The following is a 288,358-nucleotide window of genomic DNA, read 5'->3' as shown; positions in this document are numbered from 1 at the left end:
TAAAAGGGTTAATCAGCAAACATCCTCCCACACATTTTCACTTCTGTAACTTATATTAAACTGAATGCTGATGTCATGACACAAGTTCCACTACGCGAACTGTCTTTCATGCAGGCTCCAAACCAGAAATCCACTAGACTTACTGTAATTTCTCAGCCCACAAACATTTCTGTTTCAAATGATAAAATGGGGCATTAAATCTAGTAAACATCAGAAATACAGAAGTATTCTGAAATCGATTCTTACTTTCAGCCAGAAAAAGGGACGTATAGGTCAAATTTTTTCATAACAGAGGACCGCAAAGGAACTATGTGGGTGTTGCAACTAATACATGACTCATTCTGACAGTCACTCGAGTCACTTGTCATGCTTGAGGTATCACATGTGACAGTGGTTACTGTTCTAAGAATCAAATCCGATATAGAGATAGTCGCGTATTCTCACATACCGAAAAACAGCTGAGCTTTCGGGAAACATAGAAAAACTATGTATTAAGCGCTTTTAAAAGAGAAGCTGAAAGGTTAAGGTGCATTAAAACTGAACATCCCTTTGAAAAAAGACATAAGAATGTAGCAAGTAGTTCACACAAAAAATAATAAAGTTTGACCCAAATATATGAATAAATAAAGCTGGTTCCAGCATAGCGGCTAAAGACAATTCATTTTGGTTGATTTTGACTCTGGGTTCTGCCAGCTCATTGCTAAAATTTACCAGTTTTTTATATATATGGGCTGCACGGTGGCCCAGTGGTTAGTGCTCTTGCCTCACAGCAAGAAGATCCCTGGTTCAAGTCCCAGCTGGGGGACCTGAAACAGAACATCAATGGGGGACCTTTTTGTGTGGAGTTTGCATGTTCTCCCCGTGCATGCGTGGGTTTTCTCCGGGGTCTCCGGCTTCCTCCCACCGTCCAAAAACATGCTTGATAGGTTAATTGGTCACTCTGAAATGTCCATAAGTGTGAGTGTGAATGGGTGTGATGTGTGGCCCTGTGACAGACTGGCAACCTGTCCAGGATGTCCCTTGCCTTCACCCACAAGTAGCCAGGATAGGCTCCAGCAGCCCCACGACCCTGAAAGGGAGAAACAGCAGAAGATGAATGAATGACTTTTATATATACAGTATATTTGTTTTACTGATTTTGTTGTGCTGATGCACTGTGAACTTGAGCAATGAGAGAGGTGCTTCAAATAAAATGCGTTATTATTATTAGACTGGGCTAGTAGTCTCTTTGACTCACATTTCCAGCCTGTCAAGAGATATTTTATCTTTCAAAGCATTCTCCTAATAAACAAGAAAAACACAAAGGTTTTGGAGTGAAAACCCTGACACTTAGATGAGAAGATTTTGTTTGATGGGTGTTAAGAAAGCATGTGCTGATGATTAGCCATTGATCCGGGACGACCTACCAAACACAGAGAGCTAAAATTTACCGGGTGACTGTTAGTGACTGTTACTCTGGACAATAAACATTTTAGGGTTGTGGTGCAGTGCGCACACAAAAAAGCAAGTTCAAACCCAGTTACAGTTTATTCAGGTCAAGAGGTTCAATCATATCATGACCAGCTTACATCTGGGGATCAAAGCTTAAACTCAGAAAAAGGTTTCACGAAATAAAAACATTTTCACTATATCACGCTTACGCGTGTTAATTAGAGTTTTGTGATTTTTGGCTTCCTGGTAGTTTGTTCTAAACACAGAGGTTCTGAAAGATTTCCCTTTTTTATTGTTTCCTCCAGGGACCCCAGTGAGCGACACTGTGTGTGAACCTTGCGCTGATGGTTATTTCTCCGTCGGAGGTTCCTCCACTGATCCATGTCGACCCCACAGGAACTGCTCAGAACTGGGCCTGTGGACACTCAAATGGGGGACATCTACTTTCAACAGTCTCTGTGGCTCACCAGAAAAGAGAACAACTCTGGACTGTTCTCAGAATCACATTTTGTGCCATACTGGTGAGAACACGCAACATCCTCTGAAAGCTAGTTACATGAATGTCAGAAGTTGCAGAGTCATGCAGTGTCACATGGCAGCATTTATCAGACGGATAAATCCAAACTAAAAGCAAGGTAAAGTCCATCAGGAAAAAAAAATATCGCAAAAATTAGTTCTTTTTCATAGAAGGGGATTTCCTTGGTCAGCTTCATAGTCCTCATTCCATTCTTTTCCAGATTCTGGCATTCTTTAAAACCATCACAGGAGAGAAAAGCTCAAGGCTGAAATGTTTGTTTATGGCTCTGTTTTCAAAATGACCCATAACGGATCAATTACCGCTTTATATTTCACATCCTTAAACAGAAAAACAAAGAAAAATGAGGCAAGCAAAGTAAGCCAGTTAGGCTTTATTACTCAGACTTGAACTATAACAGATGCTCACATATAATTCAGGAGAGGACGCCTCAACTATGACACTACATTCCTAGAGTCTTAGAAAACTAAGGAGCTCCAAAATGAAAGACATTTCTTTTAACTGATTGTCTTAGAGCTACTTACTTGACCCCGAATGACATACATCCACCAATAGAGAATTTTTTTAATTATACAAAAATGAAAGCAGTGGGATTTCCAAAGTTGAAAAGAATTTAAACAAACCACCAGGATGTTAGTGTCAGTCATAAAAAGCCACAGTTGCATCATTAACCTTTCAGGGAAAAAAAAAAAAAAAGAAACTTCATCAGATCTAAAGGCAGCTCTAGTCCAACTATCTCATCTCCTTTTTATTAACCCTTGTGCTCTCTTATGTCCCTACCCTTACATTGACGTGTTCTCCCTACCATGACAAAGGTGGATAAAAGGGGGAAATATTACATGTAATCCATGGACACCAGTTAGGTTCACAAATCATTGAAGAAAAAAGGTTCAGTGCACTGTCTAGTGGGTCTAGATGACCCAACTCCCAACGTTAAAGGGCCTAGGATAGCACAAGGGTTACACAGAGATCCTCCATGACCGACTAGTAACAAAAATACTATGAATACATTTTTCACAAAGTACCTACTATCCTTACTGCAGAAATTGAATTGGGATCGACTTCAGTCAAAGCAAGAACATCCAAAGTTGCACTATTTTCTTTTTTCAATTTATTATGTCACAATCCTGCTGTTCTTTATGACTTTGCCTTAAAAGGAAGCTTCTGCACACCTGGGCAGCTTTAGGAGGAAAAAATGAATAAAACTGTGCTTCATTTGGAAAAAAGCAATTTAGTTTGGCGTATTTGCCTGATGACAGTGATAGCTTGATTCCGTCAGTAGAAGGGAACTGACAAAAGAGATCCTTTTTCTCTGGTTAAAAAGGAACACAACACACGCACATACACACAAACTGAACAGTTGTTATGGAGTGCAAATCCAAAACCAAACATAATGGAAAAATCATCAACGCGATTTTAAAACATACCTTGAAGATTGCTGATGTGTCAAAACAGCTGTGGTAATAACACAAAAATAAAAAGGGAGAGAGACAAGTATATTTTATTATCAAGAAAAGGGATTTTCCGTGTGAGCATCAAGATATACTTTTTAAAATACATTTATAGAAATCTAGGAAATGCTGCTGCAAAGCTTGCTTTTTTATGATAGCCCTAAATGTGTAATGTGAAAAGGAAGGCTTATTTATGTCTGAGCTCATAAACTCACTTTTACAGAGAAACTAGATAAGGAAACTAAGATTAGGCATCAGGTACACAAACTGAGGCTTAGGTAACTATTTACACAAACAAATTAGTAGTTAAGCTTTACCTGGTAAAGTTATCAATTACTTTTAGTTAAGAAACAAAAGAACATTTATTTGTAAAAAAAATTTAAAAACGGAAATGTAATAGTTATAAATTTATAGAAAAGCTTGTGAGAAACAAATTAGCGATGTCCTGGGTGTAACTGTTAAGTATTGCTCAATTCAATTCATAGCTCTTTTGAGAAAACTAACAATTATTCATTCATTCATTCATTCATTCATTCATTCATCTTCTAAACCCGTTTTTGTCCCTTCCGGAGTCACGGGGCTGCTGGAGCCTATCCCACCCACTTGTGGGCAAAGGCAGGGGACACCCTGGACAGGTCGCCAGTCTGTCGCACACCCATGCACACTCACTTTCACACCTATGGAAAATTTAAAGTAACCAATTAACCTATGAAGAATGTTTTTGGACTAACAATTAGTTGATAGTTAACAGGTGCATTGAAAAAGTCAGTGCGGTAAAAAAAAAAAATCTTTGCTAACATGAGCCTTGGTAGAGGGTTGTAGACAGGTAGGGCCGCAACTTATGGGGGGGACAGATACGTGTTGCAGTTCTCTTGAGGCTCTTACAGCCACCTTAAGGGATCTCATGGAAATGGATCCCAAGTGTATCGGGGAATATTTGTAATATTGTTGTGTATGTAGTAATTGGACCCACTTGGAGGGTGAAAAGTCCTTACAACATGTTTGTGTCTTACTTCTTTCACCCTTTATTACTCTTGCATGGTGTGTTTGCTACGACCCGTCACTCTACAGGTTCACAGAGTGGTCTACGACTTTAATATTTCCTGCAGTCCACCTGTCTGCCCTGCAGAGGTTTTTGTTATCTAAGACACCATTAGGCAACCTTTAGTTTAAAAAAAAAATGGTTTGGAATTTAATCAACCAATGTTTATTAGCTACCACTATGAATTAACAATCTTTAATGTGTAGTACACAAAAATCAACAGTTTATAAAGTGAACTAAATTAATAATTTGCTCCTGATGATTGTAATTTCTTCTTGCCCAATGCAACTGGGATGTGAAGTGTAACCATTTTTTGGCTAAATCCGCCCTACCTTTTTCCCATGTTTCTATCAGATGTGACCCTTTGTGAGGAGGCCTTCTTCCAGTCCTTGGCTTCACTGCATCTGTCCTCAGTTCCCCTTGAACGTCTTCTGGACAGTCTTCCTGGACGCAGGGTGGACCACAAAAGCCTGGAGAGGCTGAAGAAGGCCTGCTCTCCTCAGCAGCAGGTCCTGCACCTGCTGCGGATGTGGCGGGAGCAAAATAAGGACCACGACAAGCTAAATGGCATCATGCAAGGTGAGAAACAATAATATCTGGCATCAAGGATTCCTCCTCCAAACTTTTATTAACAGCTGCATGTCACATCATTAGGAGTTAACCACTGTGAGAGGAAAGTCTCCCGCTGCAATGGTCTAAAAAACATCACCTTTGAGGACCTCATGAAGGTAGCCAACAGCCTGCCAAGGAAAAAAGTTCAGGAGGTGGATGTACTGGCTGTTTTCTCCACCTGCCTGCCCAGACAGCACATCCTGCAGATTCTCCATCTCTGGAAAGCAGCAAACAGCAATATAGATCTGGCAAAGGGCCTGTCCCATAGTCTGAGGGTGCTGCGCAGCCAGGGGGCACCCCGTTATCTCCTGAAAGGCCTCAAGAAGATCAGCAGAATCATAGAAACAACGTCCACATACAAGATGTACGAGAAGATGTTTGTTAGCATGCTGCAGGATGAGCTGTGTTTCAAACCTCACAAGCCTCTAAATGAATAAAGCACCAAAGCGCCCAAATCGGCGCAGTCTGCAGCACAATCAAACACTAATGCATGACACACAACGAGTTAAATCATGAGACGGAGATGCGGATCCCAAAATAATGCCAAGTTTTCTTCAAGAAAATTCTGCATGTAGACATGATTTTTAATGAGATGTATCATGAGCGAGAATGTAAAACCTTTTGTATCTAAGCTTTAAACCAAAACGAGGATGATGATCCTGTGAGGTAACACCAGATGCTGTTGTTGGTGTTCTGTTCTGTATTCTGCTTGATTCAAAGAACCTGAAATGAAAGAAAAAACTGAGACGAGAACAAGAAGAATCACACTCTTGACCCGATCAAAGATCACTTTCCCAGAAACCTTTGACCATCATCTGTAACAAAAGGAAACACTATTTAAAGATGTAAATATCATTTTTTCTAAGTTGGCCAACAGATTCTGAGGTGTTGTTTTTTCTTTTTTTTTTAGTGCTTTCTACCAGTTTGAGAGCAGAGATTTGATTTCATAATGAAATACATTATTTTTTCCAAGTTGTCCATTGTTCTTTATTCTGGAACTCTGATTTGAAAAGCTCTTTTAATGTGTTATTTTTCTCTCTCTCATGAATGTAAAAAGGAGTGTATTTTTTATTTTATTTAAAATGTTATTTTATTTCCAAAACATGTTAAAAAAAACATTTTTATAGCTTTTTATCAAAGATACTGGATTTCAAATGCTGCAAGTTTGTTAAATGAGATTTTTTTACATTTGGTTTTTATCACTTTTTTCACTATAAATATATGGTCTGTTTTGTATATTTGCCTTGCTGGTTCTTTATTGAAATGACGTGATTTATGAACATTTAAAACAATTTGAATAAATCCTTTTTGTTAAAAAAAAACTGTCTAATTAATGGCCAAATGGAGCTTTTGTTTTAGGTTTCAGTGAATCTTTAATCTGTCCCTGATTTTTTATTAATGTAAAAGTGTATTTCATTAATATTATTTCTGGTTAAATTGGACAATTTGATCATTTTTAGTGATTATGCAAAGATCATCAAAGATAATGTGAAAGAGATTTTTTTTTAATGCATGAAAGTCAGTATTATGATTTTCAAGATCAATATTCTGCTGCAAACCCCTTCAGATGGCTCCCGGGTTTAAGGAGCTGACCATTTCCTTTAGGACTTTTTTTTATTGGTAAGCTATTTTGTTTTCACCACAAGTTGTGCAGGTTGTGTAAGTTGTGCTATTCCTAAAACACAACAGCGCAATGCCACCACCGGTGACTGTTGCCATGATCTTATTATAAAATGCTGTTTGTTTTTTTTGCAATCAATATATTTGTTGTATTTGTGCAAAAACGATTTACTTATTTAATATTTTTAATAATTTATTTATTCCTTCATCTTCTGCCGTTTTGTCCCTTTCGGGGTCACGGGGCTGCCGGAGCCTATCCCGTCCACGGCCACTATTTTATGTTGAAATAGAAGATTAGTCTTTTTGTTTAGGAGCGGCGCTTTTACAGATCCAGTTAACAGCCCAGTTTGGAAGTTAATATGATGACGCAAATGGTTCTAGATTCAAATGTCATCTGCAACAGAGAAGATAAGTTTCAGTGCAATGAAATCCTTCCTTTGTCGTATGCCTTTTGCTGACGTACATAAACAAATACAACAGCATGCTAGTAATAAATGCAGTTAGTAACAAAATACAAAACAAAATAAAAATGCATTAAGTTAAAAATGCAAAATAGATTTAAGCAGAAGTGCAATGAGTAAATTGTGTCTGATGTGTCCAATAAGAAAGCATGATTGTGCAAGGTGCAGTTCAAAAGAAGTACAGTGCGATTGCATAAATATGAGTCCTGTCAGCCGTTTAGATATTTGATAGCAGTGCAACAGTACTGTACCTAAATGCTAAAATGACTGTAAATTTGTTAATCTGTTTAAAAAGATTACTTTGCATAAGCTTAAAGAGAAAACTGAACGTACCGTTTATGGGAGAGTTTTAGGGAGAGAAAGGAAAAAGAAAAACAAGAATGATCAATTTATTATTGTCTCAATAAATATAAGAAAAATATCATAAGATTTATGATACCTAGTTTTGCTGCTTTGCCATACGATTCACCGGACATAGCTCTGCCGCGGAGCTCTTTTGCTTTCTTGAACGAATGTGGGTCACAGAGACAGGGAAGTTACTGCTGAAAGCGGCTTTTGCAGCCGGGTGGAGAGCATATTCGTGTTTATGAATGACTTATGATGTGAATAATAATTCTGTTCGCATGAATTAATTATTTCGAGGGAACAGAATATTATCTTGTTGGAATGGAATATTATCTTGTGGGAACAAGATATTAATTTGTGGTAACAAGATATTAATCTCTGTGGAACGAGATATATTTGATTTTTTTAATGTCAGGACACGGGTTCCGTAGATTTATCTGTTAAATTGCTCAGTTTCATTTGTTTTTTCTTTTACTCTACATCTGCTTTTTCAGGTGATGTACATCTAACACAGAAGAAAAAAGATAAGCCCTTTTCCTTCTTTTGCAAAGCAGAAGCTGCTCAAAGTGACCTACAGAGTGAAATGAAATATAGCTTGTTGATCATAAACCTTGTCATTTATCATTGTGAAAAGGAAAAGGAAGAGGTCAGAGGGACCTTTTGACTCTTATTTTTTTTAACTGTCTCTCTCCTTAAATCAGCAAATTCTCACAGTACACCCAGTGACTCAGTGACATTTTTGTTTTTTTAAAAAGAATCACCAGTTAGTAGACAGGATGATTCAAGTTCACTTAATATTGCAAAATTTTGCAATTTTGGTTTTGACACATGCATGTGCAGCTGTCAGTCAGGAAGTGTTTCTTGGAAACTGAAAAAAAGACCAATATTTTTGTAACTGTGTAAAACCAGACATTTATTTAACATTTTTACAATATTTCTAAAGCTTTCCAGTACACTGAGGGAAAATACAACACTCTGGCAATCACCAAACTATTTTTCTTAATAAGGCCGTTGAAGTGAATTCTTTAAGAGGTGGAGACTGTAAACTGAGCCATTTAAGAAATTACTTTGAACATCCTATTGAATAAAAAAGAAATGTAACGATGTCATGCTTGGGAAGCTGTATCTATTTTTAACCAGCTTTTTCCAACTGGTTATAGCTTCTCCATAAAATAAATCAACCACTTTCAGGTTCCTTCTCTATTCAGTTAGCATTCTACTCTGACCTTTACTGTCGCCTACGCACTTCCACATTCGTGTACTATAAAAGGATTGAGATCACACTTCATGACAGAAGTGGAGACACCATGACAGTGGTGAGTATTCTGCACAACACTTTGGGACAGGTTAACTTAAACGTTTCTGGAAGATCAAGTTTAAAAAAAAGTTTAAGTACTTTTCTTTAAATAAAATGGCATCAATTTTACAAGATTTTCATAAAGTTCAAATTTAGTAATATAAAACTAAAAAACAGAATGCAGAAGGAGGGATTACTTTGCAGAACAATAAAAAGTAAAAATGTGTAAAATTGTACCAGAGCGATCTTTAAAAACAGACTGTTGTTACAGTTAAAAATTGCAAAAATATTTATGTCAAAAACTTCTTGAAGTCACTATTAAGTTTTGCAATAACGCTTTATTGTGAGAGATTCCTCAGAGACGACTGTAAATGTTTTATTAATTTTAGGGTTATAGAAAAATTCCCTAACATTTCCCACTGTTTAAAAAGTATTTCTGTGCCTATAATTGGTTAGATTTTATTGAATAGATGCAGAAATATGTTTAAACCTTTGATCTTCTCTACAGCTTTACCTGACAGCTTTGTTCCTGCTCCCTGCACTTCACTGTGAGGATGACGCTGCACCCACCTACAAGCACCGGGATCCGTCCACTGGTAAAATCCTCACATGCAAGAAGTGTGAACCAGGCAAATACATGGCAGCTCACTGCACAGCCACCACGGACACCAAGTGTTTACCGTGTGGGGCAGCCCACTACACCGAGCTGTGGAACTACCTGCCCAAATGTTTGTACTGCAACAACATCTGCTCACTGAACCAAGAGGTGGAAATCGAGTGCTCTGCAACTAAAAACAGGGTCTGCCGGTGCAAACAAGGCTACTACATGAAAGATGACTTCTGTATCCAACACTCGGAATGTGGCCCTGGACATGGGGTTAGGACCAAAGGTATCACTGCACCTACGAGAGACATCTCAATGAGCAATGAAAAAGAATAAATAATAAAAGGCTGAGGACAACGCCTGTGGTTCACAATTTGAAAATTGATGTAGACTATTCGTCCTAAAACATACAGATAATAGTAATTAAATTTACATATTAAATAGCTATGTGACATATTAATCTCAGGGTTTTGAATTCAAACATAGATTTCCTGAAAGTAAAGTTGTTCATTAACAGCTTTTGTTATTTTTCAACAGGTACCTCCCAGCAGGATACTATCTGTAAAAAATGCGCAGATGGCTACTTTTCCCCGTCCTCATCCGTGCTGGATATGTGCGTAAAGCATCAGGAGTGTGCAGATGGGCAGCTCCCACTCATGCCTGGCTCTGTGTACCACGACACATTATGTGGCTCCTGCGACGATCTTGCAAATGATGGTAAGTACATGTGAGTGTTCAGCTGCATTTATGCTCCCGAAGGTACTGTACATAACAAGTGTTTTCACTCTGAACAAGCAGGGAGGGGACATCATCCAAATGTCACTACTAAATCTAGTCAAAGTTCAAATTGGGTGAACTTCTAACATACGTTCAGTGGCCCTGCATTTTATAAGTGGAGCCAACAAACTGACTTGGAAACTTCCGTTGCGACTCGGGAATGTGAAGCTTCATTCACACCTAGCATGTGTTGCAGGTTCAAGAACATGCTATACACAGTTTCATGAAAGCGCATTCAGCTGGTGGTGTTCACACACTGCACAAGCAGGTAACGGCAGGAAGGCCGTTCCTCTTCTTTTTTACTTCTTACTAGCGCTTGTCTGCCACCTACAAATGGCAGAAGCTCGGGGGAAAATGTTGGGGCGGTGCAAATCCTTGCCAATCTTTGCTTTTTCTTTCACAGCTCTGGGTTTTATGAAAAACCCAGTGTTGGACATAAACTGCAGTTATTAATTTCTCCTTCGTGATCATGTTTACATTGGTTGGTAGTTCTGTGTTTGAAAAGGACTTTATCCACACGTCCCTACCAAACTCAAGTCCCTGATTGGTCAAAGTTTAGCGTTTTTGCGATTTAATTGTCAAAAGTTCAACTGGTTGAACTTCCAGCGTGCGATCAACAATCCAACAATTTGTTTAAAAATCATGTGACTGGACCTAAAAACCTGTGTTGCAATGCATGAACGTTCGTTTGCGTAGACCCTCATTGGAAGCAAGTTGACTCAAGTCGATGCAGCTAGTGTCAGCGTAGCTTTAAACTACATTGGGCATGTGACACGTGTTCAAAAACGTGGAAAAACGCTTTCTTGTACATGTAGCCCTGATTGGTCAAAGTTTGACCTGGTTTAACTTTTAACACGTGTTAAATGGCTGCGCATTTTGCACGTAGAGCAAAAAACGGTGGGCGTCAATGTGAGAGTTTGGAACATGGAAGCCTGAAATGCGCATTTACGTGCGTTTACATAGACTTATCACTTGAAGTGGCCACTAGAACGTGTGTGAACTGTGAAGCCTCCCAATTGATTTTGGCATGAATTTTCTTGATTCTCAGATGAGACGCTGCGCAAGTTCCTCTCAGCATTCCTTGATGTGCCCAGGCGCCATGTCAGAAAAATGAAGAGATTTGTGGCAAAGTAAGAAGATATTTAATTCATAATGCAATAATCTTTATTTTTTAAAATCAATAAATACAAAATAACTGTTTATTGTTTTAATAGGTTTGTCCGTAAGTCAGGGAGAAGAAGTGGGCGGAGTTGTTACCATCAAAAAGTCAGTCCTCTGAAGCAAATCAGAGAGTGGTTGGCCAACACTCCAGCAGAGCAGCTCAGACAGATCCCACAGAAGCTGAGGAACTCCCCATTCACCACTCTGGCAAAAAAAATAGACGCAAGACTTCATACAATAAACCTCCAAAGCCCCAATTGTAGCTTGATTTTTCCATAATATGTCAATTTTTTTTCCTTGAAGTCCAATAGTGTGAGACATTTAGTCTACCTCTTATTGTGTGATTCTTGAGCAGCTAATGAAAGATTTGTTTAGTATGTTTTTGTTATCAGAAAGCCAGGCATAGATACAGCGGTGACCCAGGTTGAGTGTCATATTTAAGCCACCACATGTTGTAACCTGATTAGTAAATTTGTTTGTTCATTTCCCATGTGATAATATGTTACTGAAAAAAAATATTAAAATGGACCTTTATATGTAAAATGAAAATATTAAGATAAAAAAATGCTGTCCCTGTTTAGCTATGGAAACACTTCATGGTCTGAACATTTGGATTTAGTTCCAGGTCATAATTGGAGTACAATGGTATACAAATTTGGGATTTCAACTTTTAAATAAAATACACCTTTTTTATATGTTAAATGGTAAATGACGTATACTTACTGTATATAGCACTTTTCTACCTACAAGGCCCAAAGCGCTTTACAGTCACAGACCCATTCACCCAGTCACACACTGGTGTTAGCTCTGCTGCCAAACACAGGCGCCCACCTACCACCAGAGGCAAGGTGGGATTCAGTGTCTTGCCCAAGGACACATTGGGCGTGCAAGGCGGGAATTGAACCTGTAAACTTACGATTATAGGTCGACCGCCCTACCGCTGCACCATTTATATTTTTCAGTCTTATTGCATACATCCATTGTACAGCACTGTACATTTCAAATAAATAATATTGTTTTGCCTTAACATATATAATTTATTATATAACAGACATCTAAAGTTTAAGACATTTTGAATGTTTTTATACAGAAACAACATTCTTTGCTTGCTAATATTTATTTAAAGTCCCACTACAATCATCTTATGATCTAATATAAAAGCATTGCTAGTGGTCTTTAATTTATGATTTTGCTGTTTTTAGCCTAAGTTAAAAAACCTGTGCACTTTCTAGGACATAGCTTTTTTGAACCGCAGCAGTAGTTCATTAGAATGCATCTCGGAGTTGTGAGCGGGACCGTTGGTGTGGGGCAAGCTGGTCTCTACCTCAAACCTCCAAATTAACTGGTGCAATAAAAATGGCGAGCGATATCAGAGCTCTCCAGTCAGTTTGAGCCAGATGCCACCTCAAACAAGAAAAATGAAGATGAACATGGATTTAGTCATCTTTAAGTGGATGCATCAGAAGGGAGTTTATGGCTTGTCATTGTAGGTTCTACGTCACAGTTCGGACAAGGAAAACAAAGACGTTAATGGATCTATTTGTCTGCAGGTAGAGGTATTGGAATTGAGCAGAGCAGGGAGCTTGTGGTCTGTCAATTGGGGATTTTAGGTCATGACTACAAGCATTTTCAAACAGCATTTTTTTCATCTGCTCCTAATTCACAACGTATCCTTCACAACGAAAAAATACTCTGAAATGTTTTCTAGGTAATTGTGTATACAATATATTTATATATTTATATATGTCCTCCACCATTAGAAATGCCACAAGAACGCGTTAAAAACACCAAAAGCATTATTTTCATCAGAGTGGGTCTTTAATGCATCAAAAAAGGCTACCAAGGTAAAGCTAACGGCGCCATTTTAAAGTGCGCTGTCCGAATCTATATTTAAAAAAATCCGATCGCCCTCGAAATTTCCTTGAAGTCTCTGCAAAAAACAAGTGTGCATCAATGCTAACTAGATTGACGAATATAAACCATAATGCATTGCATTGGAACAATGTTCTTTTTATCATTTTTATCATCAGAACACAGTGTATTCATAAGTCATCATAAAACACTAAAATCAAAACTATGACATCATATTCGGCGTTTAAAAGAAAAAAAGTAGTGAGCATGGTGTCCAAATTGCTTTTAAAATCCAGGGCACTACATGGTCCCGCACTATATAGTTTTTTTGTAATTGGGGAATAGGGTAGCAATTCAATTCGGTCATAGCCTAAGACAATAAACCTTTATGTACCTGACTAAAGCTGTTTTATTGATGAGCAATTCATGCAAAAGTAGAAATTTGTCTTCTCTAATATAGAACAAGCATGCTGCATTATCAAAAGTATTCAAGGGGTTTTGTTCATGTCACACAATTTATTAAAGTACATGTCTGAAAATAAACTCAGTACTGATTGAAAATATTTTTGGAACTCAACTTTTACACATAAAGAGTAATAATGTTGAGGATTTCTATGATGTTTATTTTAACAATAATGAGCACTTGTGGTGTTTTTGAGATTGTTTATGGTGAGTTGGTGAAAAATTGCTATGGTTTGTCTGAGGTGTTTTCTTGTATTTTACGGTCCCTGCCTGCATCTGCAGCCTTACATCCAGTTTCACAAGGCAAACTCTGGCTGTGACTCATTTTCTGCATCACCACGGACAAAAATAAATTGTTCATACTTCCTATTTAAGTACGTACTCAATAGTACATACTGTACTTAAATAGGAAGAACAAAACAGCCTGGTGACATCGTGACGAGCACATACACAGGATAATGTTTATGACACATTGTGGCTTTTCAAATTTTAATAGCAGCTCATAGTGTAGCTTGTATAAATAGGTGAGGTTAGTACCCAGCCTGCTTGTAGTTCTTTGCTTTTGTCGTTCTTGAAAGTATTAGAACTAAAATCACAGAAAAGATTTAAACGAAGATCCTAAAACATTCTTATTTATTTATCTAGATACAGGAAAAAGAAAATGTTTAAGTAAACGCACAATGCGTCCATGCAAAATGAGCAGTGTTTTAAAAGTACATTTTTCTCAATTTTTAAGTTGATTTAACTTGAAACTTTTGAATAGAAAAAAGTCATTGATATTAAGCTTTACCAACTAAAAATATCACTTAGTTCAGTAAACTACTAAAAATTTCTCAAAAAATGTTACCACATTTTTTAAGAACCGTTGTGTTAATTTTTTATTATTAAAAATAGATATTTAAAAAAAATCTGTCTGGTTTTAGATCAGGGGTGGGCAAATGTTTTGACTCGTGGGCCAAAACAGTTCTAAACATTTGCCAGAAGGGCTGGACCAGGAGCAGATACATGGTGTGTTTTGATAATCCGCCGCATTGCAGAAAGAAATAACATGGAATCTGGATAAATAAAGGCTTTTATTTTGATTGAAATATATAAATTTATAATAGAACATTTTTGAAAGTTTTAATTCATAATGTGACTTTTGTTCTCTTTTTCTCATCTCATTTAAATAATTCTTTGAAGTCACTAAAGCCACTAAAATCTGCTTATGATCTAAAATAAAAACATTGCAAGTGTTTTTTTAGTTATGATTGTGCAGTTTTTGGCCTAAATAAAAAAACCCGTGTTGCTTTCTAGGACTTAGCTTTTGCAGAGCAGCAGTAGTTCATTAGAATGCTTCACGGAATTGAGCAGATCAGGAAGCTTGTGGTCTGCCAATTGGAGATTTTAGGTCATAACTACAAGCATTCAAACATAATTTTTTCAACTGGTCCTAATTTAAAACGTTTTAAATGAAAAAATACTCTGAAATGGAATTTAATTTTATATTCAATATATATATATATATATATATATATATATATATATATATATATATATATATATATATATATATATATATATATATATATATATATTGAATATAAATATATATATATTGAATATAAATATATATATATATATATATATATTGAATATAAAATTAAATTCCATTTCAGAGTATTTTTTCATAATACTATATGTTTTTCATAATGAACTATATATATATATATATATATATATATATATATATATATATATATGCATCCTCCTTAATGAGAAATGCCATGAACATGTTCAAAACACATTATGCATTTCTGTTTTGTTTAAAGCACTGACCTTTACTTTCGCCTACACACATCCAAATTCATTTACCGGCACTATAAAATGATCAAGACCACACTTCTCTCAAAAACCCTCATTATCTTTTACCTGCAGCACACACACAGTACACCCACCATACATAGGTGGGGTCGGGGTGAGGCGGCCGGTCTTCACCCCCCTGGTCCTCTCAGGGTGGCCTGGCTTGTGGGTATCCTGTCGACTGTCGTGGTGGTCGGGCATGCGGTGCCAGAAGATTGTGTGTGTGCGTGCAAGAGTGCATGGGGGGGGGGGGGGGGGCAGACCTGGGGGCTGGTTCACTGTGACCCGCAGGGGTTCACCCTCCCCATTGAAGAGTGGGGAGGGCATTAGGGGTGATATGGGAGGAAGGGGGCGAGGATCATGGCGGGTGAGGGGGTTGCAGAGGGTAGAGGTACAGCCAAGCCCGCCTATCCTGTGGCATGGGGGCCCAGACGCCGGGGGTGCTCCTGGCCTGGGGGTCTCTCCCCCCCTCCCCTGGTCTGGCTGGGGCGGATCTGCTTCCCCTTATGAACACACTGTTCACTCCGGAGCATGCAGGTATCTCCACCCATACTTGCATGTGCACACTGCCACACTGCTCCCTGTCTGCCTATCCCTCCTCCTAACCCACAGTGTATTGATGGCCAGATATCTTCCGCTCATCTTAGTGTCAGAATTTCGCCTTCGGATGTAATATTTGTCTTTCCAGCAGATCTGGTAGAATTCTTACAGTTAAAAATAGCCTGTTCAAATCAGCACTTGTATCCCCCACTCTTATCTTCAACCCACCCACAGCCCTGTCTGTCACATATTGCAGCTTACTTATTATTTTGGAGGGTGTACCATGGAGTATGCTGTTGCAGTAATCTAACCGGAAGGTAGAAGGTTTCAGCAGCTGCAAAGGAGAGGGATGAGCGAAGGCGGGCAATGTTTTTCAGGTGGAAATAGGCAGACCGAGTGATTTGGTTAACATGTTGTTCAAGTGATAGATTAGTGTCAAAAAGAAACCCAAGGTTACAGATGACTGGTGACAAAAAAGCTTGATGTTTTTGAAATGTCACTGAGAATTTGGAATGGATTTTGTGATGGTTTGGGGCCAATTATGATTATGTCTGTCTTATCACCGTTGAGTTTGAGAAAATTGTGCTCAAGCCATGTTTTGATGTCTGTTAGACAGCGGGTGAGTGTGAAGTAAGTGGTGGAGCTGATGGATTTGGTGGAGATGTATGTCATCACAATAACAGTGAAAATTTAGACCATGTTGTTGGATTATGTTGCCAAGGCGAATGAGGTAAAGGATGAACAGGAGTGGGCCAAGCACCGAACCTTGGGGAACACCTTGCAACAGAGGAGCTGTGGAGGATTCACAGTTGTTTCCCTTGATAAACTGTTGACGGTTGGTAAGGTAGGACTAAAGCCAGGCAGAGCAGAGCCAGTGATGTTGAAACAGTTCTTGAGATGGGAGAGCAGGATGGTGTGACTGATTATCTACGCTTCCATCAACTATGAAATTGTCCAAGTTGGATTTGCGATATTAAATTCGCATAACCCTTGTGCTATCCTATGACCCATACCTTACATTGACGTGTTATTCTTACCATGACAGAGGTGGATAAAGGTGAAGAGGATTTCATGTAATCCATGGACACCAATGATGATCACAAATCATTGAAGAAAAAAGGTTCAGCGCACTGTCTTGTGGGGTCTAGATGACCCAATTCCCAATGTTAAAGTGCCTAGGAAAGCACAAGGGTTAATGGAAACACCACAGTTTTGAAAAAACATGCATTTCAGTACAATTTACTGAGAAAAGGTGAATTTTGTTCTGTCATGCAGCTTTTCTAAGTTCCTACATGAAGTTCCTACATTTTGGGTTAAAATTGTCACCTTGTGGAGACAATTATTAAGACATAGGAAAAAATATATTACTAGTAAAGAAATGGGAAAAATACTATGAATTTTAGTCTTGTGGAACTGAAAGAAATGGTAAATTTTGAACTGAAGGATGGGCATCACACTAAAGTAAGAAGTTGATGTTCAGATGAAAAGCTTATTTTAGGCATTTATTTTCTTTCATGCTTTGTAAAAATATAAATGTTACTGATCTGATGGTTAATCAGGTTTTTAGTTACCCATGTAACCTATGGGTTCGGTAACAAGCAGTTTTCTGTTTTTTTACATATAATAATATTAAAAATGGAAGAAATAGTTGGAATAATTTCCCAAAGATGACTTACCTGGCTCCACTGCCAATAACCTGGAAAGGACAGGGTTAACAATTGGGATGTTCCCATTGAAATTGTATGTGCGTGTACTAGTTACAAAATACAGGGCCTTACATGTTTCCTTGAGCAGGACGGCTGATCACATTCCTGTGCCCATGGTCACAGGTGGTGACTAGCAGTCGAATTGAGGCAGATTGAAACGCAAGGTCTGCCCTCTGGTGGACAAAATCAGGAAGGACACAGCAGAGAAGTGTCAGACCTGTGATGTGGCCTTGTGTGTACTACAGCTGAACAAAAGCTGCTTTTGGGAAAACCAATAATCATTTATGTGGGATCCTATTGTTAATTAAAATAGCTGTGAAAAAGCATTAGCAATGTCATTCTAAACGCTGTGTAAAACTTGAATGCACTTAAAAACTTGAAAATGCTTGTAATGTGGTCATATAGGTTCAACTGAGAAATAAAACTTTTATTTTATTATAATTTTGTTTTATTATTACTTTTACAATGTTCCAGAATATCAAATAATACTCACCCCCAGAAAAAGAAGGAAAAAAAGGGGGGTGGGGGTAAAAGAAAATAAAAACAATAATAATAACTTAAAAATAATAATAATAATAAATAACAAAAACTTAAAAAGAAAAATGATGGTAAAGTATTTAAATAAAATGAAAATAAATAAATTACCGGTAAGTCCTTTGTCCACAGAAACCCCAAAATAAAAGCAAACATTTAACCCCTTTACCCCTCTGCTGTGGATGCATCATTGACCCCGGGGGCATGGCCGAGCGCCAAGCAACCAACCACGGGCTGGCATGTGACGTCATTTCTGGGTGGGCCTTTTCCAGTGCTAGTCGTGATTGACTGCTCTTCTCTTGTTTGGTATTGCTTACTCTAAGAGTTATCTGGGTTAATATTCACATCTAGCACCTTTTAGTAGCGAATACACTACTGTTAAACCGCTTGCTGTTCACTTTTCTCATTTTGCTAAATAAACCACTTCTCTTTACCTAAACACCGCTAGCCTTAGCTTAGAACCTAGCATGGCCACCACTCCTTCCGCCTTTCCCCCTCTCTCCTGCCCCATGTGCCATATGTTTAGTGAGGATCCTGCCTCCTTTAGTGAAGATAGCGGTAGGTGTGTTAAGTGTAGTCTTGTGTTAGACTTGGAGGCCAGGCTGGAGCAGTTAGAAGCGCGGCTCCGCACAGTGGAAGCTAGGTTGTTACTCGTAGCGCGGGCCGCGCTCCCAGGGCTAACTTAGTTAACACTCTACCGCCTTCCCAACAGCCGGGAAACAGTCAGTGGTTTGCACCGGTTGGGAGGAAACATAGTGCTAAACGCAAAAACTTAGAGCATCCGAGACTCCACTTTAGTAATAGGTTCTCCCCCCTCAGCGACACACCCACTGAACCCTCAACTCTGGTTATCGGCTCTTCTGAAGTTAGAAACGTGGAGCTCCCAGCGGCTACTGTCAGGTGTTATCCGGGGGCCAGAGTTGGTGACATCGAGAGGAACCTTAGGATGTTAGCTCAGAATAAGTCCAGGTTCCGTTGAGTCGTGATTCACGCAGGCGGTAATGATGCCCGACGGATACAATCAGAGGTGGTTAAGTTAAACGTAGCTTCGGTGTGTAAACTGGCTAAGGCGATGTCCGACACTGTAATTTTCTCTGGTCCCCTGCCGAACTTAGTCAGTGATGAAATGTACAGCCGCTTTTCATCATTTAACCGCTGGCTTTCTAGATGGTGCCCAGAAAACGGCATTGGTTTTGTGGATAATTGGAGTGCGTTTTGGGGGAAGCCCGGTCTCATGCGGAGAGATGGTGTCATCCTACTCTGGACGGTGCCGCTCTTCTTTCTAGAAACATTTCTGCTAGCCTTTGTCTGACAACCTGACAACACAGAGCGAGACCCAGGCGCAGAGCAGCAGTGTAAAACGCTCCTCTGAACCTCCCTTAGGGTTAGTGCCGGTGCAATACCCATGCAGAGAAAGTCAAGCAGGTCCTAGCTTTAGCTTATTTGCTGAAAGACAAGTAAAAGGAGCGCGTCATAGAAACCTTAAAGTGACAGACAGCAGTACTCACAAGCAGAAATATGATGTCATTAAATGTGGTTTATTAAACATTCAATCCACTTCCAGTCCCTCTTAGTCAATGAGTTAATCATTGATAACAACCTCAGTCTTTTAGCCTTGACGGAAACTTGACTCCAACAGGATGACTATGTTAGATTGAATGAAGCAACCCCCCCCCCCCCCACACACACACACACACACACACTTATGCTAATTATCAGAAATCCAGGATTTCAGGGAAAGGAGGTGGTTTGGCAGTATTATCACAGTCTAGCTTACTTCTCAGCCCTAAAGTTAAAAATGCTTATAATTCATTTGAAAGCATCATATTGTCTATAAATCACCCAAACAGGAAGGCTCGAAAACCTGTTTTATTCATAATTATTTATCCTCCCCCTCGGCCCATATTCAGAATTTTTAACTGAGTTTTCCGACTTCCTATCGACTATTGTCTTAGATTCTGATCAAACTATAATAATATGGGATTTTAATATTCATGTTGATGACCCCAGTGACTGTCTAGGAAATGCTTTTGCAGCTTTATTAGATTATGTTGGTTTCACCCAAAGTGTGAATGAACCCACTCACTGTCATAAGCACACCCTGGACCTTGTTCTAACCCATGGTATAGAGATCAGCCAGCTGAGTGTCCTTCCTCTTAACCCCATCATTTATGATTACCTTCCAGTTTACATTTGAATATGCTACTGCCCCAGTGAATAAGAAACAGCCTAGAAGAACCTTAACTGACCATTCTGTGTCTGAGTTTAAACACACAGTTCAGCCAGTAATTAGTGATATTCTGAGAAAATACTCTGAGTCCAGCTCCCATAGCATCAGTCCTAGTATAAATGACCAGTTTGTTAATGATGCCTTGCAAGCCCTCAGGAGTACTCTCGATGTTGTTGCCCCCCTGAAACCTAAGTTCGTCAGACAAAACCGAGTAGCACCGTGGTTTAACGCTGAAACTCGTTCTCTTAAACAAGAAACCCGTAAGTTGGAAAGAGAATGGCGCCGCTCCGGTTCAGAGCAGTCTCTGGATCTGGAAACATAGCCTATTAAATTATAAAAAAGCTCTGCGTAGAGCTGGAAGCCAGTACTATTCAACCTTAATATCAGAGAATGGAAATAATCCAAGATTTCTTTTTAGCACTATTGCTAAATTAACTCGCAGTCAGAGCTCATTAGAACCACATGTTCCTGTTTCTCTCAGCTCTGACGATTTTCTTACATTTTTCGATAGTAAAATCTCAAATATTAGACATAAGTTAAATCAAGTTATTCCTACCATCAGCCCAGAATAGGCTGGAGCGGTAGAAGTGGAGGCATCCATAGAAACCTCTGTAACATTAGACTGCTTCACTGCTGTGGATCAAGTGGAAATAGCATCAATTATTACATCCTCCAAATCCTCAACTTGTCTGTTAGACCCAATTCCCACTAGACTTTTTAAAGAAACTTTTCCCCTAATCAATGATTCCATATTTACAATGATAAATACCTCTCTGGAAACGGGTTACGTGCCACAGTCTTTTAAATATGCAGTTGTTAAACCTCTTCTGAAAAAGCCCAGTTTGGATCCTAGCATCTTGGCCAACTATAGACCAATATCAAACCTCCACTTTATTTCTAAAATCCTAGAAAGAGTTGTAGTTAAGCAGCTTTACTGCCACCTACAGGACAACAGCCACTTTGAAGACTTTCAGTCAGGGTTTAGACCCCACCACAGCACAGAAACTGCACTAGTTAGTTGCACATAGTTAGGACACGTGATGCTGTAGTATCGCGAGAGCCGACGAGAGGAGTGTGGTGAGTTTACTTGGCGGCGTGTAAGTTGTGAACAAACATTTTTGATTTATTTTATTACACCGCCATATTTAAATAATCCAGAAAGTTAAAAAATAAAAATCTGAAAAAGTTTGTCAAGCATTTGCCAGCCTGGATGACCTGGAGGACCTGGAGGATCTGGAGAATTACATCGACGAGTGTTTCAATACCTGCCTCATGAAGAAATCCAACACCGCCACTCCGTCCACCAAATGCAACCGTCCCGAAGACTCCCCGGGGGCTGTCTCCTCTCCAGGCAGCAACATGAGTGACATCCTGGATTCAATTGATAAAAGGCTCTCCAGCCTTGATTGCCGTTTAAATCTGCTGGAGATCCTCCATAAGGAATTCCAAGGTCTGCGAGAGTCTCTGGAGTTCAGCCAACAGCAGGTGCAGGAGCTCGCAGCGGAGAACCAGGCCCTCAGAGAGACCGTCAAGACCTTGGGCCACGACACCGCCCGTCTCTCTGAGGAAAACCGATCCATCAAGGAAACCCTCCTGGATCTTCAGGCGAGGAGCATGAGGGACAATCTAGTGTTCGCAGGGATTCCAGAAGAGGCAGGAGAAGTCCCGGAGAACATTGTTAAGTCCTTCATAGAGGTCCACCTGAAACTCCCCAAGGAAGAAGTCCAGAAGATCTCCTTCCACAGGGTTCACCGGCTCGGAGGAAAGAGGCCGGACAATCAGCGTCCCCGTCCTATTGTTGCTAAATTTGAACATTATAAACAAAAGATGCAGGTAAAAAGCAGAGGGCGAGAGCTGAAAGACACACATTACAGCGTGAATGATCAGTTTCCAGGCGAGATCCTCCGCCGGCGGAAAATCCTCTTCCCGCTGAGGAGGAAGCACCTGTCTGCTGGAGCAGATAAACTTTTTGTGAATGGCAAGCTGTTCCGGGACCCAGAGGTAACACCCTGGCTGTGCTGAAGGCTTTCAGAGGCGCACTGACATCTGCGCTGCCCAGAAGAAACCCGCAAACTTATTTAATTGAATAGGAAATAATCGGATCATCAATAATCCACACCTCTCAGGAAAAGTGTTTTTTCTTTCTCTCACATTCATGTTTCTGTTGTTGTTTCGTTGTTTTTGTTTTTTGTTCTTTCTCTTTCCCTCTCTCTTTTCTCTTGTCCCCCCCCCTTCCCATGTTCTCATATGTGAATCAGGTAAAGTCAACGCAACCTCGGTGAGTATTTATTTATGCACGGAACGGGCGCGCGCGCATACTAGCGCGCATAAGAGCATGCACACGCGATCCCGCACACACACGTTGATAAACTGCAAAAACCTCACTTAGGCTCACACAGGACGCACGTAACATGCAGCTCATAGCCAAGACACGTTCACCCACAACGCACAGCGCTTGTCAGTGTAGCAGGAACGCACAGCGTGCACGCGCACACGGACGGGCACACGCACTATTTAGCCTTGCACTCTCCCGGTTAGAACAGCTATGAGCAGTCTTAACATCGTTAGCTGGAATGTGCGTGGACTTGGTTCTGGGCCAAAGAGATTGAAAGTGTTAAATCACCTGAATGATCTTAAAGCAGATATAGCTTTGCTGCAGGAGACCCATTTATCTTTATCAGCTGGTCAACTCCTGTGCTATTCCCAGTATCCAGTTATGTATTCTGCCAGTTTCAACTCCAAACAAAGAGGGGTTGCAGTTTTGATTAATAAAAATGTTACATTTACTCATAAGGATACAGTTACTGACCCAGAAGGCAGATTTGTAATCATTAATATATCCATTCAGAATAAGGACTTTTATATCGCCAGTATCTATGGCCCTAATGTTGACGACTCTTCCTTCTTTCACAGATTCTTCACCTCACTCTCAGCTCACTCTGACTCCACAATCATTATAGGAGGAGACGTCAACCTGGTTTTGGACCCTGAACTTGACAGACTCAGCACAGCAGCAAATCAGCGTACATGGCAGTCTGCAAGTATTCTAAAGCAGTACATGAATGATCTGGGTCTCTGCGACGCGTGGCGCTCATGTCATCCAAGCACTAAGGGGTTCATCTTTTTTTCTCCAGTTCACCATTCACACTCTCGTTTAGATTATTTATTAGTCAGTAACTCCCTTTTGAAAGAAATCAAAAGTTCCAACATTCATCCCATTATTATCAGTGACCATGCACCAGTTTCTGTTACTATTTCAAGGGAAGTACCCAGACCCTCGGGTTCAACCTGGAGGTTTAATACATCTCTGTTAAAAGACCAGGAATTTATTGAATTCTTTAAAAAAGAGTGGGCAACCTTCTTAGAATTCAACAATACTTCTGAAATATCACCAAGTATTCTTTGGGAAGCAGCAAAAGCAGTCATGAGAGGGAAAATCATCTCTTGTTCAACGCATAAAAAACGCAAAGAGAAAGCAGATTTATTAGAATTAGAAAATAAAATAAAAACTCTGGAGACTGCTTATGCTGCTTCTGCACAGGAACACATACTGGGCGACATGAAAAATTTAAAGCTGCAGTTAAATGACATCATCAATAAACAAACACAATTCCAGATACAAAGGCTTCGACTGGAAAGATACGAAAACTCAAATAAATCTGGCAAATTTCTAGCTAATCAGCTTAAAATTAATAAAGAAAAATCAACAATCACTTCTATTATGGACCAAACAGGGAATGTCACCCATGACCCGGTAAAAATTAATAATGCGTTTAAAGACTTTTATCAAAACTTATACACTCCACAGATCAATCCATCAGAACAAAGCATCAACTCATTTCTCAACAATATAAACCTGCCCAAGTTAAACGAAGATCAAATCACAAATTTAGACTCTCCGCTCTCGTTGTCTGAGCTTCATGAAGCTCTGTCACTTATGCCTAATGGTAAAGCACCAGGGCCTGACGGCTTTCCTGCAGAGTTTTATAAGGAATTCTGGGAACAACTGGCACCAACGTTTTATAAAACGGTAAAATTTATCAATGAAAGCCAATCTCTACCACCTAACATGAACTCTGCCAACATTATCCTTCTTCTAAAACCAGACAAAGACCCAACGTGTCCTTCAAGCTATCGCCCCATTTCTTTAATTAATGCAGATGTAAAAATTATCTGCAAAGCACTAGCACAGAGAATAGAAAAAGTCACTCCTCACATAATTGACTTTGATCAAACTGGATTCATCAAAGGCAGACACTCGGATGATAATGTCCGCAGACTCGTTAACATAATAGACTTTGCCACCATCAAAAACCAGGAAATGACTATACTATCACTGGATGCTGAAAAAGCCTTTGATAGAGTAAACTGGAAGTTCCTCATTGCTGCCCTCCATAAGTTTGGGTTTGGAGAATCATTCATCAATTGGATCAAAATATTATATCACAACCCCAATGCATCAGTTAGAACTAATAAACAGACTTCCAACAGGTTTTTTCTTGGAAGAGGAACTAGACAGGGTTGCCCACTCTCCCCCTCTCTTTTTGCAATATTTATCGAGCCTCTAGCTGCAGCAATAAGACAGAATGAGAGTATTAAAGGAATTAAAACCAAACAAAGCCATCATAAAATTAGTCTCTATGCAGATGACATATTACTGTTTTTAAGTAATATACATTCTGTAAATGAAACGGCAACAATCATTAATGAATTCTCTTCTATATCAGACTATTCCATTAATTGGAATAAATCTGTTTTATTACCACTGAACAGTAATGCGGAGCAAGGACTCACAATACCAGTCAAATCAGGCAATATAAAATATCTAGGTATTTATTTTTCCCCCAAAATTTCAGAACTGGTGCAGCTAAACTACACCCCATTACTGAAAAACATACAGGACGATCTAACACGCTGGACCAAACTGCCTTTGTCCCTTATGGGCAAGGTAGCCACGGTAAAAATGAAAATCTTACCCAAAGTTAATTATCTCTTCTCAATGATTCCCACACAACCGCCATTAAAATGGTTCAAAACATTAGACTCATCCATATCAAGCTTTCTATGGAACAATAAACCTGCAAGAATTAGTCTAAAAACTTTAAAATCTGCAAAAAGCTGTGGAGGATTAGAATTACCTAACTTCCACAATTAATTTCTTGCAAATAGATTACAATATATCTTAAAATGGTTAAAAAATAATCCAGAAACCAACTCATGGTTAGACTTGGAACAGGCGTTATGTGGAAAGATCAACCTGTCAGATCTTCCATTTATTAGCCAAATAGTCAAAAAATAGGATTGTTTCAAAAGTATTAATATAAATGCCACTTTAACAGCCTGGTGGGAATTTCTAAAAATATCAAAATCATCAATTCAATCGTGCAAAATGACACCCATCTGGAACAACCCAGACATCCTCATAAACAAAAAAATTATCCACTTCCCAGCTTGGCAAGCAGGGGGCATAAAACAACTAGAGCACATAATTATTGATAGAAGATTCATAACTCCCCAGGAACTTCAAGACAAACATGGAATATATAACTTCTTGGAATATCAGCAACTTAAATCAATTATTACTAAAAAGTTTAAATACAGAGACAACGATTTAAAGCTACCAGATGTAGTTACCACTCTGATCAATTTCTCAATGAATAAAACTCTCTCCAAAATATACAAACTTTTATGCAATTTATATAACAATATTTCACTTCCGACAACAAAATGGGATGCGGATTTGAGCATCAGCACAGATGAAAGTTTTTGGTCAGAACTTTGTCTAAACACCTTTAAAATGACAAAAAGTCCAAATCTGCAGCTAATCCATTTCAAAACTCTTCACAGAATTTACTACACTGGACAGAGGATGTTCAAGATGGGTCTCAGTAACTCAGACATTTGTCAGCACTGTGACAGTAACCTACCCGACAATTACATGCATGCACTATGGTTCTGCACGCCTGTCCAGGCTCTCTGGCGGCAGGTATGTGCCGATCTATCAGTCTGGCTTAAGGTTTCAATCACAGCTTCACCGTCACTTTGTGTGCTTGGTGACATGAGTGCCATCGATGTAGAAGGAGGATTAGGCTCTATCATTTTCATAACTCTTTGCATTGCTAAAAAAACTATTTTAATAAATTGGAAAAGCAAAAAAAATATAAATATAAGTCAACACAGAAATCTGCTGCTTGATCATATCAGCTTGGAAAAAATGTCAGCCCAAAGTTCAAGTAACTTCGAAAGAATTCGGTCTCTCTGGTCTCCCATAGCTAACTCCGTGACTTAGGGGGTGGGGGGGGCCTGGTCGTCGCTGCTCCTTGCCCTTCTGCCGTGGGCCGGGGTGGGGGTCGGGGCCTCCGGTGCCTGGCGGGGGTTGTTGGGGGCTCCGTTGGTCGGGGGATCGGGTCCGGCGCCTGGGTGGGGCGGGCTGGGGCGCTGCGTGGTCCTTTGGGCTTGGGTGTGGGGGTGCGTGGTGGGGTGGTGGTCTGGCCTGGCTTGGGGGGGTGGTCCCTTTGCCTGTGCTGGGGGGGGTTGGCGGGGGGCGCTGCTCGGGGGGGGGGCCCAGCGGCGCTGGTTGGGCTTCCCATCTACGCCTGGGGCTGGGATCGGCCCTTCCCTGGCTCTGGGGCGGGACGGGACAACCCTCTTGGGGCCCCCGGTCGCTCTGGGTGTCCTCCGCTTCGGCTGCGGGGTCTGGGGGGGGGTGGGGTGGGGGGTCTTGTCGGCCCTGACCTGTGGGGGGGCATTCTGGGGGAGGGGGGGGTCCACTATTGGTACGGGGCAGGGGGGGTTGACGGGTCGGGGTCTCCGCTGAGGCCATCGGCGGTTTCCCCGGCCGGTTGGCTGCCTCGGTCCCGTCGAGGCCTGACCAGAGCTCTTCTAGGGCCGGCGTTTGGGGGTGGGGGCCTGGGCTTGCTCCGGGGGGGGCCGGCGCTTTCTGGCTCCTCTCTCTCTGTGTGGGGGGGGTGGTGCTGGGCCTGGGGTGTCGGCGCCTCCGGGGGTGGGGCCCCTGGGCTGGGTGGGCCTGGCCCCCTTGCTGGGGGGGTGCGGGGGACAGCTGTTTGACCACCGGGGGACAGTCTATCAGCTGTCCCCAACTTACCCCCTTCCTCATATAACCTCATAATAGGGTGAGGGGGTGGGGGGCTTAGCCTGCGATGAGCCTTGGGGGGGGGGGTTTACTAGGCAGTGGCCCCCCTCCTATGGTTGCCGTATGGAGTGGGCCCCCCCTCTTTCGGTTTTATTTGCACCTTAGACATGTAGGGCCCTTGGTAGGGGGGGTGCTTGGACATCACTGCCAGCAAGCAGCGGTTGTCCTCCTAGCACCCTACCCGCCAATTTTAACCGCACCTTAGACATTTAGGGCCCCTTGGTGGGGAGGGTGAGGGGACGTCACTGTGAGTAATCAGGAGATGTCCCCTTAGTGCCCTACCCGCCAATTTTAACTGCACCCCCCTTAGTACACACACCCCTCCCCCCTCAATATATACATCCCAACATAAACACACACACATGCACACACACACCATCTCAAACACACATACACGCACACACATTTTGCAATGAAGGTGGGACCTGGGTCCATCTGTCCCCTGCCTCTTCCCTGGTGGAGGGTGCGGGTCCCTTTGCAACGGCGGCCGTGTCCCCGGGGTGCCGGCTTCCTGGGCCCGGCGGTGCTCTCTCTCTCTCCGCGCGGTGGGGGAGTTCACATTACATCTGAGCCGGGGGTGTCTGGTCCCTGGGGGGTGGGTTCTGGTCCTTGCTCCTGAGTGCTGGGCCCCGCCAAATTTCCAACTGTGGCCGAGCCTGGTCGGGCCATATTTATAACACCCCTTGTGGGCCCTCTTTTTTTCCCCGGGGTTCCCCCCTCCTGGGCGGGGGCGGCGGGCCCCCTGCCTCGCTCCTCCCTGGACCAACCGTGGGCCGGGCGGATGGCTGCCTGGAGTGCGGAGCGGGTCTCCCTTGGGGGGTCCTGGCTCGTACCTGGGGTTGAGGCGGGGGGATGCCCGGAACTCCTGGGTGGTGGTGGGGTGCTCGTTTGGGGCTGTGGGCGTCCTTCTCCGGTGGGGCTCTGCGTTGGGTTCTCCCGGCGCGGCGGGGGGGCTGCTCTCCTGGTTGGGCTGGGGCGGCGCTCTCTTTCCCTCCGTGCTTCCCTGGCCTCTGGCTCTGGGGGCCTTGCGGCGGCCCTGCTGGCCCTGGCCTGGGTGGCGGGCTTGGTCGCCCGGGCGGCGGTTGTTCCCTGCCGGTTCCCGTGTGGCGTTGGGGGGATTCCGGCTGCCGCTGCTGCTGCGGTGGGGGTCTTGGGGTGGGGATGGCTGGGCACTCTCCCTCCTTCTTTTCACGTTCCACCATCCATTTTAGAAGAACATAAAACTTCACCTGAGCACTGGTGTTAGCTCACCTTTGCACTAATAGCTTGCATGACTGAATGACTGAAATATTTCACACTAGTTGGTTTAAAGGCATAAGTATGCGTGTGTGAACACTATCTGTTTTGTGTACATGTCGACAGGTGGACATTTTTGCAGCTAGCAGGTGTGTTTATAACATTTGAGTGTCTGTGTGGACGGGCCCCGCCCTTTTTGTACTGCATTTGAACCTTACCATAATGATTAACAACCAGTAAACTTGTTGCTGTATGCTGCTTCATGGTCTTATCCCCCTTCCCCTCCTATTATCACCCCCTACCCCCCCCTCTCTAGCGCCCCTCTCTCTTCTTCCCCTCTTTCCTTTTCCGTCCGGTCCAACACCAAAGATTTTCAGACATGATTGAAATTAATAAAGTTTGGCCTCAATTACAAAAGGGGTTTATTCAGACATACCTTTGGTTTGTCAGAAGATTAATAACCCCTCTTGTTAAAGCAAAATATGTCCAACACAAGAGGCCCTCAGCTCTCGTCTGTCTGCCCTGCTGTTGGACAGGACAAGTTAAAAAAAAAAAAAAAAAAAAAAAAAAGAAACTGCACTAGTTAGAGTCTCTAATGACTTGTTATTGGCCTCAGAAAAGGGACTACTTTCTATTCTGGTCCTGTTAGATCTCAGTGCAGCCTCAGTGCAGAGAAACTGAACCCCTGCATCAGAGACATCAAGACCTGGATGACAATTAATTATCTCCTCTTGAACCCAGAAAAAACTGAGGTCATTATACTAGGTCCTAAAAACCTGAGAGATGCTCTGTCTGCTCAGATAGTCTCCCTGGATGGCATAAGTATAGCCCCCAATTCCACAGTTAGACCATTTGACCATGACTTATCATTTAAGGCTCACATATCTCAGGCGTGTAGAACTGCCTTTTTTCACCTGCGGAATATTGCTAAGATCAGAAATATACTTTCTAAGAGTGATGCTGAAAAACTCATCCATGCATTTGTTACGTCGAGGCTGGATTACTGTAACTCCTTGTTAGCAGCGTATCCTAAGAGTTCCTTAAGAAGTCTCCAGCTTGTTCAGAACGCAGCAGCTAGATTGTTAGCAGGAACTAGCAGAAGAGATCACATCACTCCTGTGTTAGTTTCGCTCAATTGGCTCCCAGTTGATTCTAGAATCAAGTTCAAGATCCTCCTGTTAACCTATAAGGCCTTACATGGACTGGCCCCGTCCTCTATTAAGGACCTCATAGTCCCTTACCATCCAATAAGATCACTTCGCTCCCAAAATGCAGGACTGCTTGTTCAATTTTCAATTCAATTCAATTTTATTTGTATAGCCCAAAATCACGACAACAGTCGTCTCGATGGGCTTCGAAGTAAAACATGAAATCAAAAGGATCACGAATACAAAGAGTTCAATAGAAAAATACTAAAATGAACTAACAAACTGACTAAGCTATACTGGCATCCCTGCCCTTAGACCCCCCTTCGCGGTAAGGAAAAACTCCCAAAAAAACCGGATTCCGGAAAAAACGAAGAAACCTCAGGGGTGCCCACATGAAGGAGGGATCCTCCCCCAGGACGGACAGGCGATTTACCAGAAATCTTAGAGAAGAATTAACTTATCTAAATCTACAACTACATATATAAAAGTCCAGCAGACGAGCTTCATCCAGCCGTGGTTGTGGGGACAGTCAAAGGCGCGAGTCGAGCCGGAGACAGGAACCACAGCCAGGTGTAGGAGCAGGAGCAGAGACGAGGTACTCGGTCAGGTACAGAGCAGAGACGAGCCAGAGATGAGCCAGAGGCAGGATCCACAGCCAGGTGTAGGAGCAGGAGCAAAGGCGAGGTAAACGGTCAGGAACTGGAGCACGGATGAGCCAACTGGAGTCTGGAAGCACTCCCACTCCCCAGGAGGGGAGAGGAAAAGAGGGACAATACATGAATCGCACTGCACCAAACAGAGGCATGGAGAACTAAATGATAAATTATGATCAAGAATAGAGGAGAGGAAGGGTAGAAGTAAAAAAGGAAAGAGGACAGAACCCCAGTGCACCATAGTTACCCCAGCTTCAACTTCTAGCAGCCTTTTAAAAGAAATAGTTATTATTAAGTTTAATTTAAACAAACTAACATTAAGTTAAATAATCTCTGAATACTAGCTAGTCTGACAATAAGCCTGTCCAAAGAGGAATGTTTTCAGTCTAGCTTTGAATGTAGAAACTGAGTCGGCCTCTCTTACATGAGCTGGGAGTTTATTCCATAAGACAGGGGCTTGGTGGCTAAACGCTCTACCTCCAACCGTACTTTTACTAATTCTAGGAACCACAAGCAGTCCTGCATTTTGCGAGCGAAGTGTTCTGATTGGTTGGTAAGGGACTATGAGGTCCTTAATATAGGACGGGGCCATTCCATGTAAGGCCTTATAGGTTAACAGGAGGATCTTGAACTTAATTCTAGAATCAACTGGGAGCCAATGGAGCGAAACTAACACAGGAGTGATGTGATCTCTTCTGCTGGTTCCAGCTAACAATCTAGCAGCTGCGTTCTGAACAAGCTGGAGACTTCTTAAGGAACTCTTAGGACACGCTGCTAACAAGGAGTTACAGTAATCCAGCCTCGACGTAACAAATGCATGGATGAGTTTTTCAGCATCACTCTTAGAAAGTATATTTCTGATCTTAGCAATATTTCGCAGGTGAAAAAAGGCAGTTCTACATGCCTGAGATATGTGAGCCTTAAATGATAAATCCTGGTCAAGTAAAACCCCAAGGTTTCTAACTGTGGAATTAGGGGCTATACTTATGCCATCCAGGGAGACTATCTGAGCAGACAGAGCATCTCTGAGGTTTTTAGGACCAAGTATAATGACCTCAGTTTTTTCTGGGTTCAAGAGGAGGTAATTAATTGTCATCCAGGTCTTGATGTCACTGATGCAGGCGTTCAGTTTCTCTATCTGGTCATTCTGGTCAGGCTTCATGGATAAATACAACTGCGTATCGTCGGCATAACAATGAAAATTAATGCTGTGTTTCCTGATTATGTTTCCTAGGGGTAACATATAAAGCATAAACAGGATCGGTCCCAAGACTGAGCCCTGTGGGACTCCATAGTTGACTCGAGTGCACTGAGAGGAATGGCCATTTACATTAACGAACTGATACCTATCAGACAGATAGGATTTAAACCACTGGAGAGCAGATCCTCTGATCCCTATGTCCTGCTCTAATCTATGGAGTAAAATACCGTGGTCGATAGTGTCAAAGGCAGCACTGAGGTCCAACAGGACCAGAATAGAAAGTAGTCCCTTTTCTGAGGCCAATAACAAGTCATTAGAGACTCTAACTAGTGCAGTTTCCGTACTGTGGTGAGGTCTAAACCCCGACTGAAAGTCTTCAAAGTGGCTGTTGTCCTGTAGGTGGCAGTAAAGCTGCTTAACTACAACTCTTTCTAGGATTTTAGAAATAAAGGGCAGGTTTGATATCGGTCTATAGTTGGCCAAGATGCTAGGATCCAAACTGGGCTTTTTCAGAAGAGGTTTAACAACTGCATATTTAAAAGACTGTGGCACGTAACCCGTTTCCAGAGAGGCATTTATCATTGTTAATATGGGATCATTAATTAGGGGAAAAGTTTCTTTAAAAAGTCTAGTGGGAATTGGGTCTAACAGACACGTTGAGGATTTGGAGGATTTGGAGGACGTGTCCTAGAATTAGTAAAAGTACGGTTGGAGGTAGAGCGTTTAGCCCCCAAGCCCCTGTTTTATGGAATAAGCTCCCAGCTCATGTAAGAGAGGCCAATTCAGTTTCTGCATACAAAGTTAGACTGAAAACATTCCTCTTTGGACAGGCTTATTGTCAGACTAGTTAGTATTCAGAGATTATTTAACTTAATGTGTTTCAATTAAACTTAATAACAATAACTATTTGTTTTAAAAGGCTGCTAGAAGTTGAAGCTGGGGTAACTATGGTGCCCTGGGGTTCTGTCCTCCTTTCTCATCTACTTCTACCCTTCCTCTCTTCTCTATTTTTGATCATCATTTATCATTTAGTTCTCCATGCCTCTGTTTGGTGCAGTGCGATTCATGTATTGTCCCTCTTTTCCTCTCCCCTCCTGGGGAGTGGGAGTGCTTCCAGACTCCAGTTGGCTCATCCGTGCTCCTGTTCCTGACCGTGTACCTCGCCTTTGCTCCCGCTCCTACACCTGGCTGTGGATCCTGCCTCTGGCTCGTCTCTGCTCTGTACCTGACCGAGTACCTCGTCTCTGCTCTTGCTTCTACACCTGGCTGTGGTTCCTGTCTCAGGCTCGACTCGCGCCCCTGACTGTCCCCCCAACCACGGCTGGATGAAGCTCGTCTGCTGGACTTTATATATGTAGTTGTAGATTTAGATAAGTTAATTCTTCTCTAAGAGTTCTGGTAAATCGCCTGTCCGTCCTGGGGGAGGATCCCTCCTTCATGTGGGCACACCTGAGGCTTCTTCGTTTTTTCCGGAATCCGTTTTTTTTAGGAGTTTTTCCTTACCGCGAAGGGGGGTCTAAGGGCAGGGATGCCAGTATAGCTTAGTCAGTTTGTTAGTTCATTTTAGTATTTTCCTATTGAAAATTATTCATGATCCTTTTGAGTTCATGTTTTACTTCGAAGCCAATTGAGACGACTGTTGTTGTGATTTTGGGCTATACAAATAAAATTGAATTGAATTGAATTGAATTGAATTGAATTGAAAAACACCAACCGAGGGCAGCCAGCCCCCAGACCCCAGAATCCCAAACCCAAGGGTTGATGGTGGACACTGGTGCAACATCGTTATCAATCTTGCTAAGTTTAAGAGCGTTGACGAGCAATTCCAGGTTGAGACACACTGTGTGGAACTGGCTGATGGAACAAGGTGCAAGGGGTTGCAGAGCGCAGAGGAGAAAAAGAGGTGTGGCTGGTTGACAGCAGGGGACGTCACATTTGTGCAACACTGAAACAGGCGCTGTATATCCCCTCCTATCCCCAAGACATCTTCTCCGTGAGAGCTGCAACTTCTAACAAAGCAACAGTGATCTTCAAAGAGGGTGAAGACGTCCTGAAGTATAAAGACGGTACACGGTTCTTTTATTCATGAACATAATAGACTGTTCAATTTGCCTACGGTGCCTGAGAATAATAACTGTGATCTGTCTATGAGTTGCCATGACATTCAGACGTGGCATGAGATTTTTGGACATTGCAATTATAATGATGTTCAGAAGTCGGAATGTATTGTTGATGGCTTGTCAATTCTGGGTAAAGTACCAAAATCTTTGCAATGTGAAGTGTGTGTTCAAGGTAAATTCATTCAAAGTAGGAACAGGAAGTCTGATGTGAGGGCAAAGTTGGCATTAGAGTTGGTACATACTGACTTGGCAGGCCCCATTAACCCAGAGTCCAGAGAAGGTTATATGCACTTTCCTCCAGTGCAGTATTTGTGTACTTTTTAAAGCACAAAAGTGATACTGTGGAAGCTACAGAGAGGTTCCTAGCTGATATAGCTGCATATGGTGAAGTTAAATGTATCAGATCTGATAATGGTACTGAATTTACTGGACAGGGTCATCAAGCACTACTCCGTAGGAATAGGATTAGGCATGAAACATATACACCATACTCGCCACACCAGAATGGTACTGCTGAACACAATTGGAGGACTCTCTTTGACATGGCTAAATGTAAGCTTTTGGAAAGCAAGTTACCCAAGGAGCTATGGCCGTATGCCAGGGGTGTCCAAAGTTATTTTGGTGAGGGCCAAATACAGAAAAATGAGCAAAGATCCGGGCCGCAAACAAGAGGTGACATATTGACAGATGATTACTGTGTATTTCTAACTCACCTATAATGTGAAGAACATTGCTCTCAGAGGGAGCAGTGATGCTGATCTGTGCCACATAAAACAAGCGCACGTCAAAATGAAACATTCACTCAGACAATGAAACCTCATTCCTACCAGGCAGTTCAGAACTGGTTTATTGAGCAGCTGAAGCCAGCAGATCTTTACATACGTAGCCGTTAGTGTGGTTGACTGGCAGAGTGCACGATTTTGTAGTTTATTAAGAGACGACTTTTTTCTCAGAAAAGTAGACCAAAAAAAAAAAGGGCTTATGGGTGACCAACAAGGACAATTTTAATATTAAACGCACACAATTTAAAAATCATTATTTTACAATTACACTCTGTGACAAAATATGCAGCTATGAACAAAAAAAAAATTCCAAAAACAAAACAAGTTCTTTTTTACATAAAGGGAATACTTTTTCACAGTTCAGAATGCATTTTCGTCACCTTTTAGGTTCACTCTATCTCTGTCTATCTCTAGATGGGAAATAAAAACGTCATTAAAATGTCTACAATAGTTCATAAAGAATGACATTATTAGCATGAGCTGAGGAATCTAAAGGCACGTGGTGATCCTGGTGTTGGGCAACAGGCAGCGCTAGCAGTGGTGCGCGTACCCCCATTCACCTGGTAGACAGAGCCCACACCACCCCTCCCGTTTCGTTCTCACTCGCGCAGCCGCGTGTGACTAGGGGTGTAAGAAAAAATCGATTCGGCAATATATCGCAATACGTCATTTGGCAATACTTATATGGATTCAAAATGCTGCCAGATCGATATTTATTTAATTATTTCTGAGTGTCCTTCAGCGTCTGACTCTTGTTGTCCACTTCACCCTCCGACCGCTATTTGGCAGCAGAGAACACTGAGCCTCTTTGAGCAGCTCTACTCTGCACAAGACAACAGGAAGACAGCAGCCAGAGGCAGCTTGTTTTGTTGTTATGAGACATGAACTATTTAGTTTTTACTTGGAATGGATACCAAACAGAAACTCTGAGCCATGTTGCTGCCAGTAAGATATAAAAACGTGGATTGCTGTGCTTTTTAGCAGCTCAGATAAATAAGATAGACAATGAAGCACGGCAGCAGCTAATAGGCTAATGCGCTTAGCATCTGCTAACGTGCTAGCAAATCGGGCTAAAGTTCTGCAGAACCTCAAAGCAATGGATTCTAGTTTAGGGACCTGATGGATCAAAGGGATGTGTACAATGCTCTGAAAAAGGCTGACGTTGTGGTGATCAGCGTTACCAGTTTACTTCCGTGTGTGAGAAGCGTGGCTGCAAAGGTGCAACAGAGCAGACATGTAAACAAAGCCCCTTTTTTTGTCACATTAAAGCAACTTTCCTTCGTTCTGTCATGCTGCCTCATCATCACACTTTATTGTTTCTGGAAAGAATCAGTGTGTCCCCCACCCTTTATTTTTAAAGCACCAATCAGGTTCCTGAACTATTTAAAAGCACTAGAGAAGCTACATTAATGCTGAAAATAAACAGCATTTTATTTCCCTAATAGAAACTCATTGGTTAAGGCCCATTCATTCTTTGTTTTTTCTTACACTGAAAAAAATATATATATACTTTTTAAATCAGACAATGTTGACAGTTCCCTTTCTATATTTTAACTTACCAAAATAAAAGCACTATGAATTTGCTTTGGTAAACGCAACTTATATATGAGATACAATTACAGTGCTTAACATTGTGATCATTTAACCGAATTTGACCATTTTATTACAGTGGAAGACATTAAAATTCAGGTTGAGTCATTTTAAAAAAACAGAAAACATGTTTCTGTAAAATATCGGGATACGTATCGTATCGCAGGGCGCGTATCGGGATACGTATCGTATCGCCAGACTCTTGCTAATACACACCCCTACGTGTGACACAGACAGGAGCAGCTGTAGGGACGGGGATTCAAAGGCTTCAGGCTGTTACAAACTCTGATAGAACAGATAATAGGAACCCAATAGTGGACCAGATATTTTTCCAAGCACTGAGCCGTTGTCACCACCGCCTCCCCCACGTCAAATTTGGCACCGGACAATTGCCCGTATTACCTGTGCCTAAAACAGCCACTACCGCGCGCCCCCCTTGGCATCGCTTCGGGCGCCCCTCACTATTTGAGAAGCACTAAGAAATATTCATTTTCCCACCGTGTTTGAAATCTACATTCACTTGCTATCTTGCGTTTCTTCGGTGCTGCCATTTGTGGTGACTCGTATATATTCTTCTTTGCATTTTTTTTCTTTTAGTGGAGAAGGACCTTTCTGTGACTGACTCCATCTAGTGTTGAAACTGAGAAGTGCAACAGAGTTGAGCTCAAGCGCCACGTGCGGGCCATATTCAATCATATTTTCAAAATTTGCTGCAGGCCAATTAAAACAGACCCGCGGGCCGCAGTTTGACCTGCAGACAACTTGACCTCAACTTTCACCGCCGCTGATATCAGCTGAAGAAGGATATGGACCTGAATCTAATGTCTGCAGACATAACATCGAAAAGAACTATAAACTCTGTTTTGAACCCAGAAGAACGGCTGACAATCAGCAGAAGAAGAAATGCCAACCTTGGACAATCGACAGATTATGGACCCTTTTTTATTTTCCCTTACAGCATTACTTTATTATAAAAATTAAAGAAAACATAAAAAAATGAAGAATACAAAAAAATAGTAAAACAAATGATTGATAAATTATGGAAAATGGTTAAATTGATTGACTTTAGAAGATATTACTTCACTTGCTCCAAAAAGAAATTGATAAATTGATTGAAAAATCTTTTCTAATGTAACTTAATTTTGCACATGTTTTTATCTTTTGATACTTGATGAAATTTTGCTATAAAAATCTCTGAAACAGTGTTGTGTATTTTACTGATAAAGTATTATATTTTAATCATATGAATGACTTTTATAAGTAACATAATCTGCATATATTCTAGATAACTGATCTGCATTTGCAATGTTGATTTCTGAAATAGTTATTTTTACATAATAATTAAGTAATTCATCTTTGTCATGTGCTTTATTGATACTTTACGATTCTTAATTCTGTCTGATAAAAGCTAGGAACCAGATAATGATAAATCATGTAATAAAATGGTTACAGTGGGATCATACAAATTCGCTTCCTTCCAATCCCTTTCAAGCAATATCTATTAATATGCCTAATTATCCTAAGTTTGATTAGTTGCTGTATGAATGTATAACTGATGATTGTATTGCTTTTGTGTATTATTTCTATTTGATTGCTTGAAATAAACCATTTCAAATCAAATCAAAATAATCAAATGTCCTATAAAATGAATGAGATCACACTTTGTGACAGAAGTGGAGACACCATGACTGTGGTGAGTATTCTGCACAACACTTTGGGAGAGGTTAGCTTAAACATTTATAGTATATATAGTTTTAAAAAAAGGTTTTAAAAAGTACTTTTTTTTTTTAATAAAATGGCTTCAGTTTTACCAGATTTTCATAAAGTGAAAATTTTGTTAGAAATTGGAGATGGAGATTGTTGATTTAATGCGCAGGTGAACCTGTGACTCGTGTTCATTGACTGTGAAGAATCACTGAACCATTAAAGAATCACTGAACCATTAAATCACTGAACCATTAAAGGAAGCTGAATTAACATCCTTTCTTTATTATGACCAATTCACCAACTTGTGCGCTGTCCATTATCTAACAAAAAGGTTCAGAACCTCTCTCTTCCAAACAGTAGCCGCGGTTACATGGGCAAAATATCTTGATCAGATCAATGGTCGGGTTAAAATTCACCCGTGCACATGGGATCAGGAAACCGTCTACCGATTAGAACAAACGTTCCCATGGGTCACACTTTCTGTCGGAATGAATAATTTGGGCATGCGCAGTAGTGTAAAAAATCCCCGGATGAGGAAATAGGTCCCGTTGTAAACAAACCGCTGCCACTGTGTGCTGGCGGTTCCTCCTGAGTCCTGCAGCTGCTAACCCAGAGCGGTGGGACGGCTTGTAGTCTTAATTCTCCCACACATAACAAAACAACAAAACGCACATGTAACAAAGCATCCTCCTCCCGTCAGACACAATGTTATTAATCCAGCTGCTCTGCTCACCCGGGTGCCAGTGGACCGAGTCCACTGTCGGGGGGCACGAAGCGCACTTTCCCTGCATCTCCCTCGTGAGGGATGTAAGAGAGGCGAAGAGCCAGTGGGGCGAGAGCAGAGCGGCGCTTTTCACGGGGCGTCCGCAGAGCAGCTGGTCGGTCCCTTGTGAGCTCCAAAGCTTTCTCTCAGCGAAACACCGTCTATGAGTGACGTAAACCAGAGCAGAAGTGACACACGATCGGAATGAACCGTTTACGTGCTCCACGGTCGGATAAACGATCGGTATAACCCACCTATCTCGATCGGAAAGAAATTTTGATCCGAATGAGTCTGAGCGGGGCAGAGTATTCTGAACGGCGTTTTTACAGGACGCATTTTCTTTCCGATCAGGCGTTCATTCCGATTACTTTTGCCCATGTTAATGCTGCTAGTGAAGTTATGGTTAAAAAAAGATACCACACAAGACAAGGTAAACTGTATTTAAGGTGAAAAAATAAAAATAAACTCAAAAAGAGACAAAAACCTCCAACTATGTCCTGAGCTCCTAAGGGTTAACTCTAGATTCCTCTTTGGAATCTGTTCTGTTGGTGGGTATAGCCTCCACAGTTGTCTGGCATTAGTTATTTTAAATAGTCAACATGGTGAAGTTGGTTTGTCACTCTCAAAAGCAGCAATGTGAATAAAAAAATCAAACCAACTTTGGAAAATATTGATTTTGAAATCCGAGGTTCTGAAAAAAGCCATGGAATTATAATAATATTCACCATGATTAAAATGATTATTTTAAAATGCTGATTTAAAACAATGTAGAAGTTTTTAAAGCAAAATGAAATATATTGAATAATATAATGGCTAATTTAAAATTAGTGTGCATGTTTTTCACAATTTCATGATATTTTTATATATTTATGAGATATATTTTGGTTGATTGTGTATTTGCACGGGGTCATATTATTTAATGCAAAGCAGAGACTAGTAAAAGAACACACCATTCTGATGACGTGTTTTGTATGTTTTCATTTCCCTTTACTGAATAATAAAAAAGCCTTTTTGCCTTGAGGAGGGTGAGAGCGGACAACCACAAAGCCTAACAGGTCTTTTTCCCCCCTCTTCCCTTTTGCAAAAGGTTTTGAAAGTCACGCAGCCTGAGACTATTGTGTGTCTTTTCATTTTCCAACTGCACATTTCATTTTTGGACGTCCTGAATCATCCGAATCTGCAAACAGGTTCTACTTTCCTTACGGTATGCGTTTGTTTTCTCAATGTATAATACAGAACAACCCCAAAGGGGGGGCTCCAAGAAGGTTCCTGTGCGCAGCGCTTCCGGCGGAAATGTCCTTCCAAGCAGCGATCTGACCTGTGCGAGCATCAGCAGCGACGAGTCTCTCTTCGAACTAAAGTTGCTTTATCGGACGGTTGCCTAAAGTCGGGCAAATCTGGTAAAAATGTCGTCGATATATTTGTGTTTGACCTGCTCCTTCTCTCTCTTATTTTTTTAATTCATGCAGTATAACTTCCGAAAATTTTCCATCGAAAACTTCGGTTCACAAAACGGTTGTTGTCTAACTTTGCCACTAGCTAATTTTTATTTGTGGTTTCTTCTTCTCCTGCAAATTTCATGATAAAATAACAGTTAGCAGATACCTTTTGTTGAATCGCAATCCGCGTTGTGAATGTCCGCCGGCGCCGCCATGAGGGAAAAGTCCCATTCATTAAGGCCTCACAATACTCTTTCGTAATTCCGTTATTATATATAATCATCATGTAATATCAGCTCGAATTTGACTTTTAACACTTGTTTTTACGAATCGACAACAATAAAATGTTAATTGATAATCGGCTTACTGAGAATTATGTGGATTGTTTTTATGCCTTCAGAGAGCTTTAAATTAGAGTCTCGTGGTCACGTGGTCGGTTTCTAGGCAGCCGATTGGCTGCTACCATTGTTTACAATCATACAGGAGCACATGTTTCTGAATAAATGCTTTTTGAACGTTGTATTAACAATAATCAAGAACTTTAACAAATATTTTATAGTATTTTACCCATTATTTTTATATTTCTTCTTCAGACTGTAAACACTTTTGTTTTACTTATCTTTTACTTAATTCATCATGTGTTTTCACATTTGATGTCTGTGTAAAATTGGATCTGCCACTTGGTTATTAATTTTGTATATTTTCTGTGCTTTCAGAGCTTAACAGCATGCCTCCAAAGAAGCCTGGGGTCGTAGTTGAATTTACTGCTGAGAAGTATGGCAACATCCCAGATGCTCCCCCATTGAGGAATGGGCATGTTTTACACATTTTCTTCCAGCAAAAGCGTTCAGTTCCTCACACCGTTCAGGAAATATACAAGATCGTAGGATCAAATGTTGTTGTGAAAGCAGTTCAGATTCATAAATTGCTGAAAAAAACAATCAAAAAATACACGAAGTTCAATCGTGAAAGTGACAAGCAGCATTTTCAGGATGTGTGTGACCAAGTATTTACTTTGCACACCTTAGCTCAGCCTTCTCCTCATAAGGCCCCATCAGTTTCAGATGAATCTCAATTGTCTCATCCATCTACGTCTCAGTTTGAGGTCTCATCTCCAGCCATAATGACTTTATCACCTCTAACTGTTTCGGAGCTCACTGCTGGGGAAGAATCATGCACCAGCTCCACTCAGTCACCTGCTGTATCTGTGCGAACATCACCGAGAATCGCCTTAACTCCCGAGTTCCAAAGAATCAAAAGGAGACTTTCATTTGCAGTGATGACCAAATCTGACATGAAAAAGAAATGTCGTGATTCTGTGAAGTCTTTGCAGGAGAAATTAAAATCAAGCCGTGTGCAACAAGTGAAATACCTCAACCAGGACATAAAACGTAAAAAAATGCTAATTGCCAAGAAGAATGACATGATATGTCTGTTGAGAAAAGAGATCAAAAGGGGACCCGGCATGGAACAATTAGTTTCGTTGAGGAAACAGTTGTCTTATGAGAAGAAAAAGAACTTGCAGTTAAAGAAATATCGTAAATGCAAAAAGGTTGCTGAAACTTCTGCTTCTGCGGAAAGTGATGATTCCCGGGGTCTCATTGCAGCGGAAACGGTTAATGTACAGAGTCAACGAATCAGGGATTTAGAAAATGAGAATCTTGTTCTGCAGGAAAAGGTGGAGGTGTTGACAAATAGACAGCGTCAAGTCTTTGTAAGAGAAGGTAAAATCTATCCATTTGATCTTAGAATGGTTGTTTATGATCATATTTTGAATAATGTACCCACCAGAAGTATCCCCATTCTGATTCAGAAATGGGCACAAAGGGCCGGTTTTACACTTGATACTGTACCTCATCGGGGAACTGTGGAACAAATGGTTAGAGAATTGGGTGTTGTCTCTGATTTTCAGGTTGCTGAGTTTTTGTTGAGCAACCAAGAGCTCACGTTGGGTTTTGATGCTACGACCCAGGAAGGGGTTCATGTAAATGAAATCCACTTCACTAGTGCCAGTGATTGTTTAATTATGTCCCTTGACCTCCTGCCTGGTGGCACTGCTGAAGATTACCAGCTCCATATTCAGGAGTCACTAAATAGAGTGGCAGATGTTTACACTAAAATATATGATTGTAATTTTGAAAATATCAGGAAAACTATGATTGCCAATATAAAAAATACACTGACTGATCGTAGTGCGGTTAATCACGCCACTATTTCTCAGTTAGAGGAGGCATGGGGGGTGTCATTTAATGAACTGAACTGTCATCTGCACCCGTTAGAAACCATAGCCAGATCGTGCAGGTCAACTCTGAAGGATGCTGAGACAGTCAGAGGCAGTCTGTCAGGAAACGACTGCATTGCTGGAAATATTGTTCTTGCTGTCAACAAATTTAGGTACAAAGACGGTAAAGGTGACCCTAGGGGGTTTGTTTCATTTTTAGAAAAGTCTGGATTACCTAAAGGTCTTCTACCAAGGTACAGGGGGAACAGGTTGCATGTTTTGTTTGTCATCTGTGAGCAGCTGATGTACCACTACGATTTATTCTTAAACTTCTTCTCCACAGGAACTGTTTCCTGTAGTGATTTGCAGTCTGCCTTATTGTCTGACTTTGGTTCAGCCACTGGCAAGGTAGAAATGCAAGTGCTAGGTTTAATTGGCATATTTTTGTCTGGACCTTGGATGTCAAAATTTTATACTGCTGCTGCTACTCAGACTGTGAGCCACGTTGATGGGATTGAGACTGTGAGGAATGTCATTGAAACCATCAAGACTTATGTGGAGGTTCCTTTGGAAACATTAGTCTTGAAAAAGGACGTCTTTGGTGGGGAACTGCAGGCTTCGTCAGTGCAGAAGCTCCAAATGGAGCCAGCTGATAGGTCTCTCTTTGCCACCATGATGAGTGCATGTCTGGCACAGATTGTTGTAGCACTGGAAAGGCAGTACAGTCGATATTTCAAGCTGGATATCAATGAAGTTCTCCGGAAAGAAACCGAGTCAGCCCGTTGCCACAACATTGACGCTGAGGAAGTGATGGGCATGTTCTCTGCAGCCAAAAGCCGTGCTCCGAATGCAACACTTTGTTTTATTTCGTCGAAGATAAGGGCTAAGAAGAACAGAACTTGCGACTATCTTGACAACCTTGATGCTAAGAAAAAGAATAAGCTATTGAATGTATCCATTTCTCTCGCACGACAACAGCGCTGTGTCGTTCGAAACAAATGCTTTGAAATCAGGGACGAAATTATCCGCAGAGTTGCTGTGAAGACCCAAAAAAGGGCTTCTTCTGATAAAAACAAGCTGAAGACAGCCCCAAAAAATTCCAAATTGGACCTTTCCAAAGACTTTCCCCATATTCAATATGTCAGCCAGCTCCAGCAATGGAGGAGCGGCACAGGAAGCGAGCCCAAGTCTGTTTCACCAGGGCTAAGCACCGACGTCCAGGGGGTCTTGAACACCTCCCTCCCGGCCCTGCGCTCGGCCATCCAGAGGCTGAAGTCAGCTCAAGAAAACTCGGACTTGAACGAGATCCGCAGGGCAGTCGCAGAGATCTACCAGCTGGTGGAGGAGGCCTGGGTTTTACCAGCCGTTGGACGTCAGGTGGCTGAAGAAATCTGCAATAGGATCCGGCTGGATGGAGGCCTGGAGCTCCTGCTGCTGCAGCTCCAAAAGACGCCTGAGGTGGAGATCATCCATGAGTCTGCAAAACTCCTGGAGCAGATACTGACCTCAGAGAACAGGTAATATTGATAAACTTTCACCCAAAAGTTGCAAGGCAAGCAGCTACTGATACCTCTACATGACAAATGTGACTTTAAATATCAAAAACCACAGCGAATCAGCTTTCAATGTGTCGCACAGGTGGTTTGGCAAAGATTTTTACACCAGATGCCCTTCCTGACACAACTCTGTAATTTATCCAGGCTGGGGACCGGATAAAATACAAGTCTGGGGCCCCCTTGTGACTACATAGTTAGGCAGTAACTTCCCATGGACCCACACTGGAATAATCACACCCCCTTAAGAAACGAACCTTGGTTTCTCATGCAGCCAGCTGAGCCATCCAGCCACCCATAGGACGGTGGTTCTGTGGGCGAAATTGATAAAATAAATTGTATACTATACTCACATGGACCGTGGGCTTTGATTGACATCTGACAAACTTATCTTTAGCTGTACAATGACGTTATTTGGGCTTATATATTTTTCTACTTACTTTCAAAATGGGAGGTGGCTTTCAAATCAACCCAGTACAAGCCAGTGGCCCGTATGATAACATGCTTTATCCATCTTTTTTAAAATTCATTATTTGTGGTGAAGAGAGAGCTAAGTCAGAAAGCAAAGCTCTCAATTTACTGGTTGGTCTTCGTTCCAATACTCACCTATGTGCTTTGGGCAATGACCTAAAGAACGAGGTCCCGCTCCTCCTCCACGTCGTGAGGTGCCGGCTCACGGCCTGGTAACACTTCAGAGAAAGAATTCTGGGCCAGTTTCAGGGAACATTTTTCATCAAAAAATTCTTAAAATGTTATCTCTGAGTAAAAACTTTAGCAAATGTTTCTCCTTCTTTTCTGAAACTAAACACACTGATATTTTTTTGTGTGTGATTGATGCCTTTCATTAACAGTATTTGTATTTGATGGTGTCTGATTGCAAACGGTTGTTCCGACAGGGACTATGTTGCACGCCTGGGCCTGGGAGTCATCCTCAACCTGGCTCGACAGCAAGAGGATGCTCAGCTGGCTCGCAGTGTCTCCGGCATCCTACAGCACATGTTCAAACACACAGAGGAAACATCTGTCCACCTCATCTCCAACGGGGCCCTGGGTGCTCTCCTTTTTTGGTGTCGAGGCACAGATCCCACCGTGCTGCGCCACTGTGCCGTAGCGCTGTCAAACTGTGCCATGTACGGAGGCCACCGCTGTCAGCGGTTGATGATTGACAAGCAGGCGGCTGAGTGGCTCTTCCCTCTGGCTTTTTCTAAACAAGACGAGCTTATCCGCTTCCACGCCTGCCTGGCTGTGACCATGCTGGCTGCAAACCGAGAAATGGAGAGGGAGGTGGTGAAATCTGGGACTTTGGAGCTGGTGGAACCTTTCATTGCATCTCTGGATCTTGATGACTTTGCCTGCAGTTTATTGAACAACACCGATTGCATGCAGGGAAAGACTGCATCTGACCTCCAGCACCTCTTGCCTTTACTGGATGGCACAAGAGTGGAGGGAAAGTGCATTGCAGCCTTTTACATTTGTGTTGAGGCTAGTATCAAGTCCCGTCAACGCAACACTAAGGTATGAGCGCGAGGCTCATTTACTATAGACTTAAAATTACATCTGATACCATAAATTTTGTTTTGTCTTATGTATTCAAAGATATTTCAAGAGATCGGAGCAGTTCAGAGCCTGAAAAGAATAGTCATGTACTGCACCAATGAGACAGCCTGTTCACTTTCCAAGAAGGCGCTAAGCATGATGGGAGAAGAAGTACCCAAAAGAATCTTCTCATCCGTCTCCAACTGGACAACCTGTGAAGTGCGGGTGTGGTTGCAGCAGGTTGGCTTCAGTGCTTATTGTGACCGTTTCCAGGTAAATAAGACAGGAAAATTATAAGAAAAAGGCATGGAGAACAGTAACATGTCGGAGCCCAAAGGCTAACTGGTCTGCTGGTGATGTGTGTTGCTGCACAGGAGCTTCAGGTGGATGGAGATCTCCTTCTGAACATGACGGATCAACACCTCAGCTCTGATTTGGGCATGACTGCAGGTCTCACCCGCGAGAGGTAAGACAATTGCACCTGTGTGTAAAGTTAGTGTTGTGTAAAAATGTGTTTTGTTAATCATCCTCCAGGTTTTTGCTAGAGTTACGAGTGCTGAAATCATATGCAGACTACTCCGCATGCGACCCAAACAACATGGCTGGCTGGCTGGCTGAGGTGGACCCTCGTTTCCGTCAGTACACCTACGGCATGGTCCAGGCAGGAGTCGATCGAAACACCGTCCTGAACCTCAATGATCACTACCTTCAGTATGACTGCCACATAGAAAATGAAGTCCACAGAGCAGAAATACTGTCCGCCAGCGGCAAACCATCCAAGCCATGCGACACAGACGAGCAGCCGCCAGGGCCCGACGTGTTCATCAGCTACTGCCGGACGACCGGCTCCCAGCTGGCCAGGTCAGGACTGAAAGTTGCTTTGCTTTTTTACTTGACATAAGAATAAGATGATTTAAAAGACAAACCTTTTGTCGTCTTTAGTCTTCTGAAGGTGCACCTTCAGGTCAGAGGATACAGTGTCTTTATAGACGTGGAAAACCTGGAGGCTGACAAATTTGAGGGCAAACTGGTTCAGAGTGTGCAGCAGGCGAGGAACTTCATCCTGGTCTTGTCAGCCAACGCACTTGACAAATACATGGGAGACACTGGCATGAAGGATTGGATGCATAAGGTCAGAGGTTTTCTTTCTTTCATATGTAAATAAACATCCAAATGCTCGCCTGGACCGACCAAAAATGACACACTGTGTGAAAGACTTGATTAAACAAAATGTGAAAGTGTTCCCATTGTATGACATCATAAAAATGGTGCTAAATAACTGTCCATGAAACTAACATGTCTTGTGTATAACTGATGTCTGAATGCCTCTGAGAATGAGATCATGACCTTGATGAAGGTCTTTTGGTTCATGTTTGTGGTTTTTTTAATCTGGTCTTTAATCCTGTAACAGTTTTTCATTCATGAAATAGTGAGGGCAACACTCTGATTACTGCTGAAATAAGTCACCAAGCCTTGGATTTGGTGATGATTGATGCAATTATTTTTTAAACATCAGATGAAACATTTTTAGTTAAAAATGTCTTTTTTGTTGCAGGAAATAGTCACAGCCCTGGCTTGTAAGAAGAACATTGTTCCTGTCGTGGATAATTTCATGTGGCCTGAACCCACGGCATTACCTGAAGACATGAGACCTATGCTCAACTTCAATGGCATCAAGTGAGTATCAGAACCTTCAGTTGTTGAAATAATTGAGTTTTTTCAGCATATAAAGCAACATTTCATGTATTTTGCCAAGAAATTAGAATTGTTTAAACAGATGTAATAGTTTGTTTTTGTGGTTTTATAATGGTAGTCTTTATCCATAGAACTTTAATCTGTAAAAGTAGGAAACTGTCAGATCTTCAAAATACATTTTCTTTCAATGCATTCATTTCTGCTTCTTCCTCATCCAGATGGTCTCATGAGTACCAGGAGGCCACGATTGATGAGATCCTCCGCTTCCTGAAAGAGCCAAGACCAAACTGACCATCCTGATAAGTCCAAAGAGCAGGAGAAGAAATAAGTCGACAGAAAATGCAGCAAGATAAAATACCATTTATGATGTCCCTTTCCACACATTATAGCCAAAAACTCAAATGGTTTTCCTTACTGCTAAAAACGCATGTGAAATGAAATATGTTTGGAGCTCACATAAATGCCTTGTAAATTATCCCAGTTTAAAATGTGAACACATGGAATTGAGAAAGGGAATTCAAGTACTTGTACAAACTTTATGCCTTCAATGTTATTGAAATGATACTGTTTTAAACGTATAACCAGTTGCCGTATGTACCTTTTTGTATCTCAGGAAAAAAGCAGTAATAAATCAGCAGGCACCCAGAGAATCCACCAACCCTTCATTTCCCTTCAATGGTTATTGTACATGCCGCTTTCTCTTTTAACTTGTATGTACTAAATCAATCAAATCAGGTCTTAATATTACAGAAAGAATCCGCTACATTTCTTTCTGGTTCAGTCATACTTAATAAAAGAAAAACTAAAATATGGAGCCTGTTAACAAATTTCTTGGAGAACCAACCTCAGACCTCCTGTGGATGCAGGCGTTTCCATATCCTTTTGTCTCCTCATGTGTTTCATAGACACTTGATAACGTTGAGATCAGGGCTCTGTTGGGGCCATGGCATCACTTCCAGTACTAGGCCTTAATGACTCTGGATGTGTTTGAGGTCATTGTATTGCTTGGAAGTGAGCTTCGAGCAAATCATACGCCTCCCTGATGGTATTGCATGATGGATAATATATGTATACACAAATCCACCGCGAAATCTACGGGCGCCGCCATATTGGCTATCGCCATTACTGCGTGGCTGTGGACTGTGACTTACCGCTGCCCTCTATTGGATTTTCAATGAAAGCATTTCTAACGCGAATATGACAGGTGACAGGTAGATAAACAACGGCTAAGGAAAGGGAAGATTGGGTAGATGATGTCAGGCAGTGGCCAAAATTGACCGATGCAGGTAATTTAATGACAAGTTAATGTATTAAGGCATGTATTAATTGATGACAGCCATAAAACCGAACGCTATCATTACTAGCTTTGTTGCTAATATGTTCAATAGCTTGCAAACAACAAAAAAACGACTAGTTGTAGTAAAATAAATGTTTTTACAGGTATCCAGGATTATCTTATTAATTGCCTGGCATGTGATGAGCTTCAGAACGCAAACCTACAGGGCACTGATTGAAGGGCAGAATTACATGAGCTCCGGGTGGATTGGCCAAATACAGTACTACACTCCATTGCAGATGACATCATCACATTAAAAGGCGTTGTGAGGTTTTCACAGGCAGTGAACTCGTATCATAATGTGTCAGTAACCATACAGAGAGAAGATGGCAAAGTTCTGGAAGTAGTGTGTGACTGCATGGCCAGCCGAGGAAAGTGTTGCAGGCATACAGCAAGGCTCCTGAACAAAATTAAAGATGCTTCAGCAAGAGGGTTCATAGGCTTGGCCTGCACAGACACAGCATGTGCCTGGAACTGGTTTACTTGTGACAATGTAGTGCCAGAGCGAGTGGAAAATATGCAAACCCAACACAGTTCTCCTAGAAAGTGTATGAGTGTCATTTCTACTGCATTTGATACAGATGACAATGTAATTGCACATTTTTCTGCACTTGATATGATTGGATTATCTATGGTTCCTGGAACCATTTTGCATCATGTTTTGACTGCTCAAGCACAGACTGTAAACTCAGAAATAGGTCCACCAAAATAGCACATATTGTGTGCAGAACAGAAATGTACACTTTGCAACACAACATTTCAAAATTATGTAAAATGGCAAATTTTCCAAATTTCCACATCTGTTTCCATTGGTTCAATAGCTGAGTTCAGGTGTAGTGGCTGAAGACATCTCTTTTTGGGTGGAGGTCTAGCTGGAGTTACCTAAAGAAAAAAAAAGAGCTGTGCATTAGTAAAACATGACAATGAAGCATATTTAAATAACAATGTGATGCAATAATATGGCTCTGCTAAGAGACCTACTTACACGACAATCATAGCCCATGAACAACACAGAATATGGATTTTCTCTTGTGGGTCGTTCGTCAGGAAAATGTATCCCACACACCTTAGAGTGAAACATAAATATACATACATTGGTTGTTGTAAATACTTCTGAAATACTTTGCACATGCACAATTCCATTTTTACCATCCTATTTATTAATCCCTGGAGGGGGTTTACATATAATATTGTTCTTTTTTGTGGTGTAAGGGGCCAAAATTGTTGTTTATCCCCATCCTGTTTAGTCTCCTGTTGTAATTGAAGTACTATTTGGATTTTTTATTTTTTTAAAGAATAAAGATTTGTCTATTTGAGATACCAGTTTAATTATTTAATAACACCAATCACAGAATAATCCAAAAACCAATTGGTTGAGTACATTTACCCATCCATCTAGCAGATGTTTTTTTACCCAAAGAAATCCAACGATGACAAACAGTTAAGCCAATGCACAGAAAGAAACTACAGTAACTTAATTACAGATCATACAAAGCAGTAAAAACAGAGCTTCAGTCTTGTAAAATCATAATTTCACTTGAAAACAGTACGACATGAAAGCTTCAGCTGTGTTTTCGCCTGTGGATAATAATGTTAGCATCTTAGCTAGCGCTGTTATGTCATGTGTTTACACCCTCTGCGTGCAACATGTGGCATTAACAGAACAATCAAAGCCAAACGTACCACAGTATTCTTGTTTGCTGTGAAGCTATCTCGGTTTATGTATTTCATCCACTTTTGATGCACATCTTGGTCCTCCGCTCGACCAGGAAATCTGTGTAATCCATAAGGCCGTAAACACGAGCAGTCTAGGTGCAGCAAAGGTTTGTGAATTTCACAAACAGTCTTATTCCAGGCCTGTATTTTTGCACTGCTGTTAAAGCAGCTGAAAACACAACATGTCCTTCCCGGCATCGTTGAAAAGAAAAAAAAATGGACAAACTTTTCGCATCTAAGCTCGCTTGTAAGCTTGCAGCGAACGTCTGCAACAGCCGCTGCGGGACCAATAACAAGCTACTTCTACTACTTCCTTAGCAGCAGAGCACCGCAGTAATGGCGCCGCTCCTTTACTTCCGGGTTTCGCCGAATTTGTGTATATATTTCTTAGGATTGAGAAAACCATTCTGACCATTTCTCCAACTCCATTTGCAGAACTGTAGTCTCAAGCTTTCAGGGAACCTCCACCAGGCTTCACTATTGCCTGCCGATTTCCATCATTGAGCCGCTCTTTAATGCAAGAGTTGCCCTCTGGTACAGGCAAATATTTTAACTATTTCAAGGGTTGACATAGCCCAGAAATTTGCACTGGCCCAGAGGGCCAGTAGTTTTTGAAAGTTACTGGCCCAACACCGCGCACAGCGAGACCCGCCGCTCCGCAGGTGCTTGCAACTTTGGGGGTTCGGGGGCATCCCCCCCCCCCCCCCAAAATTTTAATGTGGTGCAATTTGGTACATTCTGGTGACATCTAGCACTTGTTTATACACTTTTCAATGACTGAAAATAGACCATATCAAACTTAAATCTGCTCTAGTCTGTTTCAGATGTTTTGAAGAGAGCACTGCAGTGTAGTAGGTAACTCTAGTTAAGAAGTTTTCATGCTGCTTCTAATCACTGCTATTTCACATTTGTTCATAACACATCTGTTGCTCTGACTGCCTTGAAGTTTTGCTTTTTGTTACTGTTGCAAATTTACATTTACTTTTTAGTTACTTAATTAAATTAAATAATTGAAAAATTAGATTAAATTAAATTACTGAGATCATTCAGCTAACTAGAAATACTGACTGCTTACAGTGTTGTAAAGAAAAACAAAATTAAGTACTTTGACATTTTACTGCATTTAAGTCTGAGATTCAGGTATTTGGAGTTGCCTTTGATTCTTTGACATTCAGCTTAAAGCTTAGTGCATACAGTTTCATCTTCAATGCATTCATTAAATATCTTGCTGTCCATACTACCAATTCCACCCATTACTCCATCTAACATATTCCTATCTATTCCTGCCATGTCTTCCACATCTCTGACATGCTTCAGTCTCTCTTGGGTGATGGTGTCGGATTTTTGATCATCGCGGTGAAAAACCACCAGGGGTCGCGCTGATCTGTGTGTCAGTTTCAATACATCTGCGTAAAATGTAATAATAACCCACTGGCTTGTTCCTTCGTTGTTGCCGTTTAATATTGTTTTGTATTGAATTGTTACATTCAATAATGTTAAAAAGTAAAAAAGTAAAAAAATTAGGATAAAAAAAGTAGGGTGAGCGCGTGGTGCTCGGCAGTGACAGCTGCTCGCGCAGGCGGGAGAGAAGGAGAAGAGTGATAAAAGGTTTCCCATAGAAACCCTTGAAGTCTGAACACAGGACTAGCAGAAAAGGTAAATTATGAAGACGAGGTAAATCTACACGTTTTTGCAAAATATACTTTTTCTGAAAATTTTGAAAAATATATTAACCGTTAGATATTTTGGTGGCCCGAGCGGACAAGTGAAAAATAAAGTCCTCTCGAGCGAGCTGGACCGAGCCAGCGGACAAATGGCTATGTCGAGCTCTGTATTTGACTCCAGTGTCATTTGTCTTCACCACTGCTCCTATGTTTTTGTTCAAACTTAAGTTTCTTGGCCTCGTTCCGACATTGAAGGTTTGGCTTTTCGGCTGCAACTATTCCATTAGACACATGTAGCCAGACTCTGAACAGTATAGGGGTTCACCAGGGCCTCACTGGTTCTGTCAGTTCCTAACTGGTTGCACTGCTTGATATCTTATGATTGTGAAGAGTTAAAAGCTTTTTTTTTTAACTTGTCCTGTCCAACAGCTGGGCAAACAGATGAGAGCTGAGGGCCTGTTGTGTTTCCGGACGGAAAAGGAAAGGGGGAAAGAAGAGAGAGGGATATTAGAGAGGGGGGATAGGAGGGTGATTGGGGGGGGGGGGGGGGGGCATAAAGCAGCGTAAAGCAGCAACTTTTTGGATGGTTATACTGATTACACTGAGATTTAGATGTAATACAACTTTTGATGGCGGGGCCTGTCCACACACACTCAAATGTTATAAACACACCTGTTGGCTCAAAAAATGTTCACATGTCATCATGTACACAATACAAATAATGTTCACACATGCATACTTATGCCTTCAAATCATCCAGTCTGAAATATTTCATTCAATCCCTCAAACTATTTATGTAGAGGCAAGCTAACACCTGTGCTTAAGTGAGTCTTTATGTTCTTCTAAAATGGATGATGGAATGTGAAAAGGAGAGAGAGTGCTCAGCCATCCCCACACCAAGACCCCTGCCGCAGTGGCAGTCGCATCTCCTGATTACTCACAGTGATGTCCCATCACCCTCCCCACCAAGGGGACCTAAATGTCTAAGGTGCAGTTAAAATTGGCGGGTAGGGTGCTAAGAGGACATCTGCTGCTTGCTGGCAGTGATGTCCAAGCAACCCCCCCTACCAAGGGCCGTACATGTCTAAAGTGCAAATAAAACCGAGAGGGGGGGGGGATCCATTCCATACGGCAACCATGGGGGGGGGGGGGGGGCGCACTGCCAAGTAGCTCCTCCCCCCAAGGTGCATTGCAGGCTAAACACCCCACCCCCTCACCCTACTATAAGATTATATGAGGAAGGGGGTAAATCGGGGACAGCTGGTAGACTGTCCCCAGGTGGTCAAACAGCCCTCCCCCAGCCCCCCCAGCATAGGGCCCAGGTCCCCTCAGATTAGGGGTCCCGTCCCCCGAAGCGCAGACCCCCCCCCCCCCCCCCCCCAGCCAGTCCAGGCCCCCTCCCCCAGGCATCGTCTCTGGGAGAGCTCTGGTCAGGCCTCGATGGTGTAATGTCTGTTCTTGTCTTACAGATGTAGAATAGAATGCAGGACACTGTGCAGGTTCAAACTGTTAAACTTTTAACCCCTAACCAACCTAAAAAATCCAGGCCATACAAGTGCTTTTCAAAGTGTTCAGCATCGCTGAGGCGTCTGGAACAGTAAGCTAGCGGTTTCCAGTGGTCCCTGTGTTGCTGAAGGAGGACGGCCCCTAGCCCATAGCTGCTTGCATCTGCTGACACCAGGGTGGGTTTGCTGCCATCGTAGAAGGTGAGTATTGGAGAGGTAGTCAGCGCTGTCTTCACCTTTCAGAACGCCTCACACTGTGCAGGTCCCCATGTCCACTCCATTTGTCCTTTCAGTAGCTCACACAATGGGTGAGCCACGGTTGACAGTTCTGGTACAAACTTGGCTAAATAATTAACCATCCCCAAGAACCTTTTGAGTTCAGTTACATTTTGCGGCTGTGGAAAGTTCTCTATACCATTCACTTTTTGTGGGTCTGCTCTGACGCCAGCCTCATCGATTATGTGACCAAGAAAACGAACTTCTCTTTGCTTGAACTTGCACTTTGCTCTGTTCAGCTTGAGGCCTGCTGCTTCTATGACTTTCAGAACCTTGGCCAGTCGTTGGTCGTGTTGCTGCTCCGTCTCTGCATGGATCATCCATAAAGATCTCTACACCTTCCAGGTTGGCAAGAGTCTCTGTCATTTTTCTTTGAAAATTTTTTAGAGCACTTGTTATGCCGAATGAAAGACGGCGGAAGGGGTATCTCCCAAATGAAGTAATGAAGGTTGTCAAAATCTTACTCTCTTCATGCAGGGGAATCTGGTAAAATCCGCTTGCTGCATCCAGTTACGTGAACACTTGTGATCCTGTGAGTTTTGGCAGAATCTCTTCCACCGTGGGCATGATGTTCTTCTCCCTCTTTACAGCTTTATTCAGTTTCCGGAGATCTGCACAAATACGAACCTTCTATATGGAGCGCATACGGGACCGACCAGCTGCTCTGCGGACGCCCCGTGAAAAGCGCCGCTCCGCTCTTGCCCTGCTGGCTCTCCCCTCTCTTTCACCCCTCACGAGGGAGATGCAGAGGAGGAGCACTGCGTGCCCCCCCGACGCTGACTCAGTCCACTAGCACCTGAGTGAGCAGAGCAGCTGGATTAATAACTCTGTGTCTGAGGCGCGGAGGGAGGATGCTTTGTTAAGTGTGCATTTTTGTTTTGTTTTGTTATGTGTGGGAGAATTCAGACTGCGAACCATCACGCCGCTCTGGGTTAGCGGCTGCAGGACCCGGGAGAGCCGCCAGCTCACACAGTGGCTTTGGGGCGATGTGTATACTTTTCAGAGCAGAAATAAATGTTGCTCAGTCCTTAGAAACTGTTCAAACAATCACGTGGATTTGTGTTTCCAGTTGTGTCCCGAAAAAATAAAGACTGATGTTATTCCCGGACATTTACGTGCAGCCAAGATGCAGATTGCAGCGTTTCTCGCATGGTCCTGGATTTTTTTTCCACAAGGCCAATGTTGTTAGCCTGTGTTTATAGCCTATCCTAACCCTTCTTCCAGCTACAAAAAAAAGCACTGATCACACGGATTAAATAAAACGATGAGCGAACAGGCGCTTCATACTATTCATGACATTAATAAAAGCACGTTTGGAAGATCGGCTCGTATTACGGAGCTGCTGCATAAAATAAATGTCTGTGGCAGCAGTTTGTTTAGAACGGGACCTATTTCCTCATTCAGGATCTTTTAACACTACTGCGCATGCCGAAATGATTCATTCCGACGGAAAGTGTGAGCCATGGGAACGTTTGTTCTAATCGGTAGACGGTTTCCTGATCCCATGTGCATGGGTGAATTTTAACCAGACCATTGATCCGATAAAGATATTTTGCCCATGTAACCGCAGCTACTGTTAGGTTCATGCCGCTGCATTTTTCTTCTAAGCTGTCCCTCTGACTTTCTGAGAGCTGTAACTTTAGCCAGCTGAGATTCTGGTCGGTTAGCTTGAAGATTCACCTGTCGTGTTATCTCTTCCGCCTGACGTACACGCTCGATTACGTAGGTCAACGTCAGATTCGCTTTAATCTGGAACTGGCGGGAAAGTTCTTTGTCTGATATCCCGACGACCAGACGATCCCGAATATGCTCGTCTCTTTTGTCACCAAACTCACAGTGTTCGGCGAGTTCATACAATGTTTTGATGTACATTTCGGCCGTTTCTCCCTGTTTTTGATTCCGTTGGTAGAAACACGCTCGCTCGTGGATAATATTGCTTCTTGGAATGAAATATCGGTCAAACTTTTGTAATACGATTTCAATGTTCTTCTTATGAGCCGCCTCAGCAAATTCGAACAAAGCGTATATCTTTTCAGCTTCACTGCCCATTGCGAAGATCAGCGAACTCACTTGAATCTCGCCGTCATCTTTATTCAGCTTGGTCACCAGCCGGTAGTGGCAGAAACGCTGTCTCCACTCCGGCCATTCTGCCGGGCTGTCGAATTTAAACTCACTTGGCGGGTTGAACTTCTGTCCCGATGCAGGAGCACTTCTGACACCATGTAATGTCTGTTCTTGTCTTACAGACATAAAATAGAATGCAGGACACTCTGCAGGTTCAAACTGTTAAACTTTTAGTCCTCCGTTGCTCTCTACATACATTCCAGTACCAGTCATTCATCAACTACTTCTTCATGCTGTTTCCAAATCAGTCCCTTCATGCTCAACTTACCAGTGCCCTCTGCTGGTCACTTCTAACATTACAGACGGGACAGAGAAAGCCAACCAGCCGGAGCGACCGCCGATTGCCTCAGCGGAGACCCGACCCTTCACATCTCAAGGTCCCGAACCGAAAGTGGACCCCCCTCCACAGGACGGGCCAACAAGCCCCCCACCCCACCCCAGACCCCCGTATCCCCGGCGGATGTCACCCAGAGCGACCAGGAGCCCCAAGAGGGTTGCTCCACCCTGTCCCAGAGCCCTGGAAAGAGTGATCCCAGCCCCAGGTGCAGATGGGCAGCCCATCCAGAGCCGCTGGACCTCCCCCCCCTGAGCAGAGCCCCCGCCAACCCCCCCCCCAAGACAGGCAAAAGGGCCAACCCCCAAGCCAAGCCATTCCACCGCTCAAGCTTCCCAACCACACAACCCCCACACCCGAGCCCGGAAGACTACGCAGCACCCTAGCCCGCCCCACCCAGGCACCAGACCAGACCCCCCGATCAACGGAGACTCCCCCCCCCTCGGCACCGGCGGGCCCCGACCCCCACCCCCAACCACGACAGACAGACAAGGAACAGCAACGACCAGGCCCCCCACCCCCTAAGTCATGGAGTTAGCTATGGGAGACCAGAGAGACTGAATTCTTTCAAAGTTACTTGAACTTTGGGCTGACATTTTTTCCAAGCTGATATGATCAAACAGCAGATTTCTGTATTGACTAACAGTAATATTTTTCTTGTTTTTCCAATTTATTAAAATTGTTTTTTTAGCAATACAAAGACTTATGAAAATGATAGATACTAATCCTCCTTCTACATCGATGGCACTCATGTCACCAAGCACACAAAGTGATGGTGAAGCTGTGACTGAAACTTTAAGCCAGACTGATAGATCGGCACATACCTGCTGCCAGAGAGCCTGGACAGGTCTGCAGAACCACAGTGCGTGCATGTAACTGTCAGCTACATTACATTCACAATGCTGTCAAATGTCTGAGTTACTGAGACCCATCTTGAACATCCTCTGTCCAGTGTAGTAAATCCTGTTAAGAGTTTTGAATTGAATTAGCTGCAAGTTTGGACTTTTTGTCAGTTTAAAAGTCTTCAGACACATTTCTGACCAGACGTTTTCATCTGTGCTGATGCTCAGATCTGCATCCCATTTTGTTGTCGGAAGGGAAATATTACTATCTTAATTGCATAAGAGTTTGTATATTTTGGAGAGAGTTTTATTCATTGAATAATTAATCAGAGAAGTAACTACTTCCGGTAGCTTTAAATCGTTGTCTTTGTATTAAAACTTTTTTGTAATAATAGATTTAAGTTGCTGATATTCTAAAAAGTTATTTATTCCATGTTTGTCTTGTAATTCCTGGGGTGTTATGAATCTTCTGTCAATAATTAAGTGCTCTAGTAGTGTTATGCCCCCTGCTTGCCAAGCTGGGAAGTGAATCATTTTTTTGTTTATAAAGATGTCTGGGTTGTTCCAGATGGGTGTCATTTTGCAAGGTTGAATCGAGGAGTTTGATATTTTAAGAAATTCCCACCAGGCTGTTAAAGTTGCATTTATATTAATACTTTGGAAACATTCCTGTTTTTTAACTGTTTGGCTAATAAACGGTAGATCTGACAGGTTGATCTTTTCACATAACGCCTGTTCCAAGTCTTACCATGAGTTGGTTTCTGGATTATTTTTTTAACCATTTTAGGGTGTAATGTAATCTATTTGCAAGAAAGTACTTGTGGAAGTTAGGTAATTTTAAGCCTCCGCAGCCTTTTGCAGATTTGAAAGTTTTTAGACTAATTCTTGCAGGTTTATTGTTCCATAAAAAGCTTGATATGGATGAGTGTGAAGAAACTGGAGATTCTAAACAGGACTGTAAGATAATTAAATTAGGCTGGTTCGTTCCCTTCAGTTTCCTGCACACAGAAATGAATGAATAATGACTCAGAGACAGTTACTTATATTTTGTGGAGGTTTTACTTCGTACAAACACGAAGGGGACAGACAGATGAACATGGTGCATTCAAAGTCCGAACAAACGAGCTCAGAGATGGTCCTGGTATATAAACCCTGCATTTGCATATTCAGAAGATCACCCCATGTGAAAATCACGGCCACAGGTCGCTGCTGGAGAGGCGCTTTAAGGCTAAAGTGAAGATAACTCTGAGGCCTGCTCAGCAGATCACACATGCACAGAAAAAAGGGAGTATGAGAATAAACTGTGAGGAAAATAGCTTGGCTGTGCTTTCTTCACATGTAATATAATTTTGAGATGACAATACATGCTTAGTGAATTAAGTTTAAACCATTAGTATAATAAAAGTTAAAGGCAGTTTCTAACTATTCTTCACAATGAGTCTAATGTTTTGAACTATTTTAATGGCGGTTGTGTGGGGATCATTGAGAAGAGATAATTAACTTTTGGTAAGATTTCCTTTTAACTGTGGCTACCTTGCCCATAAGAGACAGAGGCAGGTTGACCCATCGGGTTAGATCGTCCAGTATGCTTTTCAGTAATGGGGTGTGGTTAAGCTGCACCAGTTCTGATAATTTGGGGGAAATATTAATTCCTAGATATTTGATATTGCCTGATTTAACTGGTATTGATAATCTTTGCTTCGCATTACTGTTCAGTGGTAATAAAACAGATTTATTCAAATTAATTGAGTAGTCTGATATGGAGGAGAATTAATTAATAATTGTTGCTGTTACATTTACAGAGCGTGAATTATTTAAAAACAGTAATATGTCATCTGCATAGAGACTAATTTTATGATGGCTGTGTTTGGTTTTAATTCCTTTAATGCCCTCATGCTGTCTTATTGCTGCAGCTAGAGGCTCAATAAATATAGCAAAAAGAGAGGGGGAGAGTGGGCAACCCTGTCTGGTTCCTCTTCCAAGAAAAAAACAGTTGGAAGTCTGTTTATTAGTTCTGACTGATGCATTGGGGTTGTGATATACTATTTTGATCCAATTGATGAATGATTCTCCAAACCCAAACTTATGGAGGGCAGCGATGAGAAACTTCCAATTTACTCTGTCAAATGCTTTTTCAGCATCCAATGAGAGTATGGTCATTTCCTGGTTTTTAATGGTAGCAAAGTCTATTGTGTTAACGAGTCTGCAGACATTGTCATCCGAGTGTCTGCCTTTGATTAAACCTGTTTGATCATAGTGAATTATGTGAGGAGTGATTTTTTTTCTATTCTCTGTGCGAGTGCTTTGCAAATAATTTTCACATCTGCAATGATTAAAGAAATGGGACGATAGCTTGAAGGACTAGTGGGGTCTTTCTCTGGTTTTAGGAGGAGAATTATGTTGGCGGAGTTCATGTTAGGTGGCATTGATTGGCTTTCATTGATAAATGTGACCGTTTTATAAAACGTTGGTGACAGCAGTTCCCAAAATTCTTTATAAAACTCAGCAGGAAACCCGTCAGGCCCTGGTGCTTTACCATTAGGCATAAGTAACAGAGCTTCATGGAGTTCAGACAACGAGTGCGGTGAGTCTAAGGCTGCATTTACACTGCAGGTCTTGATGCCCGTATCCGATTTTCTGACTATATCCGATTTTTTTGACGACCCGCTAACATCATCTTTTAAAAATGACCCGTATCCGAATTTTGCATTTACACAATACAATGCTGAAACTATCAAACGTAGATGTTCTGAGGACTACATAGCAGCATTTCCGCCTTCCGCGGACCTCTTTCGGACTTTTGTGACTGCGGTTGTCACGGAGGCAACGCAGCGACGAAGGAGGCGTTGCCTTGGGCGCTCCTGAGGGAAGGGGAAAAAGGAGGGCTGCTTGGCTCTCTCTGAGTTTTGAATGAGGGAGTGTTTGCAGACGTGCTGTACTAACAGTTTGATCCAAATGTTCAACCTTTCCTGCGCGATGACTTCTCTATTTCCGACCGTGGTCAGAAACGCACGGGAGATTTTCTCCAGGGCCGAAGGTGGATTCTCCTTCGGGGTTCACCTTCCCGTTCTGAACCCTCAGCCTCCAGAGTGGGTTAAGAAAGACTCCAAAACTTTTGGGGGAGACACCTTATTTTTAATTTACGGTTCTCCGACACTCCGCCGCTCCGCGCTAACACCCCCTCTCCTCTCCTCTCCTCACACACACACACACACAGCACGCGCGGTCCCCATCATACACGCCCCCACTCCGCAATACAAGCAAAGAAATAAAGCTTCTAGCTGGATCCAGAGCAATGGTGTCCAGCTTGATTAGTTACCGTTTGCGTCCCGACTGGGACCGGACCGGAAAAAACAGCGGTTTCCGACAACAGTCTGAATCCTGAGGCTGACAGGTAACACGCTGACAGCAAAATCAGCGCACAAAAGCACCTTAATAAGTCATGTGATCTCAGTTGGTGGTGTCCTGAGTTGACGTCACTGAGGTACGACTCGCATTTACTAGGGGAATATCCGATTTGTCTGCTTACATGGCACACGCAAATGCACGTATCCGATTCGTTTCTGATTTATTTCCACATATGAGTGAGGCCTGTATCCGATCTAAGAAAATCGGAATCCATGCGCTTTTTTCCTGCTTACATGCTCACCGGTCAAATCCAATCTGTGCGGCATGAGAGGAAAAAATAGGAATTGGGTCACTTGAGCCATGCAGTGTAAATGCGGCCTAAGTTTCTAATTTGATCCTCATTTAACCTGGGTAAGTTTACATTAATAAGAAATGAGTCAATACTTTGTTCTGACGGATTGATCTGTGATGTGTCCAAGTTTTTATAAAAGTTTTAAAATGCGTAATTAATTTTGACCGGGTCGTGAGAGACATTTCCTGTTTGGTCCATAATAGAAGTGATTGTTGATTTTTCTTTATTAATTTTAAGCCGAATAGCTAGAAATTTGCCAGATTTGTTTGAGTTTTCAAATCTTTCAAGTCGTAGCCTTTGTATTTGAAATTGTGTTTGTTTATTGATGATGTCATTTAACTGCAGCTTTAATGTTTTCAGATCACCCAATATGTGTTCCTGTGCAGAAGCAGCATAAGCAGTCTCCGGGGTTTTGATTTTTTTTCTAGTTCTAATAAATCTGCTCTCTCTTTGCGTTTATGCGTTGAATAAGAGATGATTTTCCCTCTCAAGACTGCTTTTGCTGTTTCCCAAAGAAGACATGGTGAGATGTCTGGAGTATTGTTGAATTCTAAGAGGGTTGCCCACTCTTTTTTAAAGAAATTCAATAAATTCCTGGTCTTTTAACAGAGGTCTTTTAAAGGGTGGCCATCTTGAATTTTCAAAAAAAAGCACCTTGAGTAAGGGATACAAACGAAAACTCGTCCTAGGGATTTTTTAGATCTTTTTGAAACTTCTCGGGCATTAATGGCAAGCTACTGTGGACAAAATGTTGGAATTAGAAGTACCGTAATTTCCGGACTATAAGCCGCTACTTTTTTCCTGCGCTTACAGCCGTGCGGCTTATTCAGTGACGTGGCTAATTTATAGTTTTTGTTGAGGCCGCCATGTATGCGTTTTCAGACACAGTGAATGGTTTGTATTCTCTATCTAACACCAAGCACAAGTCATTTGTTTTTCTACACACCTCTAAGCAGCCAAACAGCATGGACTTGACTTCAGGTCTAAGACACTTCAGTCATGGTTCAACAAAACAAACACGCATGCCCGGCCGCATCCCAGAATCCTTTGGTGCCATTAGACCCAACGTGCACGTGATCGCCACTACAATATGATGAAGCTTTCAAGTTAAAAGCAATCCTTAAAAACAGCGTGAAAAAATCCACCATCACCATCGGGTTTGGAAAAGCCGGTCAGCTGCGTGACGGAGAGAACAGCTCATGGAGTGAATTTACCTCTGAGTCATAGTGACTCGGCTGGCTGCACGTAAATATGTGAGAATAACATCAGCCTTTATTTTGTCGGGACACGACTGGAAACACAAATTGACGTGGTCGTGTTAACGGTTTCTAAGGACTGAGCGGAGTTTTGCATTGAAACGCTCACAGCCTCCGTGTGAGCTGGAGACTGCGTGTCGTGTGAGCTGCGGGGCCGATGGCAGTCTGAAGGCTCCCACACGTAACAACGCATCCGCCCCTCATACACAAAACGTACAGTATTAAGTCCGATTGCTCTGCACAGACACGATTTGCTCCGTTCACCGGCGCAATGGGGACGAAGTGCTCGTCCTTGAAGCCGCCCTGGCCAGAGCTGTCGGAGTAGATAGGAAGGGGAGACAAGGAGCGCGCGGGAGCGCGGAGCGCGGAGCGCGGAGGGTCGAGCCATTCTGCAGGCTGCAGCCAGGGCGTCTGCGGAACAACAGTGTTTGTTGTGGAAGGAAACTTCTGACCCACGCGCCGCGAGGAGGCGCGCGTATCGCGCTGAGGCGCGCGCTTTTCAGTAGTCGATGATTTATTTTACTAGTGTGTTTTTTAACCAGCCCTGTTAGTACCATAACGCTGCCGCGACACAAGCGGAAGGAGAGCTTTACCCGTTCACCCCTCCATGCACTGCTGCTCATTCTTAAAAATGTACAACAGTATGGCGAGCCGGGCATTGGCCCCGCCTTTAGCCCCTAAGACTCATGGGAAATGGGGGATCGCGGATGTAAATTTTCTCATCATAACTGAGGGATGTAATGTTGATTATATGGTTACTGTTTGTAATTTTATGTATGATACCTAGATTGTAAATAAGTTAAAAAAAAATTAAAAAAATGAATAAAAAAACCATAACTGAGGAACTTGTGAACAGAATAGAGTTCCATGCTGTTTGGCAGATGTAGATAAACTCAAATACATGAGCCTGAGGCAAAGCTGATTCCACCCACTGTGTGCTAATGAACCACACTTACTCTGGGAGTCAGGACGTGATTTGTCAGGATGACAATATTGCCTAATATATGCGGCTTGTACGCCGACGCGGCTTGTGTATGTATGAAAGTAGTTATACACGTGAAAATGGGTGGGTGCGGCTAGTAATTGGGTGCGCTTTGTAGCCCGGAATTTACGGTATGTAGATTTTGAAAGGCGTGCGCGTGGCGAATTCGCAACTGTTGGGATTTTAGCTGTTTCGCACATATTTTATCGGAATGTCCTGAAACTAAAATATGCGATTCCCTGGCCCACACTGAACAAAACAAAGTTACATACAACAAAATCGATAAAGGAATATGGCCATGGTAAACAAAAAACGATCGCAAAAAAAGTGCTTACTCTGCTAAAAAAAAAAAAATCTGATTTTTTTTAAGAATCGGCTAACGAAACCCAGATAACTTTGTTGGGTATATCCAAACAAACTTTTGAAATCATTACGCAATAGCGACAAGACCTATGGTTTGGCGGCCATTTTGTGCCAAAATCTGCCATTTGAGATTTTGACCTCGGAAAAATGCCGCCATCTTGAATTTTCTATAAAAAAAAACCTTTAGCACCAGATTCAAACGTAAACTTGTCGTTGGAATTTTCATTGATCGTCTCGGAACTTTTTGGGCCTCAATGGCAAGCTACTGTGGAAAAAATGTTGGAATTAGAAGTTGTAAATTTTGAACACAGTGTGCGTGGCGAGCTAGCAAAGTGGCGCACTGTTATAACTCTTATGTTTTTCAATGGAATACTGTGAAATTTGAATGCATGCATTCCTGCCTGAAACTGAATGCATTGAAAAACACTGGACATGGACATATAAGGAATATGGGCGTGCTTAGCATAAAACCCCTGTTGCTAAGGACAACAAAAAGCTTACTTTTTCTGATCCGTCTGAAACTCACATCCATCTGTTCGTCCTCTCGAGGCGACCAAAACATAAAATGGTTGCCATGGAGATAAAATCAACAGAAAAGCGGCCATTTTGAAAAAAGTGTTTTTTTTTATCAACTTAGTACATATAGATCTCACCAATGGAGCAATGTTTTTTTTTGAGTCAGTTGATGATGCTGATCGCTATGCTAGCACTTTTAGCCACATTAGCATAACTGGCATAGTTAGCATAATTAGCATCTTCAGCAATGTGTTTTTCTGAGTCAGTTGATGATGCTGATCACGATGCTAGCACTTTTAGCCAAATTAGCATAGTTAGCATAATTAGCATATGCTGCTTTGACTAGCCTTGATCAAAGGTGGGTGGTAAGGGCGGGAAGGGCGGCGGTGGTGCGTAGAGTTGGGCTTGGAAGGCAGGTTGCGTCTGCGGGCCATACAACGTCGCTTGCGGCTTTAATTTCACATTGCTGTTTTTCAGAATGACTTATTTATTTGATTATGAGCTTTTGCAGCAGAATGAGTCTTTCTGTCAATCAAACCAGACAAGGTGGAGACACTTTTGTAATTTGGCTACTCCTTTACTCAGACATAAATTAGCATAGACATAAATATCGGTTTTAGGATGGGTTCTGCGTTTATTATTTTGTCATGAAAATATAGTAGTGGACTGAGTTAGGCTGGGAGGCTGTCGGAGTAACGCTAATCTTCCATGTACTGGAGCTTCGTGAACGCATGGTTCCATGCTTGAGTTCATGAGATCATCCCAGCTTCAGCTCCCTTGATAACGGCTGCTTCAGCAATTTTTCCATCTCTCTTTGACTAAGTTTGAAAGCTTGCTGTCCCGCTTTAACCCGAGAAGGAAAAATAAAACCAGAGAACCTGATTTAAAAATATCGTCTCATTAAAATAAAAAATATCATAAGGTTTAGGAGTGCCGAGCAGGGTGGCCCTGCTTTCGGGTCTCTGTCTGGCCTAGCGCTAGCTCGACTCCCAGGAGCCACAGTGATATCCAGCAATCCTGCACAGAGAACGAGAGTCTGGATTATTTCAACGGAAACTTCAAGACTTGGACGACAGGCGCTTAAAGAAAGCTACTCTGTGGTCCACATGAACCCTCAAACTACAAAAACAGAGTCGTAGATGTTTGCATCTTCTGCAGCAGACAGATTGTTTGTCTCTATTTGATCCTCTTATGTCAGCAAAGCCGTGCAGATGTTGCAGGAATGTGTCTCTAACTGGTACACCACAGAGCGGGTATCTAGGAATACGAGTCGATTTCCAGGGATCAGCCAATGTGCGTTTCGATCCCTCTCACTTTTGACAGACAGTCATTCTGCTGTAAAATATCATCATGAAATAAGTCATTCTCAAAAGCAGCTATTAGGATGTAAAGATTAAAGTGCGCCCTTACTCAATGTGTTATGGTAAAGTTAGAACCTGTGTTTATGTGTGTGTTCATACAAGGTGCTTTACGGTAACCTGTTGACAGTGATGTCGGGTGATTCTGCAGCAGAGCTGCGCATGTGCAATGTTCGGTGTGTATGGCAGACTCCATGATTGGAGGAGCATGTACTACGTCTTTCCCACGTGAATAAATGTGCCTGTTATGCACAAAAGAGAAAGTGGCTCTACGTTTCTTCATCACCACGCAAAGAGGACACGAAAGCAGGCACCGTTCCCTCCATCCTTCTACAGGTTATGGGCCCAGGCGGATATTTTCACCGGTACGTACGGAGGAATGAATGAACGCTGAGTATCAAGCGGATTCCTTAAACGTCTAACGGACTTGCTAAGTATTCAAGCTGCCGTTAAGAAAGGTGAAATTTGAACTTCCGGTTGGGTGAGCATGGTGTAGTGACGTTGTTTTCCTATCCCGCATTACTTTACCTTTTTAACATACAGAAACGGCTTTTTTATGTGAATCTCGTATTGAGTGTTTAATCCTAAACCTCTGTCGCTCTAATCGGACCTAATCATGCGACCAAAACATGCCAAATCGACCGACAAAACCCCGGAGCTGGAAACGCCGGCAACTGTTAGCAGAGGCGACATAATAGCATTGCTAACTGAGCACCGGGCAACGCTGGTTGCCGAGCTGAAAATAACTTTTTTTGACGAAGTTAACAGCAAACTGGATGGACTCCAAAAAGAGTCGGACAGCCACGGTGAGCGCCTAACCTCACTTGAAGAGCATGCCGATGCAATTGACCAACGCGTGGCTAGCCTTGAAGCTACGTGCACCATGCTAAAGTCTGCTAACGACAAGCTAAAAGCTAAGCTGGTGGATGTGGAAGGAAGACACAGACGTCTCAATGCACGCTTGGTAGGCCTGCCGGAGGGGATCGAAGGGCCCCAGCCATCCAAGTTCTTCTCGCAGCTACTTCAGGACGCCTTTGGCCGAGAAGTTTTCCCCACTCCGCCGGAATTAGACCGAGCCCATCGCAGCCTACTTCCCAAACCGGGCCCCGGGGAGAGACCGCGGCCTGTCATCATATGTTTCCACCGGTACCAAAACAAGGAGCTGCTGATTCGGGAAGCCAGAAAACGTAGAGAAGTGAAATACCAGGAAATGGCTTTCCGAGTATATGAAGACTACAGCCCTGAGGTGGTGGAACAGAGGAAAGTTTATAAAACTGTGATGTCGGACATGTATCAGAAAGGCTTGCGGCCCTCTCTGCTCTACCCAGCACGGTTACGCATCATCAAAACGGATGGCACCCGTGTCATGTTCAACTCTGTGGATGAGGCTAAAAAGTTTGTGGAAGACTTTGGACGAGATTAAACTGTCTACTTCAGGTGAAATATGGAGCTGCTCTAATGCCAAACCATTAGCGTGTAGCTAAGCTTGATGCTCCATGCTTCACGCTACAATCTGCCAATAATTGTTTACAATGGGTATTTCATAAATACTCTTTAAGATATTACGTCCATTCCTTACTTGCTGTTTCTGTGTGTTTGTTTTAAAGTTTACCTTGTTTTCTTAAACTTTATTTTTTTATATTTATTTTTTTTAATAGTTTAACTTACTATTTAAGTATTTGTAGGATAGGTAGGTTGAGTATGGAAGGTTTGCATTTAGATAAGGTAGGTGTGCTGCAGACATTTGCAGCTAGTTTCACCTGTTTTTTTTTTTTTTTTTTTTTTGTTGTTGTCTTTTTGGGGGGGAGGGGGCTGTTTGGGGTTTGCTGTCAATGTTTCTAGCTCGAACGTTGTATAAATGGTCTGGTGATTATTTCATCCCTCCCTAGCAACACAAGTTGTAATGGCTGGTTCCATTAATATTATCACCTGGAATGTAAAGGGCTTAAATCACCCCATTAAAAGAAAGAAGGCTCTGACACACTTAAAAAATTTGAGCGCGGATATAATCTTCCTACAAGAAACTCACCTCAAAATCTCGGATCACAACCGGTTGAAATGTGGCTGGGTGGGGCAGCTCTTTCATTCGTCCTTTCAAGGGAAAGCTAGAGGGACTGCAATACTTATAAGAAAAAATATCTCTTTTACATGCTCCTCTGTCCTGGCTGATCCGGCTGGCAGATACATCATAGTTACTGGCTCACTTTATAATCTTGGTATTATTTTGGTCAATATTTATGCTCCCAATTGCGATGATCCTTCCTTTTTCTCACGCGTTTTTGGTCAGATACCGTGCCTTAACACACATTTCCTTATTATGGGAGGAGACTTTAACCTATGCCTGAACCCTGGGCTGGATAGGTCGTCTGTGAAACCTGGATACTCTGTACCTAAATCTGTTGCCCATGTTCAATCATTCCTCTCCACCTATGGCGTTTTGGATATCTGGTGTTTTTTACACCCACAAGACAGGCAATATTCCTTCTTCTCAAATGCGCATCAGTCTTACAGCAGAATTGACTATCTCTTTACAGATAACAAATTGACTCCAAATATTCAGCTATGTCATTCTCAACCAATTGTAATATCTGACCACGCCCCTCTTGTGCTAAAACTGAATATACCCGCTTCCTTTTCTCCCAGGAGACACTGGAGATTTAACTCTCTTTTACTGAGTGACGAAACATTTGTAGATTTCATCTCAGACCAGATCTCCTTGTTCCTGGAATTTAATCTAACATCTGATGTCCCTATTGCAACTGTGTGGGAGGCTCTTAAGGCCTATCTTAGAGGTCAAGTGATATCTTTTATGGCCAAAAAGAAACGTGATTCTGTATCAAGGCAGAAAGATCTGGAAAAACAAATAGCTGATGTGGATCAAAGGCACTCTCAAAACCCCACACAAGATTTATATAAAAAGCGCTTGGCACTCAGTGCCGAGCATGACAGGCTCACATCACACTCTATTGAATACTTGTTAATGAAAAATCGGAGCAACATGTATGAACATGGGGATAAGGCAGGTGAAATACTGGCGAGGCAACTGAAAAGTGCGAGGGCCAAGCAAGTTATTCATGGGGTTGCTGCACCAGATGGCACAGTTTTGACTGACCAGCAGGAAATAAATGATGCTTTCCAATCTTATTACTACAAATTATATAGCTCTGATAATATGTGCAACTCTAACCTTCTTTCTGAATTTTTTAGAGACCTACCAATACCCACCCTGAGATCAGAGGAATTGTCGAGGTTGAATGCACCTATACAACAGCAGGAGGTCTTGAAAGCAATTAGGGCTTTACATCCACAGAAATCACCAGGCCCCGACGGTCTGCCAAGTGAGTTTTATTCTACTTTTGCTGAAAAACTGGCCCCTTTGATGACCACAATGTTTGCAGACTCTTTCTGCAAAGGTACTCTTCCTAATAGTTTGAACCAAGCCAGTATTACTTTACTCCCTAAAAAGGATAAAAACCTACTAGAGTGCGGTTCTTACAGGCCAATTTCACTCTTGAACACTGACTATAAAATCCTGGCTAAAGTCCTTGCCTGCCGACTCGAAACTGTCCTGCCTAGTCTTGTCTCTAGTGACCAATCTGGTTTTGTTAAGGACCGTCGGTCATTTTTTAGTATTAGACGGCTTTTCAATATTTTATACACCCCTAGTGTAACCGAATCTGAATGCCTTCTTTCCATGGACGCTGAGAAAGCCTTTGATAGGATTGAATGGAAATATCTTTTTGAGACTCTAAACAAATTTGGGGTCGGGTCATCCTTTCTATCATGGGTCAAGCTTTTGTATACTTGTCCATCTGCTACAGTACTCACTAATAATACCTACTCCAAACCGTTTAGTCTGCACCGTGGTACCCGACAGGGCTGCCCCCTCAGCCCACTACTCTTTGTGTTAGCCATCGAGCCCTTAGCAATAACAATAAGGAAAAATAATTACATTTGTGGCATTTCAAGATGGGGTACAGAACATAAGTTAGCCCTTTATGCGGATGACCTCCTGCTGTTTATATCTAAGGCTAAAGACACTATCCCTCACGTTTTAGAACTGCTTGGTAAGTTTGGAACTATCTCCGGTTACAAAATAAATCTGCAGAAAAGTGAGCTATTGCCACTTAACATATCTGATTCAGCCATGAAGGAAATTACTCTCCCATTTAAGATAACAAGAACTAGCTTTGTCTATTTAGGAATAACTGTAACACAAAAACCCTGTGATCTGTTTAAAGAAAATTTTGGGAAACTGCAGGTGACAATACAACAGGACCTGGCTAAATGGTCTCCCCTTTACCTCTCGCTAGTTGGGAGAGTGAACGTGGTTAAGATGTCTGTATTACCCAGATTTCTATATCTATTTCAGAGCATCCCCGTATATATCCCTAATAGTTACTTTAAAAAACTTGACTCTATTATCTCAGCGTTCATATGGAACGGCAAAAAACCACGGCTGCGCAAGGAACATCTGCAGAAAGCAAAACAACATGGTGGTTTTTCACTTCCAAATTTACGCTATTATTATTGGGCTGCTAATCTGTGTTGTGTGACATACTGGGCACATTACTCTAATGATGTTGGACCGCCGTAGGTGGAGATGGAAAAACTTTCTGCTGGACCTGGTCTGTTACCCTCGGTCGTTGGTGCAGCACTCCCACTGACTAAACCTCTGACTATTGATAATCCTGTAGTACATAACTCGATTAAAATCTGCCATCAATTCAGGAAACATTTTGGTTACTTAGGGATGAGCCTGCAAGTTCCAATAGCATCCAATACATTTTTCCAACCTTCGTTGTTGGATGCTGCATTTCAGAGGTGGCGGCGACACGGTTTGACGACCTTTAACGATTTATTTTTTGATAATCAATGTAGTCGCCATTATCATGTTTGTTTATAACTCCCTTTTTTGGTCACGTGATTAGTTAAGACGTCATTTAGGCGCACCTGTCACCTGTGTTAGTTTGGTTTTGTGGTTTGACACAGAGAGGGTGCACAGGGCCCAGTATTTTTTGTTGATCGCTTTTACACTTGATTATGTACAATACTTCAAAAGGATCGTACCACATGTGTCATCTGATGCAATAATGAAGTGGAATAAATCACGACACACAACAAAAGTGGATTTCATGGTCATAGTTTTTGTGGAGCGCGTCGCAAACAGGACCTGTCGCAGCCTCTCTAGCGGCTCATAAGCCCGCAGCCGCTACAACTTTGTCAACAAAAAATAAAAAGACAACGACAGAAAGAAAAGGACACTCCACACAGCGCAAGAATTCCGGACGCCACTAAGACAGCGCGACAGCGGGAGGGACTGCAATCAAAGCGCCTCTGTCAGTGTCATCCAAGCCGAAGTAAGCACCCGGAAGCGACGGGCGCTCGGTCAGGAATCCAGCTTAGTGAAACTCTGAACCGCTATCTGGTGAAAACGAAGAATCAAACGGTGTATGTTTAACTAAGTCAAGATTGTATGGCAATCCCCGCACGAATGTTGCGCTGAGCAAGTCATTGCAGGATTTGTAAAGCTGCACAAACAACGGAGTCGAATGAATGAAAGTATTGCGCAACACCACGCAAGTGACGAAGGGAGAATGAGTGAACCAGAGAATGAGTGCTCTGCGACGGAAACAAATGAAAAAAGACAAATTAAACTGACTGTGAAAGCTCTCAGTAATAAAATTGAAAGGCTTCAAAAGGAACGCAAATTTGCTGTGAATAAAATAAAGGGCCTTATTCCAGAAATAAAGAGACTTATGACAAACGAAAAGAATGCTGAACATGTTCAGTCTCTCATGGTGGACTTGACAGAACTGTGCGCAAACGCTGGTGAATCACATGCAACGTTACTCCCTCTTTTGCCACAGGATGAACAAAATAGTAAAGATGAGTGGTTTTCTAATATTCGGGATCACAGCAATGCTTTCATAGGAGGTGTGACACAATGGCTTGGTGACGTTAAGGAACAAAAGGATGTTTCTGCTGCAACATATAATTTGCTCTCAAACATAAACATACATCAAGTCACGAATCAAGAAATGGAGGAAAATGATGACATAAAACCCAGTGACAGTGTGTCAAATGTGGAGCAAAAATCAACAAGATCACATTCTGGAAAGTCAATAACGTCCTCTACAACTTCATCATGCATTAAAACGGAAGCAGATCTGGCTGCTTTAATGGCAAAACAAGAGGTTTTAAAACAAAGACATCAACTGGAAGAGGAGGAAGAACGACTTCGTCAAAGAAAAGAACAACTTAAATTGGAAGAGGAAATCTGTGCACACAAGGCCAAACTGAAAGTGCTGAAATCACAAAGTATTGCAAGTCAAAGGCTTTCTAAAGCATCAGATGGAATGAACTCCTATTTGGACAGACAAACAACAAAACAAAAAACTCTGGATTGGAAAGCTGACCCATTCGTACCATTTTCACATCAAACAGCTCAACGGGATCATCAGGTTACAGGGACAAAGCCTAAAGAGAAAGCTGTGGGGGCTGAAACTACAATGATTAAAGACCAAAGACATGGAAAAGAAACAGTTCCCTCAGTCCATCCAAGTTTCCATATCCAAGACACAAGAAACACAAACACTGTGATGGACAATCAACAATCAATGTTGGACATAATGAGAAATCAAAATGAAATAACAATGCTTCTGATGGATCAGCAATGTGTTTCATCTTTGCCGAAGCGAGATGTACCTGTGTTTGACGGAGATCCATTACAGTACCACATGTTCATGAGAGCATTTGAGAACAACGTAGAGAAAAAAACTGATAATAACAGCGATCGACTTTATTTCTTGGAACAGTATACCAAAGGTCTGTCTAAGGAACTGGTTCGGAGCTGTCAATACATAAGTCCAGACAGAGGTTATTTCAAAGCTAAAGCCTTACTCAAAGAACACTTTGGAAATGAACACAAGGTGGCAGCAGCTTACATGGACAAGGTTCTTTCATGGCCTTCAATTAAAACAGAAGATGCTAAGGCTCTTCAAGATTATAGTCTTTTTCTCAGAAGCTGTTGCAATGTTATGGAGGATTTGCATTACCTGCATGATCTTAATGTGCCTGCTAACATGCTCAGTGTTATCAAAAAACTTCCCTACAAGTTTAGAGACAAATGGAGGACAGTAGCTTGTGAACTACAGGAAAGAACTGGACAAAGATGCAAGTTAACTGACATCACAGAGTTCATAGAAAAACAAGTAAGAGTCTTAACGGATCCAGTGTTTGGAAACATACAGGATGTTCCACCTGCAACTACGAGTTTGACCAAACCAGAGGCACATATCCGTTTTGGAAGGAAAGAAAGCAGTTTTGCTACAACAGTAACCCCAGTGAATAAAATATTCAAACCAGAAACCCAGGAAAAGAAATTTACCCAAACGTCGAGAATGAAATGTCTCTTTTGTGGAAAAGAATATACATTGGATTTATGTGAACAGTTGGAAAAGAAATCCCGAAAAGAGAAGATTGGCTTCTTGAGAGAAAGGGGTGTTTGCTTTGGCTGTCTGTGTATTGGACACATCAGTAAAGATTGCAAAAGGCGCATCTCGTGTGCTAAATGTGGCTTTAAACATCCAACACTGCTTCACATTACTTCACTTAGGAAAGAAGAGACTCAAGACGTTACAGAGACAGAAAAGAAACCAGAGGTTCAGCAAATGAGAACTTTGGTGTCCAATGGTCTTACTGGGGCTGGTGATCAAGACTGCAAATTACCAATAGTTCCAGTTCAAGTGAAACTCAGCAAAGGAAGCAAGATTATCACAACATATGCTTTTTTGGATCAAGGAAGTACTGCGGTGTTCTGTACCGACAGTTTAATGCACAGACTCAATGTGGAAGGACGGAAAACACACATTCTTCTCAGGACAATGGGTCAAGAGAAAATTGTGGACAGTCATGTTGTCAATGGACTAGAGGTAGCAGCCATTCAAGGAAATGATTTTGTTGCTATTCCTAAAACATACACACAACCAAGCATTGCAGTGCAGAAATGTAATCTACAGCTGCAAAAGGATCTGCAAAATTGGCCTTATCTAAAGGACATTTACTTACCACAAATAAATGAAGAGATTGAACTTTTAATAGGCGTCAATGTTCCCAAAGCTTTGGAACCACTGCAAGTTATACAAAGTGAACGTGATGGACCTTTTGCTGTCAGAACAATGCTAGGTTGGACAATAAATGGACCGCTGGGAAGAAACAGTGGAAACACAATGGATGAACGACAACCAGAATTGTCAGTAAACAGAGTGTCTGTTGTACAGATGGATGAACTTTGGCAGAAGCAATTCCAAATTGATTTTCCTGAATGCAGCATGGATGAACAGTCTGGATTGTCACAAGAAGACCAAAAATTTATGGAGACAGTTTCAAATTCAGCAAACCTCATAAATGGACACTATCAGATTGGTTTACCACTGCGAAACAAAAACGTCTGCATGCCTAACAACAAAGATTTAGCTCTGCAGCGTGTAGTTCATTTAAAGAAAAGACTCCAAAGAGACTGTGTTTTCTATTCCACCAAAGGTTACGCTGAACAGGTACCAGAGCTGAAGCGTTCTGATGGGAAAATGTGGTATATCCCACATCATGGGGTTTACCACCCAGTTAAGAAAAAGTTGAAGGTTGTTTTTGACTGTGCTGCAACTTTTCAAGGCAGTTCTCTTGGCACCCAGAAATTCATGGGTTCTGGGAAAAGTACTACAGACTTTCCCAGACAGAAGAGGATTAGTACGTCAAGTTCGAGTCAAGACAAAGACCAGCTGCTTGGAACGACCAATTACAAAGATGGTTTTACTGCTGGAGGCTGAAAACAAAAAGGAATAGCTTCATGAAGAAGTGAAGATTTCATGGATTTAAGGACTTGTGATCTTTTGAAAGACAGATACGGCTCTTGGAGGCCAATTGACTAACAAACAAAAAAATGTGAAAAAAAAGGAAAAAAGAACTGAATGAATTTGTATTGTTTATGCTGATTTAATGTTTCTTTTGTGTGTGTGTAATTATTTGTCTATTTGCCAAATAATTAGGGGCTGGTGTGTAGTCGCCATTATCATGTTTGTTTATAACTCCCTTTTTTGGTCACGTGATTAGTTAAGACGTCATTTAGGCGCACCTGTCACCTGTGTTAGTTTGGTTTTGTGGTTTGACACAGAGAGGGTGCACAGGGCCCAGTATTTTTTGTTGATCGCTTTTACACTTGATTATGTACAATACTTCAAAAGGATCGTACCACATGTGTCATCTGATGCAATAATGAAGTGGAATAAATCACGACACACAACAAAAGTGGATTTCATGGTCATAGTTTTTGTGGAGCGCGTCGCAAACAGGACCTGTCGCAGCCTCTCTAGCGGCTCATAAGCCCTCTGACTATTGATAATCCTGTAGTACATAACTCGATTAAAATCTGCCATCAATTCAGGAAACATTTTGGTTACTTAGGGATGAGCCTGCAAGTTCCAATAGCATCCAATACATTTTTCCAACCTTCGTTGTTGGATGCTGCATTTCAGAGGTGGCGGCGACACGGTTTGACGACCTTTAACGATTTATTTTTTGATAATCAATTTGCCACTTTTCAGCAACTGGTCGACAAATATAATGTTTTTTTAGATACTTGCAGGTGCGTCATCTCATCATGACCTCCATCACAGGGTTCCCTATTAAACCTCCTCAAAATACTCTGGATAACATTTTGATCTTCAATCCCACCCGGAAGAAATCCATATCTAAATTGCTTGGCATGATCTCAGCCATAGAGTCTTCTTTGATGCTAACCATTAAAACATATTGGGAGCAGGATCTTGATGAAACCATTAATGAAACAGACTGGGAAAATATAGTGAGGAACATCAACTCATCCTCGATTTGTGCAAAACACTGTCTATTGCAGTTTAAGGTTGTGCATCGTGCTCACCTCTGTAAAGCCAGATTAGCCCAAATGTACCCACAAATTGATCCACTGTGTAACAGATGCAAATCAGCAGAGGCCACACTAGTTCATACTTTTTGGTACTGCCCCAAAATACAGTGCTTTTGGGGAAATATATGTGAGGCACTTAGCTGCATCTTGGGAGTCCAACTGACTTTAAACCCACTTGTATTTCTGTTTGGAATAAACAGCGGGGCTCCGACATTGCCTCCAGGTGGTCAGAGAATCATTACTTTTACAACTTTACTAGCTCGACGCCTCATTCTGCTTAAGTGGAAGGATGCTGCCCCACCCACTTTATCACATTGGATTCAAGATGTGCTTTACCATCTTAAGCTTGAAAAAATAAGATTTACTGTAAGACAATCAGAGCATAAATTTTATAAGGTATGGAGACCATTTCTCAACTTTTATAGTTTACCATCTACAAGTGTAACAGAATGATGCCGTTTTTCTTTTTCTTCTTCTTTACGTGTGTATTAATATATTTGCACTTTACTTATTTTTTTGTAATGTATATGCTATTTAACCTATACTGTGACAGATTTTATATATTCATGTTTCTGCTTATAACTTGCACCATTTTATTTCCTTATATTTCCATTACTAAAATTGATATTGGTGTATATGACACTGACAGCAGCAGGGGGTGGGGGACTGGGTTTTCAGTTTGTTTGTTCTATGTTTTAAAACGGAAAACTTAATAAATATATAAAACACTAAGAAAGGTGAAATTTGGAGAAACGAAAGAAAGAGCTGAAGAGAAGTTTGCTAAAGAAAAGAGCTAACGGAGCGAAGCACGAAAAAGGCGCAAAAAGCAAAGAGCTAACTAACAACATGGCTAACAGACTGGCCTGACAGACAAGACAACTAGCCCAGCTAGTATTTGACGGTTCAGAGGAAAGATATGAACTGTGGGAAACACGTTTCCTCTGACATTTACACATCTTGAAGCTTAAGGAAACCATTCTTAATGAACCTGTGACCGAAGAGCAGCTAGCTAATGATCAAAGCAAGAATGCCGACTGCTATGCGGAGCTAATACGGCTAATCGACGAAAAGAGCTTGTCGCTCATCATACATGAAGCCGCGGACAAAGGCAGAGAAGCTCTGAAGATTCTGAGAGACCACTACTCGGGGAAGAGTAAACCCAGAATCATAAACCTCTACACAGCACTAACGAGGCTGAAGATGGCCGAAAATGAGTGCGTGACGAATTACATGATAAGGGCGGAATACACGATCACAGCTCTACGTGATGCCGGGGAGAATATGAGTGATGGACTGCTCATCGCCATGATCCTAGGTGGACTCCCCGACTCATTTAAACCACTCGCCGTGCACATAACTCAGAATGAAGATAAAGTAACTTTCACAGACTTCAAGAGGAGGTTAAGAGTCTATGAAGAGGCAGAAAAAATGAGCAAGGCAGAATCAACAGACGTGATGGAAAACCTACGCAAAACAAGAACAGACAAAAAATAAAGCCCGCACCTACCCCAGAAAAGAAGAAGAGGCTGAAGTGACATGCTACAAATGTGGAAAAAGAGGACACACAGCAAGAAGATGCCAACAAAAGGTGTGGTGCAACTTTTGTAAAAGTAACACACATAAAGAGACACTATGTAATAAAAAGGGGAGACAAGACGACGTCCGGAAGGTGATGGAGCACGTGAGTGGAAAAACAGACCACTTCTTCAAGGCCAAAGCAGAGACACCAGCAAGCAAAGTGAAGATGAAGGGCATCATGGTCGTCGCAGGCGCCACATCCCACATCGTGAATGACATCAGGAAATTCACCGACTTTGATGAGTCCTTCAATCCAGAGAAGCACACGATGGAGTTAGCTGACGGGACGAAGATCAACGGAACAGCGCAACGCAGAGGAACAGCGTTGATACACTTGGTAGACTGCACTGGACAGCAGCACCGGGCACATCTGAGAGATGCCCTCTTCATGCCAACGTGCCCCTATGACATCTTCTCAGTGGCAAGAGCAGCAAGTGAGGGGACAACCATCACATTCAAGAAAGGAGAAAGCCACCTGATAACGAAGAGCAGATGCAGGTTTGATATTCATGAAAATGAAAAACTGTACTATTTACCCACTATTGAAGATGACAGTGACAAATGTAAAGCAATTCCTGATATTCAAGGTTGGCATGAAATCATGGGTCTTTGCAATTTTGACGACATGAGAAAGTTGCAAAGTGTGGTCAAAGGAAAGGAAGTAAAAGGGGATGTGCATAAACAGGTGAACCCATGCAGAGTGTGTACAGAAGGTAAAACCACTCAGACAAGAAACAGGGAATCAGATGTAAAGGCTGAAAAACCACTAGTACATACAGATCTAGCTGTTCCTATGCAAACTAGTTTAGATGGGTACAGATACGCACAGTCTTTTACTGATGACTACACGGGGACCGTTTTTGTATATTTTCTTAAAGCTAAAAGTGATGCAGTTGGTGCAACTGAAAAGTTTATAGCTGATGTAGCACCATACGGTGAAATAACGTGCATTCTTTCTGACAATAGCACTGAATTCACAAGTCAAGATTTTCAGACACTTATGACCAAAAACAGAATCAGACACGAAAGGTCTGCACCGTACTCACCTCATCAAAATGGCACAGCAGAAAGGGGCTGGCGTACTCTTTTGGAAATGAGCAGATGTTAACTGATGGAAAGCGGGTTGCCAGATAAGTTTTGGAACTACGCAATGCAGACAGCAGCTTATATCAGGAACAGGTGTTACAGCAGACGCACCAAGAAAACCGCTTATGAGATGTTAACAGGAAAACAACCAAATATTGCTAACATGCATACATTTGGATCCACATGTTTGGCTTACAAACAAGATAAAGGGAAGTTTGAGTCAAGATGTAATGAAGGAGTTTTTGTTGGATATGACAAGTATAAACCAGCTTACCTAGTCTATTACCCGAATGAAAGTAAAGTCCAGAAGAGAGGCTGGTAAAGTTCATTAATAGGGCTACAACTGAAATAGAAACACAAACAACAGAACCATTTTTGGAGTGTGTTGATGGAATGTTTCCTAAAGAAACAAATGATGATGATCCAACAGAGATGGAAAAAGAAATGGAAAAAAATGTTGACACTGACTGTGAGGTTCCTGAAACTCTCACAGAAGAGACAGAGCAATCCTGTGTGGGGAAACCCCGGGAGACAGCTCAAAGAAAGAATCCGACTCGAACCAAAAAGAAACCGGCTTATCTCCAAGACTATGACACTGAATGTAACGACAATCTCCAAATGTGTGTAGATTTCTGTTACAGAGCAGAACGTGATCTCCCCAATACCTACCAGGAAGCAGTAGCATCAGCAGAGTCAGAGCAATGGAAGATTGCTATGGAGAAAGAAATGAAGTCACTGATAGACAACAAGACTTTCACCCTTACTAAATTACCTGCAGGCAGGAAAGCAGTGGGGGGAAGGTGGGTCTATGCGGTTAAAACAGACATTGACGGAGGTGATAAATTTAAAGCAAGGTTTGTGGCTAAAGGCTATAACCAAAAAGAAGGGACAGATTTCAGTGAGACTTTTTCACCCACTGCAGACATGACAAGTGTAAGGATAGTAATGCAAAAAGCAGCACAGGAAGGTTTAATCCTACACCAAATGGATGTAAAGACAGCCTATTTGCATGCTCCAATAGACTGTGAAATATTTGTGGATCAACCAGGAGGGTTTTGAGAAGAAAATGAAATCAGGTCAAAAACTTGTGTGTAAGCTACATAAGTCACTTTACGGGCTAAAATAATCAGGTCGAAACTGGAACTTATTGCTACACAAGTATTTGACAGAAAATGGTTTTGAACAGAATCCTGCAGATCACTGTCTCCATTCTATGAAAAGGGAGGATGAAAAAGTGATCCTTGTGATTTGGGTTGATGATATTATTCTGCCTGGAAGCAACGAACTGGCTCTAAGTGATGTAAAGCAAATGTTAACTGACAGATTTAAAATGAAGGATTTGGGAAGATTGAAATACTTTTTGGGTATTGATTTCCATCAAAACGAAAACAAAGTCAAAATGTCGCAGAAAAGATACATAAATAAGATGTTAGAAAGATTTGGAATGGAAGACTGCAAACCAAGGGAGACACCTTGTGAACAGAAACTGGTCTATTCTGACAAAGGAAAGAAAATGACAGACGTAAGGAAGTACAGGGAAGCAGTAGGAAGTCTAATCTACTTGTCAACTTGTACTAGGCCTACTCACTGGCCTAGATGGATGCAGCTATGCAAAGACTGAAGTGTTTGAAGACAATCAAGGCACCATAGCTCTTTCTAAAAACCCTGTAAACAGACAGAGGTGCAAGCACATTGACATCAAATACCATTTCATCAGAGAGATCGTGACAAGTGGTAAAGTTTTGTTAAACTACCGTCCAACTGATAAAATGACAGGTGATGTGATGATTAAGCCAGCAACAAAGCTGAAATTACAAAGGTTTTCCCAGAATTTGTTTGGTGTTTAATGTGTTAATGTGAAACAGATAAGTGAATCAAAATTTAACACAGTGACAGGGAGACTCGTCAGCGTTTTTGGCAGAGAGTAGAGGTGGCGAGGAAGAGAGGACTCAAGGCCTTTTAAAAGGACGGCTACGCGGTCATTGATGGTCATCCGGTCACAGCATGAAACCAACACTCCTTCATCTAGACTGAATGGGCAAATACATCTTCCTGAAGGAGAAGAGAGAAAATAAATCCAAAGCTGGCATGTTATTGTGTTGAATAATTTTACAGCTTTGAGGAAACAGATTAAAAAATGTGAAAATGCATTACAGTAAACCCTTGTTTTTCGCGGGGGTAACGTTCCAAAAAGAACCCGTGATAGGCAAAATCCGTTAAGTAGAAACCTTTGTGTTTTTTCTTACAATTAATATACAATTAAATACTCTATTATACATTAAAAAGAAAGAACAAACCATTTCACAGGCTCAAGCATTTGTTTCACAAATAAAAGTACTTTAGAAATGTTTTTTTTAACAAATAACTTCTGAACTGTACTGTCAAATAATAATTTTAATCATCGATGAAAATAGAAGGTGTCAAATCGCGGAGATTAGCCCCGCCCACCGCGACCCGAGTAATTGCATTAAACAGGAGAAAATTTAAAAGGATTATAAAAAGATACAAAGTACAGTGGGACAAATAGTGACTCAGATGTATTTTACTGCTCTACAGACTGAGCCGCTGCATCCTGACTCCGCTCTGCAGTGTTTTCTTCTTCTGAAGCCCGCGGTGCAGGTGTGTTTGTTCAGGAGAAGAACATTGTGATAGGCAGTTGTTGTTGCTCTTTTTTCTATGGGTTTTAGAGAAACTAGAAATTGCAAGAGAATTTGCACGTACGTGTTGTAAATTTGGCAAGCTGATTTACGTACGTGTACATATTAAACTGCAATGTTATTGACGCACAGGTAGAGAAGAAGCAGAGTGACTTTTTAGCCAATCAGAATGCAGAACACAATGCACGATGCAAATCCGTGAAGTAGCGAAACCGTGAAAAGTAAACCGTGTTATAGCAAGGGATCACTGTATAGCCCTTTATGGAGTTAATTGCTTTCTAGCTATTTTTTATGGTTCTTTCTTTGTTATCTTTAAATGTTAGTGGTTTTAAGAATGTAACAAAGCGGAAGGCAATTTTTCTTTACTGTAAGGCACAAGTTAACGTTAACTGTTTTTTCTTTCAAGAGACACACAGTAGTGAAGAAGATTTTGATTTTTGGAAATCTCAGTGGGGCAGTGGAAACATTTATTTATCTCATGGAAGTCCTCGTTAAGCAGGAGTGGCAATTTTCTTACATAGTTTTGATGGTAAAATTGTTGATCATAAAAGTTACAGAGAAGGTCATTGGCTAATGGTTAGCATTGAGGTGGACGACACTAAATATATTGTTGTTAACATTTATGGTTTCAATAATAGGACAAAAAATCAGAAATTCCTTACAAACATAAATCACAAGATAATCAACTGGAAACAGATGTATGCAACTGACGAGGTTATTGTTGCTGGTGATTTCAATGTAGTACCAGATGAAAACCAAGACAGAAATCCAACTCAACATAACTCTCCTCGTTTCAATAAAATTATTTCTGAATTTTTTTAAATCTCTCGACCTTATCGACATTTGGCGTAGACAAAATCCAAATATGCTTCAATATACCTGGAATAACTCTCAACACTCTCAACGCTCTAGGATAGATTACTGGTTAGTAACAAGTAAGTTAACATTTTCAACCTTGAACTGTAATATCTCCCACTCTCCTCTCACTGACCATTGTGCTATCACTTTGACTCTTTCCCCTGAAAAAAAAATCAACCAAAAAATGGAACATCTCACTGGAAATTCAATAATAACCTTTTTAAATAACACAAACTTTTGTAAAAAAAAATCAAATCACTCATTTCTGAAATAAAAGAAATACAATACCTATCTCCTATTAACAGATGGGAGTGGTTAAAATTTAATATTAGAAAAACTGCGAATGTAGAAGGAAAAATTTTGGCTAGGAAAAAAAGACAAGAACAGACTGAAATAATTTCCAAATTAAACATTTTGTGTAATTTAACTCAACTGAGTGAGGAGAATGTCATTGAAATTAACAAATTGCAATCTAAATTGCAATTTTCCGGTTCCGGGTTACACGGCAGGACGCGTGGCGTGCCTTTCTGCGAATACAACTATCTTCAAATTACTTAAAAGGTTGATTTTCCCCAAAAAAGAGAGCTGACCATGCCCCCGAAGAAACCCCAGGAATACGAAGACCTCAAAAAGACTCTTGACATTATTCAAGAAACGCTGAAAAGTTTTATGGAACAAGTGTCGGCTAAGCTAACGCCACTATGGGAGATGATGGAAGAGTTCAGAAGATTTCGGGCTCAAAACGAGCAGCGAGAAAACCGGGTCGAGATTCTGGAGAAAAGACTGGACGATGTGGAACAGCAAGTAAGGATGAATAATGTCATTCTCACTGGAGTACCATTCAAGCCTCGAGCTAGCACTGCTAATGCTAGCGTAGCTAGCAGTGCTACTAATACGGAGATTGGTGCAGCGTCTTTGGAGCTGCAAATTCATTCATTTCTCACATCTAAAGGGATTTCCCTGGATCTCAATACCATCGAGACCTGCCACCTGCTCCCCAGGAGAAAGGAGACGGATAAACCAGCGAGCCTCATCAGGTTTGTGAATCACAAACACAAGCTAGCTTTGATGACCCAAAGGAAACACCTGAAAGGTGCTTATCTGAACGACCATCTGACCAGAAGGAATGCTGAAATCTCAAAACATGCACGGCTTCTCAGGAAGCGTAAGCAGATTGAGAACACTTGGGTTAAAGGGTGCAGGATTTATGTCAAACCGCTCTGTCCAGAGGACCGGTCCAAGGTTCTGGTGGTGAACACCATGAAAGACTTTGAAAAGTTTTTGATCACGGTCGTCTGAAACAACATGGAGTAATAAACCAAAGAGCCAAATAATTTCAAGAAATATGACACGTGGATGCATCACTTTTTCTGTATGTCTGACGTAACCTGAATAACAGCAGAGTTCTGACCTGCAGACAACTTGACCTCAACTTTCACCGCAGCTGATATCAGCTGAAGAAGGATATGGACCTGAATCTAATGTCTGCAGACATAACATGGAAGAGAACTATTAACTGTTTTGAACCCAGAAGATCAGCTGTTATCAGTAAAAGAAGAAATACCAACCTTGGACAATCAACAGTTATGGACCCTTTTTAATTTTTTCCCTACAGCATTACTTTATTATAAAATAAAAAAATAAAATAAAATAAAAATACAAAAAAAATATTAAAAAAAGTAAAACAAATGATTAATCACTTATTGAAAATTGTAAAATTGATTGACTTTTAATGATATTACTTCACTTTCTCCAAAACTCGATAAATTGATTCAAAAATCTTTCCTAATGTAGCATAATTTTGCACATATTTTTAACTTTTGATACTTGATGAAATTTTGCTATGAAAATTCCTGAAACAGTGTTGTGTCTACTTTACTGATATAGTATTATGTTTAATTCATATGAATGGCTTTTATAAGTAACATAATCTGCATATATTTCAGATGACTGATCTGCATTTGCCACGTTGATTTCTAAAATAGTTTGACGTAATACTTAAGTAATTCATCTTTGTCATGTGCTTTATCGATATCTTATGATTTTTAATTCTGTTTGATAAAAACTGGGAACCGGATATTGATAAATCATGTAATAAAATGGTTACAGTATAACGGGGTGGGATTATATAAGTTGGCTTCCTTCCACTCCCTTTCAAGCAATATTTATTAATATGTCTAATTATCCTAAGTTTGATTAGTTATTGTATGAATGTATAACTGATGTTTATATTGCTGTTGTGTATTATTTCTACTTAATTGCTTGAAATAAACCATTTCAAATCAAAATGGAACAGTGGACCAACTCTGCACCCTATCGAGGGTACTGGAGGGATTGTGGGAGTTCGCTTACCCAGTCCATATGTGTTTTGTGGATTTGGAGAGGGCGTTCGACCGCGTCCCCCATGGTGTCCTATGGGGGGTGCTCTGGGAGTATGGGGTCCGGGGAGCTTTACTGAGGGCTGTCCGGTCTCTGTATGACCGGAGTAGGAGATTGGTTCGCATAGCCGGCAGTAAGTCAGACCTGTTCCCGGTCCACGTTGGACTCTTGCAGGGCTGCCCTTTATCACCGGTTATGTTTATAGTTTTTCTAGACAGAATTTCTGGGCGCAGCCAGGGGTCAGAGGGGATCTGGTTTGGGGACCACAGGATTTCCTCTCTGCTTTTTGCAGATGATGTTGTCCTGTTGGCTTCATCGAGCCAGGACCTCCAGCGTGCATTGGGGCGGTTTGCAGTCGAGTGTGAAGCGACTGGGATGAGGGTCAGCACCGCTAAATCTGAGGCCATGGTTCTATGCCCCCAGGTGGAGGAGTTTAAATATCTGGGGGTCTTGTTCACGAGTGAGGGAAGACCGGAGCGTGAGATCGACAGGCGGATTGGAGCAGCGTCCGTAGTTATGCGGTCGCTGTACTGGTCCGTTGTGGTGAAGAGAGAGCTGAGCCGAAGAGCAAAGCTCTCAATTTACTGGTCGATCTTCGTTCCAATACTCACCGGAACGAGGTCCCGAATACAAGCAGCTGAAATGAAATTCCTCTGTAGGCTGGCTGGGCGCTCCCTTGGAGATAGGGTGAGAAGCTCGGTCACCCGCGGAGAGCTCGGAGTAGAACCGCTTCTCCTCCACATCTAAAGGAGCCAGTTGAGGTGGCTCGGGCATCTAGTCCGGATGCCTCCTGGACGCCTCCCTGGAGAGGTGTTCCGGGCATGTCCCACTGGGCGGAGGCCCCGGAGAAAACCCAGGACGCTGGAGAGATTACATCTCTCGGCTGGCCTGGGAACACCTGGGGGTCCCCCCAGAGGAGCTGGAGGAAGTGGCTGGGGCGAGGGAAGTCTGGGCATCTCTGCTCAGTCTGCTGCCCCTGCGACCCGGTTCCGGATAAGCAGATGAAGATGGATGGAAAAAAAAAAAGTCTCTTCGAACAAAAGTTGGTTTATCAGAAGGTTACCTAAAGTCGGGCAAATCTGGTAAAAATGTTGTTGATATATTTGTGTTTGACCTGCTTCTCTCTTATTTTTTTAATTGTGCAGTATACTAGGGAGGTGCATAGGCTGCCGGATGTTCTCGGGGTCCTTCAGGGTCCTTGGACCAATGATGACGTCACACTATCTGATTGGCTGTAAATTGCCACGACGTCGCCGTTTTTTTTTTTTTTTTACTTTTTTGACAATTGAGGTATCATACATTAAATAACGAACAATAACAATGTAATCAACATTACATCGAAGATCAATCATCACTGCCAAACATAACACATTAACATAGAAAATAAAGAATAGAAGGGAAAAAAAGAAACAATGAACATAACACACAAATAGATAATAGATAAGTAAAATAAAGGAACATGTAACCAATCTAAATAGTCTAATATAAGTTAGGGGTACTCGTGAAGTTTGTATTTCTGAACAAAACTAAGCAATTTCAAGCCATTCTTTTTCATATTGTGGTGGACCGAGCAGTAGAAGGCAAGGACAGCAAACAATTTTATCAAAAATATTTAAATTTATTTTTCTAAATGTGTAAATGGGCAAAAATGAGCCCTTAAAAGAGGTCCAAGCAACAAAGTTAACTCAAGTTTTTAAATGTAACAGAGGACAACTGAACAGACAAACCAACATAATTAAACTGACCTCCTAATTGGAAACACAAGGGAACATATATAGTGGCTGATCAAACCAACTAGACACACAAGGGGGAACTTAAAATGACTAAGACAAAATACATCAAACAAACTAAACTAAAGTCCAACATGTGATAAATTAACATACACAATGAATGAAACTAAGGAGCATCAAAATGGAAACTAAAGTAAAGAAACACAGAAAGAGTTCCTTGTCCACTGGGCGATGGTTCAGTCCAATTAGCTGCCTGCTGAATATAAGGCCTCTGCTGACTGGGATGCATTCTTGTGTCAGGCCTGACTTGATTTTGCAGCAGCAGATGGCAGCAGCAGCAACAATGGTTCCCCTTAGCACTGGTAACTCAAACAAACCATCAAATTATAAAAAAGTAAACTGAAGCATGCTAATAAATGTTATCAAATGTGTGTGTTATGTTTGAAAAAGAAATCCAAAGGTATATGCACAAATAAAGTGAACAGATATGTAGGGTGTGGTGCAGGATGTTACTGCCCTGATGGGGTGGCAGTGTAGGCAGCCACCACACTCCCCTCCCCTTCGGAGCCTTCATCAGGAGCACGAGAGAGATAGTCTGCGGTGATGTTGTCTCTCCCTGGGATGTAGTTCACCTTGTATCTGTAGGGCTGCATGGCGAGGTACCATCTCGTTATCCGGGCATTAGTGTCCTTCATCTTCTCCAGCCATTGCAGAGCCCTGTGGTCGGTCTCCAAGGTGAACTCTCTACCTAAGAGATAGTATTTGAAAGAGTCCATAGCCCATTTGACTGCCAGCGCCTCTTTTTCGACAGTGGAGTAGTGGATTTCTCTGGGGAGTAGCTTTCGGCTTATGTAAGCCACAGGATGTCGATCGTCAGACGTGTACTGTAGAAGCACAGCTCCAATGCCTCTTTGAGATGCGTCGGTTTGCAAAATGAAAGGTTTATTAAAATCTGGACTGTGCAGTATGGGGTCCTTACTCAATGATTGCTGAATGTCCCGAAATGCTGTCACAGACTCCGTAGTCCACCTGATTTTGTTTGGACATCTCGAGCCGGTCATGTCGGTCAACGGAGCTGCACGGGCTGAAAAGCTTGGAATAAACTTGTGATAAAATCCCGCTAATCCAAGAAAAGACCTTAGCTGCTTTCTTGTCTGTGGTAGAGGGCAGGATTCAATCGCCTTTACTTTGTTGACTTGCGGTTTGATCAACCCACCTCCAATAGTGTAACCAAGGTACTCCGTTTCCCTCCGGGCAAAAGCACACTTTGCTGGATTGATGGTTAACCCCGCAGCATGCAGGCACTCCAGAACCTTCTTCAGATGTCTTAGATGTTCCTCCCAGGTGGCACTGTAAACCACAATATCATCAAGATATGCACAAGCACAGTCTTTTAGGCCACCGAGTACCTGATCCATAAGTCGCTGGAAAGTTGCAGGGGCACCGTGCAACCCAAACGGAAGAACTGTAAACTGAAAGAGCCCCCAGGGTGTCCGAAAAGCAGTCAGTTCCTGGGACCGCTCTGTAAGGGGAACCTGCCAATAACCCTTACAAAGGTCAATAGTTGTTAAAAACTTTGCCTTTCCCAGACACTCAATGAGATTGTCAATTCTGGGGGTTGGATAGGAATCAAATTTTGACACAGAATTTAGATAGCGAAAATCTATGCAAAATCTGATGGTTCCATCCTTCTTGGGGACCAACACAACTGGATGACACCACTCGCTTTTCGAAGGCTTGATGATCCCGAGGGACAGCATGTGATCAACCTCTTCCTTTAGCGGACCCAGTAGACGCTCTGGTACTCTGTAACTCATGCGCCTAACTGTAGCCTGCTCCTTTAGCACAATGTCATGGTGCACCAAGTTTGTGCATCCTGGATATTCCTGGAAGACCCTGGAATCAATCAATGCTTTCACCTGAGCTTGTTGGTTTTCAGAAAGATGGTTTAAATCCAAGGTGGTGGGCATTGATGATGGCAGAAATTCATCCACTTCGTCCTCCTCACTGACATCTCTGATCAGCAGTCCCATGGCATCGTCTGCAGTCCTGGAAACCCATTCTTTGAGAAGGTTTACGTGCAATACACGACTGGACTGTTTGTGACCTGGGGTGGAAACCTGATATGTTGTAGCCCCAAGTTTCTTTTGGACCACAAAGGGGCCTTGCCATTTGGCTAGCAACTTACTGTCACTTGTGGGTAGCATTACTAGGACTTTTTGACCTGGCAGGAAACTTCTCTGGCGTGCTTTTTGATCATACCAGCTCTTCTGGCGTCTCTGTGCATCAGCCATGTGGGCCTGTGCTAACTCGCTCATCCTCTGCAGCTTTTCTCTCATTTGAATAACATACTGAATGGCATTAACAGGTTCTCCTCTGCCCTGCTCTCCTTCCCAGGTTTCTCTTAAGAGGGTCAGGGGTCCCCTTACTTCATGTCCATAAAGTAATTCAAAGGGGGAGAACCCTGTTGAAGCCTGGGGTACCTCTCTGTAGGCGAAGAGGAGATAAGGCAGCCACTGATCCCAATCAGACCCGGTTTCATTGACGAACTTACGAAGCATTTGCTTAAGCGTCTGATTAAAGCGTTCAGTCAACCCGTCCGTCTGTGGATGATAAGGAGTGGTCCGCAGATTCCTCACACCCAGGAGCTGATAAACCTGCTTAAGCAAGTTAGACATGAAGTTAGTACCTCGGTCTGTCAAAATTTCTCGGGGGAAACCCACTCTGGAGAAGAACTGAACCAGAGAGAATGCCACAGCTTTTGCTTTCACACATTTCAGTGGAAACACCTCTGGGTACTTTGTGGCATAATCTGTGATGACTAGCATGTAGCGGTTTCCAGCTTTACTTTTCTCCACTGGTCCCACTACATCCATGCCAAGGCGTTCAAACGGAGTGCCAATAATTGGGAGAGGCTGGAGTGGAGCTTTGGTGGTACATTTCAGTGAGGTTTTCTGGCACTGAGGGCAACTCTGACAGTAATGTTGGATGTCTGTACGTAAGCCAGGCCAGTAGAAGTGTTTCATCACACGTGCAGTTGTTTTTTGCTTCCCTAGGTGGCCAGCCCACGGTATGGTGTGGCCTAGGCTGAGTACTACATCTCGAACCAACAGAGGAACCACCAGTTGCTTCACTTTACCTTGCTGGTGATAAAGAACTCCATTCTCCACCAGATACTCCCTCTTCGACTCCTCAGCCATTTCTGCTGCTTTTACAAAACAAGACGACAAAGTTGGATCATTTTGTTGCATTTCAACAATGTTAGATGGCAACTTGAACCCTAAACCCACTTCTGGAGTTGCTTCAACGGGCGGATCTACCATAGTTAGTTTAAATTTCTCTTGCCTTTTCTGACTACGCGTTTTGCGAGACTTCCCGGGTTTTGTCTCAAGCTCAGCATCATAGAAAGGTAAAGCGCAGAGAAGTGGCAGATTCGCATCTGTATTTTTAGCTTGAGCTCTCGTAACCGCAACAGCACTTCCTCTTGTGTCCAACAGGTCATAAAGAACTGGCAGGTCATGACCCAAAACAACTGGGAAAGGAAGGTCATCAACAACTCCTACTTTCAGAAGATACATCTGTCCTTGAATTTCCAAGTAGAGATCAGCAGTAGGATAAAGTCTTTTATCACCATGTACACAGCAGATGGAAACTGTCTCTTGAGTGGAAACAAGGTTGACTGGTACATGTTGTCGATGAATTAAAGTCTGTGTACTGCCAGTGTCAATCAGTGCATTGCAACATTTCCCATTCACTTTAACAGTGGTCATTTTAATAGGCTGGTTAGCTAGACTTTCCAAAGCATGGCTCTGATATGGAACAAAACACATCCGAGTGAGCTTTGCTGAATTTCTTGGGCAAAGGGGTTTAATATGTCCTTCCTGCCCACACAAATAGCAGATTGGTGGTTTATTGGAAGATTTTGCTGGTTTACTCATCTGATCATCCTGCACAGGCATTCTCGGTGTTCCTGGAGCCAGTCTGTGGTGGTGGTGTTGTGGGGCTGTTGGCCTGCGTGAGTCTTTTATACCCTTCCATTGCAGGTTGCTCCATGGTACATTTTTCTTGCGAGCAGCCACAAACACCTCTGCCAGTGTTGCGGCTTCAGCTGCTGATTTAGGCCCATGTTCTTTTATCCAGACCTGAAGCTCAGGAGACATCATTCTTAAGTATTGTTCCATAATGATTATCTCACCAATTTCTTTTACCGTTTTACCTCTGGGTTGAATCCACTTATCATAGAGTTCTTTGAGACGGGCATAAAGCTCCTTGGGACTTTCGTCGGGGCCCACTTCCAAGGAACGAAATCTGTCGGTAAGACTCAGGGCTGATGTCATATTTATGCAAGATTGCAGTTTTAACTTTTTCATAGTTCAAAGAATCATCGACATCCATGTTAACATAGGCACTTCTGGCCTTACCAGTGAGCAGTGGGATGAGGCGGAAAACCCAGTCTGACTCCACCCACTTGCACGCTGTTGCTATGCGTTCAAAAGTTATTAGGAAATGTTCAATGTCATCGTTTTCTGTTAGCTTTTCTAACCTGGAATCCATAGAGAAGCGAGGGTGAGTGGTTACTTGCTGTGCCCCTGCTGTCTGATGTACGGCCTCTGGCAGCCGATCATCTGAACCAGACTCCTCTGTTGGATCAGGGGCTGATGAGGTGTAATCAGGAACAGGTGACGTCCGGGCCTGCACCTCCATCTGCAAAAGTTGGAACTGATGCTGCAGGCCTTTTAGCCTGTGTTCCTGCTGCTTTGCTTCCTCCTGGAGTCTCATTTCTCTGGCTTCCTGTTGTCCCATGAAGGCCTGGAGAATACTAGTGAGATGTTGTAATGTTGGCTCTTCACCCTCAGTACCTGTACCAGCTCCTGAAGCTCCAGCCTCCTCCTCTTCTCCATTGTCCATGTTGGCAGTGCTGTAGTCCTTATGTTCAATGCGTGTTCTTGTAGTCCTTCCTCCTCGTTGCATGGCTCACAAAAAAAAAATTTCAGGGGATTGCCGGGGGGGAAGAGGAAAAAAAAAAAAAAAAAAAAAAAACTGTCCTTAAACTGCTGATCCCGCTTCTGACACCATTATGTGGTGGACCGAGCAGTAGAAGGCAAGGACAGCAAACAATTTTATCAAAAATATTTAAATTTATTTTTCTAAATGTGTAAATGGGCAAAAATGGGCCCTTAAAAGAGGTCCAAGCAACAAAGTTAACTCAAGTTTTTAAATGTAACAGAGGACAACTGAACAGACAAACCAACATAATTAAACTGACCTCCTAATTGGAAACACAAGGGAACATATATAGTGGCTGATCAAACCAACTAGACACACAAGGGGGAACTTAAAATGACTAAGACAAAATACATCAAACAAACTAAACTAAAGTCCAACATGTGATAAATTAACATACACAATGAATGAAACTAAGGAGCATCAAAATGGAAACTAAAGTAAAGAAACACAGAAAGAGTTCCTTGTCCACTGGGCGATGGTTCAGTCCAATTAGCTGCCTGCTGAATATAAGGCCTCTGCTGACTGGGATGCATTCTTGTGTCAGGCCTGACTTGATTTTGCAGCAGCAGATGGCAGCAGCAGCAACAATGGTTCCCCTTAGCACTGGTAACTCAAACAAACCATCAAATTATAAAAAAGTAAACTGAAGCATGCTAATAAATGTTATCAAATGTGTGTGTTATGTTTGAAAAAGAAATCCAAAGGTATATGCACAAATAAAGTGAACAGATATGTAGGGTGTGGTGCAGGATGTTACTGCCCTGATGGGGTGGCAGTGTAGGCAGCCACCACACATATAATGAAGTGATTGAAAGTAAAAACAGAGCTCTTTATGAAATGTTACAAAAAGTAGTTTGGTCTTCAAAAATTTATTTTTGTGTATATAAAATTTTTCTTGCAATATCAGGATATTAAGAACTGTATTTTCTGGTCTATTATATGATACCACACCGAATAGAATTTTTTTTGAGTGTAAATAAACTGGCACTGCAATTTTGGAAGAATACCAAAAGCAGAACTCATCCCAGAATGTTTTTATAATTCCACAGTTAAAGAATAAATGATCCACCGTCTCAATGTCATTCAAACAAAAACTGCAGTCATTCTCTTCAAACCCAAAACAAATCCTTTAAAATTCCTTAGATGGGTACGACGTCGCTAAGTAGTAAACGCTAAACGTAAAATCGCTGTAGATGTTGCTGTAGGGTGACGTCATCATTGGTCGAAGGACCCCCAAAGGACCCCGAGAACCTGTGAAAGTCTTTGCCACAACAGTGAGCTTGACTACACGCGAGGCTGCAGGACCAGTCTCTGTTCAAACGAACATAACTTTCTCGAGTGATCGTCTAAAGTTGGGCAAATCTTTTAAAAACTTACTCGACATATTTGTCGTTTTACTTCCTTCCCATTTCTTTTTTGACCGTGCAGTATTACTACCTAAATTTTTCGGCAAAAACTTCGGTTGTCAGAAACCACTTCGCATATTTTAAGGTGAGTATCTTGAATTATAATGTTGCCACTAAATTATTTTTATATGTGTTTTATTCATCTCCTGCAAATTCCATGACAAAATTCAAGTCTGCAAATACCTTTTTTAACTATGGAAGTGCGCGTTGTGAATGTCCGCCGCCTCCGCCATGATGGAAATTCTCTGTTTAAAGGGCTCACAATACTCTTTCGTAATTCTGTTATTTTCTATAATCGCCATGTAAAATCAGCTTGAACTTACTTTTAAGACTTATTTTTACGAATCAACAACAGTTAAATGTTATTTTAACGTTGGATTACTGAGATTTAAGTAGATTGATTTTAGGCCTTCACAGAGGTTTAGATTGGAGTCTCATGGTCACGTGGTCGGTTTCTAGCAAGGCGATTTGCTTCTACCGTTGTTTACAATCATACAGGAGCACATGTAACTGAGTAAATGCCAGGAAGACGTTGTATTTTTATTTATTTAAAAAAAAAACCCTAATCAAGAACTTTAAAAAATATATTATTTTTAATAATTATTTTTATAATTTTTTATTTTTCAGACTGTAAAATTTTTCTTTTCTTTTCATTTTTTAAAAAATCTTAAGTCATCATGTGTTTTCACATTTGATTTCTATGTAAAATTGGATCTGCCATTAGTTATTAATATTTTATCTTTCTGTGCTTTCAGAGCTTAACAGCATGCCTCCAAAGAAGCCTGGGTTAGTAGTTGAATTTATTGCTGAGAAGTATGGCAACATCCCAGATGCTCCACCATTGAGGAATGGGCATGTTTTACACATTTTCTTCCAGCAAAAGCGTAAAATTACTCACACCATTCAGCAAATATCCAAGATCTTAGGATCAAATGTTGTTGTGAAACCATGGCAGATTAATTATTTGCTGAAAGAAACAATAAGAAAATACCAACATTTCACACGTGAAAGTGACAAGCAGCATTTTCAGGATGTGTGTGACCAAGTATTTACTTTGCACACCTTAGCTCAGCCTTCTCCTCATAAGGCCCCATCAGTTTCAGATGAATCTCAATTGTCTCATCCATCTACGTCTCAGTTTGAGGTCTCATCTCCAGCCATAATGACTTTATCACCTCTAACTGTTTCGGAGCTCACTGCTGGGGAAGAATCATGCACCAGCTCCACTCAGTCACCTGCTGTATCTGTGCGAACATCACCGAGAATCGCCTTAACTCCCGAGTTCCAAAGAATCAAAAGGAGACTTTCATTTGCAGTGATGACCAAATCTGACATGAAAAAGAAATGTCGTGATTCTGTGAAGTCTTTGCAGGAGAAATTAAAATCAAGCCGTGTGCAACAAGTGAAATACCTCAACCAGGACATAAAACGTAAAAAAATGCTAATTGCCAAGAAGAATGACATGATATGTCTGTTGAGAAAAGAGATCAAAAGGGGACCCGGCATGGAACAATTAGTTTCGTTGAGGAAACAGTTGTCTTATGAGAAGAAAAAGAACTTGCAGTTAAAGAAATATCGTAAATGCAAAAAGGTTGCTGAAACTTCTGCTTCTGCGGAAAGTGATGATTCCCGGGGTCTCATTGCAGCGGAAACGGTTAATGTACAGAGTCAACGAATCAGGGAGTTAGAAAATGAGAATCTTGTTCTGCAGGAAAAGGTGGAGGCGTTGACAAATAGACAGCGTCAAATCTTTGTAAGAGAAGGTAAAATCTATCCATTTGATCTTAGAATGGTTGTTTATGATCATATTTTGAATAATGTACCCACCAGAAGTATCCCCATTCTGATTCAGAAATGGGCACAAAGGGCCGGTTTTACATTTGATACTGTACCTCATCGGGGAACTGTGGAACAAATGGTTAGAGAATTGGGTGTTGTCTCTGATTTTCAGGTTGCTGAGTTTTTGTTGAGCAACCAAGAGCTCACGTTGGGTTTTGATGCTACGACCCAGGAAGGGGTTCATGTAAATGAAATCCACTTCACTAGTGCCAGTGATTGTTTAATTATGTCCCTTGACCTCCTGCCTGGTGGCACTGCTGAAGATTACCAGCTCCATATTCAGGAGTCACTAAATAGAGTGGCAGATGTTTACACTAAAATATATGATTGTAATTTTGAAAATATCAGGAAAACTATGATTGCCAATATAAAAAATACACTGACTGATCGTAGTGCGGTTAATCACGCCACTATTTCTCAGTTAGAGGAGGCATGGGGGGTGTCATTTAATGAACTGAACTGTCATCTGCACCCGTTAGAAACCATAGCCAGATCGTGCAGGTCAACTCTGAAGGATGCTGAGACAGTCAGAGGCAGTCTGTCAGGAAACGACTGCATTGCTGGAAATATTGTTCTTGCTGTCAACAAATTTAGGTACAAAGACGGTAAAGGTGACCCTAGGGGGTTTGTTTCATTTTTAGAAAAGTCTGGATTACCTAAAGGTCTTCTACCAAGGTACAGGGGGAACAGGTTGCATGTTTTGTTTGTCATCTGTGAGCAGCTGATGTACCACTACGATTTATTCTTAAACTTCTTCTCCACAGGAACTGTTTCCTGTAGTGATTTGCAGTCTGCCTTATTGTCTGACTTTGGTTCAGCCACTGGCAAGGTAGAAATGCAAGTGCTAGGTTTAATTGGCATATTTTTGTCTGGACCTTGGATGTCAAAATTTTATACTGCTGCTGCTACTCAGACTGTGAGCCACGTTGATGGGATTGAGACTGTGAGGAATGTCATTGAAACCATCAAGACTTATGTGGAGGTTCCTTTGGAAACATTAGTCTTGAAAAAGGACGTCTTTGGTGGGGAACTGCAGGCTTCGTCAGTGCAGAAGCTCCAAATGGAGCCAGCTGATAGGTCTCTCTTTGCCACCATGATGAGTGCATGTCTGGCACAGATTGTTGTAGCACTGGAAAGGCAGTACAGTCGATATTTCAAGCTGGATATCAATGAAGTTCTCCGGAAAGAAACCGAGTCAGCCCGTTGCCACAACATTGACGCTGAGGAAGTGATGGGCATGTTCTCTGCAGCCAAAAGCCGTGCTCCGAATGCAACACTTTGTTTTATTTCGTCGAAGATAAGGGCTAAGAAGAACAGAACTTGCGACTATCTTGACAACCTTGATGCTAAGAAAAAGAATAAGCTATTGAATGTATCCATTTCTCTCGCACGACAACAGCGCTGTGTCGTTCGAAAGAAATGCTTTGAAATCAGGGACGAAATTATCCGCAGAATTGCTGTGAAGACCCAAAAAAGGGCTTCTTCTGATAAAAACAAGCTGAAGACAGCCCCAAAAAATTCCAAATTGGACCTTTCCAAAGACTTTCCCCATATTCAATATGTCAGCCAACTCCAGCGATGGAGGAGCGGCACAGGAAGCGAGCCCAAGTCTGTTTCACCAGGGCTAAGCACCGACGTCCAGGGGGTCTTGAACACCTCCCTCCCGGCCCTGTGCTCGGCCATCCAGAGGCTGAAGTCAGCTCAAGAAAACTCGGACTTGAACGAGATCCGCAGGGCAGTCGCAGAGATCTACCAGCTGGTGGAGGAGGCCTGGGTTTTACCAGCCGTTGGACGTCAGGTGGCTGAAGAAATCTGCAATAGGATCCGGCTGGATGGAGGCCTGGAGCTCCTGCTGCTGCAGCTCCAAAAGACGCCTGAGGTGGAGATCATCCATGAGTCTGCAAAACTCCTGGAGCAGATACTGACCTCAGAGAACAGGTAATATTGATAAACTTTCACCCAAAAGTTGCAAGGCAAGCAGCTACTGATACCTCTACATGACAAATGTGACTTTAAATATCAAAAACCACAGCGAATCAGCTTTCAATGTGTCGCACAGGTGGTTTGGCAAAGATTTTTACACCAGATGCCCTTCCTGACACAACTCTGTAATTTATCCAGGCTGGGGACCGGATAAAATACAAGTCTGGGGCCCCCTTGTGACTACATAGTTAGGCAGTAACTTCCCATGGACCCACACTGGAATAATCACACCCCCTTAAGAAACGAACCTTGGTTTCTCATGCAGCCAGCTGAGCCATCCAGCCACCCATAGGACGGTGGTTCTGTGGGCGAAATTGAAAAAATAAATTGTATACTATACTCACATGGACCGTGGGCTTTGATTGACATCTGACAAACTTATCTTTAGCTGTACAATGACGTTATTTGGGCTTATATATTTTTCTACTTACTTTCAAAATGGGAGGTGGCTTTCAAATCAACCCAGTACAAGCCAGTGGCCCGTATGATAACATGCTTTATCCATCTTTTTAAAAATTCATTATTTGTGGTGAAGAGAGAGCTAAGTCAGAAAGCAAAGCTCTCAATTTACTGGTTGGTCTTCGTTCCAATACTCACCTATGTGCTTTGGGCAATGACCTAAAGAACGAGGTCCCGCTCCTCCTCCACGTCGTGAGGTGCCGGCTCACGGCCTGGTAACACTTCAGAGAAAGAATTCTGGGCCAGTTTCAGGGAACATTTTTCATCAAAAAATTCTTAAAATGTTATCTTTGAGTAAAAACTTTAGCAAATGTTTCTCCTTCTTTTCTGAAACTAAACACACTGATATTTTTTTGTGTGTGATTGATGCCTTTCATTAACGCTATTTGTATTTGATGGTGTCTGATTGCAAACGGTTGTTCCAACAGGGACTATGTTGCACGCCTGGGCCTGGGAGTCATCCTCAACCTGGCTCGACAGCAAGAGGATGCTCAGCTGGCTCGCAGTGTCTCCGGCATCCTAGAGCACATGTTCAAACACACAGAGGAAACATCTGTCCACCTCATCTCCAACGGGGCCCTGGGTGCTCTCCTTTTTTGGTGTCGAGGCACAGATCCCACCGTGCTGCGCCACTGTGCCGTAGCGCTGTCAAACTGTGCCATCTACGGAGGCCACCGCTGTCAGCGGTTGATGATTGACAAGCAGGCGGCTGAGTGGCTCTTCCCTCTGGCTTTTTCTAAACAAGACGAGCTTATCCGCTTCCACGCCTGCCTGGCTGTGACCATGCTGGCTGCAAACCGAGAAATGGAGAGGGAGGTGGTGAAATCTGGGACTTTGGAGCTGGTGGAACCTTTCATTGCATCTCTGGATCTTGATGACTTTGCCTGCAGTTTATTGAACAACACCGATTGCATGCAGGGAAAGACTGCATCTGACCTCCAGCACCTCTTGCCTTTACTGGATGGCACAAGAGTGGAGGGAAAGTGCATTGCAGCCTTTTACATTTGTGTTGAGGCTAGTATCAAGTCCCGTCACCACAACATTAAGGTATGAGCGCGAGGCTCATTTACTATAGACTTAAAATTACATCTGATACCATAAATTTTGTTTTGTCTTATGTATTCAAAGATATTTCAAGAGATCGGAGCAGTTCAGAGCCTGAAAAGAATAGTCATGTACTGCACCAATGAGACAGCCTGTTCACTTTCCAAGAAAGCGCTAAGCATGATGGGAGAAGAAGTACCCAAAAGAATCTTCTCATCCGTCTCCAACTGGACAACCTGTGAAGTGCGGGTGTGGTTGCAGCAGGTTGGCTTCAGTGCTTATTGTGACCGTTTCCAGGTAAATAAGACAGGAAAATCATAAGAAAAAGGCATGGAGAACAGTAACATGTCGGAGCCCAAAGGCTAACTGGTCTGCTGGTGATGTGTGTTGCTGCACAGGAGCTTCAGGTGGATGGAGATCTCCTTCTGAACATGACGGATCAACACCTCAGCTCTGATTTGGGCATGACTGCAGGTCTCACCCGCGAGAGGTAAGACAATTGCACCTGTGTGTAAAGTTAGTGTTGTGTAAAAATGTGTTTTGTTAATCATCCTCCAGGTTTTTGCTAGAGTTACGAGTGCTGAAATCATATGCAGACTACTCCGCATGCGACCCAAACAACATGGCTGGCTGGCTGGCTGAGGTGGACCCTCGTTTCCGTCAGTACACCTACGGCATGGTCCAGGCAGGAGTCGATCGAAACACCGTCCTGAACCTCAATGATCACTACCTTCAGTATGACTGCCACATAGAAAATGAAGTCCACAGAGCAAAAATACTGTCCGCCAGCGGCAAACCATCCAAGCCATGCGACACAGACGAGCAGCCGCCAGGGCCCGACGTGTTCATCAGCTACTGCCGGACGACCGGCTCCCAGCTGGCCAGGTCAGGATTGAAAGTTGCTTTGCTTTTTTACTTGACATAAGAATAAGATGATTTAAAAGACAAACCTTTTGTCGTCTTTAGTCTTCTGAAGGTGCACCTTCAGGTCAGAGGATACAGTGTCTTTATAGACGTGGAAAACCTGGAGGCTGGCAAATTTGAGGGCAAACTGGTTCAGAGTGTGCAGCAGGCGAGGAACTTCATCCTGGTCTTGTCAGCCAACGCACTCGACAAATACATGGGAGACACTGGCATGAAGGATTGGATGCATAAGGTCAGAGGTTTTCTTTCTTTCATATGTAAATAAACATCCAAATGCTCGCCTGGACCGACCAAAAATGACACACTGTGTGAAAGACTTGATCAGACAAAATGTGAAAGTGTTCCCATTGTATGACATCACAAAAATGGTGCTAAATAACTGTCCATGAAACTAACATGTCTTGTGTATAACTGATGTCTGAATGCCTCTGAGAATGAGATCATGACCTTGATGAAGGTCTTTTGGTTCATGTTTGTGGTTTTTTTAATCTGGTCTTTAATCCTGTAACAAAGTTTTTCATTCATGAAATAGTGAGGGCAACACTCTGATTACTGCTGAAATAAGTCACCAAGCCTTGGATTTGGTGATGATTGATGCAATCTTTTTAAACATCAGATGAAACATTTTTAGTTACAAATGTCTTTTTTGTTGCAGGAAATAGTCACAGCCCTGGCTTGTAAGAAGAACATTGTTCCTGTCGTGGATAATTTCATGTGGCCTGAACCCACGGCATTACCTGAAGACATGAGACCTATGCTCAACTTCAATGGCATCAAGTGAGTATCAGAACCTTCAGTTGTTGAAATAATTGAGTTTTTTCAGCATATAAAGCAACATTTCATGTATTTTGCCAATAAATTAGAATTGTTTTAACAGATGTAATAGTTTGTTTTTGTGGTTTTATAATGGTAGTCTTTATCCATAGAACTTTAATCTGTAAAAGTAGGAAACTGTCAGATCTTCAAAATACATTTTCTTTCAATGCATTTATTTCTGCTTCTTCCTCATCCAGATGGTCTCATGAGTACCAGGAGGCCACGATTGATGAGATCCTCCGCTTCCTGAAAGAGCCAAGACCAAACTGACCATCCTGATAAGTCCAAAGAGCAGGAGAAGAAATAAGTCGACAGAAAATGCTGCAGGATAAAATACCATTTATGATGTCCCTTTCCACACATTATAGCCAAAAACTCAAATGGTTTTCCTTACTGCTAAAAACGCATGTGAAATGAAATATGTTTGGAGCTCACATAAATGCCTTGTAAATTATCCCAGTTTAAAATGTGAACACATGGAATTGAGAAAGGGAATTCAAGTACTTGTACAAACTTTATGCCTTCAATGTTATTGAAATGATACTGTTTTAAACGTATAACCAGTTGCCGTATGTACCTTTTGTATCTCAGGAAAAAAGCAGTAATAAATCAGCAGGCACCCAGAGAATCCACCAACCCTTCATTTCCCTTCAATGGTTATTGTACATGCCGCTTTCTCTTTTAACTTGTATGTACTAAATCAATCAAATCAGGTCTTAATATTACAGAAAGAATCCGCTACATTTCTTTCTGGTTCAGTCATACTTAATAAAAGAAAAACTAAAATATGGAGCCTGTTAACAAATTTCTTGGAGAACCAACCTCAGACCTCCTGTGGATGCAGGCGTTTCCATATCCTTTTGTCTCCTCATGTGTTTCATAGACACTTGATAACGTTGAGATCAGGGCTCTGTTGGGGCCATGGCATCACTTCCAGTACTAGGCCTTAATGACTCTGGATGTGTTTGAGGTCATTGTATTGCTTGGAAGTGAGCTTCGAGCAAATCATACGCCTCCCTGATGGTATTGCATGATGGATAATATATGTATACACAAATCCACCGCGAAATCTACGGGCGCCGCCATATTGGCTATCGCCATTACTGCGTGGCTGTGGACTGTGACTTACCGCTGCCCTCTATTGGATTTTCAATGAAAGCATTTCTAACGCGAATATGACAGGTGACAGGTAGATAAACAACGGCTAAGGAAAGGGAAGATTGGGTAGATGATGTCAGGCAGTGGCCAAAATTGACCGATGCAGGTAATTTAATGACAAGTTAATGTATTAAGGCATGTATTAATTGATGACAGCCATAAAACCGAACGCTATCATTACTAGCTTTGTTGCTAATATGTTCAATAGCTTGCAAACAACAAAAAAACGACTAGTTGTAGTAAAATAAATGTTTTTACAGGTATCCAGGATTATCTTATTAATTGCCTGGCATGTGATGAGCTTCAGAACGCAAACCTACAGGGCACTGATTGAAGGGCAGAATTACATGAGCTCCGGGTGGATTGGCCAAATACAGTACTACACTCCATTGCAGATGACATCATCACATTAAAAGGCGTTGTGAGGTTTTCACAGGCAGTGAACTCGTATCATAATGTGTCAGTAACCATACAGAGAGAAGATGGCAAAGTTCTGGAAGTAGTGTGTGACTGCATGGCCAGCCGAGGAAAGTGTTGCAGGGCATACAGCAAGGCTCCTGAACAAAATTAAAGATGCTTCAGCAAGAGGGTTCATAGGCTTGGCCTGCACAGACACAGCATGTGCCTGGAACTGGTTTACTTGTGACAATGTAGTGCCAGAGCGAGTGGAAAATATGCAAACCCAACACAGTTCTCCTAGAAAGTGTATGAGTGTCATTTCTACTGCATTTGATACAGATGACAATGTAATTGCACATTTTTCTGCACTTGATATGATTGGATTATCTATGGTTCCTGGAACCATTTTGCATCATGTTTTGACTGCTCAAGCACAGACTGTAAACTCAGAAATAGGTCCACCAAAATAGCACATTTTGTGTGCAGAACAGAAATGTACACTTTGCAACACAACATTTCAAAATTATGTAAAATGGCAAATTTTCCAAATTTCCACATCTGTTTCCATTGGTTCAATAGCTGAGTTCAGGTGTAGTGGCTGAAGACATCTCTTTTTGGGTGGAGGTCTAGCTGGAGTTACCTAAAGAAAAAAAAAGAGCTGTGCATTAGTAAAACATGACAATGAAGCATATTTAAATAACAATGTGATGCAATAATATGGCTCTGCTAAGAGACCTACTTACACGACAATCATAGCCCATGAACAACACAGAATATGGATTTTCTCTTGTGGGTCGTTCGTCAGGAAAATGTATCCCACACACCTTAGAGTGAAACATAAATATACATACATTGGTTGTTGTAAATACTTCTGAAATACTTTGCACATGCACAATTCCATTTTTACCATCCTATTTATTAATCCCTGGAGGGGGTTTACATATAATATTGTTCTTTTTTGTGGTGTAAGGGGCCAAAATTGTTGTTTATCCCCATCCTGTTTAGTCTCCTGTTGTAATTGAAGTACTATTTGGATTTTTTATTTTTTTAAAGAATAAAGATTTGTCTATTTGAGATACCAGTTTAATTATTTAATAACACCAATCACAGAATAATCCAAAAACCAATTGGTTGAGTACATTTACCCATCCATCTAGCAGATGTTTTTTTACCCAAAGAAATCCAACGATGACAAACAGTTAAGCCAATGCACAGAAAGAAACTACAGTAACTTAATTACAGATCATACAAAGCAGTAAAAACAGAGCTTCAGTCTTGTAAAATCATATTTTCACTTGAAAACAGTACGACATGAAAGCTTCAGCTGTGTTTTCGCCTGTGGATAATAATGTTAGCATCTTAGCTAGCGCTGTTATGTCATGTGTTTACACCCTCTGCGTGCAACATGTGGCATTAACAGAACAATCAAAGCCAAAGGTACCACAGTATTCTTGTTTGCTGTGAAGCAATCTCGGTTTATGTATTTCATCCACTTTTGATGCACATCTTGGTCCTCCGCTCGACCAGGAAATCTGTGTAATCCATAAGGCCGTAAACACGGGCAGTCTAGGTGCAGCAAAGGTTTGTGAATTTCACAGTCTTATTCCAGGCCTGTATTTTTGCACTGCTGTTAAAGCAGCTGAAAACACAACATGTCCTTCCCGGCATCGTTGAAAAGAAAAAAAAATGGACAAACTTTTCGCCGCTCCTTTACTTCCGGGTTTCGCCGAATTTGTGTATATATTTCTTAGGATTGAGAAAACCATTCTGACCATTTCTCCAACTCCATTTGCAGAACTGTAGTCTCAAGCTTTCAGGGAACCTCCACCAGGCTTCACTATTGCCTGCCGATTTCCATCATTGAGCCGCTCTTTAATGCAAGAGTTGCCCTCTGGTACAGGCAAATATTTTAATGTGGTGCAATTTGGTACATTCTGGTGACATCTAGCACTTGTTTATACACTTTTCAATTACTGAAAATAGACCATATCAAACTTAAATCTGCTCTAGTCTGTTTCAGATGTTTTGAAGAGAGCACTGCAGTGTAGTAGGTAACTCTAGTTAAGAAGTTTTCATACTGCTTTTAATCACTGCTATTTCACATTTGTTCATAACACATCTGTTGCTCTGACTGCCTTGAAGTTTTGCTTTTTGTTACTGTTGCAAATTTACATTTACTTTTTAGTTACTTAATTAAATTAAATAATTGAAAAATTAGATTAAATTAAATTACTGAGATCATTCAGCTAACTAGAAATACTGACTGCTTACAGTGTTGTAAAGAAAAACAAAATTAAGTACTTTGACATTTTACTGCATTTAAGTCTGAGATTCAGGTATTTGGAGTTGCCTTTGATTCTTTGACATTCAGCTTAAAGCTTAGTGCATACAGTTTCATCTTCAATGCATTCATTAAATATCTTGCTGTCCATACTGCCAATTCCACCCATTACTCCATCTAACATATTCCTATCTATTCCTGCCATGTCTTCCACATCTCCGACATGCTTCAGTCTCTCTTGGGTGATGGTGTCGGATTTTTGATCATCGCGGTGAAAAACCACCAGGGGTCGCGCTGATCTGTGTGTCAGTTTCAATACATCTGCGTAAAATGTAATAATAACCCACTGGCTTGTTCCTTCGTTGTTGCCGTTTAATATTGTTTTGTATTGAATTGTTACATTCAATAATGTTAAAAAGTAAAAAAGTAAAAAAATTAGGATAAAAAAGTAGGGTGAGCGCGTGGTGCTCGGCAGTGACAGCTGCTCGCGCAGGCGGGAGAGAAGGAGAAGAGTGATAAAAGGTTTCCCATAGAAACCCTTGAAGTCTGAACACAGGACTAGCAGAAAAGGTAAATTATGAAGACGAGGTAAATCTACACGTTTTCGCAAAATATACTTTTTCTGAAAATTTTGAAAAATATATTAACCGTTAGATATTTTGGTGGCCCAAGCGGACAAGTGAAAAATAAAGTCCTCTCGAGCGAGCTGGACCGAGCCAGCGGACAAATGGCTATGTCGAGCCCTGTATTTGACTCCAGTGTCATTTGTCTTCACCACTGCTCCTATGTTTTTGTTCAAACTTAAGGTTTTTGGCCTCGTTCCGACATTGAAGGTTTGGCTTTTCGGCTGCAACTATTCCATTAAGACACATGTAGCCAGACTCTGAACAGTATAGGGGTTCACCAGGGCCTCACTGGTTCTGTCAGTTCCTAACTGGTTGCACTGCTTGATATCTTATGATTGTGAAGAGTTAAAAGCTTTTTTTTTTAACTTGTCCTGTCCAACAGCTGGGCAAACAGATGAGAGCTGAGGGCCTGTTGTGTTTCCGGACGGAAAAGGAAAGGGGGAAAGAAGAGAGAGGGATATTAGAGAGGGGGGATAGGAGGGTGATTGGGGGGGGGGGGGGGGCATAAAGCAGCGTAAAGCAGCAACTTTTTGGATGGTTATACTGATTACACTGAGATTTAGATGTAATACAACTTTTGATGGCGGGGCCTGTCCACACACACTCAAATGTTATAAACACACCTGTTGGCTCAAAAAATGTTCACATGTCATCATGTACACAATACAAATAATGTTCACACATGCATACTTATGCCTTCAAATCATCCAGTCTGAAATATTTCATTCAATCCCTCAAACTATTTATGTAGAGGCAAGCTAACACCTGTGCTTAAGTGAGTCTTTATGTTCTTCTAAAATGGATGATGGAATGTGAAAAGGAGAGAGAGTGCTCAGCCATCCCCACACCAAGACCCCTGCCGCAGTGGCAGTCGCATCTCCTGATTACTCACAGTGATGTCCCATCACCCTCCCCACCAAGGGGACCTAAATGTCTAAGGTGCAGTTAAAATTGGCGGGTAGGGTGCTAAGAGGACATCTGCTGCTTGCTGGCAGTGATGTCCAAGCAACCCCCCCTACCAAGGGCCGTACATGTCTAAAGTGCAAATAAAACCGAGAGGGGGGGGGGTCCATTCCATACGGCAACCATGGGGGGGGGGGGGGGCACTGCCAAGTAGCTCCTCCCCCCAAGGTGCATTGCAGGCTAAACACCCCACCCCCTCACCCTACTATAAGATTATATGAGGAAGGGGGTAAATCGGGGACAGCTGGTAGACTGTCCCCAGGTGGTCAAACAGCCCTCCCCCAGCCCCCCCAGCATAGGGCCCAGGTCCCCTCAGATTAGGGGTCCCATCCCCCGAAGCGCAGACCCCCCCCCCCCCCCCCCAGCCAGTCCAGGCCCCCTCCCCCAGGCATCGTCTCTGGGAGAGCTCTGGTCAGGCCTCGATGGTGTAATGTCTGTTCTTGTCTTACAGATGTAGAATAGAATGCAGGACACTGTGCAGGTTCAAACTGTTAAACTTTTAACCCCTAACCAACCTAAAAAATCCAGGCCATACAAGTGCTTTTCAAAGTGTTCGGCATCGCTGAGGCGTCTGGAACAGTAAGCTAGCGGTTTCCAGTGGTCCCTGTGTTGCTGAAGGAGGACGGCCCCTAGCCCATAGCTGCTTGCATCTGCTGACACCAGGGTGGGTTTGCTGCCATCGTAGAAGGTGAGTATTGGAGAGGTAGTCAGCGCTGTCTTCACCTTTCAGAACGCCTCACACTGTGCAGGTCCCCATGTCCACTCCATTTGTCCTTTCAGTAGCTCACACAATGGGTGAGCCACGGTTGACAGTTCTGGTACAAACTTGGCTAAATAATTAACCATCCCCAAGAACCTTTTGAGTTCAGTTACATTTTGCGGCTGTGGAAAGTTCTCTATACCATTCACTTTTTGTGGGTCTGCTCTGACGCCAGCCTCATCGATTATGTGACCAAGAAAACGAACTTCTCTTTGCTTGAACTTGCACTTTGCTCTGTTCAGCTTGAGGCCTGCTGCTTCTATGACTTTCAGAACCTTGGCCAGTCGCTGGTCGTGTTGCTGCTCCGTCTCTGCATGGATCATCCATAAAGATCTCTACACCTTCCAGGTTGGCAAGAGTCTCTGTCATTTTTCTTTGAAAATTTTTTAGAGCACTTGTTATGCCGAATGAAAGACGGCGGAAGGGGTATCTCCCAAATGAAGTAATGAAGGTTGTCAAAATCTTACTCTCTTCATGCAGGGGAATCTGGTAAAATCCGCTTGCTGCATCCAGTTACGTGAACACTTGTGATCCTGTGAGTTTTGGCAGAATCTCTTCCACCGTGGGCATGATGTTCTTCTCCCTCTTTACAGCTTTATTCAGTTTCCGGAGATCTGCACAAATACGAACCTTCTATATGGAGCGCATACGGGACCGACCAGCTGCTCTGCGGACGCCCCGTGAAAAGCGCCGCTCCGCTCTTGCCCTGCTGGCTCTCCCCTCTCTTTCACCCCTCACGAGGGAGATGCAGAGGAGGAGCACTGCGTGCCCCCCCGACGCTGACTCAGTCCACTAGCACCTGAGTGAGCAGAGCAGCTGGATTAATAACTCTGTGTCTGAGGCGCGGAGGGAGGATGCTTTGTTAAGTGTGCATTTTTGTTTTGTTTTGTTATGTGTGGGAGAATTCAGACTGCGAACCATCACGCCGCTCTGGGTTAGCGGCTGCAGGACCCGGGAGAGCCGCCAGCTCACACAGTGGCTTTGGGGCGATGTGTATACTTTTCAGAGCAGAAATAAATGTTGCTCAGTCCTTAGAAACTGTTCAAACAATCACGTGGATTTGTGTTTCCAGTTGTGTCCCGAAAAAATAAAGACTGATGTTATTCCCAGACATTTACGTGCAGCCAAGATGCAGATTGCAGCGTTTCTCGCATGGTCCTGGATTTTTTTTCCACAAGGCCAATGTTGTTAGCCTGTGTTTATAGCCTATCCTAACCCTTCTTCCAGCTACAAAAAAAAGCACTGATCACACGGATTAAATAAAACGATGAGCGAACAGGCGCTTCATACTATTCATGACATTAATAAAAGCACGTTTGGAAGATCGGCTCGTATTACGGAGCTGCTGCATAAAATAAATGTCTGTGGCAGCAGTTTGTTTAGAACGGGACCTATTTCCTCATTCAGGATCTTTTAACACTACTGCGCATGCCGAAATGATTCATTCCGACGGAAAGTGTGAGCCATGGGAACGTTTGTTCTAATCGGTAGACGGTTTCCTGATCCCATGTGCATGGGTGAATTTTAACCCGACCATTGATCCGATCAAGATATTTTGCCCATGTAACCGCAGCTACTGTTAGGTTCATGCCGCTGCATTTTTCTTCTAAGCTGTCCCTCTGACTTTCTGAGAGCTGTAACTTTAGCCAGCTGAGATTCTGGTCGGTTAGCTTGAAGATTCACCTGTCGTGTTATCTCTTCCGCCTGACGTACACGCTCGATTACGTAGGTCAACATCAGATTCGCTTTAATCTGGAACTGGCGGGAAAGTTCTTTGTCTGATATCCCGACGACCAGACGATCCCGAATATGCTCGTCTCTTTTGTCACCAAACTCACAGTGTTCGGCGAGTTCATACAATGTTTTGATGTACATTTCGGCCGTTTCTCCCTGTTTTTGATTCCGTTGGTAGAAACACGCTCGCTCGTGGATAATATTGCTTCTTGGAATGAAATATCGGTCAAACTTTTGTAATACGATTTCAATGTTCTTCTTATGAGCCGCCTCAGCAAATTCGAACAAAGCGTATATCTTTTCAGCTTCACTGCCCATTGCGAAGATCAGCGAACTCACTTGAATCTCGCCGCCATCTTTATTCAGCTTGGTCACCAGCCGGTAGTGGCAGAAACGCTGTCTCCACTCCGGCCATTCTGCCGGGCTGTCGAATTTAAACTCACTTGGCGGGTTGAACTTCTCTCCCGATGCAGGAGCACTTCTGACACCATGTAATGTCTGTTCTTGTCTTACAGACATAAAATAGAATGCAGGACACTCTGCAGGTTCAAACTGTTAAACTTTTAGTCCTCCGTTGCTCTCTACATACATTCCAGTACCAGTCATTCATCAACTACTTCTTCATGCTGTTTCCAAATCAGTCCCTTCATGCTCAACTTACCAGTGCCCTCTGCTGGTCACTTCTAACATTACAGACGGGACAGAGAAAGCCAACCAGGTCCCGAACCGAAAGTGGACCCCCCTCCACAGGACGGGCCAACAAGCCCCCCACCCCACCCCAGACCCCCGTATCCCCGGCGGATGTCACCCAGAGCGACCAGGAGCCCCAAGAGGGTTGCTCCACCCTGTCCCAGAGCCCTGGAAAGAGTGATCCCAGCCCCAGGTGCAGATGGGCAGCCCATCCAGAGCCGCTGGACCTCCCCCCCCTGAGCAGAGCCCCCGCCAACACCCCCCCCCCCCCCCCCAAGACAGGCAAAAGGGCCAACCCCCAAGCCAAGCCATTCCACCGCTCAAGCTTCCCAACCACACAACCCCCACACCCGAGCCCGGAAGACTACGCAGCACCCTAGCCCGCCCCACCCAGGCACCAGACCAGACCCCCCGATCAACGGAGACTCCCCCCCCCTCGGCACCGGCGGGCCCCGACCCCCACCCCCACCCCCAACCACGACAGACAGACAAGGAACAGCAACGACCAGGCCCCCCACCCCCTAAGTCATGGAGTTAGCTATGGGAGACCAGAGAGACTGAATTCTTTCAAAGTTACTTGAACTTTGGGCTGACATTTTTTCCAAGCTGATATGATCAAACAGCAGATTTCTGTATTGACTTACAGTAATATTTTTCTTGTTTTTCCAATTTATTAAAATTGTTTTTTTAGCAATACAAAGACTTATGAAAATGATAGATACTAATCCTCCTTCTACATCGATGGCACTCATGTCACCAAGCACACAAAGTGATGGTGAAGCTGTGACTGAAACTTTAAGCCAGACTGATAGATCGGCACATACCTGCTGCCAGAGAGCCTGGACAGGTCTGCAGAACCACAGTGCGTGCATGTAACTGTCAGCTAGATTACATTCACAATGCTGTCAAATGTCTGAGTTACTGAGACCCATCTTGAACATCCTCTGTCCAGTGTAGTAAATCCTGTTAAGAGTTTTGAATTGAATTAGCTGCAAGTTTGGACTTTTTGTCAGTTTAAAAGTCTTCAGACACATTTCTGACCAGACGTTTTCATCTGTGCTGATGCTCAGATCTGCATCCCATTTTGTTGTCGGAAGGGAAATATTACTATCTTAATTGCATAAGAGTTTGTATATTTTGGAGAGAGTTTTATTCATTGAATAATTAATCAGAGAAGTAACTACTTCCGGTAGCTTTAAATCGTTGTCTTTGTATTAAAACTTTTTTGTAATAATAGATTTAAGTTGCTGATATTCTAAAAAGTTATTTATTCCATGTTTGTCTTGTAATTCCTGGGGTGTTATGAATCTCCGCGCTAACACCCCCTCTCCTCTCCTCTCCTCACACACACACAGACATACAGCACGCGCGGTCCCCATCATACACGCCCCCACTCCGCAATACAAGCAAAGAAATAAAGCTTCTAGCCTGATCCAGAGCAATGGTGTCCAGCTTGATTAGTTACCGTTTGCGTCCCGACTGGGACCGGACCGGAAAAAACAGCGGTTTCCGACAACAGTCGGAAGCCTGAGGCTGACAGGTAACACGCTGACAGCAAAATCAGCGCACAAAAGCACCTTAATAAGTCATGTGATCTCAGTTGGTGGTGTCCTGAGTTGACGTCACTGAGGTACGACTCGCATTTACTGGGGAATATCCGATTTGTCTGCTTACATGGCACACGCAAATGCACGTATCCGATTCGTTTCTGATTTATTTCCACATATGAGTGAGGCCTGTATCCGATCTAAGAAAATCGGAATCCATGCGCTTTTTTCCTGCTTACATGCTCACCGGTCAAATCCAATCTGTGCGGCATGAGAGGAAAAAATAGGAATTGGGTCACTTGAGCCATGCAGTGTAAATGCGGCCTAAGTTTCTAATTTGATCCTCATTTAACCTGGGTAAGTTTACATTAATAAGAAATGAGTCAATACTTTGTTCTGACGGATTGATCTGTGATGTGTCTAAGTTTTTATAAAAGTTTTAAAATGCGTAATTAATTTTGACCAGGTCGTGAGAGACATTTCCTGTTTGGTCCATAATAGAAGTGATTGTTGATTTTTCTTTATTAATTTTAAGCCGAATAGCTAGAAATTTGCCAGATTTGTTTGAGTTTTCAAATCTTTCAAGTCGTAGCCTTTGTATTTGAAATTGTGTTTGTTTATTGATGATGTCATTTAACTGCAGCTTTAATGTTTTCAGATCACCCAATATGTGTTCCTGTGCAGAAGCAGCATAAGCAGTCTCCGGGGTTTTGATTTTTTTTCTAGTTCTAATAAATCTGCTCTCTCTTTGCGTTTATGCGTTGAATAAGAGATGATTTTCCCTCTCAAGACTGCTTTTGCTGTTTCCCAAAGAAGACATGGTGAGATGTCTGGAGTATTGTTGAATTCTAAGAGGGTTGCCCACTCTTTTCTAAAGAAATTCAATAAATTCCTGGTCTTTTAACAGAGGTCTTTTAAAGGGTGGCCATCTTGAATTTTCAAAAAAAAGCACCTTGAGTAAGGGATACAAACGAAAACTCGTCCTAGGGATTTTTTAGATCTTTTTGAAACTTCTCGGGCATCAATGGCAAGCTACTGTGGACAAAATGTTGGAATTAGAAGTATGTAGATTTTGAAAGGCGTGCGCGTGGCGAATTCGCAACTGTTGAGATTTTAGCTGTTTCGCACATATTTTATCGGAATGTCCTGAAACTAAAATATGCGATTCCCTGGCCCACACTGAACAAAACAAAGTTACATACAACAAAATCGATAAAGGAATATGGCCGTGGTAAACAAAAAACGATCGCAAAAAAAGTGCTTACTCTGTTAAAAAAAAAAATCGGATTTTTTTTAAGAATCGGCTAACGAAACCCAGATAACTTTGTTGGGTATATCCAAACAAACTTTTGAAATCATTACGCAATAGCGACACGATCTATGGTTTGGCGGCCATTTTGTGCCAAAATCTGCCATTTTGAGATTTTGACCTCGGAAAAATGCCGCCATCTTGAATTTTCTATAAAAAAAAACCTTTACCACCAGATTCAAACGTAAACTTGTCGTTGGAATTTTCATTGATTGTCTCGGAACTTTTTGGGCCTCAATGGCAAGCTACTGTGGAAAAAATGTTGGAATTAGAAGTTGTAAATTTTGAACACAGTGTGCGTGGCAAGCTAGCAAAGTGGCGCACTGTTATAACTCTTATGTTTTTCAATGGAATACTGTGAAATTTGAATGCATGCATTCCTGCCTGAAACTGAATGCATTGAAAAACACTGGACATGGACATATAAGGAATATGGGCGTGCTTAGCATAAAACCACTGTTGCTAAGGACAACAAAAAGCTTACTTTTTCTGATCTGTCTGAAACTCACATCCATCTGTTCGTCCTCTCGAGGCGACCAAAACATAAAATGGTTGCTATGGAGATAAAATCAACAGAAAAGCGGCCATTTTGAAAAAAGTGTGTTTTTTTTTATCAACTTAGTACATATAGATCTCACCAATGGAGCAATGTTTTTTTTTGAGTCAGTTGATGATGCTGATCGCTATGCTAGCACTTTTAGCCACATTAGCATAACTGGCATAGTTAGCATAATTAGCATCTTCAGCAATGTGTTTTTCTGAGTCAGTTGATGATGCTGATCACGATGCTAGCACTTTTAGCCAAATTAGCATAGTTAGCATAATTAGCATATGCTGCTTTGACTAGCCTTGATCAAAGGTGGGTGGTAAGGGCGGGAAGGGCGGCGGTGGTGCATAGAGTTGGGCTTGGAAGGCAGGTTGCGTCTGCGGGCCATACAACGTCGCTTGCGGCTTTAATTTCACATTGCTGTTTTTCAGAATGACTTATTTATTTGATTATGAGCTTTTGCAGCAGAATGAGTCTTTCTGTCAATCAAACCAGACAAGGTGGAGACACTTTTGTAATTTGGCTACTCCTTTACTCAGACATAAATTAGCATAGACATAAATATCGGTTTTAGGATGGGTTCTGCGTTTATTATTTTAGTCATGAAAATATAGTAGTGGACTGAGTTAGGCTGGGAGGCTGTCGGAGTAACGCTAATCTTCCATGTACTGGAGCTTCGTGAACGCATGGTTCCATGCTTGAGTTCATGAGATCATCCCAGCTTCAGCTCCCTTGATAACGGCTGCTTCAGCAATTTTTCCATCTCTCTTTGACTAAGTTTGAAAGCTTGCTGTCCCGCTTTAACCCGAGAAGGAAAATTAAAACCAGAGAACCTGATTTATAAATATCGTCTCATTAAAATAAAAAAATATCATAAGGTTTAGGAGTCCCGAGCAGGCTGGCCCTGCTTTCAGGTCTCTGTCTGGCCTAGCGCTAGCTCGACTCCCAGGAGCCACAGTGATATCCAGCAATCCTGCACAGAGAACGAGAGTCTGGATTATTTCAACGGAAACTTCAAGACTTGGACGACAGGCGCTTAAAGAAAGCTACTCTGTGGTCCACAAGAACCCTTAAACTACAAAAACAGAGTTTTAGATGTTTGCATCTTCTGCAGCAGACAGATTGTTTGTCTCTATTTGATCCTCTTATGTCAGCAAAGCCGTGCAGATGTTGCAGGAATGTGTCTCTAACTGGTACACCACAGAGCGGGTATCTAGGAATACGAGTCGATTTCCAGGGATCAGCCAATGTGCGTTTCGATTCCTCTCACTTTTGACAGACAGTCATTCTGCTGTAAAATATCATCATGAAATAAGTCATTCTCAAAAGCAGCTATTAGGATGTAAAGATTAAAGTGCGCCCTTACTCAATGTGTTATGGTAAAGTTAGAACCTGTGTTTATGTGTGTGTTCATACAAGGTGCTTTACGGTAACCTGTTGACAGTGATGTCGGGTGATTCTGCAGCAGAGCTGCGCATGTGCAATGTTCGGTGTGTATGGCAGACTCCATGATTGGAGGAGCATGTACTACGTCTTTCCCACGTGAATAAATGTGCCTGTTATGCACAAAAGAGAAAGTGGCTCTACGTTTCTTCATCACCACGCAAAGAGGACACGAAAGCAGGCACCGTTCCCTCCATCCTTCTACAGGTTATGGGCCCAGGCGGATATTTTCACCGGTACGTACGGAGGAATGAATGAACGCTGAGTATCAAGCGGATTCCTTAAACGTCTAACGGACTTGCTAAGTATTCAAGCTGCCGTTAAGAAAGGTGAAATTTGAACTTCCGGTTGGGTGAGCATGGTGTAGTGACGTTGTTTTCCTATCCCGCATTACTTTACCTTTTTAACATACAGAAACGGCTTTTTTATGTGAATCTCATATTGAGTGTTTAATCCTAAACCTCTGTCGCTCTAATCGGACCTAATCATGCGACCAAAACATGCCAAATCGACCGACAAAACCCCGGAGCTGGAAACGCCGGCAACTGTTAGCAGAGGCGACATAATAGCATTGCTAACTGAGCACCGGGCAACGCTGGTTGCCGAGCTGAAAATAACTTTTTTTGACGAAGTTAACAGCAAACTGGATGACTCCAAAAAGAGTCGGACAGCCACGGTGAGCGCCTAACCTCACTTGAAGAGCATGCCGATGCAATTGACCAACGCGTGGCTAGCCTTGAAGCTACGTGCACCATGCTAAAGTCTGCTAACGACAAGCTAAAAGCTAAGCTGGTGGATGTGGAAGGAAGACACAGACGTCTCAATGCACGCTTGGTAGGCCTGCCGGAGGGGATCGAAGGGCCCCAGCCATCCAAGTTCTTCTCGCAGCTACTTCAGGACGCCTTTGGCCGAGAAGTTTTCCCCACTCCGCCGGAATTAGACCGAGCCCATCGCAGCCTACTTCCCAAACCGGGCCCCGGGGAGAGACCGCGGCCTGTCATCATATGTTTCCACCGGTACCAAAACAAGGAGCTGCTGATTCGGGAAGCCAGAAAACGAAGAGAAGTGAAATACCAGGAAATGGCTTTCCGAGTATATGAAGACTACAGCCCTGAGGTGGTGGAACAGAGGAAAGTTTATAAAACTGTGATGTCGGACATGTATCAGAAAGGCTTGCGGCCCTCTCTGCTCTACCCAGCACGGTTACGCATCATCAAAACGGATGGCACCCGTGTCATGTTCAACTCTGTGGATGAGGCTAAAAAGTTTGTGGAAGACTTTGGACGAGATTAAACTGTCTACTTCAGGTGAAGTATGGAGCTGCTCTAATGCCAAACCATTAGCGTGTAGCTAAGCTTGATGCTCCATGCTTCACGCTACAATCTGCCAATAATTGTTTACAATGGGTATTTCATAAATACTCTTTAAGATATTACGTCCATTCCTTACTTGCTGTTTCTGTGTGTTTGTTTTAAAGTTTACCTTGTTTTCTTAAACTTTATTTTTTTATATTTATTTTTTTAATAGTTTAACTTACTATTTAAGTATTTGTAGGATAGGTAGGTTGAGTATGGAAGGTTTGCATTTAGATAAGGTAGGTGTGCTGCAGACATTTGCAGCTAGTTTCACCTGTTTTTTTTGTTTTTTGTTGTTGTTGTCTTTTTGGGGGGGAGGGGGCTGTTTGGGGTTTGCTGTCAATGTTTCTAGCTCGAACGTTGTATAAATGGTCTGGTGATTATTTCATCCCTCCCTAGCAACACAAGTTGTAATGGCTGGTTCCATTAATATTATCACCTGGAATGTAAAGGGCTTAAATCACCCCATTAAAAGAAAGAAGGCTCTGACACACTTAAAAAATTTGAGCGCGGATATAATCTTCCTACAAGAAACTCACCTCAAAATCTCGGATCACAACCGGTTGAAATGTGGCTGGGTGGGGCAGCTCTTTCATTTGTCCTTTCAAGGGAAAGCTAGAGGGACTGCAATACTTATAAGAAAAAATATCTCTTTTACATGCTCCTCTGTCCTGGCTGATCCGGCTGGCAGATACATCATAGTTACTGGCTCACTTTATAATCTTGGTATTATTTTGGTCAATATTTATGCTCCCAATTGCGATGATCCTTCCTTTTTCTCACGCGTTTTTGGTCAGATACCGTGCCTTAACACACATTTCCTTATTATGGGAGGAGACTTTAACCTATGCCTGAACCCTGGGCTGGATAGGTCGTCTGTGAAACCTGGATACTCTGTACCTAAATCTGTTGCCCATGTTCAATCATTCCTCTCCACCTATGGCGTTTTGGATATCTGGTGTTTTTTACACCCACAAGACAGGCAATATTCCTTCTTCTCAAATGCGCATCAGTCTTACAGCAGAATTGACTATCTCTTTACAGATAACAAATTGACTCCAAATATTCAGCTATGTCATTATCAACCAATTGTAATATCTGACCACGCCCCTCTTGTGCTAAAACTGAATATACCCGCTTCCTTTTCTCCCAGGAGACACTGGAGATTTAACTCTCTTTTACTGAGTGACGAAACATTTGTAGATTTCATATCAGACCAGATCTCCTTGTTCCTGGAATTTAATCTAACATCTGATGTCCCTATTGCAACTGTGTGGGAGGCTCTTAAGGCCTATCTTAGAGGTCAAGTGATATCTTTTATGGCCAAAAAGAAACGTGATTCTGTATCAAGGCAGAAAGATCTGGAAAAACAAATAGCTGATGTGGATCAAAGGCACTCTCAAAACCCCACACAAGATTTATATAAAAAGCGCTTGGCACTCAGTGCCGAGCATGACAGGCTCACATCACACTCTATTGAATACTTGTTAATGAAAAATCGGAGCAACATGTATGAACATGGGGATAAGGCAGGTGAAATACTGGCGAGGCAACTGAAAGGTGCGAGGGCCAAGCAAGTTATTCATGGGGTTGCTGCACCAGATGGCACAGTTTTGACTGACCAGCAGGAAATAAATGATGCTTTCCAATCTTATTACTACAAATTATATAGCTCTGATAATATGTGCAACTCTAACCTTCTTTCTGAATTTTTTAGAGACCTACCAATACCCACCCTGAGATCAGAGGAATTGTCGAGGTTGAATGCACCTATACAACAGCAGGAGGTCTTGAAAGCAATTAGGGCTTTACATCCACAGAAATCACCAGGCCCCGACGGTCTGCCAAGTGAGTTTTATTCTACTTTTGCTGAAAAACTGGCCCCTTTGATGACCACAATGTTTGCAGACTCTTTCTGCAAAGGTACTCTTCCTAATAGTTTGAACCAAGCCAGTATTACTTTACTCCCTAAAAAGGATAAAAACCTACTAGAGTGCGGTTCTTACAGGCCAATTTCACTCTTGAACACTGACTATAAAATCCTGGCTAAAGTCCTTGCCTGCCGACTCGAAACTGTCCTGCCTAGTCTTGTCTCTAGTGACCAATCTGGTTTTGTTAAGGACCGTCGGTCATTTTTTAGTATTAGACGGCTTTTCAATATTTTATACACCCCTAGTGTAACCGAATCTGAATGCCTTCTTTCCATGGACGCTGAGAAAGCCTTTGATAGGATTGAATGGAAATATCTTTTTGAGACTCTAAACAAATTTGGGGTCGGGTCATCCTTTCTATCATGGGTCAAGCTTTTGTATACTTGTCCATCTGCTACAGTACTCACTAATAATACCTACTCCAAACCGTTTAGTCTGCACCGTGGTACCCGACAGGGCTGCCCCCTCAGCCCACTACTCTTTGTGTTAGCCATCGAGCCCTTAGCAATAACAATAAGGAAAAATAATTACATTTGTGGCATTTCAAGATGGGGTACAGGACATAAGTTAGCCCTTTATGCGGATGACCTCCTGCTGTTTATATCTAAGGCTAAAGACACTATCCCTCACGTTTTAGAACTGCTTGGTAAGTTTGGAACTATCTCCGGTTACAAAATAAATCTGCAGAAAAGTGAGCTATTGCCACTTAACATATCTGATTCAGCTATGAAGGAAATTACTCTCCCATTTAAGATAACAAGAACTAGCTTTGTCTATTTAGGAATAACTGTAACACAAAAACCCTGTGATCTGTTTAAAGAAAATTTTGGGAAACTGCAGGTGACAATACAACAGGACCTGGCTAAATGGTCTCCCCTTTACCTCTCGCTAGTTGGGAGAGTGAACGTGGTTAAGATGTCTGTATTACCCAGATTTCTATATCTATTTCAGAGCATCCCCGTATATATCCCTAATAGTTACTTTAAAAAACTTGACTCTATTATCTCAGCGTTCATATGGAACGGCAAAAAAACACGGCTGCGCAAGGAACATCTGCAGAAAGCAAAACAACATGGTGGTTTTTCACTTCCAAATTTACGCTATTATTATTGGGCTGCTAATCTGTGTTGTGTGACATACTGGGCACATTACTCTAATGATGTTGGACCGCCGTGGGTGGAGATGGAAAAACTTTCTGCTGGACCTGGTCTGTTACCCTCGGTCGTTGGTGCAGCACTCCCACTGACTAAACCTCTGACTATTGATAATCCTGTAGTACATAACTCGCATAAAAACTGCCATCAATTCAGGAAACATTTTGGTTACTTAGGGATGAGCCTGCAAGTTCCAATAGCATCCAATACATTTTTCCAACCTTTGTTGTTGGATGCTGCATTTCAGAGGTGGCGGCGACACGGTTTGACGACCTTTAACGATTTATTTTTTGATAATCAATTTGCCACTTTTCAGCAACTGGTCGACAAATATAATGTTTTTTTAGATACTTGCAGGTGCGTCATCTCATCATGACCTCCATCACAGGGTTCCCTATTAAACCTCCTCAAAATACTCTGGATAACATTTTGATCTTCAATCCCACCCGGAAGAAATCCATATCTAAATTGCTTGGCATGATCTCAGCCATAGAGTCTTCCTCGATGCTAACCATTAAAACATATTGGGAGCAGGATCTTGATGAAACCATTAATGAAACAGACTGGGAAAATATAGTGAGGAACATCAACTCATCCTCGATTTGTGCAAAACACTGTCTATTGCAGTTTAAGGTTGTGCATCGTGCTCACCTCTGTAAAGCCAGATTAGCCCAAATGTACCCACAAATTGATCCACTGTGTAACAGATGCAAATCAGCAGAGGCCACACTAGTTCATACTTTTTGGTACTGCCCCAAAATACAGTGCTTTTGGGGAAATATATGTGAGGCACTTAGCTGCATCTTGGGAGTCCAACTGACTTTAAACCCACTTGTATTTCTGTTTGGAATAAACAGCGGGGCTCCGACATTGCCTCCAGGTGGTCAGAGAATCATTACTTTTACAACTTTACTAGCTCGACGCCTCATTCTGCTTAAGTGGAAGGATGCTGCCCCACCCACTTTATCACATTGGATTCAAGATGTGCTTTACCATCTTAAGCTTGAAAAAATAAGATTTACTGTAAGACAATCAGAGCATAAATTTTATAAGGTATGGAGACCATTTCTCAACTTTTGATGTGGTGCAGCGGTAGGGCGGTCGACCCATGATCATAATATTGCAGGTTCGATTCCCGCCTTGCACGCCCATGTGTCGAAGTGTCCTTGGGCAAGACACTGAACCCCACCTTGCCTCTGGTGGGAGGTTGGCGCCAGTGTTCGGCAGCGGAGCCGCCGCCAGTGTGTGAATGTGTGTGTGAATGTGTGTGTGCATGGGTGAATGGGACTGTGACTGTAAAAGCGCTTTGGGCCTTCGTAAGAAGGTAGAAAGCGCTATATAAGTATACGCCATTTACCATTTACCATTTTATAGTTTACCATCTACAAGTGTAACAGAATGATGCCGTTTTTCTTTTTCTTCTTCTTTACGTGTGTATTAATATATTTGCACTTTACTTGTTTTTTTGTAATGTATATGCTATTTAACCTATACTGTGACAGATTTTATATATTCATGTTTCTGCTTATAACTTGCACCATTTTATTTCCTTATATTTCCATTACTAAAATTGATATTGGTGTATATGACACTGACAGCAGCAGGGGGTGGGGGACTGGGTTTTCAGTTTGTTTGTTCTATGTTTTAAAACGGAAAACTTAATAAATATATAAAACACTAAGAAAGGTGAAATTTGGAGAAACGAAAGAAAGAGCTGAAGAGAAGTTTGCTAAAGAAAAGAGCTGACGGAGCGAAGCACGAAAAAGGCGCAAAAAGCAAAAAGCTAACTAACAACATGGCTAACAGACTGGCCTGACAGACAAGACAACTAGCCCAGCTAGTATTTGACGGTTCAGAGGAAAGATATGAACTGTGGGAAACACGTTTCCTCTGACATTTACACAGCTTGAAGCTTAAGGAAACCATTCTTAATGAACCTGTGACCGATGAGCAGCTAGCTAATGATCAAAGCAAGAATGCCGACTGCTATGCGGAGCTAATACGGCTAATCGACGAAAAGAGCTTGTCGCTCATCAGACATGAAGCCGCGGACAAAGGCAGAGAAGCTCTGAAGATTCTGAGAGACCACTACTCGGGGAAGAGTAAACCCAGAATCATAAACCTCTACACAGCACTAACGAGGCTGAAGATGGCCGAAAATGAGTGCGTGACGAATTACATGATAAGGGCGGAATACACGATCACAGCTCTACGTGATGCCGGGGAGAATATGAGTGATGGACTGCTCATCGCCATGATCCTAGGTGGACTCCCCGACTCATTTAAACCACTCGCCGTGCACATAACTCAGAATGAAGATAAAGTAACTTTCACAGACTTCAAGAAGAGGTTAAGAGTCTATGAAGAGGCAGAAAAAATGAGCAAGGCAGAATCAACAGACGTGATGAAAACCTACGCAAAACAAGAACAGACGAAAAATAAAGCCCGCACCTACCCCAGAAAAGAAGAAGAGGCTGAAGTGACATGCTACAAATGTGGAAAAAGAGGACACATAGCAAGAAGATGCCAACAAAAGGTGTGGTGCAACTTTTGTAAAAGTAACACACATAAAGAGACACTATGTAATAAAAAGGGGAGACAAGACGACGTCCGGAAGGTGATGGAGCACGTGAGTGGAAGAACAGACCACTTCTTCAAGGCCAAAGCAGAGACACCAGCAAGCAAAGTGAAGATGAAGGGCATCATGGTCGTCGCAGGCGCCACATCCCACATCGTGAATGACATCAGGAAATTCACCGACTTTGATGAGTCCTTCAATCCAGAGAAGCACACGATGGAGTTAGCTGACGGGACGAAGATCAACGGAACAGCGCAACGCAGAGGAACAGCGTTGATACACTTGGTAGACTGCACTGGACAGCAGCACCGGGCACATCTGAGAGATGCCCTCTTCATGCCAACGTGCCCCTATGACATCTTCTCAGTGGCAAGAGCAGCAAGTGAGGGGACAACCATCACATTCAAGAAAGGAGAAAGCCACCTGATAACGAAGAGCAGATGCAGGTTTGATATTCATGAAAATGAAAAACTGTACTATTTACCCACTGTGACAGTGACAAATGTAAAGCAATTCCTGATATTCAAGGTTGGCATGAAATCATGGGTCTTTGCAATTTTGACGACATGAGAAAGTTGCAAAGTGTGGTCAAAGGAAAGGAAGTAAAAGGGGATGTGCATAAACAGGTGAACCCATGCAGAGTGTGTACAGAAGGTAAAACCACTCAGACAAGAAACAGGGAATCAGATGTAAAGGCTGAAAAACCACTACAACTAGTACATACAGATCTAGCTGGTCCTATGCAAACTAGTTTAGATGGGTACAGATACGCACAGTCTTTTACTGATGACTACACGGGGACCGTTTTTGCATATTTTCTTAAAGCTAAAAGTGATGCAATTGGTGCAACTGAAAAGTTTATAGCTGATGTAGCACCATACGGTGAAATAACGTGCATTCTTTCTGACAATAGCACTGAATTCACAAGTCAAGATTTTCAGACACTTATGACCAAAAACAGAATCAGACACGAAAGGTCTGCACCGTACTCACCTCATCAAAATGGCACAGCAGAAAGGGGCTGGCGTACTCTTTTGGAAATGAGCAGATGTTAACTGATGGAAAGCGGGTTGCCAGATAAGTTTTGGAACTACGCAATGCAGACAGCAGCTTATATCAGGAACAGGTGTTACAGCAGACGCACCAAGAAAACCGCTTATGAGATGTTAACAGGAAAACAACCAAATATTGCTAACATGCATACATTTGGATCCACATGTTTGGCTTACAAACAAGATAAAGGGAAGTTTGAGTCAAGATGTAATGAAGGAGTTTTTGTTGGATATGACAAGTATAAACCAGCTTACCTAGTCTATTACCCGAATGAAAGTAAAGTCCAGAAGAGAGGCTGGTAAAGTTCATTAATAGGGCTACAACTGAAATAGAAACACAAACAACAGAACCATTTTTGGAGTGTGTTGATGGAATGTTTCCTAAAGAAACAAATGATGATGATCCAACAGAGATGGAAAAAGAAATGGAAAAAAATGTTGACTGTGAGGTTCCTGAAACTCTCACAGAAGAGACAGAGCAATCCTGTGTGGGGAAACCCCGGGAGACAGCTCAAAGAAAGAATCCGACTCGAACCAAAAAAAACCGGCTTATCTCCAAGACTATGACACTGAATGTAACGACAATCTCCAAATGTGTGTAGATTTCTGTTACAGAGCAAAACGTGATCTCCCCAATACCTACCAGGAAGCAGTAGCATCAGCAGAGTCAGAGCAATGGAAGATTGCTATGGAGAAAGAAATGAAGTCACTGATAGACAACAAGACTTTCACCCTTACTAAATTACCTGCAGGCAGGAAAGCAGTGGGGGGAAGGTGGGTCTATGCGGTTAAAACAGACATTGACGGAGGTGATAAATTTAAAGCAAGGTTTGTGGCTAAAGGCTATAACCAAAAAGAAGGGACAGATTTCAGTGAGACTTTTTCACCCACTGCAGACATGACAAGTGTAAGGATAGTAATGCAAAAAGCAGCACAGGAAGGTTTAATCCTACACCAAATGGATGTAAAGACAGCCTATTTGCATGCTCCAATAGACTGTGAAATATTTGTGGATCAACCAGAAGGTTTTGAGAAGAAAATGAAATCAGGTCAAAAACTTGTGTGTAAGCTACATAAGTCACTTTACGGGCTAAAATAATCAGGTCGAAACTGGAACTTATTGCTACACAAGTATTTGACAGAAAACGGTTTTGAACAGAATCCTGCAGATCACTGTCTCCATTCTATGAAAAGGGAGGATGAAAAAGTGATCCTTGTGATTTGGGTTGATGATATTATTCTGCCTGGAAGCAGCGAACTGGCTCTAAGTGATGTAAAGCAAATGTTAACTGACAGATTTAAAATGAAGGATTTGGGAAGATTGAAATACTTTTTGGGTATTGATTTCCATCAAAACGAAAACAAAGTCAAAATGTCGCAGAAAAGATACATAAATAAGATGTTAGAAAGATTTGGAATGGAAGACTGCAAACCAAGGGAGACACCTTGTGAACAGAAACTGGTCTATTCTGACAAAGGAAAGAAAATGACAGACGTAAGGAAGTACAGGGAAGCAGTAGGAAGTCTAATCTACTTGTCAACTTGTACTAGGCCTACTCACTGGCCTAGATGGATGCAGCTATGCAAAGACTGAAGTGTTTGAAGACAATCAAGGCACCATAGCTCTTTCTAAAAACCCTGTAAACAGACAGAGGTGCAAGCACATTGACATCAAATACCATTTCATCAGAGAGATCGTGACAAGTGGTAAAGTTTTGTTAAACTACCGTCCAACTGATAAAATGACAGGTGATGTGATGATTAAGCCAGCAAAAAAGCTGAAATTACAAAGGTTTTCCCAGAATTTGTTTGGTGTTTAATGTGTTAATGTGAAACAGATAAGTGAATCAAAATTTAACACAGTGACAGGGAGACTCGTCAGCGTTTTTGGCAGAGAGTAGAGGTGGCGAGGAAGAGAGGACTCAAGGCCTTTTAAAAGGACGGCTACGCGGTCATTGATGGTCATCCGGTCACAGCATGAAACCAACACTCCTTCATCTAGACTGAATGGGCAAATACATCTTCCTGAAGGAGAAGAGAGAAAATAAATCCAAAGCTGGCATGTTATTGTGTTGAATAATTTTACAGCTTTGAGGAAACAGATTAAAAAATGTGAAAATGCATTACAGTAAACCCTTGTTTTTCGCGGGGGTAACGTTCCAAAAAGAACCCGTGATAGGCAAAATCTGTGAAGTAGAAACCTTTGTGTTTTTTCTTACAATTAATATACAATTAAATACTCTATTATACATTAAAAAGAAAGAACAAACCATTTCACAGGCTCAAGCATTTGTTTCACAAATAAAAGTACTTTAGAAATGTTTTTTTTAACAAATAACTTCTGTACTGTACTGTCAAATAATAATTTTAATCATCGATGAAAATAGAAGGTGTCAAATCGCGGAGATTAGCCCCGCCCACCGCGACCCGAGTAATTGGATTAAACAGGAAAAAATTTAAAATGATTATAAAAAGATACAAAGTACAGTGGGACAAATAGTGACTCAGATGTATTTTACTGCTCTACAGACTGAGCCGCTGCATCCTGACTCCGCTCTGCAGTGTTTTCTTCTTCTGAAGCCCGCGGTGCAGGTGTGTTTGTTCAGGAGAAGAACATAGTGATGGGCAGTTGTTGTTGCTCTTTTTTCTATGGGTTTTAGAGAAACTAGAAATTGCAAGAGAATTTGCACGTACGTGTTGTAAATTTGGCAAGCTGATTTACGTACGTGTACATATTAAACTGCAATGTTTGACGCACAGGTAGAGAAGAAGCAGAGTGACTTTTTAGCCAATCAGAATGCAGAACACAATGCACGATGCAAAACCGTGAAGTAGCGAAACCGTGAAAAGTAAACCGTGTTATAGCAAGGGATCACTGTATAGCCCTTTATGGAGTTAATTGCTTTCTAGCTATTTTTTATGGTTCTTTCTTTGTTATCTTTAAATGTTAGTGGTTTTAAGAATGTAACAAAGCGGAAGGCAATTTTTCTTTACTGTAAGGCACAAGTTAACGTTAACTGTTTTTTCTTTCAAGAGACACACAGTAGTGAAGAAGATTTTGATTTTTGGAAATCTCAGTGGGGCAGTGGAAACATTTATTTATCTCATGGAAGTCCTCGTTAAGCAGGAGTGGCAATTTTCTTACATAGTTTTGATGGTAAAATTGTTGATCATAAAAGTTACAGAGAAGGTCATTGGCTAATGGTTAGCATTGAGGTGGACGACACTAAATATATTGCTGTTAACATTTATGGTTTCAATAATAGAACAAAAAATCAGAAATTCCTTACAAACATAAATCACAAGATAATCAACTGGAAACAGATGTATGCAACTGACGAGGTTATTGTTGCTGGTGATTTCAATGTAGTACCAGATGAAAACCAAGACAGAAATCCAACTCAACATAACTCTCCTCGTTTCAATAAAATTATTTCTGAATTTTTTTAAATCTCTCGACCTTATCGACATTTGGCGTAGACAAAATCCAAATATGCTTCAATATACCTGGAATAACTCTCAACACTCTCAACGCTCAAGGATAGATTACTGGTTAGTAACAAGTAAGTTAACATTTTCAACCTTGAACTGTAATATCTCCCACTCTCCTCTCACTGACCTTTGTGCTATCACTTTGACTCTTTCCCCTGAAAAAAAAATCAACCAAAAAATGGAACATCTCACTGGAAATTCAATAATAACCTTTTTAAATAACACAAACTTTTGTAAAAAAAAATCAAATCACTCATTTCTGAAATAAAAGAAATACAATACCTATCTCCTATTAACAGATGGGAGTGGTTAAAATTCAATATTAGAAAAACTGCGAATGTAGAAGGAAAAATTTTGGCTAGGAAAAAAAGACAAGAACAGACTGAAATAATTTCCAAATTAAACATTTTGTGTAATTTAACTCAACTGAGTGAGGAGAATGTCATTGATATTAACAAATTGCAATCTAAATTGCAATTTTCCGGTTCCGGGTTACACGGCAGGACGCGTGGCGTGCCTTTCTGCGAATACAACTATCTTCAAATTACTTAAAAGGTTGATTTTCCCCAAAAAAGAGAGCTGACCATGCCCCCGAAGAAACCCCAGGAATACGAAGACCTCAAAAAGACTCTTGACATTATTCAAGAAACGCTGAAAAGTTTTATGGAACAAGTGTCGGCTAAGCTAACGCCACTATGGGAGATGATGGAAGAGTTCCGAAGATTTCGGGCTCAAAACGAGCAGCGAGAAAACTGGGTCGAGATTCTGGAGAAAAGACTGGACGATGTGGAACAGCAAGTAAGGATGAATAATGTCATTCTCACTGGAGTACCATTCAAGCCTCGAGCTAGCACTGCTAATGCTAGCGTAGCTAGCAGTGCTACTAATACGGAGATTGGTGCAGCGTCTTTGGAGCTGCAAATTCATTCATTTCTCACATCTAAAGGGATTTCCCTGGATCTCAATACCATCGAGACCTGCCACCTGCTCCCCAGGAGAAAGGAGACGGATAAACCAGCGAGCCTCATCAGGTTTGTGAATCACAAACACAAGCTAGCTTTGATGACCCAAAGGAAACACCTGAAAGGTGCTTATCTGAACGACCATCTGACCAGAAGGAATGCTGAAATCTCAAAACATGCACGGCTTCTCAGGAAGCGTAAGCAGATTGAGAACACTTGGGTTAAAGGCTGCAGGATTTATGTCAAACCGCTCGGTCCAGAGGACCGGTCCAAGGTTCTGGTGGTGAACACCATGAAAGACTTTGAAAAGTTTTTGATCAGGGTCGTCTGAAACAACGTGGAGTAATAAACCAAAGAGCCAAATAATTTCAAGAAATATGACACGTGGATGCATCACTTTTTCTGTATGTCTGACGTAACCTGAATAACAGCAGAGTTCTGACCTGCAGACAACTTGACCTCAACTTTCACCGCAGCTGATATCAGCTGAAGAAGGATATGGACCTGAATCTAATGTCTGCAGACATAACATGGAAGAGAACTATTAACTGTTTTGAACCCAGAAGATCAGCTGTTATCAGTAAATAAATAAAAAATACCAACCTTGGACAATCAACAGTTATGGACCCTTTTTAATTTTCCCCTACAGCATTACTTTATTATAAAATAAAAAAATAAAATAAAATAAAAATACAAAAAAAATATTAAAACAAAGTAAAACAAATGATTAATCACTTATTGAAAATTGTAAAATTGATTGACTTTTAATGATATTACTTCACTTTCTCCAAAACTTGATAAATTGATTCAAAAATCTTTCCTAATGTAGCATAATTTTGCACATATTTTTAACTTTTGATACTCGATGAAATTTTGCTATGAAAATTCCTGAAACAGTGTTGTGTCTACTTTACTGATATAGTATTATGTTTAATTCATATGAATGGCTTTTATAAGTAACATAATCTGCATATATTTCAGATGACTGATCTGCATTTGCCACGTTGATTTCTAAAATAGTTTGACGTAATACTTAAGTAATTCATCTTTGTCATGTGCTTTATCGATATCTTATGATTTTTAATTCTGTTTGATAAAAACTGGGAACCGGATATTGATAAATCATGTAATAAAATGGTTACAGTATAACGGGGTGGGATTATATAAGTTGGCTTCCTTCCACTCCCTTTCAAGCAATATTTATTAATATGTCTAATTATCCTAAGTTTGATTAGTTATTGTATGAATGTATAACTGATGTTTATATTGCTGTTGTGTATTATTTCTACTTAATTGCTTGAAATAAACCATTTCAAATCAAAATGGAACAGTGGACCAACTCTGCACCCTATCGAGGGTACTGGAGGGATTGTGGGAGTTCGCTTACCCAGTCCATATGTGTTTTGTGGATTTGGAAAGGGCGTTCGACCGCGTCCCCCATGGTGTCCTATGGGGGGTGCTCTGGGAGTATGGGGTCCGGAGAGCTTTACTGAGGGCTGTCCGGTCTCTGTATGACCGGAGTAGGAGATTGGTTCGCATAGCCGCCAGTAAGTCAGACCTGTTCCCGGTCCACGTTGGACTCTTGCAGGGCTGCCCTTTATCACCGGTTATGTTTATAGTTTTTCTAGACAGAATTTCTAGGCGCAGCCAGGGGTCAGAGGGGATCTGGTTTGGGGACCACAGGATTTCCTCTCTGCTTTTTGCAGATGATGTTGTCCTGTTGGCTTCATCGAGCCAGGACCTCCAGCGTGCATTGGGGCGGTTTGCAGTCGAGTGTGAAGCGACTGGGATGAGGGTCAGCACCGCTAAATCTGAGGCCATGGTTCTATGCCCCCAGGTGGAGGAGTTTAAATATCTGGGGGTCTTGTTCACGAGTGAGGGAAGACCGGAGCGTGAGATCGACAGGCGGATTGGAGCAGCGTCCGTAGTTTTGCGGTCGCTGTACTGGTCCGTTGTGGTGAAGAGAGAGCTGAGCCGAAGAGCAAAGCTCTCAATTTACTGGTCGATCTTCGTTCCAATACTCACCGGAACGAGGTCCCGAATACAAGCAGCTGAAATGAAATTCCTCCGTAGGCTGGTTGGGCGCTCCCTTGGAGATAGGGTGAGAAGCTCGGTCACCCGCGGAGAGCTCGGAGTAGAACCGCTTCTCCTCCACATCTAAAGGAGCCAGTTGAGGTGGCTCGGGCATCTAGTCCGGATGCCTCCTGGACGCCTCCCTGGAGAGGTGTTCCGGGCATGTCCCACTGGGCGGAGGCCCCGGAGAAAACCCAGGACGCTGGAGAGATTACATCTCTCGGCTGGCCTGGGAACACCTGGGGGTCCCCCCAGAGGAGCTGGAGGAAGTGGCTGGGGCGAGGGAAGTCTGGGCATCTCTGCTCAGTCTGCTGCCCCTGCGACCCGGTTCCGGATAAGCAGATGAAGATGGATGGAAAAAAAAAAGTCTCTTCGAACAAAAGTTGGTTTATCAGAAGGTTACCTAAAGTCGGGCAAATCTGGTAAAAATGTTGTTGATATATTTGTGTTTGACCTGCTTCTCTCTCTTATTTTTTTAATTGTGCAGTATACTAGGGAGGTGCATAGGCTGCCGGATGTTCTCGGGGTCCTTCAGGGTCCTTGGACCAATGATGACGTCACACTATCTGATTGGCTGTAAATTGCCACGACGTCGCCGTTTTTTTTTTTTTTTTTAACTTTTTTGACAATTGAGGTATCATACATTAAATAACGAACAATAACAATGTAATCAACATTACATCGAAGATCAATCATCACTGCCAAACATAACACATTAACATAGAAAATAAAGAATATAGGGGAAAAAAAGAAACAATGAACATAACACACAAATAGATAATAACAGATAAGTAAAATAAAGGAACATGTAACCAATCTAAATAGTCTAATATAAGTTAGGGGTACTCGTGAAGTTTGTATTTCTGAACAAAACTAAGCAATTTCAAGCCATTCTTCTTTTTCATATAATGAAGTGATTGAAAGTAAAAACAGAGCTCTTTATGAAATGTTACAAAAAGTAGTTTGGTCTTCAAAAATTTATTTTTGTGTATATAAAATTTTTCTTGCAATATCAGGATATTAAGAACTGTATTTTCTGGTCTATTATATGATACCACACCGAATAGAATTTTTTTTGAGTGTAAATAAACTGGCACTGCAATTTTGGAAGAATACCAAAAGCAGAACTCATCCCAGAATGTTTTTATAATTCCACAGTTAAAGAATAAATGATCCACCGTCTCAATGTCATTCAAACAAAAACTGCAGTCATTCTCTTCAAACCCAAAACAAATCCTTTAAAATTCCTTAGATGGGTACGACGTCGCTAAGTAGTAAACGCTAAACGTAAAATCGCTGTAGATGTTGCTGTAGGGTGACGTCATCATTGGTCGAAGGACCCCCAAAGGACCCCGGGAACCTGTGAAAGTCTTTGCCACAACAGTGAGCTTGACTACACGCGAGGCTGCAGGACCAGTCTCTGTTCAAACGGACATAACTTTCTCGAGTGATCGTCTAAAGTTGGGCAAATCTTTTAAAAACTTACTCGACATATTTGTCGTTTTACTTCCTTCCCATTTCTTTTTTGACCGTGCAGTATTACTACCTAAATTTTTCGGCAAAAACTTCGGTTGTCAGAAACCACTTCGCATATTTTAAGGTGAGTATCTTGAATTATAATGTTGCCACTAAATTATTTTTATATGTGTTTTATTCATCTCCTGCAAATTCCATGACAAAATTCAAGTCTGCAAATACCTTTTTTAACTATGGAAGTGCGCGTTGTGGATGTCCGCCGCCTCCGCCATGATGGAAATTCTCTGTTTAAAGGGCGCACAATACTCTTTCGTAATTCTGTTATTTTCTATAATCGCCATGTAAAATCAGCTTGAACTTACTTTTAAGACTTATTTTTACGAATCAACAACAGTTAAATGTTATTTTAACGTTGGATTACTGAGATTTAAGTAGATTGATTTTAGGCCTTCACAGAGGTTTAGATTGGAGTCTCGTGGTCACGTGGTCGGTTTCTAGCAAGGCGATTTGCTTCTACCGTTGTTTACAATCATACAGGAGCACATGTAACTGAGTAAATGCCAGGAAGACGTTGTATTTTTATTTATTTAAAAAAAAAACCCTAATCAAGAACTTTAAAAAATATATTATTTTTAATAATTATTTTTATAATTTTTTATTTTTCAGACTGTAAAATTTTTCTTTTCTTTTCATTTTTTAAAAAATCTTAAGTCATCATGTGTTTTCACATTTGATTTCTATGTAAAATTGGATCTGCCATTAGTTATTAATATTTTATCTTTCTGTGCTTTCAGAGCTTAACAGCATGCCTCCAAAGAAGCCTGGGTTAGTAGTTGAATTTATTGCTGAGAAGTATGGCAACATCCCAGATGCTCCACCATTGAGGAATGGGCATGTTTTACACATTTTCTTCCAGCAAAAGCGTAAAATTACTCACACCATTCAGCAAATATCCAAGATCTTAGGATCAAATGTTGTTGTGAAACCATGGCAGATTAATTATTTGCTGAAAAAAACAATAAGAAAATACCAACATTTCACACGTGAAAGTGACAAGCAGCATTTTCAGGATGTGTGTGACCAAGTATTTACTTTGCACACCTTAGCTCAGCCTTCTCCTGATAAGGCCCCATCAGTTTCAGATGAATCTCAATTGTCTCATCCATCTACGTCTCAGTTTGAGGTCTCATCTCCAGCCATAATGACTTTATCACCTCTAACTGTTTCGGAGCTCACTGCTGGGGAAGAATCATGCACCAGCTCCACTCAGTCACCTGCTGTATCTGTGCGAACATCACCGAGAATCGCCTTAACTCCCGAGTTCCAAAGAATCAAAAGGAGACTTTCATTTGCAGTGATGACCAAATCTGACATGAAAAAGAAATGTCGTGATTCTGTGAAGTCTTTGCAGGAGAAATTAAAATCAAGCCGTGTGCAACAAGTGAAATACCTCAACCAGGACATAAAACGTAAAAAAATGCTAATTGCCAAGAAGAATGACATGATATGTCTGTTGAGAAAAGAGATCAAAAGGGGACCCGGCATGGAACAATTAGTTTCGTTGAGGAAACAGTTGTCTTATGAGAAGAAAAAGAACTTGCAGTTAAAGAAATATCGTAAATGCAAAAAGGTTGCTGAAACTTCTGCTTCTGCGGAAAGTGATGATTCCCGGGGTCTCATTGCAGCGGAAACGGTTAATGTACAGAGTCAACGAATCAGGGAGTTAGAAAATGAGAATCTTGTTCTGCAGGAAAAGGTGGAGGCGTTGACAAATAGACAGCGTCAAATCTTTGTAAGAGAAGGTAAAATCTATCCATTTGATCTTAGAATGGTTGTTTATGATCATATTTTGAATAATGTACCCACCAGAAGTATCCCCAGTCTGATTCAGAAATGGGCACAAAGGGCCGGTTTTACACTTGATACTGTACCTAGTAAATCAACTGTGGAACAAATGGTTAGAGAATTGGGTGTTGTCTCTGATTTTCAGGTTGCTGAGTTTTTGTTGAGCAACCAAGAGCTCACGTTGGGTTTTGATGCTACGACCCAGGAAGGGGTTCATGTAAATGAAATCCACTTCACTAGTGCCTGTGATTGTTTAATTATGTCCCTTGACCTCCTGCCTGGTGGCACTGCTGAAGATTACCAGCTCCATATTCAGGAGTCACTAAATAGAGTGGCAGATGTTTACACTAAAATATATGATTGTAATTTTGAAAATATCAGGAAAACTATGATTGCCAATATAAAAAATACACTGACTGATCGTAGTGCGGTTAATCACGCCACTATTTCTCAGTTAGAGGAGGCATGGGGGGTGTCATTTAATGAACTGAACTGTCATCTGCACCCGTTAGAAACCATAGCCAGATCGTGCAGGTCAACTCTGAAGGATGCTGAGACAGTCAGAGGCAGTCTGTCAGGAAACGACTGCATTGCTGGAAATATTGTTCTTGCTGTCAACAAATTTAGGTACAAAGACGGTAAAGGTGACCCTAGGGGGTTTGTTTCATTTTTAGAAAAGTCTGGATTACCTAAAGGTCTTCTACCAAGGTACAGGGGGAACAGGTTGCATGTTTTGTTTGTCATCTGTGAGCAGCTGATGTACCACTACGATTTATTCTTAAACTTCTTCTCCACAGGAACTGTTTCCTGTAGTGATTTGCAGTCTGCCTTATTGTCTGACTTTGGTTCAGCCACTGGCAAGGTAGAAATGCAAGTGCTAGGTTTAATTGGCATATTTTTGTCTGGACCTTGGATGTCAAAATTTTATACTGCTGCTGCTACTCAGACTGTGAGCCACGTTGATGGGATTGAGACTGTGAGGAATGTCATTGAAACCATCAAGACTTATGTGGAGGTTCCTTTGGAAACATTAGTCTTGAAAAAGGACGTCTTTGGTGGGGAACTGCAGGCTTCGTCAGTGCAGAAGCTCCAAATGGAGCCAGCTGATAGGTCTCTCTTTGCCACCATGATGAGTGCATGTCTGGCACAGATTGTTGTAGCACTGGAAAGGCAGTACAGTCGATATTTCAAGCTGGATATCAATGAAGTTCTCCGGAAAGAAACCGAGTCAGCCCGTTGCCACAACATTGACGCTGAGGCAGTAATGGGCATGTTCTCTGCAGCCAAAAGCCGTGCTCCGAATGCAACACTTTGTTTTATTTCGTCAAAGATAAGGGCTAAGAAGAACAGAACTTGTGACTATCTTGACAACCTTGATGCTAAGAAAAAGAATAAGCTATTGAATGTATCCATTTCTCTCGCACGACGACAGCGCTGTGTCGTTCGAAAGAAATGCTTTGAAATCAGGGACGAAATTATCCGCAGAGTTGCTGTGAAGACCCAAAAAAGGGCTTCTTCTGATAAAAACAAGCTGAAGACAGCACCAAAAAATCCCAAATTGACTCTTTCCAAAGACTTTCCCCATATTCAATATGTCAGCCAGCTCCAGCAATGGAGGAGCGGCACAGGAAGCGAGCCCAAGTCTGTTTCACCAGGGCTAAGCACCAACGTCCAGGGGGTCTTGAACACCTCCCTCCCGGCCCTGTGCTCGGCCATCCAGAGGCTGAAGTCAGCTCAAGAAAACTCGGACTTGAATGAGATCCGCAGGGCAGTCGCAGAGATCTACCAGCTGGTGGAGGAGGCCTGGGTTTTACCAGCCGTTGGACGTCAGGTGGCTGAAGAAATCTGCAATAGGATCCGGCTGGATGGAGGCCTGGAGCTCCTGCTGCTGCAGCTCCAAAAGACGCCTGAGGTGGAGATCATCCATGAGTCTGCAAAACTCCTGGAGCAGATACTGACCTCAGAGAACAGGTAATATTGATAAACTTTCACCCAAAAGTTGCAAGGCAAGCAGCTACTGATACCTCTACATGACAAATGTGACTTTAAATATCAAAATTCTCTAACTTTGTTTTGTTGTGTGCTAAGGATATATATTTTTTGCTTTTTCTGCAAAAAACAAACTTATCAGTAGCAAACACAGCGAGTGATATAAATTGGGGAACAACCCTTTAACTGCATGGGAAACAAAGAGTTAACTAGAGCCAAGTCAGTTCATAATGTGACCACTAGGGGATGTGTTGCACACAAGGTTAGCAGCTTTTTACTTCCGTCTCACACCGTTTAAACATACAACACAAATACACATACTTACAGAATAGCTACATATTTTAGTGTTTGGATGTTCAAGACAGCAGCTGTTCACCTTTCGGCACGTCCCTTCAGGGGTCGCCACAGCAAATCAGCTTTCAATGCGCCGCACAGGTGGTTTGGCAGAGATTTTTACACCAGATGCCCTTCCTGACACAACTCTGTAATATATCCAGCCTGGGGACCAGATACAAGTCTGGGCCCCCCTTGTGACTACATAGTTAGGCACTAGACAATAGCTGAAGGGTCTTTCCTTGGACCCACATTGGAATAATCGCCCCCACCTGAGAAACGAACCCTGGTTTCACATGCGCCAGTCCTACTTGCAGCCAGCTGAGCCATCCAGCCGCCCTTAGGACAGCAGGTTTGTGGGTGAATTTGAAAAAAAAAATGTATACTATACTCACATGGACCAAGGGGATTTGATTGACAGCTGACAAACAATTCTTTAGCTGTACAATGACATTATTTGGGATTTTTTTTCTCTACTTACTTTCAAAATGGGAGGTGGCTTTCAATTTTTCCGGTTCCGGGTTATACAGCAGGACGCATGGCGTGCCTCTCTGCGAATACAACTATCTTCAAATTACTTAAAAAGTTGATTTTTCTCCAAAGAAGAGAGCTGACCATGCCCCCGAAGAAACCCCAGGAATATGAAGAGCTCAAAAAGTCTCTTGACATTATTCAAGAAACGCTGAAAAGTTTTATGGATCAAGTGTCGGCTAAGCTAACACCGCTCTGGGAGATGATGGAAGAGTTCCGAAGATTTCGGGCTCAAAACGAGCAGCGAGAAAACCGGGTCGAGATTCTGGAGAAAAGACTGGACGATGTGGAACAGCAAGTAAGGATGAATAATGTCATTCTCACTGGAGTACCAATCAAGCCTCGAGCGAAGCTGAGTGCAGCAGGAGCTAGCACTGCTAATGCTAGCGCTAGCGTAGCTAGCAGTTCTAATACGGAGTTAGGTGCAGCGTCGCTGGAACAGCAAATACTTTCATTTCTCACATCTAAAGGGATTTCCCTGGATCTCAATACCATGGAGACCTGCCACCTGCTCCCCAGGAGAAAGGAGACGGATAAACCAGCGATCCTCATCAGGTTTGTGAATCACAAACACAAGCTAGCTTTGATGAACCAAAGGAAACAACTGAAAGGTTCGGCTGTTTATCTGAACGACCATCTGACCAGAAGGAATGCTGAAATCTCAAAACATGCACGGCTTCTCAGGAAGCGTAAGCAGATTGAGAACACTTGGGTTAAAGGCTGCAGGATTTACGTCAAACCGCTCGGTCCAGAGGACCGGTCCAAGGTTCTGGTCGTGAACACCATGAAGGACTTTGAGAAGTGCTTGATTACGGTTGTCTGAAACAACGTGGAGTAATAAATCAAAGAGCCAAATAATTTCAAGAAATATGACACCTGGAATCATCACTTTCTCTGTATGCCTGACGTAACCTGAATAGCAGCAGAGTTCTGACCTGCAGACAACTTGACCTCAACTTTCACCGCAGCTGATATCAGCTGAAGAAGGATATGGACCTGAATCTAATGTCTGCAGACATAACATGGAAGAAAACTATTAACTGTTTAAACCAAGAAAATCGGCTGTTATCAGTAAAAGAAGAAATGCCAACCTTGGACAATTCGACAGTTTATGGACCCTTTTTATTTTTCCCCCACAGCATTACTTTATTATATAAAAAAAAGAAAAATACAAAAAGAGTAAAACAAATGATTAATCACCTTTGAAAATTGTTAAATTGATTGACTTTTGATGATAGTACTTCACTAGCTCCTAAAATTGATAAATTGATTCAAAAATCTTTCCTAATGTAGCATAACTTTGCACATGTTTTTAACTTTTGATACTTGATGAAATTTTTGCTATGAAAATTCCTGAAACAGTGTTGTCTATTTTACTGATATAGTATTATATTTTAACATAATTTGCATATATTTCAGATGCTGCATTTGCCATGTTGATTTCTAAAATAGTTATTTTTGACGTAGTACTTAAGTAATTCATCTTTGGCATGTGCTTTATTGATACCTTATGATTATTAATTCTGTCTGATAAAACCTAGGAACCGGATATTGATAAATCTTGTAATAAAATGGTTATAGTATAACGGGGTGGGATTATATAAGTTCGCTTCCTTCCACTCCCTTTCAAGCAATATTTATTAATTATGTCTAATTATCCTAAGTTTGATTAGTTACCGTATGAATGTATAACTGATGATTATATTGTTTTTGTGTATTATTTCTATTTGATTGCTTGAAATAAACCATTTCAAATCAAAAAATCAAATCAAAATCAACCCAATACAAGCCAGTGGCCCATATGATAACATGCTTTATCCATATTCTTTAAAAGTCATTACTTGTGGTGAAGAGAGAGCTAAGTCAGAAAGCAAAGCTCTCAATTTACTGGTTGGTCTACGTTCCAATACTCACCTATGTGCTTTGGGGCATGACCTAAAGAATGAGGTCCCGCTCCTCGTACACATCAAGAGGTGCCAGTTGACGTGGCTCATGCATCTGCTCAAGATGCCTCCTGGGTGCTTCCCTGGGCTAGTACCACTGGGTGCGGCCCCCAGGGAAGAGCCAGGACTCGCTGGAGAGACTACATCTCACGGCTGGCCTGGTAACACTTCAGAGAAAGAATTCTGGGCCAGTTTTAGGGAACACTTTTCATTAAAAAATTCTTAAAATGTTATCTTTGAGTAAAAATTTTAGCAAATGTTTCTCCTTCTTTTCTGAAACTAAACACACTGATATTTTTTTGTGTGTGATTGATGCCTTTCATTAACGGTATTTGTATTTGATGGTGTCTGATTGCAAACGGTTGTTCCGACAGGGACTATGTTGCACGCCTGGGCCTGGGAGTCATCCTCAACCTGGCTCGACAGCAAGAGGATGCTCAGCTGGCTCGCAGTGTCTCCGGCATCCTACAGCACATGTTCAAACACACAGAGGAAACATCTGTCCACCTCATCTCCAACGGGGCCCTGGGTGCTCTCCTTTTTTGGTGTCGAGGCACAGATCCCACCGTGCTGCGCCACTGTGCCGTAGCGCTGTCAAACTGTGCCATCTACGGAGGCCACCGCTGTCAGCGGTTGATGATTGACAAGCAGGCGGCTGAGTGGTTCTTCCCTCTGGCTTTTTCTAAACAAGACGAGCTTATCCGCTTCCACGCCTGCCTGGCTGTGACCATGCTGGCTGCAAACCAAGAAATGGAGAGGGAGGTGGTGAAATCTGGGACTTTGGAGCTGGTGGAACCTTTCATTGCATCTCTGGATCTTGATGACTTTGCCTGCAGTTTATTGAACAACACCGATTGCATGCAGGGAAAGACTGCATCTGACCTCCAGCACCTCTTGCCTTTACTGGATGGCACAAGAGTGGAGGGAAAGTGCATTGCAGCCTTTTACATTTGTGTTGAGGCTAGTATCAAGTCCCGTCAACGCAACACTAAGGTATGAGCGCGAGGCTCATTTACCATAGACTTTAAATTACATCTGATACCATAAATTTTGTTTTGTCTTATGTATTCAAAGATATTTCAAGAGATCGGAGCAGTTCAGAGCCTGAAAAGAATCATCATGTACTGCACCAATGAGACAGCCTGTTCACTTTCCAAGAAGGCGCTAAGCATGATGGGAGAAGAAGTACCCAAAAGAATCTTCTCATCCGTCTCCAACTGGACAACCTGTGAAGTGCGGGTGTGGTTGCAGCAGGTTGGCTTCAGTGCTTATTGTGACCGTTTCCAGGTAAATAAGACAGGAAAATCATAAGAAAAAGGCATGGAGAACAGTAACATGTCGGAGCCCAAAGGCTAACTGGTCTGCTGGTGATGTGTGTTGCTGCACAGGAGCTTCAGGTGGATGGAGATCTCCTTCTGAACATGACGGATCAACACCTCAGCTCTGATTTGGGCATGACTGCAGGTCTCACCCGCGAGAGGTAAGACAATTGCACCTTTGTGTAAAGTTAGTGTTGTGTAAAAATGTGTTTTGTTAATCATCCTCCAGGTTTTTGCTAGAGTTACGAGTGCTGAAATCATATGCAGACTACTCCGCATGCGACCCAAACAACATGGCTGGCTGGCTGGCTGAGGTGGACCCTCGTTTCCGTCAGTACACCTACGGCATGGTCCAGGCAGGAGTCGATCGAAACACCGTCCTGAACCTCAATGATCACTACCTTCAGTATGACTGCCACATAGAAAATGAAGTCCACAGAGCAGAAATACTGTCCGCCAGCGGCAAACCATCCAAGCCATGCGACACAGACGAGCAGCCGCCAGGGCCCGACGTGTTCATCAGCTACTGCCGGACGACCGGCTCCCAGCTGGCCAGGTCAGGACTGAAAGTTGCTTTGCTTTTTTAGTTGACATAAGAATAAGATGATTTAAAAAAAACAACCTTTTGTCGTCTTTAGTCTTCTGAAGGTGCACCTTCAGGTCAGAGGATACAGTGTCTTTATAGACGTGGAAAACCTGGAGGCTGGCAAATTTGAGGGCAAACTGGTTCAGAGTGTGCAGCAGGCGAGGAACTTCATCCTGGTCTTGTCAGCCAACGCACTTGACAAATACATGGGAGACACTGGCATGAAGGATTGGATGCATAAGGTCAGAGGTTTTCTTTCTTTCATATGTAAATAAACATCCAAATGCTCGCCTGGACCGACCAAAAATGACACACTGTGTGAAAGACTTGATTAAACAAAATGTGAAAGTGTTCCCATTGTATGACATCACAAAAATGGTGCTAAATAACTGTCCATGAAACTAATGTCTTGTGTATAACTGATGTCTGAATGCCTCTGAGAATGAGATCATGACCTTGATGAAGGTCTTTTGGTTCATGTTTGTGGTTTTTTTAATCTGGTCTTTAATCCTGTAACAAAGTTTTTCATTCATGAAATAGTGAGGGCAACACTCTGATTACTGCTGAAATAAGTCACCAAGCCTTGGATTTGGTGATGATTGATGCAATTATTTTTTAAACATCAGATGAAACATTTTTAGTTAAAAATGTCTTTTTTGTTGCAGGAAATAGTCACAGCCCTGGCTTGTAAGAAGAACATTGTTCCTGTCGTGGATAATTTCATGTGGCCTGAACCCACGGCATTACCTGAAGACATGAGACCTATGCTCAACTTCAATGGCATCAAGTGAGTATCAGAACCTTCAGTTGTTGAAATAATTGAGTTTTTTCAGCATATAAAGCAACATTTCATGTATTTTGCCAAGAAATTAGAATTGTTTAAACAGATGTAATAGTTTGTTTTTGTGGTTTTATAATGGTAGTCTTTATCCACAGAACTTTAATCTGTAAAAGTAGGAAACTGTCAGATCTTCAAAATACATTTTCTTTCAATGCATTCATTTCCGCTTCTTCCTCATCCAGATGGTCTCATGAGTACCAGGAGGCCACGATTGATGAGATCCTCCGCTTCCTGAAAGAGCCAAGACCAAACTGACCATCCTGATAAGTCCAAAGAGCAGGAGAAGAAATAAGTCGACAGAAAATGCAGCAGGATAAAATACCATTTATGATGTCCCTTTCCACACATTATAGCCAAAAACTCAAATGGTTTTCCTTACTGCTAAAAACGCATGTGAAATGAAATATGTTTGGAGCTCACATAAATGCCTTGTAAATTATCCCAGTTTAAAATGTGAACACATGGAATTGAGTAAGGGAATTCAAGTACTTGTACAAACTTTATGCCTTCAATGTTATTGAAATGATACTGTTTTAAACGTATAACCAGTTGCAGTATGTACCTTTTGTATCTCAGGAAAAAAGCAGTAATAAATCAGCAGGCACCCAGAGAATCCACCAACCCTTCATTTCCCTTCAATGGTTATTGTACATGCCGCTTTCTCTTTTAACTTGTATGTACTAAATCAATCAAAGCAGGTCTTAATATTACAGAAAGAATCCGCTACATTTCTTTCTGGTTCAGTCATACTTAATAAAAGAAAAACTAAAATATGGAGCCTGTTAACAAATTTCTTGGAGAACCAACCTCAGACCTCCTGTGGATGCAGGCGTTTCCATATCCTTTTGTCTCCTCATGTGTTTCATAGACACTTGATGATGTTGAGATCAGGGCTCTGTTGGGGCCATGGCATCACTTCCAGTACTAGGCCTTAATGACTCTGGATGTGTTTGAGGTCATTGTATTGCTTGGAAGTGAGCTTCGAGCAAATCATACGCCTCCCTGATGGTATTGCATGATGGATAATATATGTATACACAAATCCACCGCGAAATCTACGGGCGCCGCCATATTGGCTATCGCCATTACTGCGTGGCTGTGGACTGTGACTTACCGCTGCCCTCTATTGGATTTTCAATGAAAGCATTTCTAACGCGAATATGACAGGTGACAGGTAGATAAACAACGGCTAAGGAAAGGGAAGATTGGGTAGATGATGTCAGGCAGTGGCCAAAATTGACCGATGCAGGTAATTTAATGACAAGTTAATGTATTAAGGCATGTATTAATTGATGACAGCCATAAAACCGAACGCTATCATTACTAGCTTTGTTGCTAATATGTTCAATAGCTTGCAAACAACAAAAAAACGACTAGTTGTAGTAAAATAAATGTTTTTACAGGTATCCAGGATTATCTTATTAATTGCCTGGCATGTGATGAGCTTCAGAACGCAAACCTACAGGGCACTGATTGAAGGGCAGAATTACATGAGCTCCGGGTGGATTGGCCAAATACAGTACTACACTCCATTGCAGATGACATCATCACATTAAAAGGCGTTGTGAGGTTTTCACAGGCAGTGAACTCGTATCATAATGTGTCAGTAACCACACAGAGAGAAGATGGCAAAGTTCTGGAAGTAGTGTGTGACTGCATGGCCAGCCGAGGAAAGTGTTGCAGGCATACAGCAAGGCTCCTGAACAAAATTAAAGATGCTTCAGCAAGAGGGTTCATAGGCTTGGCCTGCACAGACACAGCATGTGCCTGGAACTGGTTTACTTGTGACAATGTAGTGCCAGAGCGAGTGGAAAATATGCAAACCCAACACAGTTCTCCTAGAAAGTGTATGAGTGTCATTTCTACTGCATTTGATACAGATGACAATGTAATTGCACATTTTTCTGCACTTGATATGATTGGATTATCTATGGTTCCTGGAACCATTTTGCATCATGTTTTGACTGCTCAAGCACAGACTGTAAACTCAGAAATATGTCCACCAAAATAGCACATATTGTGTGCAGAACAGAAATGTACACTTTGCAACACAACATTTCAAAATTATGTAAAATGGCAAATTTTCCAAATTTCCACATCTGTTTCCATTGGTTCAATAGCTGAGTTCAGGTGTAGTGGCTGAAGACATCTCTTTTTGGGTGGAGGTCTAGCTGGAGTTACCTAAAGAAAAAAAAAGAGCTGTGCATTAGTAAAACATGACAATGAAGCAAAACATGACAATGAAGCATATTTAAATAACAATGTGATGCAATAATATGGCTCTGCTAAGAGACCTACTTACACGACAATCATAGCCCATGAACAACACAGAATATGGATTTTCTCTTGTGGGTCGTTCGTCAGGAAAATGTATCCCACACACCTTAGAGTGAAACATAAATATACATACATTGGTTGTTGTAAATACTTCTGAAATACTTTGCACATGCACAATTCCATTTTACCATCCTATTTATTAATCCCTGGAGGGGGTTTACATATAATATTGTTCTTTTTTGTGGTGTAAGGGGCCAAAATTGTTGTTTATCCCCATCCTGTTTAGTCTCCTGTTGTAATTGAAGTACTATTTGGATTTTTTATTTTTTTAAAGAATAAAGATTTGTCTATTTGAGATACCAGTTTAATTATTTAATAACACCAATCACAGAATAATCCAAAAACCAATTGGTTGAGTACATTTACCCATCCATCTAGCAGATGTTTTTTTACCCAAAGAAATCCAACGATGACAAACAGTTAAGCCAATGCACAGAAAGAAACTACAGTAACTTAATTACAGATCATACAAAGCAGTAAAAACAGAGCTTCAGTCTTGTAAAATCATATTTTCACTTGAAAACAGTACGACATGAAAGCTTCAGCTGTGTTTTCGCCTGTGGATAATAATGTTAGCATCTTAGCTAGCGCTGTTATGTCATGTGTTTACACCCTCTGCGTGCAACATGTGGCATTAACAGATAGAACAATCAAAGCCAAACGTACCACAGTATTCTTGTTTGCTGTGAAGCTATCTCGGTTTATGTATTTCATCCACTTTTGATGCACATCTTGGTCCTCCGCTCGACCAGGAAATCTGTGTAATCCATAAGGCCGTAAACACGAGCAGTCTAGGTGCAGCAAAGGTTTGTGAATTTCACAAACAGTCTTATTCCAGGCCTGTATTTTTGCACTGCTGTTAAAGCAGCCGAAAACACAACATGTCCTTCCCAGCATCGTTGAAAAGAAAAAAAAATGGACAAACTTTTCGCATCTAAGCTCGCTTGTAAGCTTGCAGCGAACGTCTGCAACAGCCGCTGCGGGACCAATAACAAGCTACTTCTGCTACTTCCTTAGCAGCAGAGCACCGCAGTAATGGCGCCGCTACTTTACTTCCGGGTTTCGCCGAATTTGTGTATATATTTCTTAGGATTGAGAAAACCATTCTGACCATTTCTCCAACTCCATTTGCAGAACTGTAGTCTCAAGCTTTCAGGGAACCTCCACCAGGCTTCACTATTGCCTGCCGATTTCCATCATTGAGCCGCTCTTTAATGCAAGAGTTGCCCTCTGGTACAGGCAAATATTTTAACTATTTCAGGGGTTGACATAGCCCAGAAATTTGCACTGGCCCAGAGGGCCAGTAGTTTTTGAAAGTTACTGGCCCAACACCGCGCACAGCGAGACCCGCCGCTCCGCAGGTGCTTGCAACTTTGGGGGTTCGGGGGCATGCCCCCCCCCCCCCCCCCAAATTTTAATGTGGTGCAATTTGGTACATTCTGGTGACATCTAGCACTTGTTTATACACTTTTCAATTACTGAAAATAGACCATATCAAACTTAAATCTGCTCTAGTCTGTTTCAGATGTTTTGAAGAGAGCACTGCAGTGTAATAGGTAACTCTAGTTAAGAAGTTTTCATGCTGCTTCTAATCACTGCTATTTCACATTTGTTCATAACACATCTGTTGCTCTGACTGCCTTGAAGTTTTGCTTTTTGTTACTGTTGCAAATTTACATTTACTTTTTAGTTACTTAATTAAATTAAATAATTGAAAAATTAGATTAAATTAAATTACTGAGATCATTCAGCTAACTAGAAATACTGACTGCTTACAGTGTTGTAAAGAAAAACAAAATTAAGTACTTTGACATTTTACTGCATTTAAGTCTGAGATTCAGGTATTTGGAGTTGCCTTTGATTCTTTGACATTCAGCTTAAAGCTTAGTGCATACAGTTTCATCTTCAATGCATTCATTAAATATCTTGCTGTCCATACTACCAATTCCACCCATTACTCCATCTAACATATTCCTATCTATTCCTGCCATGTCTTCCACATCTCCGACATGCTTCAGTCTCTCTTGGGTGATGGTGTCGGATTTTTGATCATCGCGGTGAAAAACCACCAGGGGTCGCGCTGATCTGTGTGTCAGTTTCAATACATCTGCGTAAAATGCAATAATAACCCACTGGCTTGTTCCTTCGTTGTTGCCGTTTAATATTGTTTTGTATTGAATTGTTACATTCAATAATGTTAAAAAGTAAAAAAGTAAAAAAATTAGGATAAAAAAAGTAGGGTGAGCGCGTGGTGCTCGGCAGTGACAGCTGCTCGCGCAGGCGGGAGAGAAGGAGAAGAGTGATAAAAGCTTTCCCATAGAAACCCTTGAAGTCTGAACACAGGACTAGCAGAAAAGGTAAATTATGAAGACGAGGTAAATCTACACGTTTTCGCAAAATATACTTTTTCTGAAAAATTTGAAAAATATATTAACCGTTAGATATTTTGGTGGCCCGAGCGGACAAGTGAAAAATAAAGTCCTCTCGAGCGAGCTGGACCGAGCCAGCGGACAAATGGCTATGTCGAGCCCTGTATTTGACTCCAGTGTCATTTGTCTTCACCACTGCTCCTATGTTTTTGTTCAAACTTAAGTTTCTTGGCCTCGTTCCGACATTGAAGGTTTGGCTTTTCGGCTGCAACTATTCCATTAAGACACATGTAGCCAGACTCTGAACAGTATAGGGGTTCACCAGGGCCTCACTGGTTCTGTCAGTTCCTAACTGGTTGCACTGCTTAATATCTTGTGATTGTGAAGAGTTAAAAGCTTTTTTTTTTAACTTGTCCTGTCCAACAGCTGGGCAAACAGATGAGAGCTGAGGGCCTGTTGTGTTTCCGGACGGAAAAGGAAAGGGGGAAAGAAGAGAGAGGGATATTAGAGAGGGGGGATAGGAGGGTGATTGGGGGGGGGGGGGGGCATAAAGCAGCGTAAAGCAGCAACTTTTTGGATGGTTATACTGATTACACTGAGCTTTAGATTTAGATTTTGATGGCGGGGCCTGTCCACACACACTCAAATGTTATAAACACACCTGTTGGCTCAAAAAATGTTCACATGTCATCATGTACACAATACAAATAATGTTCACACATGCATACTTATGCCTTCAAATCATCCAGTCTGAAATATTTCATTCAATCCCTCAAACTATTTATGTAGAGGCAAGCTAACACCTGTGCTTAAGTGAGTCTTTATGTTCTTCTAAAATGGATGATGGAATGTGAAAAGGAGAGAGAGTGCTCAGCCATCCCCACACCAAGACCCCTGCCGCAGTGGCAGTCGCATCTCCTGATTACTCACAGTGATGTCCCATCACCCTCCCCACCAAGGGGACCTAAATGTCTAAGGTGCAGTTAAAATTGGCGGGTAGGGTGCTAAGAGGACATCTGCTGCTTGCTGGCAGTGATGTCCAAGCAACCCCCCCTACCAAGGGCCGTACATGTCTAAAGTGCAAATAAAACCGAGAGAGGGGGGATCCATTCCATACGGCAACCATGGGGGGGGGGGGGACCACTGCCAAGTAGCTCCTCCCCCCAAGGTGCATTGCAGGCTAAACACCCCACCCCCTCACCCTACTATAAGATTATATGAGGAAGGGGGTAAATCGGGGACAGCTGGTAGACTGTCCCCAGGTGGTCAAACAGCCCTCCCCCAGCCCCCCCAGCATAGGGCCCAGGTCCCCTCAGATTAGGGGTCCCATCCCCCGAAGCGCAGACCCCCCCCCCCCCCCCCCCCCAGCCAGTCCAGGCCCCCTCCCCCAGGCATCGCCTCTGGGAGAGCTCTGGTCAGGCCTCGATGGTGTAATGTCTGTTCTTGTCTTACAGATGTAGAATAGAATGCAGGACACTGTGCAGGTTCAAACTGTTAAACTTTTAACCCCTAACCAACCTAAAAAATCCAGGCCATACAAGTGCTTTACAAAGTGTTCGGCATCGCTGAGGCGTCTGGAACAGTAAGCTAGCGGTTTCCAGTGGTCCCTGTGTTGCTGAAGGAGGACGGCCCCTAGCCCATAGCTGCTTGCATCTGCTGACACCAGGGTGGGTTTGCTGCCATCGTAGAAGGTGAGTATTGGAGAGGTAGTCAGCGCTGTCTTCACCTTTCAGAACGCCTCACACTGTGCAGGTCCCCATGTCCACTCCATTTGTCCTTTCAGTAGCTCACACAATGGGTGAGCCACGGTTGACAGTTCTGGTACAAACTTGGCTAAATAATTAACCATCCCCAAGAACCTTTTGAGTTCAGTTACATTTTGCGGCTGTGGAAAGTTCTCTATACCATTCACTTTTTGTGGGTCTGCTCTGACGCCAGCCTCATCGATTATGTGACCAAGAAAACGAACTTCTCTTTGCTTGAACTTGCACTTTGCTCTGTTCAGCTTGAGGCCTGCTGCTTCTATGACTTTCAGAACCTTGGCCAGTCGTTGGTCGTGTTGCTGCTCCGTCTCTGCATGGATCATCCATAAAGATCTCTACACCTTCCAGGTTGGCAAGAGTCTCTGTCATTTTTCTTTGAAAATTTTTTAGAGCACTTGTTATGCCGAATGAAAGACGGCGGAAGGGGTATCTCCCAAATGAAGTAATGAAGGTTGTCAAAATCTTACTCTCTTCATGCAGGGGAATCTGGTAAAATCCGCTTGCTGCATCCAGTTACGTGAACACTTGTGATCCTGTGAGTTTTGGCAGAATCTCTTCCACCGTGGGCATGATGTTCTTCTCCCTCTTTACAGCTTTATTCAGTTTCCGGAGATCTGCACAAATACGAACCTTCTATATGGAGCGCATACGGGACCGACCAGCTGCTCTGCGGACGCCCCGTGAAAAGCGCCGCTCCGCTCTTGCCCTGCTGGCTCTCCCCTCTCTTTCACCCCTCACGAGGGAGATGCAGAGGAGGAGCACTGCGTGCCCCCCCGACGCTGACTCAGTCCACTAGCACCTGAGTGAGCAGAGCAGCTGGATTAATAACTCTGTGTCTGAGGCGCGGAGGGAGGATGCTTTGTTAAGTGTGCATTTTTGTTTTGTTTTGTTATGTGTGGGAGAATTCAGACTGCGAACCATCACGCCGCTCTGGGTTAGCGGCTGCAGGACCCGGGAGAGCCGCCAGCTCACACAGTGGCTTTGGGGCGATGTGTATACTTTTCAGAGCAGAAATAAATGTTGCTCAGTCCTTAGAAACTGTTCAAACAATCACGTGGATTTGTGTTTCCAGTTGTGTCCCGAAAAAATAAAGACTGATGTTATTCCCGGACATTTACGTGCAGCCAAGATGCAGATTGCAGCGTTTCTCGCATGGTCCTGGATTTTTTTTCCACAAGGCCAATGTTGTTAGCCTGTGTTTATAGCCTATCCTAACCCTTCTTCCAGCTACAAAAAAAAGCACTGATCACACGGATTAAATAAAACGATGAGCGAACAGGCGCTTCATACTATTCATGACATTAATAAAAGCACGTTTGGAAGATCGGCTCGTATTACGGAGCTGCTGCATAAAATAAATGTCTGTGGCAGCAGTTTGTTTAGAACGGGACCTATTTCCTCATTCAGGATCTTTTAACACTACTGCGCATGCCGAAATGATTCATTCCGACGGAAAGTGTGAGCCATGGGAACGTTTGTTCTAATCGGTAGACGGTTTCCTGATCCCATGTGCATGGGTGAATTTTAACCAGACCATTGATCCGATCAAGATATTTTGCCCATGTAACCGCAGCTACTGTTAGGTTCATGCCGCTGCATTTTTCTTCTAAGCTGTCCCTCTGACTTTCTGAGAGCTGTAACTTTAGCCAGCTGAGATTCTGGTCGGTTAGCTTGAAGATTCACCTGTCGTGTTATCTCTTCCGCCTGACGTACACGCTCGATTACGTAGGTCAACGTCAGATTCGCTTTAATCTGGAACTGGCGGGAAAGTTCTTTGTCTGATATCCCGACGACCAGACGATCCCGAATATGCTCGTCTCTTTTGTCACCAAACTCACAGTGTTCGGCGAGTTCATACAATGTTTTGATGTACATTTCGGCCGTTTCTCCCTGTTTTTGATTCCGTTGGTAGAAACACGCTCGCTTGTGGATAATATTGCTTCTTGGAATGAAATATCGGTCAAACTTATGTAATACGATTTTAATGTTCTTCTTATGAGCCGCCTCAGCAAATTCGAACAAAGCGTATATCTTTTCAGCTTCACTGCCCATTGCGAAGATCAGCGAACTCACTTGAATCTCGCCGTCATCTTTATTCAGCTTGGTCACCAGCCGGTAGTGGCAGAAACGCTGTCTCCACTCCGGCCATTCTGCCGGGCTGTCGAATTTAAACTCACTTGGCGGGTTGAAATTCTGTCCCGATGCAGGAGCACTTCTGACACCATGTAATGTCTGTTCTTGTCTTACAGACATAAAATAGAATGCAAGACACTCTGCAGGTTCAAACTGTTAAACTTTTAGTCCTCCGTTGCTCTCTACATACATTCCAGTACCAGTCATTCATCAACTACTTCTTCATGCTGTTTCCAAATCAGTCCCTTCATGCTCAACTTACCAGTGCCCTCTGCTGGTCACTTCTAACATTACAGACGGGACAGAGAAAGCCAACCAGCCGGAGCGACCGCCGATTGCCTCAGCGGAGACCCGACCCTTCACATCTCAAGGTCCCGAACCGAAAGTGGACCCCCCTCCACAGGACGGGCCAACAAGCCCCCCACCCCACCCCAGACCCCCATATCCCCGGCGGATGTCACCCAGAGCGACCAGGAGCCCCAAGAGGGTTGCTCCACCCTGTCCCAGAGCCCTGGAAAGAGTGATCCCAGCCCCAGGTGCAGATGGGCAGCCCATCCAGAGCCGCTGGACCTCCCCCCCCTGAGCAGAGCCCCCGCCAACACCCCCCCCCCCCCCCCCCCCCCCAAGACAGGCAAAAGGGCCAACCCCCAAGCCAAGCCATTCCACCGCTCAAGCTCCCCAACCACACAACCCCCACACCCGAGCCCGGAAGACTACGCAGCACCCTAGCCCGCCCCACCCAGGCACCAGACCAGACCCCCCGATCAACGGAGACCCCCCCCCCCCCCCCTCGGCACCGGCGGGCCCCGACCCCCACCCCCAACCACGACAGACAGACAAGGAACAGCAACGACCAGGCCCCCCACCCCCTAAGTCATGGAGTTAGCTATGGGAGACCAGAGAGACTGAATTCTTTCAAAGTTACTTGAACTTTGGGCTGACATTTTTTCCAAGCTGATATGATCAAACAGCAGATTTCTGTATTGACTTACAGTAATATTTTTCTTGTTTTTCCAATTTATTAAAATTGTTTTTTTAGCAATACAAAGACTTATGAAAATGATAGATACTAATCCTCCTTCTACATCGATGGCACTCATGTCTCCAAGCACACAAAGTGATGGTGAAGCTGTGACTGAAAATTTAAGCCAGACTGATAGATCGGCACATACCTGCTGCCAGAGAGCCTGGACAGGTCTGCAGAACCACAGTGCGTGCATGTAACTGTCAGCTAGATTACATTCACAATGCTGTCAAATGTCTGAGTTACTGAGACCCATCTTGAACATCCTCTGTCCAGTGTAGTAAATCCTGTTAAGAGTTTTGAATTGAATTAGCTGCAAGTTTGGACTTTTTGTCAGTTTAAAAGTCTTCAGACACATTTCTGACCAGACGTTTTCATCTGTGCTGATGCTCAGATCTGCATCCCATTTTGTTGTCGGAAGGGAAATATTACTATCTTAATTGCATAAGAGTTTGTATATTTTGGAGAGAGTTTTATTCATTGAATAATTAATCAGAGAAGTAACTACTTCCGGTAGCTTTAAATCGTTGTCTTTGTATTAAAACTTTTTTGTAATAATAGATTTAAGTTGCTGATATTCTAAAAAGTTATTTATTCCATGTTTGTCTTGTAATTCCTGGGGTGTTATGAATCTTCTGTCAATAATTAAGTGCTCTAGTAGTGTTATGCCCCCTGCTTGCCAAGCTGGGAAGTGAATCATTTTTTTGTTTATAAAGATGTCTGGGTTGTTCCAGATGGGTGTCATTTTGCAAGGTTGAATCGAGGAGTGTGATATTTTAAGAAATTCCCACCAGGCTGTTAAAGTTGCATTTATATTAATACTTTGGAAACATTCCTGTTTTTTAACTGTTTGGCTAATAAACGGTAGATCTGACAGGTTGATCTTTTCACATAACGCCTGTTCCAAGTCTTACCATGAGTTGGTTTCTGGATTATTTTTTTAACCATTTTAGGATGTAATGTAATCTATTTGCAAGAAAGTACTTGTGGAAGTTAGGTAATTTTAAGCCTCCGCAGCCTTTTGCAGATTTGAAAGTTTTTAGACTAATTCTTGCAGGTTTATTGTTCCATAAAAAGCTTGATATGGATGAGTGTGAAGAAACTGGAGATTCTAAACAGGACTGTAAGATAATTAAATTAGGCTGGTTCGTTCCCTTCAGTTTCTTGCACACAGAAATGAATGAATAATGACTCAGAGACAGTTACTTATATTTTGTGGAGGTTTTACTTCGTACAAACACGAAGGGGACAGACAGATGAACATGGTGCATTCAAAGTCCGAACAAACGAGCTCAGAGATGGTCCTGGTATATAAACCCTGCATTTGCATATTCAGAAGATCACCCCATGTGAAAATCACGGCCACAGGTCGCTGCTGGAGAGGCGCTTTAAGGCTAAAGTGAAGATAACTCTGAGGCCTGCTCAGCAGATCACACATGCACAGAAAAAAGGGAGTATGAGAATAAACTGTGAGGAAAATAGCTTGGCTGTGCTTTCTTCACATGTAATATAATTTTGAGATGACAATACATGCTTAGTGAATTAAGTTTAAACCATTAGTATAATAAAAGTTAAAGGCAGTTTCTAACTATTCTTCACAATGAGTCTAATGTTTTGAACTATTTTAATGGCGGTTGTGTGGGGATCATTGAGAAGAGATAATTAACTTTTGGTAAGATTTCCTTTTAACTGTGGCTACCTTGCCCATAAGAGACAGAGGCAGGTTGACCCAGCGGGTTAGATCGTCCAGTATGCTTTTCAGTAATGGGGTGTGGTTAAGCTGCACCAGTTCTGATAATTTGGGGGAAATATTAATTCCTAGATATTTGATATTGCCTGATTTAACTGGTATTGATAATCTTTGCTTCGCATTACTGTTCAGTGGTAATAAAACAGATTTATTCAAATTAATTGAGTAGTCTGATATGGAGGAGAATTAATTAATAATTGTTGCTGTTACATTTACAGAGCGTGAATTATTTAAAAACAGTAATATGTCATCTGCATAGAGACTAATTTTATGATGGCTGTGTTTGGTTTTAATTCCTTTAATGCCCTCATGCTGTCTTATTGCTGCAGCTAGAGGCTCAATAAATATAGCAAAAAGAGAGGGGGAGAGTGGGCAACCCTGTCTGGTTCCTCTTCCAAGAAAAAAACAGTTGGAAGTCTGTTTAATAGTTCTGACTGATGCATTGGGGTTGTGATATACTATTTTGATCCAATTGATGAATGATTCTCCAAACCCAAACTTATGGAGGGCAGCGATGAGAAACTTCCAATTTACTCTGTCAAATGCTTTTTCAGCATCCAATGAGAGTATGGTCATTTCCTGGTTTTTAATGGTAGCAAAGTCTATTGTGTTAACGAGTCTGCAGACATTGTCATCCGAGTGTCTGCCTTTGATTAAACCTGTTTGATCATAGTGAATTATGTGAGGAGTGATTTTTTTCTATTCTCTGTACGAGTGCTTTGCAAATAATTTTCACATCTGCAATGATTAAAGAAATGGGACGATAGCTTGAAGGACTAGTGGGGTCTTTCTCTGGTTTTAGGAGGAGAATTATGTTGGCGGAGTTCATGTTAGGTGGCATTGATTGGCTTTCATTGATAAATGTGACCGTTTTATAAAACGTTGGTGACAGCAGTTCCCAAAATTCTTTATAAAACTCAGCAGGAAACCCGTCAGGCCCTGGTGCTTTACCATTAGGCATAAGTAACAGAGCTTCATGGAGTTCAGACAACGAGTGCGGTGAGTCTAAGGCTGCATTTACACTGCAGGTCTTGATGCCCGTATCCGATTTTCTGACTATATCCGATTTTTTTGACGACCCGCTAACATCATCTTTTAAAAATGACCCGTATCCGAATTTTGCATTTACACAATACAATGCTGAAACTATCAAACGTAGATGTTCTGAGGACTACATAGCAGCATTTCCGCCTTCCGCGGACCTCTTTCGGACTTTTGTGACTGCGGTTGTCACGGAGGCAACGCAGCGACGAAGGAGGCGTTGCCTTGGGCGCTCCTGAGGGAAGGGGAAAAAGGAGGGCTGCTTGGCTCTCTCTGAGTTTTGAATGAGGAAGTGTTTGCAGACGTGCTGTACTAACAGTTTGATCCAAATGTTCAACCTTTCCTGCGCGATGACTTCTCTATTTCCGACCGTGGTCAGAAACGCACGGGAGATTTTCTCCAGGGCCGAAGGTGGATTCTCCTTCGGGGTTCACCTTCCCGTTCTGAACCCTCAGCCTCCAGAGTGGGTTAAGAAAGACTCCAAAACTTTTGGGGGAGACACCTTATTTTTAATTTACGGTTCTCCGACACTCCGCCGCTCCGCGCTAACACCCCCTCTCCTCTCCTCTCCTCACACACACACACACACAGCACGCGCGGTCCCCATCATACACGCCCCCACTCCGCAATACAAGCAAAGAAATAAAGCTTCTAGCTGGATCCAGAGCAATGGTGTCCAGCTTGATTAGTTACCGTTTGCGTCCCGACTGGGACCGGACCGGAAAAAACAGCGGTTTCCGACAACAGTCTGAAGCCTGAGGCTGACAGGTAACACGCTGACAGCAAAATCAGCGCACAAAAGCACCTTAATAAGTCATGTGATCTCAGTTGGTGGTGTCCTGAGTTGACGTCACTGAGGTACGACTCGCATTTACTAGGGGAATATCCGATTTGTCTGCTTACATGGCACACGCAAATGCACGTATCCGATTCGTTTCTGATTTATTTCCACATATGAGTGAGGCCTGTATCCGATCTAAGAAAATCGGAATCCATGCGCTTTTTTCCTGCTTACATGCTCACCGGTCAAATCCAATCTGTGCGGCATGAGAGGAAAAAATAGGAATTGGGTCACTTGAGCCATGCAGTGTAAATGCGGCCTAAGTTTCTAATTTGATCCTCATTTAACCTGGGTAAGTTTACATTAATAAGAAATGAGTCAATACTTTGTTCTGACGGATTGATCTGTGATGTGTCCAAGTTTTTATAAAAGTTTTAAAATGCGTAATTAATTTTGACCGGGTCGTGAGAGACATTTCCTGTTTGGTCCATAATAGAAGTGATTGTTGATTTTTCTTTATTAATTTTAAGCCGAATAGCTAGAAATTTGCCAGATTTGTTTGAGTTTTCAAATCTTTCAAGTCGTAGCCTTTGTATTTGAAATTGTGTTTGTTTATTGATGATGTCATTTAACTGCAGCTTTAATGTTTTCAGATCACCCAATATGTGTTCCTGTGCAGAAGCAGCATAAGCAGTCTCCGGGGTTTTGATTTTTTTTCTAGTTCTAATAAATCTGCTCTCTCTTTGCGTTTATGCGTTGAATAAGAGATGATTTTCCCTCTCAAGACTGCTTTTGCTGTTTCCCAAAGAAGACATGGTGAGATGTCTGGAGTATTGTTGAATTCTAAGAGGGTTGCCCACTCTTTTTTAAAGAAATTCAATAAATTCCTGGTCTTTTAACAGAGGTCTTTTAAATGGTGGCCATCTTGAATTTTCAAAAAAAAGCACCTTGAGTAAGGGATACAAACGAAAACTCGTCCTAGGGATTTTTTAGATCTTTTTGAAACTTCTCGGGCATTAATGGCAAGCTACTGTGGACAAAATGTTGGAATTAGAAGTACCGTAATTTCCGGACTATAAGCCGCTACTTTTTTCCTGCGCTTACAGCCGTGCGGCTTATTCAGTGACGTGGCTAATTTATAGTTTTTGTTGAGGCCGCCATGTATGCGTTTTCAGACACAGTGAATGGTTTGTATTCTCTATCTAACACCAAGCACAAGTCATTTGTTTTTCTACACACCTCTAAGCAGCCAAACAGCATGGACTTGACTTCAGGTCTAAGACACTTCAGTCATGGTTCAACAAAACAAACACGTATGCCCGGCCGCATCCCAGAATCCTTTGGTGCCATTAGACCCAACGTGCACGTGATCGCCACTACAATATGATGAAGCTTTCAAGTTAAAAGCAATCCTTAAAAACAGCGTGAAAAAATCCACCATCACCATCGGGTTTGGAAAAGCCGGTCAGCTGCGTGACGGAGAGAACAGCTCATGGAGTGAATTTACCTCTGAGTCATAGTGACTCGGCTGGCTGCACGTAAATATGTGAGAATAACATCAGCCTTTATTTTGTCGGGACACGACTGGAAACACAAATTGACGTGGTCGTGTTAACGGTTTCTAAGGACTGAGCGAGGTTTTTGCATTGAAACGCTCACAGCCTCCGTGTGAGCTGGAGACTGCGTGTCGTGTGAGCTGCGGGGCCGATGGCAGTCTGAAGGCTCCCACACGTAACAACGCATCCGCCCCTCATACACAAAACGTACAGTATTAAGTCCGATTGCTCTGCACAGACACGATTTGCTCCGTTCACCGGCGCAATGGGGACGAAGTGCTCGTCCTTGAAGCCGCCCTGGCCAGAGCTGTCGGAGTAGATAGGAAGGGGAGACAAGGAGCGCGCGGGGCGGGAGCGCGGAGGGTCGAGCCATTCTGCAGGCTGCAGCCAGGGCGTCTGCGGAACAACAGTGTTTGTTGTGGAAGGAAACTTCTGACCCACGCGCCGCGAGGAGGCGCGCGTATCGCGCTGAGGCGCGCGCTTTTCAGTAGTCGATGATTTATTTTACTAGTGTGTTTTTTAACCAGCCCTGTTAGTACCATAACGCTGCCGCGACACAAGCGGAAGGAGAGCTTTACCCGTTCACCCCTCCATGCACTGCTGCTCATTCTTAAAAATGTACAACAGTATGGCGAGCCGGGCATTGGCCCCGCCTTTAGCCCCTAAGACTCATGGGAAATGGGGGATCGCGGATGTAAATTTTCTCATCATAACTGAGGGATGTAATGTTGATTATATGGTTACTGTTTGTAATTTTATGTATGATACCTAGATTGTAAATAAGTTAAAAAAAAATTAAAAAAATGAATAAAAAAACCATAACTGAGGAACTTGTGAACAGAATAGAGTTCCATGCTGTTTGGCAGATGTAGATAAACTCAAATACATGAGCCTGAGGCAAAGCTAATTCCACCCACTGTGTGCTAATGAACCACACTTACTCTGGGAGTCAGGACGTGATTTGTCAGGATGACAATATTGCCTAATATATGCGGCTTGTACGCCGACGCGGCTTGTGTATGTATGAAAGTAGTTATACACGTGAAAATGGGTGGGTGCGGCTAGTAATTGGGTGCGCTTTGTAGCCCGGAATTTACGGTATGTAGATTTTGAAAGGCGTGCGCGTGGCGAATTCGCAACTGTTGGGATTTTAGCTGTTTCGCACATATTTTATCGGAATGTCCTGAAACTAAAATATGCGATTCCCTGGCCCACACTGAACAAAACAAAGTTACATACAACAAAATCGATAAAGGAATATGGCCGTGGTAAACAAAAAACGATCGCAAAAAAAGTGCTTACTCTGCTAAAAAAAAAAAATCTGATTTTTTTTAAGAATCGGCTAACGAAACCCAGATAACTTTGTTGGGTATATCCAAACAAACTTTTGAAATCATTACGCAATAGCGACAAGACCTATGGTTTGGCGGCCATTTTGTGCCAAAATCTGCCATTTTGAGATTTTGACCTCGGAAAAATGCCGCCATCTTGAATTTTCTATAAAAAAAAACCTTTAGCACCAGATTCAAACGTAAACTTGTCGTTGGAATTTTCATTGATCGTCTCGGAACTTTTTGGGCCTCAATGGCAAGCTACTGTGGAAAAAATGTTGGAATTAGAAGTTGTAAATTTTGAACACAGTGTGCGTGGCGAGCTAGCAAAGTGGCGCACTGTTATAACTCTTATGTTTTTCAATGGAATACTGTGAAATTTGAATGCATGCATTCCTGCCTGAAACTGAATGCATTGAAAAACACTGGACATTGACATATAAGGAATATGGGCGTGCTTAGCATAAAACCCCTGTTGCTAAGGACAACAAAAAGCTTACTTTTTCTGATCCGTCTGAAACTCACATCCATCTGTTCGTCCTCTCGAGGCGACCAAAACATAAAATGGTTGCTATGGAGATAAAATCAACAGAAAAGCGGCCATTTTGAAAAAAGTGTTTTTTTTATCAACTTAGTACATATAGATCTCACCAATGGAGCAATGTTTTTTTTTGAGTCAGTTGATGATGCTGATCGCTATGCTAGCACTTTTAGCCACATTAGCATAACTGGCATAGTTAGCATAATTAGCATCTTCAGCAATGTGTTTTTCTGAGTCAGTTGATGATGCTGATCACGATGCTAGCACTTTTAGCCAAATTAGCATAGTTAGCATAATTAGCATATGCTGCTTTGACTAGCCTTGATCAAAGGTGGGTGGTAAGGGCGGGAAGGGCGGCGGTGGTGCGTAGAGTTGGGCTTGGAAGGCAGGTTGCGTCTGCGGGCCATACAACGTCGCTTGCGGCTTTAATTTCACATTGCTGTTTTTCAGAATGACTTATTTATTTGATTATGAGCTTTTGCAGCAGAATGAGTCTTTCTGTCAATCAAACCAGACAAGGTGGAGACACTTTTGTAATTTGGCTACTCCTTTACTCAGACATAAATTAGCATAGACATAAATATCGGTTTTAGGATGGGTTCTGCGTTTATTATTTTAGTCATGAAAATATAGTAGTGGACTGAGTTAGGCTGGGAGGCTGTCGGAGTAACGCTAATCTTCCATGTACTGGAGCTTCGTGAACGCATGGTTCCATGCTTGAGTTCATGAGATCATCCCAGCTTCAGCTCCCTTGATAACGGCTGCTTCAGCAATTTTTCCATCTCTCTTTGACTAAGTTTGAAAGCTTGCTGTCCCGCTTTAACCCGAGAAGGAAAATTAAAACCAGAGAACCTGATTTATAAATATCGTCTCATTAAAATAAAAAAATATCATAAGGTTTAGGAGTCCCGAGCAGGCTGGCCCTGCTTTCAGGTCTCTGTCTGGCCTAGCGCTAGCTCGACTCCCAGGAGCCACAGTGATATCCAGCAATCCTGCACAGAGAACGAGAGTCTGGATTATTTCAACGGAAACTTCAAGACTTGGACGACAGGCGCTTAAAGAAAGCTACTCTGTGGTCCACAAGAACCCTCAAACTACAAAAACAGAGTTTTAGATGTTTGCATCTTCTGCAGCAGACAAATTGTTTGTCTCTATTTGATCCTCTTATGTCAGCAAAGCCGTGCAGATGTTGCAGGAATGTGTCTCTAACTGGTACACCACAGAGCGGGTATCTAGGAATACGAGTCGATTTCCAGGGATCAGCCAATGTGCGTTTCGATTCCTCTCACTTTTGACAGACAGTCATTCTGCTGTAAAATATCATCATGAAATAAGTCATTCTCAAAAGCAGCTATTAAGATGTAAAGATTAAAGTGCGCCCTTACTCAATGTGTTATGGTAAAGTTAGAACCTGTGTTTATGTGTGTGTTCATACAAGGTGCTTTACGGTAACCTGTTGACAGTGATGTCGGGTGATTCTGCAGCAGAGCTGCGCATGTGCAATGTTCGGTGTGTATGGCAGACTCCATGATTGGAGGAGCATGTACTACGTCTTTCCCACGTGAATAAATGTGCCTGTTATGCACAAAAGAGAAAGTGGCTCTACGTTTCTTCATCACCACGCAAAGAGGACACGAAAGCAGGCACCGTTCCCTCCATCCTTCTACAGGTTATGGGCCCAGGCGGATATTTTCACCGGTACGTACGGAGGAATGAATGAACGCTGAGTATCAAGCGGATTCCTTAAACGTCTAACGGACTTGCTAAGTATTCAAGCTGCCGTTAAGAAAGGTGAAATTTGAACTTCCGGTTGGGTGAGCATGGTGTAGTGACGTTGTTTTCCTATCCCGCATTACTTTACCTTTTTAACATACAGAAACGGCTTTTTTATGTGAATCTCATATTGAGTGTTTAATCCTAAACCTCTGTCGCTCTAATCGGACCTAATCATGCGACCAAAACATGCCAAATCGACCGACAAAACCCCGGAGCTGGAAACGCCGGCAACTGTTAGCAGAGGCGACATAATAGCATTGCTAACTGAGCACCGGGCAACGCTGGTTGCCGAGCTGAAAATAACTTTTTTTGACGAAGTTAACAGCAAACTGGATGGACTCCAAAAAGAGTCGGACAGCCACGGTGAGCGCCTAACCTCACTTGAAGAGCATGCCGATGCAATTGACCAACGCGTGGCTAGCCTTGAAGCTACGTGCACCATGCTAAAGTCTGCTAACAACAAGCTAAAAGCTAAGCTGGTGGATGTGGAAGGAAGACACAGACGTCTCAATGCACGCTTGGTAGGCCTGCCGGAGGGGATCGAAGGGCCCCAGCCATCCAAGTTCTTCTCGCAGCTACTTCAGGACGCCTTTGGCCGAGAAGTTTTCCCCACTCCGCCGGAATTAGACCGAGCCCATCGCAGCCTACTTCCCAAACCGGGCCCCGGGGAGAGACCGCGGCCTGTCATCATATGTTTCCACCGGTACCAAAACAAGGAGCTGCTGATTCGGGAAGCCAGAAAACGAAGAGAAGTGAAATACCAGGAAATGGCTTTCCGAGTATATGAAGACTACAGCCCTGAGGTGGTGGAACAGAGGAAAGTTTATAAAACTGTGATGTCGGACATGTATCAGAAAGGCTTGCGGCCCTCTCTGCTCTACCCAGCACGGTTACGCATCATCAAAACGGATGGCACCCGTGTCATGTTCAACTCTGTGGATGAGGCTAAAAAGTTTGTGGAAGACTTTGGACGAGATTAAACTGTCTACTTCAGGTGAAGTATGGAGCTGCTCTAATGCCAAACCATTAGCGTGTAGCTAAGCTTGATGCTCCATGCTTCACGCTACAATCTGCCAATAATTGTTTACAATGGGTATTTCATAAATACTCTTTAAGATATTACGTCCATTCCTTACTTGCTGTTTCTGTGTGTTTGTTTTAAAGTTTACCTTGTTTTCTTAAACTTTATTTTTTTATATTTATTTTTTTAATAGTTTAACTTACTATTTAAGTATTTGTAGGATAGGTAGGTTGAGTATGGAAGGTTTGCATTTAGATAAGGTAGGTGTGCTGCAGACATTTGCAGCTAGTTTCACCTGTTTTTGTTTTGTTTTTTTTGTTTGTTGTTGTTGTCTTTTTGGGGGGGAGGGGGCTGTTTGGGGTTTGCTGTCAATGTTTCTAGCTCGAACGTTGTATAAATGGTCTGGTGATTATTTCATCCCTCCCTAGCAACACAAGTTGTAATGGCTGGTTCCATTAATATTATCACCTGGAATGTAAAGGGCTTAAATCACCCCATTAAAAGAAAGAAGGCTCTGACACACTTAAAAAATTTGAGCGCGGATATAATCTTCCTACAAGAAACTCACCTCAAAATCTCGGATCACAACCGGTTGAAATGTGGCTGGGTGGGGCAGCTCTTTCATTTGTCCTTTCAAGGGAAAGCTAGAGGGACTGCAATACTTATAAGAAAAAATATCTCTTTTACATGCTCCTCTGTCCTGGCTGATCCGGCTGGCAGATACATCATAGTTACTGGCTCACTTTATAATCTTGGTATTATTTTGGTCAATATTTATGCTCCCAATTGCGATGATCCTTCCTTTTTCTCACGCGTTTTTGGTCAGATACCGTGCCTTAACACACATTTCCTTATTATGGGAGGAGACTTTAACCTATGCCTGAACCCTGGGCTGGATAGGTCGTCTGTGAAACCTGGATACTCTGTACCTAAATCTGTTGCCCATGTTCAATCATTCCTCTCCACCTATGGCGTTTTGGATATCTGGTGTTTTTTACACCCACAAGACAGGCAATATTCCTTCTTCTCAAATGCGCATCAGTCTTACAGCAGAATTGACTATCTCTTTACAGATAACAAATTGACTCCAAATATTCAGCTATGTCATTATCAACCAATTGTAATATCTGACCACGCCCCTCTTGTGCTAAAACTGAATATACCCGCTTCCTTTTCTCCCAGGAGACACTGGAGATTTAACTCTCTTTTACTGAGTGACGAAACATTTGTAGATTTCATCTCAGACCAGATCTCCTTGTTCCTGGAATTTAATCTAACATCTGATGTCCCTATTGCAACTGTGTGGGAGGCTCTTAAGGCCTATCTTAGAGGTCAAGTGATATCTTTTATGGCCAAAAAGAAACGTGATTCTGTATCAAGGCAGAAAGATCTGGAAAAACAAATAGCTGATGTGGATCAAAGGCACTCTCAAAACCCCACACAAGATTTATATAAAAAGCGCTTGGCACTCAGTGCCGAGCATGACAGGCTCACATCACACTCTATTGAATACTTGTTAATGAAAAATCGGAGCAACATGTATGAACATGGGGATAAGGCAGGTGAAATACTGGCGAGGCAACTGAAAGGTGCGAGGGCCAAGCAAGTTATTCATGGGGTTGCTGCACCAGATGGCACAGTTTTGACTGACCAGCAGGAAATAAATGATGCTTTCCAATCTTATTACTACAAATTATATAGCTCTGATAATATGTGCAACTCTAACCTTCTTTCTGAATTTTTTAGAGACCTACCAATACCCACCCTGAGATCAGAGGAATTGTCGAGGTTGAATGCACCTATACAACAGCAGGAGGTCTTGAAAGCAATTAGGGCTTTACATCCACAGAAATCACCAGGCCCCGACGGTCTGCCAAGTGAGTTTTATTCTACTTTTGCTGAAAAACTGGCCCCTTTGATGACCACAATGTTTGCAGACTCTTTCTGCAAAGGTACTCTTCCTAATAGTTTGAACCAAGCCAGTATTACTTTACTCCCTAAAAAGGATAAAAACCTACTAGAGTGCGGTTCTTACAGGCCAATTTCACTCTTGAACACTGACTATAAAATCCTGGCTAAAGTCCTTGCCTGCCGACTCGAAACTGTCCTGCCTAGTCTTGTCTCTAGTGACCAATCTGGTTTTGTTAAGGACCGTCGGTCATTTTTTAGTATTAGACGGCTTTTCAATATTTTATACACCCCTAGTGTAACCGAATCTGAATGCCTTCTTTCCATGGACGCTGAGAAAGCCTTTGATAGGATTGAATGGAAATATCTTTTTGAGACTCTAAACAAATTTGGGGTCGGGTCATCCTTTCTATCATGGGTCAAGCTTTTGTATACTTGTCCATCTGCTACAGTACTCACTAATAATACCTACTCCAAACCGTTTAGTCTGCACCGTGGTACCCGACAGGGCTGCCCCCTCAGCCCACTACTCTTTGTGTTAGCCATCGAGCCCTTAGCAATAACAATAAGGAAAAATAATTACATTTGTGGCATTTCAAGATGGGGTACAGAACATAAGTTAGCCCCTTTATGCGGATGACCTCCTGCTGTTTATATCTAAGGCTAAAGACACTATCCCTCACGTTTTAGAACTGCTTGGTAAGCTTGGAACTATCTCCGGTTACAAAATAAATCTGCAGAAAAGTGAGCTATTGCCACTTAACATATCTGATTCAGCCATGAAGGAAATTACTCTCCCATTTAAGATAACAAGAACTAGCTTTGTCTATTTAGGAATAACTGTAACACAAAAACTTGTGATCTGTTTAAAGAAAATTTTGGGAAACTGCAGGTGACAATACAACAGGACCTGGCTAAATGGTCTCCCCTTTACCTCTCGCTAGTTGGGAGAGTGAACGTGGTTAAGATGTCTGTATTACCCAGATTTCTATATCTATTTCAGAGCATCCCCGTATATATCCCTAATAGTTACTTTAAAAAACTTGACTCTATTATCTCAGCGTTCATATGGAACGGCAAAAAATCACGGCTGCGCAAGGAACATCTGCAGAAAGCAAAACAACATGGTGGTTTTTCACTTCCAAATTTACGCTATTATTATTGGGCTGCTAATCTGTGTTGTGTGACATACTGGGCACATTACTCTAATGATGTTGGACCGCCGTGGGTGGAGATGGAAAAACTTTCTGCTGGACCTGGTCTGTTACCCTCGGTCGTTGGTGCAGCACTCCCACTGACTAAACCTCTGACTATTGATAATCCTGTAGTACATAACTCGATTAAAATCTGCCATCAATTCAGGAAACATTTTGGTTACTTAGGGATGAGCCTGCAAGTTCCAATAGCATCCAATACATTTTTCCAACCTTTGTTGTTGGATGCTGCATTTCATAGGTGGCGGCGACACGGTTTGACGACCTTTAACGATTTATTTTTTGATAATCAATTTGCCACTTTTCAGCAACTGGTCGACAAATATAATGTTTTTTTAGATACTTGCAGGTGCGTCATCTCATCATGACCTCCATCACAGGGTTCCCTATTAAACCTCCTCAAAATACTCTGGATAACATTTTGATCTTCAATCCCACCCGGAAGAAATCCATATCTAAATTGCTTGGCATGATCTCAGCCATAGAGTCTTCCTCGATGCTAACCATTAAAACATATTGGGAGCAGGATCTTGATGAAACCATTAATGAAACAGACTGGGAAAATATAGTGAGGAACATCAACTCATCCTCGATTTGTGCAAAACACTGTCTATTGCAGTTTAAGGTTGTGCATCGTGCTCACCTCTGTAAAGCCAGATTAGCCCAAATGTACCCACAAATTGATCCACTGTGTAACAGATGCAAATCAGCAGAGGCCACACTAGTTCATACTTTTTGGTACTGCCCCAAAATACAGTGCTTTTGGGGAAATATATGTGAGGCACTTAGCTGCATCTTGGGAGTCCAACTGACTTTAAACCCACTTGTATTTCTGTTTGGAATAAACAGCGGGGCTCCGACATTGCCTCCAGGTGGTCAGAGAATCATTACTTTTACAACTTTACTAGCTCGACGCCTCATTCTGCCTAAGTGGAAGGATGCTGCCCCACCCACTTTATCACATTGGATTCAAGATGTGCTTTACCATCTTAAGCTTGAAAAAATAAGATTTACTGTAAGACAATCAGAGCATAAATTTTATAAGGTATGGAGACCATTTCTCAACTTTTATAGTTTACCATCTACAAGTGTAACAGAATGATGCCGTTTTTCTTTTTCTTCTTCTTTACGTGTGTATTAATATATTTGCACTTTACTTATTTTTTTGTAATGTATATGCTATTTAACCTATACTGTGACAGATTTTATATATTCATGTTTCTGCTTATAACTTGCACCATTTTATTTCCTTATATTTCCATTACTAAAATTGATATTGGTGTATATGACACTGACAGCAGCAGGGGGTGGGGGACTGGGTTTTCAGTTTGTTTGTTCTATGTTTTAAAACGGAAAACTTAATAAATATATAAAACACTAAGAAAGGTGAAATTTGGAGAAACGAAAGAAAGAGCTGAAGAGAAGTTTGCTAAAGAAAAGAGCTGACGGAGCGAAGCACGAAAAAGGCGCAAAAAGCAAAGAGCTAACTAACAACATGGCTAACAGACTGGCCTGACAGACAAGACAACTAGCCCAGCTAGTATTTGACGGTTCAGAGGAAAGATATGAACTGTGGGAAACACGTTTCCTCTGACATTTACACAGCTTGAAGCTTAAGGAAACCATTCTTAATGAACCTGTGACCGAAGAGCAGCTAGCTAATGATCAAAGCAAGAATGCCGACTGCTATGCGGAGCTAATACGGCTAATCGACGAAAAGAGCTTGTCGCTCATCAGACATGAAGCCGCGGACAAAGGCAGAGAAGCTCTGAAGATTCTGAGAGACCACTACTCGGGGAAGAGTAAACCCAGAATCATAAACCTCTACACAGCACTAACGAGGCTGAAGATGGCCGAAAATGAGTGCGTGACGAATTACATGATAAGGGCGGAATACACGATCACAGCTCTACGTGATGCCGGGGAGAATATGAGTGATGGACTGCTCATCGCCATGATCCTAGGTGGACTTCCCGACTCATTTAAACCACTCGCCGTGCACATAACTCAGAATGAAGATAAAGTAACTTTCACAGACTTCAAGAAGAGGTTAAGAGTCTATGAAGAGGCAGAAAAAATGAGCAAGGCAGAATCAACAGACGTGATGAAAACCTACGCAAAACAAGAACAGACAAAAAATAAAGCCCGCACCTACCCCAGAAAAGAAGAAGAGGCTGAAGTGACATGCTACAAATGTGGAAAAAGAGGACACACAGCAAGAAGATGCCAACAAAAGGTGTGGTGCAACTTTTGTAAAAGTAACACACATAAAGAGACACTATGTAATAAAAAGGGGAGACAAGACGACGTCCGGAAGGTGATGGAGCACGTGAGTGGAAAAACAGACCACTTCTTCAAGGCCAAAGCAGAGACACCAGCAAGCAAAGTGAAGATGAAGGGCATCATGGTCGTCGCAGGCGCCACATCCCACATCGTGAATGACATCAGGAAATTCACCGACTTTGATGAGTCCTTCAATCCAGAGAAGCACACGATGGAGTTAGCTGACGGGACGAAGATCAACGGAACAGCGCAACGCAGAGGAACAGCGTTGATACACTTGGTAGACTGCACTGGACAGCAGCACCGGGCACATCTGAGAGATGCCCTCTTCATGCCAACGTGCCCCTATGACATCTTCTCAGTGGCAAGAGCAGCAAGTGAGGGGACAACCATCACATTCAAGAAAGGAGAAAGCCACCTGATAACGAAGAGCAGATGCAGGTTTGATATTCATGAAAATGAAAAACTGTACTATTTACCCACTATTGAAGATGACAGTGACAAATGTAAAGCAATTCCTGATATTCAAGGTTGGCATGAAATCATGGGTCTTTGCAATTTTGACGACATGAGAAAGTTGCAAAGTGTGGTCAAAGGAAAGGAAGTAAAAGGGGATGTGCATAAACAGGTGAACCCATGCAGAGTGTGTACAGAAGGTAAAACCACTCAGACAAGAAACAGGGAATCAGATGTAAAGGCTGAAAAACCACTACAACTAGTACATACAGATCTAGCTGGTCCTATGCAAACTAGTTTAGATGGGTACAGATACGCACAGTCTTTTACTGATGACTACACGGGGACCGTTTTTGTATATTTTCTTAAAGCTAAAAGTGATGCAGTTGGTGCAACTGAAACGTTTATAGCTGATGTAGCACCATACGGTGAAATAACGTGCATTCTTTCTGACAATAGCACTGAATTCACAAGTCAAGATTTTCAGACACTTATGACCAAAAACAGAATCAGACACGAAAGGTCTGCACCGTACTCACCTCATCAAAATGGCACAGCAGAAAGGGGCTGGCGTACTCTTTTGGAAATGAGCAGATGTTAACTGATGGAAAGCGGGTTGCCAGATAAGTTTTGGAACTACGCAATGCAGACAGCAGCTTATATCAGGAACAGGTGTTACAGCAGACGCACCAAGAAAACCGCTTATGAGATGTTAACAGGAAAACAACCAAATATTGCTAACATGCATACATTTGGATCCACATGTTTGGCTTACAAACAAGATAAAGGGAAGTTTGAGTCAAGATGTAATGAAGGAGTTTTTGTTGGATATGACAAGTATAAACCAGCTTACCTAGTCTATTACCCGAATGAAAGTAAAGTCCAGAAGAGAGGCTGGTAAAGTTCATTAATAGGGCTACAACTGAAATAGAAACACAAACAACAGAACCATTTTTGGAGTGTGTTGATGGAATGTTTCCTAAAGAAACAAATGATGATGATCCAACAGAGATGGAAAAAGAAATGGAAAAAAATGTTGACACTGACTGTGAGGTTCCTGAAACTCTCACAGAAGAGACAGAGCAATCCTGTGTGGGGAAACCCCGGGAGACAGCTCAAAGAAAGAATCCGACTCGAACCAAAAAGAAACCGGCTTATCTCCAAGACTATGACACTGAATGTAACGACAATCTCCAAATGTGTGTAGATTTCTGTTACAGAGCAGAACGTGATCTCCCCAATACCTACCAGGAAGCAGTAGCATCAGCAGAGTCAGAGCAATGGAAGATTGCTATGGAGAAAGAAATGAAGTCACTGATAGACAACAAGACTTTCACCCTTACTAAATTACCTGCAGGCAGGAAAGCAGTGGGGGGAAGGTGGGTCTATGCAGTTAAAACAGACATTGACGGAGGTGATAAATTTAAAGCAAGGTTTGTGGCTAAAGGCTATAACCAAAAAGAAGGGACAGATTTCAGTGAGACTTTTTCACCCACTGCAGACATGACAAGTGTAAGGATAGTAATGCAAAAAGCAGCACAGGAAGGTTTAATCCTACACCAAATGGATGTAAAGACAGCCTATTTGCATGCTCCAATAGACTGTGAAATATTTGTGGATCAACCAGAAGGTTTTGAGAAGAAAATGAAATCAGGTCAAAAACTTGTGTGTAAGCTACATAAGTCACTTTACGGGCTAAAATAATCAGGTCGAAACTGGAACTTATTGCTACACAAGTATTTGACAGAAAATGGTTTTGAACAGAATCCTGCAGATCACTGTCTCCATTCTATGAAAAGGGAGGATGAAAAAGTGATCCTTGTGATTTGGGTTGATGATATTATTCTGCCTGGAAGCAGCGAACTGGCTCTAAGTGATGTAAAGCAAATGTTAACTGACAGATTTAAAATGAAGGATTTGGGAAGATTGAAATACTTTTTGGGTATTGATTTCCATCAAAACGAAAACAAAGTCAAAATGTCGCAGAAAAGATAAATAAGATGTTAGAAAGATTTGGAATGGAAGACTGCAAACCAAGGGAGACACCTTGTGAACAGAAACTGGTCTATTCTGACAAAGGAAAGAAAATGACAGACGTAAGGAAGTACAGGGAAGCAGTAGGAAGTCTAATCTACTTGTCAACTTGTACTAGGCCTACTCACTGGCCTAGATGGATGCAGCTATGCAAAGACTGAAGTGTTTGAAGACAATCAAGGCACCATAGCTCTTTTTAAAAACCCTGTAAACAGACAGAGGTGCAAGCACATTGACATCAAATACCATTTCATCAGAGAGATTGTGACAAGTGGTAAAGTTTTGTTAAACTACCGTCCAACTGATAAAATGACAGGTGATGTGATGATTAAGCCAGCAACAAAGCTGAAATTACAAAGGTTTTCCCAGAATTTGTTTGGTGTTTAATGTGTTAATGTGAAACAGATAAGTGAATCAAAGTTTAACACAGTGACAGGGAGACTCGTCAGCGTTTTTGGCAGAGAGTAGAGGTGGCGAGGAAGAGAGGACTCAAGGCCTTTTAAAAGGACGGCTACGCGGTCATTGATGGTCATCCGGTCACAGCATGAAACCAACACTCCTTCATCTAGACTGAATGGGCAAATACATCTTCCTGAAGGAGAAGAGAGAAAATGAATCCAAAGCTGGCATGTTATTGTGTTGAATAATTTTACAGCTTTGAGGAAACAGATTAAAAAATGTGAAAATGCATTACAGTAAACCCTTGTTTTTCGCGGGGGTAACGTTCCAAAAAGAACCCGTGATAGGCAAAATCCGTGAAGTAGAAACCTTTGTGTTTTTTCTTACAATTAATATACAATTAAATACTCTATTATACATTAAAAAGAAAGAACAAACCATTTCACAGGCTCAAGCATTTGTTTCACAAATAAAAGTACTTTAGAAATGTTTTTTTTAACAAATAACTTCTGTACTGTACTGTCAAATAATAATTTTAATCATCGATGAAAATAGAAGGTGTCAAATCGCAGAGATTAGCCCCGCCCACCGCGACCCGAGTAATTGCATTAAACAGGAGAAAATTTAAAATGATTATAAAAAGATACAAAGTACAGTGGGACAAATAGTGACTCAGATGTATTTTACTGCTCTACAGACTGAGCCGCTGCATCCTGACTCCGCTCTGCAGTGTTTTCTTCTTCTGAAGCCCGCGGTGCAGGTGTGTTTGTTCAGGAGAAGAACATAGTGATGGGCAGTTGTTGTTGCTCTTTTTTCTATGGGTTTTAGAGAAACTAGAAATTGCAAGAGAATTTGCACGTACGTGTTGTAAATTTGGCAAGCTGATTTACGTACGTGTACATATTAAACTGCAATGTTATTGACGCACAAGTAGAGAAGAAGCAGAGTGACTTTTTAGCCAATCAGAATGCAGAACACAATGCACGATGCAAATCCGTGAAGTAGCGAAACCGTGAAAAGTAAACCGTGTTATAGCAAGGGATCACTGTATAGCCCTTTATGGAGTTAATTGCTTTCTAGCTATTTTTTATGGTTCTTTCTTTGTTATCTTTAAATGTTAGTGGTTTTAAGAATGTAACAAAGCGGAAGGCAATTTTTCTTTACTGTAAGGCACAAGTTAACGTTAACTGTTTTTTCTTTCAAGAGACACACAGTAGTGAAGAAGATTTTGATTTTTGGAAATCTCAGTGGGGCAGTGGAAACATTTATTTATCTCATGGAAGTCCTCGTTAAGCAGGAGTGGCAATTTTCTTACATAGTTTTGATGGTAAAATTGTTGATCATAAAAGTTACAGAGAAGGTCATTGGCTAATGGTTAGCATTGAGGTGGACGACACTAAATATATTGTTGTTAACATTTATGGTTTCAATAATAGGACAAAAAATCAGAAATTCCTTACAAACATAAATCACAAGATAATCAACTGGAAACAGATGTATGCAACTGACGAGGTTATTGTTGCTGGTGATTTCAATGTAGTACCAGATGAAAACCAAGACAGAAATCCAACTCAACATAACTCTCCTCGTTTCAATAAAATTATTTCTGAATTTTTTTAAATCTCTCGACCTTATCGACATTTGGCGTAGACAAAATCCAAATATGCTTCAATATATCTGGAATAACTCTCAACACTCTCAACGCTCAAGGATAGATTACTGGTTAGTAACAAGTAAGTTAACATTTTCAACCTTGAACTGTAATATCTCCCACTCTCCTCTCACTGACCATTGTGCTATCACTTTGACTCTTTCCCCTGAAAAAAAATCAACCAAAAAATGGAACATCTCACTGGAAATTCAATAATAACCTTTTTAAATAACACAAACTTTTGTAAAAAAAAATCAAATCACTCATTTCTGAAATAAAAGAAATACAATACCTATCTCCTATTAACAGATGGGAGTGGTTAAAATTTAATATTAGAAAAACTGCGAATGTAGAAGGAAAAATTTTGGCTAGGAAAAAAAGACAAGAACAGACTGAAATAATTTCCAAATTAAACATTTTGTGTAATTTAACTCAACTGAGTGAGGAGAATGTCATTGAAATTAACAAATTGCAATCTAAATTGCAATTTTCCGGTTCCGGGTTACACGGCAGGACGCGTGGCGTGCCTTTCTGCGAATACAACTATCTTCAAATTACTTAAAAGGTTGATTTTCCCCAAAAAAGAGAGCTGACCATGCCCCCGAAGAAACCCCAGGAATACGAAGACCTCAAAGAGACTCTTGACATTATTCAAGAAACGCTGAAAAGTTTTATGGAACAAGTGTCGGCTAAGCTAAATATAAGCCACTATGGGAGATGATGGAAGAGTTCCGAAGATTTCGGGCTCAAAACGAGCAGCGAGAAAACTGGGTCGAGATTCTGGAGAAAAGACTGGACGATGTGGAACAGCAAGTAAGGATGAATAATGTCATTCTCACTGGAGTACCATTCAAGCCTCGAGCTAGCACTGCTAATGCTAGCGTAGCTAGCAGTGCTACTAATACGGAGATTGGTGCAGCGTCTTTGGAGCTGCAAATTCATTCATTTCTCACATCTAAAGGGATTTCCCTGGATCTCAATACCATCGAGACCTGCCACCTGCTCCCCAGGAGAAAGGAGACGGATAAACCAGCGAGCCTCATCAGGTTTGTGAATCACAAACACAAGCTAGCTTTGATGACCCAAAGGAAACACCTGAAAGGTGCTTATCTGAACGACCATCTGACCAGAAGGAATGCTGAAATCTCAAAACATGCACGGCTTCTCAGGAAGCGTAAGCAGATTGAGAACACTTGGGTTAAAGGCTGCAGGATTTATGTCAAACCGCTCGGTCCAGAGGACCGGTCCAAGGTTCTGGTGGTGAACACCATGAAAGACTTTGAAAAGTTTTTGATCAGGGTCGTCTGTAACAACATGGAGTAATAAACCAAAGAGCCAAATAATTTCAAGAAATATGACACGTGGATGCATCACTTTTTCTGTATGTCTGACGTAACCTGAATAACAGCAGAGTTCTGACCTGCAGACAACTTGACCTCAACTTTCACCGCAGCTGATATCAGCTGAAGAAGGATATGGACCTGAATCTAATGTCTGCAGACATAACATGGAAGAGAACTATTAACTGTTTTGAACCCAGAAGATCAGCTGTTATCAGTAAAAGAAGAAATACCAACCTTGGACAATCAACAGTTATGGACCCTTTTTAATTTTCCCCTACAGCATTACTTTATTATAAAATAAAAAAATAAAATAAAATAAAAATACAAAAAAAATATTAAAACAAAGTAAAACAAATGATTAATCACTTATTGAAAATTGTAAAATTGATTGACTTTTAATGATATTACTTCACTTTCTCCAAAACTTGATAAATTGATTCAAAAATCTTTCCTAATGTAGCATAATTTTGCACATATTTTTAACTTTTGATACTTGATGAAATTTTGCTATGAAAATTCCTGAAACAGTGTTGTGTCTACTTTACTGATATAGTATTATGTTTAATTCATATGAATGGCTTTTATAAGTAACATAATCTGCATATATTTCAGATGACTGATCTGCATTTGCCACGTTGATTTCTAAAATAGTTTGACGTAATACTTAAGTAATTCATCTTTGTCATGTGCTTTATCGATATCTTATGATTTTTTATTCTGTTTGATAAAAACTGGGAACCGGATATTGATAAATCATGTAATAAAATGGTTACAGTATAACGGGGTGGGATTATATAAGTTCGCTTCCTTCCACTCCCTTTCAAGCAATATTTATTAATATGTCTAATTATCCTAAGTTTGATTAGTTATTGTATGAATGTATAACTGATGTTTATATTGCTGTTGTGTATTATTTCTACTTAATTGCTTGAAATAAACCATTTCAAATCAAAATGGAACAGTGGACCAACTCTGCACCCTATCGAGGGTACTGGAGGGATTGTGGGAGTTCGCTTACCCAGTCCATATGTGTTTTGTGGATTTGGAAAGGGCGTTCGACCGCGTCCCCCATGGTGTCCTATGGGGGGTGCTCTGGGAGTATGGGGTCCGGGGAGCTTTACTGAGGGCTGTCCGGTCTCTGTATGACCGGAGTAGGAGATTAGTTCGCATAGCCGGCAGTAAGTCAGACCTGTTCCCGGTCCACGTTGGACTCTTGCAGGGCTGCCCTTTATCACCGGTTATGTTTATAGTTTTTCTAGACAGAATTTCTAGGCGCAGCCAGGGGTCAGAGGGGATCTGGTTTGGGGACCACAGGATTTCCTCTCTGCTTTTTGCAGATGATGTTGTCCTGTTGGCTTCATCGAGCCAGGACCTCCAACGTGCATTGGGGCGGTTTGCAGTCGAGTGTGAAGCGACTCGGATGAGGGTCAGCACCGCTAAATCTGAGGCCATGGTTCTATGCCCCCAGGTGGAGGAGTTTAAATACCTGGGGGTCTTGTTCACAAGTGAGGGAAGACCGGAGCGTGAGATCGACAGGCGGATTGGAGCAGCGTCCGTAGTTATGCGGTCGCTGTACTGGTCCGTTGTGGTGAAGAGAGAGCTGAGCCGAAGAGCAAAGCTCTCAATTTACTGGTCGATCTTCGTTCCAATACTCACCGGAACGAGGTCTCGAATACAAGCAGCTGAAATGAAATTCCTCCGTAGGCTGGCTGGGCGCTCCCTTGGAGATAGGGTGAGAAGCTCGGTCACCCGCGGAGAGCTCGGAGTAGAACCGCTTCTCCTCCACATCTAAAGGAGCCAGTTGAGGTGGCTCGGGCATCTAGTCCGGATGCCTCCTGGACGCCTCCCTGGAGAGGTGTTCCGGGCATGTCCCACTGGGCGGAGGCCCCGGAGAAAACCCAGGACGCTGGAGAGATTACATCTCTCGGCTGGCCTGGGAACACCTGGGGGTCCCCCCAGAGGAGCTGGAGGAAGTGGCTGGGGCGAGGGAAGTCTGGGCATCTCTGCTCAGTCTGCTGCCCCTGCGACCCGGTTCCGGATAAGCAGATGAAGATGGATGGAAAAAAAAAAGTCTCTTTGAACAAAAGTTGGTTTATCAGAAGGTTACCTAAAGTCGGGCAAATCTGGTAAAAATGTTGTTGATATATTTGTGTTTGACCTGCTTCTCTCTCTTATTTTTTTAATTGTGCAGTATACTAGGGAGGTGCATAGGCTGCCGGATGTTCTCGGGGTCCTTCAGGGTCCTTGGACCAATGATGACGTCACACTATCTGATTGGCTGTAAATTGCCACGACGTCGCCGTTTTTTTTTTTTTTTTTTACTTTTTTGACAATTGAGGTATCATACATTAAATAACGAACAATAACAATGTAATCAACATTACATCGAAGATCAATCATCACTGCCAAACATAACACATTAACATAGAAAATAAAGAATATAGGGGAAAAAAAGAAACAATGAACATAACACACAAATAGATAATAACAGATAAGTAAAATAAAGGAACATGTAACCAATCTAAATAGTCTAATATAAGTTAGGGGTACTCGTGAAGTTTGTATTTCTGAACAAAACTAAGCAATTTCAAGCCATTCTTCTTTTTCATATAATGAAGTGATTGAAAGTAAAAACAGAGCTCTTTATGAAATGTTACAAAAAGTAGTTTGGTCTTCAAAAATTTATTTTTGTGTATATAAAATTTTTCTTGCAATATCAGGATATTAAGAACTGTATTTTCTGGTCTATTATATGATACCACACCGAATAGAATTTTTTTTGAGTGTAAATAAACTGGCACTGCAATTTTGGAAGAATACCAAAAGCAGAACTCATCCCAGAATGTTTTTATAATTCCACAGTTAAAGAATAAATGATCCACCGTCTCAATGTCATTCAAACAAAAACTGCAGTCATTCTCTTCAAACCCAAAACAAATCCTTTAAAATTCCTTAGATGGGTACGACGTCGCTAAGTAGTAAACGCTAAACGTAAAATCGCTCGCTAAGCAGTTGGTCCAACTGGTGTTGCTGTAGGGTGACGTCATCATTGGTCGAAGGACCCCCAAAGGACCCCGAGAACCTGTGAAAGTCTTTGCCACAACAGTGAGCTTGACTACACGCGAGGCTGCAGGACCAGTCTCTGTTCAAACGAACATAACTTTCTCGAGTGATCGTCTAAAGTTGGGCAAATCTTTTAAAAACTTACTCGACATATTTGTCGTTTTACTTCCTTCCCATTTCTTTTTTGACCGTGCAGTATTACTACCTAAATTTTTCGGCAAAAACTTCGGTTGTCAAAAACCACTTCGCATATTTTAAGGTGAGTATCTTGAATTATAATGTTGCCACTAGATTATTTGTATATGTGTTTTATTCATCTCCTGCAAATTCCATGACAAAATTCAAGTCTGCAAATACCTTTTTTAACTATGGAAGTGCGCGTTGTGAATGTCCGCCGCCTCCGCGATGATGGAAAATTCTCTGTTTAAAGGGCTCACAATACTCTTTCGTAATTCTGTTATTTTCTATAATCGTCATGTAAAATCAGCTCGAAATTACTTTTAAGACTTATTTTTACGAATCAACAACAGTTAAATGTTATTTTAACGTTGGATTACTGAGATTTAAGTAGATTGATTTTAGGCCTTCACAGAGGTTTAGATTGGAGTCTCATGGTCACGTGGTCGGTTTCTAGCAAAGCGATTTGCTTCTACCGTTGTTTACAATCATACAGGAGCACATGTAACTGAGTAAATGCCAGGAAGACGTTGTATTTTTATTTATTTAAAAAAAAACCCTAATCAAGAACTTTAAAAAATATTATATATTTTTAATAATTATTTTTATGTTTTATTTTTCAGACTGTAAAATTTTTCTTTTCTTTTCATTTTTTTAAACTTTAAACTTAAGTCATCATGTGTTTTCACATTTGATTTCTGTGTAAAATTGGATCTGCCATTAGTTATTAATATTTTATCTTTCTGTGCTTTCAGAGCTTAACAGCATGCCTCCAAAGAAGCCTGGGTTAGTAGTTGAATTTACTGCTGAGAAGTATGGCAACATCCCAGATGCTCCACCATTGAGGAATGGGCATGTTTTACACATTTTCTTCCAGCAAAAGCGTAAAATTACTCACACCATTCAGCAAATATCCAAGATCTTAGGATCAAATGTTGTTGTGAAACCATGGCAGATTAATTATTTGCTGAAAAAAACAATAAGAAAATACCAACATTTCACACGTGAAAGTGACAAGCAGCATTTTCAGGATGTGTGTGACCAAGTATTTACTTTGCACACCTTAGCTCAGCCCTCTCCTCATAAGGCCCCATCAGTTTCAGATGAATCTCAATTGTCTCATCCATCTACGTCTCAGTTTGAGGTCTCATCTCCAGCCATAATGACTTTATCACCTCTAACTGTTTCGGAGCTCACTGCTGGGGAAGAATCATGCACCAGCTCCACTCAGTCACCTGCTGTATCTGTGCGAACATCACCGAGAATCGCCTTAACTCCCGAGTTCCAAAGAATCAAAAGGAGACTTTCATTTGTAATGATGACCAAATCTGACATGAAAAACAAATATCGTGATTCTGTGAAGTCTTTGCGAGAGCAATTAAAATCAAGCCATGTGCAAAAAGTGAAATGCCTCAACCAGGACATAAAACGTAAAAAAGAGATAATTGCCAAGAAGAATGACATGATATGTCTGTTGAGAAAAGAGATCAAAAGGGGACCCGGCATGGAACAATTAGATTTGTTGAGGAAACGGTTGTCTTATGAGAAGAAAAAGAACTTGCAGTTAAAGAAATATGGTAAATGCAAAAAGGTTGCTGAAACTTCTGCTTCTGCGGAAAGTGATGATTCCCGGGGTCTCATTGCAGCGGAAACGGTTAATGTACAGAGTCAACGAATCAGGGAGTTAGAAAATGAGAATCTTGTTCTGCAGGAAAAAGTGGAGGCGTTGACAAATAGACAGCGTCAAGTCTTTGTAAGAGAAGGTAAAATCTATCCATTTGATCTTAGAATGGTTGTTTATGATCATATTTTGAATAATGTACCCACCAGAAGTATCCCCATTCTGATTCAGAAATGGGCACAAAGGGCCGGTTTTACATTTGATACTGTACCTCATCGGGGAACTGTGGAACAAATGGTTAGAGAATTGGGTGTTGTCTCTGATTTTCAGGTTGCTGAGTTTTTGTTGAGCAACCAAGAGCTCACGTTGGGTTTTGATGCTACGACCCAGGAAGGGGTTCATGTAAATGAAATCCACTTCACTAGTGCCTGTGATTGTTTAATTATGTCCCTTGACCTCCTGCCTGGTGGCACTGCTGAAGATTACCAGCTCCATATTCAGGAGTCACTAAATAGAGTGGCAGATGTTTACACTAAAATATATGATTGTAATTTTGAAAATATCAGGAAAACTATGATTGCCAATATAAAAAATACACTGACTGATCGTAGTGCGGTTAATCACGCCACTATTTCTCAGTTAGAGGAGGCATGGGGGGTGTCATTTAATGAACTGAACTGTCATCTGCACCCGTTAGAAACCATAGCCAGATCGTGCAGGTCAACTCTGAAGGATGCTGAGACAGTCAGAGGCAGTCTGTCAGGAAACGACTGCATTGCTGGAAATATTGTTCTTGCTGTCAACAAATTTAGGTACAAAGACGGTAAAGGTGACCCTAGGGGGTTTGTTTCATTTTTAGAAAAGTCTGGATTACCTAAAGGTCTTCTACCAAGGTACAGGGGGAACAGGTTGCATGTTTTGTTTGTCATCTGTGAGCAGCTGATGTACCACTACGATTTATTCTTAAACTTCTTCTCCACAGGAACTGTTTCCTGTAGTGATTTGCAGTCTGCCTTATTGTCTGACTTTGGTTCAGCCACTGGCAAGGTAGAAATGCAAGTGCTAGGTTTAATTGGCATATTTTTGTCTGGACCTTGGATGTCAAAATTTTATACTGCTGCTGCTACTCAGACTGTGAGCCACGTTGATGGGATTGAGACTGTGAGGAATGTCATTGAAACCATCAAGACTTATGTGGAGGTTCCTTTGGAAACATTAGTCTTGAAAAAGGACGTCTTTGGTGGGGAACTGCAGGCTTCGTCAGTGCAGAAGCTCCAAATGGAGCCAGCTGATAGGTCTCTCTTTGCCACCATGATGAGTGCATGTCTGGCACAGATTGTTGTAGCACTGGAAAGGCAGTACAGTCGATATTTCAAGCTGGATATCAATGAAGTTCTCCGGAAAGAAACTGAGTCAGCCCGTTGCCACAACATTGACGCTGAGGCAGTGATGGGTATGTTCTCTGCAGCCAAAAGCCGTGCTCCGAATGCAACACTTTGTTTTATTTCGTCGAAGATAAGGGCTAAGAAGAACAGAACTTGCGACTATCTTGACAACCTTGATGCTAAGAAAAAGAATAAGCTATTGAATGTATCCATTTCTCTCGCACGACAACAGCGCTGTGTCGTTCGAAAGAAATGCTTTGAAATCAGGGACGAAATTATCCGCAGAATTGCTGTGAAGACCCAAAAAAGGGCTTCTTCTGATAAAAACAAGCTGAAGACAGCCCCAAAAAATTCCAAATTGGACCTTTCCAAAGACTTTCCCCATATTCAATATGTCAGCCAACTCCAGCGATGGAGGAGCGGCACAGGAAGCGAGCCCAAGTCTGTTTCACCAGGGCTAAGCACCGACGTCCAGGGGGTCTTGAACACCTCCCTCCCGGCCCTGCGCTCGGCCATCCAGAGGCTGAAGTCAGCTCAAGAAAACTCGGACTTGAATGAGATCCGCAGGGCAGTCGCAGAGATCTACCAGCTGGTGGAGGAGGCCTGGGTTTTACCAGCCGTTGGACGTCAGGTGGCTGAAGAAATCTGCAATAGGATCCGGCTGGATGGAGGCCTGGAGCTCCTGCTGCTGCAGCTCCAAAAGACGCCTGAGGTGGAGATCATCCATGAGTCTGCAAAACTCCTGGAGCAGATACTGACCTCAGAGAACAGGTAATATTGATAAACTTTCACCCGAAAGTTGCAAGGCAAGCATCTATTGATACCTCTAAATGACAAACGTGACTTTAAATATCAAAAACCACAGCGAATCAGCTTTCAATGTGTCGCACAGGTGGTTTGGCAGAGATTTTTACACCAGATGCCCTTCCTGACACAACTCTGTAATTTATCCAGGCTGGGGACCGGATAAAATACAAGTCTGGGGCCCCCTTGTGACTACATAGTTAGGCAGTAACTTCCCATGGACCCACACTGGAATAATCACACCCCCTTAAGAAACGAACCTTGGTTTCTCATGCAGCCAGCTGAGCCATCCAGCCACCCATAGGACGGTGGTTCTGTGGGCGAAATTGATAAAATAAATTGTATACTATACTCACATGGACCGTGGGCTTTGATTGACATCTGACAAACTTATCTTTAGCTGTACAATGACGTTATTTGGGCTTCTATATTTTTCTACTTACTTTCAAAATGGGAGGTGGCTTTCAAATCAACCCAATACAAGCCAGTGGCCCGTATGATAACATGCTTTATCCATCTTTTTTAAAATTCATTATTTGTGGTGAAGAGAGAGCTAAGTCAGAAAGCAAAGCTCTCAATTTACTGGTTGGTCTTCGTTCCAATACTCACCTATGTGCTTTGGGCAATGACCTAAAGAACGAGGTCCCGCTCCTCCTCCACGTCGTGAGGTGCCGGCTCACGGCCTGGTAACACTTCAGAGAAAGAATTCTGGGCCAGTTTCAGGGAACATTTTTCATTAAAAAATTCTTAAAATGTTATCTCTGAGTAAAAACTTTAGCAAATGTTTCTCCTTCTTTTCTGAAACTAAACACACTGATATTTTTTTGTGTGTGATTGATGCCTTTCATTAACGGCATTTGTATTTGATGGTGTCTGATTGCAAACGGTTGTTCCAACAGGGACTATGTTGCACGCCTGGGCCTGGGAGTCATCCTCAACCTGGCTCGACAGCAAGAGGATGCTCAGCTGGCTCGCAGTGTCTCCGGCATCCTACAGCACATGTTCAAACACACAGAGGAAACATCTGTCCACCTCATCTCCAACGGGGCCCTGGGTGCTCTCCTTTTTTGGTGTCGAGGCACAGATCCCACTGTGCTGCGCCACTGTGCCGTAGCGCTGTCAAACTGTGCCATGTACGGAGGCCACCGATGTCAGCGGATGATGATTGACAAGCAGGCGGCTGAGTGGCTCTTCCCTCTGGCTTTTTCTAAACAAGACGAGCTTATCCGCTTCCGCGCCTGCCTGGCTGTGACCATGCTGGCTGCAAACCGAGAAATGGAGAGGGAGGTGGTGAAATCTGGGACTTTGGAGCTGGTGGAACCTTTCATTGCATCTCTGGATCTTGATGACTTTGCCTGCAGTTTATTGAACAACACCGATTGCATGCAGGGAAAGACTGCATCTGACCTCCAGCACCTCTTGCCTTTACTGGATGGCACAAGAGTGGAGGGAAAGTGCATTGCAGCCTTTTACATTTGTGTTGAGGCTAGTATCAAGTCCCGTCACCACAACATTAAGGTATGAGCGCGAGGCTCCTTTACCATAGACTTTAAATTATATCTGATACCATAAATTTTGTTTTGTCTTATGTATTCAAAGATATTTCAAGAGATCGGAGCAGTTCAGAGCCTGAAAAGAATCATCATGTACTGCACCAATGAGACAGCCTGTTCACTTTCCAAGAAAGCGCTAAGCATGATGGGAGAAGAAGTACCCAAAAGAATCTTCTCATCCGTCTCCAACTGGACAACCTGTGAAGTGCGGGTGTGGTTGCAGCAGGTTGGCTTCAGTGCTTATTGTGACCGTTTCCAGGTAAATAAGACAGGAAAATCATAAGAAAAAGGCATGGAGAACAGTAACATGTCGGAGCCCAAAGGCTAACTGGTCTGCTGGTGATGTGTGTTGCTGCACAGGAGCTTCAGGTGGATGGAGATCTCCTTCTGAACATGACGGATCAACACCTCAGCTCTGATTTGGGCATGACTGCAGGTCTCACCCGCGAGAGGTAAGACAATTGCACCTGTGTGTAAAGTTAGTGTTGTGTAAAAATGTGTTTTGTTAATCATCCTCCAGGTTTTTGCTAGAGTTACGAGTGCTGAAATCATATGCAGACTACTCCGCATGCGACCCAAACAACATGGCTGGCTGGCTGGCTGAGGTGGACCCTCGTTTCCGTCAGTACACCTACGGCATGGTCCAGGCAGGAGTCGATCGAAACACCGTCCTGAACCTCAATGATCACTACCTTCAGTATGACTGCCACATAGAAAATGAAGTCCACAGAGCAAAAATACTGTCCGCCAGCGGCAAACCATCCAAGCCATGCGACACAGACGAGCAGCCGCCAGGGCCCGACGTGTTCATCAGCTACTGCCGGACGACCGGCTCCCAGCTGGCCAGGTCAGGACTGAAAGTTGCTTTGCTTTTTTAGTTGACATAAGAATAAGATGATTTAAAAGACAAACCTTTTGTCGTCTTTAGTCTTCTGAAGGTGCACCTTCAGGTCAGAGGATACAGTGTCTTTATAGACGTGGAAAACCTGGAGGCTGGCAAATTTGAGGGCAAACTGGTTCAGAGTGTGCAGCAGGCGAGGAACTTCATCCTGGTCTTGTCAGCCAACGCACTTGACAAATACATGGGAGACACTGGCATGAAGGATTGGATGCATAAGGTCAGAGGTTTTCTTTCTTTCATATGTAAATAAACATCCGAATGCTCGCCTGGACCGACCAAAAATGACACACTGTGTGAAAGACTTGATTAAACAAAATGTGAAAGTGTTCCCATTGTATGACATCATAAAAATGGTGCTAAATAACTGTCCATGAAACTAACATGTCTTGTGTATAACTGATGTCTGAATGCCTCTGAAAATGAGATCATGACCTTGATGAAGGTCTTTTGGTTCATGTTTGTGGTTTTTTTAATCTGGTCTTTAATCCTGTAACAGTTTTTCATTCATGAAATAGTGAGGGCAACACTCTGATTACTGCTGAAATAAGTCACCAAGCCTTGGATTTGGTGATGATTGATGCAATTATTTTTTAAACATCAGATGAAACATTTTTAGTTAAAAATGTCTTTTTTGTTGCAGGAAATAGTCACAGCCCTGGCTTGTAAGAAGAACATTGTTCCTGTCGTGGATAATTTCATGTGGCCTGAACCCACGTCATTACCTGAAGACATGAGACCTATGCTCAACTTCAATGGCATCAAGTGAGTATCAGAACCTTCAGTTGTTGAAATAATTGAGTTTTTTCAGCATATAAACCAACATTTCATGTGTTTTGCCAAAAAATTAGAATTGTTTAAACAGATGTAATAGTTTGTTTTTGTGGTTTTATAATGGTAGTCTTTATCCACAGAACTTCAATCTGTAAAAGTAGGAAACTGTCAGATCTTCAAAATACATTTTCTTTAAATGCATTCATTTTTGCTTCTTCCTCATCCAGATGGTCTCATGAGTACCAGGAGGCCACGATTGATGAGATCCTCCGCTTCCTGAAAGAGCCAAGACCAAACTGACCATCCTGATAAGTCCAAAGAGCAGGAGAAGAAATAAGTCGACAGAAAATGCAGCAGGATAAAATACCATTTATGATGTCCCTTTCCACACATTATAGCCAAAAACTCAAATGGTTTTCCTTACTGCTAAAAACGCATGTGAAATGAAATATGTTTGGAGCTCACATAAATGCCTTGTAAATTATCCCAGTTTAAAATGTGAACACATGGAATTGAGAAAGGGAATTCAAGTACTTGTACAAACTTTATGCCTTCAATGTTATTGAAATGATACTGTTTTAAACGTATAACCAGTTGCAGTATGTACCTTTTGTATCTCAGGAAAAAAGCAGTAATAAATCAGCAGGCACCCAGAGAATCCACCAACCCTTCATTTCCCTTCAATGGTTATTGTACATGCCGCTTTTCTGTTAACTTGTATGTCCTAAATCAATCAAAGCAGGTCTTAATATTACAGAAAGAACCCGCTACATTTTTTTCTGGTTCAGTCATACTTAATAAAAGAAAAACTAAAATATGGAGCCTGTTAACAAATTTCTTGGAGAACCAACCTCAGACCTCCTGTGGATGCAGGCGTTTCCATATCCTTTTGTCTCCTCATGTGTTTCATAGACACTTGATGACGTTGAGATCAGGGCTCGGTTGGGGCCATGGCATCACTTCCAGTACTAGGCCTTAATGACTCTGGATGTGTTTGAGGTCATTGTATTGCTCGGAAATTAGCTTCGAGCAAATCATACGCCTGATGGTATTGCATGATGGATATCATATGTATGTATTTCATAGCATTGAGAAAACCATTCATTCTGACCATTTCTCCAACTCCATTTGCAGAACTGTAGTCCCAAGCTTTCAGGAAACCTCCACTAGGCTTCACTATTGCCTGCAGATTTCCATCATTGAACCACTCTTTAATGCATGAGTTGCCTTCTGGTACAGGCAAATATTTTAACTGTTTGTCTCTTCAGTGTCATTTGCCTTCACCACAGCTCCTGTGTTTTTGTTCAAATGTAAGTTGCTTGGCCTCGTTCTGACATTGAAGGTTTGGCTTTTTGGCTGCAACATTTATCTAGACTCTGAACAGTATATGGGTTCATCAGTATGGAGTCCTATACTGTTCATAATTAAATAAATATTTAATTAAATAAATATGAACTCCTGCAAATACACAATCAACCAATAAAACTCTCATAAATATATAAAAAGATCATGAAATTGTGAAAAACCTGCACACCGATTTTAAATAAGCCATTATATTATTCAATATATTTCATTTTGCTTTAAAAACCTTTTCATTATTTTAAAACAGCATTTTACATTATTCATTTTATTCATGTGGAATATTATTATAATCCTACATCTTTTTTAGAACCTTGGATTTCAAAATCAATATTTTCCAAAGTAGATTTGTTTTTATTTCATGTTGCTGTTTTTCACAATGGCGTATTTATTTCATGAAGACCTTTTTTCAGGAGAATGTGTTTGTCTGTCAATCACATCAGACACTTTTGTTATTGGCTACTCCTTTACTCAGACATGAGCAGCAGCACCCTGACTACATCGATCGAAGATGCTTCAGCCAATGAGTTATATCACTAGAGGAGACACGCCCGCTTTAGAAGCCTGGCCGACAGTGGCGGAGCGCGACGCCATCTTGGTGAGGTCGACGACGCCCACTTGACATTGATTTCCATTGATTTTAGTGGTGTCTAAGTAGCTTTTATGAACTGTATATATTTTTAGATTTAAATATATTTATACATATATATAAATATATTATATTTCATGTATATAATATATATATACATACATCATTTGTTGTTGTTAAAGAAGAGAAACAGTCAGCCTTAAAAGGTCAAACTTGAATGAAAATGCATTGTTGCAGGACTTCTTACAAATAAAAAAATTATTAGAAAGAATTTTTAAAATTAATTTCTAAACATTTAGAAGTTTTAGACCTCTTTGACATGCAATTTAAATTATTTAGAAAAACCCAACAATAAGTCAATAATAATAATATTAATAAATCAATCGTAAGTCGATACAAACAATAAATAATAAATAAATAATAAGTCAATAAATAATAAAAAAAAATTTATTATTATTATTAACAATAATAATAATCAAAAGAAGTCCAAAAGTGAACAATAGATTTACCCTAAAAAAACAATCTGGCCTCTTATCAAAATCTGTTTCCACAAATGTTTTGAACAGCCAGACTGTATTTCTAGTTGGTACCACAGTGATCCATCTGGGTTAACTCTTTTGATAGCCAAGATCCACTTTTTCCTGAAGTCTGAGTCCATTGGAAACGTGACTCAGTCACTGAGTCAGAAAGGTATAAATCTGTATAAATAGCCTAGTATGCTGCATACAGGTTTAGCAAAATAAAATGTACATTTATATTGACAGCAAAATAAATGTACATCATGCAGCATGTTGATAACAGCCCTGCAGCATCATGCATGTCAACATGTGTTCTATTAATGAAGCCCCTGCAGCCTTAAAAGAAAAAAAAATAAAATACTTACCTGTGAAATGATATACCTTCCTCCTTCATGGACTCATTTTTCTGATTTTGGCAGTTGAAACCCGTACGATGAACTGGCATTATGCAAAAAATGTGTTCACATGCATTCACTGCAGCAGTAACTTGACCTCACCAAGATGGCGGTGCTCTCCTCCCATGAGGAACCACGTGATGTCTCCTCTAGTGATATAACTCATTGGCTTCAGCGAACGTGACGGCGCAATGCCCACCCCTCAACACTAGGGGGAGTATGCACTTCAACACATCCACAGTGTTACAAGAGATTGGGCAGTTTTTGTTCTAAATTTGCGGATAAAAGTGGCTTTGGGCGAGTGTATATTCTTCGACGGATCCGAAGACAAGTATGATCTGTGGGAAACAAGATTTCTGGGTCACTTACATAGCCTAAAGCTTAAAGAGACTATTTTACGAGCACCTGTTGGCGCCAACACGGAACAACTTGCGGCAGATGGCAGAAAGAACGCTGACTGTTACGCGGAGCTTATAAGGCTGTTAGATGACAAAAGCCTCTCTTTGATACGACATGAAGCAGCAGATGATGGCAGAAAAGCCCTTGGGATTTTAAAAGAACATTATTCTGGAAAAAGCAAGCCACGAATAATAAATGTGTACACAACCAAGCTACGCATGACGGAAAAAGAGAGTGCAACAGACTATATAATAAGAGCAGAGAACATCATCGCAGCATTAAGAGATGCAGGTGAAACGATGAGCGATGGACTAATCATAGCCATGATACTAGCAGGACTGCCAGATTCATTCAAGCCCCTAGCCATTCATGTGACACAAAATGAAGATTCAATCACATTTACAGACTTTAAAAGAAGACTGAGAGTCTATGAGGAGTCAGAGAAAATGAGCAGAACAGAAGCTGACAACGTGATGAAAATGCATGTGAAACAGAGACAAAGCACTCACAAAACTCAAGCCACGTACAAGAAAGATTAAAGTACCACTGTGATATGCTACAAGTGTGGAATTAAAGGGCACAAGGCAAGAGACTGCTTTAGAAAAGTCTGGTGTAATTTTTGCAAAAGCAATACACACCAAGAGTCCATGTGCAAGAAAAAGGGGAGACGAGATGAAGCCAGAAAAGTTGCTGTTGAACAAGAAAGCAATCAAGATCACTTCTTCAAAGCAAAGTACAACATGCAAGAAAGCATCCCGAACAATGTGAAGATGAAAGGCATCATGGTGGACGCAGGAGCCACATCCCACATTGTAAACGACTTCAAGAAATTTGAAAGTTTCGACGACTCGTTTCAGGCTGAGACTCACTCAGTGGAGTTAGCAGATGGAACCAAGTGCAGTGGAATGGCGGAAGGAAGAAGGACAGCAATGATCTACATACTAGACAACGCTGGAAATCAACACAGAGCCCAACTACGAAATGCACTCTTTATGCCATCATATCCACATGACATCTTTTCGGTGGCAAGGGCAGCAGATGGAGGAGCAACAATCACCTTCAAAAGAGGGGAGAGCACCATGGTCACCAAAGATGGTAGCAGGTTTGATATCCATGAAAATGGAAACTTGTACTACTTACCGACTGTTGAAGTAAGTCCTGATGATCAGTGTAAAGTGTGTCATGACATTCAAACCTGGCATGAGATCTTGGGTCATTGTAACTATGATGATGTACGGAAGTTACAAGGTATTGTAAAAGGTATGGAAATCAAAGGGAGTTTAGGAAAACCAGATCAGCTGTGTGAAGTGTGTACACAAGGGAAATGTACAGAAACCAGGAACAGAGAGCCAGATGCAAAGGCCAAGCAACCTTTAGAATTAGTCCATACTGATTTAACTGGTCCAATGCACACACCAAGCATGGAAGGACACAAATATACGCAATCTTTTACTGACGACTATTCAGGCACCATATTCGTATATTTTCTCAAGTCGAAGAGCGACACAGTGACAGCTACTGAAAGATTTTTAGCCGATGTTGCACCTTACGGAGAAGTTAAGTGCATTCGTTCAGATAACGGCACCGAATTTACCAGCAGAGATTTCCAAACTCTGTTAACCAAGAACAGAATCAGACATGAAACATCTGCACCCTACTCACCTCACCAGAATGGAACAGCAGAAAGAGGTTGGAGAACACTATTTGACATGAGTAGATGTTTACTGATAGAGAACAAGCTACCGGATAAGTTGTGGAACTATGCGATACAGACATCAGCTTATGTAAGAAACAGGTGCTACAACAGACGCACAAAGAAAACAGCATATGAACTGTTTACAGGCAAGGAACCAAACGTATCTAAACTACAAAAATTCGGATCTGAATGTTTAGCTTACAAACAAGAAAAGAGAAAACTCGATTCAAAATGTAAACCAGGCATTTTCGTCGGATATGACAAAAACAGTCCAGCTCTTCTTGTGTATTATCCGGAAACAGAAAAGATTCAGAAACACAGGTTAGTGAAATTCACTACAAAAACTACCAGAGAAAAAGAAACTCAGACACCAGAGAAGTACACAGAACATGATGTTGGATACATACATCCTCAGGTTCCTGAAAATGATAACGATGGAGATACAGAAAACAAACCAAGTCGGGATGATGTTTCTGAAACTTTACCTCAACAGAGTCAACATGCACAACCAGGTGAAATCAGTGAGACTGTAGGCAGAAGGAACCCACCCAGAATCAGAAAGAAACCGGTTCATCTGCATGATTTTGAGATTGATAAGACAGTGGACAAAATGCAGGCATGCATAGACTCCTGTTATAGAGCAGTTTGTGACATTCCCCAAAACTTCAGAGAGGCAGTAACATCCAAAAACTCAAAACAGTGGAAAAACGCAATGGATGAAGAGATGCGATCACTCACTGAGAACGACACTTTTAAACTCACTCACTCACTTACCAACAGGCAAACAGACAGTGGGGGGTAGATGGGTATATGCGCGTAAAAGAAACATTGATGGATCAGAAAAATACAAAGCAAGATTTGTTGCAAAAGGTTACAGCCAGAGACCAGAAATTGATTATGAAGAGACATTCTCTCCAACAGCAGACATGACGAGTGTTAGAGTACTTATGCAGAAAGCGGCACAGGAAAAACTCATTCTTCATCAGATGGACGTCAAAACAGCCTATTTACACGCACCCATAGACTGTAAAATATATATGGAACAGCCAGAGGGTTACGAGAAAAAGTCGGAGACTGGTGAAAAACTTGTGTGTATGTTGCAAAAATCTCTTTATGGTTTAAAACAATCAGCGAGAAACTGGAATGCAATGTTACATGCATGTTTAACCGAGAATGGATTTGAACAAAATTCAGCCGATAACTGTGTGTATTCATAACAGAAAAAGGATGAAAAGGTCATTCTTCTAATATGGGTTGATGATCTAATTTTGGCAGCAAACGAAGAGAGTGTTCTGGAAAGTGTGAAAAAGATGCTAACTGACAGGTTTAAGATGAAGGACATGGGAAGGCTGAAACATTTCCTAGGAATAGATTTTGAGCAGACAGACAGTGAAGTCAAAATGTCACAGGAAATGTATGTAAATAAACTACTGGAAAGGTTTGAAATGAAAGACTGTAAACCAAGAGAAACCCCATGTGAGTCAAAACTTGTGTTTTCAGAAAATGCTGAAAAAATGAAGGATGCAAGAAAATACAGAGAAGCAGTGGGAAGCTTAATATACTTATCCACTTGTACTAGACCTGATCTTAGTTTTGTGGTCTGTAAGCTATCCCAGCATTTTTCTGAGTCAACAGAACAACACTGGAACACAGTGAAACACGTGTTCAGATACCTTAAAGGTACAGCAAAACATGGATTGTGTTTCAAACAAAATGCAGAAAATTTAGGATTGAAGGCATACAGTGATGCAGATTGGGCGTCAGATACTGCAGACAGACGCAGCACATCTGGATACTGCATCAGCCTTGGTGATGGAAGCTCTTTCATCTCATGGAAGACCAGAAAACAACCCACAGTGGCATTATCCACCTGTGAAGCTGAATATATGGCTTTAGCATCAGCCATACAGGAATGCATTTACCTGGAGCATTTGCTAAATGGTATAGATAAATATTAGTACAATCAGACAAAAGTGTGTGAGGACAACACTGGTACTATTGCCCTAGCAAAAAACCCAGTAAACAGACAGAGGTGTAAACATATCGACATAAAGTATAATTTCATAAGGGAAACTGTAAAGAGTGGCAAGATAACTTTACAATATTGCCCTACAGAGCAAATGGTAGCTGATGTAATGACAAAACCAGCCACCAAATCAAAACTGAGGAGATTTGCGCAAGACATGTTTGGCACCTAGACGTGCAAAAGTTTTTTAAGATGTTTTCCAAGAAAAGAGGAAACTGTTTTATGTTTGTGGTTAATATGAAGAGTTAAGAGCGAGTGGGGGTGTTAAGTATTGAATGTATACTAATTCACTCTTACTCTTTCTACTCCATTTCCCATGAGTCACTTCTGTTCCCATGAGTCATTGTTGTGGTATCTCTGTGTCGAGGGTTGATGACATCACTCGCTGAATGAATGAGCTCTGATGTAGGAGAGAGACGAATTTGTTCCGTGCTCAATGGTTAATAAATATGCCTAGAGGAGGCTAAAGTTGATCCTGTCCCGGAGTCTTCTTCATCTATCCACCACGTGGATGAAAGATCGGAGCTGCGCTCAACAATGTTTCCTCCAAAGTACAGAGCCTGATTCTTGGAGTAAACCCTGGCTGCAGAATTGCTCAATCAATCCCGGATCTCCGCTGCGTTTTCCGACCACGGTAGAAACCTCATCGCAGGAAAGGTTCAACATATTCCCGAGAGGGGAAAAATAAAACCAGAGGACCTGATTATAATCATTGTCTCAATAAAAATAGAAAAATATCAGGTTCAGGAGGCTGAGCAGGCTTGTCCCGCTTTGCGCAGCTGCCTGGTCTGACTCTGTCGGTCCACCTGCATGGCGTGAGAATGAGGAGTGTTTCATGGGACTTCAAGATGTGGACGATCGGAGCTCCTCTGGCCACCTCGTGGCCTTCTCTCCGGCTTTGCTCACAGATTAAATGGCCCTCTTATTGACAGCCCCTGCAATGCCTAGTCGACAGAGGACTTTGCAAAGAGAACTTCCCACAAAGCCTCTACAGCAGGGGTGTCAAAATCACTTTGGTTCGGGGGCCACATTCAGCCCGTCTGATCTCAAGTGGGCCGGACCAGTAACATAAAAGCAAAATAACAGCTTTGTTTTAGTTTTTTACTCAGTTGGAAGAAATGTCTCAACCAACATAGTAGCCTAATCACTTGGGGCCAATCGATCTCAAATAAAATTAATTTCACTTAAAAAAAGTTGGTGTATTCAATTTTATAAAGACTGAATATTTGACATCTGACACTGAAGCAATCCCAATAATAAACTCAAAAAGGGCTACAGAAAAAAAGCTGTTGTGTCCATCAACTTAAGAAACTCAGCTGTGACGGTCTCTTTAACATCTATAATAAATATGCACAGCTGTATAAATCTGTCATGATGGTGTTTTCAAATAATAATAACAACCGAAAATACAATAAAGGACTGGATTCCTTCATTTGGCTTCCAAGTCTCCATAGAAGTTGGATCTGGAATCGTAATTCTCTTTTCTTAACTGCAAATGGTGAAACTTTTTTGTATGGGGAGTCTCATAGTGGTGCTGAATGTTCTATTCTTTTAACACTGGGACCTGTTAATGACATACCAAGCATACAGGTTTTGCATTCAGCTTTGTGAAAAAAACAAAAAAACACTGTCCATTTTTCCTGTAAAGCTTTTCACTCCACTTTTTGACAGTATTTTGGTCATTAGGGTGTCAACACTGATCATCCTTATAGCAAGATAACAGTGGTAAGGTTCATAAGGAACCAAAGTAAATCTTACCCTGACGCAGAGCTGTTAGGTTTTGATTTTGGCAGCTGCAGAGATTTGCTGTTTCACCTGTTTTGCTTTTCCTTTGCTCCCCCTAGTGGCGGAATTGCGCATTTCGGTTATTTCTTTAAAAAAATCATAACTCACCACAGGAATGGACTAGAAACTTGCTTTCTTTTTAAAACATTCTGATTATTTTTTCTCTTCATGTATGGGCTGGACTTAACCACTTGGCGGCCCGGGTACGGCCCGCGGGCCATATGTTTCTACAGGCTAAGCTCCAGCATGATCAGATGTTTTGAAACCTCAGAGATTACTATCATGTCTGGGCGGAGATTTGTATTTATAATGTGCAGAGGGAACTTTAGCTCTTTTCCTAGGTCGACCTCCAGCTACCAGTCCGAGGCTTTTGTGTGTAGGAGGCCTGTTGTAAATTGTGGCACCTGAAGTTTCTCTTCATCTTTGATAAGCATGATGAGCATGATGGTTTTTGCTGGTTTTAATGGCAGAGGCTAAGCTATAGCAAGTGTTTTAAGCACCTGGTCAACACTTTCAACCAGATACTTTCGACTTTCTCGTGTGCATGAGAAAGTAAATAGTGCTCACCAGACAGTAAGTTGTCTGCACAAGAAACCATTCCATTTTTAAATCAATATATAATCCACTTTAAGGCCCACTTAGCATTACACTCATGTACTCTCAAAACCATAAAAGTTCTGTGTTTAACTTTCATTCTGCATTGTTAACATATAAAATCACTTTATAAATATGTCTAAGTATCTAAGCACCTTCAGAATAATACATTTGTATGAATCTTGAAATAACTGCGCTGACAATAGTTTGACAAAGTCATGACTTCCCTTTTCTCCCTAACGGAGGCAGTTTGTCCAGCAATGTCTGTTGGGTTTGGTCATCTGGTCTTGACTTTTTTTTTTTTTAGTCACTTAGCAAAGGTGTAGGGGTCCAAAGTATTTCAAGCATCCAAAGTTGGGCAAATGCCTCCTCGTCAGGACTGACTCACTGGAGGCGGCGCTATAACCATGCGGGGGCTGCTCTCTGTGTACTCCCCTACTCAGGAGAGTCTCTGAGTTCTCTCCTCTGGTCCAAACACTGCAAGGTCCTACAAAAACAGGTATCTTGTAGGCAAAATTCATCTTTATGCTTACCGTAATCCTATGTTAAAAGCAAAAAAATTCCAGCAGGGATTAGGAGGAGGATGGCAGCTTCATGAGGGGAAAGCCCCTCATGAAGTGAAGTGTGGCTGGATAGAGAGAGTTGAAGATGCCAATGCCCACAAGAAAACACAGGGTCTCCACACAGGCAACAGAGGCAAAAAGGGAACTTGGAGCAAAGCAGAAGGTCGATTATACAGTATGTACAACCAGCATTGCACAAGTGACAAAAATAAATATGCTTGAAATTAGGCCTGCACAACATACCGCAAATTTATCGTTATCGCGACATCAAGCTGTGCAATATGCATACCGCAAAAGACGGCGAAAATCGCAATAAATGGTTACCTCAAATGTGCAAAAAAAACCTCATGGCAGCCTGAAATAGTGAACAAATGAAATCAATCCCTTTATGCATTTAACCAATCGGAAGGACCCGTTTACCTTGTTGATCAATCAGATGGAGCCCTTTTATGTTTGATGTTTGCCTCCTACGTCGACAAGGGTCATTTGGAGTATAATTTTTAAACTGTTGCAGTGAAATGTAAATGATGTTTTTGGTTGTTTGGCTATTTGTTTATATACCGCAAATTATATCGTTATCGCGATATTAATCACCAATATCGCATATCGCGAGTTTTCCTCATATCGTGCAGCCCTACTTGGAATCTACCTGCACTACCACTACACATATCTGAAGTATACCACTACTCCTCTGGAGCCAACCTCGCTCGGATGGATCCACCAACTTGAATATTTTTTACCTGAGCACAGGGGTCTCTCACAGCCATGTTAGAAACACAGACCATAACCTGGACAGAGACAATAGCAGGTGGATCATTGACAGTCATAAGAAATCCCTTTTTATATAGCCTAAAGCCCATTATTACACATCAAACCCATACTGTGCAATCTGAAATTAGGCTGAAGCTGGTTTCCAACTTAGCAGTTACTTAATGCAAAGGATCCTTGAGAATTTTCCTCTGTGGTCATCTAATATTTTTGATGAGTCGGATGTTGCTTAAATGCCTTCTGGTGTGGTAAAAAGCAAAAAGATGCTTTAGAATCCTATCGGCTGCATTTATATGGCCCTGCAATAAACTGGCAAACCTTCCAGGGTGTACCAAGCCTTTACTTAACAGTGGTTGGGATAGGCTCCAGCAGCTATGTGGCTCCAAAAGGGATTTATTTAGTTAAGAAAATGGGTGGATGGTATTTATTTCACAGATCAAATGAGTGGTTTGTTTTGAAAATGGGATGGCTGGACCTCTGTGGGTTGAGCAGCTGACTTACTATCAGTTTGTTTGGGTTCAATTCTCAGGTTTGATTGTGTTGAGCATACATATCTATCTATCTATCTATCTATCTATCTATCTATCTATCTATCTATCTATCTATCTATCTATCTATCTATCTATCTATCTATCTATCTATCTATCTATCTATCTATCTATCTATCTATCTATCTATCTATCTATCTATCTATCTATCTATCTATCTATCTATCTATCTATCTATCTATCTATATATATATATATATTTAGATGCCACACGCGTGGATCACTGAATGCTTGGAGCTGTACAACATCAACAGGAATCTAAGAGCTTTCATAGGAAACTCAGTGAAGCTATGGAAAGCCACCCTTGAAGCCAATGGCAAGCCACTTGCACAAGTGTCCATTAAATGTGGGATATACCAAGGTGATGCTCTGTCCCCACTGCTGTTCTGCATAGGTCTGAACCCCCTCAGCCAAATAATCAGCAAGACTGGCTATGGATACCGACTCAGAAATGGGGCCAACATCAGTCACCTCCTCTACATGGATGACATCAAGCTATATGCTAACAGCGAACGTGACATTGACTCCCTGATCCACACCACCAGGATCTACAGTACTGACATTGGGATGTCATTCGGGCTCGAGAAATGCAGCCGGATGGTGAAAAAGAGAGGCAAGGTAGTCCGCACAAGAGGGATCTCACTCCCAGAAGGAAGACATGTAGCAGACATTGAGGACAGTTACAAGTACCTCGGAATTCCACAGGAAAATGGCAACCTGGAGCAGGCAACAAGGAAAGCCGCAACAGCTAAATACCTCCAACGGGTAAGGCAAGTCCTGAAAAGCCAGCTCAATGGCAAAAATAAGACCCGGGCAATAAACAGCTACCCACTGCCAGTTATCAGATACCCTGCAGGAATAATAAGATGGCCATAGGAAGAGGTACAGACCACGGATGTTAAGACACGAAAGCTCCTCACCATGCATGGAGGGTTCCATCCCAAATCCAGCACCCTGAGACTGTATGCTAGCTGCAAGGAAGGAGGCCGAGGACTAGTGAGCGTAGAAGCCACTATCCAGGATGAAACATCCAAGATGCATGAGTACATCAAGCTCAAGGCCCCAACTGACAGTATGCTCAGTGAATGTCTCAGGCAATGGAGAGCATGGATACAGTGCTGGAAGACAGATCCTCATGGGAGGACAAACCCCTGCACGGGATGTACCACCGGACCATACCTGAAGTGGCTGATATCAAGAAGTCCTACCAATAGACAGCACTGAAGCACTCATCTTGACAGCTCAGGAACAAGCCCTGAGTACCAGAGCCATAGAGGCTCAGATCTACCACACCAGACAAGACCCAATGTGTAGGCTGTGCAAAGAGGCGCCTGAAACAATCCAGCACATAACTGCAGGGTGTAAGATGCTGGTAGGTAAAGCATACATGGAGCGCCACAATCAAGTGGCTGGAATAATAGACAGGACCATGTGTGCAGAATATGGACTGGAAACAAGTCCAGGACTTGGCTCTTGCACTCAATACTTTTTAAATGCCATGCATAGTCCATCAATTCCCTGGAAGACCATAAAATATATAATATCTCTATTTTGAAAAAATTGTATATATATATATATATATATATATATATATATATATATATATATATATATATATATATATATATATATATATATATAGATTCTATATATATAGATTATATATATATATAATATATATATAAATTATATATATATATATATATATATATAAATTCTATATATATTATATATATATATATCTATACATAAAATATATATATATATATATATATATATATATATATATATATATATATATATATATAATATATATATCTATATTGTTCTTTTTACTGAATACAATAAAAAATACAATAATAAAACTATATACATATATATATATATATATATATATATATATATATATATATATATATATATATATATATATATATATATATATATATATAAATATGCGTCTCTGTGTGGGTTGGGGTCTGGGTCCAAAAAAAATTGAGTCCAAATCAATTAAAGGACCCCCCCTGGCCACTAGAGATCGCTGCTGCACAGGATAAAAGCGGTTCATTGACATGTTTATGGTCCATGACAATCCTTTCGTCGCCTAGTTCACTACCGCCCCCTACCGTCCCACCACAGTTTCGCATCGGTTCCTTGTGTGTGGCATCACCGTACGGGGAGGGGCTCCGTACTTCATTGGCTGCTACTGTAATACAGAGCTTTGGCGGTGGACGTGCGTGGAGGTCTACTCTGGTCTTCTTTTTTACTAGTACGAAATGCCCGACCACGATGTTCTTAAAATGACTTTAGCCCCTCTCTAGCAAGCTTCCTATTCTTCTACGCTGTACGAGCCACGCGCTGATATTGAACCCAGAGGAGATGCGGCTGGAAAGCGGTGAGCACCGCGCACGGACGCTGCAGTAGCAGAGGAGCAGCATGTAACCGGGACAACACACACACCGGCCGCGGCGGAGGCACCACCACCACCACCACCCGACACCCCCACCTCCCTCTCTGCATCATCATTCCCCACTCTCCGGCACTCGAGGTTCCTCCTCCATGAGCTAGACCACCTGACCATTCCGGATCATTTTGGATTCTGTCTTCGGGAAAAATGAGCGAAGACGTGTCGGAGGTCTCGAAAGAGCTGCTGGGTAAGACAGAATCTCAGCCATGTGTTCCCACGGAGCCAATCACTGTCACTGAAACAAGTTTCAGTCCCCGACATCTCCCTTTGTCATTATTTTCAAATCGGAATCAAACCGACCAGTCTTTTATTTTGAAAGTGCGTTGTAACCCCCCCCACACACACACACACATGAGGACGAGGGGGGGGGGGGGGTTGGCTTCAGCTGCAGGGAGGCTGTTGTACATGGACCACTGTCGTTAGGTGCTGACTGTTGCTGTTTAGCGGCTGCAGACTGTTGGACAGAGAAGCTGCAGACAGAGTTGAGCGTGGAAAGCGTGGGTCAGCCCCATCTCTGCTGTGGAGCTGAGTCTGCAGCTTCCACTGTGGACAACCCTGAAGTCCTGTTTGCCTCTCTGTCTGCATGAACATCCTCCCTCTCCGTTGTGTTTTTCCTCAGATGCCATTTTAACTTCTGAACTTTTAGACATGTTCAGAATTTTTTTAGAATCTCAGATTTCAGTGAGATTGTTTGGGCCTCTGCTAACCTCTGACCTTTGCTCTTGCAGGTCTGACAAGTTGGTTTGGAGTTATCTAGTTTTCTTCCTTTCTTAAAAAGAAATGTTGTGGATATTACAACACATTTTGTTAGAGATTTACTTGAGTTGTAATGTCCATCTGTTCAAAAGCTTAATTAATTTTACCATGTGACCATCTGGTGATATTTTTATTTTTTATTTTTAAGACTGCCGAATGCAAATGTTTCTTATTTTTATCTGTTTAACCTTTATTTACCCCGGAATTGTCCCACTGAGATTAAGAATATCTTTTTCAAGGGTGTCTTGGCTAGGGGGAAACATTAAATTACATTTACAATAAAAAAATGTCAGCATTAAAAACATAAAATAAATAAAAATGAGAGCTTATGTAAAACAGGTACAGTTAAAAGTGACGTTCTCCTCCAATCTCAGCCTGGATTTAAAAATATTCCGAGGGATGAGTTCTTTTAATTCAAGTTTCTATTTGATGTAAAGTTCCTTTAGCCTGGTCACAATCTGGACAGTTTTCTAACAGAAAGAGGTAAAAATAAAACGTCATAACTCTGAACAGGTGTCCTATTGAATGGGGCAAAACTATAGTTCCTGTAGCCGTGCTGACCCACTTCTGCAGCCGTGCACGTGGGCGTGTGGTGATCTCATGTCATGAGGTGTTGTTTGGGGGAGCAGAGCCTGCCATTGTCTGTGAGCCGGCAGCAGAATGCATCATCACTCGTGGCGTTCAGCACAAATAAAAGAGTCGGAGTGTGACGTTACAGATGGAGCAAAATGTGTCGGAAACAGAGCATACAGTGCTGGTAGCACACAATATGCTGATCAAACCCTTTGGAGAAACACAATAAAATGAGGGACCTGCATTTGGAAGTTATGGGTCAAACACGTAGTAGAAAACATAGTTAGGGTAAAGCGGAAAAATGCTGTGAAAAAGAAAAGGCAAAGGAATGGATTAAGTTAGATGTAGTTTTTTTTTGTTTTGAGCAGAAACTGAGAAAATGGGAAGGCTGTTGTGGCACCTGAATAGTTTCAGTGTGCCAACTTCATTCCTTCATGCATTTAACCTGAACGGCACATGTGCTTGTTTTCTCCCAGTGAATAAGTGTCTGTCTGTATGTGAGCAAACTCATGCAAAGGTGATGGGGTCAAAGAAAAAATCCTTAAAAGAAATAAATAACTAATGCCCTGACTTTAACTTTTAAGTTTGGTGCATACTACGTCCAACAGGAACCGAATCATTTGCACTCAATCCTCATAAAGAGCCTCCTCTGTTGTGGTTTTGGGTTGATTACATAGAGGAGTGGGTTTAAAGGCTGGAGAATTAGTAGTTTGAGCTTTAACAAGCCCATTTTCTTCCCTTCCTCCACCTCTTTTTCATGTGATAGCACTCAGTGACCAGTTGTTTCTGTTAAAATCCTAAAAAGTTAAGAGAATATTGAGACATTTTAGTGCTCTAGAGCAGTGTTTTTCAACCTTTTTTGAGCCACGGCACACTTTAACCCTGACAAAAATTCCGCGGCACACCAGCATCCAAAACAAAAGAAAAAGCAGAAATTCATGGTCTGTATTGATCGACAGCCCACCACCCCCCGCAATCTCACGTGGATTTTTGTGATAATTGTGGCAGGAAAAGCAGGAAGTTGCGGCTGTTTTTTTCTAGGAGCTGAACCACCAGCTAAAGACGAGCTTTAGCTGGTATTTTTGTTAGAACTGAGCGACTTTATCAGCAGAATTAAGAACAAGGAAGTGAAGACTTTAACCACTTCTGATTGGTCAGACTGATGACATGTGATTAAGCCTTCAAGAATGATTGGCAGAGACAGTTAAAGGGGCGGGACTTTTCCTTACACAGTTATAGTTGCAGCTAAATCGCGGTACCGTGATTCTGATCAAAATGTCTTTAATAGAATTAAATAAACACAAAGAAAAAGTAATTTTAAGATCTTTTATATTCCCAACTACTCAGTGTTTTATCAGGGCCTGTTTGGATGAACAAAGAGCTGATTTCCTGGAGATGGAAAATGTTTTTAGATCAGTGAATGAGGGCAATTTCCCACGGCACACTTGACCATCTCGGCACACTGGTTGAAAAACACTGCTCTAGATGTCTGTATGAAGGGACCAGAGGCTGTTTTGTGTTTGTGTGTTTTTTTAAAGCAGGCGTCTACATTTTTTCAAAAGCTATTTTTCAAAGGTCTTGACTCTTGTACTTAAAAAAAAAAAACAATTGGCGCTCAGTTTCAGTGAAGGATATGGACCTTAAGAGGTGGTGTTTGAAAAACTTGGCACACTTTCTAATAATCAGTTTTGCTCTGATGATGCTGTGAGTCCCCTGCAGGCAGGGATTCAGAGGTACGCATGCAGAATGGCTGGTGTGCCACACACGCCACACAGACAGTTTGACTTCAGCTGCTGTGTATGTAGATATATGTATGTGTGTGCGTGAGCTGCATGACGAGGAGGCTGACCCCGATCAACCCTTTAAGCCAGCTCTCTGGTTGTTCACAGCCCTGATGTCTGAACAGGGAAGTTCCCCATTACCTCTAGTTTGTTCACATTTGTCATTATTTCCATTATTAATGATGAAGTTATGTCTGTTCTTTTTGACAAAGATGTATTAAAAAGTGTCCATCGCTGTGGCTCTTTGGCTTTGGAAACAAATGTTAAAAAACTATTTTTTCTGTAGTTTTAGTTCTTTTTGTTGAATTGATTAGGTTTTGTGGTGGATTATTATTAGAATATTCTTAAAACTCCTAGTATGTTCCGCAGCACAACAGGATATTTGGTTTCCAGAGGCAAAGTACAAAGTATAGAATTGTATTTATATTTATTTAGAGTTTTTCCAAAATGGTAATTTGAACTTAATGTTTACATGCTTTTATTTGATAGTAAAAGGAGAATAAGGATGAACGTGCAGCATAGTTATGATATAACATACCATCTTTGACTTTCCTGTATTTTTAAAGTAGATTTGCTGCAGCAGGAGGATCCTATTTGACACAGGGTGTATTTTATTTTGAAAGGAACTTGTATATCCTGCTGTTAAGAGTAAAATATATAGGTTATATATAGGAAAAATATAAAATTGATATACTGTTGTAAATATCTCAAAGCTACATTTTCTAAATGTCACAAATGGTCACAAGAACATGAATTACGTATATTTTTCTAAACAGTAATGTGGGAGATTGTGGCTCTAGCTGGGTTTTGGTCCTTAATAAACTGACCTAAGTGGCTCTTTTAACGTTAAAGGTTGTAGACCCCTGGTCTAGATCCATCTCGAGAGTTTATATTACCATGTACCTGAAATTGATGCAAAATCCTAATTTGGAATCTTGTTCAGTAAATCAACACAATGTACATTTTTTGAAGAAATATTTCATTTGCAGGTTATGAGAGGTCATTTCCCTCCCTTTGGCAAGAACGTCAAATATTCCGTTGTCTGGTTTTTGGTCTGCCCTCTCCTCAGTTACAGGGGGAACAAATGCACCTCGGGGGCAGATTCTCCACCTGAAGTCTGACCGCTCATCGTTTTGTTTCTTTGCAGAGAGTGTGAGGGATTCTGTGGGGAGGAAGGTGAAGCTGTCCCTGAGGAAAAGGGTCAAGCTGGAGGTCAAGGGAGATAAGACGGAGAACCGAGTCCTGGTAAGTCATTGACAGCAGCTTTCACAGCACTCTCATGCTAAAAATATGTCAAAATCACCGCAGTTCTATCAACACTGTGTTACCATTTTCTATCATTTAAAGCTTTAAGGCAGACAAACTTTTTTTTTTTTTATAAATAAAAATATCAGGGAAGTTACAATAATTAAAAATGAGACTGCCTATGGGAATTCTGCTACGAGAAACATTTTTCATGAATTCTTACTGAGATAAAGTGTATTTTTGAGATCGTTTTTAAGCCAAAGAAATGGAATGTTGTCTGTCTGTGTGGAAAGAGACCTAGATTCCTTATTTATATTAGAAGAAGGAATTGCCATCAACATCATTTGATTGAATTTCAGCTCAAACTCAAAGCTTGTTGCTGTTTTTACACAGAAAGTTGTCCTCATGTCCTATGCATAAAAGCAGCTTCTGAAGTTGGACGCTCCCATTACTGAAGTGGGGTATTTGCACAGGCACAGCTCTCACTGCTTAAACAGCTGTTTTTTGGGAGTTTTGAACACTCGAGGGAATTCCAGCTCCAATGGCCACTTTTAGCAACAGACCTCCAAGTCCATTCCCCACCGAATAATTAATACTCAGTAGATTATTAATAATAGATTTGGGCCCTTTTTCATATATATATGGTATAGGGATAAAAGACTGCCGTATGTGTGTGTGTGTGGTTCTATTTGCCGTCTCATGCCTGTTGGCTTTTAATTTTGTGGAAGACAATTAGAGCAAAAGAGGCTCCAAAAGCTCTAAGGGTGCATCTGTGCAGCTGAGATTTCTGCCCCAGGATTTAATCATCTCAAACTGTGAAGCAACTTATTAACAGTAGGTTGTGTTTCTCTCATTAAGGTCATAAATTAACCCGCCTGTTGTCTGGGGACACAAGGAAAGAGTTGAGAGTCATTAGCTCTTTTTCACATCCGTCTATACTCACTAAGCGGTCTGAGTAGATGCTAAAATGACGAGCATCAAAACTCTGCTCAGCAGTCCATGTTTTATATAGTTAGGATTTCCCCCAAACATTACTTGTCTTCATTTTATTAATAATTCTGCAAAGGGACCAGTTTTATTCTTTTATTAAAAAAAAGTAATAAAAATTTCATTAATTAGGCTCATTGGTTTCACTGTATGGTTCTTTTGACCAAAACAGTTTATTGTCACGACAGTTTAATAGGATTGGGGTTTTATTTTAATACTTTTTTTTGTGGAGGACATTTCTGGTTCTTTAGCAGGTCATTTCAATATAGTTGAAAGTAAGATATATTAAATATCCAACCAAATACTTTAATAAAACTAACTAATACCAAAACCTTTGCATAACCACAAAAATGCTCAAAATTCAAAATAATTTGATTTGCACAGCAAAATCCTTTAAATGGAATTGTCCCATTAATAATTATAGTTGCTACTTTGGGTCATGTTCCTCTCTTCTCCTCTTTTAGGCTTACAAGTAGAAAAGGCGTCAGTACGGAAACTGAAAACGCCAACGCCATACCCTACTTTTTTTTTGTGACAGCTTTCTCGTAACAACGACATCTACCATTTATCATTCTCGTTATCACGAGAAAACAAATTTTGTTTTGTGAGATAATTGTGTGATAATGAGATAACACCAACAACTCTTTGTTCATATTTTTACAATCTGCAGCAAAACAAAGCAGTTTGTCAGAGTAAATGTCGAACACTAGAAGAAATGAGCCATTTATAATCGATTAATTCCACCATCGTCTAACTTAAGTGGAGATTGGGCTGATGTTGTCAGTTACAGCTGCACGATATGAGGAAAAATCGCGATATTAGTGATCAATATTGCGATGACGATATAACAAATAGAAAAACCAAAGACATTGTTTCAGTTTTCACTGCAACAGTTTAATTTAAATAAGAGTGAACATAACTTAAATTATCCTCTAAATAACCCTTGTCTACATAGAAGGCCAACATCTAACATAAAAGTGCTCCATTTGATTGGTCAAATGCATAAATGGATTTATTTGGTTCGTTAAATACTTCAAGCTGCCAGAAGATTGTTTTAGCACATTTCAGACAACCATTTATTGCAATATTCGCCGTCTTTTGCGATATGCATATTGCACAGCTTGACATGTGGCTATGAATGTGTGATATATTGTGCAGGCCGCGCTGCATCTGCTGTAATCTCGTTATTACGTAAAAAACAGGCACAAAAAAAAAAGTAGATTCGGGCGTTTTCAGCTTTAGAGTTTTCAAGAATGTAACAAACAAAAGCAGACTTGATGTCAGCTTCACATTATTTGTCGTCATCGTCACCGTACAGCCCTGGAAGAAGAAAGTATCCCAACATAACTTGAACTCTTCTATCAGAAAGAAATGCAACTAGTAGAGAACAGATTAAAGTAATCTGTGTAATCCAAGGCCAAGATGATGTTGCGTAATACAGAAATGCTGGCAGCTTTGCTTTTTTGTATGGCAGTTGTTTTTCAGCCGTCAGGTTGAGAACACTTTGATGTGGCTGTGAGCACAATGCCACCTTTGGGAGCTGGACACTGATGCTTGTGTGCAAACAAAAAGGCGAAACAGTGCGGAGACGTGGGCTTCAGTTCTGGGAAAAGAGGAATTCCAGTCCAGCAGTTGAGATTTTCAAACCAGAGTCTGTCAGTGCTCTGCTTGACTGAACTGAACAAATAAACCCAATTGTTTGAACGACCAGTCATAGAGGAAGTGACTGGCAGAGAAAACAAACCCGTCATGTAAACGTGACTTTCTAGTGTTGTTAAATGCAGACCTGATGAAAGCAGGACATGTTTTCAGATTGTTCAGAGATAATGGAATTTAATAGTTTGTCAGAAATGTAAAAACAGGAAAAAAGGTTAAAAGTCGCTGTTGATTTTGCTCATGTAGAGAACAGAGTGACTATTACAGACTGTTTTTCTTGTGTGGTGGTTGAGCAACACTATGAGGTCATCTGTGTGTATTCAAAGGGACTGCCTTCCAAATACTTAAGAATACCTTATGTCTTTATGATAAATATATAGACTTTTCTATAAGAGTTGCACACTTTGACTAAATGTCATCTAAAAACCCTCTTTTTATCCCCACTGAGCCTCAGTCCTCACTCCCCATTGTCAGATTCTTACAAGGCCTCCATCGTTTGCTCAGGCTGAAAGTGAAGCATTTCAGGGCTGGAGGGGTCTCTTAAGCACACTAAAGCCTGATAGTTACAGTCATATCCCTCCTTTGAAGATGGGGGCCATGAAGGATGTGGTGATTAAAACTTTACTTTATCAAACACTCTCATAGGAATGGGAAAAGTAGAAAATAGAGAGAGGGTGTGGGGGGGGGGGGGGTATGTGGTTAATAAAGTGAGCTGAACAGAACTGAGGGCAAAACATTTGCTTAAGAATTCATGGTTTCAAGACAGAAATTTGTTGGTTTTCAGTTCATTTCTGTTTCACTTCTGATATATTTTTAATTTAACCCCTTCATGCCTGACATTACTTTCAATTATATGAAAATATATTATTCAATTTTTTTTCCGTTCAAGGTGAAGCAGAGTCCTGGATTTAATGGTATGATCCGTATTGGCGGCATACTGGATGAAGAGTTAGAAATGAGCCATAACCACTGAGAACAAGACATGCTATCAGTTTTCTACATTTCATTTCAAATAGTTCACAATTTCTAGCACTTTTTTTTTCAATTATGACTTAATACGTTCATCAGGTTTTCAATTCAAGATTCATTTTATTAAAGGATCAACCGCCTATATCATGCTTTTTAAGATTTTCAGAGTAAACTATATTCATATATATGATCATATGACACACTAAAGAATGATTTCTTTAAATGAAACATGAGTTATTTCGGCAGCCCTTTTTCCTACCCTCAATCTCTGAGACTCAATCTCTAAAACTCAATCTCTGAGGCTCCGCCTTTCGCTCCTTGTGGGTGCCGCTCATTTCATAACGCCCACCTAGAGCCGGCCTCGGCAGCGTGTCTGCGTCTCGCCCACAAAAACAAACAACGTTTGAAACTTTTGCGAAGATGAGTGTGCATATTGTGGAGTCTTACAAAAGCATTTTGCTGATCACCAATAGCTCCGCGGAGAACATAGGTGTGTGTACGCGTGTGTGTGTGCGTGCGTGTGTGTGTGTGTCTGTGTGTGTAGGCCAGTGCTGACAGAGCAGACTCTTCCTGGAAGGGGTTGTTCCTCTCCTATCTACGTCATAATGTTTTTGTTGATTGGGAGGGGCTGGTGCTCAAAGCACAGGTTTTTAGAGGATTGTGTGAATGCCACTTTGGGGTTGTTTATAGTGAGGAAGGAACATTATATTACACTTAAAATCTCAAAAAGTTTTTGTATGAGATGGGGCCTTTAAGAGGACTGCAGGTGAGTTTTGCAGTTCCTTGAGGCTCATGAAGCCACCTCAAGGGATAAATATAAAAAGTACCATTGTTGTGTACGTGGTATGTGGATTGTGAAGTAACTGTAAGGCTAATTGAAGTTGTACTGTCCTATGATGCCCAGCGCCTCACATGTAGTCAGAAGTAAAGTGAAAGTACCGGCCCCCTACTGACCCCAATGCTGCACGCATGGGGTGTGCACATGATATGCAAGTGACTATAAGACATTGGCGTATCCAGCCAGCCTCACTGTGGTGTCTTGATGATATTTAAGATTTGGATAGCAGAGCCATAATCATTCTTTAAACCTCTTTGAAGTCTCCAGCGTTTGCTTGTTTTCTGAGATCTGTTATCAGCTCAAAGCTGAGAAGCACATTGACTCTACATGGAACTGTTCTAGTAAATTATCACAATTTAAGGTTTCATGATGTTAAAACTTCACCTGGTTGGATGTTTATGGATGTAAAAAATGGATCCCTCTTGTTCATCAAAGCCTTGCTTCAGTTCACTTATGTTGTAAAACATGTAAGCGTTTCCTTTCAGGCCTCCATGCATTTTCTGTTGTTGTGGGCTGATGACCATAAACATGATGAGGATGACATTTTGAGCCGGCCATACAGATGAAATGTGTCAAACAAGTCGTAGTCCTCCTGCTGAGTTTACACTACAGCTACTATGCAGTCAGCTGCTGTGTTTCCATTTTTTCTGTCTCAGTTCAGGGGTCTTGGACAAGTTTCTTTGAATATTTATAAGAAAAAGGTTGGGTAGAAATGAAAGATGAATTGTTTTCAGTAAAATCGAGACATTGCTGAAGTCAAATCAAAAAAGGAAACTGCTGAATCTGGTGAAAAACTGAAAACAGACTTTTTGTAATAGCTTGAATTTTTCAAATATTGCTCAGTTTTCCCTGACTGCTGATCAATCCATTGCCTTTTGAATTCTGTGTATTGATGAACTGCCGTGGCCAAATGCTGCTGTTTAGGCTGACTCTTCCTCCTATCAGCCCTTTTTGAATGGAGCTTGTAGGCCAGTATTGTTTGGATCCGATGAACCTAATCATGTCTTTTTCTAGGAATAAATGAAATGGGTTGTCAACAATAAAGCAGAATTCATTTAAATAAAAAAAGGTTGGCCTAGCAGTGTGCCTTTTCAAATTCTGAAACAGCGTTGTTAATTTAAAACAAAACAGATCCTAGAATAGAGGATTTTCCAAAAAAAACAGGTACTAAAAAACAGCTGGTTATTTAAAAGAGAATACTTCATTGGCTTAACTTCATACAGAGTAATAGGAGGCCACAGGCAAAAAAAAAAATCCCAATTTTTTTTAATTTAAACCTAAATTAAGAGATTTGCTCCCTCTGTGATAATCTTTTTATGTAAATGTGCTTGGCACCTAAATTAGCCCAAATTCGGAGGAAATTGGCTGCACTCTGGTTGGGACCTAAAATTAGGCAACATCAGAAAACCTGTGTCACTTTCTTGGAGATAGTTTCTGTAGAGTGGTGGAAATTCACCTCTAAGTTGTGGGCAGGACTTTTTTTTCGCAGGGTAAACACCGGGACGAATATACGCCAGGCGTTATTCGCCACGTTTTTTGTGTTCACACCCAGGTGATTTTCGCTGACGATGAGCCGAGCGAACATGCAATTTCATTCCCTGACATTAGATGGCGCTTAATGTAAAACAGAAATACTCCTGTACACAAGGTGGCGCTGCGCAACTTTACGCTTCTTAAAGTCGCTTTTCACTCAGAAGAAGAGAGCAGGTATTTACGTGCTTGTCAGAATCATACAAAGAAAACATGAATATTTCAAGCATCAGTAGCTCCAACTGGTGCTTGGTTCATTATTTCTTCGCTGGTATGTGTGCTCAGCAAGGCAGTTTTGTGTTTGAGCGCCCCCAAGTTGTGGTTTACTGTAACTTCAGAAGCTCCAGACACGTGTGCAAAAGCGCCATTCTCATTGGTCGAATAGATTTCGACGCGAGGCGTCAAAAAAAAAAAAAACGAACCCGAGGCGTTTTTTTTTTTTTTTGACGCTTTGACGCGTGGCGTTTTTTCGCGTCGGTGTGCACACTCTCATTGGTGCCCTTTGTTTAGTCACGAGGCGTTAAACGTCGGCGAAATTCGTCCCGGTGTAAACGGGCCTTAAGCCTGTCCACATTTTCCCATCATCCTTTTGTTTACACTCTCTCCCACTAGCTTACAGCCCCTCTCAACCCCAACCTAAAAAATGTCCACCCAAACAGTCTGAAAAAGAACTTTGTGAAGCTATACATGTTTATAAATGATTTCTTTGCACATTTTGATGTCCACAAACAAACACAACATAACACATCTTTTCCAAAATGTACATTTTAGAACAAAACAAGAATTTTTGGATCAGGCCATTAGTAAAATACCAACTGTAAATTTTCAAATTTTGTCTGAAAGGCTTTCTCCAGTTTAATAAATGTATCTTTGGCTAAAAGGGATTCTTTTAAGATCCTGAAATCATTTTTTATTTGCAAAATTTTGTTAAAATGACCTAAATCCCAATTTTTTATGTTCTTGTTGCTGGTCAACAGCAAGTACATGTGGGATTTGAGTCTACTGATGTTGAGTAATCACTGTAGATGGAAAATGCGCGTCATGCCAAACATCTCCACCCTCCTGGCTCTGCCTTTATGTGCATTTTCTCTTTTTCTCTCACTGGTTCTTTCTCGTCCTGCTCTTCAGATGTTACCATTATGCAGCTTGGAAAGGTTTTCCACTCATAAATGTTTCTGTCTTGTTATGGCATTTGATGTACAAGGAAAACCTTGGTGGAGAATCTGATGGTTACACCCTCTCCCTCACACACACACATTCACTCACCTCCTCCCCATTGTGTTCAGCTGGCATGCTGATGAATGAATGAGCCTTTGTGATTCGTCTGTGGCCTAAAAGTTCACAAGGACCCTCTGCAGGTTGGCTTTGCTCCAACAGGAGAAGCTTGTGTTTCTTCAAGTAGGCACAAAACCTTGGAATCAGACAAAAATAATTCTGATCTGATGTAAGAGTTGATGGGTTTGGGCTTTTTCGTGTAAATAATATTCATATTCAGAAATTTGAGTGATCGGGAGCCGGTTTAGCTCGTGCTGGTTTGCGGTGCCTTCCATCCGTGAAACCCAGGTTCAACTCCGGGCTGCTCCCTGTTCCCTTCTCTACTTCTATGCCGGTCCCAAGCCCGGTTGCTTTGAGAGGGTTGCGTCAGGAAGGGCATCCGGCGTAAAACATTGCCAAGTTTCCCATGCGACTCGTTCGCTGTGGCGACCCCAGATGGGAAAAGCCGAAAGAGAAACAACAGAAATTTGAGTGATCATTCTGGATGTTTAAAGCTTTATGAGGTTTTTATTGCCTCTGAATTCCTCCCATCCAAATCTATTTCTAATGCTCATTGTTCCTCTCAATCATTATTTTTAATGTTGAGCAGTCGGCAGCCGATTTCAGGGCAAAATGAAAATAAAGCATGACACGATCACACGCTCACTTTATTGATGCCTCAGCTCGATGCAGCTGTGGTCCGATGATACCAGCCAATCAGGGCTGTTCAGGAAGTACTACGGTCGGGTGTCTTTGTTCCTCACCAAGCTGGGCTCTCCAGCAGTAAAAACACATAATGATGAGCTGGGCAGTAATAAAAGAAAATTGATGTCTCTTTCAGTGGCTGCTGCTGCAGCTTATGAGAATGCGCAGTGCAGATGACGGAGATTAAGCAGCATCAGTCTGATTTAGTCATTAGTATTGAAGCAAACAGAAAATCCTTTATATGAACAAATATATACTGGTACTTCAGTGGAAAGAAAATCCAGTAGGTACATGATTTCATGAGTATTTGAAAATTTTCTAATAAATGTGAAAGTGTTATGGGGTGACTTTTATTTTCTTTTTTTTTATATAGGCTATATTATTACTGAATCTCTTTTATTTTGGACTCTTACATTTCTGTGTGCTGATGTGTTTTGGTGCAAGTCTAAAGGACAAGACTGAAGCTACACTTTAAGCAGCTATCCTTTAAAAAAATCTAATAGAGTAACAAATTATTTTTATAAAAGAAATGTTTTTGGATAATGGTTCTCTGAATCTACTTATACTAAAATGTTTTAAACCTTTTCTTCTTAGCCATTCCTTCATTTACATTCAAGGGTGTTTAACAGGTTTAAAGTATTTGTGCAGCATTAACACATTTTTGTAGGTTTCATTGACCCCATATCTGTCAAATCATAGTGTTTGTTAGCCAGTGCATTAAAGGAGTCAAAAAATAACATGCAAAAACTCTACATTAAAAACATACAATTTAAGCATTAAACTGTTTGACAGAATAAAAATAAAAGACCAAATTCTTTGCTTTTGCTTTTGCTCTGCTTTTATGACATAATTCTTCTTTAGTCTATAAATCCAAAGCAAGAATACAATTATCAAATCTCTAATCTTTGAGATGCAGATTTGCTTTAAATTATTTTTTGGCACATTAGGTTAAAGTATCTAAAATAAAATAAAATTACTCACCTTCAAATCTGATTTCGTTATCAAATCTGATTTCATTTCATTTTCTTTGCCCCCAATAATCCGGAACAAATGTTTTGTCTGAATACCCCCAAATGGACCCAGGTTCGGGACCAGGAACCGCTCTCTAATCCATCTTTCAAGGTGGTCTCGGTTCGTTTCCAATCGAACTGAGCTTCAGTTCATTCTGATATTCTTCAGTCAGAATAAGCGCTATGCTCGGACCAGAACAACTGGACCGAAACGGCCACCGTAGCTGGTCTTCACATAATGTAACCACAGTAGGACTGAAGCAACCGATGAGCCGCCGACAATGCAGAGCAACGGTTGTCGTGTTGTCAAACAGAAAAATGGTCCAACTGCCTACATGTTAGAACATTTATTTTAACAAGGCTTCTGTGTCTCGTTACGCGGCACATGCCCAGCGCTGCTGTGTCATCCTAAAATCTACCATGTACTTCCTTAATGATCTTACAACAATGCTATAGCACCACAACGATGAGAAATGTGGCTGTACACGCATCGGTGTACCTTCTTAGACGTTTTTTTGCCAGTTACTGCCTTGCAGCATGCGTCAGCCGTCCAAAGTAGCAAATAAAAACCGTTGTACCTGACGTTGATACAGGCGTTCAAAATTGGTCAGTGAAGAATAAAGTTTGAATCAGGGAACTCTCCCAAGAAGGATTGCACAGCACAGGACTGCCATTATTTCTGTCTCTATTTGCTTTGCCCCACCCTCGTAATTCCTGGCCAATGACTGTCACATGGTTTTGTTTACCAGGTTTGGTTTGAAACAGAAAAGTCAGCTTGATGGCAGTCTGAATAATGACCATACGCAAGGTTTAAGACTCAATTCGAACCAAATTAAGGAGACTTAAGGAGCCTTACCAGTATGAATACACCCATAGTCTCATATAGTATTTTCCTTTTCCTGTGTTTTTGTGCCTTCTTCTCATCCTCTTTATTTCCATGGATTCCACTCTGTCTCAATTTGTTTGTAGCCCACACTTCTTAATTCTTTTATATTTATCTCTGAGCTTGTGAAGGACACGCTGATGCAATTAAAAAAAAAAAACTGGGGAGAATAAATCATTCCAAGAGCATTATCCTCTCCACAATCCTTCTCATTTATGTGTGCAGTTACAGCTATTTGATTATTCCTTCTGTGTAAAAGGGGCGTTAAGGGCGGGACTTCTTAAAAATTCCAGCTCTGTAAATCTTGCAATAAACATTTATTGCCATTTTTTTCTGTCCCTAAAGGCAAGGCCTTTGTTGAGTAATGACCAAACGCAAGGTCATCACTTTCTTTTAATGGCTTTTCATTAAAAACTATTTGGTAAAAAATTTAAAGTCACGGCAATTGGAAGCACATGAAGCCACATTTAAGACAAGCCTGGCTCTGCCCAGAATTGGTTGAACAATGTATAATTTTCTATATGTTCTATATACATGTTTTTGAGCTGTTGCTGTAATTTTACTTCCTTCATTGTTATTCTGATTTTGACATGCTGTAACCTGGCTAACAATTTTAGGCTTTTAGGTAACCTAATGTTATTGAGAGAGCAGGTAGTGATGGAGGACAAATCAAAGTATTACATACTATATGTTGGATTGTATTTTTTGTCATGGGGAAAAGCATTTGAACTCCTTTTTTTGTTTTTCTAAGTTTAGACATTTGTTTAAAATGGTTGTTTTATCCTTTTAATTTCACTTTTTAAACATAAGTGTTTCCAGGTGAGTGTCGTTCTTTTTAATCTGTGCAGTGACCTTAAGAGACATGAAAGATTCTTTAAATAAGTATTATTATTAGCAGTAGATTGGGTTAGTTGGAATTCACTCATGCTTGACTTATCGTAGTGCAACCACAAAAAAGTTACCAACTTTAGAACAATAAACCAATAGACAGAAAGCTATTAAAAGTTGGACTATAACTTAAGTATTAAGTAAATAACTTAAGACTATAACTGGGGCAAGCCGTGGTGCAGCGGTAGGGCGGTCGACCCATGATCATAAGATTCCAGGTTCGATTCCCGCTTTGCACGCCCATGAGTCGAAGTGTCCTTGGGCAAGACACTGAACCCCACCTTGCCTCTGGTGGTAGGCAGGCGCCTGTGTTTGGCAGCGGAGCCGCCATCAGTGTGTGAATGTGTGTGTGACTGGGTGAATGGGTCTGTGACTGTAAAGCGCTTTGTCCTTGTAGGAAGAAAGGCGCTATACAAGTATACGCCATTTACCAAGTTATTTTAACTTTTTTTTCAATAAAACTGTTGCAGCAAAATGGAAATTGTTATTTTTTGTTAAGCTATCTGTTGATGTATTGGCCCAGTATTGATCAATACTATCAATTTCAAGTTTTTCCTCTTTGCTTAAGTTATCAATTTATTTGTGGATTTCGCTCAAAAACCAATTCGGTTTGGTTATGAAAAACTGTTTTCACCAAACTAAGGATTTATGCAGAGATGGAACTTTTACTTGTAAAATTATGTGTTCTTTCAACAAAAACTAAAACAAAGCCTTCTATGCCTAAAATAAAAGAAATGCCTTAAAAGATAATCGATTTCGTAGATAGGATGAGACTGTTTTGTTTAAGTTCAGTTGTATTTGATATATTCACGTTTAAGCCAAGCCCAATGTCTGACCATTTTAGTCAGATGTTCTGTTCAGCCATGTCAAGGTTGTCTGTGGAATTGCTTGGTCCCACTTGAGTCTCAAAGAAAAAAAAAACTCAAGCAAATGAGGTGAAATGGTGTGATGGATGGGTATAATTTAGCATGAAGGCACACTGAGACATGTTGGGGGAATAAAAGTCCTTTTGGAGAGGGTAGACTTCCTGTTGCTGAGTGCTGCCTCAGCTGAATGGGTGCAGATGAAGCACCGCTCTGTACTGCTTTGCTTTCTACAGAGATTCAGTCCAACTGTGTTCAAGTGAGACCATTTTTTGGAAGGGGGGGTTGAATACTCATTGACATGCTTGAAGAAAGCTATGCAGCGCAGCGCCACTGACTGTCTGTCACAATGATGGTGTTTGTGTGTCAAATTCATGAGTCTAGTATGGGCCAGTTGTTGCCATAGGAACATAAATGGTGTGACAATGGGCAGATGTGGCTTAACTCACATGCATGAATGAGGTCACCGAACTGTTTGACAGAAAGATGTTTAATGTTGATGCTGAAAATATTTAAAGCCCCACTCTGATGACATTTGTGTTTTTTAAACATGTTCTTGTGGCTTTTAGTTGTAATGATGGAGCACATAATTTAAGAAAATTAAGGTTAAATGACATTTCTGAGTGTTTCTTTATTCGAATCATTGTACATTAGGAACAGATGAAAACAAAATCCTGTTTGAAAAAGAGTGGATTTGTGATGTAGAAAATAAGCTGGATGGGCCAAAAGCTCCCTGTTCTGGAGGGAAAGGGGAAGGGGCACGGTTGCTCTGCGCCAACGGTCCCACTCACATATCTGTGGGGAATTTCTGAGGAACTGAATTATGTCCTAGATAACAACACAGTTTTTTTTTTAATTTGGGCTAAAAGCGGCATAATAAAAAAAATTAAAAGAACACTGGAAACACTTTGAAATAGATCAAAATATGATGAGAATGGGTCTTTAAGTGATAGGAAGTTCAATCTCAGTTTTCTTGGTTGCGTGTTAGGGTTGTGCCGATGGACGATATCATCGTCCATCGTGATGGGTGACTGACATCCCGATGGAGAGACCACCATCGTGATGCCACGCCCCCGCCACGTTGCGCGTCGACACCATAAGCCGCGGTTACATGTACAAAATATCTTGATGGGATCAATGGTCGGATTAGAATCCAACCGTGTAGATGGGCCCAGAAAAATGTTTTCAGAATATAAAAACGTTCACTAAGGTCACAATTTCGGTCGGAATAAATCATTCGCACACGCGCAGTATTCACACATGCGCAGTTTGAAAACCGGAAGAGGATACAACTTCCGCCGAGCGGCTTTTTTTCCAAACTTTATTGAATGTAACGATTCAATACAAAACAATAACAGCGCCGAGCGGCTATATACATTGACATGTCAGCTCGGTAAAATACGAGACGATCTTCTAAACGTGCTTTTAATAATGTTACGGTTATTATGAAACACCTCTTCGCTCATCATTTGAATTTTAATCCGTGTGGTCAGTGCTTTTTCTGAACGTAGCCAGGATTAGCAGTATGCTAACACACGGGCTAACAACATTAGCTTTGGAGCTGCGGGACGGATCGCAGTCTTAAATCTCCCACACATACCGCTCATGTACCCCCCCCCCCCCCCTTCCCATCAAACATAAAGCTGTAAATCTGCCCTCCGCCGGTCCACTTCGCTAGTTTAAGTGCGGGAGCGGACTACTTCTTTTCTATTTTGTTTGTTACTTTTTCTGTTAAAGTCACTTCCCTCAGTTTATACTGGATCATCGCGGATTAACTATTAGTTGGGAAATAAAATGAAAAAAGCAAAATAACGAATAGCAGTTATATAAGAACGAAAAATGTAAAAATACCCCCCCCCCCCGACGATGTCATCGTCCATCCCGATGGTTGACAGCAAACATCGTCAACGGCCAAATTAGGGGACATCGCCCAACCCTATTGCGTGTTTACATTAGCAGAGAAAAATCCCAGTGGATCTGATATCTTATAACAGAGTTTTGTGTCCATACTTGTGCACGTGTTGCAGGCAAGGAATACCTCTGCTGGTTTAGGAATCAGAGCTGATACCTCACATGTGAGCTACCAGTCTGTGTATGCTGAGACTTTTACAGTGAAAGAGTCAATGACAGATGCTCTTTTTGCTCCCAAAGATCTGCTCCAGTGACGCTGCCATCTGGTTGGCTAAGTGGAGCCGAGGGCACGATGCTACTCGGTGCAAAATCACTGACTTGGCAGGAAGGCTCAAGACTTAAATCCACTTAGGGTAGTGAGTGTGAATAGAGCGGAGTGGAAAAGAAGTTGCAAAGGGGCGGAGGTCACATGGTGTAATGCCTTTGCCCACTTAAAGGGCAGATGGAGGGAGTTTTACAGAAGGTCAGTCATGCATTGCCTGGGGGAAGGGTGTGGGAACAAAATCCAAAGAAAAAAACTGAGAGACCAAGTTAAAGTTTCTTAAATTGTTTTTACATTTTCCCCTTTAATTATGTATTAAAGTAAAGCATCTCTTAATGTTTACAGATTTAACCAAACTTTGAAAGTTCTGTTTTTAAACAGAACAAAACCAATCATATTGATCAAATCATTGTCTTAATGTTTTTTTTCCCTGAAAAACAAAAAAATATTAACCTTAGTCTAAACCTTTTGAAGGAATTGCATTAGTAGAGTGATAATCAAACTGGAAGGCTCTTTCTATGGTGAATAAAAGACAACTTTTACATTTTATAGTACAATTTAAAATCATTTTTAACACTTCGACTACCTCTTTAAATATGCAAATAAGCTGCTGTGCTGGAATAAAACAAGCTTGTGAGAGCCGAGTCAAACAGTGATGACTTGGGCTCTCTAGAAGAGGTTATCTTTGGCTGCCCAGGCCTGCCTGTCTGTCTCCATCACATCAAAACACAAAAGCTGCCTGTGGAGCTGAGCTGCTGAGTGTTGGGAGTCGTCCTCTTTTAGCCTGTCCTTCTTCCCTCTGTTTCATATTTTCCCATCCATTGGGGTGGAAAAAAAAGTCAACCTAGTCCTGTCATCATTTATATTTTCTCAGTTTTAATCCTTCCCCGTCCTTCAAGTCAGTCATTGTTTTTTATGTACTTTATGCATATGATGGGGCTTCTAAATTTCCCTTTACTTTTATGCATTTTCTTCAATCCATTTTTATTCCCTCTTTTCAGCAGATGTCCAATGATATCTAAGAGCGTTGTCTTGAGTGCTGTGAGCAACAGCTCAGCCACTGAAATAGATGTATTGATTAGTCTGGAAATGTAAGTGATAGTTTGAAAGCGCTATTACTCACTGTCCTTCTGGCTGTTTTCATTTCCATCAAACATGTCCTCTTAAAAAGCTGAAGTCTCTCGTTGATGACTTAAAGGTCAGGCGTCTGTGTGATCTGATATATTCAGACAGGGAAAAACTGCAGTCATGACATGTTTTTGTCCTAAAATATCAAAGACAACATTAGTTTTGTTGATTAAACTCTTGTTTCTTTTGATTGATTTCGTGCCTCGTGATCAAACCGATCTTCATTTGGTACATGAAGAGTTTAATTTAAAAAAAAGATTGTATTCGTCCATCAAAAATCTTTGGATCATGAGATTAAAATCCTTTAATTTTCAAAAAAATGACAGAGCAGCTTATTATCCTGTGTATTTTATGTGTGTGTTCTTGTTGTGCACATAGATCTCAAACCGATTCTATGTGGTAAATAACCATCAGAAATCAGTCAAAACGTTTAAAAAAAAACAGTACTGCACACTAAACTGTACTGCTTGGTGTATTGTTGGAGCATTACGGCTATTGTAGTCTGCAGCTTCGTGGAGTGATACATACTGGGCTTCAACTTTGTGTTGTGATGTGTAAATAAAGATCCTAAAAAGGTACTTGTTTGGAATCATAAAGTATGTTTATATACAGCACTTCCCATTGACTCCTCTAGCCAATCCCCTGCGGTCTCTTGGCCCCTCTAGGAATTCTGGGTACTGTAATTTGTTTATTCATTTCATCAAAGTCAATAAAAGGTTGCCTGGCAGTTTTCTTTCAGCCCTAGTGCTAGATTTGACACCTCCCTCACAGAGCTGCAAAAAATTCCATGTGCTGTAGCTGATTGCAGTCTCTGGTGGATGATACGCTCGGAAGGCTGAGCCAAAACAAACAGGAAGCCATAAGCAGTGATGTTCTCAACTTGGGATTGGTCCAAGCATCATTTTCTGAATTGGATCACCAATCCGTCCTGTGTTTTGGTATTTCCCTGTTTTATTTGTTTGTTCTGGATGGTGATACCCTGAGTGGGCTATATATTAATTACAGCATTACTTTAATGTTATATTGCAATATAATATAGCTATAAATTTACAATATTACTTTGTTCTCTTTTAGGCGCTTGCATCCTACCGTGCCTACCTCTTGACAGCTCGAATCCCCACCAAGGTAAGGGCAGAATTTCTTTAAGGGAGACTGTTGTGGTGTAACACCACGATAGTTTCAGTTGGTATCAGCAGGGAAGGACAACAAATATTGAATCGTCATATAGTTTGGTTTATCTTCACACTGAGTTGGCTAAACCACCTGGAAACGCCATGCTGTTCCAACAGCTGCTCATTTGGGGATGAATTTGGCTGAGGGGAGCATTAATGGGGAAGAAAATCGTTCAAAAAGATGAAAATTGACTAGTCTTGCTAATTATGGTTAGAGTTTCTTATTGTTAGACACATTCATCTCACCACTAAACTACAATTATCAAATCTATTTTCCAGGGTATTTTTGATTTGCACCTTAACTTTCACAATTTGTATTACGTGTCATCGTTCCCACAGAAAATGCCCTTGCTTGCATCACTGCTTTCTTTGGTTTACAAAAAAGCTGGAGTTTACTTCTTTGTTTCACATCGTTGTTCAGGTAAGCTTTTACTCCCACTGTAAACAGTGGACTACCAAAGAAAATGAACTCTGGTGTGGGTCACACCAATACAGACATTATTCATTGCAGGTTATATGTTATGTAATTTTATGCAAACCTTTCTGGACTTTTAAGCCATTTTAATATTTACAACTAACTGAACCTTCCAAACTGCATCTTTTAAACTTCAGACATTCCGAATTGCATCACTGAAAATTCAGACATTCTGACCCATGTCTTTAAAACTACAGACATTCCAAAGTGCATCCTTTTAAACTTCAGAAATGCGACCTGCCTCATTCAAATTCTGGACATTGCGATCTGCATTATTCATTATAAGACATTCTTTGCTGCATCATTTAAAGTTGAACATTCCAAACAGCATCATCTAAACTTCTGCATTCCGACCTGCATCCCTTAAATTACAGAAATTCCGAGTTGCATCATTCAAACTTCGGACATTCCGACCTGTATCTTTTAAACTACAGACATTCTGAGCTGCATCATTTATACCTTAGACATTAAAAGATTACCAGGTCTAGTTTCAATCTGGATGTGGGGAACGGTAAAATAAACTGGGATGTTCATTAGCATTCTATATAGAACAGACATGGTTAAATACTGTATGTGCTTTTAGGCACCAACCACTCTGAACACACCAGTGGACACCCCCCCCACACACACACACACTGTTTTTTCTAAAAAAAAAAAAAAAAAAAAAAACTCTCAAAGGAATATATTCAATCCATATTTGGAAAATCCCTTTTTTAAAGCTTCGATTCAGCATCAAAGTCATTTTTGTCCATATTTTTATGCACTTTATTTAGTCTGATATTGTTGCATGTATAGTATTCCCAATTGTTTTTATAAACCAGTAACTTTCTTGCATTATGTAATTCACCATCTGCTTTGAACTCAATAATTGAGAATTCAGATGAATCGTTTATGTTTCTGTCCTTTGAACAGCTGTTTTCAGTTTGGTTGAGCAAAGAGGCCATTGCACTAAACCGTCATCTTTTCCTTCTCTGAGACAGATTTCAGGCATTCCCATATTTGCTCTCCTAAAGGCAGTCCCAGCAGCCTCTCTTTTTTTTTTCTTGCCTTATAATCCCCCCCCACCGACTGTCTTTCTTCCCCCACTCACCACTGTGCCAAGAGTCAGCAGGAGAAACCAATGCCTTTTCAATCTGATTGCTTTGATGTCAGCAGAAGCAATGCACAGTATTTATTCCAGCAGACAGTGGGGGCAGTTTAACAGCTATTCCTATTGCATCAATAAGTTCTTACAATGGAGGGGTGGCAGTTCAATGCCCACCTCACAATCAAGCTTTATATTATTTGTTACGTCACGCAAAAAAGAAATATATAAATGTATAGTAAATAAACTTTCCTGAAATGGACATAACTAATATTTTTAACAAAAAGGGAAGCTATTTGATTATACTTCACAATAAATGTCTGCATTTGTTGGACACAAAGCCTAAACCTGCAGTTTAAAGTGAAATCTCAAAACAGATAAGTCACTTCCTGTTTAAGCTCTGTTTCCTGTTATAAAAACTTCAAACATTAAACCAGGGGTGGCGAACACGCGGCTCTCGAGCCGCATGCGGCTCTCGGCCAATAAGCATGCGGCTCTTTGCGTCTTATCACATTTTCTATATACTGTGCTTCATTTCATATTTTTTTCCCTCTTAAACCACACTCAAAAGCATCCGAGGGTATTAAAAATAAATAATAAAGAAGTAATTTGGCAGTGTGTGTGTTTTGATGCTGCTCCCGACTGTTGTGCAGTGGGGGTGTATATGTGCTGGCACCGCGCGTGCGTGTGAGAGAAGGAGTGAAGAGCGCGTGCAGCGTGAGAGGGGGAGAGAGCGTGAAGCTGAAGTGTGTGCATTCATGTTGTGTTTTTCGGAGGTAGGAGAACCGTAATAAGAGAACGTTTCCCCCAGAAGAAGATGAATGACTCTTTATTACCCCGCTCTGGAGGCTCTGAGGGTCTGAACTGGGGAAGTGAACCCCGAACTACCTTCATCCCGCAGGAAAGGTTTAACATGACACATAAGTGACCGCCAATCATTTGCGCGGGATACGCCAAATGCCGGAAAAAATAAGTAAACATTTGATGTGCATGCAGACTGTTACCCTCATGGTCAAAATGGTGAAATTCAGAGTATAAAGATAAAAAACAGGACGTTTCTGGAAGAATGGGAAGATTCTTACTTTTTTACTGGATGGAATGTCAAGTCACTTCCTGATCTGACACAATTTGTCTCCTTTATGAACATGTTGAAGCTTTTCAAAGTGCACATTCAAAACGGCAATCTGTCCCACTTCTTTGCGGAGTTCCCAGCAGAAGGCTGCTATCCAAATGAATAAAGCGCAGAACGTGACGCTGCTTGCCCAACTGGATGGAAACTTTACTTTGCAGTTTGAGGACCTGCAGCAGAAACGACCACAGATCACTTTTCTCATGGATCCTTTATTGCAGAGACTGACTGCCTGAGATCCCCGCTTGTCACTGATGAGGCAGCGAGCGAACTGGAGATGAGTAAATTAAGCTAAAATCTTTTTTGAAAGAAGGCCCTGTTACGTTTTGGAGAACTGTGCCAACGGCGAAATACCTGTGTGTAAAAGAGCTGCTCTCAATCTGCTGTTGATGTTCTTAATATATGTCTGCCAGTCCCTGTTTATTACTTTGAAACACGTAAAATCAAGGCATCGGTCCGTTCTGACCGACACTCACGTACAGGAACTGCTCAGAGGGGCTACAACTGAATATAAACCTGATTAGCAGAGGATTACTAAAACAAGAGAAATCCCACTGAGATCATCCATCCCATCACTGGGCAAGGTAAGAAATTCTGAGATGTAGTTTGGAAAACACACCTGACTGAGCATGCTTGCGTGAATATTTGAATATTCCATCAATGATCAGTTTTCCATGCAAAAAGTCAACCATTAGTTTTTAAATAAAAAAGAAAAAGAAAAGTTATAAAAGTAAAATATTTTTACTAAAGGTCAAAATTACATTTATGCTACATACATCTGAAATGTAATGTATTTAATGTGTTTATTGGGAATATGAATTACTCAGACACCAGAAGGATGCTCTGTCCAGATGTTTATGTATTTGTTGGTGTAAGGGTCATTGAAAGAGAAATGTTGAGATACAAAGAATTATTAAATATTCAGTTTTTATCATCATAAATCTGACTTCAGAGGAGTCGGTGCCTCACCATCATCAACCTCACCGCCCGTCACTGAGTCGTTGTGTGTGTCAGAGAGAGGCAGAGAAAAGAGTAATATATAGTGTGTGTGTGTGTGTGTGTGTGTGTGAGATGAGAGAGAGGCACCTGTGTGTGTGTATGTGTGTGGAGGGGGTATCTGACCTCCAGGGTAGTCACTGTGTTAACTCTGGCTAAGCTGCATTTGATGTGTGTATTGAGGGTGGACACTTTCCTTGAAATAAACACAAGTACAATACTTGCTGTACTGTTGCAGGGAGAGGAGTGTGTTATGGAAAATAATACGGCTTTAATTGGGTGTTTGTGTGTGTACGTCTTGGCAGGTCAGTGTGTGGTGTGGCTCTTTGACTCTCACTGTTAAAAATTCGTCTCTTGGTGTCAAACTTGTTCGCCACCCCTGCACTTAATAGTCAAAGCTGAATTTTTTATGTTTAAATTTAAATGTGGTCATTTTGTGCATGTTTACTCATACGTGTTTTTGTTCTGTGGTAACTACATTATCCTTCAACATTTACTCTCATCTAAAGTCTGTGCTGTGCATTTACTGCAGAGGCTCCTTTTTGCTCCTTTTTTTCAGTGGTTGAAGATGTGATGCTTTGGCTTTTTTTGAGAAGCTGCAGGGCTGGTCTGGCTGTCTGTCCAACAGAGGAACTCCTCTTCACGCTCACCCCCCTTCTTTCCTTTTGTCTGGTTACTTTAATAGCCTGCAGTAACTATACAGCTTACATTCCTGAGTATCCTTTTTTACTCTGTTATACTGTCGAAACCCCTCTGACCAAACATTTTTTAAACTCAGGTTTATTGAAAGCGATCTATCTGTTTGGGATCCAATAGAAATAAAGCGGATTTTGAAACGAGGCTGCTCACATTTTTGACTCATTTCAGTCACCATCATCAATCTGAAGGTGTATGTTAAGACAACGTAATTTGTAGGACATCTGTCAAAAATAAAAATAAAAGAAAACTCAAAAAAGAGGGGGAAGCATCTGAATGGCAGATGGACAGTGAACGAATGATTGAACAATCAGTCAGCAGCATTCGGTTCTGCATACACCTCTCAGCATGAAAGCATAGCTGCTGGTTAGGAGTCAAAGTTACTGGCAGTCCTACTGGTGCAACTAACTAACCCATCTCTGCAAGGTTGATTTAGTAGTAAAGAAATTACTTTAAGTTGTTTTTTGTAAAACAAAGAAATTTCACATTCTGGACTTGTTTCTTTAAAAAAGCACAACCAGCTCAGTTTGATAACCATCAGTCTGCAGGGAACAGCACAAGGAGGCACTCCTCCGTAGATGAGGAGAGTCTTTACTTTATCCTCTACACAGGAGCTTTTTTTTCTTTTTTAAGAAGCTTTTATCTACACAAACCAAAAAAACATATGAGATATCTGGCTTTTGTCTATTTAAAAAAAAAAAACATACTGGTTTGGTTCAGCAGCTTATGCAGGGAGGATTAAGAAAAGCTGAACAACAAGTAGAAATGTAATTTAAAAAAGATATGAGAGCCTATAGTTCATACCTGGCATATCTTTGAAAGCAATAGATAATCAAAGAAATGCAGATATGTAAACCCAACAGAGAAAAGGTGGAGGGGACAAATGTTTTTAGCGTCTGTATAGGGGATCCACATGTTTTGATTATTAATTTATTTAAATATTACAAATAGTTTCCTGAAAGGGCAATACAACACTAAAACTGGACACTCCCTGCACATTGTGTTTTGTAATTTCCCCATAGCAAATATCTCACACATGAGAGGAAAACCATGTTCAATAACCATCTTTGTGTTTGTGTTTATGCTCTTCTTCCCCTATAAATATTTTAAAAAATTGTTGGCGAGAAGTTGAAATAAATGTGTCATCTTTAGAGGATCACAAACAACATTGAAATTTGCCATCTGATTCGTCATTACCTGTTTATTTGTGAATTCATTTCTGTAGGAAAAACGGTTGAACAGAATTAAAAAATGCCTGCAGATAAACACGATAGGTGCTACGTTATAGAAAATGGGTAAATATGCATAAAATTAACTAGCAAATTCGTTTGCCCAATAAGAATATAGCTCTTTCATTTTTCATTGTTTGATTCTTCCCTTTAATAGCTACAGAAATCCGATAGAATCAGGTAGTAACACAAACACACAGAAACACACTGTATAGTGTATTCAGACAGACGGATTTAGGCTTATCTGCTCCTTCCTCATCTCTCAGCTGAGCCTCAGGAGCCCAGCTCCCACCTGGAGCTGTCTGGCCTCTCCGCCTGGCCTGCCCTCAGGCACTCAAGATGTGCAGTCAACTTGTGCTCATTTTGTAGCATGCGTTCTCCTGCACAGGATTTCCATTTCTCAATTGATATTCTTTTGTGGGGTTTTATATCGCTCATGAGAAAATGAGGCAGCTCTCTTTGTCTAAAAATGCCACGTTCAGAACTAATGTGGAAACAAAAGTGGATATTTGTCTTGTTTTTTTTTCCAGCTTGAGGATTCTTCATCTGCGACTACGCGTTATCTAGTGCAATCCACAATTTTTTTACCACGTTCTCTATTAACATCAATAAATGTAGATGATGTCTTTCATGTGACATGAAAAACACAAAGCTTTGACTTCACAAACCATTTTATTTTAAGGTTTAATTAACTTCACAAAAACCTTCCCTGTGACCACATGTGGACAGTTTATTATGGAACCATCAAATATTCCAAATCAAGCCTTAAATTGTAAAGAAAGAAATTAAAATCCAGTTAACTAAGTTGATCATTCAAAAGTGCTTGTAAGCCTTGATTGCATTGTCTGTTGAATGTGGTTGTATTTTTGCCTAAGCTGAGCTGTCTGATGGTAAAAGCTGAATTTATGACTTTAACTCCTAACGTTTTCAATCATTTTTAGGTGGAACACTCCTTTAATTATCTGGAGATCCAGGGAGTTGCTTGTAACAAGCCGACACAGGTAAAGAACCCGCCTCTGAACGTACAAACTATTGGATATATTCACTTTGAACCATACCTTTAATAACAGTATTCTTACGTATGGCTGATACTTTGTAGGAAAGATGTTCTTTTGCAGTTCCTATTTAAGTATAAAACATGAAAAAGTTAGTTTCTTCTTCAGACAGAACTTCATCATTTAAAGTGATCCCACCACAAACCAATCCATAACTTTAAGTCTGTTCACTCCAGCAGATCCATTTTTACATTCTAAATTTTCCAAACTTGGTGGATTAAATACAAGCCTGCATCATTTATATTCTGTGGTTCATTTAAGAAATGAGTCCAGACTAAAGGCATGGATTTTTCTGAAGGTTCTGTTTGCTTTCAGGCACCAGATTGTTTGAATTCTTAAAATGTTAAATACAAAAAGGATTCCATGGTCTTTTATTTTTTTCCAAGCGGGAAAGTAGGCTTTCATAACAGAGTCCTCTTCACCTCACGGTTTGATCTTTTCCAGAGATGCATGAATGCTGTTAGCATTCAAATGTGCGTTTCTAGTGTTTTCTATAGCGTTTCTATAGGAAGACTGAAATTGTAGTTGTGGGTTGAGGAACTTTAGGTTTAGGATTTTGGATTCTATAGCAAAAAGCTTATCTGTCCTGCGGCTGAACTCACTTATCATGAGTGATGTGAAGAGTCTTAATGCTGTGATTGAAGGTCTCCTGTGTACCAGCTAGGATTATGTTAATTTAACCCATATTGTTATATGTCATCATTTGCATAATCCAGATTAGCTCTGTAATGGTTAGCCAGCATTAGTTAATGTCATTGATCTTAACTGGATGTTGTTCGTGTGTTGGATGGATGGATTTGTGAGATTTATTCTGTTCTGGTTCACAGTTTGGTACAAAAGACTAAACGAATGAGACAATTTTATACTAATTTTATATTTCAGTCTCACAATACTATTTTGTTTGTGAATCAGGTTAAGAATCCAGAATTCTATATAGCTATTTGGCTGTAGAAAAAAAGATGCATCTTCATTAAAATTCTGGAGATTTTTTTTTTTCTTGAAACAGTAATTTAAAAAAAATAATTCTTCAAATTTACAATTGGTTGATGTTTACATCTTCCCAAATGGAAACAAAAATACAGTAGGAAATGTTTGTGAATCCCATCAATCCAAACAAACACAGAACCTTATAGTTTGAATATGTGCAGTTGTTGGGTTCTCTTCAATTGAGCAGTAGCATGGCAGTTGTTCATGGCAGACAACTGCAGTAAAAGTCAGATGATGAGAATAACAAATGAGTAATTCCTCTGGAAACTCTTTTGAAATTAATTTTGAATCCTAAAGATGGGAATAGTCATGCAGATTATAGCAGTTGAGAGACGTTTGCTTATTAAAACCTCTTCTATAAAAAAATGTCCTTTGTGCAAGACGGGTTGGTATTTAAGCTGTTTACTCTTGCATATTTCTGCCAAAATACACAAATGTCTATTGGGAAGATCCGAAATGAATAAAGAATTATTGACATTATCAGTGAAGACTTGCATTCAGCATCATACTTTTCTAGGGAATTGATCACTTTAGCAAATAAAAGCATTCATTGTTTTTAACACATTGACAAAGGAAACTTAATACACATATATCTAAATCTTAATACATATGTATACTGTTCAGATGGTGTATAGTGCTGTTCATTTTGTTTTGCTACTACAATCAAAAAATAAAGAGTCTAGGTCAAAAGCAACGCATCATTTTCTAAGCTTAATGGGTGCATTTGTGGTTGTCGTTTTCCCTATAAATGTACATCTTCTAACAGCTTCAGGCCTCCTTGTCTCTGGATATCTCCTTTCAGCTATGCATAGATTATGAGCGTGGCTCCTTCTCGCTGAGGCTGCCCTCCACAGAGGAGGTCAATGAGGTGGTGGCTCACATAGGGAACTGTCTGCTGAGGATATGTCCTGGCCTCCCGCCCTAGTAAGTTGATTCTGTTTACATTTGTGTGGATCTTGACACTCCAGTTCTACATCCTGCAGCAGTTTTTTCCCCATTGTTTGCTGTTATTAAGTTCATTTACTATTCAAGCTTACAGTTTAAAAAAAATCTCATGATGACGCAGATGCTTACACATGCGCACAGATTCTATAGCTTAACACTTGAACTCATATTTATTGTAAAGTGCTGGAAATATGACAAAAAATGCAAAAATCATAGACATAAATTACTTTGTGTCAACTTTAGAGGGTCTAAAAGGTAAACAGGTTTTAACTGATTGACTGCTGATCATTTTTTAATCGTAAAAATTAATGTTGTATTGCTTCCTTCAGTATTCACATTTATGTATAGATAAGAAACATGCATTTCTAAACCAAACCGAGTTTGATTTTGAGCAGTCAGAGCTGGCAACATTTATTTTTTTTTTTACTTTAAGCTTTCATAAAGGTAGGCGGGAGGAAGGATTTTTCTTTGCTGAATATGACTCTGTTTTCTCACCTGTCATATCTTCTCAGTAAAGTGATGAAGAAGCTCTCCATGGAGCCCTCTGACAGGCTGCCCCCTCTGCAGACTCTGTGGGAGAACAACAAGCTGGCTGAACCAGGACCCTGTGGTAAGAAGTTAGGACGTTTTAATGTATGCCTGTATGTATTCTGGTCTACTTACAGCCCCCATTCATGAACTGAAGCTTTCCATTGGCTGGATTTTCAACAATGTCTCATTTTCAATGATTTTACTTCTTTAACCTTTGGGAACCAATGGAAGGGGGTGTCCAGCCCAGCGGCTGTGACATCCGCGTAATAAAACTGTCTAAAATAGACTTCAACTTGTTTTTATATTCTGTGATGGAGACTATATTGAATGAAAGAGAGAATATGGCAGTTATGTGTAGTTTCTGGATAAAAGTGATCTTTTATCTTTATAAAAAAGGCAGAAGATGGATTGTAGCGTGGAGCAGAGGACCCACTGTGTGTGTGTGTGGTGTGTGTGTGTGGAGGAGCGGAGCTAGCTGTAGAAATCCAATTTTATTCTTTGCCACTCGCACAATAAGGAAGGTTTTAGAGAAAATATCAAAAAGCTGGTGGGGAAAAAGGATTCCTGACAAAGTGTCAAATGGACAACAGAGCGCACAGAAAACAGATTTAATGTTTTTGGGCTGCCTGGAAGCATAACCCACAAAAGCAAACACCGCCTGGATAACTTAAGTAAGGTCCCGTCATAAAGGTGTGAGACCTGTGATGTGTTCAGCTGAACAGAAGCTGTTTAATCATGGGACACAAAGAAAACTCAATTTTGCCTGGAATTTTTTTGTTCAAAAACATTTAAATTAGTTTGTTTAAAACATTTGTTCTTGTTGTTTTTATGAATTATCACCTAAAACATTCATTCTATGTTGTAAAAAACAGTTTGTTGGACATTTTTGGGGTTTCCAAAACAAAATGAATGACTTTTTTTTTCCTGATGGAATTTTCTGTGTTTGTATGATTTTATCTCTAGTGTGTTAATAAAACTTAGAAAAATGACAAAATAATGTTGGTGTCACATAGGTGAGGTTATAGTGATTAAAATAATACCAGCTAAGCAAGCAAGTATTCTTCCAAAATGAAAGTACAGAGGTCAATTAAAAAGTACCGGTGGACAAAATTTGAGATTTAGGCCCAAGGTTCCAAAGGGTTACTTTTTTCCCTTCATTTTGTCTAGGTGGGTTTTCCCAGATGTACAAATGTGTGTGCGACTGGTTAGGTCTGCCTTACAGAGAAGAGGTACAGTGGGTAAGCATACGTTTTTCTTGATTTTTAAATTTTTGTTTACAGTTGCACACAATCTTAACAAAGCGGATGACTAGAGACTATTACAGTTCATTCTCTCTTCTTTAGGATGTTGACACCATCTATTTAACACAAGACACCAGAGAACTTAATCTGCAAGACTTCAGTCACCTGGAGAACAGGTGTTGGCCGTGGTTTCATTGTAGAATGTGCTTTTGTGTTGTGATAGTTGCAATTATTACTACAAAGTTCAAACTCCAACTTGTTTTCTTCCACTTGTCCTCAGGGATCTGGTGGCTATAATAGCTGTCCTGGAGTTTAACCAATGGTTCACCAAGCTCTCCACCAAGGATTACAAACTGGTTAGTACCACTCTCGGTTTTGTGCTGGTCATCATCAGAACTCATCAAGATTGAATAAAATATTTCTTAACGGTTTTATTTAAAGGTTCATATATTGCATTTGCTATTACAAATTCGTAACACAAATGTCCATCATTAAAACAGACTTTGTTTAATGCCGAATATTTGAATAAATTCTCTAATAATGTTTGAATTCAGGGTTTTAGGTCTGGTATTCCAGACTGACTTTTTTAACCTCTTTTAAGCTAAATTCATAAAATGGTGAGTAAACTTTTGTGTTATTGCTTCTCTGAGCCAAAAACAAAAAAAGAAAGTAAGTTTAGGATACAAATCATATAGGTTAAACATGCTACAAGCTTATTGCCCAAATGTGGTTGTCCAATGTCCTTTGAAGTAAGTTCCGTATTTACTTTTTTTCTGATTTATTTTACATGTGCACAGTATATGAGCTTTTTTTCTCTGCGCTCACATGGATGTTTTTAAGTGGAGATGTTTTTTTCGGTCTTGCATCACTTCAACGCTAAGATTATAAGCACACTTTTGCCAAGATTGTGGTGTCACCAATTCAACTGAGAAATTCTGCTGTTCCAGTTTCATTGGACATTGGTTTAAAATCCTGCCCCTGTACCTGCAGACTGCTTCTATTAATAAAAGAATGGGCTGCTGTCAGGAGCTCTGTGAATGGTATTCTGAAACTATGATAGAATCCCATCTGTGTCCAGTAGTTACATTTTCAAGTCAAGTTGTTAAACTGTCGGGGACGTTATAACAAAGGGGAAATGGTTGCGAATGATAGCAACTCAGTCATGGAGTGGTCGACCACTTAAACTAAAAGAATGGATAATGAGACACTGAAATCACCAACTTTCTGTTGAGTCAACCACTACAGACCTTCACGCTTCATAGAATACATTTTTACATGCCAGAGAGTTCCTTCAGTGCAATTCAAAGCATTGGCATGAAACTACTGGGCTTGGGTCTTTAGCTCCAGTATAAGGAACTCTACATGCTTTAGCGTACCAAGGTTCTGAGGAAGCAAACTGACAACAACAATAAGCCATTTGATGCGTTTTTTATGCATCAATGGTTAAACATTGTCCAAGAGAAATTCAAATATGTAACCTTTTGGTTATTTCTGGATTTGGTTGATGTCTTTGTTTTTTTTACATTCTCTACTAATGCAGTGCAGGGTTCTTCCACATTAGTTTACTATGGTACTAGCTGAACCAATCCTTTTTCAGAATATAAGCCCCATGTTTTTTTCTTTTTCCTCTTCCAGTCTTCTGAATGAACAGCTGACCAGTGTTCGTGAAGGATAAGACTCCTAATCCAAATGAGACAAAGGGGCTTAATGTATCTGACTGTTGCTCCCCTCTTACCAATTCACAACAACCCTACATAACCATCTGCGTGTAAAGGCTTTTCTCAGTTTCACCAATTACCAAATGCAGGTTCTTCTGCCAAAACATTGTCTTTAATGTCACTCTCAGGCTTGTTTTGCTGTTCAGAAATGCAAAATCTAACCCTGCTATGTCTAGGTTTGACAGTTCCACAGTCCAGTAAGCAAAGATAAAAACTTTTTAGGACCCTTTCTTCACTTTTAGGGATCAGACGATCAGTGTTTTCACAATCCTATCTATGAAATATGCTTAGCTTTTCTAAAGTCAATGGAATGAAAAGCAGTGGAGATTCCAGAGCGGTGGTGCTGCCGCCCTGAGGTTAGAGGTGGGGGGCCAGTGAAAGGAGGGAGAGTGGTGGAAGAAAGAAAAAAAATTCTGTTTGCTACAGCTAAAATGCTGGCACAAAAAACACAAATCAAGGGCAACCCAGTTATGATGCAACAAATGTTTCAGTGAAAAAGAAACACCCCATACAGCATAAATAAGAAAAAAGAGTGACTGATAAGAAGCTGCATACACGAATAATAATAAGATAAGACAATACAAATACTTTAACCTATACGTCAGGCTTTTACAGTGAGAACCTATGCTCATCCTCAGTTTGAACAGTTGTTTTTCTTTTTCAAAGTTCTAAGACAAAAAAACGGTAAAGAAGAAAATGTGACACTACGTACACACTGGGCACGTGATGCATGTTTAAGAACGTGTTGAATGGAGGATCTTAAACATGCTTTCTCCAGGCTTTTTCCTTCACAGCTCTATTCATATATATTATGGACTTGGTGTCACATAAGTCTATCCGGACACAAACTGCAATTATTTATTTCTCCTTCATTATCACTTTTCAAATGGTTGGCGCATCCATTAATTAAAAAAAAGCTACCCATACATCACTACCAAATCTGAGCCCTTGATTGGTCTAAGTTTAGCTGGTTTGACTTTGAATGTGCGTTCCATGACTGCACGTTTTCTACGTGGAGCAATGTGTGAACATGAGAGTTTTGAACGTGGAAGCCCAATATGTGCATATACTGTACATGTGTTTACAAAGACTTTTCATTGGAAGTGGTTTTTTGAATGAGCGCTGCCAAGGGCATTGTGAACGAAGCATGAGAGGAGTGTAGCGATAAGAAGACTGGACCTCTGGTTACCTCACAGCATGTTTGTGTGTGTTTGTTAGTGCTATTTCATGAGCGGCATGACATTATCCCCAACCTCTTTCACACCTCCCACTCCCTTAACTGATAGAGATAGACATTGAAAAAGTTGGTTTGTGGAAATACTAATAGTTGGGACCTCTTCCTCTGGGGATAGCCGCATAGCCAGTCAGGTGCAGCATCACAGGTGGGGACCAGCCTCACAACAGCAAGGTGGCAATGCAGGTTCCCATCTAGAACTGTAGCGGCTGAACAGCAGCTGACCCAGAGGTAAAGGACACAACCGAGAAAGCACAAAAAATGAAAATAAAGAAAAAATATAAAATTAGCTTTGTCCTAAAACCATCTATGCTCTCTGCGGCAGACTGTTCCAAAAACAAGGGTCATGGTCCTGAAAAGATGCCTCTCTGTAAGTTTTGGTTTTCACAGTTGGAATGATTAGCAGTGCTGGAGGATCTCATGTTCTGCGAGGGTTCATCAAGATCTGAGAATTAAGAAGGTGCAAGACTGTTAAGACATTTAAAGGCCATTAAAAGTATTTTAAAATCTTACATTTCGAAGCATATGGGAGCTAATACAAGGATTTTGAAATTGGGGTGAGATGATTGTTAGCCCGCCTCCTGGTCTTGGTGAGAACTCGTGCGGCAGACTGTTGGACTAGCTGAAGGTTCTTAAGGTTGTTTTTCGCTATTTGGCGAGTAGTACGATCCACACTGACTGTACCAGTGCTGTCCCCATCAGCATGACTGTAAAAACACAAAGCTCTTTGTGCATTTTCTGCTAAACTCTTTACTATTATACTCCATTTCCCTCCTCTGAATACCATCATGTCATCCCTGTCTCTTAAGTGTCATCTCTCACTGCCCTCATCTCGCTTATTCCTCTGCTGTAGTGCCCATAGTTTGGCCGAAACACGGCGTGAACAATTGTTCCTTTTTTCCGTCCTCCCCTCCTATTGTCACTCTCCCCTTTAACTGGTATTTGCTGCATATGAATGTTGGACAATGCCCCGACTGTCACAGCCTCATGGAGCCAAACAGAAACGGCCCTTGTAGCAAAAAGGCTGTTTTATAGAAATAATAACAACACAATGTTCCAGTCAGATTCTGTTATCATAAAGTAAACATCGCAGATCGTAATGCTGAGGCATCAGAAACTAAATGTGTTTCCACACAATACCGTTCAGTTAGAAGTATGACGCAGCAACTGCTAAACTGGGTCACTGCACTGTCTGGGTCGGCCGTGGACATTTAACTTTTGAATTTTTGATTTTGCCTACATATAAGTGGTTTTGCTCTCTGTCTGTCTCTCCTGTGGCTCTCAGACCACATAAGCGAAAAAACTTTCTTCTTTCACCTAAAATGGAGCATGGTCTGCTGTCTCCAGTCTCGCCGCTCCTCGCATGAATAGTTTATAAGTGAAAGTCAAAGAATTCACTTGTGTTGTTTTCTACTTGCGCACTTCCGCACAGCTTTAATTACCATAAACAGCTTTCCTGAAGAAAGTCCATTGAAGAATTTATAGGAAATGTTTCTCAGTGACCTTGAATGATTCTGTTTGGTCTTTTGCTGTTTGGGATAAAAATGCTTCATTTTGTCAAAGCAAGTTTAGTTAATGAAGTCCTTTTTAAATTATTGGTTAAATAAAGAGAACAGAAACTCTGTAATTACATAGCAGGAGGAATTTGGCTGAAAAACCTTAAAAGCATCCAAATAGAAAAAGAAAGTTTGAAAGGCATTTTCGTCTTAGTCCAGTAGGCTGGCTGGTCCTGATCAGTTGATGTGATCCAGTTAAAAAGCACATTCTTTTGTGGCCATCTATGTATTTGTTCTGCAAATGTGTAGCATTGTACTGTGGTGAAGTACAAGGAGAAACGCCAGAACCACTAATGAAATGTTTTAAGCTTTTTCTGTCTTCTTTAGAACCTTTCACATTGCTTCACTGACCTACATGCACAACAAATGTATCCAACTCTGTTTGGATAAACATCAACTGTGTTCTTTTATTACATCTTTGTGCCTCAAGGGTATCAATATATATTAAGAGTTTCAGCACAACACTGAAAGTCGTCTGTCATGTGTTTAGTCGGCAGATGTGTGCGAGCAGATCCTTCGGGTTGTGGCTCGATCCAGTCGACTGGAAGAGCTTGTTCTGGACAACGCAGGACTCAAAACGTAAGGAAGCTCTGCAAACTAATGCTTGTTTAAGGAGATATTTATGAAAAGTTATATTGGGGGGAATCTGTGTGACACATAATAAAAACCCTTTACAGGTAAGTTTATGTTGATAGTTGGAACAAAAGAAGATTTAATATCCCTTTTTTTCCATTAACTTAAGAATTTCTGTTGGATGTTTCAAGTTGTGTTCTTTAAAAATCTTATTTTTGTAAATGTACTATTTTTAACCCTTTTAATTTTATTGGAACTCAGTGCAGTTTAAAAACAAAAACAAATCTATTGAATAATGATATTCATTAAATGACTATTTCATATTTATACTCGCATCAATTTTCCTCGAAAGTGTTCAAAATTTTTCCTGCAAAATCGATTAGGTTTTCCATTGTCTTTGTTGTGAGTTACTGATGAGCACAAAATAATGATTTTTTTTTTTTGGATAATCCACAGGGACTTTGCCCAGAAGCTAGCTGCTGCCTTGGCCTACAACCCCAGCACAGGATTGACCGCCATCAATTTGTCCAACAATCCACTGGAGGACAGAGGTCTGGTGTCTCCCCTCATCTGCTTTAATACCTTTTATTTAAAGTCTCACTCCAACGATATTTTTTTGCTACTGTAAAATCGTTCCCAGTGGTCTTCTAATGATTTTTATCCAGTTTTTAGCTTAAGTCGAAAAGCCTGTGTCGCTTTTAAGACATACTTTCTGCAGAGCAGCAGGAGCTACATAGAAATTCGCTCTTGGGTTGTGGGCGAGACTGTTGGTGCGAAAGTTAGCCTAGCTAATTTCCCAGCATGCCTTTCCTTACACTCGCTTCCACTAGTGACAAGCACCTCACGTCCCAAGCTAACATTATTGCGGGGGGAAAAAACAGCTAACAAAATCCGGCCGCACAGTTTAAGGCCAGATGGCAGCTCAGATTAAGAAAATGAAGACGTTCATTCATCTATTTGTCTGCAGGTGGATGATTTAGGATTGGAGTGGGAGATTTTGGCCCGCCCTTGTCAGTAGCTGAGTCACAAGTTTGAGCTTTTTCTAACATCCGGTTTTCATCTGGTCCTTATCCAACACGATTTGAATAAAGAAATACTCAGAAACGCAGTTTTAATCTTAAATTATTTTATATATGTCCTTCATTATGAGAAAAGGGCTACAAGAACATGTAAAAAACGTAATTTTCATTGAAGTGGGTCTTTTAATGTAGAGCCAGCTCTCCTCAGTTTAGTTATTCTTCTTTCGGCGTTTTGGCTTTATTGTATTAACATAATATTTAAGTCATAATTAAGAAGATCATCCATTGTTCAGGTTGGATATTGTTAGTAAAGCTTAAATGCTGATCCTTCTGAAGATGAAATAAAAGCTCACTGAAATTCAGAAGATCCATCTTGTCACTTGTATTTTCTTTGGTAGTCAACTTCTTTTACTGCTGTGTGTCACCCGTTCAATAATTCATCCGTTTCACCCTAAGGCTTCTCTGTCTATCCGGAGCACATAAATTAAGTATATACTAACTACGCATCAACTAATCATACAGCAGATTCACAGATTTATCATTCCCTGGTGAACTTGTTCACATGGAAAATTGACCCGCAGATTCTGCTGCATATTCTAAGTCTCTTTGCAAGTAACGTTCTTGACAAACATGTCAAAACAACAAAACTCATAAAGTTTAACGGCATGTCAGGTTGTTTTAAATAATATACTGTATACTTTAAATATACTTTAAATAATATATATCATAAATAATATACATCATAAACAACCGACAAATTAATTTTTTTGTGTGTGTGTGTGATTCTCTCTCCAGGTGTTTCTTCTTTAGGTGCTCAGTTTGCCAAACTTCAAATTGGGCTAAAGCATTTAAACTTTTCCAGAACCTCACTGTCACCCAAAGGTACATCTTTCTTTTCCTCTTTACCAGTAGGTTCCTTAAATCAATCGGAATCTGGGTTTTTATTCGTATTACTTGATTTCTGTAAATATTAGCTGCAAAGATCCTCGTTTAAATATTATTGTTGTAAAAAGCAGGGCAGTGCTGTACTGATGCTTGCTTTGATTGCCACAGACAAATGGATGGGCATGATTGGTGGGATATATGTCTGTGGAATAAGTTTTTTGATGTGGTTTGAAAGAGGTACATTTTAGAATAACCAAATCTCTGTGCAGTTGAGCATTTTTGCAAAATTAAAGTGTCAGCTAAAAATTACTCATGGGTTCAATCGCGATTCCAAATCAAACCATTTAGCACAAACTTAGCACAAATGCAGCTTATTGAGACTCACTGTAAATACAGCCTCCTCTGAGGCAATCAATAAAGCACTCTCCAATTCCACAACAGAGGTTGGAAAGTGCCTGTGTTGTCTAAGCACAGTCTGGACTGTCTTTGTGCTGGCTTAACCCATCAGAAGACTTAGGGTTGGTGGTTTTCTTTTTTGTTGTTTTTAAGGTTTTCTTTTAAATTGTTACTGAGTCAGTTACAAATTTCCTGTTTTTTTTTCTTCCTTTATTGCTTTAATTTTGTTCTCATCTGTCAGCTTTTAGGGCCACTTGACCAGGGCCATTGACTTTCACACTGAGACTGTAAAGATGTTAGAACAGTATGTCAGTATCTAAAGATGTTAGAACAGTATGTCAGTATGCCTATGGTTGCCGTATGGAGTGGGCCCCCCCTCTTTCGGTTTTATTTGCACCTTAGACACGTAGGGTCCTTGGTAGGGGGGGTGCCTGGACATCACTGCCAGCAAGCAGCAGATGTCCTCCTGGCACCCTACCCGCCAATTTTAACCGCACCTTAGACATTTAGGGCCCCTTGGTGTGGAGGGTGAGGGGACATCACTGTGAGTAATCAGGAGATGTCCCCTTAGTGCCCTACTCGCCAATTTTAACTGCACCCCCCTTAGTACACACACCCCTCCCCCTTCAATATATACATTCAAACATAAACACACACACATGCACACAAACACCCTCTCAAACACCCATACACGCACACACATTTTACAAGGAAGGTGGGACCTGGGTCCATCTGTCCCCTACCCCGTCCCTGGTGGGGGGTGCGGGCCCCTTGGCGATGGCGGCCGTGTCCCTTGGGTGCCGGCTCCCTGGGCCCGGCGGTGCTCTCTCCGCACGGTGGGGGGGTTCATATTACACCTGAGCCGGGGGTGTTCGTGTCCCTGGGGGGTGGGTCCTGGTCCTTGCCCCTGGGCGCTGGGCCCCGCCAAACTTCCAACATGGCCGAGCCTGGTCGGGCCATATTTATAACATCCCTTATGGGCCGCCCTTTTTTCCCCGGGGTTCCCCCCTCCTGGGCGGGGGCGGCGGGCCCCTGCCTTGCTCCTACCTGGACCAACCGTGGGCCGGGTGGGTGGCTGCCTGGAGTGCGGAGCGGGTCTCCCTTGGGGGGTCCTGGCTCGTACCTGGGGTCGGGGCGGGGGGATGCCCGGAACTCCTGGGTGGTGGTGGGGTGCTCGTCTGGGGCTGTGGGCGTCCCTCTCCGGTGGGGCCCTGCGTTGGGCTCTTCCGGCGCGGCGGGGGGCTGCTTTCCTGGCTGGGCTGGGGCGGCGCTCTCTTTCCCTCTGCACCTCCCTGCTCTCTGGCTCTGGGGGCCTCGCGGCGGTCCTGCTGGCCCTGGCCTGGGTGGCGGTCTTGGTCGCCCGGGGGGCGGTTGTTCCCTGCCTGTTCCCGTGTGGCGCTGGGGGAATTCCGGCTGCCGCTGCTGCTGCGGCGGGGGTATGGGTGTGGGGGTGGCTGGGCGCTCCTCCTCCTTCTTTTCACATCCCACCATCCATTTTAGAAGAACATAAACACTCACCTGAGCACAGGTGTTAGCTCACCTTTGCACTAATAGTTTGCATGATTGAATGAATGAAAGATTTCACACTAGTTGGTTTAAAGGCATAAGTATGCGTTCGTGAACACTATCTGTTTTGTGTGCATGTTGACATGTGGACATTTCTGCGGCTAGCAGGTGTGTTGATAATATTTGAGTGTGTGTGAACAGGCCCCGCCCCTTTTTGTACTACATTTGAACCGTACCGTAACGATAAACAACCAGTAAACCTGCCTGCTCTATGCTGCTTCATGGTCTTACCCCCCTTCCCCTCCTATTATCACCCTCCTACCCCCCCCTCTCTCTAACGTCCCTCTCTCTTGTTCCCCTCTTTCCTTTTCCGTCCGGTCCAACACCAAAGATTTTCAAACATGATTGAAATTAATAAAGTTTGGCCTCAATTACAAAAGGGGTTTATTCAGACATACCTTTGGTTTGTCTGAAGATGAATAACCCCTCTTGTTAGAATAAAATATGTCCAACACAAGAGGCCCTCAGCTCTCATCTGTTTGCCTAGCTGTTGGACAGGACAAGTTAAAAAAAAAAAAAAAAAAAAAAAAAAAAAAACAGTATGTCAGTCGTGTGATGAAAACGATGCTGATCTGTAATTGGACTTTAGAGGGAACAGTAGGTGCACACTGTGCTGTTAAGATCAATTCACTCAAATACAGGTTTGCCATCTTTACTTAAAGAACTTTAGAAACTGTTATTGCATTTGTATTCTTTCCAGTCATTTTAGTGTTTCCTGTTTATTTTAACCTTTTAGTATTTTTGTGATCAAATTTTTCTGGGGATAGAGTGAAGAATAACATAGTCTTCGCATGTCATTGATAATGACATGTTATTGCAAGCTATCAGAAGGTGGTCTGGCTTTCACTCGGAGCCCTCTCCTTCAGGTTTCAGATCAATGGATGAAGATTTTCTGGTTGCAATAATGTTGGCACTGTGTGTTTGTTCAGGTGTGAACAGCTTATGCCACTCACTGAGTGCCAACCCGTCCATACCCGCCAGCCTAGTCCATCTGGACGTCTCAGGGAACATGCTTCGAGGAGACGACATGCAGGTGTGTACTGCTTTGTAGATGAGAGAAATGACCTTGTACAGGCTGTTATGGATGGTATTGATTTCCTTTTTTTGTTCTTTTAATTCCTCATTTATGGTTTTATGCCCGCTAATTAAATTTACAAAATCTCTCAAAACTTCAGATCTTAACTAATTCAGCAGAATGAAACTGTTCAATAGCAGTTCGTGGCTGGCCATGATCAGCACGGGATAGAGGATGAAAGTTAGCTAAGGCTATAATCCTTTATAATCTTTATTTAAATAAATACAAATACAAAAACGGTATGTTCTTGGGCTGATTAACTTAGTTTTATAACTGTCCTGTGGTTTTTATAGCTTTACTATCTATTCATTTATTGCAAAATTACAATTCATTCTTAAATTCTACGTTTGCAGTCAGCATATCACTTTAAAAAAATAAAAGATTTATTTTGAGTAGTTTTACATTATCGCTTTCAATTTTTCTGTTAAGGTAGAATTCCATTCTCTTGATAGTTTTAGCTAATTGGCATGGGTTAGCGCCATTTTCATTTTTTTTTTCTAATATTTGTATACTCTTTTTTTCCTTTGCTAATTTATAATTAGTCATTAAGCTTTTTTTTTTTTGCAGTTACTCTGTTTATTTTTCTATTTAGTTTTGGGTTTGTTTGTTTTGGATTTAGCTCAATTTATTAACGTTATTTCGTGCTTTTTTGAAGCAATATTTCTGTAAAACTTTCATTGAATAGCTTCAGCTCTATAAAACACACATTTTGTATTTATTTATCTCTTATTACTGTTATTCCTTATATACTCTTATTGCTCGAACTGCTGTTTTTTTACGTCTTCCCAGCATTTCTACAACTTCTTAGGTCAACCCAACAGCCTAACAACACTTGACCTCTCCAACACAGACTGCTCTTTGGACCAGGTTAGTCAGAGAAGAAAAGTGACTAAACAGAAGACGGGGATACAGAGAAAATGATAATGTATTTTTATTTCACAGATTTACAAGCAGCACTTTTCTTCTGACAACAGACTTGAACCCTGAAGTGTTGAGCATGAATGTCATCGTGTCGTACAGTTTCTGTGCAGCGATCTGCATACTACTAGCAATGTATTGATGTGGCTCCGAGAGCCAAGCAGCATTTATTGATTCATTTGAGATGTAACCAGCTGTTGGCTTCTCACTGGACTTATTGATTAGCCTATAAATCATATTCCTGTTTTGTCAAAAATAAAAATACATCCACCAATTTTTAATTACACCACACTAAAGGCTGGATTAAATCATTTTCAGGAAAGTATAAAAAGCAGAATGGCATTCAAATGCAGCTTTTTGTGTCCTGCAGGTTTGCTCGGCTCTGCTGCGAGGCTCAGTTCAGCACCTCTCTGTTCTCAACGTGTCCAAGAGCATCTTTCCACTCAGGTAAAATGAAAAGGAAATATATAAATGAAAACATAAGAAGATACTAAATGCTTTTGATTTGAAATTGTTATAAGTTGTGCCGATTTCTTACAAAAGTTGTATCTTTATTAAGTGAGGTTTTTAAAGCAATTGGCTATCTTGACATGCAAAACCTACTTTAACTTTCAACAAAACTGTATTTTTTATGTATCTTGATAAACTTTAAAGGCTGACTATAAACTTTAAAATGTTTTAATTTCTGGATAGTCTTTTTGTGTCATTTTAATATTTTTTTATTTGGATTGTGATTGATGTTTTAAAAATATTTAGAGATTTTCTTCAAATTGATTTTAAAGTAGTATAATGAAAATAATTTCACTCTGAAATTAATGATAACAGAAAGTTAAGATCACAACAGCAGTTTTTTAATAATCGGGGCAGATTGTAGGGTGTAGCGTAGTCAGTGCATTGTACTTTGTACTGGGATAGAATGGCATTGATGTATTGGAAAAATACCGCCACCCTCAGTTTCATCCGAAAATCTGCTCCTCCCTTCATTCTGAACAGTCAACATCATCATAGTTGTAGACAACTGTGTGAGTGCAGGGTGTCTTAGTGCGACACCTCCTGGCGAGTGAGTGCGACTGCATTTGTCTGCCATTGAATGAGTGTGGACAAACTTGTGTCCAAATGAGGAGTGAGTGCTGGAACGTTGTAGAGGAAACCAGAAAAAGAGAGACAAAAGCAGCAAACGTCAACCGAATGAAGAGAAAAAGAGGACAGCCAGACATTGAGAACAGTATAGGGTGTTATGACATAAACAACTGAGTCCAGCTGTGTATATAATATAGTACAAGGATTTAAAATATTCTTAATCCCGGAGAGCCCAACAGCAATTTTCTTCAAGACTTATAAAGTTAGTTAAACAAATTAGGTTGTTTTTTTTTTTCTTGAGAAGCAGCAATTAAAAGCAGCCAGAAAAATAAAAAATAGAACCTAAAAATGAAACAAAAATATTGAGTGGAAAAAAAACCGAGGGCCAAATTTGACTCAGTGGGTTCTCCAGGGTTAAGAGAAGCAGATTTGCTATTAAAGAAAATTTTTGTGGTTTTCAGCATATGAAGAAGAGGTTATAGCCCTATGCCTTGAATTTTCTATCCATAAAACCATTAACCAAATTGTACTTTTGTGTCAGATACATTTTTATGCAATCCCTCTCTGTGTTTGTGCAGGAAAGGCAAAGAAGTGCCTCCCTCATTCAAGCATTTCTTTAGTAGCGCCGCATCCATCAGCTCCATAAACGTGTCCGGAACCAAACTGCCGCCAGAAGCTCTCAAGTAAGATGGGAAAGCTGCTTTACGCTCAGAGTGCTGGAGATGCTGCAACTTTGTTTTTTGCCTTTTTCATTGCATATATCTAACTTTTTTTCATTTAACAGCCAATGTCACAATAAAAAGTTGTAGTAAAGTACAAACAGAACGAAATGTTTTTTTTTCTGGCTTGGACATTTCTGGCTTTTTAAAGACCAAGCTAGAGGAGCTGCAGGAAACTTGTAACATCAATACAATCAGATGTTTGTCACTCAGTTAAAGAGATCAAACACTTTTAAGCTATTTTTGTTGTTGGTTTATGCTGTTGGCAAGCAGATGAAAAAAATGAGTGAATATTAAAATCTGTTCACTGGTGTTTTCACCCCCCCCCCCTTAACTGACCAATGTTTTAATAGTTAATTGATACTTTATTGATCCCACAATGGGGAAATTCTTCTCCGCATTTGATCCATCCCCTGGAGGAGCGGTGAGCTGCAGCCTAACTGCGCTCGGGAGGCAGTACTGTTAAGGGTCTTGCCTAAGGGCCCTCACTGGGTGGTGATAATTGCTCGCCATTGGTAATGGTATGGTAATTGCCCCCAGTACCATTGTTTATTCCCCTCTGGGAATTGAACCCTGGATTCCTGCGTGGTAGTCTCTCACCTTACCAACCGAGCTACCCAGCCGATGCACAGCAGAAGAGAAATAAATCTGCTTGGTGACGTGAAAAACAGGCTGTGAGAACTCCTAAATTAAGCTGTGAGAATACATGTTCTTTCAGGTTTGTGTGCGAGAACAAATGTCTGCTAATGGCAGGCAATGAACATGTTCTTAGGTGAAGTAGTTGTGTTCAGTCAAACACAATAGTTTTCTGAATGTGTTTTACATGAAAAAAATCCACAACAGAAGAGCTGTACCTTCCTGACTGTGTGTAATGCTTTGTTGCAGAGCTCTCCTGCTTGGCCTGGCAAGTAATCCCAACGTGAAAGATGTGGCGCTCGACCTCAGCTGCTGCGAGGTACAATTTATGAAGTCCCCTTGCTAAAATTTTTATCAATGGGCTTGTAGCTTTGCGGTACTGTACATACCAGTCAAGCAGACATCCAGACAGAATTACAATGCTCAGCACGAATGAGTACACCCCACTACATTTGTCAGAAAACCTTTAGTGTCCGTTCAGAATTAACATTTTCTGTCAAATACTTTACTACAAAATACACCAACAAAGATATGTTAATTTGCACTCAAAAAAAGTGATTTTCCGTACTAATTATTCAAGCCCATGTTGTTCCCCTGTCATAGTCTTAGAAGAGAAGCCAAATTTAAGACTGCAAAATTCTAATTAACAGGGATTCAACCACAGGCGAGTCTAATGATTCATTTAAGAGGTGTCCAGCACACAGATGACTATAAAAGGGCATTTATTAACAAAGATAAGCCCTTCCTCTTTCAAGCTGTCAGAAATGGCTCCCCATGGAACAGAAATGTCACTAAATCTGAGAAAGGAAATCGTTTCTTTGCACAAAAAGGTGAGGGCTACAAAAAGTTCAGCAAAGCTTTACATATCGGTCAAAATGCTGTAGCAAAAGTGAAGTGCAACTTTCTAACAGAGACGTGGCTTCCGTCCACGGAAACCAACATCTCGACAGTAGCGTCTTCTGATGAGACGGGTTGAAGAAAATCGCCATGCAAGTTTACTGTGATAAGCTAAAGCAGTAGAAAGACAAACTGGAGCGACTGTTTCCCATGACACCAAACGGCGAACACTGCAGAGGAATGGCATGCATGGTTATCGTCCACGAAGGAAGCCTCTCCTAAAGCCCATGCACAAAAAAGCACACTTAAAACTTGCTAGGGGTCCATGCTGATAAAGATGAAGACGACTGGGACTCAATACTCTGGAGTGATGACACAAAGATCACCATTTTTGGAACTAATGGTTTTAAAACTGTCGCAAAGGTGAGCGATTCAAAGAAAAATGCATGGTGCCTGCAGTGAAACATGGTGGTGGCAGTGTCCTCATGTGGGGCTACGTGAGTGCTGCTGGTGTGGGGGAGCTGCATTTCATCGATGCTATCATGAACTCAACAACATCCTGCTCTATACTGAAGGAGAAGATGCTGCCATCAGTCCATGTACTTGGTCGTCGAGCACTTTTCCAACATGACAATGATCCAAAACACACTTCTAAAGCTGCTGTTGCATTTCTGAAGAAGGACGGTGTGAAGGTCATTGAATGACCAAGGATGTCTCCTGATCTGAACCCAATCCAACATCTGTGGGGAGTTTCTGAGGCGACAAGTTGAGCATCACTTTCCATCCAGCATCCAGGCTGTAAAAGAGGTTATTCTTGAAGAATGGAAAAAGATAGATGTTGCAATATGTGGCCAACTTGTTCATTTCATGCCTAGAAGACTTGGTACTGTCCTTAAAAATGATGGGACTCATACAAAATACTAGATGTAGTAGTTTTTGTTGCAGGACGTATTTATTTTTGCTTCAACCAATTCAAGTAAAACTGAAGATTATGTGATCTAAGTTAGATCATTAACCTTAATTTCAAGAGTTAAAGTAGGGTTCCATAAAACTCAACCTTGTAGACAATATGGAACATTTTCTTTTGTTTATCAAGCTACTGATTAAATTAGTACTTTTTAAAGGGGGTGTACTCATTTATGCTGAGCACTGTAAGTCCAGTATTATAGAATGAAAACAAAGATCTGCTTGCGATCATAGATTTAAGTAAATGTGAAAACCTTCACACAGTCTGTACAGGAGATATGGCACAGATGAGATTGACACACAGAACAATATGCGCTATTAAAAAAAGTGTGAAAAAAAGACTTAAGAATACCTGCAACACAACAAGACCATGAAAGGTGAACACTGATATAGCGAAGGAACACTGTACCTTTCAAATGAATGTTTAGAGCTTTTTCATGGCACAAATCTGTCAAATGTGTTCTTTTATTGCAAGTGAAACACTAAAGTTCAATAAAGAGTCGTCTCTTGCTTGTCTTAAATATTTTGGCTGCTCCCTATCAGAGATGTTCTTCTGTTGGTGATAAAGTCAAAATACTCCTACGTGTTCAGGGACAGCTGTTTGGACTCATTTGTTATTTCTCTCAGCAGCATGTGCTCCTCCTACCAGCTAAACTTTAGTGAGGGTGGCTTTGAGCCACCCTCACTAAAGTAATGCTCATCCAATGCGATCGGCTTTATAGGGTACACTCGAAACCCATTTGACTGTCTGTTGGCAAAGTTGAGAGGCTGCATAATAGAGCAGTTGGCAGGGAGCAGGGAGGGCTAAAGGAGGAGGAGATGAATGGACAGGGAAGGGTGAGGTGAAGGGGGCCAGCTTTTCTCAAGATTTCATCATAGCACGCACAAACACTCACAGCAGCTTGTTTCTTTGAACTTTTCTCTGCTCAAGCTGAGAAAGACATGACTGTTGGCTGTAGATAAAAATGAAACTGGAATGGCTTTTCTACGTCCAAATCTTCCCGGACTGAAGCTTCTGGGTGAAATAATCCGTCTGTCTGTTTTTAATGATTTGTTTGGTCCAAAGTCATTCTCTGTGTGAATAATCAGGACTCTGAGATTCCCTGCTGAGCGTGCTCTGTTTGCTTCCTTTGACGAGTTTGTGCTTGAATGCAAGTGAGGCCATTAGGCATCTGTGGAGTGTGTTTAGTAATTGCTGGTTTGGCTTTGATATGCTGTTTTCTCCTTCCAACGCTTCTATAAGCTTGGCCATTGTGTAAGTACCACCCCGCTTGCTCCTAATAATTCCTGCTCATACACCTGCTTTGCTGTTTTTCCTCTTGTTTTCTTTTCTCAGGGAGATCTGGTTTTACATATAATTATGACATATAATTATCAAAAAGTGATATAATAATGTTAAACATGATAGTCCTGCTAGTTCATAGGTATCAACCTATTGATTCACTTCAGCAGAAGTATATACAGTTAATGTACTTCTTTTTTTTTTTACAGCTGCGATCTGGAGGCTCTCAGATCCTTGAAGGTTGTATCGCTGAGATCCCAAACATCTCCAGCTTGGATATCTCTGATAATGGTGAGAAAGAAATGCTTGTCATGCTCCACTACTGTGCAAATTATTATACAAATTGAATATTGTGCAAACACCCGAAGGTGTGAAAATTACCTCTGGAAGGTATTTGGAGTTTATGCCTGTCCACTTTCTTGCAAAAAGAAGAACCGAGCTTTCAGTGACCAAATTATCTTCATGCATGACAATGCACCATGTCCCGCTACAAGGAATAGTTCAGGATCATTGGCTGCTATGATGGTGTGGCCCCATCCTCCCTTGACCTCAACCCTATGGAGAACCTTAATTGAGCAAAATATCTCTGAGGGTGGGAGGCAGTTCACATCCAATCAGCAGCTCTGGGAGGATATTCTGACATCCTGGAAAGAAATTCAAGCAGACATCCCCCCAAAAATTCACAACTTTAATGGATGCAAGAATTGTGAAGCTGCTACAAAAAAAGTCCTTTGTTAAAATGCATGATCCTGTAATGCAGAAAATTCAACAAATGATCATTTTCAGTTCTTTAGAATCTATAAAATGTTGTGGAACTCTGTGTGTAATAATGTGGAACAGTGACTTTGAAGGTTTTTAGTTTTGAAAGAAAGACTGTTAACTTTATGAGGTTTGTTCAGTAACATTGATAATATCCTCTAATGCTTAGTGACTTGAAAATCATGCTGACTGTTGCTTGCATTTAGTCTTTAGAAAAATCATAGAAATTTGCATAATAATTTGGAATGCGCTGTTGAGGGAAAAAAAATATTTGTAAAAAGTTATTCATTCATTTTTCTTTGCTTTGGTCCTTCCAGGCTTGGACTCTGAGCTTTCAACTCTGCTTGTTTGGTTAGCCAAGAACCGCTCCATCAAACACCTGTGTCTGGGCAAGAACTTCAACAACATTAAGTCCAAGTAAAATACAAAACATCATGCTGCGTTGCTTTAGACAATAAGAGCTACGACGGAGTTTTAGGGCCACGGTGAGGAAAAAAAATTCTGGCCAACATGACGAGATTAAAGTCGTCATGTCGACTTTAATCTCGTCATGACGAGAAAAAACTCGACACAAAGTTTCGAGAAAAAACTCGTCTTGTCGAGATAAAAGTCGAAATAAAGTTTCGAGATTAAAGTCGCAATGTTGCGCGAGAGAAGTGAAGCTGAGTCTTTCAGGAGTATTCAGTGTTATGGCTAATGTTAGTGAGCTAGTGGCTTTGTACTTCAGAGTTTACGACAGAGTTTTATGGCCACCAAAAACTCGTAAATTTACGGGAAAAAATTCATAGATTAAAAAGGAGAAAACACCGAAATTGTCTGTTTATCGGAGCCTAGCTTGAAGATGAAATATGTGGTGCCTTTTGTGAAGCTTTTATTTCCGGATTATAGGTTTAAAACAAAGAGATTCTGAACCTTTTGGCGATTCAAAATCAGATTATTGTCAGTGGAGCAGTCTTTCCGGGGTTCAGTGTCGGTAAAACGGAGTGTCATTTGTAAAATAAGGAGCTCAGAGACACGTTTGGGTGTAGAGGACCGATGCAGCCTTTATTCTCCTTTTCATTCACATAACCTGAAGTTCATCTGTCACATTACGTCATGAATCTGTCATCCGATCATCAATGCGGAAGTAAACGGTGTTACATACGCCTCCTGCAGATGAAGCGACCCGTTTGATCATTAAAAAACAAAGATGAATGAAAATAGTCCTATATATTAGCATTACAACGTTGAAAAAGGCAAAAAGTGCTCCTCCTCCTCATACGGAAGCATCACACAAACATAGAGATCTGGGGCCTCATTTATAAACGTTGCGTACGCACAAAAGAAGGCGTACGCCACTCTCTACGCAATAGTTGAGATTTATAAAAAGCAAACTTGACGGGAAAATGTGCGGTCCTCCACGCAAGCTCTGACCCAGGCGTACGCACAAAAACGGGTGAAATGAGAAACGGCGACACCGTCGGCAGATGGAAGAAACACGTGAAAGTGACAGTGTGTGCCAAATCGTGCTGGCATGTGCTGTGCTACACAATGTGGCACAGCTTAAAAACGTGCCTCTACCCCCTGGCGCTGATTGCTGTGTTGGCCCCGACCCTGAACCCCATCCCCACGCATTTGAGCCAAACGCTGCTGCTGTGCGCCAGCGTTTGGAAGTGATGCGTCGCTTGTAAAGAAAAAGAGGTGTGGAAAGTATTATTTATTTAAGAATTCCCTCATCGTGCAGTTTATTTCAGTCAGGGCGATCTTGATTTCGCCCAACTCCTTGGCCACCTCTCTGATTGAACTACTGACTTCCCTCTGCATTTCAAGGACTGCATCGGTGAGGACGCGTCCACTGCTGGAGGGTTGAGAGCCGCGTGCCGTGGAGACGCTGGGGCCAGACGGCTGCTCAGCTGCAGCATCGTAACCACTGGCCTCGCTGGAACACCCAGCAACTAAAATAAAATTGTTCTATATTAATAATCTGTAATTGTGTAGCCTGCATACATGTGACTTGACTGCATTCATTTTAATTATTTCTCTTACCTGTGTCACCCTGACCCTGGCGCGTCGGCGTCCCCTCCGTCTCAGTCAGGTGACTGAGGCGGAGGAGGACGCCGATAAGGGGGACTTAATAGGGATTCCCCAATAATAGCGGACAGTTTCTCATCAAGAGGGGTCAGCTCCGGTCCCCCCCCCCCCCCCCCCACACGTGGCGGACACACTCTGCCGATGCAGCGCTAGACGTTCTTTTGCCTCGACTTTGATGTCCGATCATTTCTTTCATTTCTTTTTTATTTCGGCCACGTCCGAGGTTGAGAGGCTACAGCATTTACGGCGTCTGCCACCGTTTGCCGCTCACGTGCCTTTTTGGCATTAGTAATGCCCACACTGTGCCCTCCAAACAACGTTTTCTCCTCTTTTCCACCTCGCCAACGATAACTTCTACTTCACATTGAGTGAAGTTACGTTTTTTTGATTTCCCCTCTGTGTTTGCCATGATTTAGCAAGCCATGAATATTAATTTGTGGGCGTTTCACGGACTATTTATGGGCAACTATGGGCGTGTCATGTAGCCGCAAAAGCTGCGCTGCATTTAGAATCGGTTGTGATTTATAAAGGGAAAGATGCGTAGGATGTGCGTGCGCACGGTTTTATAACTCCGAATATTTCTGTGCGTACGCACGTCCTATGTTTCATCCGTACGCCACTTCTGACGCAAATCCTACGCAAAGTTTTATAAATGAGGCCCCTGGTCTTTGTTGGAGGAAGAAAGGATTCAAGCAAACAGCTGCAGGGACACCCGATGACGACTTCATCGGGCTGCAGAGATCCTGCAAACCAACCATCAATAAATAAAACTTTAATGAATTGTAAATCAATCAAATGAGCTTCCAGATATTTGGAACGTTATCAATAAACATTCAGCTCACCTGTTCAACTGAGTTTAGTCGGTCTGCTCTGCTGCTGCACGGCGTTCACCTGCTGCTCTGCATGCTCACTTCCACAATAATTTTGTAAATTTACGAGTTTTTTTCTCTCGCGCGCAACATTGCGACTTTAATCTAGAAACTTAATTTCGACTTTTATCTCGACAAGACGAGTTTTTTCTCGAAACTTTGTGTTGAGTTTTTTCTCGTCATGACGAGATTAAAGTCGACATGACGACTTTAATCTCGCCACGTTGGCCAGAATTTTTTTTCCTCACCGTGGCCCTAAAACTCCGTCGTAAAGAGCAGTGCAGCCACTGCTCAACTTTTTAAACAAAACTCAGTTAAAGCAAACTAAAAAGTTTTTGTAATGCAAATGCAAAATGCAAAAAACTTAAATATGCTCCCTCAAGTGGGATTTATCAAAAGAATCAAGGTAATCGCTGTCATAGATTTTATCCGGGTTGAATTTTTCTTTATCACTTTTCCTATGTTTGACGCAGAAACCTCGCCCCAGTTTTGGATGGCCTGGTCCAAATGATTCAGGAGGAGGAGTCGGTGAGTTTTATTTCCTTTTTTTTCACATTTTTATGCTACAGAGACCATTTCTAATCATTGATCATTTAAGTCAAGTGTGGATCTGTTCATAAAATGTTTTTTTTTCTGGGTAAATTTATTCTTTAAGCTCCTTATTGTGCTTTAGTCCATCTTCCTTAGATCGTCTCTGGCTATCAGCAGTAACAGGCTGTTTTCTCTCCTCCAGTGGCAGTGATTGATTAATGATCTTGCTAAGCTTTTCTGAGGTGGATGCATGGCTCTCCTGCTGCGTGTGCTCTGTGTGCTGCACCGGGTTTCTGTGTGTAAACGTGTCTAACGTTGGTGAAAAAGTTAAAGTCGTAAGTGACTGCAATAAGTAACCCATGGCTCTGAGCCATAGGGAAGAGTGGTAAGGACAATGGCTCGATAGACACTGATCTTCGTAGTTGTTTTTAGATGCTTGTTGTTCCACAACCAATTCTGGTCGCATTTCTTTTAGACGTGATTTTTTTTTTGAAAGACTGCTAAAAATGTCTTTAAAAGCATTTATTATCCACTCCTTGAAATGTCCTTATGGAGGAATCTAGATAGTCTTTTGGATTGTGGAGCAGAAGATTCCGCTCTGGACGTGTAACCTACTGGTACCAGTTCATTTGAGGTGAAACCTCTGCAAAGTTACTTTATTACTAATGATTTTACTGATTATCCAAAACCTGAAGACCGGCAAATACACGTTCATTTAAAGACGACTAGGATTTATTTTACCCAATTTTTAACCCCTTTGAAGACCCATTCTGATGAAAATTGTGCATTTTGTGTTTAGTTCTATTGAGAATATAATGTTAATATGTTAACAATGTTAATTGTTAATTTTGATTATTTTTTCATTCAAATCGCTGTGAATCACAAGCAGAAAAAAATGCAGTTTAAAACAGAGAGAAAAGGGGGGGGGTGCGCAGTTGGCTCTGTCCGCCCGCAATCCATATTCAAATTTCTAATTTCTTATGCTTGTCATTATGGCTAAAAACTGCATAATCATAATTCAGGCTGGACACATTTTGTTTGCTTAAAGTAACCTCGAGTTCATTTCCACTGATATTCCGGAGCAAATTTTCAGTGGACCCTGGTCTGGGACCAGGAACTGCTGTCGGTTGGTTTCCATTTGCACTGAGCTTCGGTACACTTTGAGATTCCTCAGTCTGAATAGGCTCTGTGCTCGGACTGAAACTAGTGGACCAAAGCAGCAACCGTAGCCAGTCATCACAAGAGGTAAACAGGTTTACAAAGAAGCAACAGATGAACCACAGACAAATATAAAGCAACGATTCTTATCAAACAGAAGTGTCCAACTCTTGACTTGTTAGAACGTTTATTTTACCACGGCATTTCTTACGTACTTTTCTGTGTTTTCTTATGCGGGACGTGCCCGGCGCTGCTGTGACCTCCTCCTAAAAACTACATCTTGTAGTTCCTTAACAGAACCCTCCTAAAAACATTGCCATAACACCACAGCGATAAGACACAAGGACTCATCTCACCTCACAACTCATTGAAATGAGGTCAAATGAATGCAGGCTAAATAAAACAACTTTTAACGTCATACACATGCTTCACACTGTTTTCCCAACAATCTAAATGTCATGAACACTTATCAGCGTACCTTCTTAGACGTTCTCTTGCCAGCAAGTAAAAAGTGTTGTACCTGAGATTGATACAGACGTTCAAAATTGGTCTGCAAAGTATAAAGTGTGAATAAGTTACCAACCCTGACTTCCATAATTTTCTAGTTGCTTTTCCCCGTTCTAGTAGTTCCTGGCCACTGAGTGAAGAGATTTTTAATCACATGGTTTTGTTTACAAGCTTTGGTTCTGGACAGGAAAGTCCACTTGGCAGCAGTCTGAATAGAGACCAAATGCTAGGTTCAGGTCTCGATCCAGACCAAATTAAGCGGACTAGGACCAAACAATTTTTCCAGTCTGAATACACACAAACCCCTAGATCAAAAGATGATTGATGTGAGACTTTGGGTAGTTTGAACACAGAATAAACCCCTGGCATGGCTAGAAGGACAAAGCTTACGTTGCTGCTTCCAGTTCACGAAGCTGCTTCTTTCATCTGAACTTTTGTCTTTGCGTCAGCATCACTGTCGGCTCTCTGACAGATTATTTGCTGTTTTATTAAAGATCCCATGTTGCATTAGAGAACCATAAAGACTCTGTTAAAAAGCAATACCTGTGAAATGTGATCCAACATGACTTTTGGATCACGTATCAATAGAGACAGCCATGCTGCTGCACACTGTAAATCATATCAACCCCCCTGCCCCCCTTCTCAAAACGAGTCCCTCTAAACATCTCTCTCCTTTGCCCCCCCCCCCCCCCATCCTACTTTGTCCCCCCAGCCCCTCACATCGCTGTCTCTAGCAGACTCGAGACTCAAGAGTGATCTGACCATTGTTCTCAACGCCCTGGGCAGCAATTCCTCACTGACCCGACTGGACATCAGCGGGAACGCCATGGGGGACATAGGCGCCAAGATGTTGGCAAAGGCGCTGCAGATCAACTCCAAACTCAGGTGACAAGTGTGGGGAGGCTTGGACTTAACGGTATAAGTAGGCATCAGTGTGTCTGCACTGATCAGCTACAAAGTCAGTTCAGATGATCAGTTAGTGATGCAGTGATGACATATCCCATGTCTATTCTTGTCTTGTGGAAAAACAATATTATAGATATATTTTTCAAATTCATATTTATATTTACCTCAAGTATGTATGTTTAAATTTTCAAAGCATAAGAAATTACTTTTACTTCTTATTTATCAGTAAAGTTCAGCCTAAATGTTTAGAATAGACTAGTAATACTGCTTGTGGTATTTTTTTTGTTTTTGTTTTGCAGGACTGTGATCTGGGATAAAAACAACACCAGCCCTCAGGGTCTACAGGATGTAGCAGCTGCTTTAGAGAAGTAGGTAGCTGCACATGCAATAAGTGTGTATATGTATGTTTATACTTGTTTATGTACGTGTGTGTGTGTGTGCGCGCGTGTGTGTGTGTGTGTGTGTTAGCAACTTCAAGTGATGAGGAATGAAAAAAAGGCCTGTGTCTCTGCTGGAAACGTCGAAGTTAGTCACCCAGAGAATTCGCTTTGATGAGTTTTTTTTTTCTCACTTTCTAGTTTTTACGTACCTTAAAGTTTGTTTTTTAATCTACCTATTAATGTAAAGACAGGAACACAAAGGAAAAGTCTCCTTGGTTTAAAATTGATGACTTTTATTGCATTGTTTTTTGATTAGTCAGCTGAGAACTAGAGCACAAGAGATTCAACAGCTATTTGTTGTTGTTGTTTTTTTAAATCCACCTTTCATTTTGTATTATTTTATTATTCCGTCTTACATTGGTCAAAGTCCTCTGATGTTTATGTAGCAAGGCTTTTAAAACTGTTCTCTTTTTATCCAAATTCAAATAATGCAACAAAGCATTATTAATCTCTCACACTCGAGCCTTGATAATGGCAATTATTTCAAATAGAGCAACAATGAAAGTGTGCAACTCCAAGATTTTTGTTGAGTTTAGTTCATCAAGACCAACAAATCTTGACCCCTAGGGCATTAAAATCAACTAGGCTTCATGTAGAATCAGAAGGAAAACGATGCCGTGAAACTATGTCAGAAAAGGTAAATTCCCTTTAAGAAAAAGACTTCTCTAAGAAGTCTCACAGTTGGTTCTTCTGAATGTTTTTTTAGTTGGAATCCAGCTTGCATCATTTTCTGCCATACTATAGATGTGCTTTGAAGTTTGTTAGAATCTGGATTCACCCAGTCTCCCGTGGGGGGAAAACAGGAGGGAAAGGAAGCCGCAGAAAAACAAATACTGTAAATAAAAGAAAAGCACGGGTTGCATGAGAAACTTGTTTTTGAATGCATAGCAAAGAGAGAATGAAAGTCTGGAGCAAAGGCAGAAAAAAAAAAGATTTGTCTTCTTTACCTTAGTAAATGCATACTTATCTGCACATGATAGTGTAGCAGAAGGTTTATTTGGTTACACATGCAAAGATCTATCTTGGTATTGTCTAAGCAGCACAAGTCCTCATTTCTCCTGTGTGCTGCAGCACAGCATTTTTAAAGAACAGAGGAACAGTGATCTATTCTGTTCAGCTGTGCAGCATGCATGTGTTTACTCAATTCACTCATGTTTCTTAGGTTTCTTGTGTGTTGTTCAATATCTTTCTTCAGCAAAATAATCTGCCAAAGAAAGAAATCACTTTTTTAAACCTGTCGTTATTTAAGAGTTTTTCCTGAAGGATGGAAACTAAAAGCTTTTTTTCCTGCCGTTTCATTGGATTCTGTTATCCAGTCTTATTCTAAACTCATTCTTACTTTTTGCTTTCACAAGAACTGTATTTCCACTATTTTATTTTTTACATCACCTAGCACGGAGGCATGTGACATCTTTATTATGCAATTCACTGCAGATGCTAAATACCTTAAGTTGAGTGGCGTTTGTCGCAAAACAATCTTGTTTGAACATAACTATACAGTATATATATATATATATATATATATATATATATATATATATATATATATATATATATACATATATTTTGTTTATGCCTAACTATACAATTCCTGTATTTCCTCTGACTGTGTTTGTTAGGAACTTCACAATTCGCTTCATGCCAATTCCCATCATAGATGCCTCCCAGGCTTTGAAGGCAAGCCCTGAAAAAACAGAGGATGCTTTGTCGAAGGTATGAAATAGATCATTTCCTTGCAAATGTGGCACTATTTAAAAGTGTAGTAAAATGTAAATGTTTTAACAGTGTGCTTTATAAATGTCTGAAAGGGTTGTTTCAACAAAGACATAAGCTGCTAAACACACATTTGTTGTCCTTATGTTTATGAATGAGTGTGCTCTCATTGGATTCACCGAAACATTGCTCTGCCTGAAAATGATTTTTCTAATTGCACGAGACACCACCGTGATTTAATATTGTGTTTTATTATCATTGATTTTTCTTTATAGATTGAAAATTATGTATATAGGAACCAAGAAACCAAGAAATACTTACAAGAGCAGGCTTACCGACTACAGCAGGGCATTGTTACCACAACCACGCAGCAGGTGAGCGCAAACTTAGCTTTATTTTAACCCATTAGTAAATCAGTAAGTAGCCAAAAACAATGGGAATGGCACAATATACATCAAACATGAAATAGAAATGAAAAAAAGTTAGGATTTCTTTTTGAATATTTTTAGATTAGAGTGTTTTAAATGGTAGGAATCAGTAGGAAAATCGTATCTGCCATAACTTGTGACAATTAATGACACACTGTACACGCAAAGACTTCCAATCTGAAAGATTTGTTTTCCAGATGATGGACCGGATTTGTGTGAAGGTGCAGGACCATCTGAACTCCCTGAGAAACTCAGATGCAGACACAATCTTGGAAGATGTGAGATCAGCTGAGAACCTCATCAAAGATGCCAGAAACTCTAAAACTGTAAGGACAAATGTAAAACACCCTGGTTTAGATATGTGAACATAAATACTGTTCAAATTCTCTAGAAGAATTGTTTTCTTGATTACTAGAGAATTCTTATACCGCATGAATACTTTGGCACATTTAGAGATTTAGTGTTATAACTGGATCTTTATTTCTTCTTCCTTAAAGTCTTATTACTCTCTCTATTGCTTTGTTTATCACTTCATGGGGTTAATTTTGTTAAGAAACCTTTATCATTTTTTTGATTGCCAACCCCTAAACCTACAAACCAGCACCAGTCTATGGGTCTCTTGGTACCAGGCTTACTTAATACTTGCATTATTACTTTCTATAGGGCCTATATCGTGCTATTCTCAAGTCTTTCAGAGTAAATTATATATATATATATATATATACATACAGCTCAAGAACAAGCCCTGAGCACCAGAGCGATAGAGGCTCAGATCTACCACACCAGACAAGACCCAAGGTGTAGGCTGTGCAAAGAGGCCCCTGAAACAATCCAGCACATAACTGCAGGGTGGAAGATGGCAGGGAAAGCATACATGGAACGCCACAATCAAGTGGCTGGAATAATATACAAGAACATGTGTGCAGAGTATGGACTGGAAACCCCAAGGTCAAAATGGGAAACACCTCCAAAGGTGGTAGAGAATGAGAGGGCAAAGATCCTGTGGGACTTCCAGATCCAGGCTGATAGGATGGTAATGGCAAACCAACCAGACATTGTAGTGGTGGATAAAGAACAGAGGAAAGCCGTTGTGGTGGATGTGGCAGTGCCAAGCGATGGGAACATCAGGAAGAAGGAACATGAGAAAATGGAGAAAGCCTGGAAAGTGAAGGTGACAGCAGTGCCTGTGGTAATGGGAACACTTGGGGTAGTGACCCCCAACCTGGAAGAGTGGCTACAACAGATACTTGGAAAGACCTCAGACCTCTCAGTCCAGAAAAGCGCAGTGCTAGGAACAGCTAAGATACTGCGCAGGAAGCTCCCAGGCATCTGGTAGAGGACTCGAGCTTGGAGGAGAAACCACCCGAGGATGAGAGGGGCGTAGTATATGTTCTGTCAAATAATACATTACCTTTGACACACTAAAGAACACATTTCTAATTAAATATTAGTCATTTTTGTGAGCTCCTTTTCCTACCCGGAAATAAGACGACTTGATCTCTGAGACACAGAAAAGAGTCTAGTTTAGTTTAATTAATTTATTTCACACATGTTGTACGAACAACAACAGATGAATTAATACCCTCACTGATAACAGTAATCCTCCATTCAGTCATGCCCTACTTTCAGTTAAGGGAGGGAAAAAAAGCCTTCATTTGACAGAACATGAGAAAATGACATGGAGATAGGCAGCAGCTGGAGCTTACTAAAGTCTACTCTTTAATATCCAGTTAACTTTGAGACAAAAAAAAAGGAAACAATTATTTTTGAACCCCACATTACTCCTGGTGGTTACGGGTTAGCGCCTCTCATGACAGCAGAGCCGTCATCAGTGTGAAAATGCATTTGCACATACATGATTGGGACTTATGACTGTAAAGTGGTTTGGCTTTAATGAAGGAAGAAAAGAACTATATAATAGTATGCCATTTGGCATTTATTGAGACATGTTCCCCCCCACCAAGTCTGTTTTAAATGATATGTAGCTGTCTAATGTTACAAGGAGGCGGCTTGTAAAGTTTTATATACAACAGAAAACCATTAACTTTAGGTTTTTGTGACTGTTGTATCATTTTATTTGGTTGAATTTATCCATCACACCTTATAGACTGGTCTGTGAAAATATGTCTGATGTAAAAAAGGTTTGGGACCGCTGATCTAAACATACATAACTCTGATGCTCAGTTTGACCTTCATTCTGAAAAACCTCAATGAGCGGCAGCTATGTTACCGTCTGATTAGATGTTTGCCTTTTACCCTGAAGTCTCCTATAGATATCTGATCTATATTCTCTTGGTACTTTCTATTTCAAATGAATGTTCTCCATCGTCTGTGTCCTCAGCTGCTTCCCAACCTCTACCACCTCAACTCAGGGTCCAGAGAGGAGATGAACAGTTTGTCCATGAGTCCCATCCAGGAGAAGCTGGAGTCCATGGCAGGAGAGCTGACTACAGTCGTGGACCAGCAGCTCCAGGTGGGATGTTCTGACTAGAGCTTTTATCCTTTGAATATAAGTCTAGTTTTTAATGTCGATTTTAAAAGTAACATTTTTTTTATTGTGTTTGCAGTTTTTAACCTGCTTAGATTTTTATACCAGAAAGAATCCCAGCACGGAACATTGAGCATTAACTAATTATAACAAAGAAAAATCAAACGTTTCTTTTTTCCTTGTTTTCCTTTCAGGGTTTATTGGAGTCCATGATAGATGCAGCAGAGTCTCTGTGTCCTCATGTCATGAAGAGGAGTAACCTTCGTCCAGAACTGATGAAGGCCAGCTCTGACAGGATGGTTGTGCCTAAAAGCTTTGTTACCAAAACTCTTTTGGAGCAGTCAGGAATGGATATTATCAACAAGATCAGGTGCTTGAGAGCTTGTTGGTTTGAACGTGTTTACTTCTACGTACCAACCACAAATGACGATGTGTCAGTGTGTCAGTTTTTCTTGGTGTTTTCATTTATTTTCCCTGTTTATCTTCTTAAAAACAACCTTTTTCTTTGTCAGTGAGGTAAAACTAAGTCTTGCCTCCTTTCTTACGGATCGCATCGTTGATGAGATTTTGGAGGTTCTCTCTGCGTCGCAACTCACTCTGGTAAATAGAAGACCAGGTTTTCCCTAAACTGACTCATTCCTACATTTATTTTAAGCAAAATGTTTCACTATCGTGTTTCTCCTCCCGTACTTGTCTTTCAGGCTGACCACTTAGTTCGACGAGGTCGCCCCTTGGTGCGACATGAGTCAGTGGATCATGACATCCCAGAGGAAAGGATTTCCAAACGGGCATCAGCAGAGATACTGGAGGCTGAGAGGCTGGACGATCTGGAGGCATGCATGGTAAGTTTGGTTAATAAAGGTGTGAGGGGAGCCTCTGCAGACTGTATAATTGTATTGTTTGAAAACTGGGGCATTTCACAGCTTGAAACAGCCTTCCTCTTCAACAAAAGTGCTCACAAGCACAATAACAGCAAGAAGAGCATCAGTGCGGAACACTGGATCTGCTCCAAGCTCCCAAAAACAAACCTCATCTATCAATACTACATCTATTGGCCTGCATAAGATACAAATATCTTGAAGTTTTCATGAATAGAAAATAAAAATGACCTACATCAAAATGTTTTTGACACAGGGCTGTAAATTCCTTTTGATGTATAGAATCCCACCTTTTAACCCTTTAACACTGGAGCTTTAGCTGACATTTTTTTGGCTATCATAAGTCTTCAACCGTTTATGCAAACAATGTAATTCCAGCAGACTCTGAAGCGGAGAAAAGCAGCCTTGCACTGAGATGTAACACCACACAGAGGTGATGCGTTTACTCAATTAGCGTAAATCAGCCGATTCTGTCAAGGGGAAAAAAGTGGCAACACATAACGGCGCATTCGTTGCACATCAGTGCAAAGCTGATGTAAACCGGTCAAAGATTTACATTATTTCAGAGAGCATGTGTTGCTCAGATGCTCTGCTGATGAAGGCTTAACATTGAATTAGGAAATTGATTTATTTTTACACCACACTTAAGCGGTCATTTCAGGAACTTCAAAATTCCCGTTTTGCTTTACATCCTGGTTTTCTTCCTATCCAGATATGGGGGGAGGGAGTGTGTGTTTGTTCAGTTTAATTCACCATGTTGGTATATTACCAGTGATTACTATCAGAGACATAGCAGAAATATTGATGCTGTCTACACCAAGAAAAAGCCCTCAGTCTTCTGATCCATCTCTTTTTCTGTTTGGTATAACTCCATCTTGATCTTCTTCCTCTTCTTCCTCCCTAGTTGCATGTTTACCTCTTTCATTGTCCTCCTGGATCCTTACAGTGTCTTGTCTTTTTCTCTTGACCCTTTTCCTTTGTTCCTTCTTGTGTTTTCTACCTTTGCTCCTTGGAGACTCTTTGCTGCACCAGTGTAAGTATTTCTCATCCCCCCCCACCTCAAACTTCTTATTCTACTTAACTTTTTATCGTTGTTTTCCTTTCTTGTCACTTGTTTCTGCTCACTCTTCATTTTTCTGTTGCATCGTTTTAAGTGTCTATAAGGAAATAATACACTTTATTGTTAAAACTGCGGCTTTAGGCTTTCCTTTGGTAATTCTGCACTAAATGCTTTTTTTTATTGTTCGGTATATTAAATACATTGTCTATCACCATCTGACATATGTGGATAACAATTGTAATGAAAGGACACCATTATTACTGTGCTGCTGTTTTAGAAAACATTTAAGCAAAGATGCATTTTTCTGTGTAACTCTGTTACATTTTGTGTTTGTTTTTTTCTTCTAATATTTAGATCCACAAAATAGTATTTAATCAAAAACTTTTTTTGCTTTTAGAATCCTCAAAATGGCCAGTAACTTTATGTAAAGAACTTTACTACTTTAATATTTCAAGTGTATCTGCTACTATTTCCTTATTCAGATTTCTTACTCCTTTGTTTTCAACTTTCTTTTGCTCCATCCTTTTGTTTTTCACACTTGTATTTCAAAGACAGCATTACCAAATAAGTTTAAACCATTTTGGAGAGTTTAGTCTTACCAGACTTCTTTCTTTGGACATGTTTCTCTTTTCTATCTACTTAAACTTTCTTTTATTTTTATTTAATTTAGTAGGAGGCTTTTCTAAAAAAAAAAAAAATGAGTCACTTTTATTAATTTGTCACTGTGTTAAGTGGTTAGGGTTAACTTAATGTTAGTACGGTGGTGGTTGCTGGTTGATGATCATCTGGTGTGAATAAAGTTAAGGGATGTGTGTGGACAAAGAAAGGACTGGTACTGGTATTGAACTTTCTCTAACTCAAAGAAACACTAGTTGTTAATGTGGCGTTACTCTATATCTATAGACCCACAATAGTTTTGAGTTATTTTGTATTATTCAGTGACATAGTCATAGTTAGTTAGGCCCCTCACATTTATAACCGCTTTCTTTAGTTTAAATCGTTCGTCAAAACCATTCTGGATCAGAATATCATTAAAATCCTTTTGTTGTTCAGTTTTATTTATTCATTGGCACCTTATCAAAGCCAAAGTCCACTTTATTGTCAAATATGCTGGATACATATGACATACATGACAGATGAAATTACGTTTCCTCTCGACCCGCAGTGCAAGCAGTTTATAAAATAACAATAATAAAAATACTAACAGTAATCTAAATCGTGCAAATGAGATTGTTGAAGTGATAATCAGTATAAATTTCAAAGTGTTATTTATGGCAAGTATTATTTATGTGATACAGAGTCTCAGAAATTCCCTAAATTAAAACATGTCGATTACAATCCGGTGTAGAACAATTCTCGATCTGATGAAAAATAGTTTACTCGCATTAGTGTAAGCATGAACTTTTGCTCCCATAAAAACATGGAGCCTTTGCCTTCAGCTACATCTGACATAGTTTAGTGCAAATGTATCATTTTAAATGATTGCAAAGCAAAAATAAATGCTAATCTAGAAAGGAGACAACTTTGACATAAAAAAGTAATAAGAAAATGAAGATCCCCAAACAATCAAATGGAAAATGAGAATTTGACTTACAGCCAAAATAAAGAGGGATTTAGCTGTTTTCATTTGTTTAAAGAAAAAAAATGCTGATGTTTGTTATCATCTGAACATTGCTGTTAATATGCAGAAGTTCCCCCGGCTAAAAACAAATCCAGCTTACTCATCAATAAGACAGTCTAATGTCCTAAGGGAAAACACACAGGCTCAACTACAATGAAGTATAAAAAAAAAAGAGAACAAAATGCACAAAGTAGGACACATGCATTAATCCAGTCAAATGTTTCAATAGTTTCTGTACTGCTTGTTTTTTGTCTGTTTTTACTTGCTGTTTGCAGCATTAATACATAAATACATTTTAAAAGTATTGGATTTTCATTAGTAGCATCTTTAAATTCTGCAGAACCCTGTGCTAACTTCTCAACTAGAATGTTTAATTCACAGGGGAAAAAGTCTTAAAAAAAAGCATTTAAATATACATTTCTATTAATATTTATTATTTTTAAACTTAAGCATTGTGTTTTATATGAAGACAACTTGTCTCTCAGCTAAACTGGTTCTTTTTTCCCAACACATTTTGTGTTAAGGCCCGTGTTTTTGCAACATTTTGTGGATTTCATAAACAGCTTTAGCAGTTATTGAAATTGAAAATGGTTATAAAATAAGTAACATTTTTGGATTTTTTCTTTTTAGATGACTCCAAAAACCAAAAGGAAAAGCATCCACAGCAGAATGCTACGCCCAGTATCTCGTGCTTTTGGTAAGTTACTCCTTATAATGTTTAATTCTGCATTTTCATTAGTTGTTAATCTTTAAAACGTTTGTATGAAAAAAAATCTCTACAGTGATTTGGTATTCTGATCTGTGTTTGGAAGGGACTGCTTGAAATTCTGTTTCACTGTAATCCTTTAGAGATGGAGTTTGACCTGGATAAGGCTCTGGAGGATGTCCCCATCCACGTCGAGGACACCTCCACTCCATCCAGTCCACCTGTGGTGACGCCTAAACAGGAGCAGCAGCAGCCAGGAGTGATCGCAGAGCTGCCATCAGAGGAGGAAAAAAAACTGCAGCACTTCACCAAACTACGGCCGCGAAGGAACAAGAAAACAAATTCCAGCAAAGTGCCTGTGAGTAAAACAGTGCAGGCCAAAAGGTTATTGTGCGAAGAATATGTTACCACTTCAAATAATTTTGACTTATTTAGTTAAGTATAAGGAAAGCTCACAGAACCACTCAAAGTAGCCATGAGGAATGCAATGCAGATATATTGAATGTTTTCTTTCAGCAAATCAACAGCACTCCATCTCAAGATGGGGAACAGAACGGACTCATGGGCAGGGTGGATGAAGGAGTGGATGAGTTCTTCTCCAAAAAGGTCACAAAGATAAATTCCAGGTCAGGGCTGAACTCCTTATGAACGACATGTTCTGATGATTTGACCCAGTTATCTACAAGTATGATGTTGACTCTGTGTGCGTCTCCATTTCTGCTGCCTTTAAGACGGTTTTTGAGGAGTTCAGACTCTCAGGATGGAGAGAAAAAGAAGAGTAAAGGAGGATTTCTGAACCTCATCAAGCGATCTTCTAAATCGGATAAATCAGATAAGTCGGATAAGTCAGAGAAAAACCAAGCAGCTCCAACATCCTCTGGCTCATCCTCAGCCTCTGCAGCCTCGCCTCTGACTCATATCATCCCAGAGGAGCCCTCCTCTCCAAAGACGGCGGCCAAAAGCCCAGCACCCGAACCAAGATCCAGGTGAACCTTAGCATTTTGAATTTGGTTCTGTTTTGAAGCTCCAGCATCACAATCAGTTCCTGTTTTGCTCCAGAGATGCCTCCAGCCGCTCGCAGGCCACCGACTACAGCAGCAGCTCCGACCGCTCAGAGGAGCTGAGGACGCCGGACTCCATGGATGAGCCGTGGGAGAGCTCTGACGGCAGGGGGAGTCCACAGGGAGGGAAGCGGTACACTGGAGTGCAGATGATGGGCAGCGGCCTCCTGGCAGAGATGAAGGCCAAACAGGAGCGGAGAGCTCACAAGGTGAAGGGATGTCCACCAAACCCTAGGTGGAAATGAGGGGGGAAAGCCACATTGGGAGCTAGATAAAGGAAGAATTCTATAGAATAAATACATAAAAAAAACATCCACCAGCAGCAGATGTTCACTGCTAAAATCCAGAATAGAGCAGCCAGTGTGAGTAAGTGCAAATCTTAAAACTGAGTATTTCTTTTTTTTAATCTCATTTAGTCTTCCAGCCCTGACAGGCCTGACAGCAACACAGCAGGTACAAAATCTAAAACCAGAAGTTTAACCTGGAAAAGTTGTATTTAATCATAAACCTGACTATGAATGTGGTGGAAAATAGTTTTCTTTTTTGCTCCACCAGTCAAACCTCAGTTCTCAAGTACAGAAAGCAGGTCTCCCAGCAGTTCAAGTAACAGAACCAGCCCTGCTGCCCCTGACAAATCCTCAACACGCAGCGAGCCAAAGCCTGATCCTGCCACTCGGGTCAGGGCAACATCTTCCTCGAGTTCCCCCGTCAGCCCGGGAACCCCAAAACCACCGGTGCCACAAGGAGCAAAGCCTGCTCTGGCTGCACGACCCACCATCCCTCAGAAACCAAGAACCAGCAGCAGCAGCAGGACCGCAGGTACTTTCAGAGAGTAAGCAGGTCATCAGCCTGCATTTTGTTTGGATGCACTTCTTTTTAACAGTTTTCTAATAATTGTTCACAAAGACGATGGGTCGGAGTCTCCCAGGAGCGGCAGCGCGTCTCCAAATGTTCTGCATTTAACACTAAAGAAGGGGTCGTCGGAAAAAGACAAGGAAAGCAGTCAGCAGTCTGGAGTTTCCAGTGACACTCAGGAGGGTGAGTCACAACCTCAATCCACTCAAAATTCAAAGTGCCTCCATTTAACGCTATTAACCATCTGCCATCAGCACTGATTTATGTCAAGTTTCAACCACACTTTGAGTTAGCAATCATAACTGAAACAACATTAGAAAAATCTAATCTTACGAGCTCGTTAGTTGTCTTGCTGTTTGTGTGAAGTGCAGCAGAATGGCGGGTGATGCACCTCTCCCAATCAGACTCTTTGTTTGTGTCCCAGTTGTCCTCATACATGTATTCAGCCCGGACTCAGCAGTGTGACAGACAGCTGATAGATTCAGGCTGTGTTCCCGTCACTCCCACCGCCTCTCATGTGTTTGGTAACAAGATGTTTTCCTCCACACTGAAGTTGTTGGACCATTTAGCATCAGTTTGAAATGTGTGTGATGGAGTGATCTGTCATTTGTGAGGAAACATGCAGCTTTTAGAAGATTTGATGCAGTTTTAGAGTCCCACTCCAGTCGCGTTTCATCTTTTGTAAAACCATTCCCAGTAGTCTTTGATTTATAGTTATGGGGTATTTAGCTAAAATAAAATTTAAAAACTGTCGTTTTCTGTAGTTTCTGCAGGTTGGCAGTAGTTTGTTAGAAATTCACCTTTGAGTTATGGGTGGGACTGTTTCCACGCAGTAAGCCTGACCCCTTCCCATCAACCATCTGCTTACACATTCTTCTGCTAGCTTACAGCCCCTCACAACCCCAACCTAGCGTTGGGCGAGCAATATTGACGCAATCCAGCCAGGTGCCAGCTCGAATGAGGAAAGTAAAGACATTCATGGATCTAGTCATCTACATGTGGAACTGCTACAAGCTTTTTCCAATGGCATTTTTGCGTCTGCTGCTGATTCACCATGATTTGAATAGAGAAATACTCAGAAATGCAATTTTAATCTTATTTTGTTATATATGTCCTACATAGGAATGTGGCTCTGAAGCTGGTAGTTTAGTTTAGATAAGTCAGGACATTTTGATAAAAAGGAGGGTGAAAATGAATACGGCTACCAACTCTGTAAAATATTACAGTATGATATTAACAGGCTAGCAATAATAATAAATAACTCGATATACAATGGACAAGTAATTAAAATAAAACATTATGCATTTTTATTTTCACTGTAATGTTTCCTTGAAGTGAGGAGGCTATTTGATATACTCTGTATTTTGATTTTAAATTGCACTGTTTATTTAAGGTTGTTACCTTAAAAGGTATGTTATTACTAGAAAGACACGTTTGTATTCATTGATCATTTTATGTTAGTGTTGCAAAGGACGTTATGTTAATATATTGTGTTTTAAATTGTTCTAAAATAAAAGGTTACATAGGTTATTATTTGTCTTCTCCCTCCTTGTTTTCACACAGAAAAGTATTGATAGGAATACCGATAAGATATTGGATTAAGTAGTATCGATAAAATCTTAATGAAACCCATTCCTAGTCCTTCATCTTTAGAAGCAATCTACAAGAACATGTTAATTTTCATCAAACTGTTTGGTGTTTAACTCCTCTCCTTTCTTCCTCCAACACGATCAGATGCCGTTCAGCATCAGACGCTCAGCAACAGCTCTGAGGACTCCGGCTCCCTCAAGAACAAAGACAAATGTCCGAACGCAGACAAGGAAAAGGCAACGAGCAAGAAAGCATCCAGCTCTGGAGAAGAAGGAGACAAGGACTTTATTATAACATAAGTCTCTTTAAAAGAAAAGTACCTACTTTGTTTGTTGCAACAGTTTGGGTCTTTGAGTCCTGAGTTTGATGGATAATGCTCCCATTATCCATTGCATAATCATAACCAACACTGTGCTAAAAACTTACAAGAGCTTCCGCCTCACAGACCGCCTTTCCTCTTTATCCGCTTTGTTTCAACTCACTTCTCTTACTAATTGTTCAGGGTTTAAATCAAAGTCTGCAAACTATTTTACTCCTTAATATAAATCCGTGTTTGTAAACCACGAAAAACCAACAAAAACTGTGAACATCTGAGATCACTTTGTGTAGCCAACACTCTTTTTATTTTGTTACTTTAGCCCATTTCCCATGGACAAAACACATAAAGGGTAAAAAGCCAAGATGACTGTACTTGAACTTAAACCCTGGCAGACCAGAACCACGGTGGATTTCTTTAGTCGGTAGGTTCGTGTTGAATTCACAGCGTGCTGGTTTCAGCATGTGCTTTGCAGGTTCTTTCTCTACATCCATTATGCAACTTCTTTTTTTTAACAGGATTTGACCAGATTCAGAAAAACAGATCACTACCTGAACCATACATGACTTTGAGGGCACTCTATGCTGATAATCAACACGGCTTCAGCACTGTTAACACTGTTTTGTACATGTAGACACTGGAAAAACATTTGTATCCTTTTCATCCATGCAAAAGCATAGGTTTGTTTTACAAGTGCAATACAGAGCGAAATAGTAACTTCGTTGAAACTATTTTATTTAAGGCATTTTGTAAAATCAAGTCTTGGGTAGTTTATTTTTTTATGTGTTACAATAAGGTTTCTGATAAAATGTTACTGATTCTAATTGTCTTTTTCTTCAAAAGCCTGTGGATTTTCATGATGTTCTGGGTGTTCAGCAGAACTTTATCCAAAAGAAGGAGACTCTCTAATGAACTGGTCATTAGAACCAAAAAAAACTAGTTATAAAAGGCAGCACACTATACAACATCTTAACTTTAACTCACTTTGAGATTCACTTCACTCATAGTTGTTTTTGTCATTTTTGACCAGAATGAGGCATTTTTTAAGTCTCTTATTTACTATTTAATTTTTTCATTCATAATTTCCTTATTTTGTTTTCATGAGGAATGACGTATGTTTTGTTTTTCCTTCATTTTCCCCCGTGTTTTATTCATTCTCTGATGATAAGTCTCCCTTAATTTTGGTGGCCGTTTTTTTTTTAAATAGAGTGAAAGAGATCTACAGAAAATGTTTTGTTCAGATGAACCTTTGTTTTATGGTACCGGGGATCTCAGGCCAGTTTCTTCTATATTTTCGTCTCTTTTCTAAGAACAAAAAAAACAAAAACATTTTTTGTCTCGCAATTTACAAGCAGACTTTCTGAATCTACTGGGAATCAGTCATTTTCATGGAACTGTGTTTTCTGTCAGAGCTTCAAGGCTGAAATATGGTCTTTGTTGTGCTGTGCTCATGTCACGTTGTAGTCTTGGAGGTTCCAGGTCACACCCTTTAACTGTGATTTGTTTTTTCTGACGTCTTCAAAGGTTTAGCAGTATCACAAATTGGGCTAAAGTGTTTTTTTTTTTTGGTCTAAAGATATGTTTTCCATGATCAAATGTTTCAGAGATTTCTTTTTTTATCAAGTTTTCTTTCTTACTGCTGAAGCCACTGTTTGGTGTTTGTAGATTTCCTCTTTTCTAATCGTCAATTACAAATACCCTAGATTTTTTTTTTTGTATATAGTTTACACACCTCTCACTAAAAAAAGGCAAAATTCTGTGCTCTGCTGCTTCTTATTCTGCAGCCATTTTTTAAGTGTTTCCTTAACGTGAGGAAAATATCTAAATATCTAAGTTTTTCTTCAGTGGAATTGGAATAGGGCCAGTCTATGTGTCTGACGCTTTGTATGGATCACATCCTCTCATTCCTGTAAAACAAAACAAGCTTCATCTTCTTTGTTTCTGTCGATTTCCAGAGTGGAGAAACATGACGCCCTCTGCGTCTGTGTGAGTGCATGATGTCTCTGTCTGTGACTTCTACTGTATGTATATATGTGCTTGTACACATCTGGGCTCGTGCGTGTGCAGGTGTGAAATGAGCACATGTGATAGGCACATGGCCCCATCACACAGCAAATCCTATTTTGTTTTGGTACCAAGTACGCTTCCATGGGGATTTGCTTGTAATTTATTTGAAATAAAAAACGGAGAAAAGGGGAGTCTGATCTTTGCTTCTTTGTAAACATCTCTGAGTTATTTGGTGTGCTTACAAATATTGCCTTTTTTTTAGTATTTTGCTTGAATTCGATGCAAAACAGCTTCAACTGAAAAAAGTTCATTTTTAATCTGTTTTTTCCTTTATTTGGGCTGATGCTTCCTATTCATCCCAATTAATACTGCATTTATTAATTCTAATCATATTCATGTGATTTAAAAATGCACGCTCATTTGTTTCATCCTCCATGTGAAATCTGCCTTACAAGACATACTCGGCCACTAGATGGCACATTCAGTATACTGTAACATGCTTAGAGGGTTTTTTTTCCCTCCTTTCCTGTACACTCAGTGGTTTCTGCTTAGAAACGCAGCATATGCCAGTCAAGGGGGCTGCAGCTCAGCGTTTAGCCGCATAGACACAAACATTTTCCTTTTCATGTGGCAAAGTTGGGAGTTCCCTCTCTCCCGGTAAGATGAATAGTGCTTTTGACAACCTGGATGCAGCTGGTTTTCTGGAAATTTGGCAACACTTTGATGCAGATGGTGAGAACATTTTACTACATATTTTTTTAATATTCTCATCAATCATGCTAATGAACAATGTGATTTTTTTTTATTCCATGAAAAAACAATGTAACATACTTTTGAAAAGTAAGGCTTCTCTAGAGAAACTAAACTTAACCTTTCCGTTGCAGAAAAAAATTTGAATTAGGAATATTTAAACATTTTTTCACTTTAACTCAAAAAAATATTTTAATATCAGAATTTTGTAACTTGTGTTTTTCATTTATTTAAAGACAATGGCTACATTGAAGGTAAAGAACTTGATGAGTTTTTCCATCACATGATGCAAAGACTGGGTCCACAGGTAAGAGTGCATGAAATGACTCTTTCCCTAAAATTCCACGTGATACCCGTAGAAACGGTGCATGTCAGGTGACGGCTGAAACAAAAAACGCCACAGAACATTTTCAATGTTTTATCGTTCACTTTATTGTGAAAAAATCAGTTATTTTTTGCCATATACAAAAAATTTGGTGTGCGCTCTGTTTGGCCACAATTTTGATTTGCTCACAAAATTCAAAAAGTACAGCTGAAAGAAATTCAAGCCTAAAATAGTCAAAGTTTGTCAGTTGTGCCTCTGCGAGCTGCTGTGGAGATTTGGCTGCAGGATGGGTGGGGTTCCCCCATATGGATTTTTGGCAACCTAATAAAGGAGCTCTGGGTAATGTCAGAGGAAAAACACTCAATGTGGTTACAAATTAACCCGTGAAAAAAGCTTTTGAGAGTGTGCACTAATGGCTCATGGTGTTTACTGAACAAGTCCAAATGCGATAACTGGAAGAAGATTTCCCTAATGAGGTGGAAACATCTGCCGTAGGTTCTTCCTGTCTCCTTATTCATGGACTCTCATGACTCAAATGAATAGAACACAAAAACTACAAATCATTTTGCCTAATTTTTGTGTTTTTTTTCTATTTAATTTGCCAAAAAGTCTTCAGTTGCCCCACATGCTTCTATTTGTTCTGCCACGTTCCTACCTTCCAGGTGAATCAATACATGCCTTGCATTAAAACGCTGCCTATATGCAACAGGACGTGTGACAGACTGAGCGTTCCTAATTCACTGTAAGGTTTATTCTGAGGACAAATACAGAAGAGTGGCACCACACTATGTGCTCTGCACTGCATGAAGCTATGATTCAGACTTTAGCACCATGGATCAACAGGTTTCTATAGTGACAGTGTAATGAGAGGAGGTCAGAAAAAAGAAACTGGAAGGTTGGCTAATAAGAACAACTTCTCTAGATTTTTGTATTCATTTTGTGGATTCAAATAAGTAATCCCAAGAAAAGCACACTCCAAAAAACATGACATGAATAAATGTACCATATTAATTTATGGGTACAGGTTCAGCGCCTGTAACTTCAGCATTCTGTCCAAAGGATTTATGGATTTTTAGCGATTGATTATTTACTGACTTCCCTTCAATCTGGTCTCTTTAAGGAGGAAACCACAGAGGAGCGAGTTCGGGAATTGAAGGAGAGATTTATGTCTGCCTATGACGTCACTGCGGATGGAAGGCTGCAGATTCAGGAGGTACAGCTTTTATTACAGACCCCTGGCTTTGGCCCAGAGCTTTTTTGAAGGTTTTCACTAATTGATTGTGCCCTTTTGTTAGCCCCTTGATCCCTATTGATGCATCAAACCACTATGGCTCCAAAATCACTTTAATTTAGCATCTACTTGAAAGCAAAAACATAAGTGGATTTTTTTTTTATTGCTGGGCTTAAAGAAGGAAACGTTCCCACTAATTCATTTGAAATATTTAAAGGCTACAAGTTTCAGTTTCTTATTAGTTTTGTCCATTTCAAGTTTTGTGTTTTTCCTTCATTTCCAGAACTGTACCAACAGTGTGTGTGTGTGTGTTTGTGCACGGGATGTAAATGTGCACATTCTCTTTTTTCTGTTTTATTTTCTGTATTGAATCGTGCAGAAACGGAAATACATTTTGATGTATTTTAAACTCAGAAGCTTGATTTTATTGCAAATTACTATAAGAAATGTGATGGAAAGTCATAAAAACTTGAAGCCTGTTGAGAAGAGCAAATATGAAGCTTAGGCCATTAATAAAAATATAGAGCAAAAATGTTATCTAAGCATTGTATATGATGAAATATCAAATAAATTATTGATTTAATCTCACATACTGGTATTTGTTTAGAGTTTGGTCAAAGACCCTCTCCAATGAAAATAGTGTTTTTGGTGTTTTTAAACATGTTCTTGTATCATTTTTCTCATAACGGAGGACATAATTTTAAAAAAAGTAGGATTAAAATGTCTTTTTTTTATTCAAATTGTTGCGAACCAGGAGCAGATAAAAAGCCCTTCTGCACCCCATTCTGATGCATCCACTGGTAGACAATTGAATCGGTAAATTCAATAAGGGCCCAAGTCAAAGAAGTTTGTCTTTCCAGGAAATGATTTTAATTGGATAGCTTACAGGGAGGCTACACCAAATGATTAATACTTTACCCAGATTTGGCACCAGTTCATAGCTTACAAATGCTATAATATGAAGCACTTCACTTTTATAATTTCAGAGGACTAGCAAACTAAAGTCTCTGGACTTGGGCCCTTCTTGAATTAAACAGGGGCGCTGCCATATTGCATAACTAGTGCTGCCATCTATGGGATAAAGCAAAACCCATGCAATAGAGGCCCAAGTCCAGGAATTTTGCACTTGATGCATTTCAAATGTCAAGCGTAGTCAATACATTACAACGGACTTGGGACTTTTTTGCACATAATCAGATAGCTTTTCCCTTGAAGACCATAGAACAAATAATATCTTCATTTTGAAAAATTGTGGACTTGGGCCCCTTTTGAACTAACCGATTCAATTAAATCCATGTACGTCTTCGTTTTCCTCGGCTAAGCTGTCATTTGGCTCAAAACTGTACTACTGGATGGGTTCAATATCACTTGCCATTTTTATTGCCCCGGTACTGTTAGATAGGGGTTGGGAGGGGCTGTAAGATAGCAGGTGAGTGTGTAAACAAAGGAAGGGTGGGAAAAGAGGGAAGGCTTACTCTGCACCAACAGTCTCACCCACATTTCCTTTTGTTTTTTGTCATCTCACACCAATAACTCCCTTTGTCTGTTGTTCAGCTGCACTTATCTATTATTCACTTATCTCCTCACCATAACATTAAAACACCCTGGCTTTTTTAATAAGAAGAACGTTGTTTTCCGGGACTGCTGAGGGGGCATCCTAAGTCATCCTTTTGCACACCAAAAAACAGCACTGAACGATAAAAATATACGTTCTAAATGTTTAAAGAAATCCATCACTATATATCTATTTTTAACTGTGCAAAAAAAAGTTTGAATCTCCTTTTGGATTGTTGAAATTATTGGACGCAAAGGTTACTCAGAGTTGGTCACCATTATGCAAACGAATGCTTTTATAGTCTGTTCTCCAGAATAGCTTAAAGCATTTCAGACAGTTTACTCAGACACTCTTCTAAATGTTGTGATGCACCTCCTGGCAGAGGAAGCAGTCCCAATACTGCATCATAGAAATGAAGTAAATCATTTTACTTCACAGAAGGAAACTTTTACTCCCTCATTAAGCCACTCCCATGATGTATAACACCCACAGACCAAAAGCCTTGGCCAGTTTTATCAAAGCTGGAAAAAAATCAATACACGTCTTGTGTAAGTGGCCTGCTGTTACAGGCAGCCATTTACCACAGTTCATGCAGGAACAGGGAGTTCAAGGCTCTTATGGCTTCTGCCTTTTTTTTCCTAATACCATAATTTTAAGGATTGGGCTGCACATGTTCTTTACTTATTCCTCAGAACAGCCACTGATTAGAAATTCTTGAGGCTTTTGACACTAATATCTGTGGTGATTTTGCTCCTCAATGTAATTTATTAAACTTTCTCCCTTCACTTCTCACTTATATGCTGACTATACTATCGTACTATTATAGCTCCTGCAGCAAATGTGAAGTATTGCACTTATCCCTAAACTTGACTTATTTTTCTTCATTTAAAAGAAGTCAATATTAGATCAACAAATATACAAAATGTGTTATCTTACGTAAATGAGTGAAATGTCTGCGCTACAGCTTCAAGTATAAACAATTGCAGAGATAGCAGGAAGCAAACGCTGCTTTATACCCCATAAAAGGGTTTCAAACTAGTTTAATCTCTGCAAGAAAATCCCAGTTTGTATAAAAATCTTTCTGGATTTTGCTACTAGAAACCGTCATTGTACATCATTGTATAGTGCCATTGTAGATTACCACGTCATAATTATAATACCATATAATAATATTATACTCACAGGCAATGTTGTTTATACCTGCAAAAAGAGAAGTTACACACAACTGCAAATTATTAGAGTTTTTGTTCTTGACTTGTGAGAATGTGTTTAATGTTATCATCTTCTTTTAATTTTAATTGTTGTTTTAAAAGTAAAGCTGCCACATGAATCCAGACTTCAAAAATGAGTTAGTTGGTCTCAAATCTTAGAATTTGTCAAAGCGTCTTCATGTCTTTTACTGCATGTAGTGAGAGTACAGTAGATGGAGCCAAAAACACGCTGGCTTATACTGTGTGAATCACCAAAAATAATAAAAAAAATAATAGAGAAAGAAACCATATGGGAATGTAATGTCAAAACTATGACAACTTTCAGATTTTTGCAGAACATTCAAAATTTGGGTTGGATGACAATGTTGAATTCTTGAAAAAGTTTCAGTGATGAGGTTTTTAGCACAATCTGCAAATGCAGCAACAATGCAAACGAACAGCCTTCTGTGATCTTATTTAGACATCAGAATATGAGCTCACTGCTGTCAGAAAGCTGTCATCTACGTTTCTTAGTCTAACACTCTTAGTAGCATAATGTGCTATTATGTGATATAAAACACACAAACAAGATTTTACAGTAAATGTAAAATGTCTCTCCTTTCGCTTTAAGCTTAGAGTATTTGCTTGTTATTTCTGACACAGATATTATCAAAGGAAGTCAGTAATGTTATCAGTAGCCACAACATCCGGTGTTGCTGCAACTTTAAATGCGACTCCCCTCTATGAGCAGTTTCACAGCTCTTTTGGGCGAAGCTTCAAGCCCTCTTTCAACATTTATTAACATTCAAAACTGAAGTTCCTCCATTATTGAAAAGTAAGTGGCTTTTGGTGTGTGTGTTTTATTAGTTCTAATGGCTGTTTTTGTGTAGGTCAAATTCGCTTTGACTGTTTTAACATTATGAAATTATCTTGGTGGGTTTATAATTTATTTAAATTATTTTTTTCCTGCAATACACATCTGATGTAAACAAATAGTTATTAAATAACGTTTTTTTATGAATTATAAGGAAAAAATGAAAGCCTTCACAAGCATCACTGAGCCTTGTTTGCGACACTGAACTACACTGGTCTCCCATTTTACCATCTGCATTACTGCAGCCATTTCCAAAGAAAGACCATTGGGATCAATTTAATCAGTTAATGGAAAGCTGACATTGCTCTAAACGAACAGACATGAGCAGAGTGAACTGGAGAGAAGCCAGAATGAGTGGCTGCTTCTGCATGGCCGCTTCCTCTGTGGATCCTTTTGCGGTACATTTCAAAGCAGAAAGCGTTTGTTTCATGTGTGCAGGTTTTGAATTCTTGTTGTAAAACCTGCAATAGACTTTAGTACTATCCATCAGGACCACAGGAGTTCAAAAATACATCAGTTAAATGGAAATGCATGCTCCCTTTCTGAATAAAACCACCAAATGTTGAATACATTTTTCTTAAGAGTCATTTTCTAATGAAACCAATCAAGATTACAAGCTAGTTTGAAATTGCATAAGAGCGTGTCCAAAGGCTATTAGCAGCACAAAAGCAACAAGGTCTCAGACTATTGTGTTTATCTTTGCCACCATGGGGTTTCTGTCATCACAATGCATTTATGCTGAAGAACCAGCAGCTCAGAGAGCTCCAGCTCCCCTCCACTGAAAGTCAGCTGTTCTGACACATTTCTATTGCATTTCAGAGGACAACGGGTGATTACACAGTTTGCAGCAGCTGCTTCAAATCAGCGGCTACCAGCTGCTTTCTCCTCCTCAGAGCAAATCCGTTTTTTCCTCACACCTCTGCTCTTTTACCTGTTTTCCAGCTGGCAAGCATGATTCTGCCCGAGGAGGAGAACTTCCTGCTAATTTTCCACAGAGAGGCCCCCTTGGACAACAGTGTGGATTTCATGAAGGTAGGGTTATAGGTAAACACCATTAGGAGGTGTAACTTCAAATCTGTCATTTTTTTGTTCTGGAAGGACACAAATAAATACCATGTGACTTTTAAGTGTATTGCAACATATAGATTTCATCAAGCTCATCAAGGGTCAGCTATGTATTGTGACTTGAAGCTGTGCCTCATTGTTTCTTCTTCTACATTTAGATTATGCAATAACTGGAAGGAGTCGGATCATTTTTTTTTTGCTCTTTTTACTGAGTTTTCTAAGATTTTCTGTTTATCATGCAAGGGTTTGCTAATCTTCCATTTTCTCTAGATCTGGAGGAAGTATGACGCTGACTGCAGCGGCTACATTTCAGCTCAGGAGCTTAAGGTGGGTAAGACTCGTCTCAAATCACCAAAACTATCTTGTGTTGAAAAAGTTAAAATATCTCAAAATTATAGTCTTCGGTCATTTATTAAAGTCGTTGCAGATTTCTAACATTTCTTGCGGTTACTAGTACCTTTCCTGGCTGTCTCTACATTGCAAAACTTTTACTGCAGGCGTTCCTGAAGGACTTGTTTGAGCAGCACCACAGAGAGGTGTCATCGGACAAGCTGGAGGAGTACACCGATGCCATGGTGGGGTTTACACACACATGCTCTGTAATGCCAGCTTTCTGCACCGCTTGCTGCAAAATCATTCAGTTCAACTAGAAATCAATTTGAGTGAACGTCTTAGTTTGGGATTTCAAAATAAATTGGCAACAGTTGAAAGTTTGTTAGTTTCAACTTAGAAATAGAATAAAATTCAAAATATTCTATTAGTAACTGGTTACTCTACCACTACAGTTTAAAGGTTTTTAAAGAGATGTAAAGGTTATGATCAAGATTATTTAGATCTAATTTCTTAATCTTTTTCATCCTTCTCTGTTTGTCTCATTAGACTTTTATCGAGAAACTAATTGATCAGACAAACCATGTTTGGCTTTTATAATTTATTTTTTTTTTTTAAACAAATATGGATAAATTTAAATGCAATGACATTAAAATCCAAAACCTGAAGTATCTGCGTCCGCCTACAGATGAAGATTTTTGACAAAAACAAGGATGGTCGTCTGGATCTTAATGATTTGGCCAGGTAATTTAATTTTTTTGCCCTTCAAAATTATTTTAAATCTGTTTATCCTTGTTTTTGTTGGGGTTTTTGTTTTTATTCCCCCTCCTTATTTTTAAAATCTATTTATTTATGTATTTATTTTCGGGGGTGTCTTTTTACTGGCTTTTAAACATCCCTTTATCACAAAGGGTCTTGGCCCTCGAGGACAATTTCCTGCTTCAGTTCCATATGGATGTAAGTAATGCCACTTGTGTCTCTGCTTCACTGATTAAACATGTGATAGACGATCATGTTTTGTTTTTTCCCTTAGCTGCCTTTAAACTAATTTCCCTCTCTTGTTTCCTAAGGCCAGCAGTAAAGAAGAGAGAAAGAGAGACTTTGAGAAGATCTTTGACCACTATGATGTGGTAAGGTCAGAACTACATTTGCAGAAATTCCTCAAATCAATTTAAGTTCAAAGTTCAAATCCTAACCAAGTATGTCAAATTATTTTTTTTTTATATGGAGAAATCGCATGTAGTGACAACATTCCGCATTGAACACATTCAGAATACCATTATTCCTATAGATGATTTACAACGTTGTTCAATAAAATAAAGTATTTAAAAGATGAGTGTCCTTTCCATCTTCTGCCCACAACGTTGGAATCTCTTAACACTTCTTTTCTACAGAAGAAAATGGTTATAAAATGTACAAAGAGTGTAATGTGACGCCAGCTTTTGTAAAGACCTGTTCCTTATTGAAGTTCAGCCAGCTGTTGATGTTTTAATGTTTTATCCACTACAATCAACTTCATCTATAGTGTCTTTTTTTCTGGAACTGCTGGTGAAGGATTCCCCAAGAACTGCTTTTTCCTCAATGTTTTTCCTGATGTTGGATAAATTGTTGGCCTGTGTTTTGGTTTCCAAATCTTTTGTGCTTCCACCTAGTTTAAAAATCTTCTACTCTACAACAACTCGGTGTTCTGCTTTTATGCTGAAGCTATGTACCTGGTTTAAATTTAAAGAGTTTAAAAAATTAAAGGCTTTATTTTATGAACCAGGAGGAGGAAACTGGGTTGTTTGGGAAAACTTCTAGTCAAAGTGAAATCGTAGAAACTTTATTTGTTTTATTTCGATATATTCTTTTTGTTTATTCATGATACAGAGTAAGACTGGAGCTCTGGAAGGTCCGGAGGTGGATGGCTTCGTTAAAGACATGATGGAGCTGGTCAGGGTGAGATTTTCTGCTGCCCTGTTGGAAAAACCTCAAATAATTGTATCTAGATTTCTGTCATTTGCTTGTTAATCTTATTAAACATAAGAAAAATCTTGTTCAGTGGGATTTATCTTTTCTCTTAACAAAATTAAAATAAAACCCATCGTTGAAGGTTGGACACTGCTCACAAAAATAGTTTGAGTGATTCCATCACATTTGCCATTTTGTTAAATCTAAAACGATGCCCCCCCCCCCCCCCCAACTCTAATAGCTAAAATGGCAACAACTTTAGTAATATATTTGTAGAAGGAAAAATATTGTCATAAATAAGCTTTTTATTGTTTTAGTTGGAAAAAGTTGAAAATATGTGAACGGTGATCTAAAAAAAAAATAAACTAAATGTCACGATCATGTGGTCAAAGAATGAAACCAATTTTATTCCAAGAATAAAAGACGTGCTTGGTGCCCTTTCAGCTCTGCTGGGTCAAGTTGAACCATGCAGTTAGAGTTTCACTATAATTTAAAATGCTGCCCTGTTTTTCTTGTTTTCAATTTCTTAGACACAAAACCACTTTTGATTTTGGACAGAGATAATCCCAAAATTGCATAACTTTAGCTTTTTTGTGTGAATAAGTTGTCAAAGATTAATTGACATTTAAAGTGTGAATTTGCAAAAACACAGTCAAAAACAGACAAGCATTCACAGCTTTGACCAAAAGTTAACAAACGCTTTAATTCTTTTCTAAAATGAAATCATTTGGGCCGAGCAGAAAAACTAAACTCCTTCTTCAAATCTTCTTTTCTCCTCTGCAGCCCAGCCTCTCAGGTCCTGAACTGGACAAGCTGCGCGCTGTTCTGTTGCATCACTGTGACGTCAACAACGATGGAAAAATCCAGAAAAACGAGCTGGCTCTGTGTTTGGGAGTCAAGTCATAGCCACAGTCGAACTCCCTGCTATTGTGAAACGACATTCTGCGCATGTGAAGTGGTTTATGGTGAAGTGCTGTGATTACCTACGGGTTTGTCTGACTGCTGAGTCTATTTGGTATGTGAGGATGACACCATAAAAATCCTCTTAATTAGGCTGCGAGTCGTTTTTGAACGCTGTTTAGCAACAAAGTTTGCTTTAAGCATGTTGGCTAAAACTGACATTTAAATGTGTCTGCCTGAAAAGCTTTAATGGGATGTTAAATTGTGCTCCAGTAAAACTGATTGTTTTGAATTTAATAAAGGAAGAAACTGCTGAAACTGATTCTTGTCATTGATTGATCTTATAGACATGAGCTGAGGCTCAAAATGCTTCTCTTGTTTAAAAAATAGAAACATTCTGCTTGTTGATCGGATGTCTTGAAGAGGGATCATTTAAAAAACAACTTTTGGGCAGTATTCTAGATGGATCAACTTAAAAGAACCAACGGTACCTTTCAGGTGACGTTTTTAGAGATCTTGACATTGTTACCTTTTGATTTCGAAGAGTTTTGGTGTTAAATCTCAGCCATGCAGGAGTTAAAGACTACACTGTAAACCCGAACAAGTTACCAGAACTTAAAAAAATTAAGGCAATCATTTGCCACAATTTTTTTGAGTTGATTAACTAAAAAGTCTGAGTTTTCCATAACATAAAAGATTTAATTGTGTGCTACTTGTATTTCTTCATAACAGTTAAATTAAAAGTGTCAATTTGTGCAAGTCAAATATTGGCATTAAATATAACCTACATTTACACATTAAGACAACTTAACTGTCATCAGTTACAATGACTCGCAGTTTTGAGTTTTAAAGCCACAGGAATAAGTTTGCATAACTTAAAAAAATAGGGAAAAACAACAATTTTATCTTAACAGAACTCGATATTTATTAGTTACCTTCTTGTACAGGGATAATCAATTTGTTTGAGTCAGTAAACTCAAAACCATGCTTTTCAAAACTTATTTTCTTTAGGCAAATGATTGGCTAAAAAAATAGAGTAATGGTAACTTAAAACACTCTAAAAAGAAAAAAAGTTGATCCAACTTAATTGAATTACTTCAGTTGGTAACACCTAATTGAATTGAGTTCATGCAACTCAGTTTTTTATGGCAATTTAACTCAAATTGATAAGTTGGTCTAATTGAAAAAACATGTTATAAATTTTGCTTCAACAATTTACATTGGCACATTTTTCTAAAGTTTCAACTACTGGACCTTGAACTATTCACATCAAAGACATGAATGACCCAGCAATGTCTCATAGTTCAAGACAGGAGCTCAGGTGTTGCAAACTCTGCCTTTAATAATGGGACATACCATGTTTTTAGCTCTACGGGGTTGGTCATCATCGTCTACAGAACTCTAACTTATGGTGCAGAAAGAAATAAAAATAACAGTTTAATTTACTAGTTCAAACAGAGTAAAACAGCTACACAACAAAAACCATGGACAAAAACGCACACTTAAACCCCAATCTGCCCAGTTTGGCAAAGAGAATGGCATCCCATAATTCCTTGCGCTGCCTTACGTTATATCATGGTGCATTTACACAAAAGTTACACCAACTTAATTCAATTAAGTTGATTGAAAGTGAAATAACTACATCAGACAACTATGTGTCATTTTTAAGTTGAATGAACCCAAAACAATGATTTATTTTCACCAAACCAAATAATTAAGATAGAACAATGGAAAAAAGTTAATCTTTCCAACTACAGCCCAAAACCTCTTTTTAGATTGTACAGCAAAATGTTGTAAACACCTGCCTAACAATATTAATGACTCACTCCTTTCTGTGCAATGCCTAAATAAAACTAATGAAAGTACTTTTCATACGTAAGTTTTACTCTTACAAGAATTATTTTATTAAACAATATCTTTTGTTGTACAAAGGAGCCTTCGCGTCTGCCTACTTCTTCTATTTATTTGAACATGTAAACAGCCAAACAGCATGGATCTCACTTCTGCTTCCAGCCCTCTCACTCATGGTTTTCACACCAAGATTTCCCACTTCCCATGAGTCTTAGGGGCTGAAGGCGGGGCTGGAGGTTGCTACAATATTTAGAAAAATAAAAATAAAAATTTGAGAGCATGCGGGACAAGGAATTGTTTAATCCACCTGAAACAAGAGAGATAAGAAATCCAGGATGCAATACTTAAATCTACATATTACACTTTAATTATGTTTTAAGTTTAATTTACTTAATTTAAACATATTTTATTTTAAATTAAAAATTATTAGTTACATATACTCAAAACAGGGGATGTGTTAAACAAACTTTATATGATTGAGTTAGAAGAGCTTTTTTGACAACTTTGAGTATTAGCTACTCATTATATTTAATTACTTTGAACGTTCGGGTTTACAGTTTGCAATACTTAAATCTATATATTACACTTGAATTATGTTTTTAGGTTTAATTTACTTAATTTAAACATATTTTATTTTAAATTAAAAACTATTAGTTACATTTACTCAAAACAGGGGATGTGTTGAACAAACTTCATATGATTGAGTTAGAAGAGTTTTTTTTTAATTTTGAGTATTAGCTACTCATTATATTTAATTACTCTGAACGTTCGGGTTTACAGTGTACGGACTGTTTTCACATGACGTCAGAAAAAAAGGGCGGCATCTCCGCCACTGAATCTGTACTTCTGGTTTACGGGTATAGAACTGACAAATGCTCTTTAACACCATTCTACATGAATAATGGAAGGTAATCTTACCATCAGAATAGACATTTTTTACAATATTTATGAATGTTCAATCTAACTATATTCAAAAAACAAATTTAGGTAATCCTGCCATCAAAATACTGGACAGCTGCTTCTCCAAATTCATTGGACTTGGACGATATTAAAGGAGTTGTGGATTCTTTCTTGTCATGGTGTCATAGAAATCCAACCAGAATTATTCATTTCTCCTATATGCACTTCCATGAATTAAATCGGGCGCCATCCATACGTCACTACCAAATCCGAAGAAGATAGACGCCAAGTAGCGTCTACACTGCCGCGGAGAAATAATGACGGACATTCTAAAATATCCCCGAACCAAGCACCAGTTGGAGCTACTGGTGCTTGAAATATTCATGTTTTCTTTTTATTATTCTGACTAGCGCGTAAATACTTGCTCTCTTCTTCTGAGTGAAAAGCGACTTTAAGAAGCGTAAAGTTGCGCAGCGCCACCTTGTGTACAGGAGTATTTCTGTTTACATTAAGCGCCATCTAATGTCAGGGAATGAAATTGCATGTTCGCTCGGCTCAACGTCAGCGAAAATCGCCTGGGTGTGAACACAAAAAATGTGGCGAAAAACGCTGGCGAATATTCGTCCCGATGTGTACGGGCCTTAACAGATGGATTACAGCAGTGCTTCTCAAATAGTGGGACGCGCCCCCCAGGGGGACCACGATGCATTGCCGGGGGGGGGGGGGACGTGCAGTAGTAGGGGTTTAAGGAAGGCACAGGTGCGCACATGTAACCCTTGTGCTATCCTAGGCACTTTAAGAACAACAAGCTGGCACAAGCATTTTACCAGAGAGAAGCCGGTGCAAATATCTGTTAAAAGAAGCTATGAATGGAAAGCCCTTTGGTCATTACAATAAACCTTTTGTTGGAAACATAAAAGCTTTACTCTTCCTCAGAAGACCTAATTGGCCTTGAAATGACCACCAAAGCTGTTTGCTTTCATATCTCTGTGTGCTCATTGAAAATAAAATACGGTACTTGAAAAGTTTCACTGTAGACTCAGCTGTGTGTGTGTGTTTGTATGTGTGTCAAGTTAAGCACTTACAGTTGTTTGTATGTGAACGAGCAGCTGCTGCAAAACAAACACTTCCTGGGATGATGACAGCCTGGCTTTTGACACAGAGACTGTTTGACATGTCCTGCAGAGTTTAACTGTCGCTGTTGTTTCCTGCACAGCTTCCACTGCAATGACGAGACATCAGATGGCGTTTTTGTCTTTATGTCAGCTTATTCGCATTTTCTCAAATATCACTCGATTACGTAAAAATTAGCTGCTGTTTTTCTATAGAAGTTCTTAGATGAAAACTTGTCGTAAATGTTTTTATTTCTAGTCTTTACGTTTGTTTCCATTTAAAGTAGGGATCACATTTGACTCAAAATGAAGCAGCTTTAGACAGTCCTCTCTCTAATCGCTTAAAGAGGTTATCAGCCAATTAAGAAAGACTTAATCCTGAGTAACGGCCCACTTGGATCCATTTAGTGATGTTCAAATGTGTCACACTAAGGATTTCACTCACAGTCAACTTACTGCCGGTTCAGTCTTTTGCTCAGTGCCATGTAACTGGAAACACAAGTGATGCAGAAACAGACTATATCTGTTCTACTACGTACATTTATGATGAACCACCTTCAGCTATGCTGCTGACCTATTGTCCTTTCTGTCACTGTGAGAGTAAACTCCTGATTGTTTACTGCTGTTGATGACACACAATATCTTTGTCTGTTTCTGCGGTCTGACAAGTCAAACAGTTAAACTACTCTTATGGTTTTGCAATGGGGTGATGCTGTATGATGAACAGGATATCAACTACCAGTAATAATCCGGTAAAAACAATCACAAAGAACTAAAAATTACCCCTTCTCCTCTGCTTAAAAGGCAAATCTCAGATGTCCTGAACAGAAAATAATGCCAGATGGGGGGAACGGAGCTGAAGAAAAGGCCAGAAGAAAAATAAAAAATAAAAACATTTCAGGTGATCTTGGCTGTGTGGTGCAGAAGTGACTGGAGTAGAAACACATTCTCCTCCAAACCGGCAAACAAAGAAGGTATGTCTCTTTAACTAATGGGAGGCAGAAGTTGGGCATCCAGATTACATGGGTAAAACAGGCAAACTAAAGGAGAGCCTTCCAAGCGAACTTCATCAGAGTAGGAATACACATAGGTGTAGTGTAGCATGATGTGAGCTCCCACTGCAAAAAAAAAAGGATTTCCTGTTGGTTAGAGGGTGGCCAAATCCTTCAGTCTCAGAGAAACAGAGACTCGTGGATGTGAAATTTAATAAATAATCAAAATCGATCCAACCTAAAAAAGAAAAAAGAATAATAATAAAGTCAAGTGAAGAGGATCTGACTGAGACAAAGTGAAGCCAAACTTAGTAAACTAAATTGGAATTGTACAGAAGAAATCAGCTGTTTTAGAAAAGCAGTCAGGTAAGAACAGGTGAGGATTAGGAAAAAAAATAGTAAATATAAACGGAACTCCATATATGAATCAGAAACCAAAAGAACAAAAAACTAGAAAGCAAAATTTAAAAGGGACAAATTCTGATGTTCATTAGCTTCCAGATCCACATGGTAGCAAAGAGAGGATTAAATTGAGAGTTAAAGATTTCAAACTTTAGCACCACAATTATTACGTCCTCCAAATCCTCAACGTGTCTGTTAGACCCAATTCCCACTAGACTTTTTAAAGAAACTTTTCCCCTAATTAATGATCCCATATTAACAATGATAAATGCCTCTCTGGAAACGGGTTACGTGCCGCAGTCTTTTAAATATGCAGTTGTTAAACCTCTTCTGAAAAAGCCCAGTTTGGATCCTAGCATCTTGGCCAACTATAGACCGATATCAAACCTGCCCTTTATTTCTAAAATCCTAGAAAGAGTTGTAGTTAAGCAGCTTTACTGCCACCTACAGGACAACAGCCACTTTGAAGACTTTCAGTCAGGGTTTAGACCCCACCACAGTACGGAAACTGCACTAGTTAGAGTCTCTAATGACTTGTTATTGGCCTCAGAAAAGGGACTACTTTCTATTCTGGTCCTGTTGGACCTCAGTGCTGCCTTTGACACTATCGACCACGGTATTTTACTCCATAGATTAGAGCAGGACATAGGGATCAGAGGATCTGCTCTCCAGTGGTTTAAATCCTATCTGTCTGATAGGTATCAGTTCGTTAATGTAAATGGCCATTCCTCTCAGTGCACTCGAGTCAACTATGGAGTCCCACAGGGCTCAGTCTTGGGACCGATCCTGTTTACGCTTTATATGTTACCCCTAGGAAACATAATCAGGAAACACAGCATTAATTTTCATTGTTATGCCGACGATACGCAGTTGTATTTATCCATGAAGCCTGACCAGAAAGACCAGATAGAGAAACTGAACGCCTGCATCAGTGACATCAAGACCTGGATGACAATTAATTACCTCCTCTTGAACCCAGAAAAAACTGAGGTCATTATACTTGGTCCTAAAAACCTCAGAGATGCTCTGTCTGCTCAGATAGTCTCCCTGGATGGTATAAGTATAGCCCCCAATTCCACAGTTAGAAACCTTGGGGTTTTATTTGACCAGGATTTATCATTTAAGGCTCACATATCTCAGGCGTGCAGAACTGCCTTTTTTCACCTGCGGAATATTGCTAAGATCAGAAATATACTTTCTAAGAGTGATGCTGAAAAACTCATCCATGCATTTGTTACGTCGAGGCTGGATTACTGTAACTCCTTGTTAGCAGCGTGTCCTAAGAGTTCCTTAAGAAGTCTCCAGCTTGTTCAGAACGCAGCTGCTAGATTGTTAGCTGGAACCAGCAGAAGAGATCACATCACTCCTGTGTTAGTTTCGCTCCATTGGCTCCCAGTTGATTCTAGAATTAAGTTCAAGATCCTCCTGTTAACCTATAAGGCCTTACATGGAATGGCCCAGTCCTATATTAAGGACCTCATAGTCCCTTACCAACCAATCAGAACACTTCGCTCGCAAAATGCAGGACTGCTTGTGGTTCCTAGAATTAGTAAAAGTACGGTTGGAGGTAGAGCGTTTAGCCACCAAGCCCCTGTCTTATGGAATAAACTCCCAGCTCATATAAGAGAGGCCGACTCAGTTTCTACATTCAAAGCTAGACTGAAAACATTCCTCTTTGGACAGGCTTATTGTCAGACTAGTTAGTATTCAGAGATTATTTAACTTAATGTTAGTTTGTTTAAATTAAACTTAATAATAACTATATCTTTTAAAAGGCTGCTAGAAGTTGAAGCTGGGGTAACTATGGTACACTGGGGTTCTGTCCTCTTTCCTTTTTTACTTCTACCCTTCCTCTCCTCTATTCTTGATCATAATTTATCATTTAGTTCTCCATGCCTCTGTTTGGTGCAGTGCGATTCATGTATTGTCCCTCTTTTCCTCTCCCCTCCTGGGGAGTGGGAGTGCTTCCAGACTCCAGTTGGCTCATCCGTGCTCCTGTTCCTGACCGTTTACCTCGCCTTTGCTCCTGCTCCTACACCTGGCTGTGGATCCTGCCTCTGGCTCATCTCTGGCTCGTCTCTGCTCTGTGCCTGACCGAGTACCTCGTCTCTGCTCCTGCTCCTACACCTGGCTGTGGTTCCTGTCTCCGGCTCGACTCGCGCCTTTGACTGTCCCGATAACCACGGCTGGATGAAGCTCGTCTGCTGGACTTTTATATATGTAGTTGTAGATTTAGATAAGTTAATTCTTCTCTAAGATTTCTGGTAAATCGCCTGTCCGTCCTGGGGGAGGATCCCTCCTTCATGTGGGCACCCCTGAGGTTTCTTCGTTTTTTCCGGAATCCGGTTTTTTTGGGAGTTTTTCCTTACCGCGAAGGGGGGTCTAAGGGCAGGGATGCCAGTATAGCTTAGTCAGTTTGTTAGTTCATTTTAGTATTTTTCTATTGAACTCTTTGTATTCGTGATCCTTTTGATTTCATGTTTTACTTCGAAGCCCATCGAGACGACTGTTGTTGTGATTTTGGGCTATACAAATAAAATTGAATTGAATTGAATTGAACTAGCCTGAAAATGATGAGAAAGACCATGTTCAGGGTTAGGACTTGGATGCAAATGAAAATGTGGAGAATATGCGAGGATGATAGAGAGAAAGTTAAAAAAAACTAAAAACTATGATCCGGATTCCAGACAATATTTTTAAATATTGTATAATACTGACCACTGGTGGCCAACCTCTGGAACTGCAGCCCTGCAGTTATATAAAAAAAATAACACACTGAAATACTCTTGAAGATTCTAATTAATATAATAAAACAATATTTTATGTTTTACTGTTTTAATATTTTCTTTCTTTATCATGTGAATTTCTGATTTTTAACAATCATCCGTTATTATTAAATGTAATTATAAGAGTCTAAGTCTGTAGTCAATAACATGCCTTTCATGTATTACTCAGTGTTAGTACAATTGTGTTAGTACTGATAATCAATGCTTTAACTGTATATGACGAACGTGATTCCCTTAACATTCCAATTCTGTGTCATATCTCCTCCTGCTTTTTCCTCATTTCAAGATGTTAGCAAAGAGCAAACATCATATAAACTGCTATACAAAAGTTATCTTTACAAGTGTGTTTATGCCTGTGGGCATCTTTAAAGTTGCATTTCTGTCTCTCTCCAAGGGGAACCCTGACTGACGCAAATGCTAAAATCGCTTCACACTTCCAACAATTTGACCTGTAAACAAAAATCCGCGTATGTGTAGGATTTCTGGTTGCTATGGATTCAGCTGAGCAGACGTTAGGTCAAACAAAGGTCGGCCAAGGGACGGGAGACCTTTGAGACGCAAGTTCCAAACTAACTCATCTTAAAAAAGAATAACAAAGGACAATGTCCACCTTTCACTTTTTGCGTTTTGTGTCCGTTTTGTTTAAATCTTCATGCAGCAGGGACAAAATGAGACACCTCATCCTATAGACTCGAACATGAGATTCTTAGTCAAATGTTATTAATTACCTTTTCAAGCACATGCACATCATATTTTAAATAGAGATATACTACTAAAAGCTGTTTCTCTATTTTGTGCATGTTTCTGTATTTATCTTTAGATTTTGTGAAATGACTTCATCCAGAGCATCTAAACCAAAGAAAAGTGATGTTTAACCCTTGTGCTATCTTAGATGACCCCACCCTTACATTGACGTGTTCTCCCTACCATGACAAAGGTGGATAAAGGTGGAAAGATTTCAAGTAATCCATGGACACCAGTGAAGATCACAAATCATTGAAGAAAAAAGGTTCAGAGCACTGTCTAGTGGGTCTAGATGACCCAACTCCCAATGTTAAAGTGCCTAGGATAGCACAAGGGTTATGAGTGAAATATACAAGCCAAGAATCCAGGAGACACTTGTTCAAGCTGAGACCATTATGGAGACCATAAACATCTCACCATGCCTCAAAAGCAGGTGGTTCATTAAATACCAGGATTGGAGAAAAAAATCTATGGAACAGTGAAAGTTACTTAAAAGGCTAGCACATTTACAGAACTTTAGGAACCAGAAGGGCTGCTCCAATATCAACCTCCATCTGTCCCACAACATTTTTTAAAATCCCAAATAAATTAAGGTTTAAGTCTGTTATAATATTAGGTAAAAGTTGCTGTTAATAAAGCCAGGAAAAGCACTGATCTGGAACTTTCAATGAGTTGGTCAAATAAAAGATTAGTTCAAAATGTTATTTTAACCACCATAACAGGTTCCCACATTAACAATAAAACTAACACTTTATTTGGTCAAATGACAAACCTTTAAATGCAAATTTCTCCAACATAACCTGATGATCCCAAATGAGTTATTTGAGAAAATATCTGTGTTCCATTTGACAAATTAAGGCATATCACATCAAAATCTAGCATGAATACCAGGCTTCTTGAATATTATTTTAAGAAACAAAGAATACAACAGTTCTATTTAAGGTTTCTCAAAACAGACCCCCTTTTTTTATGTAATAAAATGCATCCGATTTTTTCTTGTCGACTCATTTTGTTAGTATAAAGCTCCTCAGCTTGGCCATTCACTGGCACCCACCACAAAAGACAGCTGTACCTGGCTCAGTGATGCACAGTACTGTATAATAAATAAGCCCTGTGAGAGATGTGTAGTGACCTCACAAGCTGTGATTTCCACTGTCCGCCTGCGAAAGCAAAGTGAGAGATGACCACTCAACTTAATGTTTTAGAGAATCAATGTTTAACAATGACTGAGACATAGAAGACAGAGAGAGGGGTCATGAAGAAACGCTGAATTTAAAAAATAACACACTTTTAGAGTGTATGTCCGAGTGAGATTTATTCAAGCACTTTTCTTAGGATGGTTGGACTCAATGGTCTGTAACAGACTTACGACCTCCCAAGAATACTGTGATGAACTGTGGGAGGTTGCTGTAGCACAGGAAAACCATAAACATACAGGGACAACATCTGAACTCCAACCAGAAAGGCCCCAAACAGGTTCTTTAACAGATGGGTGAAATTAGGTACATTGTGGGAAATCAAGAATAAAGAGAGACTTGATTCTATTATGGAAGCCCAGAGTTAATGCCCTTCAAAACAAGGGGCTGTTGCACAAAGAGAAGGGAAATTTTGATCTGGAAGGGCCAGAGATGTTTTTTGTAAAGTTAGTCTGCTTCTAAATACATTTCCTTAAATATCTTTTTGGATTTGTGAGGATGACCTACAAAAACACCAAACTGATGGTAAGGCACTGCCATACACATGCAGGATCAGTATGTAAATCCAGGACTTAAGTCTCAGAGAAACTAGGTGGGAGATGTTTTCCCATCACCTAAGCAGGTATGCCTGATCACAATGTCCTGTCATCTGGTTGAAAGTCAGAAAGAGCTGTCTGTCATCGGCAAAGACAAAGTGACAACAATGTATGAGAGAATGATGGAGTTTGGAAATGTTGTGAAAAAAAAGAGCAGAAGGCCAAGACAAGAACCCTGTGGAACACCAATGAGACCAAAGTTTGTTCATTTCAGCGCTTTAGCATCAGCCTAGCCCTGTTATTAAGCTGGTTTTAATCTCTGTTTTAAATTGATTTTATGCTTTTTTTTAATGTTTATGATTGTACAATGTTTTGTTCTCCCTGTGTACAGCACTTTGGGCCTCCTAGGCTGGTGATGGAAGGTGCTTAAATAAATAAACGATGATGATGACATGATTACAAACATCCCTCAAATAAATAGGATTGCTACTAGAACTGTTCCAGAAATACTTTGTTTACAACGTGCAAAAAGTAAAACTTGCAATCTTTGAGAACAGATACGTTACCCCCTATGATTTGTTTGGGTAGTAAACATGATTTCAAGTAAACTGTTTACGAGCAAGGAAGTCATTTATAGTTTTGACCATGTTTATGACCAAATCACTTGTTTTTGTTTCCTCTATGGTGGTAAACACAACAAAGTAATATTTTTTTGAACAACTAACCAACCAACCAACTAACCAACCAACCAAGCAACCAACCAAGCAACCAACCAAGCAACCAACCAACCAACCACCCAACGTTATCCAACCCAACCCAACCAACCAACAATCTTTATTGGTAGCTCTTTTCATACTTAGTAACACAAAGTGCTGCGCACCAAGATAACTATTAAAAAACAAGCAAATAAATTTAAAAATAGAGGTAACCCCGCCCCCGTCCCCCGGACACATACACAATCCTTCTCACACCTCCTACTCCTTTACCTGATGGAGACAAACATTGACAAACAGACTGAAATTCTGTGTTGCTTCAAATAAATTCTTAATTTATAGGTCAATTTTATAAACTGTTATCACTTTAGGTTAAGAAAAAGTTAAAACAAAAAAATTGCAGGAAAGGTGAGCTAAACTGAATTTAGTATAAAGTTAAATACAACACATTTCTAAATAGATGGGAAAAGTCCAACACAAAAAAAGAAAATAATGATAAAATCAAGTAAACACTCTACACAAACTGCTGACCACAAACGTTTGACTTCTGAATGAAACGTTCCTGAAACTCCTGGAAAAAGCCATCCAATAATGCGGGCCATGGTGGTTTTATCTATACCTACATGTGTCCACATTCAAGTCATTTTTCACAGGTTTTTTTCTGCTCTCGATGTACAGAAATATTTCACACATACCATGAATGTGCGCATGCAGACTTCCTGCTTCATCCCTAAAAGGTATCACACCGGTCCATCAGCTGTTAGTTGTGACATAGGATGTGCATTCTCAATAGCTATTTGCTTTTGGAGCTTTCCATAGTAACAACAAAATCGTAATAAGGTTTTTAAGGTGGATATTTTAAAAAAATGTCCCTTTTTTCAAAAGGCAGTCAACTGTAAAATGATTACATTGTTTTTATAGGCAAAAGTGCAAAATCTTTCCTCTGAATATGTAACTAATTCTTCCAAATACCTTTCTGATAATAGAGCAGATAGACATAAGGGACTGAATGTGTTGTTTGGATCACTATTTTTGTTAAAGTTCAAACGTCACCTCAGAATCCAAGGACATTTCCAAAATAATTCTCTGTTAAGCAGCAAATCAGAGGAAAAGTGCCAACATAGGAGAGGCAAATTTCACACAGACAAAGCAAATATTTGTATCCTGTGAAATTGGACATTCTTTAGCTTTCAGCGGCTGTTTGAACAGCGCTGTATAAAGATTTTTGGCAGCACTTCCTACCATTCAAGGATATTCCAAGATGTCAGCATTTAGATAACATTTCACTCTTCTTTTTCTGGACATGTGAAGAAAACACGTCCTGTAGTTTTGGCAGTTCTAAGACTTTGGTTGGACATAAAATGTATCATCTAGTTGTTAGCAAATTTAGGAAGGTGGTGGGACCTGCCCTGATGAGCGTCTGACAGATTGCATTTCAATTTGAATTTGGACACAAATAAAGCGTGATGCAATGCAAATGAAAACACGTCACAACAGGGGGACGTTGTGTCGCATTTTCATGTGAATTTTGACCTTTTGACACAAAAGGTTAAAATGCAATTGATTCAAGTTACTTTTAAATGAATGTAAGCTAACCATGTATGGACATGTCATTTTTTCAGTATTGAATTGTAAATTGCAAAATTCATATTCATTTGAAATATTACGACGGAGTATTAGGGCCACCAAAAAAAAAAAAAAAATTAGAGCCACCAAAAAAAAAAAAAGTAAAATTACGAGATTTTATCTCGTAAATTTAGGAGATAAAAACTCGTAAATTTAGGAGATAAAAACTCGTAAATTTAGGAGAAAAAAAATCGTAATTTTAGGAGATTACAGTGGAAGTGAGCATCATGCAGAGCAGCAGGTGAACGCCGTGCAGCCGCAGAGAAGACCGACTAAACTTTGTTGAACAGGTGAGCTGACTGTTAATTGGTAACGTTCCAAATGTCTGGAAAGTCATTTGTTTGATTTACGATTCATTAAAGTTTTATTTATTGATGGTTGGTTTGCAGGATCTCTGCAGCCCGATGAAGCCGTCGTCGGTCGGTGTCCCTGCAGCTGTTCGCTTGAATGAATCCTTTCTTCCTCCACCAAAGACAAGACTCTACGTCTGTGTGACGCTTCCGTCACACAAAAGGAGGAGCACTTTTTTTGGCATTTTCAACGTTCCAAAGCTAATATAAAACACTATTTTCATTCCTCTTTATTGTTTTATCCTGAAACGGGACATTTCATCTGCAGGAGGGGGCGTTTGTAACACTGTTTACTTCCGCATTGGTGTTGGGATGACAGGTTCATGACGTAATGAGACAAATGAACTTCAGGATATGTGAATGAAAAGGAGAATAAAGGCTGCAGCGATTGTCTACACCCAAACGCGTCTCTGAGCTCCTTATTTTACATATTAAACTCCGCTTTACTGACACTGAACCCCGCAAAGACTGCTACACGGAAAATAATCTGATTTTGAGTCGCCAAAAGGTTCAGAATCTCTTTGTTTTAAACCTATAATAATCCGGAAATGAAGCTTCACAAAAGGCTCCACATACTTCATCTTCAAGCTAGGTTCCGATAAACGGACAACTTCAGTGTTTTTTCCTTAATCTACGACTTTTTTCTCGTAAATTTATGAGATTTTAAGTCGTAAATTTATGAGATAAAAAGTCGTAAATTTACGAGTTTTTATCTCCTAAATTTACGAGATAAAATCTCGTAATTTTACTTTTTTTTTTTCTTTTTGGTGGCTCTAATTTTTTTTTTTGGTGGCCCTAATACTCCGTCGTACAAAATATATTTTCAAATTGCATGATAAAATTGCAAATTTACAACGCCACTGACCTCCACCACCACTCCTCATAGGGACGTAACTTTTTTTAAATCATCTTTCTCCTGTTTTTTTGTCCAGCAGCTGTGGAAACTGAATCAGAGAGCCTCCTGTGTTGGACAGATGTTTGTTTTACATTTCGGATGCTTTAATCTAGATTTTGTTTCTTTTGTAATTTTAGGCAGATATCAACATTTGGTCAAAAAATGACTTAGGCATTTGTGCTATGAGGCTAAGAAAGTATTGTTTATTTTATGGCACATGTGTCAAACTCAAGGCCCACGTGCCAAATGTGGCCCACCACTTAAAAGTTTTACATTTCTTAAAATAAAATAAAAAAAATTGGTGTGTATTTATTCATATCTGGTGGGAATCTGACTTGAAATATTGGATTGGGAAACTATACATTAGGACTTAAACACTGCCTATATAACCTAACCTGACAGACTCAAATTTAAAAGGATTTATGCTAGAGTAACAAGCAAACATATGTTTTCTATGCAACTGTAATTGTCACTTTAAACAGTTATAATAAATTAATATATGAGTTATTTAACATTAAGGAGTAGTTACATTTATTTTTCATTACATTTACCGTAGTTACATGTATAATTTATATCTGTCCCTTTGAGGACAGCCACTATGCTGATGTGCCCCTTGGTGAAAATGAGTTTGACACCCCTGTTTTAGGGGAAGGAGGTTTTTTGAAGGGGGCCAGCAACTAGCAACTTATACAGTGGGCATGGCCTACTACCTCCTCCCCCTTTTGGCCCTCCACCATCCACCCTATGGGGATGTCAACTTTTCCTTTCCTTTTTCTCTTGTGTTGGACAGATGTTGTTTTAAATTATTTATTCTTTGAAAAGCTGTTTGATTATGTCTTTTACCGGACAAAAAAATGAGATCTCGAGATCAATAACTAATTGTTAGCCTCATAGCATAATTGCTTAAGTGATCTTTTAAATGCTCCTCCCCCTGCAAAAGAGTGCAGACGCTTTTTTCCCGGCTCCTGCTGCTTCCTGCTTTATTTGCTTTTTAATCATTTAATTAATCATTTTTAATCATTTTACTTCTTCCACACATCCTGGAATATCAGACTGGTCATCCTTTTTTGTGACTTCTACCTATACAAATCAATATTTTTGACAAGCCAGCGACATGTCCGGAAGAGGAAGAAAAACAAACTCCCACTGTGAACGCTGTCGGATCTACCAACAAGAAATAAAAGAGCTACAAACACGGATATTTACTTTGGAAACTGAAAATGGACTTCACAAGACCCTTCCAGTAACATCGGGTGGTAAGAAGCCTGCTCTTACCACAAACGAGAAGAATAACAGTGACATAGACATGAGTGATGTTGTGTCCTTTCCAAAACTTTGTGCGGAGGAACTCTGTGTTAAGCCAAAGCGTAAAGATGACAGAACATCCGAAATAAAGCTCACAAACAGATTTTTACCCCTAACACAATGTGATATTGAAGAACACAGTGAAATTGGACCACAGAATAGGAGTTATAATGTTGGAAACAAAGCACAGGCAGAAAGAAAATCTGTGCCAAACGTCAAGGTCAGAGATACGCTGCTGCTTGGAGATGGGGCTATCAGTGGAGTCAGCCACAGAAGAATGCAAACTTTATGTTGCCCAAGTTCTACTGTTCCAGTGATTACAGGACTCTTATCTAAAGTCTTGTACCAAGGAGTTAAACGAATAATCATCCATGTAGGTGCTGTCGATACCAGAAAAGAACAGTCCGAACGTTTGAAAAAAGACTTCATCAAGTTATTTGAAGAGATTGACAAAGTAGAGGTTGAAGCATTCATCAGCGGACCTCTTCCTAACATCGATGGGGTGTCACTCAATTTCAGCCGTCTGTTTCAGCTGAACAATTGGCTCTCCAGAGAGTGTGCTTCCAGAGGATTGCATTACATTGAGAACTTCAATACATTCTGGAAGCGAAAGGACCTTTTCATGGGAAGAGGCCCACACCTGAACAGAGGTGGAGCAAGAGAGTTAGTGAAGAACCTCCTCCACGCTCTGGGGCATAGAGGCCAAGGCCCTGAAAAGGCAGCAAGGAAGGACCGAGCCAGTGTCCCAGGAACCACAGCACAACGGCAACAACAACTACCTCCACCAACACCGGTCAATGACTTGGATCCGGCAGCACCAGCACCACAACCACCTCCACCTAAGGACTCAGCTCCACCAGCATTACAGCAACCACCTCCATCTAAGGACTCACCTGCACCAGCACCACAACAACTACCGCCAGCTAAGGACCCAGCTGCAGAACCACAACAACAACCACCAGATTTGGCCCCAGAAATTCCACCATCTG

The 288,358-nt window shown here is 40.9% G+C and overlaps 5 protein-coding genes, 3 long non-coding RNA genes, 1 other non-coding gene and 3 pseudogenes across 17 annotated transcripts in view; 8 read left to right on the top strand and 4 right to left on the bottom strand.

Moving 5' to 3' along the window:
- Positions 1-6,393, top strand: part of LOC101156914 (tumor necrosis factor receptor superfamily member 11B) — a 20,596-nt gene extending 14,203 nt beyond the window's left edge. Inside the window, exons 4-6 of the mRNA XM_004077752.5 lie at positions 1,737-1,952; positions 4,814-5,038; positions 5,114-6,393. Coding sequence (XP_004077800.1) covers positions 1,737-1,952; positions 4,814-5,038; positions 5,114-5,508 — 836 coding nt within the window. The 3' untranslated portion in view covers positions 5,509-6,393. The remainder of the gene's footprint in view (positions 1-1,736; positions 1,953-4,813; positions 5,039-5,113) is intronic.
- A 2,909-nt stretch (positions 6,394-9,302) lies between these two features.
- Positions 9,303-11,615, top strand: opgb (osteoprotegerin b; the record flags this gene model as incomplete). The annotated part of the gene is given in 4 exon segments (NM_001252239.1): positions 9,303-9,684; positions 9,936-10,115; positions 11,224-11,305; positions 11,390-11,615. Coding segments are annotated over 4 exon segments (870 nt in total), but the record flags the coding sequence as incomplete, so codon positions are not given.
- A 28,513-nt stretch (positions 11,616-40,128) lies between these two features.
- Positions 40,129-47,815, top strand: LOC101165203 (uncharacterized). Its single transcript, XR_002874925.2, has 9 exons — positions 40,129-40,254; positions 41,010-44,031; positions 44,964-45,582; positions 45,664-45,876; positions 45,978-46,069; positions 46,138-46,464; positions 46,546-46,735; positions 47,159-47,280; positions 47,517-47,815. It is a non-coding gene; the product is annotated as an uncharacterized LOC101165203 (transcript).
- Positions 47,816-49,313: 1,498 nt separating this feature from the next.
- LOC144984577 (uncharacterized) lies at positions 49,314-92,181 on the bottom strand. 2 transcript variants are annotated; one of them, XR_013648375.1, is made up of 3 exons: positions 92,098-92,181; positions 49,620-49,700; positions 49,314-49,516 (listed from the first exon to the last, which is right to left on the bottom strand). It is a non-coding gene; the product is annotated as an uncharacterized LOC144984577 (long non-coding RNA). The 2 variants fall into 2 exon arrangements; XR_013648376.1 differs by lacking the exon at positions 92,098-92,181 and adding an exon at positions 50,318-50,442.
- On the bottom strand, positions 85,861-89,861 carry LOC144984575 (uncharacterized). The gene is made up of 2 exons (XM_078933482.1): positions 89,718-89,861; positions 85,861-89,643 (listed from the first exon to the last, which is right to left on the bottom strand). Exons 1-2 carry the CDS (start codon positions 89,760-89,762, stop codon positions 86,011-86,013), a joined length of 3,678 nt encoding a protein of 1,225 aa, XP_078789608.1. The 5' UTR covers positions 89,763-89,861; the 3' UTR covers positions 85,861-86,010.
- On the top strand, positions 91,707-99,475 carry LOC144984574 (uncharacterized; annotated as a pseudogene). The gene is made up of 9 exons (XR_013648372.1): positions 91,707-91,999; positions 92,670-95,691; positions 96,624-97,242; positions 97,324-97,536; positions 97,638-97,729; positions 97,798-98,124; positions 98,206-98,395; positions 98,819-98,940; positions 99,177-99,475. The product of XR_013648372.1 is annotated as an uncharacterized LOC144984574 (transcript).
- Positions 99,476-100,828: 1,353 nt separating this feature from the next.
- LOC105357345 (uncharacterized) lies at positions 100,829-128,909 on the bottom strand. The gene is made up of 3 exons (XR_002874926.2): positions 128,732-128,909; positions 101,280-101,360; positions 100,829-101,176 (listed from the first exon to the last, which is right to left on the bottom strand). It is a non-coding gene; the product is annotated as an uncharacterized LOC105357345 (long non-coding RNA).
- LOC144984572 (uncharacterized) lies at positions 128,341-138,509 on the top strand (annotated as a pseudogene). Its single transcript, XR_013648371.1, has 9 exons — positions 128,341-128,633; positions 129,304-132,325; positions 135,525-136,143; positions 136,225-136,437; positions 136,539-136,630; positions 136,699-137,025; positions 137,108-137,297; positions 137,721-137,842; positions 138,079-138,509. The product of XR_013648371.1 is annotated as an uncharacterized LOC144984572 (transcript).
- Positions 138,510-138,554: 45 nt separating this feature from the next.
- On the bottom strand, positions 138,555-172,157 carry LOC144984576 (uncharacterized). Of its 2 annotated transcripts, XR_013648373.1 has the most exons (4): positions 170,264-170,386; positions 140,900-140,990; positions 140,199-140,279; positions 138,555-140,077 (listed from the first exon to the last, which is right to left on the bottom strand). It is a non-coding gene; the product is annotated as an uncharacterized LOC144984576 (long non-coding RNA). The 2 variants fall into 2 exon arrangements; XR_013648374.1 differs by lacking the exons at positions 140,900-140,990; positions 170,264-170,386 and adding an exon at positions 172,028-172,157.
- On the top strand, positions 171,637-179,469 carry LOC111948945 (uncharacterized; annotated as a pseudogene). The gene is made up of 9 exons (XR_002874924.2): positions 171,637-171,929; positions 172,603-175,624; positions 176,557-177,175; positions 177,257-177,469; positions 177,571-177,662; positions 177,731-178,057; positions 178,139-178,328; positions 178,752-178,873; positions 179,110-179,469. The product of XR_002874924.2 is annotated as an uncharacterized LOC111948945 (transcript).
- A 12,841-nt stretch (positions 179,470-192,310) lies between these two features.
- LOC101156675 (F-actin-uncapping protein LRRC16A) lies at positions 192,311-261,982 on the top strand. 4 transcript variants are annotated; one of them, XM_023964163.2, is made up of 40 exons: positions 192,311-192,776; positions 196,847-196,944; positions 212,903-212,953; positions 219,551-219,610; positions 221,454-221,575; positions 222,109-222,206; positions 223,295-223,365; positions 223,471-223,544; positions 223,649-223,724; positions 228,367-228,455; positions 228,906-229,000; positions 230,264-230,350; positions 233,245-233,348; positions 234,180-234,257; positions 234,679-234,755; positions 235,967-236,071; positions 236,993-237,062; positions 239,790-239,801; positions 240,038-240,119; positions 240,905-241,004; positions 244,000-244,054; positions 246,435-246,607; positions 246,928-246,996; positions 248,688-248,781; positions 249,057-249,155; positions 249,407-249,535; positions 251,551-251,682; positions 251,892-252,067; positions 252,210-252,297; positions 252,399-252,539; positions 253,591-253,608; positions 255,887-255,953; positions 256,106-256,320; positions 256,479-256,588; positions 256,694-256,948; positions 257,022-257,232; positions 257,440-257,476; positions 257,579-257,842; positions 257,930-258,061; positions 259,613-261,982. In XM_023964163.2, exons 1-40 carry the CDS (start codon positions 192,737-192,739, stop codon positions 259,765-259,767), a joined length of 4,209 nt encoding a protein of 1,402 aa, XP_023819931.1. In that variant the 5' UTR covers positions 192,311-192,736; the 3' UTR covers positions 259,768-261,982. The 4 variants fall into 4 exon arrangements, with proteins under 4 accessions (XP_023819931.1, XP_023819932.1, XP_023819933.1 ...); XM_023964164.2 differs by lacking the exon at positions 239,790-239,801; XM_023964165.2 differs by lacking the exon at positions 253,591-253,608.
- Positions 261,983-262,344: 362 nt separating this feature from the next.
- On the top strand, positions 262,345-272,279 carry LOC101157482 (secretagogin). Its single transcript, XM_004077676.4, has 11 exons — positions 262,345-262,523; positions 262,778-262,848; positions 263,987-264,079; positions 268,659-268,748; positions 269,052-269,108; positions 269,279-269,356; positions 269,800-269,855; positions 270,023-270,068; positions 270,182-270,241; positions 270,981-271,049; positions 271,845-272,279. Exons 1-11 carry the CDS (start codon positions 262,454-262,456, stop codon positions 271,965-271,967), a joined length of 813 nt encoding a protein of 270 aa, XP_004077724.1. The 5' UTR covers positions 262,345-262,453; the 3' UTR covers positions 271,968-272,279.
- Positions 272,280-288,358: the final 16,079 nt, after the last annotated feature.

This window comes from Oryzias latipes, chromosome 16 (assembly GCF_053564925.1).
Source record: "Oryzias latipes strain Hd-rR chromosome 16, Olatipes_Hd-rR_3.1".
Classification (NCBI taxonomy): Eukaryota; Metazoa; Chordata; class Actinopteri; order Beloniformes; family Adrianichthyidae; genus Oryzias; species Oryzias latipes.
This window is presented reverse-complemented; position numbering and strand designations above follow the sequence as displayed.

What these genes read in the sequence shown, in the direction of transcription:
- LOC144984575 (XM_078933482.1), bottom strand. Translation starts at nt 89,762, where the DNA reads ATGCCCGTCTCAAAGAACTCTATGATAAGTGGATTCAACCCAGAG. An exon ending in TAAGTGGATTCAACCCAGAG is followed by an intron (nt 89,644 to 89,717) that starts GTAAAACGGTAA and finishes CCTGAGCTTCAG; the next exon opens with GTCTGGATAAAAGAACATGG.
- LOC101157482 (XM_004077676.4), top strand. Translation starts at nt 262,454, where the DNA reads ATGAATAGTGCTTTTGACAACCTGGATGCAGCTGGTTTTCTGGAAATT. An exon ending in ACAGTGTGGATTTCATGAAG is followed by an intron (nt 268,749 to 269,051) that starts GTAGGGTTATAG and finishes CATTTTCTCTAG; the next exon opens with ATCTGGAGGAAGTATGACGC. An exon ending in AGGAGTACACCGATGCCATG is followed by an intron (nt 269,357 to 269,799) that starts GTGGGGTTTACA and finishes GTCCGCCTACAG; the next exon opens with ATGAAGATTTTTGACAAAAA.
- LOC101156675 (XM_023964163.2), top strand. Translation starts at nt 192,737, where the DNA reads ATGAGCGAAGACGTGTCGGAGGTCTCGAAAGAGCTGCTGG. An exon ending in CCCAGTATCTCGTGCTTTTG is followed by an intron (nt 255,954 to 256,105) that starts GTAAGTTACTCC and finishes GTAATCCTTTAG; the next exon opens with AGATGGAGTTTGACCTGGAT. An exon ending in GCCTGACAGCAACACAGCAG is followed by an intron (nt 257,477 to 257,578) that starts GTACAAAATCTA and finishes TTGCTCCACCAG; the next exon opens with TCAAACCTCAGTTCTCAAGT.